General features: G+C 43.8%; 5 protein-coding genes across 9 annotated transcripts; 3 read left to right on the plus strand and 2 right to left on the minus strand.

Annotated features, from left to right (window-relative positions):
- Positions 1–35,814: 35,814 nt before the first annotated feature.
- On the plus strand, positions 35,815–39,314 carry LOC311130561 (ribonuclease P protein subunit p21-like). The gene is made up of 5 exons (XM_084163327.1): positions 35,815–36,096; positions 36,182–36,282; positions 36,464–36,546; positions 38,378–38,512; positions 38,872–39,314. The coding sequence occupies exons 1-5, from the start codon at positions 36,040–36,042 to the stop codon at positions 38,991–38,993; spliced, it is 498 nt and encodes a 165-aa protein (XP_084019453.1). The 5' UTR covers positions 35,815–36,039; the 3' UTR covers positions 38,994–39,314.
- On the minus strand, positions 39,277–40,672 carry aqp12 (aquaporin 12). The gene is made up of 3 exons (XM_084163324.1): positions 39,996–40,672; positions 39,688–39,804; positions 39,277–39,576 (listed from the first exon to the last, which is right to left on the minus strand). The coding sequence occupies exons 1-3, from the start codon at positions 40,588–40,590 to the stop codon at positions 39,452–39,454; spliced, it is 837 nt and encodes a 278-aa protein (XP_084019450.1). The 5' UTR covers positions 40,591–40,672; the 3' UTR covers positions 39,277–39,451.
- A 7,383-nt stretch (positions 40,673–48,055) lies between these two features.
- Positions 48,056–143,925, plus strand: gpc5b (glypican 5b; the record flags this gene model as incomplete). Its single annotated transcript, XM_084163359.1, has 9 exons — positions 48,056–48,221; positions 55,490–55,651; positions 70,391–71,094; positions 84,112–84,260; positions 84,668–84,727; positions 84,962–85,084; positions 108,678–108,798; positions 117,232–117,367; positions 141,807–143,925. The coding sequence occupies 9 exons, from the start codon at positions 48,056–48,058 to the stop codon at positions 142,007–142,009; spliced, it is 1,824 nt and encodes a 607-aa protein (XP_084019485.1). The 3' UTR covers positions 142,010–143,925.
- Positions 143,926–158,962: 15,037 nt separating this feature from the next.
- On the plus strand, positions 158,963–218,549 carry LOC311131575 (glypican-1-like). Its single transcript, XM_084164637.1, has 9 exons — positions 158,963–159,622; positions 195,264–195,422; positions 205,894–206,288; positions 210,184–210,349; positions 210,511–210,641; positions 210,765–210,905; positions 211,000–211,130; positions 215,511–215,686; positions 215,881–218,549. Exons 1-9 carry the CDS (start codon positions 159,466–159,468, stop codon positions 216,084–216,086), a joined length of 1,662 nt encoding a protein of 553 aa, XP_084020763.1. The 5' UTR covers positions 158,963–159,465; the 3' UTR covers positions 216,087–218,549.
- A 148-nt stretch (positions 218,550–218,697) lies between these two features.
- On the minus strand, positions 218,698–229,452 carry ankmy1 (ankyrin repeat and MYND domain containing 1). 5 transcript variants are annotated; one of them, XM_084164629.1, is made up of 18 exons: positions 228,820–229,452; positions 228,436–228,582; positions 227,832–228,316; positions 227,478–227,694; positions 227,186–227,362; positions 226,437–227,068; positions 226,015–226,186; positions 225,638–225,787; positions 225,327–225,476; positions 225,113–225,220; positions 222,479–222,610; positions 222,268–222,381; positions 221,958–222,123; positions 221,674–221,821; positions 221,519–221,545; positions 221,133–221,287; positions 219,272–219,382; positions 218,698–219,106 (listed from the first exon to the last, which is right to left on the minus strand). In XM_084164629.1, the coding sequence occupies exons 1-18, from the start codon at positions 229,024–229,026 to the stop codon at positions 218,922–218,924; spliced, it is 3,483 nt and encodes a 1,160-aa protein (XP_084020755.1). In that variant the 5' UTR covers positions 229,027–229,452; the 3' UTR covers positions 218,698–218,921. The 5 variants fall into 5 exon arrangements, with proteins under 5 accessions (XP_084020755.1, XP_084020756.1, XP_084020757.1 ...); XM_084164630.1 differs by having other exon boundaries at positions 218,700–219,106; positions 225,647–225,787; XM_084164633.1 differs by having other exon boundaries at positions 218,992–219,106; positions 219,261–219,382.
- Positions 229,453–229,777: the final 325 nt, after the last annotated feature.

The following is a 229,777-nucleotide window of genomic DNA, read 5'->3' on the forward strand; positions in this document are numbered from 1 at the left end:
CGTGCGGAGCACTTTATATCCGTGGCAAATAATTTCAAAGATGCAGATCTCTTACTTAACAGCATTGTTGCATTAGGTATTTGTTTAATTAAACCTTTTCCATTTAGGATGATGATCGGGGCCTGTTAGTGGTAGTTTTTTGATAACTGCATTGTAATTTAAATTTTGTAAAATACATTTAAAAACGTTTTTCTGTTAGAGATTTTTTTCAAAGTTTAAATGTTCACACCCCTAATTCACACCCCTGAGTCAATACATGTTAGAATCACCTCTGGCAGCGATTACAGCTGTGAGTATTTCTGGGGAAGTCTCTAAGAGCTTTGCACACCTGGATTGTACAATATTTGCATTATTCTTTAAAAAATTCTTCAAGCTCCATCAAGTTGGTTGTTGATCATCGCTAGATCATCGCTAATCATAGAATGACATAGAATCCCTATTTATTCAATAGGATCTCTCTGGGCCTAGTTGTAAAGATTTGTTATTTAACTTTTAAAATGTATTACCTTTTTATTGTGGCATCAACACAACCAGTCATGATGTTATCATCAGATTGTCAATCACTTCAAAGGACTCCTTTACTAGGCTACCCGTGCATGTTCATCCACTCACAACATACAGTATTTCCAGCCTCCAAACAGTGGTGAATGGAAAGAGACATCTGTTACACAAAACACCAAAACGTGTAATGATTAGGCCACTGTTGTACCCGCGTGTCTCTGTGTTGGCAAACTGTCAGTGTTTTCGTCTAACCACATCGCATTTTGGAGCGTAGGTACCACCCGTTTTCAAGTCCATTCGCTCACTTTTCATGCCTCTGACATGCGGTAATGATAAAAAGTGGTGTAATAGCCTACAGATTTCTTGACATTTAGTTTTAATTATTGTGATAGGCTCATGTTTTACCGGTACGGCATACCCCCACTATTTATTTTGCGGGACACTGTACTGAACCGTAGGAGCTTACTTCCACCCCTGGCTGTAACACAACAGAATGTAGAAAAGTAAATGGTGTGTGAATACTTTCTGAAGGCACTGTACCTCAGCGTATAATTACAACTCATCACATGCAAAATAATTAGGTGGTCAGTTTGATAAAAAACCATTGGATACAAAGTGACTGGGGCTAGTCGCAAATGTATCTATCTGTTGTTTTGTTTGGGTTGAGCATTTTATGATTGAACATTTAGTAGAAATTGCATGATTAGAAAGCTACATTATTTTCTATAGCGCAGTCTGCTGGTCATGGATGCAGTGACAATAGTTTTGTGGGGAAGTTATTTTGGCCTCCCAAGTTTAGGCTATTTCTCATTTTTACATTTTTGTCATTTAGCATACGCTCTTATCCAGAGCGACACCTAGTGGTCATACTATTGATGTATAATAATTGATAATCTTTCTCATGACGTTTACAGCTGTCCAATTGAGATGCAAATGATGAGTGCCGTATTACATGTATTCTTACCAAAAAAAACTACTTCCATGCATAAATGACTGTTGTATAAAACTATTTATAGACGTATGTTTTTATGTAGAGATAAGCATTGGTGGTTCAGTGGTAGAATTCTCGCCTGCCACGCGGGAGGCCCGGGTTCGATTCCCGGCCAATGCAACAGTATGTTTTGTTTCGGTCACCCATGTTATTTTTGTTTATAGAAGGGTTGGTTGTTGAGCAACAAAACCGACACGTGCGCAACTATGGGGCAAAACAGACAAGGTTGGCTTACATTGTTGACATGTAAACAATATTTCGCCTCCAATGTTTATTGAAAACATAAATACATTTGCACAATGAGCACTTGTTGTCTCTCAAATATATTGTTAAAGTTGTTGGTTAGCTAGCTAGTGAATTTGAGCAATATTAGCATAGAGGTGACATCAGTCAAAACACCTCAAAACAAGACATGGTATCAAGAACAAGATAAAACTAGTTGAAACGAGCCAGCTACGATTCCCTACATGGCAGCTTCTTGTCATTGTTGCTAGTTATCTGGCCATCCAGAATCACAACAACATACTGACTTCTGCCCCATTGAAGCGTGCGCATCGTTTTCGTGACGTTGTCAGCTAATCCATCTATTTTGTTGTTATCCGTTCTTCCCTCTAACACTTCTTGTAGTATGTTTACCTGCTTCGATCCCTGTGGTTAACTTATTTGTATTTATTATGGATCCCCATTAGCTGCTGCCAAGGCAGTTATACAATTACAATACATTCATAACAGATTTCACAACACACTAAGTGTGTGCCCTCAGGCCCCTACTCCACTACCATATATTTACAACACAAAATCCATGTTATCATGTGTGTATGCATGTGTCTCTGCCTATGTTTGTGTTGCTTCACAGTCCCTGCTGTTCCATACGGTGTATTTTTATCTGTTTTTTAAAAATCTGATTCTACTGCTTGCATCAGTTACCTGATGTGGAATAGAGTTCCATGTAATCATGGCTCTATGTAGTACTGTGCGCCTCCCATAGTATTTTCTGGACATGGGGACTGTGAAGAGACACTGGTGGGGTATGTCTTGTGGGGTATGCATGGGTGTCTGAGCTGTGTGCTAGTCGTTTAAACAGACAGCTCGGTGCTTTCAACATGTCAACACCTCCTTTGGCCGCCATTCCTTCCAGTTCTCTGCTGCAAATGACTGGATGAAAGTCAAAAATCTCTGAAGCTGGAGACACTTATCTCCCTCACCAGGGGCGGTGTGTTCATTAGGGCGATATGGGCGACACACTGCCAAACGGGAAAAGGAAGGGATTTTTTTCTAATCAATTATATCACAGCAACAGTAGTTATCAGTGTTCTAATCTAGACGTCTGATCTGCCACTAAATGTCCAATCAGGCTAAAGTCGTGCTTCAAATGGCCCCGCCCCCTTTGGGGCGATTTCAGTCAGGTTGAAAATCGCCCAGAAGTCTCTCATAGCCTGTCATGTAAAATCTTTTTTTTTCAAATATCAGAGCTTTCAATACAATCTCTATGGGTTTCTGAGGGCTTGCACTTACGCGCTTTCGTCATATGTAACATAACCATGAACGTAACTAAGAAAAGAGCGGGTAGCAGCGTCAATCAATTAACGTACTACTATCAAGATGGCTAGCCTTCAGTGCAACTCGATTGTCTCTTTGAAAGAAGTTCACATCAAAGACCATTCAAAACGAGCTACTGTAACTGGAGTGTATGCTAGCGGTCATGAGGGAACATATTGTGGAGGAGGTGAAGTCGGCGAACTTCGTAGCTATCCAAGCTGACGAGACCACGGACGTTTCTACACAGATACAGCTGGTGCTTGTGCTGAGGTACATAGATAGCAACCACAAAGTGCAGGAGCGCTTTTTTGAGTTCCTTCCCATCTCGGAATCAACCTCAGTCTCAATCACCAGTGTGCTTTTGGAGAGACTGAACGGTCTTTTTGCCGACGACGAGAAAGTCAAACTGTGGTGCACTGGCACTGTACCAGGTTCTCATGAGCTACAACCTCCAGGAGACGTTCTCTGAGACTGTGACTCTGTTGAACATCCTCATAACTACTCCCATGACAACAGCTGAAGCTGAGAGATGTTTCTCAACTTTGACACGAGTTAAGACATTCCTGCGAAATTCAATGGGCCAGGAACGTCTGAATGCACTGGCCATGCTTTCCATGGAGAGTGAACTAGTCCTCAGCATGCCTGATTTCAATGAGAAAGTAATTGACCGCTTTGCTGCATTGAAAGAGAGAAGAGAACAGTTTCAGTACAAGTAATGTAGCCTCTCTCTCTCTTTGTCCCTCCCTGTCTGTCTCTTTAACACACACACGCCCAAATCAGTTCACAGTTGATGTTGTTTAAAATAGTTATTTTTCATTTAAAAAAAAGTAAAAAAATAATAATAATCTGTTCATGTTCATTTTTACAAATCTATACAATTGGCCAGAATATGGTTGTTCATATTTACAAATCTATACAATTGGCCAGAATATGGTTGTTCATTTTTACAAAGCCATACAGATAGCTGTGTTTACCTTTTCTATAAATTATTTTCAAATTCTGTTTTCAGGCAAAATGTCTATCACTGTTCATTTTCACAAATCTATACAAGAGGGCAGAATATGGAAGTCTATAAAAATTTCTTATTACCAATAACTTGCATCAATGTTTTCAGTAGCCTCTATCAAAAGCTCCTGCTTGCTTGTTGTGAATTATGCTCAGGTGCACATATTTCCAATTCAACCATGACGCAAAAAATGTGGTAAAAGCTCTTGTTGATCCTGCAATCTGAACAAATACCAAGATGCTGTATTTTCAGCTGATATTTCATTTGTTTATGGAAATGCATATTGTTTATGCAGTGTTGAGGAATGTGAAAGAACACCCTTGATTATTTTTACTGTGATAACTTATTTTGCTTTTGTAAGCCAACACTTTTGAGATCAGTCAATAAATGCTTCTGGCATTGACTTATATGCTGCCCCTGTCTTCATGTTGTTGCTGGACATATCTTTTTTAAAATGTGTGTAGGTCACCTAAATCATCAGAAAAATTGCCCCCCCTGAGAATTTTTTCAGGAGCCGCCACTGTCCCTCACTATCTTTAAGCATCAGTTGTTAGAGCAGCTTACCGATCACTGCACCTGTACACAGCCCATCTGTAATTAGCCCACCCAACTACCTCATCCCCATATTGTTATTTACATTGTTATTTATTTTGCTCATTTGTACCCCAGTATCTCTATTTGCACATCATCTTCTGCACATCTATCACTCCAGTGTTAATACTAAATTGTAATTATTTTGCACTATGGCCTATTTATTGCCATACCTCCATAACTTACTATATTTGCACACACTGTATATAGATTTTCTATTGTGTTATTGACTGTACGTTTTGTTTATTCCATATGTAACTCTGTGTTTGTTGTTTTTATCGCACTGCTTTGCTTTATCTTGGCCAGGTCGCAGTTCGTAATGTCTCTGCTAAAATGTTCAGATTGTGCCAAACGACAAATGTTAGCTAGCTACAGTGCCTTCAGAAAGTATTCAAACCCCTTGACTTAATCCACATTTTGTTGTTACAGCCTGAATTAAGAATGGATTGAATCGATTTTTTTTCTCACCCATCTACACACAATACCCCATAATGACAAAGTGAAAACATGTTTTTCGGCATTTTAGCAAATGTATTGCTAATGAAATACAGACCACATTTATATAAGTATTCACACTAGGGATGTGACAAATGTACAATTTGTCAACGTTCAAACTGCAATTTTTTCACAATTCAGATGTGGTTCTGCATATGACCACTAGGTGGCAATGCAGTTCAATCTACTGATATAGCCAATTTGGGTTTTGTTGCTGTGGTAACTAGTGGAAAACCTACCACTTGGCGCTCACCTTACTGCTGGCCCCCACCCACTAAGCAACGATGGTATTAATACCGTTTTAAGTTATCTGTTGTGTACCTCTCCTCCATGTTGTCAGTACGTACTTCATGTCCCACTTCTCATCAATGTGATGGCTCTTTGCAGTGATGTATGACAGCGTGTTCATAGACGTCCAACAAGTCTGGTTCTATATATGCCATAAGGGTATTGAAGCCGACATCTTTTACCATTGACAATGGCTACAATTGAACTGCAATCATTTCTGTAATCAGCGCTGTGAATACTTTCTGAAGGCACTGTACCTCGGTGTATTACAACCCATCACACGTAAAAACGATCATTAAGTTGTCAGTTTTATAAAAAGCATTGTGTGAACGTACATTTATTCCTCGTTAGTATAGTGGTCAGTATCCCCGCCTGTCACGCGGGAGACCGGGGTTCAATTCCCCGACGGGGAGGGAATTATTTTTGTTTTAAACCCTTTCAATGTTGATTTGTAATCGATATACCTGAAACATCACCATTTTACTTGGATGGACATTTGTCTACGTTATGCGTATCAGTAATTCGATATCATGGGCAAGATAAAATGTAGAATATGATCATTAAACATAATGATTGGCTGTAAGGAGAACAGTATACATAACCAAAACCTGCAGAGAAATTACTGCGGAACGTGGAAATACCATCCAACACAAAACCGAGAGAGTAATGTTCAGTCTGAACCTACTTCTGAAGCCAAATAGTAAAATACAATAATCTCTAGGTAATTTTGTTATATAAAGCTTAATAAATAAGGCTACTAAACTACCAAACTGCTAGGACAGAACTGACCTGTACTGGCTGCAACTTCAATTAGCACGGAAGTGTGAAGTGAGCGGTTTGAAAACTCTTGAGCCTAACAATGGCAGGAAAGCTCCACAGCCCTCCAGCACACATGCACTGTCGGAGCGAGTGACTCTCAATTTACAATGGCTAGCCCAAGTCGTTATATTTTTTTCTTGTGCTTTATGCTATTTGCCTCATGACTCCTGCGTGCTTTGTTGACTATGAACTTGCTTGTTTACCCAACCGTGGGACAGACTATGTTTGTTTCCACACTCGGGACTCTGACTCTCTATTGGTTACACAGACTCTTGGCCTCCCACCCTGTTCTAACCACCTCTCGCCGGTTTTGTATTCATGTTACCTGATGAAATTGCTGTACAATATGATAATGTTGCCATCTAATGTTATCTTCCACCATCAGCACCGGCCTGAACCCTAAAGGCCATCAGATTTGCCACCAATGCTCCTTATAGGACACATCACTGCACTCTATACTCCTCTGTAAACTGGTCATCTCTGTATACCCGTCGCAAGACCTGCTGGTAGCCACCCTAGTCAAGGACTGTTCTCTCTGCTACCGCACAGCAGGCGGTACCGGAGCGCCAAGTCTAGGTCCAAAAGGCTTCTTAACAGCTTCTACCCCCAAGCCATAAGACTCCTGAACAGCTAATCATGGCTATCTGGACTATTTGCATTTTCTCTTCTTATTATGGGTGTCCTTTAGCCAGTTTCATCATAGCGCTTGATGGTTTTTGCGACTGCACTTGAAGAAACTTTCAAAGTTCTTGACATTTTCTGTATTGACTGACCTTCATGTCTTAAAGTAATCATGGACTGTTGTTTCTCTTTGCTTATTTGAGCTGTTCTTGCCATAATATGGACATGGTCTTTTACCAAATAGGGCTATCTTCTGTATACCTTGTCACAACACAACTGATTGGCTCAAACGCATTAAGAAATTCCACAAATTAACTTTTAAGAAGGCACACCTGTTAATTGAAATGCATTCCAGGTGACTACCTCATGAAGCTGGTTGAGAGAATGCCAAGAGCGTGCAGAGCTGTCATCAAGGCAAAGGGTGGCTATTTGAAGAATCTCAAATATAAAATATATTTTGATTTGTTTAACACTTTTTTGGTTACTATATTATTCCATATGTGTTATTTCATATTTTTGATGTCTTCACTATTATTCTACAATGTAGAGAATAGTAAAAACGAAAGAAAAACCCTTGAATGAGTAGGTGTGTCCAAACATTTGACTGGTACTATATATATTTTTTATCTCTGTCCCCGCAGGAGGCCTTTTGCCTTTTGGTAGGCCTTCATTGTAAATAAGAAGTTGTTCTTAACTGACTTGCCTAGTTAAATAAAGGTTAAATAAAATAAAAAATAAAAATAAAATTATATATACATTATATACTTCACCAGCTTCCAACTTACCTAACTTCGTTGTTAAAGTGTAAAGAAACATGAATTAGGTAAATCAGCTTTTAGTTTTAATGCACCTCATTGCTGGAACTAACTGCAAAATACACTGCAATTGGACGCTCTGATGCTGCTTGGGCAATTTTTAAATATTGATTGGGGAACTATTTGCTGAGGAATGTGACAGTTTTTCTTGATTGTTGTGCTGTATTTTTGTTTGTATTTGATTTGATTTCGTCTATGAATTGTATGTGCAGGGCTCCCTTGCGAAAGTGAAACCTGGTCTCAATGGTGAATCCCTGTTTTATATATAACGGTCTTCAGCATTTCTTCAAATAACCTATATGTAAATGAGAACTTGCTGTATAGAAGCTACTGTATGCTGTAGGTTAAGGTACTTACACAGGTAGTTTATTTACAATACGTTACAATAATGTTCAGTTTCCGTAGTGTAGTGGTTATCACGTTCGCCTAACACGCGAAAGGTCCCCGGTTCGAGACCGGGCGGAAACACATTTTCTAAAAGTAAATTGTAGTGTTAGGCTATGGCCAATGTCTAAAAATAAACAAACAAATAAATTCTGTATTCATGTTTTGAACAATTCGTAAAAATAATGTTTTGAACAATCTTTAGGACACTGATTCCCGACTGAACGTTATACTCAATGCATTGTCTGTCAATTGGCGTTGATTAAGATTTAGTCAAAAGTGCATTATAGTAGCTTGGAAATTCAATTACATTTCTAAAGGAGGCAAAAATAATAGGTAGGAAAACCTTTTGTCATCGTGATGTCGTCAGATTGACTTGAACATGCAGTATTACGTTAGCCAGCTAGCTCAAGTTGAGGGAAGATCATCGGATTTTAGCTAGCTAACGTTAGCATTGCTAGGTATTTTTTACGAACTTTGCTAGGTATTGGTAACATTGCCATCTGTCCACAGTAAATTTGACGACATCATAATGATGGCAAAGTTGTTTCCTACTAATTATTTGCATACTTTAACAATGTCATTGTATTTCCAGGCCACTATTCATGGGTTGCACATTGTATCACAATATTGTTATGAAGGTTCTCTTGAGGACTAGTGTATGACTGAAAGTTCCACCGAAGATTGTTTAGTATGAAGATGCCTAGAAACTGCTTTTCAAATAGGCGTTCCCGGAAGTATTGGCCCGTTTGGCACTTTGGGTTTAAAACTCTGTTCTTCTACTCAATGCATCCTCCAATGGGGCTGATGAAGATTTCGTCTATTTGTCAAAAAGTAATTTAAATGTTTTTATTTATCATATACTTACTTAGTTTAACCTGCATTCAATACTAATTTCAGGTCAATCAAGTTCTTCTGTAATACAATGAAGGCAGATAGAGCCTGGTCAACCGTGGGGGAAATAGCATACACAACAGTATCATCTGCATACAAAGTGCAGAATATTGTTACGTCGATATTGTTAATGTAAACAACCCAGAATCGGCTCCTGCGGGACACCTTCCGTAATATCCAGGAAAACGGATTTAACGCCATCAGTAGATACACATTGAGTTCTATCTGTCGAGTAATTTTTAAACCAGTTACATGCAGCCTTGTCTAGGCAAATTGAGGATAGCCTCTGAATTAGCAATAAGTGATAAACAGTATCGAAAGCCATTGCCAGGTCAATGAAGAGGACAGCACATTTTTTACATTTGAGTCATTTAGCAGAGGCTCTTATCCAGAGCGAATTACAGTTAGTGCATACATTTTCATACTGCCCCCCGTCCTCCCCAATTAAGGTGCCACCAACCTCCTGTGATACACACCATATACACACTCACTCACACACAATACATTGACACTTCCACACAAAACCCACACATTCACATACAATACATAGCCACCCACACACATAACACACCCATACCGACACAACACAAACAAGTACACATGCATAGACATTACACACGCACACAGACACACTTTTACACTCATCATTTGCTGCTGCTACTCTGTTTTTTATTATTATCTACCTATATTATGTATGCCTAGTCACTTTACCCTACATATCTACCTTAAATACCTCGCACCTCTGCACATTCATCTGGTACTGGTACTCCCTGGTTCTTCAAATGTGACCAACCGGCTCAATTCAGTCTTATGTAGAAAATTTGAAATTGTGTTTTTTACATTGGCTAAAAGTAGAGACTCAGAGGTAGAAAATGGTATATCATACACTACAGTTGAGGAACAATGGGAAAGTAATTCTGCTTTGAAAGTTGATAAACTTGTAATCCCACTTTTGAGAAAATGGCCCCTTGAATGTTTTGGTACATCTACTGGAGAGCTCTTCTTTGTCTACACCCATTCAACATTGTTCACACCCCCTTAAACCTTAGCCCTACCCATCTCTTTAAGGATTCACATGTGAGGCCATGTGCTAAACAGTGAGTATGGTAGTGTACTAAACAACCAAAGATTTCAAGACTAAAGGCTGGTTTATACTAAGTCTATCGACATGTCTGTATATAGTTGTCACAGTGACATCATGAACATTCTATTGTCATCCGACATCAAAATTGTTGTTGTCGTTATGAAAAAGTATAAACAAAATCAGCAGCCTGGTGGTCCAAAATAGCATAACTGGTGTATTTTAACACCAATAAACCCATCCATTTAAAAATGAATTTAGTGTATGTCAGTCTAGCAAACCAGGCAACTAAAAGCAACTTTCTAAACAATGTTTTGGTTAGTTTCTAGCTTGTTAGCTAGCTAACATTAAGTTAAGCCAGTTCAAATAATGACCATATCATATAGCTGACAACGTCTTAATTTGTATTCATCATAACAGGAAAATACTCACAACAAGATCATTATTTACAAGTTAATGGAGAGCTAATTACAGAAAATAGCTTACGGTTGTGAGTGTGACGAAATAAAAGCAGGTCATTCAACTGGAGAATTTTACAACTTGGACACTGTCTCGTTGGCCTAACGTTATATCCTAATTTGACTTTGGTGCTGGGCATGTTGTTCTTCACATTTTATTTGTCACATGCACAGGATACAGAAGGTGTAAACGGTACAGGGAAATGGTTTAGACATGTAGCTAGCTAGCTAGCTAGCTAAATAATGAACCATAATCCCAACTCATAACATTACTACCCTGCAGGTGAAGAAATCCGGATGTGGAGGTCCTGGGCTGGCGTGGTTACACGTGGTCTGCGGTTGTGAGGCCGGTTGGACGTACTGCCAAATTCTCTAAAACAATGTTGAAGGTGGGTTATGGTAGAGAAATACGCTTTTTGTGAGTATTGTGAGAATCTTTTATTTCAGCTCATGAAACATGGGACTTACACTTTACATGTTGCGTTTATATTTTTATTCAGTGTATATCTTAAATGACCGCGTTTACATGACATTGATGATGCCAATTTGAGGTTCGTTCTTAGCCTACAAAACGAGGAAGTGTCACTTTCATACCGTATTTAGAGAACTGAATTTGAAAACCTAATCTGAATGCATCTGAGAAGTTGAATGTATGAAACTTTGGTAAACTTGAAATTATAGTTTGAAAACTTGATACACAGACAATGACTACAATATCTACCATATTGAAACTCAATATACACTCAGTGGCCAGTTTTTTAGGTACACCCATCTAGTACCAGGTTGGACCCCCCTTTGCCTCCAGAACAGCCTGAATTCTTCAGGCATGGTTATGTTGCTCAATTGGTATCAAGGGACCTAACGTGTGCCAGGAAAACATTCCCCACACCATTACACCACCGCCACCAGCCTGTACTGTTGACAACAGGCAGGATGGGTCCATGGACTCATGCCTCTTACGCCAAATCCTGACTCTGCGATCAGCATGACGCAACAGTAATTGGTATTTGTCGGACCAGGCAATGTTTTTCCACTCCTAAATTGTGCAGTGTTGGGGATCGCATGCCCACTGGAGCCACTTCTTCTTGTTTTTAGCTGAAAGAAGTGGAACCTGGTGTGGTTGTCTGCTGCAATAGCCCATCCTTGACAAGGACAGACGAGTTTTGCATTCCGAGATGTCATTCTCCACACCACTGTTGTACTGCACCGTTATTTGTCTGTTTGTGGCTCGCCTGTTAGCTTGCACGATTCTTTCCTTTCTCCTTCGACCTCTCTTCAACGACCTGTTTTCGCCCACAGGACTGCAGCTGACTGGATGTTTTTTGTTTGTCACACCATTTTCGGTAAACCCTAAAAACTTGTGTGTGAAAAGCCCAGGAGGCCGGCCGTTTCTCAGATACTGGAACTGGCACGCCTGGCACCGATGATTATACCACACTCAGTCGCTTAGGTCACTCGTTTTGCCCATTCTAACGTTCAATCGAACAGTAACTGAATGCCTCGATGCCTGTCTGCCTGCTTTATATAGCAAGCCACTGTCTGTAGGAGTGAACCATTTTCATGAACAGGGTGGTGTACCTAAAAAACTTGCCACTGTGTGTAGGGCTGTGTACTTTTTGGCCAATTGTTGTCCGATTTAAAACTGAAAAATCAGCAACATGAAAACAGCTGTTTATTTTATTGTATTTCTTTTACGGAAAATAAAAATTGCTAGATTTTTTTTGTTCGCTTTTTCTTTGCATATGAACAAAAAGTAACACTTGATATTTCGATTTTCACAAGTGGGTGGGGTTAAATGTGGAATGCCTGTCATTGGCCCAATGCACATCCAACACTTCCTGTCCTTTCAAAAAAGGAGTTCACCCTTCTAACTTTATTCTATTCATCTACAATCTATTAAGTAATCTATTAAAAGCTATTATTAATTCATATATTAATGCCAAGATAAAATTATATTTCTCAATTTCTATTTTTAGATTTAAGATAAAAAATGAAAGTGTTTATTGACCCACCCACTAGGCGTCATATCCTTGCTTCCTCCGAGTGTTTCCTCCATTCCCTGCCTCTCTTTCAAAGCACATCGGAGGAGGAAGCCCGAGGGGAGAAACCTTCAAACCTCTCCCCCAATTTGCTTTGACTGGGAGGTGAGGAATGAAGGAAACAAGGACAGAGGAAGCAAGGATTTGACATCTAGTAATATTTTTAGACAGTGCCTGAGTGGGTGGGTAGCCGTGATACCCAGGCCTTGTCCAGACACAACCTTAGCCTGAGAGGGATTGATGGGTGGTGAAATGGTGAGAGCTCCACCTTTACCCTCTGATAGGCTTGGTGGAATTGTGGTGGTATTGCTTACTCCTGTCCAATCTTCTCAGATCTCCACAAGTGTCTATGGGGTAGGGGCTAAGGGTTGTGTCTGAACAGGGCCTGGGTATCATGGCTACTCACTCACTCTAAAAATGCTGTCAAATCCTTGCGTCCTTGTTTCCTTCATTCCTCATCTCTCTCTCAAAGCACATTAGGGAAGAGGAGAGGATTGAAGGTTCCTCCCCTCGGGCCGCCTCCACTGATGTGCTTTGAAAGAGGCGAGGAATGGAGGAAACAAGTAATGAGGAAGCAAGGATTTGACGGCAAGTGGGTGGGTGGGTAAAATGCAATATAACTATTTTAAAAAGCAAAGTAATACAAAAGTCTGATTGCCTCACATTTTAATGCAGTGTCTGTGTGTCACTCCTACTTATCATCTGCCATTTCAAAGCTCTAAATACCAACCGGGTTCAAAGACTCCAGGGTTAATTGCTGCTCATTACTGCAATCTAGTGGAATTTAAGAGGCTACTACATACCATTTAATTTAATTAAACAGGCTTTTTTCTGAAATGTTGATAAGAACCCCCAAAATCATTGTTTATATCCATGAAAGCACATATCTGATTGTCAATACTGATGAGTTTTAGGTGTGCATACACTACCGGTCAAAAGTTTTAGAACACCTACTCATTCAAAGGTTTTTCTTTATTTTTAATATTTTCTACATTGTATAATAATAGTGAAGACATCAAAACTATGAAATAACACATATGGAATCATGTAGTAACCAAAAAGTGTTAAACAAATCAAAATATATTTTATATTTGAGATTCTTCAAATAGCCAACAATTGCCTTGATGACAGATTTGCACACTCTTGGCATTCTCTCAACCAGCTTCACCTGGAATGCTTTTCCAATAGTCTTGAAGGAGTTCCCACATATGCTGAGCACTTGTTGGCTGCTTTTCCTTCACTCTGCGGTCCGACTCATCCCAAACCATCTCAATTTGTTTGAGGTCGGGGGATTGTGGAGGCCAGGTCATCTGATGCAGCACTCCATCACTCTCCTTCTTGGTAAAATAGCCCTTACACAGCCTGTAGGTGCGTTGGGTCATTGTCCTGTTGAAAAGCAAATGATAGTCCCACTAAGCCCAAACCAGATGGGATGGCATGTCGCTGCAGAATGCTGTAGTAGCCATGCTGGTTAAGTGTGCCTTGAATTCTAAATAAATCACAGACAGTGTCACCAGCAAAGCACCCCCACACCATAACACCTCCTCCTCCATGCTTTACGGAGGGAAATACACATCTCACAAAGACACAGCGGTTGGAACCAAATATCTCAAATTTGGACTCCAGACCAAAGGACACATTTCCACCGGTCTAATGTCCATTGCTCGTGTTTCTTGGCCCAAGCAAGTCTCTTCTTCTTATTGGTGTCCTTTAGTGGTGGTTTCTTTGCAGCAATTCGACCATGAAGGTCTGATTCACTGAGTCCTCTGAACAGTTGATGTTGAGATGTGTCTGTTACTTGAACTCTGTGAAGCATTTATTTGGTCTGCAATTTCTGAGGCTGGTAACTCTAATGAACTTATCCTCTGCAGCAGAGGTAACTCTGGGTCTTCCATTCCTGTGGCGGTCCTCATGAGAGCCAGTTTCTTCATAGCGTTTGATGGTTTTTGAGACTGCACTTGAAGAAACTTTCAAAGTTCTTGAAATGTTCCGTATTGACTGACCTTCATGTCTTAAATTAATGACGGACTGTTGTTTCTCTTTGCTTATTTGAGCTGTTCTTGCCATAATATGGACTTGGTCTTTTACCAAATAGGGCTATCTTCTGTATACCCCCCTACCTTGTCACAACACAACTGATTGGCTCAAACGCATTAAGAAGAAAATAAATTCCACAAATTAACTTTTAACAAGGCACACCTGTTAATTGAAATGCATTCCAGGTGACTACCTCATGAAGCTGGTTGAGAGAATGCCAAGAGTGTGCAAAGCTGTCATCAAGGCAAAGGATGGCTATTGGAAGAATCTCAAATCTCAAATATATTTTGATTTGTTTAACACTTTTTTGGTTACTACATGATTCCATATGTGTTGTTTCATAGTTTTGATGTCTTCACTATTATTCTAAAATGAAAAAAATAATGAAAAATAAAGAAAAACCCTTGAATGAGTAGGTGTGTCCAAACTTTTGACTGGTAGTGTATGCATAATGTGAACACACTCATTTACACTTCACACAAAGCCACATCTCATACTCACTGTATACATATATACACCATTTTGTATACATCTGGCCCTTCATTGGACACTGTGTTAACAAACCTCCAAATGAGCTTCAATGCCATACAACACTCCTTCTGTAGCCTCCAACTGCTCTTAAACGCTAGTAAAACTAAATGCATGCTCTTCAATCGAACGCTGCTTGCACCCACCTGCCTGACTAGAATCACTACTCTCGGCGGGTCTGACTTAGAATATGTGGACAACTACAAATACCTAGGTGTCTGGTTAGACCGTAAACTCTCAAACATGAAGGTCTGATTCACACAGTCCCCTCTGAACAGTTGATGTTGAGATGTGTCTGTGACTTGAACTCTGTGAAGCATTTATTTGGGCTGCAATTTCTGAGGCTGGTAACTCTAATGAACTTATCCTCTGCAGCAGAGGTAACTCTGGGTCTTCCATTCCTGTGGCGGTCCTCATGAGAGCCAGTTTCATCATAGCTCTTGATGTTTTTTGCGACTGCACTTGAAGAAACGTTAAAAGTTCTTGACATTTTCCTTATTGACTTACTTTCATGTCTTAAAGTAATGATGGACTGTCGTTTCTCTTTGCTTATTTGAGTTCTTGCCATAATATGGACTTGGTCTTTTACCAAATAGGTCTATCTTCTGTATACCCCCCCCCCCCACCCCCCACACACACACACACACCTTCACAACACAACTGATTGGCTGAAATGCATTAAGAAGGAAATACATTATTTTAAGAAGGCACACCTGTTAATTGAAATGCATTTCAGGTGACTACCTCATGAAGCTGGTTGAGAGAATGCCAAGAGTCTGCAAAGCTGTCATCAAGGCAAAGGGTGGTTATTTGAAGAATCTCAAACCATTTTTTGGTTACTACATGATTCCATATGTGTTATTTCATAGTTTTGATGTCTTCACTATTATTCTACAATATAAAAAATTTTAAAAATAAAGAAAAACCCTTGAATGAGTAGGTGTTCTAAAACTTTTGACTGGTACTGTATATATAACAAAAATATAAACACATGTAAAGTGTTGGTCACATGTTTCATGAGCTGAAATAAAAGATCCCAGAAATGTTCCATTTGCACTAAAAGCTTATTTCTCTCTAATTTTGTGCACAAATTTGTTTACATCCCTGTTAGTGAGCATTTCTCCTTTGCCAAGATAATCCATCCACCTGACAGGTGTGGCGTATTAAACAACATTATCATTACACAGGTACACCTTGTGCTGGGGACATAAAAGGCCACTCTAAAATGTGCAGTTTTGTCACACAATACAATGCCACAAATGTCTCAAGTTGCAATTGGAACTTCAGGAATGTCCACCAGAGCTATTGTCAGAGAATTGAATGTTCATTTCTCTACCATAAGCAGCCTCCAACGTTGTTTTAGAGAATTTGGCAGTACGTCCATCCCTGTCATGTGAAATCCATAGATTAGGGCCTCATTTATTTATTTCAATTGACTGATTTCCTCATTTGAACTGTAACTCAGTAAAATCTTAGAAATTGTTGCATGTTGTGTTTATATTTTTGTTCAGTGTATACAGTGGGGAAAAAAAGTATTTAGTCAGCCACCAATTGTGCAAGTTCTCCCACTTAAAAAGATGAGAGAGGCCTGTAATTTTCATCATAGGTACACGTCAACTATGACAGACAAAATGAGAAAAAAAAATCCAAAAATCACATTGTAGGATTTTTAATGAATTTATTTGCAAATTATGGTGGAAAATAAGTATTTGGTCAATAACAAAAGTTTCTCAATACTTTGTTATATACTCTTTGTTGGCAATGACACAGGTCAAACGTTTTCTGTAAGTCTTCACAAGGTTTTCACACACTGTTGCTGGTATTTTGGCCCATTCCTCCATGCAGATCTCCTCTAGAGCAGTGATGTTTTGGGGCTGTCGCTGGGCAACACAGACTTTCAACTCCCTCCAAAGACTTTCTATGGGGTTGAGATCTGGAGACTGGCTAGGCCACTCCAGGACCTTGAAATGCTTCTTACGAAGCCACTCCTTCGTTGCCCGGGCGGTGTGTTTGGGATCATTGTCATGCTGAAAGACCTAGCCACGTTTCCTCTTCAATGCCCTTGCTGATGGAAGGAGGTTTTCACTCAAAATCTCACGATACATGGCCCCATTCATTCTTTCCTTTACACGGATCAGTCGTCCTGGTCCCTTTGCAGAAAAACAGCCCCAAATCATGTTGTTTCCACCCCCATGCTTCACAGTAGGTATGGTGTTCTTTGGATGCAACTCAGCATTCTTTGTCCTCCAAACACGACGAGTTGAGTTTTTACCAAAAAGTTATATTTTGGTTTCATCTGACCATATGACATTCTCCCAATCCTCTTCTGGATCATCCAAATGCACTCTAGCAAACTTCAGACGGGCCTGGACATGTACTGGCTTAAGCAGGGGGACACGTCTTGCACTGCAGGATTTGAGTCCCTGGCGGCGTAGTGTGTTACTGATGGTAGGCTTTGTTACTTTGGTCCCAGCTCTCTGCAGGTCATTCATTAGGTCCCCCCGTGTGGTTCTGGGATTTTTCCTCACCGTTCTTGTGATCATTTTGACCCCACGGGTGAGATCTTGCGTGGAGCCCCAGATCGAGAGAGATTATCAGTGGTCTTGTATGTCTTCCATTTCCTAATAATTGCTCCCACAGTTGATTTCTTCAAACCAAGCTGCTTACCTATTGCAGATTCAGTCTTCCCAGCCTGGTGCAGGTCTACAATTTTGTTTCTGGTGTCCTTTGACAGCTCTTTGGTCTTGGCCATAGTGGAGTTTGGAGTGTGACTGTTTGAGGTTGTGGACAGGTGTCTTTTATACTGATAACAAGTTCAAACAGGTGCCATTAATACAGGTAACGAGTGGAGGTCAGAGAAGCCTCTTAAAGAAGAAGTTACAGGTCTGTGAGAGCCAGAAATCTTGCTTGTTTGTAGGTGACCAAATACTTATTTTCCACCATAATTTGCAAATAAATTCATTACAAATCCTACAATGTGATTTTCTGGATTTTTTTCCCTCAATTTGTCTGTCATAGTTGACGTGTACCTATGATGAAAATTACAGGCCTCTCTCATCTTTTTAAGTGGGAGAACTTGCACAATTGGTGGCTGACTAAATACTTTTTTTCCCCACTGTATTTACATACGTATTCAGACCCTTTATTCAGTACTATTCAGTATATACATACAGTGGGGAAAAAAAGTATTTGGTCACCTACAAACAAGCAAGATTTCTGTCTCTCACAGACCTGTAACTTCTTCTTTAAGAGGCTCCTCTGTCCTCCACTCGTTACCTGTATTAATGGCACCTGTTTGAACGTGTTATCAGTATAAAAGACACCTGTCCACAACCTCAAACAGTCACACTCCAAACTCCACTATGGCCAAGACCAAAGAGCTGTCAAAGGACAACAAAATTGTAGACCTGCACCAGGCTGGGAAGACTGAATCTGCAATAGGTAAGCAGCTTGGTTTGAAGAAATCAACTGTGGGAGCAATTATTAGGAAATGGAAGACATACAAGACCACTGATAATCTCCCTCGATCTGGGGCTCCACGCAAGATCTCACCTCGTGGGGTCAAAATGATCACAAGAACGGTGAGCAAAAATCCCAGAACCACACGGGGGGACCTAGTGAATGACCTGCAGAGAGCTGGGACCAAAGTAACAAAGTAACAAAGCCTACCATCAGTAACACACTACGCCGCCAGGGACTCAAATCCTGCAGTGCCAGACGTGTCCCCCTGCTTAAGCCAGTACATGTCCAGGCCCGTTTGAAGTTTGCTAGAGTGCATTTGGATGATTCAGAAGAGGATTGGGAGAATGTCATATGGTCAGATGAAACCAAAATAGAACTTTTTGGTAAAAACTCAACTCGTCGTGTTTGGAGGACAAAGAATGCTGAGTTGCATCCAAAGAACACCATACCTACTGTGAAGCATGGGGGTGGAAACATCATGCTTTGGGGCTGTTTTTCTGCAAAGGGACCAGGATGACTGATCCGTGTAAAGGAAAGAATGAATGGGGCCATGTATTGTGAGATTTTGAGTGAAAACCTCCTTCCATCAGCAAGGGCATTGAAGATGAAACGTGGCTGGGTCTTTCAGCATGACAATGATCCCAAACACACCGCCCGGGCAACGAAGGAGTGGCTTCGTAAGAAGCATTTGAAGGTCCTGGAGTGGCCTAGCCAGTCTCCAGATCTCAACCTCATAGAAAATCTTTGGAGGGAGTTGAAAGTCTGTGTTGCCCAGCGACAGCCCCAAAACATCACTGCTCTAGAGGAGATCTGCATGGAGGAATGGGCCAAAATACCAGCAACAGTGGGTGAAAACCTTGTGAAGACTTACAGAAAACGTTTGACCTGTGTCATTGCCAACAAAGGGTATATAACAAAGTATTGAGAAACTTTTGTTATTGACCAAATACTTATTTTCCACCATATTTTGCAAATAAATTCATTAAAAATCCTACAATGTGATTTTCTGGATTTTTTTTTCTCATTCTGTCTGTCATAGTTGACGTGTACCTATGATGAAAATTACAGGCCTCACTCATCTTTTTAAGTTGGAGAACTTGCACAATTGGTGGCTGACTAAATACTTTTTTCCCCCACTGTACATACATACATACATACATACATACACTGAGTGTACAAAACATTAAGGACACCTTCCTAATATTGAGTTGCACCCACCCCTTTTGCCCTCAGAACAGCCTCAATTCGTCGGGGCATTAACTCTACAAGGTGTCAAAAGCATTACACAGGGATGCTGGCCCATGTTGACTTCAATGCTTCCCACAGTTGTGTCAAGTTGGCTGGATGTCGTTTGGGTGGTGGACCATTCTTATTGTTAGATTAATTTGGATTTTAAGAATAATGACTAAAGGATTTCACCCCAAATACAGTATAAATGTTAGAATTATCATGTAGTGTCAACCCACTAACAGAGGGGGCGGTACTAAACATTCAAGGGTGAAGGGGAAGGCGGAAACTGTTTAAGAAAGCCACCTAAAGGTGGGAGGATCATAGTGCCTTTGTTTGTCAAGAGGTATAAAAACAGTATGTATGTGTTTTTGGTGCCAGAGCTCTCCATGAATAAATATACAGATAATACTTGTGGGTTGTGGACCTTGAATCATTGATGATTAAAACCAGAGCCTTACAACCTCTGGTAATGATTCAAGCTTAGGTTGAATTAGAGATAGAAATTCACATGACAGATACACATGGGAAACTGTTGAATGTGAAAAACCCAGCAGCGTTGCATTTGTTTACACAAACCGGTGCGCCTGGCACCTACTACCATACCTCATCCAAAGGCACTTAAATCTTGTGTCCCGGCCGCGACCGGGAGACTCATGGGCGGCACACAATTGGCCCAGTGTTGTCCAGGGTAGGGGAGGGACTGGCCGGCAGGGGTGTAGCTCAGTTGATAGAGCATGGCGTTTGCAACGCCAGGGTTGTGGGTTCGATTCCCACGGGGGGCCAGTATAAAAAAATATGTGTTCACTAACTGTAAGTCGCTCTGGATAAGAGCGTCTGCTAAATTACTTAAATGTAAATGTAAGCCCATTCACTCTCTGAATGGCACACATAAACAATCCATGTCTGAATTGTCTCAAGGCTTAAAAACCTGTCTCCTCCCCTTCATCTACACTGATTGAAGTGGATTTTACATGTGCCATCAATAAGGGATCATTGCTTTCACCTGGTCAGTCTCTGTCATGGAAAGAGCAGGTGTCCTTTATGTTTTGTACACTCAGTGTATATTTATATTTGTCTATTTTGGATGCAATTTGAATGGAATTGATGGAGAGAGAGAAAGACTGACAACATGCTCGCGTGCACACTGATTTAAAGCAACAATATTCAAGTGATATGCTGTTTTAAAACTCTATAGCTGAAATAATTAAACAAAAATAATCTTTACAATTAAAAAATAAGGTGACCCTCGAAAGCCAGATGGGGATGTGTCAATTAGACAGCGCATTTAGTCCTTATATTACTGTAGCATATGCTGTAGCAAATGTAGGGACCACAATGGAAACAAGTCCTTGACTTTACTGTGCAATCCCGGTCACTTTTAACATTATTTGTGTATATAAAATCAATAAATCAATAAAAATCAAACAAAATAAATCAATAAATCAATCCAAACTGTACAGCAGCAATTCGATGAATGGAAAGAGACATCTGATTCAAAACACCAAAAAGTTAAATGATATTCGGAGATTGTCAAGCCAAGCCTTCAATACTGGGTACATTTAGGTAGGGAGGGATGTGTTTTCTGTAAATCCAGATTGACATAGTCTATTTATTGTGGTGTTGAAAACGCAAACCATGATATTGAAGTGCACGAAATCGGTATGTTTTGTTTGTTGGTTGTGTGGTGCATTGGCACAGAAACCTGTTGGTGGAAAATGTGTTGCATTTACTTTATATAATTTATAAATATTGCATCAAAATGTCGAAAATCTGATTCCCCCTAGGTGTCTTGATCCGGCTCTGATCTTGAAGTAATGAAACAGACAGGGTGAGTGGTGGTCCGCGAACCCTAACCTTCTGGCCCGTAGCCCTGAATTGCATCGACTGCACAACAAAAGTATGCTGAAGTGGCAAAGTCGATATCCACGTTGATAAACAAAGGGTTATTGTTATTTGTGGGCGTAAACATTATTTTGAGTTAATTCTATGAGGGGGAGGGTGTTCAATTAATTTTACAGTACAAGGGGAGGGTCATGTGAAAATATTTTGAACGTTGGGGAGGTCTGGTGCATATTTGTTTGAAAATATTTTTAACGTTGGGGAGGGGGGGTGCATATATATTTTTAAAACTCTGATGTATTGTAATTTTTTTCCTTTTTCTCTTTATTTTTTCTTAATCTTTGCTTTCTCTCTTTCCGTCCCATCTCACAATCTCTCTCCTCAACTACGCCCTGGGTCTCTAGAAGATATCTATATTGACACCATACTGGGGGAAATTCTGAAGGGATTGGAGTATCTGCACTCAGAGGAAGAGCCACCGAAATATCAAAGGTGAACAGTCAAATATGGACAGGACCCCCTAACAGAATTTCAACCAACATCAAACCGTAGACTGCCTGTACTCTTCAGTTTCCGTAGTGTAGTGGTTATCACGTTCGCCTAACACGCGAAAGGTCCCCGGTTCGAGACCGGGCGGAAACACATTTTCAAAAACTAAATAGAAGCGTAGGCTATGGCCAATGTCTACAGTAATCATGGGCTGTACATTTTCTAACATTCTTTTGCTTTGTCAATTGGCTGATGAACATTTAGTTAAAAGTGCATTATAGTGGCTTGGAAATACAATGACAATTCTAAAGGAGGCAAAAAAATTGTATGAAAACCTTTTGTCATCATTGTGATGTCGTCAGATAAGACTTAAACTGCAGTATAACGTCAGCCAGCTAGCTACGATTGAGTGGAGAGCACAATATTCTTGCTAACGTTAGCATTGCTAGGTATTTTTTACGAACTTTGCTAGCTAACGTTGATGGTTAATGTTACCATATACAGAAGAGACGAACATGCTCCGGAGTCTTAACTTTCAGAATGGGGTCATAAAAGCGTATAGCCAAAACGGTTCAAATGCTAAAGCCAAATTCATAAGAAGAAATTAAATTAAACATGCCACATTGGCTTCAGAAACCACTCAGTTGGTACCGATAGCTTCTGTTTACCACAGAGAGCGTTTGTTTCTGTCCGTTCGCTTCTACCTTCCTGGCTGGCAAAGTACCAGGATGTTGTCTCTGGTTTTGAATCTGAATACCCTGTGCAAGTGACGCTTCAAAATCAATATCTTATAATAGAAATTCAAAATTATAGAATCTAAATACAATTTCGGTTGGTAGGTTGTTAGGTGACACAACAAACAATGGACACTGCGAGAATTCTACAAAAAAAACGAAATGTGTCCATTTGGTCTTATGTTGTAACATTTGATATGGTGTTTTTTATATTGGATAAAAGTAGAGACTCAGGGCTACAACATGGTATATCCTACACTGCAGTTGAGGAACAACGGGAAAGTAATTATGCTTTGAAAGTTGATAAACTTGTAACCCCACTTTTGAGAAAATGGCCCTTGAATGTTTTGGTACACCTACTGGAGAGCTCTTCTTTGTCTACATCTATTCAGCATTGTTCACACCCTCTTAAGCCTTAGCCCCCCATCTCTTTAAGGTTTGACATGTGAGGCCATGTGCTAAAGTGAGTAAGGTAGTATAGTAAACAAACAAAGATTGCAAGACTAAAAGTAGTGAAAGTAGTAGCCTACAATAAGGAAAAATTCAAGGTAAAAATATACTTTATCTAGTCCTTCGCCTATATCCTAATCTGACTTTGGTGCAGGCCATGTTGTTCTTCACATTACCGTGTCTGGTAAACACACACTATATCAAATAAAATCTAAGTTTATTTGTCACATGCACAGGATACAGAAGGTGTAAACGGTACAGTGAAATGGTTACTTGCATATTTGCATAGTAGCAATATCAAAAATAGAAAGTGTCGTCCAGATAAAAATATTGTATAAATATTTTCCAATTATTAGATTATGCTTACCCAGACACTAGGGGTGTGCCGAGTAGTCGGACAACACAAGTATTGTAACGGATATGGGCAATTTTCTGGATACGATTATGAACCAAGCTTAGTGGGTAAGAGCGTTGTGCCAGTAACCGAAAGGTCGCTGGTTCTAATCCCTGAGCCGACTAGGTGAAAAATCTGTTGATGTGCCCTTAAGCAGGGCACTTAACCCTAATTACTCCTGTAAGTCGCTCTGGATAAGAGTGTCCGCTAAATGACTAAAATGTAAGTAATTATCTGTGATTGGAAAAAACGTTTTTTTCGGGTGCCAGGAAGCATGTTTCTCATGTGTCAGTCGCAGAGTTTTAAAACCATACTTTACTGTCTTTGAGTCAGTCATGTACGTTGTCTAAATAACTCAACTGGCTAGTATGCCTGTGTGTAAAGAGAAGGCCGGGCTGTACGTTAATCCTGCTGCTCTGATTGGATAGAGTAAAGCTGTATTTCTCAGTCCACTTGCTTCATAATTTCACCAGATCACTTTTCCTTGCATGTTTTTGGTCTGATCATTAAGATTGCTGCTGATGCTACTATGATAAATCACACAGCGAGGATGTTTGTTTAAAACGCTAATGCGCATTCTGACTGAGTGACAGCAAACCTGGCTGTCCGCTGCAAATTGAGGACACACAGACGCACACAGACACACCCACCCCTCTGCGAGCTGCTCCTAATCTGCAGCTTTTTGCAGTGAGAACGTGCAGGGAGGTATTTGATATGACTTCTTTTTATACAGGATTTGTTAATGTCTTTGATATTGTGAGCTGCATGGGATTTGGAGGATGAGGACATTCCATGTATTTATTTCTGTCACTGGTGGGTGCCAGAAGGTATGCGGGCCAGGAAGGATGGGAGACCACTGGTGCTAATCTTAGAAGGAGTACGTGATGGAATATACTGACTAGAGTGCAACACGATACCATATAGGGTGATGCTATTGTGGTTAAGAGTGACACTCAATAATGGTTGGCAACTATTGGATGGAATTAGCTTGCAAAGCAGTATATAAACAGAGATATTTTGTATGCCTTTCATTCAAATGACAATAGGCTACTCACGTACCCCTTGTCATGTGAATCCGGTACTGTAATATTAAATACTTTGTACCAACTCTCCATTTTTTTGATTATGTCAAATTCTGCTTATCTGTGGTAAAGCTGAGCTGTAACGAACGTTTAAAATTCAATAATTTTTTGAGGGGAATAGATGAGTGGTTTTCAAGTATGTAAACATATGTAAGGATACATATTAAATTAATAATAATAATTAGACAATTAATAAATTAGACAAGTGACATGGTGCTATGATTCAAAACAGGGTGTGTTCAGAGTAATGAGTAAAAACAATAGAGGATAAACGAGTGGGCGCAGGACTTCCCTTAATGTGTAAGGCATTATAAAGAGTGAGGGGGCTGTAGTCCCTTAATGTTTAAAGTACATTATAAAAAGATTGGCCGCAGGTATCCCTTAGTGTAGAGATATTATAAAAAGATAGGTTATGGGCCTTTGATGTTTGGTATCATCATACAATAAATATTTTGGTGTGTAGAATCATCATAAAGTTGTTTAGGTTTGACTACCTTGGTGAAGAGAGAATAAGTCCTTTGTGAATTACTCAAAATGATCATATTGAATCATGGCACCAATGACTAAATAGAGGAATGAAAAAAAAAAATCAAGGTGGGGATTTGAGTCAAATATTTAATTACTAACATTGCATGAATTAATATATAAATATGGGGAGTCAAATTAGTAGACCTGAATCTGGCAAGACAATCCCAATGGACGATGATAGTGATATACAGTGGGGGAAAAAAGTATTTAGTCAGCCACCAATTGTGTAAGTTCTCCCACTTAAAAAGATGAGAGAGGCCTGTAATTTTCATCATAGGTACACGTCAACTATGACAGACAAATTGAGATTTTTTTCCCCAGAAAATCACATTGTAGGATTTGTAATGAATTTATTTGCAAATTATGGTGGAAAATAAGTATTTGGTCACCTACAAACAAGCAAGATTTCTGGCTCTCACAGACCTGTAACTTCTTCTTTAAGAGGCTCCTCTGTCCTCCACTCGTTACCTGTATTAATAGCACCTGTTTGAACTTGTTATCAGTATAAAAGACACCTGTCCACAACCTCAAACAGTCACACTCCAAACTCCACTATGGCCAAGACCAAAGAGCTGTCAAAGGACACCAGAAACAAAATTGTAGACCTGCACCAGGCTGGGAAGACTGAATCTGCAATAGGTAAGCAGCTTGGTTTGAAGAAATCAACTGTGGGAGCAATTATTAGGAAATGGAAGACATACAAGACCACTGATAATCTCCCTCGATCTGGGGCTCCACGCAAGATCTCACCCCGTGGGGTCAAAATGATCACAAGAACGGTGAGCAAAAATCCCAGAACCACACGGGGGGACCTAGTGAATGACCTGCAGAGAGCTGGGACCAAAGTAACAAAGCCTACCATCAGTAACACACTACGCCGCCAGGGACTCAAATCCTGCAGTGCAAGACGTGTCCCCCTGCTTAAGCCAGTACATGTCCAGGCCCGTCTGAAGTTTGCTAGAGTGCATTTGGATGATCCAGAAGAGGATTGGGAGAATGTCATATGGTCAGATGAAACCAAAATATAACTTTTTGGTAAAAACTCAACTTGTCGTGTTTGGAGGACAAAGAATGCTGAGTTGCATCCAAAGAACACCATACCTACTGTGAAGCATGGGGGTGGAAACATCATGCTTTGGGGCTGTTTTTCTGCAAAGGGACCAGGACGACTGATCCGTGTAAAGGAAAGAATGAATGGGGCCATGTATCGTGAGATTTTGAGTGAAAACCTCCTTCCATCAGCAAGGGCATTGAAGATGAAATGTGGCTGGGTCTTTCAGCATGACAATGATCCCAAACACACCGCCCGGGCAACGAAGGAGTGGCTTCGTAAGAAGCATTTCAAGGTCCTGGAGTGGCCTAGCCAGTCTCCAGATCTCAACCCCATAGAAAATCTTTGGAGGGAGTTGAAAGTCTGTGTTGCCCAGCGACAGCCCCAAAACGTCACTGCTCTAGAGGAGATCTGCATGGAGGAATGTATAAAAAAAATACTGGTGGCCCACCTTGGCTACTGATGTCTCCTGCTATATCAACTCCTGTTCTGTATGTGCCCAAACGAAGACACCTTGGAACGCCCCAGCAGGCAAACTAGTTCCTCTCCCAGTGCCTCAGCGACCTTGGTCACACCTGTCCATAGACTTTGTCACCGACCTCCCACGTTCTGACGGCTTCACCACAGTCCTGGGGGTCGTAGATCGGTTCTCCAAATCATGCAGTTTTTTTTTTACACTAATTGGTCTTCCTTCTGCTCTCCAGGTTGCTGAGGTCCTGGAGGTCCAACAGGTCTTCCGGCATTATGGACTTCCGGAGGACATCGTCTCAGACCGTGGCCCCCAATTCACCTCCCAAGTGTGGAAGGCTTTCCTGGAGAAGATCGGTGCCACGGCCAGCCTCACTTCCGGGTATAGGCCTCAGTCTAATGAGCAGGTGGAGCGCATGAACCAGGAGCTGGGGAGGTTTCTTCGTTGCCACATTCAGGACCGGCAGGGTGAGTGGGCGAGGTTTCTTCCCTCGGTAGAATATGCCCAGAACTCCCTCGTTCACTCCTCCACGGGGCTCACTCCCAGTGCGTCCAGGGGTACCAGCCGGCCCTGGCTCCTTGGACACCCAGCCAGACCAATGTGCCCACTGTCGACGAATGGTTCCCCAGGGCCGGACAGCTCTGGGATGCCGCCCATGTCCATCTCCAGAGGGCCATTTGTCGGCAGAAGGACCAAGCCGACCGCCACCACAGTGAGGCCCCCGTATTCCAGCCTGGTGATCATGTCTGGCTGTCCACTAAAAACCTCCCTCTCCGCCTGCCCTGCAAGAAACTGAGCCCCCGGTTTGTGGGTCCGTTTAAGGTCCTCTGGCGGATAAATTAGGTATCGTACCGGCTGCTCCTTCCCCCTCACTACCGTGTCTCTCCTCAGGCCGGTGGTTCCTGGTCCTCTGGCGGATGCCGTCCCCCAGCCTAATTCGGGACTTCCACCGTCGCCGCCCTGACCGGCCCGCTCCTCATCCTCGGGGTTGTCCTTCTGGTTGGTGACGTCCTGCAGCGGGAGCCGCGCGTCCGGGGGGGGGGGGGGGGGGGGGGGGGGTACTGTCACGTCTTCTCCCGTTGCTCCCCTCCAGTGCTCTGATTCACATTGTTGATTCCTGCGTCTGCGTCCTACCTCTTCGTATCCTCAGTACTCGTCACAGAGCCATGTAAATATTGTTTTCTTCTGTTATTATCTGCTAAGCCATTACAACTATAACTGGCTATACTTATTTCACCACTTACCATAATGAGATACAAGTTTCAAATCTATTTATCATAATATATGTTTGTAAATTTACCAATAAAAAATACCATAGTGATTGAGTGTCCATATAACTCCAATTGTTCTCCACTATTCCCCCTGCTAAAGCCCCTCCCCATACCAAGTTGGGTTGTCATCCTAGTGATCGGCCCCCCAAGAGACCAGGACCTATCCTTCGAAAACAGCACACAGTGCCACCCACAAAACAGAAGCAGGTCAACCGCCAAAAGCATTTCCAATGCTCTCACCTCAATATATACAGTGGGGGAAAAAAGTATTTAGTCAGTCACCAATTGTGCAAGTTCTCCCACTTAAAAAGATGAGAGAGGCCTGTAATTTTCATCATAGGTACACGTCAACTATGACAGACAAAATGAGAAAAAAATATCCAGAAAATCACATTGTAGATTTTTTATGAAGTTATTTGCAAATTATGGTGGAAAATAAGAATTTGGTCAATAACAAAAGTTTCTCAATACTTTGTTATATACCCTTTGTTGGCAATGACACAGGTCAAACGTTTTCTGTAAGTCTTCACAAGGTTTTCACACACTGTTGCTGGTATTTTGGCCCATTCCTCCATGCAGATCTCCTCTAGAGCAGTGATGTTTTGGGGCTGTCACTGGGCAACACAGACTTTCAACTCCCTCCAAAGATTTTCTATGGGGTTGAGATCTGGAGACTGGCTAGGCCACTCCAGGACCTTGAAATGCTTCTTACGAAGCCACTCCTTCGTTGCCCGGGTGGTGTGTTTGGGATCATTGTCATGCTGAAAGACCCAGCCATGTTTCATCTTCAATGCCCTTGCTGATGGAAGGAGGTTTTCACTCAGAATCTCACGATACATGGCCCCATTCATTCTTTCCTTTACACGGATCAGTCGTCCTGGTCCCTTTTGCAGAAAAACAGCCCCAAAGCATGATGTTTCCACCCCCATGCTTCACAGTAGGTATGGTGTTCTTTGGACTCCAAACATGACGAGTTGAGTTTTTACCAAAAAGTTCTATTTTGGTTTCATCTGACCATATGACATTCTCCCAATCCTCTTCTGGATCATCCAAATGCACTCTAGCAAACTTCAGATGGGCCTGGACATGTACTGGCTTAAGCAGGGGGACACGTCTTGCACTGCAGGATTTGAGTGCCTGGCGGCGTAGTGTGTTACTGATGGTAGGCTTTGTTACTTTGGTCCCAGCTCTCTGCAGGTCATTCACTAGGTCCCCCCGTGTGGTTCTGGGATTTTTGCTCACCGTTCTTGTGATCATTTTGACCCCACGGGGTGAGATCTTGTGTGGAGCCCCAGATCGAGGGAGATTATCAGTGGTCTTGTATGTCTTCCATTTCCTAATAATTGCTCCCACAGTTGATTTCTTCAAACCAAGCTGCTTACCTATTGCAGATTCAGTCTTCCCAGCCTGGTGCAGGTCTACAATTTTGTTTCTGGTGTCCTTTGACAGCTCTTTGGTCTTGGCCATAGTGGAGTTTGGAGTGTGACTGTTTGAGGTTGTGGACAGGTGTCTTTTATACTGATAACAAGTTCAAACAGGTGCTATTAATACAGGTAACGAGTGGAGGACAGATGAGCCTCTTAAAGAAGAAGTTACAGGTCTGTGAGAGCCAGAAATCTTGCTTGTTTGTAGGTGACCAAATACTTATTTTCCACCATAATTTGCAAATAAATTCATTACAAATCCTACAATGTGATTTTCTGGATTTTTTTTCTCAATTTGTCTGTCATAGTTGACGTGTACCTATGATGAAAATTACAGGCCTCTCTCATCTTTTTAAGTGGGAGAACTTGCACAATTGGTGGCTGACTAAATACTTTTTTCCCCCACTGTACAAACATGATAATTTTTCTTATTGTAGAATTCCTTCTCGCATCTACGTGCTCTCCTCCTCTCATCTTTTCCCTTCAGTGCACAACACATTAGCTGTATGTGACCAGGCAAACCTTCATATCATAATCGCTAACTACTACACGCAGCCTACCTACATCGTCGTAGCTACTAGAACTAACACATTAGTAAACCCGCTACAAACATGCAGTACAGTGTAGGTAGCTAAGCAGATACACTGGCGGGTTCCGGTGGCAATAAATTAATAAAACCAAAACCTTGACTTGGAAGAGTTTCAGTGTTGGATAGCCATAACCAGCTAGCTAACATAGCATTCCTCTGTTTAAGCCGGGTGTTTGAGTAGGCTAAACTATCTAGTTGCATTCCTTAGCTAAGTGAAAGTGAACAAAAAATACTAAATATAGCTAGCTCTCTCTCTTGCTCTCTCTCGCTTCTTCTGAACTTGTTAAAAAAAATTCAACTATTGTCTTTCTCTTTCTTTGAGTTAACTACTCACCATATTTTATGAACTGCAGTGCTAGCTAGCTGTAGCTTATGCTTTCAGTACTAGATTCATTCTCTGATCCTTTGATTGGGTGGACAACATGTCAGTTCATGCTGCAAGAGCTCTGATAGGTCTGATAGGTTGGAGGACGTCCTCTGGAAGCCTCCTAGGTTTTGTATTGAAGTCAATGTACCCAGAGGAGGAAGGAAACTAGCTGTCCTCCAGCTACACCATTACAGAGTGCTGTTGAGGCTATTGTAGACCTTCATTGCAAAAGTGTGTTTTAATCAATTATTTGGTGACGTGAATATATTTAGTATAGTCTTATCTAAAAATGATAACTTTTAATGTTTCACAATTTTTATTATTTATTTTAATCACTGAGGAGGATGGTCCTCCCCTTCCTCCTCTGAGGAGCCTCCACTGTCCAAGAGTCCTGAGAACATGAACGAAATCTGAATACACGTTTTGGGTGGATAGGCAATCGCATGGCGAGAGAGATGGGGTTGTTTGGGAGGGAGTTTAGCCCCTTTGTGGTTCTTCCTGCTATCCCACCTTGGTTGCTCCCTCAGCCGGTGAAAGATCTAGGGATGCTTGAGAGGGTAAAAACTGTTGAGGAAGGAGTAGATTCAGTTGTAAGTGAACATTTAAGAACACAGTACTATGCTTTCTTGAATATATTCACTGATGGATCTAAGGACCCTAAAACAGCGAGGACAGGTGCAGCTTTTAGTGTTCCTGCGTTTAAGGTGGCAGTGACAAAAATGTATCTGTTTACACAATGGAGTTGCTGGCCATACTCTTGGCTGCAGAGTGGGTGGAGGAGATGAGGCCAGACAGGGTAGTTATCTGCTCTGACTCCTGTGCAGCACTGATGAGCTTAAATTAATTTGTGTCTCGAAGCAGAGTGCTTGTATAGGGTGAGACAGAATACTGTACCTAGTTAGCTAGCTGAATAAACTAAGTTAGTCTATTCCTAGAAAACATTGAACCGCTGTAGTTTACAACAATTATAGTTTCTGAGGTGGAAGTTGGGAGAGTTATATTTGGGTGTTGTGGTGAGGGAGGCCCCGCTCTCTCCTTTCCCAGATGTTTAGTTCATTTAATTCCGATCTCCTTTGCATTATTGTAGCCATTTTCTGCAGCCTGTCAACTATGCCTCTGTCTATCCCTGTTCTCTCCTCTCCGCACAGGCTATACAAACGCCTCACACCGCGTGGCTGCTGCCTCTCTAACCTGGTGGTCCCTCCACCCACGTGGAGTTCCAGGTCTCAGGCAGCCTCTGGAACTGCCGTTCTGCTGCCAACAAGGCAGAGTTCATCTCAGCCTATGCTACCCTCCAGTCCCTCGACTTCTTGGCGCTGATGGAAACATGGATTACCACTGAAAACACTGCTACTCCTACTGCTCTCTCCTCGTCTGACCATGTGTTCTCGCATACCCCGAGAGCATCTGGTCAGCGGGGTGGTGGCACAGGAATCCTCATCTCTCCCAAATGGACATTCTCTATTTTTCCCCTGACCCATCTGTCTATCTCCTCATTTGAATTCCATGCTGTCACAGTCACTAGCCCATTTAAGCTTAATATCCTTGTCATCTATCGCCCTCCAGGTTCCCTTGGAGAGTTCATCAATGAGCTTGACGCCTTGATAAGTTCCTTTCCTGAGGATGGCTCACCCCTCACAGTTCTGGGGGACTTCAACCTCCCTACGTCTACCTTTGACTCATTTCTCTCTGCCTCCTTCTTTCCACTCATCTCCTCTTTTGACCTCACCCTCTCACCATCCCCCCCTACTCACAAGGCAGGCAATATGCTTGACCTCATCTTTACTAGATGCTGTTCTTCTACTAATCTCACTGCAACTCCCCTCCATGTCTCCGACCACTACTTTGTATCCTTTTCTCTCTCGCTCTCCTCCAACACTACTCACTCTGCTCCTACTCAGATGGTAATGCGCCGTCGCAACCTTCGCTCTCTCTCTCCCGCTACTCTCTCCTCTTCCATACTATCATCTCTTCCCTCTGCTCAATCCTTCTCCCTCCAATCTCCTGATTCTGCCTCCTCAACCCTCCTCTCCTCCCTTTCTGCATCCTTTGACTCTCTATGTCTCCTATCCTCCCGGCCGGCTCGGTCCTCCCCTCCAGCTCCGTGGCTTGATGACTCATTGCGAGCTCACAGAACAGGGCTCCGGGCAGCCGAGCGGAAATGGAGGAAAACTAGACTCCCTGCGGACCTGGCATCTTTTCACTCCCTCCTCTCTACATTTTCTTCATCTGTTTCTGCTGCTAAGGCCACTTTCTACCACTCTAAATTCCAAGCATCTGCCTCTAACCCTAGGAAGCTCTTTGCCACCTTCTCCTCCCTGCTGAATCCTCCTCCCCCTCCCCCCTCCTCCCTCTCTGTGGATGACTTCGTCAACCATTTTGAAAAGAAGGTTGACGACATCCGATCCTCGTTTGTTAAGTCAAATGACACTGCTGGTCCTGCTCACACTGCCCTACCCTATGCTTTGACTTCTTTCTCCCCTCTCTCTCCAGATAAAATCTTGCGACTTGTGACGGCCGGCCGCCCAATAACCTGCCCGCTTGACCCTATCCCCTCCTCTCTTCTCCAGACCATCTCCGGTGACCTTCTCCCTTAACTCACCTCGCTGATCAACTCATCCTTGACCGCTGGCTATGTCCCTTCCGTCTTCAAGAGAGCGAGAGTTGCACCCCTTCTCAAAAAACCAACACTCGATCCCTCTGATGTCAACAACTACAGACCAGTATCCCTTCTTTCTTTTCTCTCCAAAACTATTGAGCGTGCCGTCTTTAGCCAACTCTCTTGCTATCTCTCTCAGAATTACCTTCTTGATCCAAACCAGTCAGGTTTCAAGACTGGTCATTCAACTGAGACTGCTCTTCTCTGTGTCACGGAGGCTCTCCGCACTGCTAAAGCTAACTCTCTCTCCTCTGCTCTTGTCCTTCTAGACCTGTCTGCTGCCTTTGATACTGTGAACCATCAGATCCTCCTCTCCACCCTCTCCGAGCTGGGCATCTCCGGCGCAGCTCACTCTTGGATTGCGTCCTACCTGACCGGTCGCTCCTACCAAGTGGCGTGGCGAGAAGCTGTCTCCGCACCACATGCTCTCACCACTGGTGTCCCCCAGGGCTCAGTTCTAGGCCCTCTCCTATTCTTGCTATACACCAAGTCACTTGGCTCTGTCATATCCTCACATGGCCTCTCCTATCATTGCTACGCAGACGACACACAACTAATCTTCTCCTTTCCCCCTTCTGATAACCAGGTGGCGAATCACATCTCTGCATGTCTGGCAGACATATCAGTATGCATGACGGATCACCACCTCAAGCTGAACCTTGGCAAGACGGAGCTGCTCTTCCTCCCGGGGAAGGACTGCCCGTTCCATGATCTCGCCATCACGGTTGACAACTCCGTTGTGTCCTCCTCCCAGAGTGCGAAGAGCCTTGGCGTGACCCTGGACAACACCCTGTCGTTCTCCGCTAACATCAAGGCGGTGACCCGATCCTGTAGGTTCATGCTCTACAACATTCAGAGAGTACGACCCTGCCTTACACAGGAAGCGGCACAGGTCCTAATCCAGGCACTTGTCATCTCCCGTCTGGATTACTGCAACTCGCTGTTGGCTGGGCTCCCTGCCTGTGCCATTAAACCCCTACAACTCATCCAGAATGTCGCAGCCCATCTGGTGTTCAACCTTCCCAAGTTCTCTCACGTCACCCAGCTCCTCCGCACACTACACTGGCTTCCAGTTGAAGCTCGCATCTGCTACAAGACCATGGTGCTTGCCTACGGAGCTGTGAGGGGAACGGCACCTCCGTACCTTCAGGCTCTGATCAGTCCCTACACCCAAACGAGGGCATTGCGTTCATCCACCTCTGGCCTGTTGGCTCCCCTACCTCTGCGGAAGCATAGTTCCCGCTCAGCCCAGTCAAAACTGTTCGCTGCTCTGGCACCCCAATGGTGGAACAAGCTCCCTCACGACGCCAGGACAGCGGAGTCACTCACCACCTTCCGGAGACATTTGAAACCCCACCTCTTTAAGGAACACCTGGGATAGGATAAAGTAATCCTTCTAACCCCCCCCTTACCCCCCCCCCCCCAAAAAAAAAAAAAAAATAATAATTGTAAAGTGGTTATCCCACTGGCTATAAGGTGAATGCACCAATTTGTAAGTCGCTCTGGATAAAAGCGTCTGCTAAATGACGTAAATGTTATGTATTTGTGATGTTCTTCTGGGTACCAGTTCATGTGGGAGTAGAGGGGAATGAGGAGGTGGATGTTCTCTCCAAGCAGGCTTTTAAACATCCTAATGTTGAGATGGAATTGTCAATCAGTAAAGCAGAAGCCAAGGGGTTGATAAAAACAAGTGTTTAAAAACAAATGAAAAGAGTTGTGGAAAAGGGAGGTAAAGGGAAGACACCTGTATAAGATTCAGGAAAAGGTGGGAGCAGGGAGGTCCTCAGGCCGAGAGAGAAGGGAGGAAAGTGGGACACACAAGACTCCATAATACATTGAAATTGGTAGGAAAACATCCTACTGGGAGGTGTGATCATTGTCAGGAGGAGATGGAAACAGTGGAACGCGCTCTATTTCAGTGCCAGCAATATGGGAGGGAAAGGGAGAGATTATTACATTTAAAGTGTAATGGGGTTGAAGAGCCAAGATTAAGTGAACTGCTGGGGAAGTCTTCAGGGGATGTAGTATTTAATTATGTATTTTGTTTCCTTAGGGAGATGATAATATTAGGTAGGATTTAGTCCTTCCCTGTCTCTGGTGCACACTCCAGTCCAGTTGGTGGCGGTAATGCACCTTAAAGTTGGTTGTCAACCGCCATATAAAATCCACAAGACAGAAAAAGCACCCTGGCCCCCTTGATTCAGAGGCTGATCAAATCAGCAGTGTTGCCAAATTAGCGACGTATCGTTCTTACTCTTCTCAACGAGCAGCGTGTGCTGCCGTGGGCTCCACCACCGTCCCAAAGCACACACAGGCGGCCCAGTCCTCGCGCAGCAGTCCCTCCCAGCTGCAGTCAGAGCAGGAGATGTTCACCCCTCCGCGTCCAGACTGCAAATGAATCGCGCATGCGGGAAGCCGCCGCTGGCTGATCCCGCCCTGTCTTACATTCAGGTCGGAAAGTAAATGTAAAACATTTTAAAAAACAAGAATCGACAGAAGAAAGTTCATTTGTAGTTCTAAACATATTTAGGGTGTTTTTTTACTCACTTTTTGTCTCTCCCACGACGTTATTCCTCTCTCCTACAGCGTCCATCACAATTACATACACATGGCCAATTATGCAAATTAGGTGATGGCGTCATTTAGCGACTTCTAGCGACTGTTAGGACAGCCAATAGCTACTTTCCTTACTGAGGAGTTGGCAACACTGCAAATCAGGAGGATTTAGCTAGCTAGCTAGCTAACTAACTAGAAGGTAGTGAAGCTAGCTGAATTTGAGGCCACATATTTTTATTTTGCCTGTGCAGAACATTGTTTGTTAGGTAGCTACTTAGCATTCTGGTGATACATATAACTAACTAACTAACTAGCTAGCATAGCTACCTAACTTATCATAGCAATCCACATCCACGTAATGGCAGGAAACTTGAAAGACAAAGAAGCTTATCAAAGACTGAACTTTCTGTATCAGGTACGTTTTATTGATTTCTAGTATTTTATCGTTAGCTAACTGATTTGCTCAGATAGTGGTTTCATGTGATATTGATTTCTTGCAGGCTGCACACTGTGTTTTGTCTCAAACCCCTGAGAATGTGGAATTAGCTCGTTTTTACTGCTTCACTCAGAAGACCATCGCTAAACGTTTGGTGCTGAGACAGTGAGTAGACTATAACAATATCATAGGAACTCTTCTAAGAAAAAATATGCTCTTACATTTGCATCAATGAAGGTTTCAACTTGCATGTCATGTCAAGAATACATGACAGAAATGATCAGTTTGAAACGTCTGCTAAAATGATAACTAGGGCATGACTAGAATGTTACTGACATCTTTATAGAGACCCCTCAGTGAAAAGAACATTATGTAAGAAGTGCTGCTCTTTGCTGGTTCCAGGAGTAACTGCCACAGCCAGACAGAGAAGTAAGTATATAACTAAATAGAAGGCTAATCAGCCACCTAATCAAAGCCAACACATTGTTGCTGGCTATTTACAGTGGGGAAAAAAAGTATTTAGTCAGCCACCAATTGTGCAAGTTCTCCCACTTAAAAAGATGAGAGAGGCCTGTAATTTTCATCATAGGTACACGTCAACTATGACAGACAAATTGAGAAAAAAAAATCCAGAAAATCCCATTGTAGGATTTTTAATATATGTATTTGCAAATTATGGTGGAAAATAAGTATTTGGTCACCTACAAACAAGCAAGATTTCTGGCTCTCACAGACCTGTAACTTCTTCTTTAAGAGGCTCCTCTGTCCTCCACTCGTTACCTGTATTAATGACACCTGTTTGAACTTGTTATCAGTATAAAAGACACCTGTCCACAACCTCAAACAGTCACACTCCAAACTCCACAATGGCCAAGACCAAAGAGCTGTCAAAGGACACCAGAAACAAAATTGTAGACTTGCACCAGGCTGGGAAGACTGAATCTGCAATAGGTAAGCAGCTTGGTTTGAAGAAATCAACTGTGGGAGCAATTATTAGGAAATGGAAGACATACAAGACCACTGATAATCTCCCTCAATCTGGGGCTCCACGCAAGATCTCACCCCGTGGGGTCAAAATGATCACAAGAACGGTGAGCAGAAATCCCAGAACCACACGGGGGGACCTAGTGAATGACCTGCAGAGAGCTGGGACCAAAGTAACAAAGCCTACCATCAGTAACACACTATGCCGCCAGGGACTCAAATCCTGCAGTGCGAGACGTGTCCCCCTGCTTAAGCCAGTACATGTCCAGGCCCGTCTGAAGTGCATTTGGATGATCCAGAAGAGGATTGGGAGAATGTCATATGGTCAGATGAAACCAAAATATAACTTTTTGGTAAAAACTCAACTCGTCATGTTTGGAGGACAAAGAATGCTGAGTTGCATCCAAAGAACACCATACCTACTGTGAAGCATGGGGGTGGAAACATCATGCTTTTGGGCTGTTTTTCTGCAAAGGGACCAGGACGACTGATCCGTGTAAAGGAAAGAATGAATGGGGCCATGTATCGTGAGATTTTGAGTGAAAACCTCCTTCCATCAGCAAGGGCATTGAAGATGAAACGTGGCTGGGTCTTTCAGCATGACAATGATCCCAAACACACCGCCCGGGCAACGAAGGAGTGGCTTCGTAAGAAGCATTTCAAGGTCCTGGAGTGGCCTAGCCAGTCTCCAGATCTCAACCCCATAGAAAATCTTTGGAGGGAGTTGAAAGTCTGTGTTGCCCAGCGACAGCCCCAAAACATCACTGCTCTAGAGGAGATCTGCATGGAGGAATGGGCCAAAATACAAGCAACAGTGTGTGAAAACCTTGTGAAGACTTACAGAAAACGTTTGACCTGTGTCATTGCCAACAAAGGGTATATAACAAAGTATTGAGAAACTTTTGTTATTGACCAAATACTTATTTTCCACCATCATTTGCCAATAAATTCATTAAAAATCCTACAATGTGATTTTCTGGAAAAAAAATTCTCATTTTGTCTGTCATAGTTGACGTGTACCTATGATGAAAATTACAGGCCTCTCTCATCTTTTTAAGTGGGAGAACTTGCACAATTGGTGGCTGACTAAATACTTTTTTTCCCCACTGTATTTGTCATTCTAGTCCTTTTCAATACAAACACAGATGAAAACAGAGTTATGGTTGTATCTAGCAGTTGGAAACATTCGTATCATCCTCCTCTCAGGATGAGATTTTGAAAGTACTGAGTGGAAGTCCAATGTCATTACATCTAACCCATGCTTTATTCTCTTAAGGGACTAAGCACAGAAACCGCATGACAGTGCTGCAATGTCTAAGCTGTGGGCAGAGCAAGAGGTTCCTTAACAATCCGGAGCATCGCCTGTGGGTGGATCAGCCTGAGGCCCAGCTGGAGAACCAATCACAGCCAGGTGAGGTTACCCTGGGATAACTCAACTACATTGTAGTTATGGTTCATATTGGGGGGATGCGGGACAATTAAGTACTGTCATTCATATGTGAATTAGAGTTTTTAATAGTCTGACCGCGTGTCGGATGCCTTCTCAAATCCCCCTGAATAGTCTTGTACGCATGGCACCGGTATAGATTGCATGTTGGCTATGTGGAGAAAGACTCAGGAGTCGGGAGCTTGGGCTGTTATTTCCGACGCAGGTGTATTAAAATTCAGCTTCACATTTGTTAAATTTTCCTCTCAAAAGTTAGCTGTTTCTTTATGCCATTTTTCATCCATCTCAGAGGGAGGCCATGCTGTTTAACTTTTGTTTTGCAGAACAAGGTCACTCCAGTAAAGAGTTGCAGAAGGAGAAAGCTGATGGACCCGTATCTCAGAAATCCTCTACAGGGCCTTCCTCTACCCAGCACCAGGTGTCTCCATCCAAGCCCAAAACCTGAGCCCTGTGGCCTATGTAGCCTATTCACAACTGGACATAGCTTCTTGTGTGGGTGGCATTGACACATATTTTCAACAATTCCAGATTTCTTTTATTATGAGCATATTTTTATTTTTTATTTTTTGATGGTGACAACCTATTAGCATTACATCAGTGGTATTTCTGTAACGGATTATGATTGTAATGGTTGAGGTTGGTAAAAATGCAAAAAATGGATGGATTGAGTTTTGTGTATACCTCAACTTGTTCACAATGTACAGTAAGTTCAGAAACGACAACCAATGTTTACATTTTTTTAAAATAAACATGTTTATTTAAAATAGTTATTTTCAATTGATGTATTACTTCTGAAAGAACACAGGTTGTACATGAGAGATAGATTGTATCATAATTGGCTGTTGAATATAATGCTATGTGCATAATGAAATATCCCAATAAGAACGAAATTGAGCAGTGTATTCACTTTTTTTTTTTATCTCCCTCCCCCTTTGGCACCCGGAAGCGGGTCTTCTGGGAATACAGCAGGTTCTTGGTAAAAATCCTGGGGATGTGGCCCATGTACAGGAGAAGGGCAAGGGTCATTCCTGAAGAGAGGATATCTGTATTACCAGCTTGATAAGCAGTTATGCTTCATTGTCAAGCATAAAGCCTTTTTTATCAGGGGTTTGTATGTAACAGTTTATTTTTTTACTTACCAATAATGGGCCCAAGCCAGTAGACCACTGAGTACTCCGTAAAGGTGAACCCAGGACAGTAGAAGGTAAGGCCATAGGCCAGGGAGGGGTTCAGGAAAGCCGAGGTATAATCACTGGCTGAAATACAAAGAAAGATGAGTTCTCCGATCATGAACTTAATGCAGCAATCGTCTGCAAAACAGGTTTTTCTCTGATGCACAGATATAGCACAAAGAAAACAGCATATAGGCCTATGCAACTTTAATGATGATCTCTTTACTGAAATCTCTAGGTTAGACGCATGATGATTGTCATCATGGGCTACTTGCCTGCATGAGAGAAGAAGGTGAGCACAGCTGCAACGAGAGGAACCCGAATCAGCGCAGAGCGACATTTCAGGCTGATGTATATCAGATAAAAGATGAATGCACACACACACTCAGAAAAGACCCCCTGCACTAGGGAGACACGCAGGGCTGTGCTGCACTCCCTTGACATCAGGTTCTTAATCATGTGCATGTCATTGAGCTCCAGGGCCCAGTAGTAGCCAGCCGCAAGCAGGGCCAGGTGTGCCCCCAGGAACTGAGCAGCCAGAGCCAGCAGAGTGGGCAGAGTATGGGTCTCCAGCAGCAGGAAATTCATCAGAGTCAGGGAGGGGTTTCCAGTGGCTCCAGCACAGATCACACCATGAGTCAGCAGCACCAAAAACAGTATGGTTAGAGTCACATCCGGACCCAGTCCTCCTGCCCACTCGCCCACCTCTATAATGGTCTGCACCTCCAGCCTGCATGCCACCAGCACAAATGAGGCCGGAAACTCTGCTGCAACGCTCAAACGAGGCCATTTTCTGAAAAATACTGTAAAAGCTCCACCAAACGCCACAACAGCGAGAAAGTAACCAAGGGAGACATTGAGTCCAGACATAGTTAGGTTAACATATGCTACTACACCTTGCTGGTTCTGCTCACACAATGTATAACTTGTTGCTCAGCTTGCTGTCTGTGTGATTGTGACAACGTGGCATTTGGAGAAGCGTTTTTCTTATCACAGAAACACCAGCTTTTCATCTCACACCACCTGCCAAAATACACACTTCCCTTTTCAAGGTCAGGGAAGTGGCTTTGCCCCATTGATAAGGGCAATGGACTACTGTAACTTAAACCAAATATATAGTTTATTGACACCAAGAAAAAAAGTAATATTACCTGGTCTGATCCCACTAAAGAATATACCTTACTGTGATTCAGTTTCTCTCCTCTTCTTACCTATGTGTATTAGTCTCAGGCCCAGACCCTAGGCAACTAAATCGGAACATTGAAACATTGTGGGAGGCAATCCGGATGTTTAGTAGAGACTGTGTATTGGTTGACTGATGAATGTACAGTATCAGTAAGCTTATTTTCTTGGACCATTCTCACATGAAATTGGCTTCTTAGCTATTTCATGTGATTCTTATTTATTTAGCTACTTATTATATTTATTCTGCCATATGTCAATCTATGTTCATTTGACATTTTAGTCATTTAGCAGACCAATGCAGACACTCTTATCCAGAGCGACTTACAATATAGGGAGTGCATACATTTTCATACTTTTTCATTCTCTTCAGCCTAATCCTCCTTAACCCTTATCTAACCCTGTACTTACAGGAATAATTGCATTGTAATATAAGGGCACCTTTAAGGTCCGTGCTATCCGGGACCCAGTGGTGGAAAAAGTACTAAATTTTCACACTTGAGTAAAAGTAAAGATACTAAGTAAAAGTAAATTACTCTAAGTAGTGATTTACTGTAGTGGCCTAAATCACTTTTTCCGTATCACTTACAAAACTATATCTATTTCTACAGAGGGTTTTTCAACTGGATGCAATGGAAAGACCTCATCAATACATCTACATGGATGAAGCTGGGTTTAATCTCACCAGAAGGAGAGGCCGTAATGTGATTGGCCATCGGGCCATTGTTGGTGTTCCTGGGCAGCGTGGTGGCAATGTCACATTATGTGCTGCCATCAGCAATCATGGGGTTGTCCACCATCATGCCAACCTGGGGCCCTACAACACTCACCAGCTCCTCATTTTCCTCAATCACATGCGAGATGCTTTGTTAGGGCAGCAGGATGAGCATCCCATCTATGTTGTTGTTTGGGACAATGTGAGTTTTCACAGAGCCCTCCAGGTTAGAGAGTGGTACAATATGAACCAAGGTTTTATCAATCTTTGCCTTCCACCGTACTCCCCTTTCCTAAACCCCATTGAGGAATTATTCTCCTCATGGCGGTGGAAGGTATATGAACGCCAACCTTACACCAGGGTAAATCTCCTGCAAGCCATGGGACTTGCCTGTGGTGACATAGGTGTGGAGGCATGCCAAGCCTGGATACGGCATGCCAGGGGTTTTTTCCCCCGTTGCCTGGCCAGACAAAATGTGGCCTGTGATGTGGATGAAGTCCTGTGGCCTGACCCAGTACGGAGACATGATGCTGTGGCTGAGTAATGCACTTATTTGTATATTTTTGTACTTTATTTTTACATGGGCTTACTGTACACAAGTGGAAAACGCATAAGATTTCTGTTTGTTTTTACAAGTGCTACATGTAAATGCACAGTTTACATGTAGCAAGTGCTAAATGCACAGTGCCAAATGCACAGTTTTTTTTTTTTTTTGCAACATGCATTTAGCCTACAGTGAACAATAAACATTTATTTCTCCAGCTTCATGTCCTGAGCATTGTGTTTTCTATTTTTCTACGTAGTGTTTAGTGACTGTTCAGAAGTGTTTTTTATTTTGATTGACTCGGGGCACGATTTGACAACATAGTTCAGTTTTGAGCACAGATTGAACTGTTTTGAGGTGAAAGTTTGGTTTTGCAAGAAGAGTCTGAGGTTTTGTGAATGTAGCTTGAAAATTGGGTTTTGTGTTCACAGTTAAGAGAAAAGGAGAGCAGCTTTCAAGAAATGTGTCTTAGCAATCGAGAAAAACTGTAAGTAAAACAGATGGCACAGTTTTCTTGTTTTTTAAATTTTCGATTAGCCAGGGGCACACTCCAACACTCAGACATAATTTGCAAACGAAGCATTTGTGTTTAGTGAGTCCGCCAGATCAGAGGCAGTAGGGATGACCACAGATGTTCTCTTGATAAGTGTGTGAATTAGACCATTTTCCTGTCAAAATGTAACGAGTACTTTTGGGTGTCAGGGAAAATGTATGGTGTAAAAAGTACATTATTTTCTTTAGGAATGTAGTGAAGTAAAAGTTGTCAAAAATATAAATAGTAAAGTAGAGATACCCAAAAAAACTACTTAAGTAGTACTTTCAAGTATTTTTTACTTAAGTACTTTACACCACTGCTGGGAACCTTGGGAAGTCCCTACAGTACCCATTGAAGTTTAAATGTAAAATGGTCAAGGTTAGTGTTATGGTTAAGGTTAGGGACCTCCCAAGGATCCCGGATAGCACTGACCGTAATGTTAAGGCGTGTAACCAAAGTGGCTGACTTATTCATAGACACTTGTTGCCCCCCTTCTTGTATAATTAAATTGTCAGAACAATTTGGACGTGTTACTGGTTCAGACCATTCCATCTTTTTAAAGGGGGAGTACATCTGCCGGTTGGAGCGTCGTTGCCGCAGTAGGCAGCTTGTCAGTCTCATATTCTGAATGTCGTGAGTTCGAGCCTCACACGGGGCAGATGCTTTGCATAGCTATGGTGTGGCTTTATTGAGATCTTAATTTATTATTTCACCTATGAATGCGAGCACAAGTTAATACATCGATAAATATGATATCAATCCTTGAGGTTACGGCATGGCAGAACTGTTTTTACAACTTTAATTCCACTTAAGACCACACGGTGGGCTTAGTGTTCCATTTTAGATAAACCGCTGCAGGCTAGACATGCATATATACAGTGCATTCGGAAAGCATTCAGACCCCTTAAATGTTTCCGCATTTTGTTACGTTACAGCCTTATTCTAAAATTGATTAAATAAATAAAAATCATCATCACTCTACACACATAACGACAAAGCAAAAACAGGTTTTTAGACATTTTTGCAAAAATATAATAAAATAACAGAAATACCTTATTTACACAAGTATTCAGACCCTTTGCTATGAGACTCGAAATTGAACTCAGGTGCATCCTGTTTCCATTTATCATCCTTGAGCTGTTTCTACAACTTGATTGGAGTACACCTGTGGTAAATTCAATTGATTGGACATGATTTGGAAAGGCACACACCTGTCTATATAAGGTCCCACAGTTGACAGTGCATGTCAGAGCAAAAACCAAGCCATGAGGTCGATGGAATTGTCCGTAGAGCTCAGAGACAGGATTGTGTCGAGGCACAGATCTGGGAAAGGGTACCAAAAAATGTCTGCAGCATTGAAGGTCCCCAAGAACACAGTGGCCTCCATCATTCTTAAATGGAAGAAGTTTGGAACCACCAAGACTCTTCCAAAAGCTGTCCGCTCGGCCAAACTGAGCAATCGGGGAAGAAGGGCCTTCGTCAGGGAGGTGATCAAGAACCCAATGGTCACTCTGACAGAGCTCCAGAGTTCTTCTGTGGAGATGGGAGAACCTTCCAGAAGGACAACCATCTCTGCAGCACTCCACCAATCAGGCCTTTATGGTAGAGTGGCCAGACGGAAGCCACTCCTCAGTACATGAAAGCCCACTTGTAGTTTGCCAAAAGGCACCTAAAAGACTCTCAGATCATGAGAAACAAGATTCTCTGGTCTGATGAAGCCAAGATTGAACTCTTTGGCCTGAATGCCAAGCGTCACGTCTGGAGGAAACCTGGAACCATCCCTACGGTGAAGAATGGTGGTGGTAGCATCATGCTGTAGGGATGTTTTGCAGTGGCAGGGACTGGGAGACTAGTCAGGATTGAGGCAAAGATGAACGAAGCAAAGTACAGAGAGATCCTTGATGAAAACCTGCTCCAGGGCGCTCAGGACCTCAGACTGGGTTGATGGTTCACCTTCGAACAGGACAACAAACCCTAAGCACACAGCCAAGACAACGCAGGAGTGGCTTCGGGGACAAGTCTCTGAATGTCCTTGAGTGGCACAGCCAGACCCCAGACTTTAACCCTATCGAACATCTCTGGAGAGACCTGAAAATAGCTGTGCAGCAACGCTCCCCGTCCAACCTGACAGATCTTGAGAGGATCTGCAGAGATGAATGGGAGAAACTCCCCAAATATAGGTGTGCCAAGTTTGTAGCGTCATACCCAAGAAGACTCGAGGCTGTAATCGCTGCCAAAGGTGCTTCAACAAAGTACTGAGTAAAGGGTTTGAATACTTATGTAAATGTCATATTTCAGTTTTCATTTTATTTATAACTTTGTTAAAATGTCTATCGTGTGTAGATTGATGAGGGGGGGGGGGGCACAATTGAATCCATTTTAGAATAAGGCTGTAATGTAACAAAATGTGGAAAAAGACCAGGGGTCTGAATACTTTCCGGAAGCACTGTGTTGGTCCCATGTTTCATGAGCTGAAATGATCCCAGAAATTTTCCAAATGCTAGAAATACGTATTTCTGTCAAATCTTGTTCACACATTTGTTTACATCCCTGTTAGTGACCATCTCCTTTGCCAAGATAATCCATCCACCTGACAGGTGTGGCATATCAAGAAGCTGATTAAACAGCATGATCATTACACAGGTGCACCTTTTGCTAGGGACAATAAAAGGCTGCTCTAAAATGCGTAATTTTGTCACACAACACAATGCCACAGAATTCTCACGTTTTTAGGGAGTGTGCTATTGGCACGCTGACTGCAGTAATGTGCACCAGAGCTGTTGCCAGATAATTTAATGTTCATTTCTATATCATAAGCCGTCTCCAACGTCGTTTTAGAGAATTTGGCAGTACATCTAACTGGCTTCACAACTGCAGATCATGTGTATCCATGCCAGCCCAGGACCTCCACATCTGGCTTCTTCACCTGCGGGATCGTCTGAGACCAGCCACCCGGACAGCTGATGAAACCGAGGAGTATTTCTGTCTGTAATAAAGACCTTTTGTGGGGGAAAACTCATTCTGATTGGCTGGGCCTGGCTGCCCAGTGGGTGGGCCTATGCCCTCCCAGCCCCACCCATGGCTGCGTCCCTGCCCAGTCATGTGAAATCCATAGATTAGGGCCTAATGAATTTATTTAAATTGACTGATTTCCTTATATGAACTGTAACTCACTAAAATTGTTGAAATTGTTGCACGTTGCGTTTATATTTTTGTTCAGTATGTCAATCATTATGACTATAAATTGTGTAATTAGAAAAACTAGTTATTATAACTCCAATTGTTGTGTAATTGTTTTAAATGATCGCACAATGATTCGCCAAAACCTACGAACAAAGAACCCAATAGGCCTACAGTGCCTTCAGAAAGTATTCACACCCCTTTACTTTTTCCACGTTTTGTCGTGTTACAAAGTGGGTTTAAAATGGAATTAATTGTAATTTTTTGTCAACAATTTCTTTAAACATTTAATTGAAAATAAAACACTAGTATATTTTAATTAGATCATTATTCAAACCCCTGAGTCACTACATGTTAGAATCACATTTGGCAGTGATTACAGTTGTGAGTCTTTCTGGGTAAATCTCTAAAAGCTTTGCAAACCTGGATTGTACAATATTTGCCCATTATTCTTTTCAAAATTCTTCAAGCTCTGTCAAGTTGGTTGTTGATCATTGCTAGTCAGCCATTTTCAAGTCTTGCCATAGATTGTCAAGCCGATTTAAGTCAAAACTGTAACTAGGCCACTCAGGAACGTTCAATGTGGTCTTGGTAGGTAACTCCAGTGTATATTTGGCATCGCGTTTTAGGTTACTGTCCTGCTGAAAGTTGGATTTGTCTCCCAGTGTCTGTTGGACAGCAGACTGATCCAGGTTTTTCTCTAGGACTTTGCTCTATTCCTTTTATTTTTATCCTAAAAAACTCCCTAGTCCTTGCCGATGACAAGCATACCCATAACATGATGCAGCCACCAGCATGCTTGAAAATATGTAGCGTGATACTCAGTGATGTGTTGTGTTGGATTTGTCTCAAACATAATGCTTTGTATTTAGGACAAAAAGTTTATTTATTTGCCAATTTTTTTTGCAGTATTACTTTAGTGCCTTATTGCAAACAGGATGCATGTTTTTGAATATTTTTATTCTGTACAGGCTTCCTTCTTTTCAGTCTGTCTTTTAGGTTAGTAATGTGGAGTAACTACAATGTTGTTGATGCATCCTCAGTTTTCTCCTATCACAGCCATTTAACTCTGTAACTGTTTTAAAATCACCATTGGCCTCATGGTGAAATCCCTGAGCGGTTTCCTTCCTCTCTGTTAACTGAGTTAGGAAGAACGCTTGTATCTTTGTAGTGACTGGGTGTATCATCCAAAGTGTAATTAATAACTTCACCATACTCAAAGGGATATTCAATGTCTGCTTACCAATAGGTGCACTTATTTCCGAGGCTTTGGAAAACCTCCCTAGTCTTTGTCGTTGAATCTGTGCTTGAAATTCACTGCTCGACTGAGAGACCTTGCAGATAATTGTATGTGTGGGGTAAAGAGATGGGGTAGTCATTCAACAATCATGTTAAACACCATTATTGCACACAGAGTGCAATTTATTATGTGCCTTGTAAGCATATTTTTACTCCTGACCTTATTTAGGCTTGCCATAACAAAGGTGTTGAATACTTATTGACTCAAGAGATTTCAGCTTTTCATTTGTTATTCATTTGTAACAATTTCTAAAAACATAATTCCACTTTGACATTATGAGGTATTGTGTGTAGATCAGTGACACAAAATCAAAATTTTATCAATTTTAAATTCAGGCTGTAACACAACAAAAAGTGGGAAAAGTCAAGGGGTGTGAATACTTTCTGAAAACACTATATCATCAAGGTCAGGAATGTTTTTTTATTAGCTGTCTTGTGTGTGATGTTTCAGACCGAGAATTTCAATAGTGTAGGTTGGTTTGCACGGTGTGTATGTGTGCGTGTGTGATATATATATATATATATATATATATATATATATATATATATGTATATATATATATATATACACAGAGAGAGCGAGAGAGGGAGAGAGAGGGAGAGAGAGAGAGAGTGCGCAGCTGTAACCTACCAAAGAACGGTGTTGCACTTTCTGAAGCGCATGGCTTTTAAGTGGATAGCCTACTGAGAGGGGGAATATCATGCGCTCTATTGAACAGACCCAAGAATATGAAATTCTAACAGATTGATGCCGTTGATAAGGACAGCTAATTTGTTTGGGGATTGTATTTGGCTACTTTCATAACCTATTAGGCTACTTTTACAAACGGCCATACCACTGCCAGGATACCTTCGTAGTCTATCTGATTGAAATGGTGCAATGTTCCGAAGGATACTCCAACGCGTTGACTTTTGGTTGATTTGGGTAACAGTTGTACTATTTGGAGCTTCAGGTGCAGGAACGCACAGTTGCCATGAGGTTAAAACAGCTTTCCAATTGCGCCAGATCGGCTCGTTGAAATGGGTCCCCGAGGCACCTGGAACAGGTTAGTGCGCACTTGATCTAGCAGGTCCTAACACAATCTCTCTGCAGAGTGTCCAGGAGCCAGATTCCCGCCGCTTGTGCACCTGTTTCTTTTCCATAAGGTATTGATCAATCAAAATCATAGAAATGTACAAATTGTTTACATTATTGTTAAGTGTAATTTAGCCTGTTTATTTTAGATTAAAAAGGAAGTTCCTACTCATGTAAAAGCTTACATATGGTTCCCTGTGCTGTGAATGGGACAAATACACATAGTGAACAATGATGTATAGGCTATCTTCATTGGTAGTGACAGCAGTAATGTGCTCTTAGGATTGTTCACATTGTCAAAACTCGCACAAATACATTGCAAGCTTACTCAAGTTTTCTGTCTGATACTGAAATTAAATTTCCTTTCCACGTTAGTGCATGTCATCCACCTGATTGAAATCTATTTTTCGGCTTCATCAGACAGAGATATGCCAATGAACATTTTATAGATTAGGTGATGGATGGCAAAATGAGCAAAAACTGTGACATAGGCTACACTAAAGAAAGATTCAAGCAAAACTGCCTAGCAAGTAGGCCTAATAGTTAATGCTTTATCTTTGTGTATAGACCATGATTCCAAGAACTGGAGTGAGTCCCAAGGGAGGCCATCACTTATTTTTGTGCTTTTCAAATACTGAACTTATTATATGGATGCACTGGCCATAACAGTCATAATCAATAACATTGCAGTTACATCAGCTCATAATTTGGCAAACACCAAAAAAGCATTCACACAATTTCAACCAATGTTCAATGATTTTTTATAAAGGGTGTATAAACTAAACACTAACTGAACAGATTACAAACAACTTATAAGTTAGAAGCCCGTTCATAAATATGTTTAAGTATACCTTAACATGAAGTGTGACCAAAAACCATTTTGCAATTTAGTTTGGAGATAGTCTCATAATCAAATATCACATTAAAACCAAATAAATCATTTTTACTACACAGATGCACACAAATATTCTCTCTCTCCTCATCTGTATTGGTCAGGTCAAGTGACCTGAGCCCCAGGGGCCACAATAACTGAGCTGCGCGTTGTGTATGATCATCTACAGTACATATACAGGTCATTAGGTTTAATGGACTGCTTGTCCTGCTCGAACATCATGGCTATGCTTTATACTTCGCCTTTTATGGGGTACAAAATTGTTGTCTCAATGGCACACGTAAATAAAATAAAAACAAGAAAATTGTGCCCTCTGGTTTGCTTAATATAAGGAATTTGAAATAATTTATACTTTTACTTTTGATACTTAAGTATATTTTAGCAATTATATTTACTTTTGATACTTAAGTATATTTAAAACCAAATACTTTTAGACTTTTCCTTTTAGTATTTTACTGGGTGACTTTCACTTTTACTTGAGTCCTTTTCTGTTAAGGTATCTTTACTTTTACTCAAGTATGACAATTGGGTACTTTTCTACCACTGATAGAAAGTCTACACCTCCTTCAACTTTTTACATTTTTTGTTGCGTTACAAAGTGGGATTGAAATAGATTTAATTGTAATGTTTTGTCATTGATCTACACAAAATATTCCATAATGTCAAAGTGAAAAGAAAATTCTACACATTTTTACAAAGTCATAAAAATTGAATAACAAAAATATAGTCGTTGCACAAGTATTCACCCCCTTTGTTTAGGCATGCCTAAATGAGTTCAGAAGTCAAATTTGGCTTAACAAATCACATAATAAGTTATATGGATGTGTGAAATAATAGCGGTTTACATTATTTTTTAATGACTACCCCTTCCTCTGTCCCCCATACATACAACATCTGTAAGGTCCCTCAGTCAAGTATTGAATTTCAAGCACAGATTCAACTACAAAAACCAGGGAGCTTTTCGAAAGCCTCATAAAGAAGGGCAGTGATTGGTAGATGGGTAACAATAACAAATCAGACATTGAATATATCTTTAAGCATGGTCAAGTTAATAATTATATTGTGGATGATGTATTAAACCACTCAGACACAAAAAAGATGCAGTCGTCCTTCTGAACTGAGCTGGAGGACAGGAAGGAAACTACTTAGGGATGTCATCATGAGGCCATTGGTGATTTTAAAACAGCTACATAGTTCAATGGCCTAAATGAGAAAGTGAAAAGAAGAATACAAACATACAGAATAAGTGCAAGGCACTAAAGTAATACTGCAAAAAAAAACAAGGCAAAGGAATACACTTTTTGGTCTAAATGCAAAGCCTTATGTTTGGGGCAAATCCAACACAACATATCACTGAGTAACTGCCTCCTTATTTTCAAGCATAGGGAGTTTTTCAGGATGAAAAGAAACGGGATGGTGCTAAGCACAGGCAAAATCCTAGAGGAAAACCTGCTTCAGTCTGCTTTACACCAGAGACTGGATAGGAATTCACCTTTCAGCAGGACAATAACCTACAACACAAAGCCAAATCTACACTGGAGTTGCTTACCAAGAAGAGTGTTCCTGAGTGGCCAAGTTACAGTTTTGACTTAAATATGCTTGAAAATCTATGGCAAGACTTGAAAATGGCTGTCTAGCCATGACCTCCAACAATTTAGCAGAGGTTGAAGAATTTTGAAAATAATAATAAGCTAATATCGCACAACACAGATGTGCAAAGCTCTTATAAGACTTACCCAAGAAGACTCACAGCTGTAATCGCTACCAAAGATGTTTCTAGCATGTATTGACTCAGGAGGGTGAATACTTATCTAATCAAGGTATATTTGTGTTTTATTTTTCATAAATTTTTCTTCTACTTACATAGTATTTTGTCTAGATCATTGACATACAATGAACACAATAAAATGCAAAGAAATCCTAGGGGGGTTGTAGACTTTATATACAGTGGGGAAAAAAGTATTTAGTCAGCCACCAATTGTGCATGTTCTCCCACTTAAAAAGATGAGAGAGGTCTGTAATTTTCATCATAGGTACACGTCAACTATGACAGACAAATTGAGAAGAAAAAAAATCCAGAAAATCACATTGTAGGATTTTTAATGAATTTATTTGCAAATTATGGTGGAAAATAAGTATTTGGTCACCTACAAACAAGCAAGATTTCTGGCTCTCACAGACCTGTAACTTCTTCTTTAAGAGGCTCCTCTGTCCTCCACTCGTTACCTGTATTAATGGCACCTGTTTGAACTTGTTATCAGTATAAAAGACACCTGTCCACAACCTCAAACAGTCACACTCCAAACTCCACTATGGCCAAGACCAAAGAGCTGTCAAAGGACACCAGAAACAAAATTGTAGACCTGCACCAGGCTGGGAAGACTGAATCTGCAATAGGTAAGCAGCTTGGTTTGAAGAAATCAACTGTGGGAGCAATTATTAGGAAATGGAAGACATACAAGACCACTGATAATCTCCCTCGATCTGGGGCTCCACGCAAGATCTCACCCCGTGGGGTCAAAATGATCACAAGAACGGTGAGCAAAAATCCCAGAACCACACGGGGGGACCTAGTGAATGACCTGCAGAGAGCTGGGACCAAAGTAACAAAGCCTACCCTCAGTAACACACTACGCCGCCAGGGACTCAAATCCTGCAGTGCCAGACGTGTCCCCCTGCTTAAGCCAGTACATGTCCAGGCCCGTCTGAAGTTTGCTAGAGTGCATTTGGATGATCCAGAAGAGGATTGGGAGAATGTCATATGGTCAGATGAAACCAAAATAGAACTTTTTGGTAAAAACTCAACTCGTCGTGTTTGGAGGACAAAGAATGCTGAGTTGCATCCAAAGAACACCATACCTACTGTGAAGCATGGGGGTGGAAACATCATGCTTTGGGGTTGTTTTTCTGCAAAGGGACCAGGACGACTGATCCGTGTAAAGGAAAGAATGAATGGGGCCATGTATCGTGAGATTTTGAGTGAAAACCTCCTTCCATCAGCAAGGGCAATGAAGATGAAACGTGGCTGGGTCTTTCAGCATGACAATGATCCCAAACACACCACCCGGGCAACGAAGGAGTGGCTTCGTAAGAAGCATTTCAAGGTCCTGGAGTGGCCTAGCCAGTCTCCAGATCTCAACCCCATAGAAAATCTTTGGAGGGAGTTGAAAGTCTGTGTTGCCCAGCGACAGCCCCAAAACGTCACTGCTCTAGAGGAGATCTGCATGGAGGAATGGGCCAAAATACCAGCAACAGTGTGTGAAAACCTTGTGAAGACTTACAGAAAACATTTGACCTGTGTCATTGCCAACAAAGGGTATATAACAAAGTATTGAGAAACTTTTGTTATTGACCAAATACTTATTTTCCACCATAATTTGCAAATAAATTCATAGAAAATCCTACAATGTGATTTTCTGGATATTTTTTTCTCATTTTGTCTGTCATAGTTGACGTGTACCTATGATGAAAATTACAGGCCTCTCTCATCTTTTTAAGTGGGAGAACTTGCACAATTGGTGGCTGACTAAATACTTTTTTCCCCCACTGTATGCACTGTATATTCATGTGTGGTATTGTATGATCACTGTGAATTTTGGAAAGTACCCCAGTGTTTTAACTGATTTATTTCAGTCTTAATAAGCCCCCTGTTCCTGTGTCCCTCTGCAGTGTCCATCACTTGTGCTGTGGTATTTTAATGTACAGTGCATGCATAACAACTTGTCCTTGGGGGAAAGTGTCACAGACACTGAATCCAGCCACAGCAATGCATTCTGGGACAAAGGAGGGCTGACCCCAACAGCTGAGGAGACACTGGGCTTTGTCTGTTAGCACCCAGAGCCCCTTTCCTTTCACTGCTGTCTGCCCTCTGCCTTTTGAAAGGTCACACACATTGTTTGCATAAGTTGGGTAGAAAGTTTAGCAGGTAGAGGAAGCACAGAAAATAGAATGAGATGGTCGTATTCATTTAGAGGTTGATCACATTGAGGGGTGGATGGGTGGGTGGGTTGTGGAAGATGTTACTCACCACTGTGCTGCTGATGCACAGTAGTGTAGGGCATGTTGTGGTGGTGGTGGGGATTGGGAAGGGGCCTGCTTTTCCTCGTCTCGTGATCCCAATCAGCTGTTCTTCAGCTTGGCTTACAGTAGCTTGTCAATGTCAGATTCCTCACACAGGAGAGGAGTACGGTAATCATGAGTCCTCACGCTTTCACTGCCTCTCAACCCCCTCTCAGGAGCTTGTTGTGAATGTGTATGACTGTGTCCAGTCCTCCTCATCGCTCAGCTCACCTCCATTTCTGTCCTCATAAGTGGGATTGAAAGATATGTGAGATGTACTGTTTAATGTTTAAGACTTACTTTTAAGTAATATGAACATGCAGTGGTTGTATTGGGGGCTTCAGAGCCTGAGAAAAGCCATACTTGCGAGGGCCAGACAGACATTGCTATTTCACACAACTGTGATAACATTTTGATACTTGAACAACTGAACATCCAGTGCACGTAAGTCTATGTCACCTGTCATCAGTCACATGATTGATTTGTTCACACAATGCTGTCATGATTGACATGTCCAATGATTTAGGCCTGGTTGAGTTTGTAAGCAAGTTAACTCTGGTGAGTTCAAACTCAGCTGCATCGCTCTGTTTCTCTCTGCATCTTCCTCTCTCTGCACCCTTGGAGCTCTTGTATCTGGACTTTAATTCAGCAAGGTCCGGCCAGATAGCCAGTCTATTTCTGAAGCTCTTTCTCTCTCTCTCGTTCCTGGCTCCACTTTCACATGCTGGTGTATTAGTTTCATATGGGAGATAAAGCTGATGGTGAGCCAGCTCGGGGGAGATGGAAGGGAGTGGGGAGGTGAACGAGGACATTGGCTAGAGGGGCTAAGGGGTGCCAGGGTCACCCTGGACCTCATCCAAATGAGATTGTATTAGGGGAATCTTTGCTAACTCAAAGGGAACTTGAATACAGTGGGTATACAGTATACACTGAGTGTACAAAACATTAGGAACACCTTCCTAACATTGAGTTGCACCCCCTTTTGCCCTCAAAGAGCCTCAATTCGTCGGGGCATGGACTCTACAAGGTGTCGAAAGCGTTCCACAGGGATGCTGGCCCATGTTGACTCCAATGCTTCCAACAGTTGTGTCAAGTTGGTTGGGTGTCCTTTGGGTGATGGACCATTCTTAATACACACGGGAAACTGTTGAGCGTGAAAAACCCAGCAGCGTTGAAATTTGTGACAAACTCAAACTGGTGCGCCTGGCACCTACTATCTACCATACCCCATTCAAAGGCACTTAAAACTTTTGTCTTGCCCATTCCCCCTCTGAATGGCACACATAAACAATCCATGTCTCAATTGTCTCAAGGGTTAAAAATCCTTCTTTAATCTTTCTCCTCCCCTTCATCTAAACTGATTTAAGCGGATTTAACAAGTGACATCAATAAGGGATCATAGCTTTCACATGGATTCAACTGGTTAGTCTATGTCATGGAAAGAGTAGGTGTTCCTAATGTTTTGTATACTCATTGTAGATGCCCATGAGAAATACAGTAAGTGTAGAGAAATAATAACCATTTATTCACTATTTATTTATTCAACTATTTGAGTAAGTATTATTAATCACATTTGGTCAAAGCTTCTACCACACTTGAACTATGTATTTCACATTCACACCTCAGTTGAGGTGTGTGTCATGTCAAAGATTGCCTATTATAATGACAAGATAGTCAAGTGACCACTCTAACAATGGAAATACATTTCCTCATAGATGAGAGGCAGGCGGGAGGAGACGAGATCAGGTGAGACCATTCTAGCCAATGAGAGGGCAGATATGCGTGTGACCAACAGGCCATAGAGATAGAAAGAGGACTCATCTTTGTAGCTGTGCCATTATAGTGTCTGTGACAGCATGGGCAGCACAATTGAGGTTATCTCCATTTTAAAGTAGTCGATTTTCTTCTTCTTCATTGGCTGATTGCTCCCAACTCATAGGAATCCCCACCCAGTTAACTACTTTAAAATGGTGAAAGACCTTCATTGCAATGTCCATGCTATCTCTATGACAACAGACACAACTCCGATATAAACTATTATTTTTTTCAAAGTTGCCGAAATGCCACGTGAATTCGTAACAACCTAACCAATACGAAACTTCTATAGCAATTACATTTTTTGTTGAACAAATTTGACACTTTCTCATAGACCTCTATACAGAAATTCCTCACTACATGGGCTTGTTTTTATGGACAGATGTTGGGCGGAGTAAATCCTCTCGCTTCGCCTCTTCCTCTCTAGTCATGCTCAGGTTTGTTGTTGTAATATGTTTCCTCTTCTTTCCCAGATGGTGAGCTGCAGATCTGCAAGCACCCAGGCCCGTCATGTTGCACACGCAAGATGGAGGAGAGTTACCAGGCAGCAGTGCGCAGAGAGACACTCCAGAACATCCGTTCCTACAGCTTTGAGCTCAAGTACCTAATTGTGGGCCATTCCTCTGCCTTCCAGGGTAAGGAGAGGGGGTGTCTGTGGGACAGAGCAAGGAGAGGGGCATGGGATGATGATAGAACAGATTCACTGAGAACCACTTCAGTGGCATTTGATATTGGCTTTGTACTGTTCAATATTGGCTTTTAAAGCAAATATTTTGCCAGGCCTCACATTGAGAAAATAATAACTTGACTACTGCTCTCTGTCTCTCTGTCTATAGCTCTCTGTCTGTCTTTATTGATGTCTGCATCTGTCTCTGTCTCTGTCTCTGTCTCTCTCTCTGTCTCTGTCTCTCTCTCTCTCTCTCTCTCTCTCTCTCTCTCTCTCTCTCTCTCTCTCTCTCTCTCTCTCTCTCTCTCTCTCTCTCTCTCTCTCTCTCTCTCTCTCTATTCAGCCACGTAGAGTAGAGAATACACAGCAGGTCTTGTTCTGAACCAATGAAAGAAAGGGAGTGAAAAATGTTTACATTCACTGAGTATCCCTGGAGATGTGTTAACATTTGAATCAATCTGTCTCTCTAACGAGGTGTCCTGAATGGGAGGGAAGAATAGTGGGGTTGTCCTGCTCTGCTTTTCACAGAGAGGGCTGCTGGGCGGTTGCCTGGCTACCCAAACTCCTTGCTCCGGCCAAACTCTACGCCCGCCCACGGACGTTAGTTTCTTCTCCGCAATGAGTCTGGATCTGAGTACCTCCCCTACTATTTCTAGAATGGAAATGCGTTCTAGACCGTTTGATTGGTCCCAGAAACCGATGGGTTGGGCCAGACGTCATTGGCTTTGATACTTTGATTGGTTAGAGATCCAATCGCTGATGACTTTGTTTTGTACATACCCCTCATTTTGACGTCAACACAAACGACTTCAATAATTGCAGTCTCAGACTGAAGTATGTAGCGAATGATAGAGCAGCAGAATAATTCAGTTTGAGTCGTCAGGCAAGCTGGGTGGCTGGTCCCTGGCTTCTCAGAAAGGAAGTCTTTCTGGGCCTTTATCCCTGCTGAAAGACAGATGATGTCAGTGAGTAATGTGGGCAGTGTCCTCTAAGGATGCCAGCCGGGTCACTGCTCACTGGGCTTTCAGCAGAGGGTTTGCTGAGGTAACCTGATCTAATTGGCTTCTAGAATAAGGAATCTCAATACAACAAACATTTCACTCAAAGCATTATCATAACAGTTTACATGTATGTGTTTATGTGTTTATATGTGTTTACATTTATTTGTGCTTCGTGTCTGTGGATGTATGCTGTGTGTACAATGTGTTTAAGTGCCTCACATCTTTTGCAGTTGTCATTCTGCAGCACTTTCAGATGTGATCAGTAGCATTTTGCTGTCCTTCTTAATGTGTATACAATGTTGGCAGCATTTTGTTTACCGCTGTGTTCCCTCTCTACTGAGTACTTCTTTGAACGCTACCCTCTGGTCCCTCAGACATCTGCTTCATTTCATCTCTCCTCTGAAGCCTCTTACAGATTGGTCTCTGGGAAAAGATCTAAGGTCCTGTCATCCACTTGTAAGAAATATGTGATGGACACTAATGGTTACAAATGAGAATCATGAGTTACATCTGAACCTCATTTTTACCAGGCTCAGAATGAGCCGTGACACCCAATGTCCATTCAGCAGCCTGAATAAGCTTGAGTTACTTTAGGCTTTAGGCTTTTGCAGGGCCTATACAGGTCTATATCCCTCCACCCCATGCCCACCACTAAAGACTACACATTTACCCAAGTACCTAAGCACTACTTGTTGAAACCCTCAGAGGTTAGAGTAGATTGGACAGACTGACTGACATAACCCTGCCAGGCGGTGCAGAGACATGACACTGATCTTGCCATTTAGAACCTGCCAAGCTCAAACCTATGACCAGGGTGTGTCTTGGCCCACGGCCCAATGTGGGTGTTGGGGGTGGGAATGGGGTCCAGGCAGGGCATATGGGGTCAGCACTGCAGAGACCTCGGATGTCCCCTTAAATCTGTCCCATTAAGGAGCCTGTAGCATGACTGGACGACATGGCCGGGACAGGAGTCAGGATAGCAGTCTTGGGAGTCAGTAGTCAGTTATGGTTCTTGATGACCCGCATGCCCTCCTGTCCAGGCTGCTGGTCTGACCCTATCACAGATGAGCATGGGCTCATCACATGATACCTGAGTAATCCCTGCCCTGTCACTCGATGCCCCTGTGTTTGGGACGCCGTTGCTAGGATACGTCCACATAAGGGAAAATAAGTGGAGAGCCCCGATTCAGTGCACCTGGTTTTGAAAAGTGAGACTCATGGATCACATCACTTCCCGTCACCCCTCACCTCTGCCCCCCACCACCTCGGTCGTTCCCACACCCTATGTGCTGCGCTGTGTGTGTGTGTGAATGTACAGTGTATGTATGTTCCTGCGTTGGTGTGTCATTGGAAGCCCGTCACTCTGTCTCTGTAACTCTATATTGGTAGTTGCAGCGTGGCTTAACCTTCATGACAGGCTCTTGTGGAACTGATTTGCACACATAATTGAAAACGCATGTGTGTGAAACTGAGAAGGCTGAGGACGAGTCCGTCCTGACATGAGACTACAGTTGTAGGTTGTCGTCTGTCTGTGTAAAGGGCACCCAGAGGCTCCCCATGGAAATGGTCTGTGTCCCACACACGGGAATGTCTGAACCAGCCCTCTTGTTGGAAACACTCAAGAATGCAGATAGATCATGGTAAAATGATTCAAATACTGTTTTTGAGTGTCTGTAAATTAGGAAATAAACATAACCACAATTTCACAACCTTTAAACTTTCATATGTCTGTGATGATCAGTGAATTGTTTCTTGAAGTTAGGATGATGTGAGTAGCACCTCTGATCCTACCTCTGTCTCCATCTCAGTCTCCAGTTTGCTACATATCCAGGTGCCCTGGTGTCAGAGTATGGGGTATACCCGTGGCTGTGAGTCCAAGCTGGTCACACAGGGATATATTTGGCCCTAGAAACTGTAGACAGTCTGCCAGTCATCTGTTTCCTGCTGGGTCCCTTTGATTCCAGTCAGCTCCTAGGTTACATGAGCCAGCAGTAGGCATATTAGAGAGAGAGGCACTCCAGAGCAGCTTGACTGGCTCACCGGGCACAGGACAGTGCCCCTGTTACACCCTGGAACCATGTTCCAGAACCTCCATTTCAGTTTTAGGCTTATCCAAAGCTGGGTTGTTGAGATGTTGGAAATGATAAAAAAACAACAACATCAAATTCACAAACATTAGTGTCCCTACTGGTCAAGGCTAATTAGTGTCCCTACTGGTCTCCCTCTGTATGTACAGGATGTTTTCATTAGGGTCTCCTCTCAGTCCTCAGCCTGCAGCTGCTCTCCACCTCTTCCTTTTCCCACAGTTTGAGCAAATACCTCCTATCAACCTGGGAAACATCACAGCCCACTAAACCTGGGCTATGCTCATGGACTGTGACCATTCTGGTCATGAGTGGGACATTCTCTCACAGTGGCTGGCTGTGTGCATGAAGGATTTGCCTATACATTGTAGGAGGGTGGTGCAAGTCTTCTCAAGTTGGTTTTATTGACAGTAGAAAATGAGATTCCACAGAACTCCAGTATTGTATGTTTTCCAACCCATGACATGATACTCCTTAGTGTTGCTCACTCAACTGTCTTGTTGTGTGCATCATTAAGGAAGGAGGTATTGGCACTGTTCTGTCATTGAAGACTCAGATGCAGATGAACGCTTCACCCGATATGGATGAAAATACCCTCAAATAAAAGCTAACAGTCTGCACTTTAATTTCATAGTCACTGTTTGATTTCAAATCCAAACTTTTGTAATATAGAGCCAAAAAAAGAAAAAAAATGTCACTGTCCCAATAATTACAGAGGGCACTGTAATTCATATCATCGGCCTAATAGTATTGTAGAGCTCTTTTTACTTGCAAACAATATACAGTTGAAGTTGGAAGTTTACATACACTTAGGTTGGAGTCATTAAAACTTGTTTTTCAACCACTCCACAAATGTCTTGTTAACAAACTATAGTTTTGGCAAGTCGGTTAGGACATCTACTTTGTGCATGACACAAGTAATTTTTCCAACAATTGTTTGCAGACAGATTATTTCACTTATAATTCACTGTATCACAATTCCAGTGGGTCAGAAGTTTACATACACTAAGTTGACTGTGCCTTTAAACAGCTTGGGAAATTCCAGAAAATGATGTCATGGCTTTAGAAGCTTCTGATAGGCTAATTGACATCATTTGAGTCAATTGGAGGTGTACCTGTGGATGTATTTCAAGGCCTACTTTCAAACTCAGTGCCTCTCTGCTTGACATCATGGGAAAATCAAAAGAAATCAGCCAAGACCTCAGAAAAAAAATTATAGACCTCCACAAGTCTGGTTCATCTTTGGGAGCAATTTCCAAACGCCTGAAGGTACCACGTTCATCTGTACAAACAATAGTATGCAAGTATAAACACCATGGGACCACACAGCCGTCATACCGCTGAGGAAGGAGACGCGTTCTGTCTCCTAGAGATGAACGTACTTTGGTGTGAAAAGTGCAAATCAATCCCAGAACAACAGCAAAGAACCTTGTGAAGATGCTGGAGGAAACAGGTACAAAAGTATCTATAACCACAGTAAAACAAGTCCTATATCGACATAACCTGAAAGGCCGCTCAGCAAGGAAGAAGCCATTGCTCCAAAACCGCCATAAAAAAGGCCAGACTACGGTTTGCAACTGCACATGGGGACAAAGATTGTACTTTTTGGTGAAATGTCCTCTGGTCTGATGAAACAAAAATAGAACTGTTTGGCCATAATGACCATCGTTATGTTTGGAGGAAAAAGGGGGAGCTTGCAAGCCGAAGAACACCATCCCAACCGTGAAGCACGGGGGTGGTAGCATCATGCTGTGGGGGTGCTTTGCTGCAGGAGGGACTGGTGCACTTCACAAAATAGATGTCATCATGAGGAAGGAAAATTTTGTGGATAATTTGAAGCAACATCTCAACTTGGTCGCAAATGGGTCTTCCAAATGGACAATGACCCCAAGCATACTTCCAAAGTTGTGGCAAAATGGCTTAAGGACAACAAAGTCAAGGTATTGGAGTGGCCATCACAAAGCCCTGACCTCAATCCTATAGAAAATGTGTGGGCCGAACTGAAAAAGCGTGTGCGAGCAAGGAGGCCTACAAACCTAACTCAGTTACACCAGCTCTGTCAGGAGGAATGGGCCAAAATTCACCCAATTTATTGTGGGAAGCTTGTGGAAGGCTACCCGAAATGTTTGACCCAAGTTAAACAATTTAAAGGCAATGCTACCAAATACTAATTGAGTGTATGTAAACTTCTGATCCACTGGGAATGTGATGAAAGAAATAAAAGCTTAAATAAATCATTCTCTCTACTATTATTCTGACATTTCACATTCTTAAAATAAAGTGGTAATCCTAACTGACCTAAGACAGGGAATTTTTACTAGGATTAAATGTCAGGAATTGTGAAAAACTGAGTTTAAATCTATTTGGCTAAGGTGTATGTAAACTTCCGACTTCAACTGTAGCTGGATCGCCCCTTCCTGCCCCTAGGGGTCCACCGCCCTGCAGCACCCCAACCCAACACACCCCACTCAGCTTTGGCATCTTAGTGAAACATTCATTATTGGTTTCAGGTGTGTTAGGCCGAGGCCAGAGTGACTACCAACAGTACAGCAGACCCCCAGGACCAGGACTGAGCAGCCCAGCAGCTAGGGATTGCCTAAATAGGTATCTCCCCTGAAAGTGGGCATGTTTTCAATATAGACTCCTTTTGTTGTACAGTATTCCATATAAGGCATCCAGACCTTATGAAAATTGCACAGTATACCCTTAATCTTGTAATATATCAAATCTAGTGATACCTAACTTGACATTTCTGCCATCCATTGTGATATTGTGGGAGGATAACCAACCTTCCAATTAATGGTAATGCATTTCTTAGCCGCTATAAATGCTAGGTTACACAGTTTCTTCTGATAACAGTCTCCAGTATCAACATTTCCAAGCAAACAAAAACAGGGAGAAGGGAGAATCTGCAGACATGCTGAGATAAAATAACATACTGTACACTTTTCCAGAATTCAGCCAGCCTTCACAAGAGAATAACATATTGAAATATGTTGCCTTTGGTGTTTTATACCTCCAGAAGAGGAAATACATTCCTGAGTGCATGATATTCAGTTTCACTGGCATATAGTACGTTCTATGGATGGTCTTAAACTGCAGTAATGTATGTCTGAGATTATATGAACATGACTGGGCATTCAAACATACACTATATATAGAACAGTATGTGGACACCCCTTCAAATTATTGAATTTGGCTATTTCAGCCACACCCGTTGCTGACAGGTGTATAAAATCGAGCACACCGCCATGCAATCTCTATAGACAAACAATGGCAGTAGAATGGCCTTACTGAAGAGCTCAGTGACTTTCAATATGGTACAGTCATAGGATGCCACCTTTCCAACAAGTCAGTTCGTCAAATTTTTGCCCTGCTAGAGCTGCCCCAGTCAACTGTAAGTGCTGTTATTGTGAAGTGGAAACGTCTAGAAGCAACAATGGCTCAGCCGCGAAGTGGTAGGCCACACAAGCTCCCAGACCGGGACTGTCGATGTCAGGAGAACACTACCTGCCCGAATGCATAGTGCCAACTGTAAAGTTTGGTGGAGGAGGAATAATGGTCTGGGGCTGTTTTTCATGGTTCGGGCTAGGCCCCTTAGTTACAGTGAAGGGAAATCTTAACACTACATCGTACAATTACATTCTAGACAATTCTGTGCTTCCAACTTTGTAGCAACAGTTTGGGGAAGGCCCTTTCCTGTTTCAGCATGACAATGCCTCCGTGCACAAAGCGAGATCCAAACAGAAATGGTTTGTCGAGATCGGTGTGGAAGAACTTGACTGACTTACACAGAGCCCCGACCTCAACCCCATCGAACACCGTTGGGATGAGTTGGAACGCCGACTGCGGGCCAGGCCTAATCGCCCAACATCAGTGCCCGACCTCACTAATGCTCTTGTGGCTGAATGGAAGCAAGTCCCCACAGCAATGTTCCAACATCTAGTGGAAATCCTTCCCAGACGAGTGGAGACTGTTATAGTATTAAAGGGGGGACCAACTCTATATTAATGTCCATGATTTTGGAATGATATGTTCAACGAGCAGGTGTCCACATACCTTTGGTCATGTAGTGTATCTGTATCCATTCATCATCATCAGTAGTGTCTCCCAGGTCTTCCTCACATTTTTGTTTTACATGTTTTGTGTTATCGGTTAAAGCCTCTACCAACCCTTGATACAGTTTGGAAATCAACTTTAGAGGTTTGTCAGACTACCTTAAAATAGTTTAAATCTTTGAAGCTTCTGGCTTGTCCAGTGTTTGCTGCACAGAGAGAATAAAGTGTTGCATCTGCAAAAGTTCACCTCAGCGCCGTCACAGACTGATCTTCCCTACTTCCCTGACCCTTCTGAGACCCCTGTCACCGTCTGATCCTGCTCAGATGAGGCATGACAAAGAATTACCTTGGTGTACATTTGTACAAGAACAGAATCAATGGTTCAATAATATTCCCAGATCCCAGACTGTAGCCTACTCATCAAATCAAGATGGAACTTTGTATCCATTCACTGATTGTTATAATATACTGCAAAATTCACCTGAGCTCCGTAGACTGGTCTTCCCTGGCTGTCTGACTCTGCTGGGACACCTGTCACCATCTGATCCTGCTAAGACATGATGAGCATAGTGTTGTGTACTGACTGTGCACCACAACAGTGAAGCCTGCAGAGATGTTTATACCATGTCAGTGTGAAAAGTAGGGAATTAGCTAGGGAAACTGACAGATCAATAATGTTACATTGCTATACTGACTGTGATTGGGGCAAAAATAATATCTAACATTAGCCAACTTTTGGCTAGCTCAACTTGCAAAAAACGAACCAAGTTAATTTACTTATGGTGATATGGGACAAAACAAAGGCTACAAAACATTTCCATACACAAAACAGCTGTTAGATACTGCTACCTGACAGATAGCTAGAGGCTAGAGCTGAACTGGCTGTGGGAGCTACTAGCCAGCTAGCTAGCAAGTTCATTCACTTCAGACAGAATTTCAGTCAAGAGGGGATGAAACATTATATAACGTTACATGTCAGTTACACTACTAGCTCAGCACTGGGAATAAAGTCAAACAGCAGTTACCTTGCCAGCTACATCAGTCAAATAAAGAGTAGCCAGTTTCTGCTCTGCTTGCTTTTACAATTCAGAGAAAAAGCACAACACACACAGACAACAGCTGCCTCTGTTTGCACACTCTGTGGTGTCCGCGCGGTCCTAAATCCAGCCGGCTGAAACCACCAAACAGCCTACCTGACCGCTCTGAGGCGTCCGCATGGTCCTGAAGCACATCGGCGCCATCTTTTTGTATGTGGGAGCAAAAATAGGATTTTGAATGGGAATCAATTGTTTGGTCCCCACAAAAATAGTAAAACAAACATGTGTGTATGTATGTATGTGTGTGCGTGTGTGGATGTGTCTTTGTTTAATAAATGGGACACATACTGTAAATGTCTATAAGTGTGTGAGATGTGTAGGTGCCTAATGTCTGAGTATGTATAATGTGTCATTCTCTCCTATGAATATGTGTGTGGGAGGGTGAAAGTCAATCAGTGAATGTAGTTCTCTCTGTGGGGCTTTTGAACATTAGAAACCATTTCCCCTGGCTTCCCATCTGCATTCCAATTGCTTGTTACTCGATGGGAAATATCTGGCAAACGAAGCATCATAGCAGCTTTCGATGTGGTCATCCTGTTCCCGACAAGCCAGTTTTACTAACTCCATTAGTAGTCATGTATTGCATGTACTTCATCTATTTAATTTAATTTGTTGAACTTGAGTACTTGGAGTACACACTTGTGCATTCTAAGTAGTTAAATAATAGTGCTGATAATGACACCAAACAAACATTCTTATGTGTGTAAATCTAAATGTCCTAGGCATCATGTCAGTATAATCTTTTAATTCAGACAAGTACTCATTCTCCGTAAGCCCCCTCCCCCCCACTTCTTGCAGCTCCACCTGTTGGTCTCCCTCTTCAACCCCCTCATCCCCTCCACCCTCCCCTTTACTAAACCCCAAATCCTGGGAAGCTGGATTAGGGGTTTGGGGTCAAATGCTTCACAGGAGAAGGTTACCCTTTTCACAGTGCTGGAATGGTTTGTTTGGGTGCTGCTGTTGAGTTTGCAGTCAAGCCAGTAAAAGTGAGAATGTTACTTGGTGAAATGTAGGAAATGTAAAATGGGCTTCAGTATGACTGATAGGAACATATGCAGCCAGACGTTCTACATTTTGATCAGTCTTGTCAGACTTTCAGAAATCAGAGGGAATTAAAAGGTTATGAAACTGTAATGACCGATGGCCTGATTAGAGGTAGTGGGTGCTGAGGGGCTTTGGGGTGGAGATGGTATGTCCTCTCTGGTCATTAAAAAGGTTGTATAATCTGTGATCATGCCTCTGTAACGGAATACATGGCCTGGGAACCTCAGGCTTCACTGATGAACACAGGAATTAACCTCTACGGAATCGGTGTCCCGTATACAGGACGGTTGAGCTAACGTGCGTGATTAGCATGACTGTTGTAAGTAACAGCAAACTTTCGAGGACATAGACATGTTTTATATGGGCAGAAAGCTTAAAGTCTTGTTAATCTAACTGCACTGTCCAATTTACAGAAGCTATTACAGTGAAAAAAAGACCATGCTATTGTTTGAGGAGAGTGCACAACAACAACAAACTTATCACGGCAACTGGTTTGATACATTCACCCTCTGAAGATAAATAATGTACTTACATTCAGTAATCTTGCTCTGATTTGTCATCCTAAGGGTCCCAGAGATAAAATGTAGCATAGTTTTGTTTGATAAAATCAATTTTTATATTCAAATGTAGGAACTGGGTTCTACAGTTTGAACCCCTGCTGTCTCTGGCTCCACACCCACACCGCCCGGCCATCTAGATGTGTGAAAGTTAGTGTATAAGCTAATGATCCATCATGTATGACATTCCTGGGAGTGTGTAAACTTACATTTTGTATTACCATACGATTTTTGTATGTTCTCTATAGTTATGTACTTGAAAATGTATCAATTGACCAATTCGACACATTTGGGCAGATTTGATACAAAATAGTCTAGTATTGAAATGCTTCACTGGATCAATCTGAAACTTTGTACACACACTGCTGCCATCTAGTGGCCATAATCTAAATTGCGCCTAAACTGCAATATTATATTTTGGCCTTTCTCTTGCATTTCAAAAATGATAGAAAACACTTCTTTTTTTTATTACCAGATCTAATGTGTTATATTCTTCTACATTAATTTCACATTTCCACAAACTTCAAAGTGTTTCCTTTCAAATGGTATCAAGAATATACATATCCTTGCTTCAGGTCCTGAGCTACAGGCAGTTAGATTTGGTTATGTCATTTTAGGCGAAAATTGAAAGAAAGTGTCCGATCCTTAAGAGGTTAAGAGCTCTGGAGTCTGGTTCCACTGGTCTCCTGATCCCATGTCAAACTGGCCAGCAAGAGAGAGAGAGAGAGAGAGAGAGGACAGGGACAGATTGTCCTCAAGGACATTGGTCAGTTGTTATGAATTACCAACACCTTAACCACATTTTTCAAAACTGGGTTGTGCCATCTTTATAAACGTATTACACACCTATGACCCATGGTTCAAGTAAGGCGTGACAGAGCGTTATTACGGACACCTATTGCTCAGCATGGGGTGCAGGAATAGTCCCAGGGTTTCTCAATTTAACCCCGACAGATCCTCCAGCCAAGAATACCCAGTCAGTCAGTAGGTTTCTGTTTCAGCTGTGGGCTGCGTGCCTGCCTGCCGTTGGACCGGGATGGTTCCTTCTAAGCTGTGGAGGTACAGTGGGGAAAAAAAGTATTTAGTCAGCCACCAATTGAGCAAGTTCTCCCACTTAAAAAGATGAGAGAGGCCTGTAATTTTCATCATAGGTACACGTCAACTATGACAGACAAAATGAGGAAAAAAAATCCAGAAAATCACATTGGAGGATTTTTAATGAATTTATATGCAAATTATGGTGGAAAATAAGTATTTGGTCAATAACAAAAGTTTCTCAATACTTTGTTATATACCCTTTGTTGGCAATGACACAGGTCAAACATTTTCTGTAAGTCTTCACAAGGTTTTCACACACTGTTGCTGGTATTTTGGCCCATTCCTCCATGCAGATCTCCTCTAGAGCAGTGATGTTTTGGGGCTGTCGCTGGGCAACACAGACTTTCAACTCCCTCCAAAGATTTTCTATGGGGTTGAGATCTGGAGACTGGCTAGGCCACTCCAGGACCTTGAAATGCTTCTTACGAAGCCACTCCATCGTTGCCCGGGCAGTGTGTTTGGGATCATTGTCATGCTGAAAGACCCAGCCATGTTTCATCTTCAATGCCCTTGCTGATGGAAGGAGGTTTTAACTCAAAATCTCACGATACATGGCCCCATTCATTCTTTCCTTTACACAGATTAGTCGTCCTGGTCCCTTTGCAGAAAAACAGCCCCAAAGCATGATGTTTCCACCCCCATGCTTCACAGTAGGTATGGTGTTCTTTGGATGCAACTCAGCATTCTTTGTCCTCCAAACACGACGAGTTGAGTTTTTACCAAAAAGTTCTATTTTGGTTTCATCTGACCATATGACATTCTCCCAATCCTCTTCTGGATCATCCAAATGCACTCTAGCAAACTTCAGACGGGCCTGGACATGTACTGGCTTAAGCAGGGGGACACGTCTGGCACTGCAGGATTTTAGTCCCTGGCGGCGTAGTGTGTTACTGATGGTAGGCTTTGTTACTTTGGTCCCAGCTCTCTGCAGGTCATTCACTAGGTTCCCCCGTGTGGTTCTGGGATTTTTGCTCACCGTTCTTGTGATCATTTTGACCCCACGGGGTGAGATCTTGCGTGGAGCCCCAGATCGAGGGAGATTATCAGTGGTCTTATATGTCTTCCATTTCCTAATAATTGCTCCCACAGTTGATTTCTTCAAACCAAGCTGCTTACCTGTTGCAGATTCAGTCTTCCCAGCCTGGTGCAGGTCTACAATTTTGTTTCTGGTGTCCTTTGACAGCTCTTTGGTCTTGGCCATAGTGGAGTTTGGAGTGTGACTGTTTGAGGTTGTGGACAGGTGTCTTTTATGCTGATAACAAGTTCAAACAGGTGCCATTAATACAGGTAACGAGTGGAGGACAGAGGAGCCTCTTAAAGAAGAAGTTACAGGTCTGTGAGAGCCAGAAATCTTGCTTGTTTGTAGGTGACCAAATACTTATTTTCCACCATAATTTGCAAATAAATTCATAAAAAATCCTACAATGTGATTTTCTGGAATTTCTTTTCACAATTTGTCTGTCATAGTTGACGTGTACCTATGATGAAAATTACAGGCCTCTCTCATCTTTTTAAGTGGGAGAACTTGCACAATTGGTGGCTGACTAAATACTTTTTTTCCGCACTGTATATGGTGTTTGCCTAAGCACAGAAATCAATCACAATCTCCTTATTCAGCCCTAATAATGATTCCATTTAATTTAGTTAATTTAGTTAATTGTGAAATTCTCTCATTTCTGGGTCTGTTTCAGATTAAAGCTATAAAGTCTGCCAGACTGCAGTGATTGAAGAAGTGGACTGGCCTTCTGCTGACTCACCTACTGTAGTAACATAATGTCGTTTTAACGATCAAGTGCTTTTACGATATCCTAGCTTGATTTGTTTCTCCATGTTTAAAAACCAAATGTATATGTGTAGGCTATGTCTATTTCTGTTTGAGCACTTCGAGCATGTAACTACTGAATAAGCCTACAGTGGCTTGCAAAAAAAAGGTGTTGGGTTTGCACTAGACATAGCGTTTTCCTTGATGGCCAAAAAGCTCAATTTTACTCTCATCTGACCAGAGTACTTTCTTCCATATGTTTGGGGAGTCTCCCAAATGCCTTTTGGCGAACACCAAACGTGTTTGCTTATTTTTTTCTTTAAGCAATGGCTTTTTTCTGGCCACTCTTCCATAAAGCCCAGCTCTGTGGAGTGTATGGCTTAAAGTGGTCCTATGGACAGATACTCCAATCTCCGATGTGGAGCTTTGCAGCTCCTTCAGGGTTATCTTTGGTCTCTTTGTTGCCTCTCTGATTAATGCCCTCCTTGCCTGGTCCGTGAGTTTTGGTGGGCGGCCCTCTCTTGGCAGGTTTGTTGTGGTGCCATATTCTTTCAATTTTTTTATAATGGATTTAACAGTGCTCCGTGGGATGTTCAGAGTTTCAGATATTTTTTTATAACCCAACCCTGAGCTGTACTTCTCCACAACTTTGTCTCTGACCTATTTGGAGAGCTCATTGGTCTTCATGGTGCCACTTGCTTGGTGGTGCCCCTTGCTTAGTGGTGTTACAGACTCTGGGGCCTTTCAGAACAGGTGTATATATACTGAGATCATGTGACACTTAGATTGCACACAGGTGGACTTTATTTAACTAATTATGTGACTTCTGAAGGTAATTGGTTGCACCAGATCTTATTTAGGGGCTTCATAGCAAAGGGGGTGAATACATATGCAAGCACCACTTTTCCGTTACTTATTTTGTATAATTTTTTGAAACAAGCAATTTTTTTCATTTCACTTCACCAATTTGGACTATTTTGTGTATGTCCAGTACATGAAATCCAAATAAAAATCAATTTAAATTACAGGTTGTAATGCAACAAAATAGGAAAAACACCAAGGGGAATGAATACTTTTGCAAGGCACTGTAAGTATGAATGACAGTATTAATGTAGGCTCCAGTTAAAACATCTCAGTCGGTATTGACTGGAGAGCCTGTGCTAGACAGTGTACTGTACTGTATTTCCATAATCACTAAGCAATGGCAAGATCTCTGGTTAATGGGTCGGTATGTAGGGGGCTATAAGTCCTCATTCACTGCTGTGTTCACCTCTCCGTGTGTAGATAGTCCCTCTATATGTCTGGCTAACACACACACAGACACACAGACAGACAGAGACAGACAGACAGACAGACACACACACACATACACACACACACACACACACACACACACACACACACACACACACACACACACACCATAGACTCACATGAACATCTTCTCATTCTCTGTGAACACTGACACGCAGCACACTGAACACACATCCTCCAACAAACAGAATGTCTTCCCGACAATAAGACAGGAACAATAGCAGGCATCTGAGCAGCTGTGATGAGTAATATTACTCCTTTGGGACATTAGGGAGAACTCTGTGTGATTGTGTTGGGAGGGAGTTGGGGGGTTTGAATACACTAAGTATATGATGGGATTTTGTAGACTTGTATGAGAGGGGTTGTGTGTGTGTGTGTCTAGTCCAGTAGAAGTTTCCCAGTTGCTGTCTCTCTTCCATCTGTCAGAATGCCATCAGACTGACATCAGAACAGGAGGGGGGTGTTCCCACTGGACCCAGAATCCCCCACTCTTCTACAGTCATATAATGTACACACACGCATGAGCATGCACGCACACAGCCACATGCACACATTAAGAAAAGCGTTCTCTCACTTATACCCATTGTAAGATAAAAGACTAGAAAGATAATTTTTACAATGTGTTTTCACCATTCCATATTTTTCTGTATTTTTTTCTCTCTTTCTCTCTCTCTCTCTCTCTGGTTGTACAGACACGTTCCAGTCTCTGCTGTCGTTCACTCTGAACCTGACCAGTGCTCTGTTTGACAGTGCTTATGAGCCCCTCTCCCAGGACGCTCGCCCCCTGGTGGCAAACCTCTTCTCCGTCCTCTCTCTCTTCCTGGGAGGAGACGGTAACAGCTCCATGGAGCGCTCCGTGCACCAATTCTATGACGACCTCTTCCCACTGGTGTACCGGCGCCTTGTTAACCCTGGTCTCGCCTCGGCCCCACCCTCCTCTGAGCACAGTGAGTGTCTGCGCAAGACGCGCCAGGATGTCAACCCATTTGGGCCCCACCCTCGTGCCCTGGCCGAGGGGCTGACCCGGGCTCTGAGCGCAGGGCGGGCACTGAGCCGGGCGCTGGTGATGGGGGCAGAAGTACTGAACGCCACAGAGCGGGCAGGGCTGGCCAGGGAGTGTGGGCGGGCTCTGGTGAGGATGCAGTACTGCCCCCACTGCAGGGGTCTGACCCTGATCCGGCCGTGTGGAGGACTGTGTCTTAACGTAATGCGGGGCTGCCTGGTGGGGCTCTCGGAGCTAGACGGGCCCTGGAGGCGCTATGTGGCCCTGATGCAGGAGCTGACGGGGGCCCTGGCCGGGGGCCACGACCTGGAGCTGGCCCTGCTGGGCATCAGGAACCACATCAACGACGCCATCCTGCACGCACAGTTGCATGGGCCACGCATCAGCGCCATCGTGAGTCAGCGCCTCGCCCACCACTCACACTTCACCTGTCTTAGGACTGTACTGATATGACACACCTCTCAAGGCCCATGATGACACATCTTGAGCACATGACCACCCCTCACACCATTCATTTACGTCACAGGACACATGTCACTGAAAATCATGGTAGGTCTCATCTGTCATATAAAACCTGTTCTCTTATGTATTTGGGTTCTCTATTAATATCTAACTCCGTGGTTGGCTTCTGTGGCTGAGTGAGGCGGCAAGGGGTTCCCTGGCTGCCTGGTAGGAGTGGGGGGCATGAGGCTGGCATGGACCCTCTCTTGGCTTTGGACTCAAGGGGCTGGGAGATGGGAGGCTGGCAGGTTTCTTGGTACTCGTAAAGCAGGGGACAAGAGAAGAGAGAAGGGAGAATTTGTCTAATTCCGCCAAAGCTGAATGTATCCCAGTGAGCCAAACAAGAGACTGTTTACAGAGAAAGACAGAGAGGACATGATCTCTTTGCTCACACTAAAGAGAACCTGTGGTGTAGAAAGACAGACCTATGTGTGTTCTAGCTGAGTGATTTAGTTTAACAAGTTTGAATATTAAGTTCTAGCTCCGATGATAAGTAGGATTATGGTAATGTTTGCACCTGTGGGCCTGATTAGATTGTGATTATGCATTTGATTATAATTGTCTTTATGGTAATGAGACATGAAGGATTACACTATATAACACATACCTGTTTATGTTGTACAGAGGTGTTAGGGCGACAGGAGTGGGGGTCTGTTGGGGCCATCAGCACCCCTCCCCATCCCATCAGCACCACTCTCTGTTACTGGCACAGTCATTGTAGTAGTGTTTTTACGGTCTACCTGCCACCCTCAGGATCAAGTGTTGCTCACTCACTGGTTCAGCATGGCTAGGATGGCTGGTTACCCTCTGGGCTGGCATTTGAGGGAAGGGCAACTCTCTCTCTCTCTCTCTCCCCCTCTTTCTTATGACTCATTCAGTCACCTTTCACAAATGTCTGCACATTCACTCTTTCACACCTCTTCCTTTTCACCTCCTCTTCCTCCTGCTTCTTTTCCACTGTTTTCCATTTATTTCCATCCCCACACAGATTTGTGTGCACATTTTGTATGTGTGTTTATAATCCTTTATAATGTAGGGGGATTATCATTCTAGATGTCCTGCGGCATGTCTTTCCTGTGGAGATAAACCTCCTCCTACAGAAACATGTACCAAACTACCAGAGACAGAGGTGATGTGGGCCTACAGTGAGGGAAAAAAGTACTTGATACTCTGCTGATTTTGTACGTTTGCCCACTGACAAAGACATGATCAGTCTATAATTTTAATGGTAGGTTTATTTGAACAGTGAGAGACAGAATAACAACAACAAAATCCAGAAAAATGTTATAAATTGATTTGCATATTAATGAGGGAAATAAGTATTTGACCCCTCTGCAAAACATGACTTAGTACTTGGTGACAAAACCCTTGTTGGCAATCACAGAGGTCAGACGTTTCTTGTAGTTGGCCACCAGGTTTGCACACATCTCAGGAGGGATTTTGTTCCACTCCTCTTTGCAGATCTTCTCCAAGTCATTAAGGTTTCGAGGCTGATGTTTGGCAACTCAAACCTTCAGCTCCCACCACAGATTTTCTATGGGATTAAGGTCTGGAGACTGGCTAGGCCACTCCAGGACCTTAATGTGCTTCTTCTTGAGCCACTCCTTTGTTGCCTTGGCTGTGTGTTTTGGGTCATTGTCATGCCGGAATACCCACGCACGACCCATTTTCAATGCCCTGGCTGAGGGAAGGAGGTTCTCACCCAATATTTGACGGTACATAGCCCTGTCCATCGTCCCTTAGATGCGGTGAAGTTGTCCTGTCCCCTTAGCAGAAAAACACACCCAAAGCATAATGTTTCCACCTCCATGTTTGACGATGGGGATGGTGTTCTTGGCAGCATTCCTCCTCCTCCAAACACGGCGAGTTGAGTTGATGCCAAAGAGCTCGATTTCTGTCTCATCTGACCACAACACTTTCACCCAGTTCTTCTCTGAATCATTCAGATGTTCATTGGCAAACTTCAGATGGCCTTGTATATGTGCTTTCTTGAGCAGGGGGACCTTGCATGCGCTGCAGGATTTCAGTCCTTCACGGCGTAGTGTGTTACCAATTGTTTTCTTGGTGACTATGGTCCCAGCTGCCTTGAGATCATTGACAAGATCCTCCCGTGCAGTTCTGGGCTGATTCCTCACCGTTCTCATGATCATTGCAACTCCACGAGGTGAGATCTTACGTGGAGCCCCAGGCCGAGGGAGATTGACAGTTATTTTGTGTTTCTTCCATTTGCGAATAATCGCACCAACTGTTGTCACCTTCTCACCAAGCTGCTTGGCGATGGTCTTGTAGCCCATTCCAGCCTTGTGTAGGTCTACAATCTTGAACCCTGACATCCTTGGAGAGCTCTTTGGTCTTGGCCATGGTGGAGAGTTTGGAATCTGATTGATTGATTGCTTCTGTGGACAGGTGTCTTTTATACAGGTAACAAGCTGAGATTAGAAGCACTCCCTTTAAGAGTGTGCTCCTAATCTCAGCTCGTTACCTGTATAAAAGACACCTGGGAGCCAGAAATCCTTCTGATTGAGAGGGGGTCAAATACTTATTTCCCTCATTAAAATGCAAATCAATTTATAACATTTTTGACATGCGTTTTTCTGGATTTTGTTGTTGTTATTCTGTCTCTCACTGTTCAAATAAACCTACCATTAAAGTTATAGACTGATAATTTCTTTGTCAGTTGGCAAACGTACAAAATCAGCAGGGGATCAAATACTTTTTTCCCTCACTGTATGTAGCTACAGTAAATCATGTGTTCGTTGAAAATTAACATAATCTCTTCCGCCTTTCTGACTACTGCTACAGAGCCCCTCTCTTTTCCCCTCCATATTCCATTCACTACCTCTATCTTTTCCTGTTTCCTTTCCTTGTCTTACTCCTGTAACGTGGTTTGTTGGGCCAGGTTTCCAGTTGGCCAGGGGCATGGGGAGAGTTGCCTCCTCAGCACATCCACACAAACTATCCATTAGCCTATCTAGTTAAGTGTAGCCAGGTGCCTGACGCAGCAGAAACAGCAGCAGGCCAGAGCAGACAGACACACCAACCTTTCCTCCCTCCCTCCCTCCCTCCCTCCCTCCCTCCCTCCCTCCCTCCCTCCCTCCCTTCCCTCCCCCACCACAACCTGCCAATCACTCCCTATCTGCCAAAACACAAGGTAGAGAGGAGAGGAGGTGTCCATAACACTCAGTGATGAGAGAGACTGGAATGATGATAGACTTCAGAAAAACCCACCCAACACAAACACTGCCTAACATTCTCTTACATGTCAGCATTATTTTCAACTCTTGCACCAGGTATTTCTGTAGCGTGGGAGATACTGTGGTAATTAAGAATCCTAGAATCCTAATGAATACATCCTGTTGATTTAAGTGAAAATGCTCAGAAACGCTTATTTGCATCAGCTAATTATATTATCGAGGTATAAAGGATTGATCAATCCTTAGAATCCAGACTGAAAGCTTTGGAGGAGCTAAGCCAGAGTTTGGCTGGGCCACGGGGTGGCAGAGTCTCTGATGGGATCTTGATTGACGGGACGCAGGGGCACTTTGGTGATGTCACTCAAGCTCCACCAGTCTTTTGATGAGTGAGAGTCCACTTTATTAGCATGAGCATACTCTTTGTCCCGTAGAATTGTGGGTTTTAAACTGTGTATTTGTGTTCTGGTCTGGCATTGAGCTGTTTTGAGGCTTCCTAAAGGATCTGCCAGCCATTCAGTGGGTTTCCTCTGGTCCTGTCCAGACGTCTATGGCCCCAGTGAATCCCCTCAGAGAGTGTCTGTAGGCAGACCGCGGCCTGCCCTCCAGAATGCAAATCCAACTCTGGACAAAGACTCCTCGCGCTGGCTGGGCAACCCCTTCCCACAATGCTTTGCAATGCAGGGCCTGGGACAGAGTGATGAGAAAGTTTCTGTGGCTAATCTCTGGACAGAAAACCTCTATAGGAACGCACGCATAAACGCACACACACACACACACACACACACACACACACACACACACACACCCACACCCACACACACACACTTGAGTAGGTCTAGCCTCTAGCTTTCAGAGAACAGTTCCTAATAGGGTGTCACGATCGTTTACGAACGAGAAGGACCAAGGCGCAGCGTGATAAGCATACATGTTTATTTAACGAATGAACATGCGACAAAACAACAAACGAAACGTGAAGTCCAAGGTAACACACCAACATACCTTACACGGAACAAGATCCCACAACCCACTAGTGCCAACAGGCTACCTAAGTATGGTCCCCAATCAGAGACAACGAGCTACAGCTGCCTCTGATTGGGAACCACCCTGGCCAACATAGATCTAAACGATCTAGAAACTAAACATAGAAAACACAACATAGAAACTACACACCCTGGCTCCAAAGGTGCGGACTCTGACCGCGCAACCTAAACATAACAGGGTAGGGGCCGGGTGGGCATTCCGCCTTGGATGCGGATCCGGATCCTGGAGCTGGACCCGACGACGGTGGATCGAACTGCTCTGGCTCCGGAGTGGAGCCGCTGACCGGAGCTGGATCAGGCACTGGTGGAACAGGCACGGGCCGTGCCGGACTGGACACACGCACCACTGGCTTGGTGCGGGGAGTAGGAACGGGCCGAACCTGGCTGATGACGCGCACCCCTGGCTTGGTGCAGGAAGCAGGAACGGGCCGGACTGGGCTGACGACGCGCACTACTGGCTTGGTGCGGGGAGCAGGAACGGGCCGTACCAGACTGGCGACGCGCACCACTGGCCTGGTGCGGGGAGCAGGAACAGGCCGGGCCGGGCTGGCGACGCGCACCACTGGCTTGGTGCGAGGGACAGGCACAGGTCGGACTGGGCTGGCGACGCGCACCACTGGCTTGGTGCGAGGGGCAGGAACAGGCCGGGCCGGGCTGGCGACGCGCACCACAGACTTGGTGCGAGGGACAGGAACAGGTCGGACCGGGCTGGCAACGCGCACCACTGGCTTGGTGCGAGGGGCAGGAACAGGCTGGGCCGGGCTGGCGTCGCGCACCACTGACTTGATGTGAGGGACAGGAACAGGCCGGACCGGGCTGGTGACGCGCACCACTGGCTTGATGTGAGGAGCAGGAACAGGCCGGGCCGGGCTGGCGACGCGCACCACAGACTTGGTGCGAGGGACAGGAACAGGTCAGACCGGGCTGGCAACGCGCACCACTGGCTTGGTGCGAGGGGCAGGAACAGACTGGGCCGGGCTGGTGACGCGCACCACTGGCTTGATGCGAGGAGCAGGAACGGGCCGAATCGTACTGGGAACACACACCACTGGCTTAGTGCGGGAAGCAGGAACGGGCCGGACCGGCGACACGGACCACTTGATTTGTGCGAGGAGCGGGACTGGGTTCCTTCATTAACCCCCGCTCCTTCTGCTGCCTAACCAGCTCCTCTCGTCGTGCCTCTACACTTTCCTTCTGCTCCCTCTGAACCAATGACCCCCCTAATCTGGTGGCCTCCTCTGCTAAACAGCGGAACCGCTCTATCGCGGCCTCCTGCTGCCTCGTCGTCCATGGCGTGAGCCCCCCCCCTACATTTTTTGGGGGATTGTCTCCCCCCCGTGATCCTGGCCTCCATCCCTCTTGCCAGACTCTCGCTCATCTCTTCCCAAGTCCATCCTCTCTCCTCGTCACGCTGCTTGATCCAGGATTGGTGGGATCTTCTGTCACGATCGTTTACGGACGAGAAGGACCAAGGCGCAGCGTGATATGCATTCATATTTATTTCACGAATAAACACACGACAAAACAACAAACGAAACGTGAAGTCCAAGGTAACACACAAACATCCCACTACCCACTAGTGCCAACAGGCTACCTAAGTATGGTCCCCAATCAGAGACAACGAGCTACAGCTGCCTCTGATTGGGAACCACCCTGGCCAACATAGATCTAAACGATCTAGAAACTAAACATAGAAAACACAACATAGAAACTACACACCCTGGCTCAACATTTAAGAGTCCCCAGAGCCAGGGCGTGACATAGGGGTGACAGTGGCAAGCAGATTCCCTCGCTCTTTGGCTTCCCTTTTATAAAAAAGAGGAGGTTCCCCAGATGTATACAAACCCATTTTCTTTATGTGCAAAGAAGAGATACAGATGAATACACACACACTCTTAATGTCAGTGAGTTGGAATGCTGTCTAATCTCTGGGGAATGCAGTTTGTGTCTCTATTGGTCTCAGTGTCCCAGCTTCACGTGGCCCTGCTGCATTACAGGCCTCAGTAGCAGAGCATTCTGGCAACTTCCAAATTTCACTGTTTCAGAGCACCCTACTTACTGTCCAGTAGCCAATTGAGCTAATTCCATTAGAGGGCCTTTAAAGCCTGTCCACAGCTGTGTGGGTGGGAGTGGTAAATGGGATCCCTGTCACACCGGCCTATAACTCACTCCCAGCTACAGTACTCTCCACCGAAAGCTGGATGAGAGAGAGAGAGAGGGAGGGAGAGAGAGAATACACCATCTGAGCTTTTTGTTTTGGGCAGGCCACCGGTTGCTGATGTATTTAACCTCGGCTTGTACTCCTCCTCTCTCTCTCTCTCTCTCTCTCTCTCCGTCGCCCCCGCCAGCATCCGTCCAATTAGTCTTAAGAGGAAAGGAAAGAGAAGTGCAACACCATAGCAGCATCCACATATCCACTGGCCGTCTGTTGATATCATATCCACTGGCCCTCTGTTGATATCAGTTGTCTACACTCTTAGAAAAAAGGGTTCCAAAAGGGTTCTTTGGCTGTCCCTATAGGAGAACCCTTTTTGGATTCAGGTACAACTCTTTTGGGTTCCATGTAGAACCCTCTGTGGAAAGTAGGGCCGGGAAGATACCAGTATCGCAATATTTTTTCCATGGCAAAAATGAAAACATGAAGCAGGCCAAATTCTTTGGTCGTTTAAAAACCTCCTGTATGTAAAATATTGTGTGCTATAGCTTGGAAAATAAGTAAATGTGACTCTGGATGACAACATAATGATGTTTGTTCCCAACTTTAGGGTTGTTTTCCTAAAGAAGTTAAATCCGCTTCGTGTTTTGTTTCCTTGCCACGATACTAACGAGTATCGTGATACTGGTATTGTCCTGGCCCTAGCGGAAAGGGTTTTACATGGAACCCAAAAAGGTTCTACCCTGCACCAAAAGTGTTCTACCTGCAACCAAATAGTGTTCTTCAAAGGGTTATCCTATGGGGACAGCAGAATAACCATTTTAGGTTTTAGATAGCACCTTTTTTTTCTAAGAGTGTAGTGAGTGGATCATTCCTCTCTGTGCAGTATCATAGTTCTGTGTCTGTCTGATTTTAGACAATAATAATCTCCATTGTGTCCCTGATGATTTCCATAGCATAAGCCCTGCACATCTGCAACACATCTGCAAAAGTCACTTATCATTGTGTTGTCACAAACTGTAGAGCATTCAATGTGTCAAATCGGAGGGCCTGTTGTCTGGACTTGTTGTCTGGACACTATCCAGGTCTGTGCCCAAACAGTTTGAGCTTCTACTTCTAAAAATCCACCTTTCCAGAAATAAATCTCTCACTGTTGCCGCTTGCTACAGACCCCCCTCAGCCCCCAGCTTTGCCCTGGACACCATATGTGAATTGATTGCCCCCCATCTATCCTCAGAGTTCGTACTGCTTGGTGACCTAAATTGGGATATGCTTAACACCCCGGCCATCCTACAATCTAAATTAGATGCCCTCAATCTCACACAAATTATCAACGAACCTACCAGGTACAACCCTAAATCCGTAAACATGGGTACCCTCATAGATATCATCCTGACTAACTTACCCTCTAAATACACCTCCGCTGTCTTCAACCAGGATCTCAGCGATCACTGCCTTATTGCCTGCGTCCGTAACGGGTCCGCGGTCAAACGACCACCCCTCATCACTGTCAAACGCTCCCAAAAACACTTCAGCGAGCAGGCCTTCCTAATTGACCTGGCCCAGGTATCCTGGATGGATATAGATCTCATTCCGTCAGTAGAGGATGCCTGGTTGTTCTTTAAAAGTAACTTCCTCTCAATCTTAAATAAACATGCCCCATTCAAAAAATACAGAACTAAGAACAGATATAGCCCCTGGTTCTCCTCAGACTTGACTGCCCTTGACCAGCACAAAAACATCCTGTGGTGTACTGCATTAGCATCAAATAGCCCCCGCGATATGCAACTTTTCAGGGAAGTTAGGAACCAATATACACAAGCAGTTAGGAAAGCAAAGGCTAACTTTTTCAAACAGAAATTTGCATCCTGTAGCACTAACTCCAAAAAGTTTTGGGACACTGTAAAGTCCATGGAAAATAAGAGCACTTCCTCCCAGCTTCCCACTGCACTGAGGCTAGGAAACACTATCACCACCGATAAATCTACAATAATCGAGAATTTCAACAAGCATTTTGCTACGGCTGGCCATGCTTTCCACCTGGCTACCACTACCCCGGCCACCAGCTCTGCACCCTCCGCTGCAACTTGCCCATGCCCCCCCCCGCTTCTCCTTCACACAAATCCAGACAGCTGATGTTCTGAAAGAGCTGCAAAATCTGGACCCCTACAAATCATCTGGGCTAGACAATCTGGACCCTTTCTTTCTAAAACTAGCCGCCGAAATTGTCGCAACCCCTATTACTAGCCTGTTCAACCTCTCTTTCGTAACGTCTGAGATCCCCAGAGATTGGAAAGCTGCCGCGGTCATCCCCCTCTTCAAAGGGGGTGACACTCTAGATCCAAACTGTACAGACCCATATCCATCCTGCCCTGCCTTTCAAAAGTTTTTGAAAGCCAAGTCAACAAACAGATCACCGACCATTTCGAATCCCACCGTACCTTCTCCGCTATGCAATCCGGTTTCCGAGCTGGTCATGGGTGCACTTCAGCCACGCTCAAGGTCCTAAACGATATTATAACCGCGATCGATAATAGACAGTACTGTGCAGCCGTTTTCATTGACCTGGCCAAGGCTTTCGACTCTGTCAACCACCGCATTCTTATTGGCAGACTATATAGCCTTGGTTTCTCAAATGACTGCCTCGCCTGGTTCACCAACTACTTCTCAGATAGAGTTCAATGTATCAAATCGGAGGGCCTGTTGTCTGGACCTATGGCAGTCTCTATGGGGGTGCCACAGGGTTCAATTCTTGGGCCGACTCTTTTCTCTGTGTATATCAATGACGTCGCTCTTGCTGCTGGTGACTCTCAGATCCACCTCTACGCAGACGACACCATTTTGTATACATCTGGCCCTTCATTGGACACTGTGTTAACAAACCTCCAAACGAGCTTCAATGCCATACAACACTCCTTCAGTAGCCTCCAACTGCTCTTAAACACTAGTAAAACTAAATGCATGCTCTTCAACCGAACGCTGCTTGCACCCGCCCACCCGACTAGAATCACTTCTCTCGACGGGTCTGACCTAGAGTATGTGGACAACTACAAATATCTAGGTGTCTGGTTAGACTGTAAACTCTCCTTCCAAACTCACATTAAGAATCTCCAATCCAAAGTTAAATCTAGAATCGGTTTCCTATTTCGCAACAAAGCCTCCTTCACTCATGCTGCCAAACATGCCCTCGTAAAACTGACTATCCTACCGATCCTTGACTTCGGCGATGTCATTTACAAAATAGCCTCCAACACTCTACTCAGCAAATTGGATGTAGTCTATCACAGTGCCATCCGTTTTGTCTCCAAAGCCCCATGTACTACCCACCACTGTGACCTGTACGCTCTTGTTGGCTGGTCCTCACTACATATTCGTCGCCAAACCCACTGCCTCCAGGCCATCTATAAATCACTGCTAGGCAAATCCCCGCCTTATCTTAGCTCATTGGTCACCATAGCAACACCCACCCGTAGTCTGCGCTCCAGCAGGTATATCTCACTGGTCATCCCCAAAGCCAACACCTCCTTTGGCCGCCATTCCTTCCAGTTCTCTGCTGCCAATGACTGGAACAAATTGCAAAAATCTCTGAAGCTGGAGACACTTATCTCCCTCACTAACTTTAAGCATCAGTTGTCAGAGCACCTTACCGATCACTGCACCTGTACACAGCCCATCTGAAATTAGCCCGCCCAACTAACTCATCCCTATATTGTTATTTATTTTGCTCATTTGTACCCCAGTATCTCTATTTGCACATCATCTCTTGCACGTCTATCATTCCAGTGTTAATACTAATTGTAATTATTTTGCACTATAGCCTATTTATTGCCTTACCTCCATAACTTGCTACATTTGCACACACTGTATATATATTTATTTCTGTTGTATTTTTGACTTTGTTTTGTTTTACCCCATATGTAACTCTGTGTTGTTGTTTTTATCGCACTGCTTTGCTTTATCTTGGCCAGGTCGCAGTTGTAAATGAGAACTTGTTCTCAACTGGTTTACCTGGTTAAATAAAGGTGAAATAAATAAATAAAAAATTATCTGAAGATTGGCGCCGGAGGGGATGGCTGCCGTTTTACGGGCACCTATCCAATTGTGCTATTTTGTGTGTTTTTTCGCATTGTTTGTAACTTATTTTGTACATAATATTGATGCTACAGTCTCTTATGACCGAGAAGAGCTTCTGGATATCAGAACAGCGATTACTCACATCGAAATGGACAAAGATTTTTTCTATAATGATTCTGACTTGACGGATATAATGCTGCTCCCTGACAAGGCCCAAATCGCTGTCATTCGCGTGAAGAAAATAATGGCCGGGCCATGAAATACAAGGGATGCAGATCAGGGTGCCTTGTGAGAATTTGTTGGTAAGTGGGTAACTCGCCTCTACCGTCTGTTCTATTGGCCAACATGCAATCACTGGAGAATAAACTGGATGAGCGCCGTTCGAGACTATCTTACCAACGGGACATTAAAAACGGTAATATCTTACGTTTAACCGAGTCGTGGCTGAATGACGACATGGATAATATACAGTTGGCTGGGTTTTCCGTGCATCGGCAGGACAGAACAGCTACGTCAATAACAACTGGTGCGCGATGTCTAGAGTACCTCATGATAAGCTTTAGACCACACTATCTACCAGGAGAGTTTTCATCTATATTTTTCGTAGCCGTCTATTTACCACCACAAACCGATGCTGGCACTAAGACTGCACTCAACGGGCTGTATAAGGCCATAAGCAAACAAGAAAATGCTCATCCAGAAGCTGCGCTCCTACTAGCCAGGGACTTTAATGCAGGCAAACTTAAATCCATTTTACCTCATTTCTACCAGCATGTCACATGTGCAACCAGAGGAAAACAAACTCTAGTCCACCTTTACTCCACACACAGAGACGCGTACAAAGCTCTCCCTCGCCCTCCATTTGGTAAATCTGACCATACAGTGCCTTCGGAAAATATTCAGACCCTTTGACTTTTTTTCACATTTTGTTACGCTACAGTCTTATTCTAAAATGGATTAAATATATATATATATATTTTACCAATCTACACACAATAATGCATAATGACAAAGCGAAAACAGGTTTTGAGAAATTTTAGCAAATGTATTACTAATAAAAAACAGAAATACCTTATTTACATAAGTATTCAGACCCTTTGCTATGAGACTCGAAATTGAGCTCAGGTGCATCCTGTTTTCATTGATCATCCTTGAGCTGTTTCTACAACTTGATTGGAGTCCACCTGTGGTAAATTCAATTGATTGGACATGATTTGGAAAGGCATACACCTGCCTATATAAGGTCCCACAGTTGACAATGCATGTCAGAGCAACAACCAAGCCATGAGGTCGAAGGAATTGTCCGTAGAGCTCCGAGACAGGATTGTGTCGAGGCACAGATCTGGGGAAGGGTAGTAGTAAAATGCACATGACAGCCCGCTTGGAGTTTGCCAAAAGGCACCTAAAGGACTCTCAGACCATGAGAAACAAGATGAAACCAAGATTGAACTCTTTGGCCTGAATGCCAAGCGTCACGTCTGGAGGAAACCTGGCACCATCCCTACTGTGAAGCATGGTGGTGGCAGCATCATGCTGTGGGGATGTTTTTCAGCGGCAGGGACAGGGAGACTAGTCACGTTCAAGGCAAAGATGAACAGAACAAAGTACAGAGAGATCCTTGATGAAAACCTGCTCCAGAGTGCTCAGGACCTCATACTGGGGCGAAGGTTCACCTTCCAACAGGACAACGACCCTAAGCACACAGCCAAGACAACGCAGGAGTGGCTTCGGGACAAGTCTCTGAATGTCCTTGAGTGGCACAGCCAGAGCTCGGACTTGAACCCGATCTCTCTGCTACCGTACGACAAGCAGTACCCGGAGCGCCAAGTTTAGGTCCAAAAGGCTCCTTAACAGCTTCTACCCCCAAGCCATAAGACTGCTGAACAATTAATCAAATGGCCACCCAGACTATTTGCATTGACCCCCCCCCCCCCCTATGTTTTTACACTGCTGCTACTCGCTGTTTATTATCTATGCATAGTCACTTTACCCCTACCTACATGTACAAATTACCTCGACTACCCTGTACCCCCGCACATTGACCCGATATCGGTACCCCATGTATATAACCTCATTATTGTTAATTTATTCTGTTACTTTCTTTTTCTTTTTTCTTTTTTTACTTTAGTTTATTTAGTAAATATTTTCTTAACTCTATTTTCTTTACTGCATTGTTATTTAAGGGCTTGCAAGTAAGCATTTCACAATAATGTCTATACCTGTTGTATTCGGCACATGTGACAAATAAAATTTGATTTGATCTGAGGACCCTCTTTTTTCACACAGACTAATTTCCTTCTCTACACACCCCTCCCTCTCTCCACCTCTCTCTACCTCTCTCTCTGTCTCTGTCTCTGTACTCTCTCTTTCTCCCCCTCTCTCTCCCCTCTCTATTATCTCTCTCTCTCTGTCTCTCTCCACCCTCTCTCATATCCCTCTCTCTTAGGTTGATAAAGTATGTGGGCCTCTCACAGACACTCCGTCAGTGACAAGCATACGTCCCACCCTGGAGGTCATGACCTCCGTGACCACCTCCCCGACCTCAACGCCCTCCCCAGCCGAGGTCACACTGGGCCGCTTGTCGCATACCAGAAGGTGAGAGAGAGAGGCGGCCATAGTGGTTGTTCCACTGCCTTAGAGTGGTTGGTGTTATATCAATCAATCAATTTTATTTTATATAGCCCTTCTTACATCAGCTAATATCTCGAAGTGCTGTACAGAAACCCTGGTTGGCATGCTGTATTCCACTACTGTCCCCCAACATGTCTTTACACGTTGCAATATGAGTTATTTATAAGCACACCTTTGCCATATATATATTTTGTCAAGCAATCTCTCTTTATCATTATTATTTATTTACCTTTTGAAGTTTGCTCTCTCTTCCCTCTCCTTCGCTTTGCCTTGTGTTTGATTTACATTGCACCCCTGCTATTCCCACACCATCTCCTCCTCTCTCCTTCTCGTTCCTCCCTCTCTCCTTGACCGGGATCACGTCCTCCCAGGTCCTTACCTCTGAAACCATCCAAGATTGATAAGCCTAGAAGTCTGAAAAAGATCTCTAGGTAAGCATGGAGCCCAGCATCTCCCACTCTCCCATTATTGTGTCCATCTGGGATGGAGTACAGGGGTTGACCACTAGCGACACATTATTTAATCACCTCAATAAATATAAATATACTTAGGTTCTATGATATTGTGGTTATGATCAACACCCTCTCTCTTTCTCTCTGTCTCCCTCTCTCTCTCCTCTCTCTCTCGGTTTCTCTCTCTCTCCCTGTCTCTCTACTCTCCCTCAGAGAGTTTATGGGCTATATTCAGCGCTACAGGTCCTTCTTCTCTGCCCTGCCGGAGATGCTGTGTGAGAGTGAGATGGTGGGGGAGGACTTCACCTGCTGGAGTGGGGAGGATGTAGTGGAGAGGTAGGAATGAACTCTTTCTATTGTTCTACATCTGTGTCCATCACACTTTTGTTACGTTCTCTTTACAGGACTTGTTGCCCATTAAAAGGGAGATGTTTTTAAACCAGGGGACTTTCCTGTAGACATTTGGTTGCCATGGATTTTGGGAGCATGGACCTGGACCTTTAGAGGATAGCGGGTTCGTTAGGAAGTTCTAGAGTGCATTCTCATGCAAATGACATTGGAAACTTCAGAGAAACACTTTCATAACAAGACACATGTTGCAACACACACACATAGAATATTTGTCGCTCTCTCTCCCGTAACCTGCCACTCTGTCCTATAATAACATTGGTCGTCCTGGTTACTGTTGAGCGGGACAGAAAGCCCATACAGCATGGACCTCTGTGTAAACATCTTGCTGTTAAGTGTACTTATCTGACCTCCCATTCTAACCAGCTCTCTCTCCAGTGGCTCCTGAGTGTTCTGGCCTGGTCCCCCCCCTCTTGCCCTGGTGCAGAACAGCTTTCCCCTCTCTGCTGTGCAGTAGGCAGAGAGACCCCATTCACCTAGGACTCCTGGGCTGGGGCTCCCCCACTATCCCATTTATGCCTCTGTTTTGTCCCCTTTTCCAGACAATTCAACTGGGATTTGTTCTATCCCAGTTGAATTCACTGGCCGTGAAGGAGTGTTGGACCCAGTGGAGAGTGTGCTTGAATTGCTTTGGGCTTGGGGTGCTGGTGGGGGTTGGTGGAGTCTCCCCTAAATAGGAACCGTGGAAACCATGTTTTGTAAGACAGAAGCATTCAATCCTCTCCAGTATTTTGTGTGCTTATTAGTTTGTTTAGTGGTTGTCTATAACTAGTACTGTATCAAGAGACATGTTAATCATTCATTGGATGTACATGGAATGTGCTCTTGCTCATAGTGGAATAGAATGTGGGATATATTTTGATAGACTGTTGAATTAAAGCAGTAGATCTTATCTGAACCAACGTCCATGAGGCAGAAGAACCATTAATAAAGGATGCTTATGTTTCTATGACAGTGGGTCATTAGAGATGAGAAATGCACGTCCAGAAAATGTGTGTCCATCTGAGTGTTGCTGTGCTTGTTTGTTGTGGGCTAGGGAGAGACGGAGGGGGTTCACTGTGGCTCCTTTGGGCCCTCTGTGTGGCACGATCAAAAGCCCCAGGCCTGGTGGCCATTCAGGTTCTGTGAACCGTGCAGAAGAGCCGAGGGGGCCTCCTCCTTCCCTCCTACTGTACCTGCTGCCCCCCCTCCCCCCTCCCCCTCTCCTGGGGGCCACTGAGAGAAGGGTCTGTTCTCTGGCCCTCTGGGACTGCAGCCTGGAGCCTGGCGGCTGGAGCCCAGCCAAGCACTGGCCAAAAGGAAAATAGCGTAAAGTTGGCAGCTAAAACGCACAGGAAAATGACTCTTCTGTCTCGGGATAAACGTCCGGGGTGAAAAAGTTTAACGAAAAAAGATGAGTGAGGACAAAACTAAAAAGTTGGTAAATTTGTTGAACACAGAGATTGATTAAACGTTTATTAAAAGTAAAACGTGAATAGTTTGGCAGGTAGCCAAGTTCTCCTTTTGCGCCGATGTGCTGGCGATTTGACTGACTTCACGTGACTTCCGTCTCGCTTCCGCATTGTCTCCGTGCTGCTGTGCTGTTTGTTGCTACTTGGCTACCTGCCAAACTATTCACGTTTTACTTTTAATAAACGTTTAATCAATCTCTGTGTTCAACAAATTTACCAACTTTTTAGTTTTGTCCTCACTCATCTTTTTTCGTTAAACTTTTTCACCCCGGACGTTTATCCCGAGACAGAAGAGTCATTTTCCTGTGCGTTTTAGCTGCCAACTTTACGTTATTTTCCTTTTTTCCATCGCAACTTTTTTCCCTTATTCAACTTTTTCACTCCGGACGCTTTATCTGGACATGGTTCATCAACATCTTCAACAGCCGAAGCTAAGTAGTAACATTAACATGATGTCTTCTAATTGCAGTCGCTGTACTCATAATATACAGGAGAACGATCGCCTTACGGCGAGAATAGCTGTGCTACAAGCCCAGCTTCAGACGCAATCGTTAGGCAAGGGTAATCTCAGTGTAGGAAAGGAAGAAACAGCGTCTGTGCCACCAGTAAGTACAGACAGTAACGTTAGTATAAATCCCCCCGCACAGTCCCCGCAGCCGGACAACTTTCTCATGGCTTCTGGAGGGAAATACTGTTGGAATGCTCAACCGGTGTCGCTCATTCAGCCGACAGAAACCTTCAACCGGTTTTCCCCATTATGTAGCGAGTCGGAGTCTGAGTCTGAGTCTTCTCTAGTCTCTACTCCTCCCGTTACGGGGTCTGAGACGCCGAAGGCTCCCACCATTAGCTCTGACAAATTGAAAACCCTAGTCATTGGCGACTCCATTACCCGCAGTATTAGACTTAAAACGAATCACCCAGCGATCATACACTGTTTACCAGGGGGCAGGGCTACCGACGTTAAGGCTAATCTAAAGATGGTGCTGGCTAAAGCTAAAACTGGCGAGTGTAGAGAGTATAGAGATATTGTTATCCACGTCGGCACCAACGATGTTAGGATGAAACAGTCAGAGGTCACCAAGTGCAACATAGCTTCAGCGTGTAAATCAGCTAGAAAGATGTGTCGGCATCGAGTAATTGTCTCTGGCCCCCTCCCAGTTAGGGGAAGTGACGAGCTCTACAGCAGAGTCTCAGCACTTAATCGCTGGTTGAAAACTGTTTTCTGCCCCTCCCAAAATATAACATTTGTGGATAATTGGCCCTCTTTCTGGGACTCACCCACAAACAGGACCAAGCCTGACCTGCTGAGGAGTGACGGACTCCATCCTAGCTGGAGGGGTGCTCTCCTCTTATCTACCAACATAGATAGGGCTCTAACTCCTCTAGCCCCACAGTGAAATAGGGTGCAGGCCAGGCAGCAGGCTGTTAGCCAACCTGCCAGCTTAGTGGAGTCTGCCAATAGCACAGTCAGTGTAGTCAGCTCAGCCATACCCATTGAGACTGTGTCTGTGCCTCGACCTAGGTTGGGCAAAACTAAACATGGCGGTGTTCACCCTAGCAATCTTATTAGGATAAAGACCTCCTCCATTCCTGCCATTATTGAAAGAGATCGTGATACCTCACATCTCAAAATAGGGTTACTTAATGTTAGATCCCTCACTTCAAAGGCAGTCATAGTCAATGAACTAATCACTGATCATAATCTTGATGTGATTGGCCTGACTGAAACATGGCTTAAGCCTGATGAATTTGCTGTGTTAAATGAGGCCTCACCTCCTGGTTACACTAGTGACCATATTCCCCGTGCATCCCGCAAAGGCGGAGGTGTTGCTAACATTTACGATAGCAAATTTCAATTTACAAAAAAAAAAATGGCGTTTTCATCTTTTGAGCTTCTAGTCATGAAATCTATGCAGCCTACTCAATCACTTTTTATAGCTACTGTTTACAGGCCTCCTGGGCCATATACAGCGTTCCTCTCTGAGTTTCCTGAATTCCTATCAGACCTTGTAGTCATAGCAGATCATATTCTAATTTTTGGTGATTTTAATATTCACATGGAGAAGTCCACAGACCCACTCCAAAAGTCTTTCGGAGCCATTATCGACTCAGTGGGTTTTGTCCAACATGTCTCTGGACCTACTCACTGCCACAGTCATACTCTGGACCTAGTTTTGTCCCATGGAATAAATGTTGTAGATCTTAATGTTTTTCCACAAAATCCTGGACTATCGGACCACCATTTTATTACATTTGCAATCGCAACAAATAATCTGCTCAGACCCCAACCAAGGAGCATCAAAAGTCGTGCTATAAATTCTCAAACAACACAAAAATTCATTGATGCCCTTCCAGACTCCTTCTGCCTACCCAAGGACGTCAGAGGACAAAAATCAGTTAACCACTTAACTGAGGAACTCAATTTAACCTTGCGCAATACCCTAGATGCAGTTGCACCCCTAAAAACGAAAAACATTTGTCATAAGAAACTAGCTCCCTGGTATACAGAAAATACCCGAGCTTTGAAGCAAGCTTCCAGGAAATTGGAACGGAAATGGCGCCACACCAAACTGGAAGTCTTCCGACTAGCTTGGAAAGACAGTACCGTGCAGTACCGAAGAGCCCTCACTGCTGCTCGATCATCCTACTTTTCCAACTTAATCGAGGAAAATAAGAACAATCCAAAATTTCTTTTTGATACTGTTGCAAAGCTAACTAAAAAGCAGCATTCCCCAAGAGAGGATGGCTTTCACTTCAGCAGTGATAAATTCATGAACTTCTTTGAGGAAAAGATCATGACCATTAGAAAGCAAATTACGGACTCCTCTTTGAATCTGCGTATTCCTCCAAGGCTTAGCTGTCCTGGATCTGCACAGCTCTGCGAGGGCCTGGGATCGGGAGAGACACTTAAGTGTTTTAGTACTATATCTCTTGACACAATGATGAAAATAATCATGGCCTCTAAACCTTCAAGCTGCATACTGGATCCTATTCCTACTAAACTGCTGAAGGAGCTGCCTTTGACACCATCGATCACCACATTCTTTTGGAGAGACTGGAAACCCAAATTGGTCTACACGGACAAGTTCTGGCCTGGTTTAGATCCTACCTGTCGGAAAGATATCAGTTTGTCTCTGTGAATGGTCTGTCCTCCGACAAATCAACTGTACATTTCGGTGTTCCTCAAGGTTCCGTTTTAGGACCACTATTGTTTTCACTATATATTTTACCTCTTGGGGATGTTATTCGAAAACATAATGTTAACTTTCACTGCTATGCGGATGACACACAGCTGTACATTTCAATGAAACATGGTGAAGCCCCAAAATTGCCCTCGCTAGAAGCCTGTGTTTCAGACATAAGGAAGTGGATGGCTGAAAACTTTTTACTTTTAAACTCGGACAAAACAGAGATGCTTGTTCTAGGTCCCAAGAAACAAAGAGATCTTCTGTTAAATCTGACAATTCATCTTGATGGTTGTAAAGTCGTCTCAAATAAAACTGTGAAGGACCTCGGCGTTACTCTTGACCCTGATCTCTCTTTTGACGAACATATCAAGACTGTTTCAAGGACAGCTTTTTTCCATCTACGTAACATTGCAAAAATCAGAAATTTTCTGTCCAAAAATGATGCAGAAAAATTAATCCATGCATTTGTTACTTCTAGGTTAGACTATTGCAATGCTCTATTTTCCGGCTACCCGGATAAAGCACTAAATAAACTTCAGTTAGTGCTAAATACGGCTGCTAGAATCCTGACTAGAACCAAGAAATTTGATCATATTACTCCAGTGCTAGCTTCCCTACACTGGCTTCCTGTTAAGGCAAGGGCTGATTTCAAGGTTTTACTGTTAACCTATAAAGCGTTACATGGGCTTGCTCCTACCTATCTTTCCGAGTTGGTCCTGCCGTACATACCAATACGTACGCTACGGTCACAAGACGCAGGCCTCCTAATTGTCCCTAGAATTTCTAAGCAAACAGCGGGAGGCAGGGCTTTCTCCTATAGATCTCCATTTTTATGGAACAGTCTGCCTACCCATGTGAGAGACGCAGACTCGGTCTCAACCTTTAAGTCTTTACTGAAGACTTATCTCTTCAGTAGGTCATATGATTGAGTGTAGTCTGGCCCAGGAGTGTGAAGGTGAACGGAAAGGCTGGAGCAACGAACAGCCCTTGCTGTCTCTGCCAGGCCGGTTCCCCTCTCCACTGGGGTTCTCTGCCTCTAACCTTGTTGCAGGGGCTGAGTCACTGGCTTGCTGGTGCTCTTTCATGCCGTCCCTGGGAGGGGTGCGTCACTTGAGTGGGTTGAGTTACTGACGTGATCTTCCTGTCTGGGTTGGCGCCCCCCCCTTGGTTTGTGCTGTGGTGGAGACCTCTGTGGGCTATACTCGGCCTTGTCTCAGGATTGTAAGTTGGTGGTTGGGGATATCCCTCTAGTGGTGCGGGGGCTGTGCTTTGGCGGAGTGGGTGGGGTTATATCCTTCCTGTTTGGCCCTGTCCGGGGGTTTCTTCGGATGGGGCCACAGTGTCTCCGGACCGCTCCTGTCTCAGCCTCCAGTATTTATGCTGCAGTAGTTTATGTGTCGGGGGGCTGGGGTTAGTTGGTTATACCTGGAGTACTTCTCCTGTCTTATCCAGTGTCCTGTGTGAATTTAAGTATGCTCTCTCTAATTCTCTCGTTCTCTCTTTCTCTCTGAGAACCTGAGCCCTAGGACCATACGTCAGGACTACCGGGCATGATGACACCTTGCTGTCCCCAGTCCGCCTGGCCTTGCTGCTATTCCAGTTTCAACTGTTCTGCCTGCGGCTACGAAACCCCTACCTGTCCCAGACCTGCTGTTTTCAACTCTTAATGATCGGCTATGAAAAGCCAACTGAGAGACCTGAGCCCTAGGACCATACGTCGGGACTACCGGCCGTGGTGACTCCTTGCTGTCCCCAGTCCGCCTGGCCTTGCTGCTATTCCAGTTTCAACTGTTCTGCCTGCGGTTATGGAACCCCTACCTGTCCCAGACCTGCTGTTTTCAACTCTTAATGATCGGCTATGAAAAGCCAACTGAGATTTATTCCTGATTATTATTTGACCATGCTTGTCACTTATGAACATTTTTGAACATCTTGGCATGGTTCTGTTATAATCTCCACCCGGCACAGCCAGAAGAGGACTGGCCACCCCTCATAGCCTGGTTCCTCTCTAGGTTTCTTCCTAGGTTTTCGCCTTTCTAGGGAGTTTTTCCTAGCCACCGTGCTTCTACACCTGCATTACTAGCTGTTTGGGGTTTTAGGCTGGGTTTCTGTACAGCACTTCGAGATATTAGCTGATGTAAGAAGGGCTATATAAAATAAAATTGATTGATTGATTGATTGGGAGAGGAGGGCACCGAGACACTGGGGCACAGCCACTCTGCTGACCCTGTTTGACCCAATTCACTTACTGACAAATGCCTTAGCTTGTGTGAGTGCTAATGTCTCTGTATTAGCTGTTCATATAGGTTGGGTTAACCCTCTAATGGTACACAGGCATCACATATCACCTCACGCAGAGGGTATAAGTGAGTTTGCACATGTGAAGTCCCCTGTAGATCAGTTGGTAGAGCATGGCGCTTGCAATACCAGGGTTGTGGGTTCGTTTCCCACGGGGGGCCAGTATGAAAATGTATGCACTCACTAACTGTAAGTCGCTCTGGATAAGAGCGTCTGCTAAATGACTAAAATGTAAATCAAGAACCTCTCCTCATACTATACTAATGCTGTCTCTGCTAACCATCTCACATTATTGATAAACACTGACACCTAGAGGAAGTGTCTTGTATCCACGTGAAAAAATACCAAACATTCCTTCAGTTCACCAAAGGTGACAACATCTATTACTCCAAACATAGTTTCCCATATTTTTACACTGTTGCGCTATGCAGTATGGATAAAACCATAGCAACATTATAAAACCATAGCAACATTGTAAAACCATAGCAACATTGTAAAATCACAGCAACAATGTAAAACCATCCACAGGTATTTTCTCTACAGAGGTCTTCCTCACATATTACCTGAGGATGAGGCATCGCTTCCCTGCTTTACTTTGACATGTGGTGTCTAAATAATGTATATTTGCATTGCTATGGAATAGGGTGAAATTATAAACAGTGTTAGTAATAATTTTTGTTAATACTGCATTTAGATCAACTCTACATTCAACAGCAATGAACACATCTGACTAGTAGTCTGTGACTACCATAATCCATACTCCTTTAGGGACCACTAGATTGCAGTGTTGTAGCAGCCAAGGCTAAATGGGTCCTATGTTATTGTCCCAGCCAGCCAGGCAGATAGGATGACACCTCCAAAATGGGTTAAGAATGCCCAATTGGGTCAAGTGTCTCCGTATGGGTTTAACAGGGAACTGTTGTCTGATGAACCCAAAAGGAAATAGCGAGTTTTGGCCAGTAAATGGGGTGGCTATTGTGAGGATGTATTGAATGATTTGCTTCCCGGCTCTCCGTAGTCATATTGTGTGCTGTGGCAGACATTCCACAGTAATTGAGTCCTCAATCACCACTGGTTGTGTTCCCACAGGGAAGCTGGGGCCAGGGTGGGTCCTGACAGAGTCAGGGCTGAGGTGACTTACTGCTCACTGCCTCTGTGGTTGTTGTTTTTGTTGTTGATGATGTCATCCTTTCTGCATCACTGGCAGCTGACTCTAATCAAAGGGTATTCACATGGTCCTCATGGCTGAGTCCTCTTGCATTTTGTGTCTGTGTTAGTGTGTTTGGGTTGGGGGGGGATAAAAGCACATAGAGGGACATAATCGTTATCAACTGAGAGCTTCATAGCGCTGTACATTGTCTCTTACATGCGTAATTCTAGACCACACAGGTCATTGGTCAGATTCCAGGTTAGTGGTAATTGTGAAATAGTTTGTGCGCTCACATGCTTATACTTCCACTGAAACATTGTCCCTCACCTTCTGTATTTACTCTCATCAGGTTCATGGCCGTCACCTTTGACCTTGATCATGGGGATGAAATGTGGATGTCAGGATCAGTTTCCTGTCTGTTTCCTTCTCCCTTATTCAGCCCACAGAGTAGCACCCTAGCAGAAAAGCTGGAATAACAGAGGCTTGGGGAACACACAGAGGGTAAACAGTAGTAACCTAGTGACGCCACCATGGAATGAGAAGTTCTCCCAGACACCAAAGCCTGACAAAAGACAGTTCTCTGTCTCAGGTTTCAGCGTCGTTTCCCCTCTCTGTACCCTCTTGACATATGATGCTATGTAGTGTTAGAGTCATCTCACATGCATTAATTAGTCTGCAGTTCGACACTGGTCTTAACTGACATAAATGTGAGAGTATGCTGTTACAGTGCCAAGTGAAAGTCTACACACACCCCTTACACAGTCTTCACATTTTGCTGACGTTAAAATGAAGTCTAAAAATGGATTAAATTGGATTTGTTTCCTACCGATGTACACAACCTACTCCACATTTCTAAAGTGAAATAAATATTATAGAACATTTTCCAAATGAATACAAAATGAAAATCAAAGATGTCTTGATTGCATATGTCTTCACACCCAACAGTTAAGACTTGGTGGAAATACCTTCGGCAGCCATTTCAGCTGTGAATCATTTTGAATAAGAATCTACCAACTTTGCACAACTCTTACGGCAACATTTATCCATTGTTTTTGTCAAACTTGCTCAAGCTCTGTAAATTTGGTTCGGAGTCATTGATGGACAGCAATATTCAAACTTTGTGTCTGATTTTCAAGCAAATTTAAGTCAGGACTGAGACTGGACCATTCAGGAATACTCAACACCTATAGAAAAGCCCTTCTGGTGTGTCTTTGGCATAGAAATGTGTGTAATTGTCCTGCTGAAAAATACAACTCTATCCCAGGGTTAGGTATTCAGAAGACTGAGCCAGGATTTTCTCTAACTTTTTATCCAGGCTTTGCTCCATTCTTATTTCTTTTGATCCTGACAAACTCCCCAGTCCCTGCCGGTGACACGCATACCCATAACATGATGCTGCCGCCACAATACATGAAAATACAGAGGATCAACAACATTGCATTCACTCCACATTACTGGCCTGCATGACAAAGTGAGAAGAATGAAGCCTGTGTTAAGAAATCCACTCCAAATCAGCAATTCTGTTTGCAACAAGGCCATTAAGTAATACTGCAAGACAACATAGCAAATTCACTTTTTGGCCTAAATTAAATACTACAGGCTTGTGTCAAATCAAGTAGAAATCAATCAATCACATTTATTTTTATAAATCCCTTTTTACATCAGCAGTTGTCACAAACCCACTGGCTCCAGGTCATCTATAAATCACTTCTAGGCAAATCCCAGCCTTATCTTAGCTCATTGGTCACCATAGCAACACCCACCCGTAGTATGCGCTCCAGCAGGTATATCTCACTGGTCATCCCCAAAGCCAACACCTCCTTTGGCCGCCATTCCTTCCAGTTCTCTGCTGCAAATGACTGGAACGAACTACAAAAATCTTTGAAGCTGGAGACACTTATCTCCCTCATTAACTTTAAGCATCAGTTGTCAGAGCAGCTTACCGATCACTGTACCTGTACACTGTAATTAGCCCACCCAACTACCTCATCCCCATATTGTTATTTATGTTGTTATTTATTTTGCTCATTTGCACACCAGTATCTTCTGCACATATATCACTACAGTGTTAATACTAACTTGTAATTATTTTGCACTATGGCCTATTTATTGCCTTACCTCTATAACTTACTATTTTCTATTGTGTTATTGACTGTACGTTTTTGTTTATTCCATATGTAACTCTGTGTTGTTGTTGTTTTTATCGCACTGCTTTGCTTTATCTTGGCCAGGTCGCAGTTGTAAATGAGAACTTGTTCTCAACTGGCTTACCTGGTTAAATAAAGGTTAAATAAATAAATAAATAAAATAAAAAAGTGCTCTACAGATACCCAGCAAAGTGGCTTGGAAAAACTCCCTAGGAAGGCAGGAACCTAGGAAGAAACCTAGAGAGGAACCGGGCTCCAAGGGGTGGCCAGTCCTCTTTTGGCTAGGCCGGGTGGAGATTTTAAGAGTACATGGTCATTAAGGCCAGATCTTTATTCAAGACGTTCAAACGTTCAATTTCAAAACCGAGCATTCAGAGGTCGAGACAGCAGGTCCAAAGAGAGAGCGAGAGAGAGAGAGAGAGAGCGAGAGAGCGAGAGAGCGAGAGAGAGAGAGAGAGAGAGAGAGAGAGAGAGAGAGAGAGAGAGAGAGAGAGAGAGAGAGAGAGAGAGAGAGAGAGAGAGAGAGAGAGAGAGAGAGAGAGAGAGAGAGAGAGAGAGAGAGAGAGAAAAAAAAGTAGTCACCTGTGAGTCAATATTATCTAACATCCTGACACAGCGGAGCTTTTTGAAACAGCAGGTCCGGGACAAGGTAGCACGTCCGGTGAAACAGGTCAAGGCACACATGGTCTTGTTCTTCGTTGTAGTCCATAAGAAGATACATATCTATTTCAGAGGAGGCTGCTGAGGGGAGGACGGCTCATAATAATGGCTGCAATGGAATGGTATCCAACACACCAAACACGTGGTATCCATATACTCCATTCCAGCCATTATTAAGACTGTCCTCCCCTCAGCAGCCTCCTCTGTTCTATTTAGATCACCCAGTCAGTCACACAGACTGAGGCTTAGCCCTGACGCTCCCTTTGATCAGGGAAAAAATAGTCCTTAGTTAATTTCCCTGCGGTGGAGAAAATAAATGCCAATTATGTTTTCTTAGTATGCTAATGGTATCCAGTACTAATGACCAAAATGAGCTGTGACACTCAGATCATTATGGACATCTGAGGATGAGTGAAATTAAAGAGAACACCATTAGTCAGAGAAGCTAAAGTGAAAGTGTTAACCCCCCTTTCTACCCACTCACATACATACCACCCACATACACATTCACTCCCTCATGAACAAGCAGTTTCTTGATTGATGGACAGAGTCAAGTTGGTGCATTTTGAACATGGTAAATGCCAGGGCCTCCCCGCTGCACATGCAGGTGTTCCACTTGCCTGCCTGCCGCCTGTCATCAGGGATGTCAGGCACAGGGGTGAACTCTGACCCTCCAGGCCCCCCCCCCCCCATGGCCCCAGGCACCTCTGGCACCGCAGTGTCTTGTGTTACCTAACAACCTCATAAAACAGGAATCACAGGACTAATTCAGCGGTGGCTTTTTCATCTAACTCTCCTCTTTGACCATAAAAAGAGTAGGAGTAGCATTAAAAAGGGGGAACTTCAGAGGCTCTTGGAGTTTAGCGTTTTAAGATAGTTAGTGATTACATGGAGGGATCTGTCAACTCCAATCAGGTACTTAGTGGCATATAATGCGTCTGTGCTATGCTGTGCATTCCACTGATGGATCTCTTGTTAAGGGGCAGGACACTTCCTGGCAGCTGCCGGTCACATGGCCAATCAGAAGCTGCAGCTGGCCACATGTGCTATGTGCCTGGCTGCCTCACTGGCCTGAGGTCTAGACCTAGGTTATTGCCAGATTCATCGTGGCCCTGGTTTTAAGTGGTAAATCGTTGGCTGGCGGGTACAATTATTGTGATGCTGTCCAGTCCAGCGCTGTGGAAGTAAAAACCACACTGGTGTCCTGAATGATGTTTCTCAGAACAGATCATTTCCATCAACTAGCGACACTAGCCAGGTGAAGTGAGTGGGTATGTGATGTAGCATCATGCCATGCCATGCCCTGTCTCATATATATATATATAAAAAAGGTACTTTTTACCCCTTTTTCGTGATATCCAATTGGTAGTTACAGTCTTGTCCCATCACTGCAACTCCCGTACGGACTCGGGAGAGGCGAAGGTCGCGAGCCATGCGCCCTCCGAAAAACGACCTTGCCAAGCCGCACTGTTTCTTGACACACTGCTTGCTTAACCCGGCAGCCAGCCGCACCAATGTGTCAGAGGAAACACTGTGCAACTGGCGACCGAAGTCAGTGTGCATGCGCCCGGCCCGCCACAAGGAGTCGCTAGAGCGCAATGGGACAAAGACATCCCGGCCGGCCAAACCCTCCCCTAACCCGGACGACGCTGGGCCAATTGTGCGCCGCCTCATGGGTCTCCTGGTCGCGGCCGGCTGTGACACAGCCTGTGCTCGAACCCGGGTCTGTAGTGATGCCTCAGTGCCTTAGACCGCTGAGCCACTCGGGAGTCCCCATGCCCTGTCTCTGCTGCTCATTCCTGGCAGGGAATCTGGATCCTGGAGTTCAGCAGCACAGAGCTGATTTGACCCTGGAGACCAGACCGCAGTCTCTGAGCGCCAGAGGTTACAGACACTATTGCTATGAGATGCAAGCTATTGAAAAACAAGACTAAACACTGAACCAAAGCGCTTCATGAACACAGCAACAACAGCAACACAGAAAGCCTCACAGGCCAGAGCCAACACAGACAACACAGAGTCCTGTTTTACTAGTTAATCAATCTCCTTTTTTCTCCCATGCTGCATCATGCCTGCGTTGCCACAAACTCCCTGTCACAAACTCCCTCAGAGGGTGATGCTCTAAAATAAAATTTTTAATGTTTTGACAGAAAATAACAACCTCTGAAAGGTTAACAGCTCTTAACCTATCCATCTTTGGCTTGGTTTTACTGCTCAATGTAGCAGACTGGCTGCCTAGGGATCACACCCTTGTTATGGACTCTTGTTGTTCTCTCATATGTTTGGGAAAAGAATCCTCCTGAGTGAGACAGAGAAGTATGTTAATTACTCTGCTGGATTCCAGCTTGATTTAGGACTGCGAGTGGCGTGGCTCGTAATTGCACATTGGCAGGCATTTTTTAAAATCAGATTGCTGTCTGTAATAATTGGGAGATAATTATCGTCTGTTGGGTTGATAGAGATTCAGTACAATGTATTTGTGTGTCATCACTAAGAGCCTGGAGCAGATAATGAAACAGGATAAAAGTAATATGGTCTGTAGATTTGTGGGCTTCAGTGGAAAACATAGAAAATCCACTTAGTTCTCAGACACACCTGTCCGTAGACCTTTCAGATATATTACATTTTGCACCTCAGATTATTATCTCTGAATTATTACCCAATGTTGCTGTCTGTGACTGTTTATGTTATTGCAAATTTGACTGGCCTAAAAACAGATAGAAGGCATACTACATTTCTACTGGTAGTTGTCATAGGGGAGGGAGGGAGAGTGGTGTGGACCGTTACACATCACAGCATTGCACTCAGCCAAGCCTCCCTCTTTGGCTCCCATGATCCTTGGCGGTGGAGGGGCTTTTGGGATGTGTCCCGTTACCGTGGCCACAGTCTATTTGTTTGTGTTTGGGGCTAGCACACAGTGGACTTCCATAGTGCTGGGCACACTCTGGTTTTGGGGTTGCTGGTTTGCATTTCAAATGCGTTTCACATCAGAGGAATGTACCTAAAGAGCACAAGCTGAGTCTCTATCTGTCAGCCCACTTCTGACCACAACGCCGCGCCAGACCAGGGTCAGGCCACATCAGCTGGGCTACAGGACCAGACCAGACCAGAGCGGAGGCTCCAGGCCATGGAGCTGGAGCAGAACTGTGTGGCCAGCGCTGAGTGCTGAGTCACATACACCCCAGAATGTGCAACGGTATAATTTGATATGCTATGTGGTATATAGGCTAATCATTTCCACCCAGTCCTTCTTAGCCGTACGGTTTTGCTCCGCATAGCTTTGAACAATAATGTCTTGTTTTTTAGGGCGTGTGAGTCGTTTTGAACTGCCACAGTATGACAGCCTCAGTTTTTGTGGTCTGTGTCTGCCCAGTCCTCCATTACGGCTCTATTAGGTTATGTGTTTCCTCAGCAGAGCAGACGTACAGCCCTCTCTCTCTCTCGCTCTCTTGCCCAGGCTGACTCACTGAGCAAGCGCTCTGCTCTACTTCATAGCCTGGAGGTTCACATGAGCTGGAGGGTCACCGAGTTTAAGGCCTTGCCCAACAGGAGAGAGGCTGGAGTTAGACTCTTCGTAACACAAAGCCAAGTGGTCAGAGTGTCACTCTCTTTTCCTATCCATCCCCTACAGGGAGGTATCACCTGATCTAATATGTTTGATCTAGATTGAACTGATTTGGTCTCTGTCCGAAGTTCAGGAGTTGACATAATCAGTCGAATCAAGTTATTTGGACATTGAACAAAAGCCAGGGTTGCCTAGTGAGTATGAAAATGTATGCACTCACTAACACTAAGTCGCTCTGGATAAGAGCGTCTGCTAAATGACTAAAATGTAAAATGTAAAATAACAGTAAGTATAGCCTAGTGTATAATCTAGGAAGAGAATAATGTATTATTATAAATTGCAGATGGACATATACCATAGAGAATGTATGTGCGTAGTTTTCAGAGGAGAGAGAAGATATGTGTGGGAACCTCAGCTGGTCTTGGGGAGCTCTTGGCTTTTTAGGGTAAACATGTCTCTGTGTCTCTTTATGGGCTGATTCATTTGATTGGTTAACAACCCAGATGCAAACAGACCCTGGCTGATTGACTCGGTCACTAATTACTGTGAGAAAGCAGCCTCTCTCTCTAAGCTTTGTTCAGTATTCTCATTTTCACTACAGTATACTATATGTGTTTAGCATAGTCATTGTGCTCCATGTGTGGTATTGGATTTTAGTGCAGTGGGTCAATACTTCAGTATAGTCGATATCATTGGTTTTTATTGAGTACATGTCCAGGCACATGCATCATATTCAGGATCCTCCCAATGTGATTCAGTGAGTGTGCATCACACAGAGATCCTACAAATTACTATGGTGTGCATGAGAACAATTGGCAGGATGTGTTGGAATAGAGTTGAACCAATCAGAGAGCCTGATTAAAGTCACATGTGCCCCCAGTGTAGTTGGTACCCGTTCACAGACCTATGGGTCCATTGTCAGCACCCAACCACCCACAGCAACCACAACAGAGAACATCTTCCCGTCAACTCCCCCTGGCTTTGGAAACTAGTTAATGGAGGCCCTCTGTGGTCGTCTTTGTAGTTGATTGACCATTTGATGAATCCCTCATAATGACTATGAATATTCACAGCCCCTTAAAGATAAATAGAGACTAGAGAAAAATACGATGACAGCGTAATGGTTAAACATTATGGTAAGTATTGTGGCCATGTTGATCAGTGACTGGAATAAATCATCATTAACTGGGTTCTGGGTCAGGCTATGATGCATGGTTTAGCTGCTGTATGTGTGTGTCATCATACTGCCTTGGATATATAATTAATTATGCCCCCAAACAAAATGAACAGTGGTAGTCCTACCCAGTAGCGGTGCATGGGTAAAAATCACTTGGGATGCCAAGCCCCCCCCCCAAAATGCCATATTACTACCTACACTACATAGCCAACAGTATATGGACACCTGTGCGTCAAACATCTCATTCCAAAATCATTATGGAGTTGGTCCCCCCTTTGCTGCTATAACAGCCTCCACTCTTCTGGGAAGGCTTCCACTAGATTTTGGAACATTGCTGCGGGGACTTGATTCCATTCAGCCACAAGAGCATTAGTGAGGTCGGGCTCCGAAGTTGGGCGATTAGGCCTGGCTAGCTACATATTGAACTTCCATTTCTGTCAAAGACGTATTGCTCTCCGTGTGTTGTGATTGGAGTGAAGCCAAATCCAAACTGGCTTCTGTTACGAACCGGCTCGTAGCCCGTAACAAAGAGGGTGACAACGCGGAGATAAAGAAATGACAAATATTTATTAAATAAAGTAAACTATATCCAAGTAACAATGGTGTGTATAGTCAGTAGTTTAAGTGAGTGGATGCGTGCATAGATGGTGATATTGAGGGGTGTTGAGAGGTGCCGAGAGGTGCCAAAACAAATGCACACAAAGACGCCCCAAAATGCCACACAAAAAAAAGAGTCTCCTTGATGTATGGGGGAAAGGTGTATTTATCCCCGGGACACACCCGAGCCCAGGTGTGGGGCGGCAGGTAGTTTAGTGGTTAAGAGCGTTGTACCAGTAACCGAAAGGTCGCTGGTTCTAATCCCTGAGCCGACTAGGTGAAAAATCTGTCGATGTGCCCTTGAGCAAGGCACTTAACCCTAATTGCTCCTGTAAGTCGCTCTGGATAAGAGCGTCTACGTAAATGTAAAATGTGTGTGCCATTTAGCTGATGACCTTCCCAGCTCCGCCCACTGACATCCTATTAAGGAAAACAAGAGCAAAGACAAAAGAATTTGGCAGACAGAGTAGGAAGGTCGTCACACTTCCCTTGACACTTTTATTAATTTTTTTGCGCCAGGACCATTCACAGTTTAGCTCACTCAGTGTAGCTCAATGCTGATTGGCTATTATTTTATACTTTTTGTTAATCAAGGGAGGCCAAATGCTCGCTGGCTTCCCTTGCATTCAACACTACGGGTGCCAACAATGTCATACTCCTTTTGACCAGACAGCATCAGATAGATGGCCTACACATACAGAGACAGAGGGGCGCTGTTTCGCTCGCTTGGATGCTTTCTCCGGCGAGATACATTCAGCCTCTTGCAAATTGAAGGAAAACTATAAAACAGAGAGACTAAATAAAAATGATTTTATCTGTATTTTTGGGGGGAACCTTGACTTCCCTTGGCTACCATGAATACACGTCACTGGTGCTACCTGCTATCTGTGGCTGCCTGCCTGTAACTAGCTTGTTATTGAAGCAGCAGATTGGCCTACTGTAGATGATTTCTCCAGCAGTAGGTAAGCAGATAGACCCAGTGAGCCAGGGGTTAGAGTTCATCCTTGGCACTGTGTGGAGGCTGGCTCAGATTAGTATTCAGTCACATGTGGCACACCACTCCTGTGGTGCTTTCTGATTACCCCAGTTTGATCCACCTCACACAAACATGCACCATTCAACTGGTTACAGGGACAGTGTTAATGCGGAGTTGCTGATGATGTTAGTGTGCTTTGCCAGTGTTTCTCTCATTGTCATTCTCTGAGGCTAGGCTGGATGCCCTGAGGGATAGCAGATATACAGTGGGGAGAACAAGTATTTGATACACTGCCAATTTTGCAGGTTTTCCTACTTACAAAGCATGTAGAGGTCTGTAATTTTTATCATAGGTACACGTCAACTGTGAGAGACAGAATCTAAAACAAAAATCCAGAAAATCACATTGTATGATTTTTAAGTAATTAATTTGCATTTTATTGCATGACATAAGTATTTGATCACCTACCAACCAGTAAGAATTCCGGCTCTCACAGACCTGTTAGTTTTTCTTTAAGAAGCCCTCCTGTTCTCCACTCATTACCTGTATTAACTGCACCTGTTTGAACTCGTTACCTGTATAAAAGACACCTGTCCACACACTCAATCAAACAGACTCCAACCTCTCCACAATGGCCAAGCTGAGAGCTGTGTAAGGACATCAGGGATAACATTGTAGACCTGCACAAGGCTGGGATGGGCTACAGGACAATAGGCAAGTAATTAATATGCATTTTATTGCATGACATAAGTATTTGATACATCAGAAAAGCAGAACTTAATATTTGGTACAGAAACCTTTGTTTGCAATTACAGAGATCATACGTTTCCTGTAGGTCTTGACCAGGTTTGCACACACTGCAGCAGGGATTTTGGCCTACTCCTCCATACAGATCCTTCAGGTTTCGGGGCTGTCGCTGGGCAATACGGACTTTCAGCTCCCTCCAAAGATTTTCTATTGGGTTCAGGTCTGGAGACTGGCTAGGCCACTCCAGGACCTTGAGATGCTTTTTACGGAGCCACTCCTTAGTTGCCCTGGCTGTGTGTTTTGGGTCGTTGTCATGCTGGAAGACCCAGCCACGACCCATCTTCAATGCTCTTACGGAGGGAAGGAGGTTGTTGGCCAAGATCTCGCGATACATGGCCCCATCCATCCTCCCCTCAATACGGTGCAGTCGTCCTGTCCCCTTTGCAGAAAAGCATCCCCAAAGAATGATGTTTCCACCTCCATGCTTCACGGTTGGGATGGTGTTCTTGGGGTTGTACTCATCCTTCTTCTTCCTCCAAACACGGCGAGTGGAGTTTAGACCAAAAAGCTCTATTTTTGTCTCATCAGACCACATGACCTTCTCCCATTCCTCCTCTGGCTCATCGAGATGGTCATTGGCAAACTTCAGACGGGCCTGGACATGCGCTGGCTTGAGCAGGGGGACATTGCGTGCGCTGCAGGATTTTAATCCATGACGGCGTAGTGTGTTACTAATGGTTTTCTTTGAGACTGTGGTCCCAGCTCTCTTCAGGTCATTGACCAGGTCCTGCCGAGTAGTTCTGGGCTGATCCCTCACCTTCCTCATGATCATTGATGCCCCACGAGGTGAGATCTTGCATGGAGCCCCAGACCGAGGGTGATTGACCGTCATCTTGAACTTCTTCCATTTTCTAACAATTGCGCCAACAGTTGTTGCCTTCTCACCAAGCTGCTTGCCTATTGTCCTGTAGCCCATCCCAGCCTTGTGCAGGTCTACAATGTTATCCCTGATGTCCTTACACAGCTCTCAGCTTGGCCATTGTGGAGAGGTTGGAGTCTGTTTGATTGAGTGTGTGGACAGGTGTCTTTTATACAGGTAACGAGTTCAAACAGGTGCAGTTAATACAGGTAATGAGTGGAGAACAGGAGGGCTTCTTAAAGAAAAACTAACAGGTCTGTGAGAGCCGGAATTCTTACTGGTTGGTAGGTGATCAAATACTTATGTCATGCAATAAAATGCAAATTAATTACTTAAAAATCATACAATGTGATTTTCGGGATTTTTGTTTTAGATTCCGTCTCTCACAGTTGAAGTATAATTATGATAAAGATTACAGACCTCTACATGCTTTGTAAGTAGGAAAACCTGCAAAATCGGCAGTGTATCAAATACTTGTTCTCCACACTGTATATACACATATCTTCAGACCCATCCACCGATAACACTGTTGTGACAGCAGTATTTTATATACTGAACCTCAAGATTGAAAAATACATATTTTTGAAAGATGTGCCTTCACTTTCCTGGCAACACACTTGTAATGTTCACCCTGCAATCGATTTGTTTTCTACAGTGGTTGAGGTGAATTGACCTCACAATAGTGGTTCTCATGTAACACACTCACATTTGATGATCAACAATCCAATGGATCATCTCTCTGGAACGTTCATGTGTCTGTATCATGTCAAAGGTGATTCAGGGGTTATGTTATACATCATTTTTGTGGTCTGGGGGCTGCAGCTGCAGGAGGAATCTCTGTTACCTCCTCAACGCTCCCTAGTCCCATAGTTCTCTCCAGTAAGGAAATCCCATGTGTGGCTCCAGGCTCTCTCTCTCTCTCCAATGTGTGTGCATGTATGCATGCATGCGTGGGTGGGTGTATACCAGCATGATTGTGTATGAGTGTATTTTGTGTGTGTGTATGTGTGTATTATGTGTTATATATTATGGGATTGGAGATTGTGGTGATGACTGTGTTCTCCTCCAGACTTACTGGGGTAGCTCAGGGAGTTAGGGACCAGGGTCTGCTCTGTCAGAGCTGCTTCGCCCTACTTATCCATCCATCCACCCACCTCTCTCTCTGCAGAGGCTCCAATTTGTTCTGTGGAAAAAGCCTGTTCTGTGGTGCATCAGATCTTCACAGTCTGCCCCTGACCTTAGTCAGTTAGTCTATCTCTCCCTCTCCCTCTCACTGTCTCTCTCTGTCTTTCTCTGTCAGTATTTCTATCTTGTGGTTTTGAAAGCTACAGTGGCTTGCGAAAGTATTCACACCCCTTGGCATTTTTCCTATTTTGTTGCCTTACAACCTGTAATTAAAATTGATTTTTAGGGAGGTTTGTATCATTTGATTTACACAACATGCCTACCACTTTGAATATATTTTATATTGTGAAACAAACAAGAAATAAGACAAAAAAACAGAAAACTTGAGTGTGCATAACTATTCACCCACCCAAAGTCAAGACTTTGTAGAGCCACCTTTTGCAGCAATTACAGCTACAAGTCTCTTGGGTGTATCTCTATAAACTTCACACATCTAGCCACTGGGATTTTTGCCCATTCTTCAAGGCAAAACTGCTCCAGCTCCTTCAAGTTGTATGGGTTCCGCTGGTGTACAGCAGTCTTTAAGTCATACCCCAGATTCTCAATTGGATTGAGGTCTGGGCTTTGACTAGGCCATTCCAAGACATTTAAATGTTTCCCCTTAAACCACTCGGGTGTTGCTTTAGCAGTATACTTAGGGTCATTGTCCTGCTGGAAGGTGAACTTCTGTACCAGTCTAAAATCTCTGGTAGATTGAAACAGGTTTCCCTCAAGAATTTCCCTGTATTTATTCTGACCAGTTTCCCAGTTCCTGCCGATGAAAAATATCCCCATAGCATGATGCTGCCACCACCATGCTTCACTGTGGGGATGGTGTTGAGAGTTGTTGGGTTTGCGCCAGACATAGCATTTTCCTTGATGGCCAAAAAGCTCAATTTTAGTCTCATCTGACCCTTCTTCCATATGTTTGGGGAGTCTCCCACATGCCTTTTGGCGAACACCAAACGTGTTTGCTTATTTCTTTCTTTAAGCAATGGCTTTTTTCTGGCCACTCTTCCGTAAAGCCCAGCTCTGTGGAGTGTATGGCTTAAAGTGGTCCCATGGACAGATACTCCAATCTCCTTCAGGGTTATCTTTGGTCTCTTTGTTGCCTCTCTGATTAATGCCCTCTTTGCCTGGTCCGTGAATTTTGGTGGGCGGCCCTCTCTTGGCAGGTTTGTTGTGGTGCCATATTCTTTCAATTTTTTTATAATGGATTTAATGGTGCTCCGTGGGATGTTCAAAGTTTCTGATATTTTTTTTATAACCCAACCCTGATCTGTACTTCTCCACAACTTTGTCCCTGACCTGTTTGGAGAGCTCCTTGGTCTTCATGGTGCCGCTTGCTTGGTGGTGCCCCTTGCTTATTGGTGTTGCAGACTCTGGGGCCTTTCAGAACAGGTGTACAGTGGGGGAAAAAAGTATTTAGTCAGCCACCAATTGTGCAAGTTCTCCCACTTAAAAAGATGAGAGAGGCCTGTAATTTTCATCATAGGTACACGATGAGACAAAATGAGAAAAAAAAATCCAGAAAATCACATTGTAGGATTTTTAATTTATTTATTTGCAAATTATGGTGGAAAATAAGTCTTCACAAGGTTTTCACACACTGTTGCTGGTATTTTGGCCCATTCCTCCATGCAGATCTCCTCTAGAGCAGTGATGTTTTGGGGCTGTCGCTGGGCAACACGGACTTTCAACTCCCTCCAAAGATTCTCTATGGGGTTGAGATCTGGAGACTGGCTAGGCCACTCCAGGACCTTGAAATGCTTCTTACGAAGCCACTCCTTCGTTGCCCGGGCGGTGTGTTTGGGATCATTGTCATGCTGAAAGACCCAGCTACGTTTCATCTTCAATGCCCTTTACTGAGATCATGTGACACTTAGATTGCACACAGGTGGACTTTATTTAACTAATTATGTGACTTCTGAAGGTAATTGGTTGCACCATATCTAATTTAGGGGCTTCATAGCAAAGGGGTAAATACATATGCGTGCACCACTTTTCCGTTATTTATGCACCATTAAGTAATTTCTTTTCATTTCACTTCACCAATTTGGACTATTTTGTGTATGTCCATTACATGAAATCCAAATAAAAATCCATTTAAATTACATTTTATTCAACAAAATTGGAAAAACGCCAAGGGGCACTGTATGTTTAAGCTTCTCAATAGATTTTTGAGATTGACCCCAGATGGCCTTCAATAGGACTCCAATAGGTAATCTAGGGTCAATCTATTTCAGTATCTTAACCAATTTAACATTTCATCTTTAACTTGACCTATTGATCAACTGAATTGCTGAGACAAGCAGATACAAAGGATTTTACTGTAACTACTGATCACAATACCCTCCGATTACCTCAACCACTGACCCTCCTCTACTGAGATGAAGAGGTGGCACGACAAATATACATGAAAGAGAGAAATGGATAAGAGAGATGGAGAGAGGCATCCCAGGCTCTTCGATCCCTATGGTTGACACTGTGTCCTTTGTTGTGTCTCATCTCACCCCCTCTTCGTTGTAATTAGTGGAATAACAAAAATGCAAATCTATCATTACCGAGTCCTGTGGTGTGTCTGCCTCTGACACATCTGACGTGTTTACCCTGACACTGGGTTCTAATGAGGAGGCTACTGGTCTCCTCCTCTCCTCCTCTCCTCTCATTATTCCTGATAAACAGCCATCCGCCCTTTCCTCTCCTCTCTCACTGGCTGTGAGGTCGCTCAATAACTGGATTTGCAGTCATGCCTCCTCTTTTCACCAACCCGCTCCAGCTGTTTGACTTCCTAATGAATCATTTATGTCAGTGAGGAAGGCCGTCTAAACGCCATTGATCCCAGTGGCGGCCTGGCTGGGTCAGACAGCACAACTCATCACTCCAGGCCAGCTTCAAGGAAGAGCTGGGCTCTGAGGCTGAATCATATGCCCAGCAGTTCTTATGATGAGAGAACATTTTATGTTAAAAAGGGGCATAGTTAATTTCTTTATATCAGGCTAGGGCAGGGCTCTCCAACCCTGTTCCTGGAGAGCTACCATCATGTATGTTTTCACTCCAACCCCAGTTGTAACTATCCTGATTCACTTTATCAACCAGCTAATTATTCGAATCAGGTGTGCTAAATTAGGGTTGGAGTGAAAATCTACAAGACAGTAGCTCTCCAGGACCAGGGTTGGAGAGTCCTGGGCTAGGGGAATGGCTGTCTGTGTAGGCAAGTTCAGGGGTGGGTGGACGGATCTCACGACATGCAGACCACGGTGCTGAGCAGAAATATTTGCCATTGTTCTGAATGGCTAGGGAGCTAGGCTATTCAAACACGAAATTGAAAAGGTTTACTCTGTCATTACCTGTACACTCTCTCACACAAATACTTTAATGTGTTACTTTCATCAACAATATATTAATATTCTCAAGTCATTGTGCTACAGAACTGTTTGTATTAAACTCTCCATTCTCTCTCCTCTCTCTTCCCTCCTCAGTTATGTGGGCCGTGTTGTGGGGAACGGCCTTCAGGCCCAGAAAAACAACCCAGAGATTAAGGTCCGCAGCATCGACCCCATCCTAGTGGCAGCTAGAGACAAACTAGAACAGTTCAAACAGGTACGTCTCACTAACACTGTTTCTGCTTCACTTTGACATCTGACTGTAAACATGACCACTGATGACACCAACATGTCAGTCACATACCATTCTGACACATCCTTTCCACTTAGATGCTGTTCCCAACAGTTGTGGGAAATGGCCTAGATTTGTGTGTTATTAAAAATATATATGTGTCTTTTTTTATTGCTTGGCGTTCGGTACAAATCACGCCATTGGAGTGGATTCAGACGTGGGTCCCTGGAGGCCTGAGAGAGAGGAACAGCCAGACAGCTGGCTCACAGACATGTGGACATGCCAGACAAATCTGAATAAACTGTCCTGGTGGACCCATCACAGGCGTTCACTGGGACATTCACTATGAGAATGGAATAAAATAACCCACTAATGCATCATAGATAAACGAGCTCAATGCAAAGCATCATGGAGGAGGAGCCTGCGGGGTCAGCGAGGCAGGAAGGAGGGGTCACACAATGTACTGTATGTTTTATCCAGGCAGTTCTATTCTAATCCTGTCTGGCCCCAGCCTCCTCTCCTCCTCGCCCCTCCCCTGATGTATGTGTTTGTGGTAATTGGTGGTGTCTTGGAGGCCTTGAGCAAACAGCCCTGTCCCTCTGATAGATGCGAACCCAGTGCTCTTAATGGCTGGGTGCCCACGGAAGTGCCAGCGATTTCACAGCTGGGGAAATCTGGCCCCTGGCAACGGGAGGACAGACATTGCCTAGGAGTTGCAGTATGTCGGTTTCATAATATGTTTTCAGGCCATCGCCTTCTGTCACTCCCTACACCTCCAAGTCTACAAGTTCAAATAATGATGTTTTAGCTAGCTACTGGCACTTTAGGCCAAGATAAGATGCCAGGTGTGTGCTTAGAACTGGAGGTGGGTCCTTCAATCTGCTGCCTCATTCATTCCACACATCCCCGGTAGACACACTTACAGACTAACAGTGAGTATTTTTTGAGGTCTTCAACCTCAGGAATGGTGGAGCAATTCAACAGGTCAGCAGATTCAGAGGAGATGCATTGAAGTCAGTCTTTTGTCATGTAAATTTGTTTAACCTGAACGTTCCCTCAATGAGAAGCCAAAGCTAATTTTCCCCTCAGACTCTCCTGAGAGGCTATGTGCAGACTGGGCTGCCAGGAACTCTGTTCTGACCTTTGTGGAGCTGAAAGGCTACTAGGCCCGCTGAGTCCTGTTGTGCTGAGTCAGTTTTCCTTTCTCTCTTTAACTGTTGTCTGGTCTGTCTCACGGAGTTATTATGTTGTCTTGCTTTGTTAGAAGTGTCCTAACAGTGTGTGCCCAAAATAACTTATCTTAATCTAAAATGGGTCACACAGTGTTATACAGATTAATATTTTAATCTTTAGCCAACTTTATTCACTCTTAAAATTAAAATTTTCTGGTTGAGACCATTGTTTATATAAATTATGTTATCTGTAGCCAGTTTGAAGCAGAGTATGCCCTGTAAAGCCATCAGATCAGATTGTCTCCCATGCTTGGTGTGAGAGTAAGGATTTCCCCTGTTATCACCCCAGCCTGATGCGATAAGCGATCATATCGGCTGTTAGCGAGGAGTGCTAAAAAAGGGATTCTTGGTGGCCAGCCCATTGTTCCAGCTGTTTCTGGTAGGGGATTGGGTAGAGAGAAGAGAGGCACACAGCTCATCTGGCCCTCTGGGAGCCATTTCACTTCTGTCTCTTATTACTCCATTAAAAGCAGACGTGGCTGAGTTAGTTTCTGTGGGCCTGGCCCGAACAGAGCAGCCTGTCGGTTCAAAGCAGCCAGAGGCTGGGAAAGTCTATCAGAGAGGTGGGGAGGGGAGTAGAAACCTGAGGAGTCAATGTAAGCACTTTGGGGTGGCTAAATGCTCAATGTGAAAAAGAACAGGGATTTACAGGATTACATGGGTTTTATGGCCACTCTACCTAAGGGGAGAGAGAACATTCACAACGTTCACAGCCATATTGTCAGTGTGCTTCTTTTTCTAACCCTGACTGGGACCCTGCTCACCTCTATAACTAACATCTCACATGTAAGAGAAGATTTTCCCAGTGTGTGATTTTGCACCAATCTTCAACCCCAAATAATCATTTCATTCGATTTCCTGAGGAGGGCATTAATCTTCCTTTTTGGAGTTCATTTCAAACTTCCTCCGCTGTGAAATAATAGAAAATCCTCACTGGATTTCAGAAAGCCTGGCTTTATTTGCTGCGATATCTTTTTTTATATTTATATGCCATTTAGCAGACGCTTTTATCCAAAGCGACTTACAGTCATGCGTGCGTACATTTTTTTTGGGGTATCTTCTCTGATGAGGTTGAGGTTGAGGCCTGATCTGGCTGACGTTTCTTTGGTTTCCTTTTGACCCAGTCTGGACCAGAAAGTTGTGACTAATACAGGAAATACACTATGGGTTTTCATAACATTGCAACACCTGTCTTAAAATATTATGTTGGCCTAGTAATGTGTCTATCACAGTACAGCGTAAGATCCTGACATAACAACATGTAGAGAAAAAGACAGAGAGAGAGAAAGAAAGGATGAGAGAAAGAAAGGATGAGAGAAAGAAAGGATGAGAGAAAGAAAGGATGAGAGAAAGAAAGGATGAGAGAAAGAAAGAAAGAAAGAAAGAAAGAAAGAAAGAAAGAAAGAAAGAAAGAAAGAAAGAAAGAAAGAAAGAGGAGAGAGCTTAGCAAAACAGAGCAGAAAACAATATGCAGTTGTAATCCGTTCTTGACTGTTTATCCCAGTTGTTCGGTCAATTAATCATGTGGAATTAGCATCATGGAAAAGCATCCTCGGCAAAATGAGGTTGAGGCTCAATGCGTTTACACAGTTCTCTTTTTTTAATATGATCATTTATGCATTAGATTGATCTTCTACGATCAAGTAATGTGCATGCTCCCCGTGCCCTGTAGAGTTTCTCATAAATGATTTATATATCAGCTTTTAGTAATGTTATTAAGATTTATAAGATAGATGTATTTCTGTGCATGACAATATGTCATTTTTTGCCTGTTTAAATGTTACTTCAATACCCATGAGACCCATGAGCCTTGAATAGCACCATAGGAGAGTGAGCCACCACACACGCTCACATAAATACATTAAGGTATAAGAAAAGCCCCCACCACTAGGTTTCTTGACTCCCTCTAGGATGGTTGTAGAGAGAGCTTTTTCTGTCATTCTTCATGAAAAGACTAGCAGAGGTTTCAATTAGCTAACACTGTTCTTTATGAAGAACATCCATCCTACAAAAAAGCTCATTAAGAAGCAATCACAGACACAGGAAGTCAATGAATGGCACTGCAAAGGCTTAATGTTCTCCTAACACAAATATATAGATGTGTATAATCCCACATGCAGTCTCTCTCTCTCTCTCTCTCTCTCTCTCTCTCTCTCTCTCTCTCTCTCTCTCTCTCTCTCTCTCTCTCTCTCTCTCTCTCTCTCTCTCTCTCTCTCTCTCTCTCTCTCTCTCTCTCTCTCTCTCTCTCTCTCTCTCTCTCTCTCTCTCTCTCTCTCTCTCTCTCTCTCTCTCACACACACACACACTTTCCCTAACAACTAATCCTAAACCTAACCCCTAAGAATAAAATAACCTTTGTCCTCGTGGGGACATAGGACATTTCTCCATGAGGGAGAATTTTCCTTGTTTTACTATCCTTGTAGGGACTTTCGGGGGTTTCCGGTACCCACAAGGATAGTAATACAAGCCCACACACACACAGACATAGACACAGACACATACACAACGGGCACAATTAAGGGCAAGGAGAGTGGGATTGGGATGCTGTCATGCAATTAGAAAGTTTGATGCGGCTGTGATTCTGTGAACACGGCACAGTGCAAGAGACATGGTTTAAACATGGCCACCGCTGGATGCCTGCCTGCTCTATGAATTAAGCAGGGAATCCTACATGTGTCATTACAAGGTCTAGTTCTAGTACCAGTTGTCCCAGTTAGCATAATTCAATATTAATCTGAGAGGAGACACATTAGTCCTGTGTAGCTCAGTTGGTAGAGCATGGCGCTTGCAACGCCAGGGTTGTATGTTCGATTCCCACGGGGGACCAGTATGAAAATGTACGCACTCACTAACTGTAAGTCGCTCTGGCTAAGAGCGTCTGCTAAATGACTAAAATGTAAATTAAACATTAGAATACAACCAGAAGAGGAGGATCTGGAGAATGGTAGAGTTGGAGAAAAAAATATGAATATAGGGACAAAGAGAAATATACATGTCATAGAAAAGTGAATAATAAATGGGTAAAGCTAGGTGTGATTGGATAAGGAATTTGTAGGCCTCTACCATTGCAAAGTGTTTCTCGGGAGGTGGTGTCATATAGTATAGAATGAATCAATTATCTGATGTGGCCTACTATTTGAACAGTGATATCTGAGCTGTCACCGTGCTGGTATATGTGGTTTTTCATTGTCTCTGGGGTACTGTGTGGCTCGTTGAATAGATGTTCAGACTGCCCGAGGAGATCCAGTGTTTTTTTCCCCGTCTTGCTATTAATCCAAGTCTTTTGTGTTTCTAAGACCCTTTCAAGGACTCTACAAGAAAGTACAATATGCTCACATTTAGATTTTGAGTGATTTCCAACAGAGCAGTGCAATTAAAAGCACTGTTCATAAAAGACAATCACCTGGAACATGTCAGTCAGTGGAAAATATGCATGTAGCCACATAGGTAGATGACAATCAGTCGTGGCTGCATTGCCATGGTTCCTCTCTTACACAACATTTAATTGGTTTAATGCCATTGATAATAGGAGAGCCCTCTGAGTTGATTAGGCCTACGACACAGCCGGGGACATTTAATTGTCTTTTTTCAACTCCTTCGCAAGCTAGCTATTTCTCCACACAACGTGAACTGCAGCCAATTGCTTTTCTCCGTGAACTCATGAATATGGCTATTAAATTAGACTTTTCATTTGTGGAAATGTAATGATATTACGCAAGGTTAATGTGCTTATAGCACCTCACAGGGTCTCCATGTAGTGGGACTCTGGGGGGCATAGGAGGGGGCAGAGGAGGGGGCAGGGAGGAGCAGGGTCTCATTTGGTACAATGAAGGACAAATAATAATAAACAAATAAATCTACTTGAATACTTTGAGATACATGAATTGGCTCCTAATCACTTAACCTGTGTGATGTAATCATCAATCAGTAAGATAGTGCAGGGTTTCCCAAACTCTGTCCTGGGGCCACCCCTGGGTGCACGTTTTGGTTTATACCTAAGGACTACACAGCTGATTCAAATAACCAACTCATCATCAAGCTTTGATTATTTGAATCAGCTGTGTAGTGCTAGAGCAAAAACCAAAACGTTCACCAAGGGGGGGCCCCAGGAACGAGTTTGGGAAACCCTGAGTTAGTGGACTGTATACCATTGTCAGTTCCATCCTCTCAATGGGAAATGCAAAGCACTCTTATGAAATCAGCCTAATGTACAGTATGTGAATCCAAATTATTATTTCTAATGAACTAACAGCATTAGTTTTAAAACATATCAAATTGGAGTCCCCAGTCTGTGAGTCACATTTGGGCAGTGCAAAAGTGTTGTATCGTATGTTGGTGAATCGCATCTCTGCATGTCTGGCAGACATATCAGTGTGGATGACGGATCACCACCTCAAGCTGAACCTCGGCAAGACGGAGCTGCTCTTCCTCCCGGGGAAGGACTGCCCGTTCCATGATCTCGCCATCACGGTTGACAACTCCGTTGTGTCCTCCTCCCAGAGTGCGAAGAGCCTTGGCGTGACCCTGGACAACACCCTGTCGTTCTCTGCTAACATCAAGGCGGTGACCCGATCCTGTAGGTTCCTGCTCTACAACATTCAGAGAGTATGACCCTGCCTTACACAGGAAGCGGCACAGGTCCTAATCCAGGCACTTGTCATCTCCCGTCTGGATTACTGCAACTCGCTGTTGGCTGGGCTCCCTGCCTGTGCCATTAAACCCCTACAACTCATCCAGAATGCCGCAGCCCGTCTGGTGTTCAACCTTCCCAAGTTCTCTCATGTCACCCCGCTCCTCCGCACACTCCACTGGCTTCCAGTTGAAGCTCGCATCTGCTACAAGACCATGGTGCTTGCCTACAGAGCTGTGAGGGGAACGGCACCTCCGTACCTTCAGGCTCTGATCAGTCCCTACACCCAAACGAGGGCATTGCGTTCATCCACCTCTGGCCTGCTGGCCCCCCTACCTCTGCGGAAGCACAGTTCCCGCTCAGCCCAGTCAAAACTGTTCGCTGCTCTGGCACCCCAATGGTGGAACAAGCTCCCTCACGACGCCAGGACAGCGGAGTCACTCACCACCTTCCGGAGACACTTGAAACCCCACCTCTTTAAGGAATACCTGGGATATGATAAAGTAATCATTCTACCCCCCCTTACCCCCCCCCCCAAAAAAAAAAAAAACATATTGTAAAGTGGTTATTCCACTGGCTACTATAAGGTGAATGCACCAATTTGTAAGTCGCTCTGGATAAGAGCGTCTGCTAAATGACGTAAATGTAAATGTATCGTCTCCCCAAAAGTGTTGTATCGTCGCCCCATCTGCTCTTCTCCTATAATAACAGCCCCAGAGGCAGCAACATCAATAGTGAGCCCTTTTTGCTATAGAATATATACTGAACAAAAATATAAACGCAACACGCAACAATTTATACGATTTATAAGGAAATCAGTCAATTTAAATAAATTCATTAGGTCCTAATCTATGGCTTTCACATGACTGGGCAGGGGTGCAGCAATGGGTGGGCCTTGGAGGGCATAGGCCCACCCACTTGGCAGCCAGGCCCACCCACTGGGGAGCCAGGCCTAACCTATCAGAATTAGGTTTTCCCCACAAAAGGGCTTTATTATTGACAGAAATACTCCTCAGCCAATATATCCTCCAAACATCGGCTTTGAGGGCATTATCACTTTTATGCAATGGGTTACCAACATATTCAAATAATGATTGACATATTTTCATTAAAAACGTTATTTGATTAATTTATTCATACTATTTCATCCTTCCACAAGATATATCCCGACACAAATCTAGGGTTGCTACCCAAGCCGGCTCGTTCGTTCTATCGGTTCGGTTGCTAGAGACATGACCCAGTCGTTCAGTCTTTTTGTTCTGTATCTATGTTCAGTCGTTCGTTCTAAATCTTCCATTGCCATACTGGCTGGCAACGTTCTTATCCCTTGCTTGCTAGCTAGCCAACTATGGCTAATAACAGCAAAGTAGCTGCGTTTGCATTTGTTTAAGCTGTTTTCTAGAGACCTTTATTTGGATACATCCATAACAATGAGCTAATGAGGCGTGATTTCGCCTGGCATAGAAAATGTGCTCACTCGTCAGGACACTGTTGTTCAAAGGAGCTAGCCAACAACACAGCTAACACAATCACTTCAAACTGAAGCTGGAAAGACTGCAAACTAGCTGCACCTTTTTTCTATTTACATTTCTTTGTATATATCCATAAAAATGATGCCAGCTGATTCATGATTTCGACTGGCTGAGAAACGCTGCCTGCCTTTCTGTCTCGTCCCGACTCCCGACACGTTCAATACTATGGGACAGCAGGAGATCGAATTTGAATATTGAAACAATGTTGCAAATAATAATATAATAATAATAAATTGCAAATGTCGGAGAGACAGACAGCAAGTTTTATACAAATCTCCGCTGTTGAAAATGAAATGTTAGTCTAAAAGAAATGTGATCTAATGTCTAGATGCTTTTTAAACATATTTATGACATATTATTACACTGAGTGTCAAGTAAAGTGTTACCCACTTGTCAGATGAACCAACATTTGGAACAATGCACACTGGGCTATAGTTGTTTATCGTCACATTTTGTTCAACACGAAACCCCTCATTTGTTTTTGTAAATTTGATCTGTGTTGTGTGCAAAAGTGAATCTTCCCATTCCCAGAGGACAAGTGTATTTTCAATACTTTATTCATTTGTGTCAAATGCGTTGTTCTCAAGATCCCATTATGCAGACAAGCACAATGTTCTGTTGCGGAAGACTGGCTCATCACATGCCTGTAGTCAGATGTAATAATGCTGGAACGGGGAGAACATCAAAGCTAAAATCTTGGATCTGTCTAGTGTCTACTAATGTGATGATATGTTATCATTGGTGTTTTTCCTCTTGATTTCGCATCATTGTTTGGGGGGGAAGGGGGTGTACTACACTCACTGACACAGGGCTATTTTATTACTGATGTATATGCACATGTGTCCTATGTAAATATTAACTGGTTTACAATAGTGTAAATAGACTAATATGTATTATGTGCTCTAGCATTCATCTGTCCATTAAATCATGTTTGTTTTGAACAGTGGAACAGTGCAGAATTTGATGTGGCTTATTTTCAGATAGGATTACCCCAATTGACCTCTGACCTGTGTGTGTGTTGCAGGAGATGCAGGGTCAGATGGGCTGGGCGACAGACTGGGGGGCGTGGGTGGAGACGGGCAGTGGGGCGAGAGGAGAGGCCAGCGGAGAGTGTGACGATGAGGATGGATGTCAAGGATCTGGAGATGAAGACTTTACCGGTGAGTCAGAACCCCCCTCTTTCATTCCTTTTGAATTCCTCTCTCCCCTCCTTTTCCTCATCTGCCTATCGATTATCCTCTCCCTCCTCATACTCTCTCCTACCTCAGCCAATCAGACTCCTTGTAGATGAGACTGCTGCTTATGTCAGAGACTAATGTTGAAACCTGTCTGTGTCACAAGTCCTCTACAATACAGTATGTTGTGGTTGCGTCAGCAGCCTTTTCCTCTCTCTCAGATGGATCCATATCTATACCTTCCCCTTGTGATGTTATTTTCTGCTATATGCAAATGGTCAGAAGAACAGGCTGTCAACCGCTGACAGTGCAATAACACATCAACAAAAAAAGTGTGGGTTTAACCTCAGTGTAGGATACTGATTGATTTAATTTGTGGACGTCATTTTGTTTTCAATTACTTAAAGTTGAATTGTTATTGTATGCTCTGTGGTAGAACTGGCTCATTGCTGTACACCAGCACTACTGCAATACAAAGGATGAATTGTTGTGTACACATACATATAAACACACTGACTTTCTCTTTGTAAGAGCTGGCTTTGCGAAAGCAACTTCACCAGAATAGAGGTGTCAAAAGGTGAAAAGGTTTGAAGCTGATTGCAAATTGCTCGTTCAGCCAGTCTCTTCTATTCAGATCATTAGAAAGAGAGCGAGAGAGAACAAGGAGAGCGAGAGAGAAGAGAGGGAGTGAGAGAGAAGAGAGGAGAGATAAGCACTGATCCCTGGTTCAGACAGTGGCTCTAAGATCTGTGGAGCAGGTAAATGACACTTGTCTGTCTGCTGGTAATTGCTGTGCTTCAGCAGTCTGCCTGAGCTCTTCAGAAGAGGACGGTAAAAACTTCCTCCACAACACAGCTCAACCAGGGGGCATTTAAAGTGCAAGGAGAGCGACAGCGCAGGAAAGATAGAGAGAGAAGCTAGAATATTGCTAGATGAAGTATAATATTCTATTATAACGACTGTTACCTTTTGGTGAAGAAGAAATCTGTTCAATGTCATTTGAAGGATAAGGGAGTTTGATGCAGCATGCTACACGTCTAGTGAGAGCACTGAGGAGTGAACATAGTTATCTCTGCAAGTGGTTACAAATCCCTTCAACAGGGAAAGCAGTGAACAAGCAGGGTAAAGGTTTCACCTTTAAATTAGATGAACTGTGATGATGACAGTTAAATAAGAATTCAATGAGAATTCATGAGTATGGTTTGTGGCTTAATGTGACTCATACAACACACAGCGAGCACTGATCACGCTTATTTCCCATAGCTAAGTCCCTGGAAGCTGATTTTCATAATGAGTTGTATCTCAGTGAAGTGTGACTGCTGGAAAGCAAGAGCCTTGTGTTTCACTACTTTACTCTGCTGCACTCCATCAAAGCCAAAGGTTAGATTTGGATACAGCTGGTACGTGCTGTCGACAGATTCCCACAAATTGTTGTCACACTGAATGTGTGTGTGAGCATGTAAAGGTGTGTGTGTGTGTGTACGTGTGTACGCATGTGAGACCGGGACTCTATGGAGTTTTGCATTGATAGAATCGGTCCATTCTTCCCCATACTGTCAGCACTCCTAAAGTTCACTTACAGAAGCTTAATGTAGGCCATCCTCTCTGTGCTCTCATTTCACACACACACACACACAGACACACAGAATGGAGCCGGAAGGGGCATCCTGAGAGAGCTCAGGAGGATTTACCCATTTGCCTCTCCTCTCTCTCCTCTCTCTCTCCATCTCTCCGTCTGCTGTGGGAAGCAGATTGTGCTGTGGGATCACACGGAAGCTGAACAGGAGAACAGGGGAGAGGCACTGTGAGATAACACTGGGGGTGGCTGGGGATGGGAGGTTATACATGTCAGCTAGAGTAGAGACTGATGGTTAGACAGATAGAGAACAGGGTAATATGGTAGAAACAGATGTACAGGTAGGACTAGACTGGTAGTCCAATATGGTGGTGTGGGGGATACAAAGGGTAGACTGAGAGAAGGGGTTTCGACTGAGGTTTGCGTCCATCCTCTTTTGAGCTAATTCGACCCCAGCATACTGTAGGTATGTGCTGTATGCATGTATACGTAAAGCTGCATCATGACTCAGCCTATGTCACTGAGTTACTTTCCATGATTCCCAAAGAGAGATATGCAGAAAAGCTACACTCCGCTGTGTCAGGATGTTAGATAGTATTGAATCACAGATCTCTCTCTCTCTCTCTCTCTCTCTCTCTCTCTCTCTCTCTCTCTCTCTCTCTCTCTCTCTCTCTCTCTCTCTCTCTCTCTCTCTCTCTCTCTCTCTCTCTCTCTCTCTCTCTCTCTCTCTCTCTCTCTCTCTCTCTCTCTCTCTCTCTCTGTCTCTCATTCTCTGTCTCTCATTCTCTATCGCATCTTTCTCTGTGTCTATCTACAGTGTATCTATCTTTATTTTCTGAGCAAGATTAACAGTTTTCTCCTAATCCTACAATAATACCCTGTGTCAGGTTGGCCTGGTCCTCCCATGATGTCATGATAGTTGTGCTACGATGAGTTATTGCTTGGTCGTGGTGAATCTGCAGTGGTGCAGTGGTGTTTGGCTGTTGTTTGATGACAATGTGGTTCCACTCTGCTGTTGGCTTAATGCTAGTGTAGTTGTGGGCAGAAGGGCAGGCAAGGCCATTATTCTGTGGGGCTTTGGCCACTGTTAATCTCTCAGAGACACTGACGTCTTTGATCTGTGATGGAGGATGCAGGCTGTTGCATGCAGATGCAGGCTGCTTGGTGGTGAGCTCTGCTCGAATGCATTAACTAGATCCGTCTGAGGCGGAGTGGGAGCACTCTGCTGCTTTCTCAACATCAAAGGAATGTTTTCTTTACTTAGAAAATGATTGGAGTCGAGCTGGATAGCCAGCCCCTGGTCTGTTTGGACGAGGCTTTCACTCCGAGGCTGGGATGAAATCTTTCACTTTTTCTTCTGGAATCTTTTAGGATTCTAAACAGAGTTCCTTTGCTGAGACAGATCCGCCCTTTGCAATGTCAATACCGCTAATGTAATTAGGACCAGAGACGGAAGAGGAAGCGAAACATCCCACTCCCAAATTTATTCTGGTTCATATACAGTCAATGAACTAAGCAGACCAGAACCAGATGCTAATGCTTTGGTGCCTATGGGAGAGCCACCCCGTTAAGCAGACCGGAACTGACAAATTTGTTTAAATGGTAAACAGCCTGAGTGAGACATATTAATTTATCCACCATCTATAATTATGACCATCCCAGAGAAATGGAACATTTCCTCCCCTCCAGAATTCCCAAAATGCACCGCTCCGGGAGAGGAATGATCTGGGTTTTTCCGGGTACAATCTCTATTGCTATGGATACAAGGTGGTCCGCGGTCTCCGGGGTCTCGTTCAAGGACAACACAACAAAGAGAACACAAACGGAAGCAAATAGTCAACCATTCTTAAACAGTCACGACTCTCAGTACCTGAACCAATGTCTTTACCAGCTATGTTTCAGAAAACATCTTTCATTTACAGAGGGACATCGCTTACCTCAGTGACACTGTGAGGGACAATATAACTACACATACTGTAACTGTGGTTATTTTTAATGGGAGGAGGAACATAGGAACTCTGCTTGACTAAACACATCAGAGCAGTCAGATATAAGCCTCACCTTGTGTGTTCGCAAAGCATGGTCGTTGACATATTTGAACCCCTTCATGAATGCAGTACATAGAGCTGAGGTTCCCTATAACATCGCCCCTGGTGAGCAGCACACTGTATGCACATGGCACGTTTGGCAAAGCAGATCAATCAATCAATTGTAGTTTAGAATAAACAGTAACAGTATCTCATGTCCAACTGAAGGGTGTGTTTGGACTGCATTGTTCTGGTTTAGAAAGCCAGTTTCTCTTTCTCTCAGTGTGTTGCAATGCATACATCTGCTAGGGAGCGCAGCAGCAGCCATTTTGTGCTCCCTCTCCCTCCCTCTGGTCTTCCAGGCAGATCCCATGGATAAAGGGGAAGGCCAGGGGAAATGAAAGTGCTTGGCTGATAATATCCGTGGCTGTCGGCCAGTTGGCCCCAGGGGAGAGATGGAGAGCAGCTGAGCTGGGCAGAGCAGAACATAGCAGACCCCTGGCCCAGTGCTGTGTGCTCACTATTCACATTCAGGGCCAGTGGCACTGGGTCTGTTTGTCACTGCCAACACCAGTGTTCCTCTGGCTCCTTTAGTCCTGTTTTAACACAGAGTAAATATACTGACCGGACAGTGGCTGCAGCTCTGGTTATGTTGTCTTCCAATGAAATCTGCATTGGATTTCAGTGTTTATGAACAGTACTTATAATATGATTGTTACTGTGATCTAAGCGCCCCTGAAGCTTCACTGTGATTGGATTGAATTATATGTATGTATTGTGAACAAGCCTGTTGTATAATTCAATCAGTCCTTCCTTAAACCAGTTACTCTCTACCTCTATTCACTATGATGTGTCTTCAATCCATCCTTGGGCTGATCATTGTTTATGTGGCACAGTGACAGAACAACCATTACTGCCTGTCGCGGTGCTGATCAGGTTGAGATGAGGGATTGCGTGCTGGGCCGTTATCATTGCAATTAAGGGACCGCGTTTAACAGGGCATTTCCTTGTATTAGATTGATCCCTATGCAATTCCTACACCATCTCGTTACAAATAAAATAAAATGTTTATTTGTCACATGATTCGTAAACAACAGGTGTAGACTAACAGTGAAATGTTGACTTACGGGCCCTTCCCAACAATGCAGAGAAAAAAAATAGAGAAATAGTAGAAAAAATGGTACATTTAAAAAGAATAACACGAGGAATAAATTGAAAAATAATAACACAAGGAATAAATATGAAAATAATAACACAAGGAATAAATAGAAAAATAATAACACAAGGAATAAATACACAATGAGTAATGATAAGTTGGCTATATACACGGGGTACCACTACTGAGTCGATGTGCAGGGGTAAAAGGTAATTGAGGTAGATATGCACATATACGTAGGGGTAAAGTGACTAGGCAACAGGATAAATAATAAACAGTAACAGCAGCGTATGTGATGAGTCAAAAGAGTTAGTGCAAAAAGGGTCAATGCAGATATTCCGGGTAGCTATTGGTGAACTATTTAACTACCTATTTAGCAGTCTTATAGCTTGGGGGTAGAAGCTGTTCAGGGTCCTGTTGGTTCCAGACTTGGTGCATCGGTACCAGAGGTAGCAGAGAGAACAATCTATGATTTGGGTGGCTGGAGTCTTTGACGATTTTTAGGGCCTTCCTCTGACACCGCCTGGTATATATTTACCTCTCGGTAACTATGGCACTGGCGCTCCTGACATACAGTGGGGAGAACAAGTATTTGATACACTGCTGATTTTGCAGGTTTTCCTACTTACAAAGCATGTAGAGGTACACTTCAACTGTGAGAGACGGAATCTAAAATAAAAATCCAGAAAATCACATTGTATGATTTTTAAGTAATTAATTTGCATTTTATTGCATGACATACAGTGGGAAAAAAAAGTATTTAGTCAGCCACCAATTGTGCAAGTTCTCCCACTTAAAAAGACAAGAGAGGCCTGTAATTTTCATCATAGGTACACGTCAACTATGACAGACAAATTGAGAAGAAAAAAAATCCAGAAAATCACATTGTAGGATTTTTTATGAATTTATTTGCAAATTATGGTGGAAAATAAGTATTTGGTCACCTACAAGCAAGCAAGATTTCTGGCTCTCACAGACCTGTAACTTCTTCTTTAAGAGGCTCCTCTGTCCTCCACTCGTTACCTGTATTAATGGCACCTGTTTGAACTTGTTATCAGTATAAAGACACCTGTCCACAACCTCAAACAGTCACACTCCAAACTCCACTATGGCCAAGACCAAAGAGCTGTCAAAGGACACCAGAAACAAAATTGTAGACCTGCACCAGGCTGGGAAGACTGAATCTGCAATAGGTAAGCAGCTTGGTTTGAAGAAATCAACTGTGGGAGCAATTCTTAGGAAATGGAAGACATACAAGACCACTGATAATCTCCCTCGATCTGGGGCTCCACGTAAGATCTCACCCCGTGGGGTCAAAATGATCACAAGAACGGTGAGCAAAAATCCCAGAACCACACGGGGGGACCTAGTGAATGACCTGCAGAGAGCTGGGACCAAAGTAACAAAGCCTACCATCAGTAACACACTACGTCGCCAGGGACTCAAATCCTGCAGTGCCAGACGTGTCCCCCTGCTTAAGCCAGTACATGTCCAGGCCCGTCTGAAGTTTGCTAGAGTGCATTTGGATGATCCAGAAGAGGATTGGGAGAATGTCATATGGTCAGATGAAACCAAAATATAACTTTTTGGTAAAAACTCAACTCGTCGTGTTTGGAGGACAAAGAATGCTGAGTTGCATCCAAAGAACACCATACCTACTGTGAAGCATGGGGGTGGAAACATCATGCTTTGGGGCTGTTTTTCTGCAAAGGGACCAGGACGACTGATCCATGTAAAGGAAAGAATGAATGGGGCCATGTATCGTGAGATTTTGAGTGAAAACCTCCTTCCATCAGCAAGGGCATTGAAGATGAAACGTGGCTGGGTCTTTCAGCATGACATTGATCCCAAACACACCGCCCGGGCAACGAAGGAGTGGCTTCGTAAGAAGCATTTCAAGGTCCTGGAGTGGCCTAGCCAGTCTCCAGATCTCAACCCCATAGAAACTCTTTGGAGGGAGTTGAAAGTCCGTGTTGCCCAGCGACAGCCCCAAAACATCACTGCTCTAGAGGAGATCTGCATGGAGGAATGGGCCAAAATACCAGCAACAGTGTGTGAAAACCTTGTGAAGACTTACAGAAAACGTTTGACCTGTGTCATTGCCAACAAAGGGTATATAACAAAGTATTGAGAAACTTTTGTTATTGACCAAATACTTATTTTCCACCATAATTTGCAAATAAATTCATTAAAAATCCTACAATGTGATTTTCTGGATTTTTTTCCTCATTTTGTCTGTCATAGTTGACGTGTACCTATGATGAAAATTACAGGCCTCTCTCATCTTTTTAAGTGGGAGAACTTGCACAATTGGTGGCTGACTAAATACTTTTTTCCCCCACTGTAAGTATTTGATACATCAGAAAAGCAGAACTTAATATTTGGTACAGAAACCTTTGTTTGCAATTACAGAGATCATACGTTTCCTGTAGGTCTTGACCAGGTTTGCACACACTGCAGCAGGGATTTTGGCCCACTCCTCCATACAGACCTTCTCCAGATCCTTCAGGTTTCGGGGCTGTCGCTGGGCAATATGGACTTTCAGCTCCCTCCAAAGATTTTCTATTGGGTTCAGGTCTGGAGACTGGCTAGGCCACTCCAGGACCTTGAGATGCTTTTTACGGAGCCACTCCTTAGTTGCCCTGGCTGTGTGTTTCTGGTCGTTGTCATGCTGGAAGATCCAGCCACGACCCATCTTCAATGCTCTTACTGAGGGAAGGAGGTTGTTGGCCAAGATCTCGCGATACATGGCCCCATCCATCCTCCCCTCAATACGGTGCAGTCGTCCTGTCCCCTTTGCAGAAAAGCATCCCCAAAGAATGATGTTTCCACCTCCATGCTTCACGGTTGGGATGGTGTTCTTGGGGTTGTACTCATCCTTCTTCTTCCTCCAAACATGGCGAGTGGAGTTTAGACCAAAAAGCTCTATTTTTGTCTCATCAGACCACATGACCTTCTCCCATTCCTCCTCTGGATCATCGAGATGGTCATTGGCAAACTTCAGACGGGCCTGGACATGTGCTGGCTTGAGCAGGGGGACCTTGCGTGCGCTGCAGGATTTTAATCCATGACGGCGTAGTGTGTTACTAATGGTTTTCTTTGAGACTGTGGTCCCAGCTCTCTTTAGGTCATTGACCAGGTCCTGCCGTGTAGTTCTGGGCTGATCCCTCACCTTCCTCATGATCATTGATGCCCCACGAGGTGAGATCTTGCATGGAGCCCCAGACCGAGGGTGATTGACCGTCATCTTGAACTTCTTCCATTTTCTAATAATTGCGCCAACAGTTGTTGCCTTCTCACCAAGCTGCTTGCCTATTGTCCTGTAGCCCATCCCAGCATTGTGCAGGTCTACAATTTTATCCCTGATGTCCTTACACAGCTCTCTGGTCTTGGCCATTGTGGAGAGGTTGGAGTCTGTTTGATTGAGTGTGTGGACAGGTGTCTTTTATACAGGTAACAAGTTCAAACAGGTGCAGTTAATACAGGTAATGAGTGGAGAACAGTAGGGCTTCTTAAAGAAAAACTAACAGGGCTGTGAGAGCCGGAATTCTTACTGGTTGGCAGGTGATCAAATACTTATGTCATGCAATAAAATGCAAATTAATTACTTTAAAATCATACAATGTGATTTTCTGGATTTCTGTTTTAGATTCCGTCTCTCACAGTTGAAGTGTACCTATGATAAAAATTACAGACCTCTACATGCTTTGTAAGTAGGAAAACCTGCAAAATCGGCAGTGTATCAAATACTTGTTCTCCCCACTGTACGTAGGGCGTAGGCTACAGTAGATGAGCTTGGAGCTTTCCTTCATCCCTGGGTGAGGCCTAAACCCCAAACCTTGTTCCAACGGATAAACTGTTTGCAGTTACTTGATGTTGAGCATGTGAAAACGTTCCACATGTCATGTACAAGTGACAGATCACAATAGAACTTGTATAGTAGTAGTTATGCTACAGTATGGCAATATACCATATACAGTATCTCTTTCTGACGGATGACTGACAATATCATGCTTTTTCACAAGCCTTTGGATAGTACTAATTTCATGAGATTGTAATTAAAAGGAGTGTGTGTGTGTGTTGGTAAACAGCTTGTCGCTGTGTTTAATGTGCTAGGCGTAGTGTATAATTTGAGTGCAGTATCAGTAATGTATCGTCTATGGCACCCCAGGGGAGGGAAATAACCCTCATTAAATAATTAGAGATTCACTGTGCTCTCTCTCACTGTTACTACTCATCTAGAATGGAGCCTTCTACCCACACACACTGAATAGATACATATGACATACAGACACACACTGATACAGACATTGCAAAAGGATTTGTATCAATTGATGTACACATTTGTTTGTGCAACATATGAGTGGAAGATTGGTTGGTGGTGAGGATTTTAGCTGAGATTCATGTTTTTAGAGATGCAAGAGTGGGTGAATATGGCCTTTCTTAACTGGGAATTATCTTAATCAGAGGAGGCTGGTGGAAGGCGCTATAGTAGGATGGACTCATTGTAAACACTGGAATGGAATTATTGGAACGGTATCAAACACATCAAACATACAGTATATTGAAACAGCAATATTTTGTATTTAAAAAAAATATACAGTCTTGTCCCATTGCTGCAACTCCCGTACGGACTCGGGAGAGGCGAAGGTCGAGAGCCATGCGTCCTCCGAAACACGACCCTGCGAAGCCGCACTGCTTCCTGACACACTGCTCGCTTAACCCGGAAGCCAGCCGCACCAATGTGTCGGAGGAAACACCGTCCAGCTGGCGACTGAAGTCAGCTTGCAGGCGCCCGGCCCGCCATGAGGAGTCGCTAGATCGCGATGGGACAAGGAAATCCCGGCCGGCCAAACCCTCCCCTAACCCGGACGACGCTGGGCCAATTGTGCGCTGCCTCATGGGTCTCCCGGTCACGGGTCTGTAGTGACACTTCAAGCACTGTGATGCAGTGCCTTAGACCGCTGCGTCACTCGGGAGGCGGAAACAGCATGTTTGACTCCGTTCCATTGATTCCATTCCAGTCATTACAATGAGCCCGTCCTCCTATAGCTCCTCCCATCAGCCTCTTCTGATCATAATTGTATACTGTAGTAGTTCAGTTTTTCCATTAATGTATGGTGAATAGAGCACTGAAGGTGTTTACACAACAGCTAGTGGAGGATTGTGTAAATGAAGCCAGTGGCCAGTGTGTCACCTTGATGAAGGTGAATCATCAGGAGAGAAATGATTATCATTTGTTTGATAAAGAGATGCTGTGGTTAGAGGCTAGAATAAAAAGCCCTATATGAGTCTTGCTCCTGGCTCCTTCCTCTGATTCCATACTCAATCTGTAACTCTATGCGATTGTTCAGCTCCGGAGCCTGATAAGTAGTTGCTGAGGGTGAAATCTGCAGCTCAGTGTAACACAACCCTTCCCTGCCAGTGTGTGTGCGTGTGTGTATGTGCGTGTGCCAGATGTGGTGTGAGAGAAAGATGGAGAGAGAAACAGTTTGATTCTGACCGTGCACTGTGCGTTTGGGTCCATACAGTATGTATGGATGAGTGGGGTTGTAGGCTACTGTCACGATCGTCTATGAAGTAGGACCAAAGCGCAGCGTTGGTAGCGAACATATTGACTTTAATGCAATACACGAGAATACAAAACAAAACACGATCATGAAGTCCTCAGTGACAACGACTGAACATAGAACAAAAACCCACAACCCCAAGGTGAACAATGACAGTTTAAATATGGCTCCCAATCAGAGATAACGAGCCGACAGCTGACACTCGTTACCACTGATTGGGAGTCACTGGACCAAACAATGAAACCACCAATAACAACCCAACTAATCCCCAAACACAACAAAATGAACACACCCTGGCTCAATAATACAAAGTCCCGGAACCAGAGCGTGACAGTACCCCCCCCTAAAGGCGCGGACTGCGACCGCGCCTCAAATAACCCAAATAGGGGAGGGCTGGGTGGGTGTTGCTCCTCGGAGGCGGCTCCGGCTCTGGCTCCGGGCTTGACCACCATCCTACATCCATCCCCCCGTAATGGCCCCGGTCCGATCCAACCCAGCTGGCTGGATCCGGACTGATGACGCGCACCCCTAGCTTGGCGCGTGAGGCAGGGACGGACCGGACCTGGCTGACGATACGCATCCTCGGCTTGGTGCGTGGAGCCGGAACGGACCTCCTCAGGCTGACGACTCGCCTCCCTGGCTTGGTGCGCGTAGCAGGAATAGGCTGAACCAGGTTGACGACTCGCCCCCTTGGTTTGGTGCGAGTAGCCGGAACGAGCTGACCCAGGTTGACGACTCGCACCCTTAGCCTGGTGCGAGTGGCAGGAACAGTCCGGGTTGGGCCGGCGACGCACACCGTAGTTTTGATGCGTGGAGCAGGAACCGGCCGGGCTGGGCTGGCGACGCGCACCATTGGCTTGGTGCGGGGAGCAGGGACAGGCCGGGCTGGGCTGGCGACGCGCACCATTGGCTTGGTGCGGGGAGCAGGGACGGCCCGGACAGGGCTGACGAAACGCACCACAGACTTGGTGTGGGGAGCAGGAACAGGTCGAGCTGGCCTAGCGACGCACACCGTTGGCTTGGTGTGGGGAGCAGGCACGGGCCGAACAGGGCCGACGAAACGCACCACAGACTTGGTGCAGGGAGCAGGAACAGACCGAGTCGGGCTGGCGGCGCGCACCACAGGCTCCATGCGAGGAACAGGAACAGACAGGACCGCACTGAGGACACACACCCCTGGCCCTACACGGGGATCAGGAACGGGCCGGACCGGACTGGTAACACACCCCAGTACCCTTCGCCGTGCCTCCACACCTTCCTTCCCCTTTGTGACCAGTGGCCCCCTTAACCTGGCGGCCTTTTCTGCCAACCTACTGCACTCCTCTACCCCGTACTCCTGCTGCCCCGACGTCGTGAGCCCCCCCCTAAAAATTTTCTGGGGGTCTCTCCTCTCCGTGGACCAGGCCTCTATAGTCCTCTCCCAACCTTCGCTCTTCTGTCTCCACCACTCGTCATCCAACTCCTGGAAACGCTGCTTGGTCTCGTTGTGGTGGGTTTTTCTGTCACGATCGTCTATGAAGTAGGACCAAAGCGCAGCGTTGGTAGCGAACATATTGACTTTAATGCAATACACGAGAATACAAAACAAAACACGATCATGAAGTCCTCAGTGACAACGACTGAACATAGAACAAAAACCCACAACCCCAAGGTGAACAATGACAGTTTAAATATGGCTCCCAATCAGAGATAACGAGCCGACAGCTGACACTCGTTACCACTGATTGGGAGTCACTGGACCAAACAATGAAACCACCAATAACAACCCAACTAATCCCCAAACACAACAAAATGAACACACCCTGGCTCAATAATACAAAGTCCCGGAACCAGAGCGTGACAGCTACGTGGCTTCAATTTTCCTTTGTCTGTTTTTTGTTGTGTGGCTCTATTCATTGCTGGGCTGCGTGAATGAATGTTCATTGTTATTCAGCCAATTAAACTTCAGCTAAGCACAGGCAGACATGGGAAGGGCAAGTGGCTCATTTTAAGGTCAAACACCTTTCTGTGTTCACCTAGTGGGGAGGGGGGATACACACACACACACCTACCTCACTTGGCAGCCTTGTTTTGATATATGTTTTTCTGGTTATAGGTATAGAAGTGAAGGTGTGATGGAGGATGTAATTGATATTAATTGGTGTATTAGAGGTCGGCCTCTGTGCCAAATCTCCATCACATTGTTGCTGACAATATTTATAACCCTACTGACAGGACAGTCAGGGAAGATGGGTAATGTACTGTCTGCCTCTACGTTTAACACAGTGATAGTGTATTTGCATGTACCTCTACAAAACATTACATTATTTAATTCTGCCACATCGTCTTTACATCAGCATTGTGTGTGTGTGTGTGTGTGTCTACACCTGGACTGTGAAGAGAAATGTGTGTCAGTTGCAGTTAAATTGCAAGGTTTATCCAGTGTCGTGGGATAATATGGATTTCTCCATCTCAGTCTGTGGATCATCAACATCATCATCATCACCAGGGAAAGCACTACTGTATTACTGTAGGTTTTAAGATTTTCTATGATCAGTGGAGATGCTTCTCAGCCACAGACTACTTTCCCAGCAGCAACCCATACTTAGCCTATGTCATCTACAGTATACGTGAACACTCAAACAAGTCAATGTGCTATCACACAAGAGTAAGCTTTAGCATGATCTTTTTCCATCTTAAATGGCCACCCGAACTCCTCCAAGGTAGTTTTCCTGGTGAAACTGAGAGCCGTGTGATCACTAGAGAGATATACTGTTTCAGATAGAGAGAGAAAGAGACTGAAAGGCTGAGAGAGTAGTGTCCGCCAGTCTATTCCAACTGTGTACAATCAGTACAGTCTCTGCCTCAGGTCTTTTTGTGTGTAGCCAGTCCTCTCTAGGGGATATTGGCCAAGGTAATGAAATGCTCATTACTGATTCAGCTGGAAATACAGGGATACTTTTAACCCCCTGCACCCTTCCAGCCCCACTCAAGGTCACATCAAATCAGTGAGTAAATGTCAGTGTGTGTGTCTGTGTGTGTGTATTTGCGCACGCGTGTGTGTGTGTGTTTTATTTTCTACTGTGTGTATCTCTGGTACAGCCTCAACTATGTAGATGGGAATAGCGGATGTAATGAGATAATCTCTAGGACTGTACACTATGTGCAATCTGAGTGTTAGTACCGCATCCAAGAATCTCAGGAATGCCATATCTGAATATTCCATGTGTTGAGTGGTTGACAAGTTATGTCTATCTAACAAGTCTATGGAAAACCCCTTGCTTCTCGCACACTGTATCTTTCATCCCTTCACAGTCCACACCTCAATCCATCAGCAGTCTCAGACACGGCACAAAGGATGCTCCCTTACCGGTACCAGACAGGTCTCTGGCAGAAGCTCAGACCACTGTTTGTATGTGTCACACAGTGAAACCCTAGACCATATCTTATGTCCTGGTATGTGTATGTACTGTATGGATAATTATAAGACTAGTGTTTTCCTGGTTTTCCACATAAAGGGCCGCCAGACTGCATCAGCATGGTAAACTATAATTAAGGTGACCTCACCTCAGCCAGTCTGAATCCTGCCTATGTTCTGCCCCTGACATGCTGCATCCTCTGTTATCACGGGGCATCTCCCAGACATACCTGTCCTGCATACAGTCACACAGCTCAGTTCTGAGTGAATTCCCCCACTAGCTGTCACTGAAGGTGAGAAAATGGGGCGTCCTCCCTCCCCTCCACCCCTCCCCTCTCCTCCTCCTGTGGTGGTGTGGGTGTTGACAGTGGGGTTTGATGGCCCCTCCCCTGGGTTGGAGCAGGCTAATGACTGACTGACCTGATGCCTCTGGCCTTGGGGGGGTCATATGCGGAGGACTAGGGATATGGATGATGGGGATGGTGGCACAGCTGTAGTGTAGCCCCTCCCTTTCTGCCCGTCGCCTATCTCAGTTTATGATGAGTGACAGGACAGATATTAGGGTGGGAGGAGGAGGAGGGAGGTGGAGGGAGGAGGAGGGTGTGGACTGTAATAGTCATGTTTCGGTATTTGAACAGCTTCTCTGGTTTCAGCTCTCTCTCTCTGTCTCTTTCTCTCGTCTTCAACTCTGTTCAGTTCAGTCTGTCTTCTCTGTCCCTTTCTCCTAACTTCCTCTTTCTCTCAAGTCCTCTTTTCTGCATTGTTACAGCTTGCTACTCTGACCATTGGCCAAACACTGTGTCACTTCTTATATATCCCTTTTTCAGTTCTCAATTCCCCATTTCTGATGTCACTTCTTAATAATGTCCCACCCACAGACGGGAAGTTGTCTTGTGTTCTGACCGCCATGGTCCTCTGTAGCTCAGCTGGTAGAGCACGGCGCTTGTAACGCCAAGGTAGTGGGTTCGATCCCCGGGACCACCCATACACAAAAAAAATGTATGCACGCATGACTGTAAGTCGCTTTGGATAAAAGCGTCTGCTAAATGGCATATTATTATGGTGGCCAGGCAGAGGCAAAGAGGCAGAGGCAGGCAGGGAGGCAGGCATCTGCAGCTGGGTCTGAGATCTCCTCCATATTTCACCCTGTCTGGCTCCGCTCGCTGAGCAAATTCCTCTGGGTTGTCACGGCGATGTCTCCCGGCTGGGTGATTTATTTCCCCTCACCATGCTCGAGGGCCTCTGCTGTCGCCCGTAGCAAACCCCTTGCATACGCCAACCTCCGCACTGCCACGACGCTCAAGCTGAAAGCAGGCAGAGCTGAGGGACTCTTTCCTCAGCCCAGATCTGTAGGAGCTGACGTCTCTATCAGACACGTAGTCTGGGCACCATACAGGATGCATAGATCAAACCTGGCAGTGTCACTGATTGTGTCTCACTACTACCGCTTCACACTGTGTTGGAACAGCCTTTCATAGTAAGTGGGACATACTCATTCCAATACAGTACACCCATATTTTGGTGTTTTGTGGTGGACAACTGAGCGGGTCGAGTATATAACACGTCAATCCTGTTACCCATAGATAAACAGGCTAGAATGTTGTAACAATAAAGCAACATTTGTGAAGCTTGCATTAAATTGCAACTCCCTGTTGCACACAAAAAGCTTCCATTCCCCCTGTCACAGGGGGATTTATGGCTAATTTAAGATGAAATTGTCAACCCTGTTACATTCAACCCTTTTACTATAGTAATTTTTTTGTATTTAACCTCTTGAGATGGGATATGTGTTTTTTATTAAGTTGAACATGTGCTCTTTATGACAGAATGTTAAAATTTGCTGAAATCAACGTTTTCTTTTTACCAAATTACACATCTCAAAAGGCACCGAATTGGTGGAACGACCCAGCATGTCACATTCACATACAGTACCAGCCAAAAGTTTGGACACACCTACTCATTCAAGGGTTTTTCTTTATTTTTACTATTGTCTACACTGTAGAATAATAGTGAAGACATAAAAACTATGAAATAACACATGGAATCATGTAGTAACCAAAAAAGTGTTAAACAAATCTAAATATATTTGAGATTTGAGATTCTTCAAATAGCCACCCTTTGCCTTGATGACAGCTTTGCATTCTCTCAACCAGCTTCACCTGGAATGCTTTTCCAACAGTCTTGAAGGAGTTCCCACATATGCTGAGCACTTGTTGGCTGCTTTTCCTTCACTCTGCCGTCTGACTCATCCCAAACCATCTCAATTGGGTTGCAGTTGGGGGATTGTGGAGGCCAGGTTATCTGATGCAGCACTCCATTACTCTCCTTCTTGGTAAAATAGACCTTACACAGCCTGGAGGTGTGTTGGGTCATTGTCCTGTTGAAAAACAAATGATAGTCCCACTAAGCCCAAACCAGATGGGATGGCGTATCGCTGGAGAATGCTGTGGTAGCCACGCTGGTTAAGTGTGCCTTGAATTCTAAATAAATCACAGACAGTGTCACCAGCAAAGCACCCCCACACCATAACACCTCCTCCTCCATACTTTACGATGGGAATTACACATGCGGAGATCATCCGTTCACCCACACCGCGTCTCACAAAGACACGGCGGTTGGAACCAAAAGTCTCCAATTTGGACTCCAGACAAAAGGACACATTTCCACCGGTCTAATGTCCATTGCTTGTGTTTCTTGGCCCAAGCAAGTCTCTTCTTATTATTGGTGTCCTATAGTAGTGGTTTCTTTGCAGCAATTCAAACATGAAGGTCTGATTCACACAGTCCCCTCTGAACAGTTGATGTTGAGATGTGTCTGTGACTTGAACTCTGTGAAGCATTTATTTGGGCTGCAATTTCTGAGTCTGGTAACTCTAATGAACTTATCCTCTGCAGCAGAGGTAACTCTGGGTCTTCCATTCCTGTGGCGGTCCTCATGAGAGCCAGTTTCTTCATAGCGCTTGATGGTTTTTGAGACTGCACTTGAAGAAACTTTCAAAGTTCTTGAAATGTTCCGTATTGACTGACCTTCATGTCTTAAATTAATGACGGACTGTTGTTTCTCTTTGCTTATTTGAGCTGTTCTTGCCATAATATGGACTTGGTCTTTTACCAAATAGGGCTATCTTCTGTATACCTCCCTACCTTGTCACAACACAACTGATTGGCTCAAACGCATTAAGAAGAAAATAAATTCCACAAATTAACTTTTAACAAGGCACACCTGTTAATTGAAATGCATTCCAGGTGACTACCTCATGAAGCTGGTTGAGAGAATGCCAAGAGTGTGCAAAGCTGTCATCAAGGCAAAGGATGGCTATTGGAAGAATCTCAAATCTCAAATATATTTTGATTTGTTTAACACTTTTTTGGTTACTACATGATTCCATATGTGTTGTTTCATAGTTTTGATGTCTTCACTATTATTCTAAAATGAAAAAAATAATGAAAAATAAAGAAAAACCCTTGAATGAGTAGGTGTGTCCAAACTTTTGACTGGTAGTGTATGCATAATGTGAACACACTCATTTACACTTCACACAAAGCCACATCTCATACTCACTGTATACATATATACACCATTTTGTATACATCTGGCCCTTCATTGGACACTGTGTTAACAAACCTCCAAATGAGCTTCAATGCCATACAACACTCCTTCTGTAGCCTCCAACTGCTCTTAAACGCTAGTAAAACTAAATGCATGCTCTTCAATCGAACGCTGCTTGCACCCACCTGCCTGACTAGAATCACTACTCTCGGCGGGTCTGACTTAGAATATGTGGACAACTACAAATACCTAGGTGTCTGGTTAGACCGTAAACTCTCCTTCCAGACCCACATTAAGCATCTCCAATCCAAAGTTAAATCTAGAATCTGCTTCCTATTTCGCAACAAAGCCTCCTTCACTCATGCTGCCAAACATGCCCTCGTAAAACTGACTATCCTACCGATCCTTGACTTCGGCGATGTCATTTACGAAATAGCCTCCAACACTCTACACAGCAAATTGGATGTAGTCTATCACAGTGCCATCCGTTTTGTCACCATAGCCCCATTTACTACCCACCATTGTGACCTGTACGCTCTCGTTGGCTGGCCCTCACTACATATTCGTCGCCAAACCCACTGGCTCCAGATCATCTATAAATCACTGCTAGGCAAATCCCCGCCTTATCTTAGCTCATTGGTCACCATAGCAACACCCACCCGTAGTATGCGCTCCAGCAGGTATATCTCACTGGTCATCCCCAAAGCCAACACCTCCTTTGGCCACCATTCCTTCCAGTTCTCTGCTGCTAATGACTGGAACAAACTGCAAAGATCTCTGAAGCTGGAGACTCTTATCTCCCTCACTAACTTTAAGCAACAGTTGTCAGAGCAGCTTACTGATCACTGCACCTGTACACAGCCTATCTGTAATTAGCCCACCCAACTACCTCATCCCCATATTGTTATTTATTTTGCTCATTTGCACCCCAGTATCTCTATTTGCACATCTTCTTCTGCACATCTATCACTCCAGTGTTAATACTTAATTGTAATTATTTTGCACTATGGCCTATTTATTGCCTTACCTCCATAACTTACTACATTTGCACACACTGTATATAGATTTTCTATTGTGTTATTGACTGTATGTTTTGTTTTATCCCATGTGTAACTCTGTGTTGTTGTTGTTTTTATCGCACTGCTTTGCTTTATCTTGGCCAGATCGCAGTTGTAAATGAGAACTTCTTCTCAACTGGCTTACCTGGTTAAATAAAGGTGAAATTAAAAAATGCACATAGACACAGTGTCACGATCGTCATATGGAACAGACCAAGGCGCAGCGTGATGAACAAACATACTTTAATTAGTTAAAGTTTAAACACAATACAAAACAAGAAACGACTCGTGACGTCCAACGGTATCAATGACCGAACACGGAACAAAAACCCACAAACCCAAAGGGAAAAACATACAGTTTAAATATGGCTCCCAATCAGAGACAACCAGCCAACAGCTGACACTCGTTGCCTCTGATTGGGAGTCACTCAGGCAAACATAGAATTAAACACAACAGAATTACCAACATAGAAATACACACATAGAATGAACACACCCTGGCTCAACATAATGAGTCCCAGAGCCAGGGTGTGACAGTACCCCCCCTAAAGGCGCGGACTGCGACCGCGCCTCAACTAAACAAAACAGGGGAGGGCTGGGCGGGCATACCTCCTCGGCGGCGGTTCTGGCTCCGGCCTTGACCACCACCCTCCAATACACCCCCCATAGCGCCCCTGGTCCAGTCTGGCCCCGCCGGCTGGAGCCGAACTGGACTTAGCAGGAGCGGTTAGCTTCAGCTCCATAGTGGAGCAGTTGACCGGTACCTTACCAGGCACCGGTGACCCAGGCACGGGTTGTGCTGGACTGACGACGCGCACCCCTGGCTTGGTGCGTGGAGGAGGAACGGGCCTTACCAGGCTGACGACGCGCACCCCTGGCTTGGTGCGTGGAGGAGGGACGGGTCTTACCAGGCTGACGACTCGCACCCCTGGCTTGGTGCGTGGAGGAGGGACGGGCCTTACCAGGCTGACGACTCGCACCCCTGGCTTGGTGCGAGTGGCAGGAACAGGCCGGGCCGGGCTGGCGACGCGCACCGTAGACTTGGTGCGAGTGGCAGGAACAGGCCGGGCCGGGCTGGCGACGCGCACCGTATACTTGGTGCGAGTGGCAGGAACAGGCCGGGCCGGGCTGGCGACGCGCACCGTATACTTGGTGCGAGTGGCAGGAACAGGCCGGGCCGGGCTGGCGACGCGCACCGTATACTTGGTGCGAGTGGCAAGAACAGGCCGGGCCGGGCTGGCGACGCGCACAGTATACTTGGTGCGTGGAGCAGGGACAGGCCGGACTGGGCTGGCGACGCACACCGTAGGCTTGGTGCGTGGAGCAGGGACAGGCCGGGCTGGGCTGTCGACGCACACCGTGGGCTTGGTGCGTGGAGCAGGGACTGGCCGGACTGGGCTGGCGACGCACACCGTAGGCTTGGTGCGTGGAGCAGGGACAGGCCGGACCGGGCTGGCGACGCACACCGTAGGCTTGGTGCGTGGAGCAGGGACTGGCCGGACTGGGTTGGCGACGCACACCGTAGGCTTGGTGCGTGGAGCAGGGACAGGCCGAACCGGGCTGTGGAGACGGATAGGAGCCCTGGAGTGAAGAGCGGCCACAACCCGTCCTGGCTGAATGCCTACCCTCACACACTCTGTGTGAGGCATCCGCACAGGACGTACAGGGCGGTGTATCCGTAACCTGGTGGCCTCCAGAATCCGCCCCTTTTTTGCCTCCGTCAGCCCCGTCATCCATGCCGTGTGCCCCACCCTAAAAATGTTCTGGGGTTGCCTCTCGACCGCCCGACGACGACCCTGATCACGCCGTTGCTCCTCTCTATGGCGCGCCTCCACCGTCTCTTCTCCCGGCGCTTCCTCCCATGTCCAGCCCAAGAGCTGCACCTGGACACGCTGCTTGGTCGTTGCATGGTGGGTTTTTCTGTCACGATCGTCATATGGAACAGACCAAGGCGCAGCGTGATGAACAAACATACTTTAATTAGTTAAAGTTTAAACACAATACAAAACAAGAAACGACTCGTGACGTCCAACGGTATCAATGACCGAGCACGGAACAAAAACCCACAAACACAAAGGGAAAACAGACAGTTTAAATATGGCTCCCAATCAGAGACAACCAGCCAACAGCTGACACTCGTTGCCTCTGATTGGGAGTCACTCAGGCAAACATAGAAATCAACAAACTAGAACCCCCAACATAGAAATAAACACATAGAATAAACACACCCTGGCTCAACAAATAGAGTCCCAGAGCCAGGGTGTGACACACAGACGTGTGCACATACTGTATGCAGACGTTTTTAGAGCAATTTCTGATATTATCCCTATGGTGCTCGGCACTGAAGATTTCTGGAAATGTCAACGTCACACACACACACACACACACACACACACACACACACACACACACACACACACACACACACACACACACACACATAATCACACACTCACACAAACACAATCACACACTCACACATTAACCTCTTCTTTGGAAAGGTTAAATGGGCTCATTAGCAAGGGGACTCTGGGCATTGCTCATCACTGTCTCCACTCTATCCCCAGTGAGTGACATGTTCTGGGGCTGTTGCTAGGGCAGGTTGGCTTTTATTAAGATGACTCGTACTGGAGAGTGGACACTAGTCAACTCAAGTCATAAAATCTGATTTTATACCTAACCTTAACCCTAACCTTAACCACACTGCTAACTGTAATGCATATCCCTAACCTTAAATTAGGACCAAAAAGGAAATTGTTGTTTTCATGTATTTTTACGATATAGACAATTCTGTACTTTGCAGCTGGCCCATCTAGCGGAAACCGCTCAGTTCTGCCTCCAGGGCAAGACTCATGACAATAAACGTCAACCTGCGTTGCTAGGAGACAGTGGTGCTGTAGGGCATGTAGACGGAGTAGACACGAGGCTTAGTGCCCCATTACCACCAGCTCTACTGCTCTACCACTATCCTCTGTCATGTCCTCCTCCCTAAACTGTCTCAATTACTCCTGACCTCTAAACACACACATACACACACACACACACACACACACACACACACAATAGTGTGTTTGTGCTGCTAGTCCCAGTCACCAGATAGAATAAGAATGTGCCTGACTTTCCAGAGAATAGAAGTTTCCTCACAGCCAGTGACTGAGAGAGCATGAAATCCAGGACAGATGCAGAGAGACGGTAAACATTCTGGCACTATTAAATCATCTGTTGAGGACTGATTTTTCTCATGCACAGATTTACATTCACCAAGATGTCTGTAAACATCCAGGCAAACACATTGGGATGTGCACATCCTGCCAATACAATTGCTAAAGTCAATAGGCCTATCGGGGCTGTTTGTTCATCTCCGATATGAATCAGTTTTTTTTGTAATGAGCATAAACATCTCACCTCATTGCAATGAGATAAAGAGCTCCTTTGTCTGTTGTAGTGTGAGCACAATGGCCATTGTGAGAGGGTGTGTCTGTTGTGCTCTGTTTCTCCCCTCGGCTGTCTGTGATGCCTTTACTGTCTTAATCCACTCATTTAGCTCAGCCAACACTCCTGGGAGCAGGAAGAGGTTTTGACAGGGAGTGAAATGCGTGCCAGCAGACACCAGTACATCACCACACACACACACACATACACACACACACACACACACACACACACATAGTGCTGTTGAGCAGAAGAGGGGCCCCTGGAGTGTGTTCTCCAGACATATGCTGTGTATCTGCTGGAACAACAACTCTCTCTGAGGACAAACCAAGCCTCCAGCCAGCTTCTACTAAGGACCTCACCTGGGCAGGGAGATACTGGACCTACACACTGATTAAAACTTACCTCACACTCACGCACACCTGTGTGTGTGTGTGTGTGTGTGTGTGTGTGTGTGTGTGTGTGTGTGTGTGTCTATGTACAGTCGTGGTCAAAAGTTTTGAGAATGACACAAGTATTGGTCTTCACAAAGTTCGCTGCTTCAGTGTTATGAGATATTTTTGTCAGATGTTGCTATGGTATACTGAAGTATAATTACAAGCATTCCATAAGTGTCAAAGGCTTTTATTGACAAATACATTGTTTATGCAAAGAGTCAATATTTGCAGTGTTGACCCTTCTTTTTCAAGACCTCTGCAATCCGCCCTGGCATGCTGTCAATTAACTTCTGGGCCACAACCTGACTGATGGCAGCCCAAACTTGCATAATCAATGCTTGGAGTTTGTCAGAAGGTGGGTTTTTGTTTGTCCACCCGCCTCTTGAGGATCAACCACAAGTTCTCAATGGGATTAAGGTCTGGGGAGTTTCCTTGCCATGGACCCAAAATGTCGATGTTTTGTTCCCCGAGCCACTTAGTTATCACTTTTGCCTTATGGCAAGGTGCGCCATCATGCTGGAAAAGGCATTGGTCGTCACCAAACTGTTCTTGGATGGTTGGGAGAAGTTGCTCTCTGAGGATGTGTTGGTACCATTCTTAGGCAAACTTGTGAGTGAGCCCACTCCCTTGGCTGAGAAGCAACCCCACAAATGAATTATAATAATATAATATAATAACATGAATTGTCTCAGGATGCTTTACTGTTGGCATGACACAGGACTGATGGTAGCGCTCACCTTGTCTTCTCCGGACAAGGTGTTTTCCGGATGCCCCAAACAATCGGAAAGGGGATTCATCAGAGAAAATGACTTTACCCCAGTCCTCAGCAGTCCAATCCCTGTACCTTTTGCAGAATATCAGTCTGTCCCTGATGTTTTTCCTGGAGAGAAGTGGCTTCTTTGCTGCCCTTCTTGACACCAGGCCATCCTCCAAAAGTCTTCGCCTCACTGTGCGTGCAGATGCACTCACACCTGCCTGCTGCCATTCCTGAGCAAGCTCTGCACTGGTGGTGCCCCGATCCCGTGGCTGAATCAACTTTAGGAGACGGTTCTGGCACTTGCTGGACTTTCTTGGGCGCCCTGACGCCTTCTTTACAACAACTGAACCTCTCTCCTTGAAGTTCTTGATGATCCGATAAATGGTTGATTTAGGTGCAATCTTAATAGTAGCAATATCCTTGCCTACGAAGCCCTTTATGTGCAAAGCAATGATGACGGCACGTGTTTCCTTGCAGGTAACCATGGTTAACAGAGGAAGAACAATGATTTCAAGCACCACCCTCCTTTTAAAGCTTCCAGTGTGTTATTCTAACTCAATCAGGATGACAGAGTGATCTCCAGCCTTGTTCTCGTCAACACTCTCACCTGTGTTAACGAGAGAATCACTGACATGATGGCAGCTGGTCCTTTTGTGGCAGGGCTGAAATGCAGTGGAAATGTTTTTTGGGGATTAAGCTCATTTTCATGGCAAAGAGGGACTTTGCAATTAATTGCAATTAATCTGATCACTCTTCATGACATTCTGGAGTATATGCAAATTGCCATCATCAAAACTGAGGCAGCAGACTTTGTGAAAATTAGTATTTGTGTCATTCTCAAAACTTTTGACCACGACTGTATGTGTATTGGTGGACGGCCATTTGACTAAAAGCAGTAGGCCTATGCCTATGCAAATGAATATCTAACTACATTGTATGTATGTGTGTGGTTTTGCATACTATACATACATTCACACAGGAGCTTGTATGTCTGTGGATCATTAACTGGCATTAACTGTAACTGTCGTCAGGTTCATGTTGTTACCTGTCATTACATTCACTATATACCTCTATCAGTCCCCCTACTGTCTCAGTGATTTACTCACCACAGCTCACTCTTGATTCAAAGCTGAGTCTCCCCAGCTCTCAGTTAACTGGGGTGAAAAACCCACGGAACTCATGAAACCAAGTAGGGTTAATCTTTGACAGAGTTGTTCTCACAAATGTACTGTAAACATTCATTTTTGTCTCCTTGTTTTGTGAGTGTATTATCTGTCAGTAGCGAGTTTCAAATTATCTAAGGTTTTGTAGATCTCCTGGAACAGGTTTGTGTGTGTATGTGCATGCATGTCTCTGTGTTAGGATACCCCACTCCCTCTGTCTTAATCTTTCACTCCTCTCTTTCGTTCTCCTTCTACCTCTTTGACATGACAGTAAAAGCTCTATCTGGTATCTCCCTCCACAGATGAGAATGAGAGAGTGGACGTGGCCACTGCTGGTGTTCCTCTGGGGAAGAGCCCAGGAGTCAGGGAGCCCCCACGCCAGGTCCCCACCGTTCAACCCCCTCCACAGGTAGCTGTGAGAGCTGCGGGCCACACCCCGACACACCACCGAGCTATCACCATCATCCTCACAATCTCCCTCCTGTCTGCCTTGGGGTTACCATGACACCAACTCTGAGACCCCCCTCCCCTCCGCTGATCACGCCCACTGAGCACTTGAGAGAGGTGGGGAGCATTCACAAGAAGGAAAAGCAGGAAGAGGAGGATGAGAAGGAGGACAAGTGGAGGTGCTCGCCAGCCAACCTGCGGCTTTTCCCCAGCTGCTCCCTGTTAGTTGGCGGGAGCCGGACTGCATGGCTGTGTTTGTGCAATGTAGGATGTGTCTGCATTCTTCTCTATTTGACAGTATCTCTCTCTCTCTCTCTCTCTCTCTATCTCTCCCTTGCTGCCTTTACCTCTGCTTTGTCCTCACTGCCTCCTCCTCTCTGGTTCTCTGGACTGCCTGGTTGGTTGACCATCAGATGTGTTCAGCTATATGTCCCACTACTCTCTTGGTGATTCTCTTGGTTCTCCTGTGGTCCCTAGGTTTAGGTCATGAACAGTACAGTTCATAAACAGTGCTGAACTTAAGAATGTAATCAGGCCCAACACAGACATCATCTCTCCTCACCTGTCCACACCCAAAGTCAACCGCCATGTTCTCTGGGCTCTCTCTGTTTGTTACTTAGTTTGCGTTTGATTATTCCTTCTGTCAATAGTCACCAAGCACACTGTATATGTTTATTTGGTCCCATGTGGGACTTAGATTGTGTATTAATGTGTATTTGTTTGTTTGTGTGTGTTTATTTACCTATACTTACGTCTACATGTGTGTTTCTTTACCATATAATTTACTTTAATAGTAACATCTTATAATAATGGCTTGTACAGTATTAGAACTGATCTATTGGACAAATGTAAATACACATATTTATGTAAATACACAGTTTGTACTGTATAAGGATAGGATAACAAGGGCTTGATTGGAGTTGTTGCTGTGGAAATAGAGGAATAATAGGTTTTTGGATACCTTTATATAAACTTCACCAAATTATTTTGCCCGTGTGTTTTGATGGGCCCAAGCCAAACCCTCAACATATGTTCCCACACACTGACATCCTAGTTAACAAAGATCACCTCCATTATAATGGCAAGTGTATAAATGTATATATTTGAAGTCACACACAATGTTAGTCTTTGGTTTAAATGTTTCATTTTCTTAGTACAGAAATGGCTCACTTTAAAGCTGGAATCCTAAATGGTGAAACTGGCATGTCTGTTTGCGATAACAACAAAGAAGTTACTGCAAACAACGAACACTGTTTTTTTCCTCAACCATCATTGCAGCAGAATATGTACTGGACATTTTTTTACCAGGTTATGCAACGCTCCTCCCCTCCGCTTCGTCAACAAAAGAAAAACGACAACAACAGCCGTGGGGCGGTCAGTGGTGTTGTTTCCCCTACTGCGGATTCCATCTTTAAAGGGATGCTGCAAATACCTCCGTCCTGCATGAAATGTCAGGTTTACCGATAACCAAGTGTTTTACCTAGCAAGGAAACAATAGCTGCATATAAAAAGAGCCTTCCGCTCAGTAAAGACCCCATGAACATTCAATAAAGACCCCATGAGTGAGCGACATGTCCAATATTCTGCTATACTGGATAGCCATGCACCCTGTGGCTCACCTGTTGTTAGTTCTGAATGCCAGGTCCAATAATGTACCTCATCATTGCTGCTCCACTCCTTTGAATGTCAATGTTAATTGGCCAATCAGACATTTTGATATGATGTGATCTTGCTTTAGCCTCGTAATTACCAGTCTGATTACCTCTGTGCTGATTCCGTGGTAGCGAACCATTCATGTAAGCTCGCGAGCCAGACGGCTTGTGAGGCTAATCTTTGCAACCCCTTTAAAAGGCCGTAAATGTTCAGAGCCAGGTGAGTGATGACAGGACTGATATATTAGACTGGCCCTTTGTCTGAAACGGATGGAGACTTTGTAGACACGCATTTACATTTTAATAAACATATAACAGTCAAACTGACCATGATGTGCCTGCCACACTGTGTCCTTCCTCATTTCTCTCTTTGCATTTTCTGACTGAGATTGTGTGAGTTTGCATGAAAGAGTCTGATTTGTTTTCCTCAAACTGTTCAAAGTGTTTGTCGAGGCACTTAGCCAAGCTGTTCCTGAGAAAACTGTTAGTGTGGTAAGGACATGTTTTATTTCAGGTCCAGTCATGCATAGCCAAACCGTCAAGCTGTGAACATTATTTTCTCATCCGCTATGAGACAGTGTGCTTGCGGTGTTGATATGAATACTAATAAAGGAAGTTGAATCTTGTATTGGGGGAAATTCGCTTCTCAAATTAGGATTTTCTACAGTATATTTCCAGATCTGTGCTGGGGATTCTGCATGGCTTTGCCAAACAGTGCATGTCCATGTTGTTTCTGCCACTCTGTGCCTCTTGAGCTAAGCTGGGCTAGGCTAGGCAGGGCTAGGCATGACTAGGCAGGGCAGGGATAGGCAGGGCAGGGCAGGGCAGGGCTAGGCAGGGCTAGGCAGGGCAGGGCTAGGCAGGGCTAATCTGGGCTGGCTGCCGCTGCTCATTGCCCTCTAGCCCTTCACCGGATTACTGTGATTGGATTGGCAAGGGCTGCTGCCAAGCCCCACAAGCTGGTGCCAATCACCACCAGTGCCTTACAGGCCCTGCTGGATAATAGATACATCTCTCACTGAATATCAAGTAACCTGTGAGGCAGAACCCACAACCACAAGGCGAGACAGACAGAAAGCTGGTTTCACAAGCTTCCACTATGTCGAAGTATAACTGAATGTGGTCTGACAAGTCTACAAGGTACCCAAGTTGATCAAATTCACCAAATTTAAAGGTGAAATCCAATCCGACATACAAATGGTTTGATAGAAAACACGCAAAGACAGAAAAAAAGTGAATTGATTTATGCCAATGCTTCATCTCAAGAGGTTAACCTAACATCAGATTTCTACATACAGTAGATTAACAAAGTGCCAGAGCATATGTGACACCATGGCTGGACCTTGAGCTTGGCCAAAAGCACCAACTGTCCGGTCCAGGCCAGGCCACATAATTTTGGCTCAACTTCATTAGACTATTGAATTCAGTTTTCTATCACAAAGATTGAATAGGATTTAGCTTGGCCCATGACGGGTTACACTTTGTAATGCTGCTATAGTCCCATGGTGCCTTCTAATAATGTTCCATTAATATCAGGGATTCCTCCAGTTAGGGAGAGGTGGGGATCAGCGGAGCTAGTGGACCAGCTGCCTCTCTCTGCCAGGCCAGCAGCACAGAGCAGAGCACAGAGCTATTCCAGGACCTCTCACATTCCATCCGGAGAGCCAGACCCAGAGATCTGTAGCCCTCTCTACCACCCAGCCCCCTCTACTCCTCAGCTGAGCCCAGCCACCCCTGACCTGAGCCCTGTCCTCCAGCCCCAAGACTGTCATCACCACGCTGCAGGAATGCACCACACACAGAGCCACAGACACACACATAAACACATAGCCAAAACAGCACATGTAGATGTGTTGATCCCGTCTATTTTTACCTTTCGTTCTATTTCCCCCTCTTTCATCAGTGTGGAGTCTTAAACCTGGGATAAGTGTGTGGGTTTGTGCATGTGTACATAGTGGGTTAAGCCTCACAGTTAACCTGTTCATTCAGTTCAATTGGTGCTCATCCATCAAATGTGTGTTGTTAATTCGGTGTCTTAGCAATGAGGGGCTGAGTGGATGGACTGAGGTTAGCAGCCTGCCCTGGGGGATAATAGAGCATGATAGGTCATCTGTCATGGAGAAATGGTAAGGAGGGCACAGGGCTTTGGTGGAGATCTCCTAGACTACTGGGATTCTAACCTGGTCTCAGAGCATTTCGTATTATTCTGTACGTAAATACACGATACATAATTTAGTGTTATATGTTACGTTTCGTGTGGTTACATAAGACAGATGGTTACTTAAGGCAAAAACGAAAGTAGGGTGCTCTGCCGGGGTGGATGGGTTGACGTATAATGTGAACGTCTAGCAACCCAAAGGTTGTGAGTTCGAATCTTATCACAGACAATTTTAGCTAATTAGCAACTTTTCAACTACTTACTACTTTTTAGCTACTTTGCAACTATTTAGCATGTTAGCTAACCCTAACCTTAACCCTTTTAGCTAACCCTTTCCCTAACCCTAACCTTAACTCTTTAACCTAACTATTAAACTTAACCCTAACCCCTAGCCTAGCTAACGTTAGCGAGCTAGCTAACATTAGCCACCTAGCTAGAATTTGTACCATATCATATGTTTTGCAAATTTGTTACATATCATACGTTTAGCAAATTTGTAATATATTGTATGTTTGCAAATTTGTAAATATAATACGAATTGTAATACGTAACATATCATACGAAATGGGTGATGGACATCCACAAATGAATACATACGAAACCTAACACTTCATACTAAATGGAGTGTCTCGGATTTACATACAGAATCATACAAAATGCCTTGATACCAGGTCCGCTATAGTTAACAGATATTTAGGACACCTCATGAGCTGTTCTAACCAGTTAAGAGTTAACAGCATACTAACTCTTATCCAGAGTGACTTACAGGAGCAATTAGGGTTAGGTATTTGGTCATATCAACAGAATTATTACTTTTTTTTAAACGTAGACTGCTCAGGGATTCGAACCAGCGACCTTTCAGTTTCTGGCCAATTCTCTTATCCGTTGGCTACCTGCCTACCACCTGCTACCAATAGGTGTTTATTTTTTTATTTTATGTAGCGAGTCAGTGGTTCCTGCGCCACATGAAATTGCTTGGTAGTTGTTAAAATAATGTTTTGATATTTCTGTTTTGATAGGATCAACCCATAAATAATCTAGACCTACAGTACCAGTCAAAATATTGGACACACCTACTCATTCCAGGGTTTTTCTTTATTTTTACTATTTTCTACACTGTAGAATAATACTAAAGACATCAAAACTATGAAATAACACATATGGAATCACGTAGTAACCAAAAAAGTGTTAAACAAATCAAAATATATTTTATATTTGAGATTCTTCAAAGTAGTGACCCTTTGCCTTGATGACAGCTTTGCACACTCTTGGCATTATCTCAACCAGCTTCATGAGGTAGTCACCTGGAATGCATTTCAATTAACAGGTGTGCCTTCTTAAAAGTTAATTTGTGGAATTTATTTCCTTCTTAATGCATTTGAGCCAATCAGTTGTGTTATGACAAGGTAGGGGTGGTATACAGATGATAGCCCTATTTGGTAAAAGACCAAGTCCATATTATGGCAAGAACAGCTCAAATAAGCAAAGAGAAACAACAGGCCATCATTACTTTAAGACATGAAGATCAGTCAATACGGAAAATGTAAAGAACTTTGAACGTTTCTTCAAGTGCAGTCGCAAAAACCATCAAGCGCTATGATGAAACTGGCTCTCATGAGGACCGCCACAGGAAAGGAAGATCTAGAGTTACCTCTGCTGCAGAGGATAAGTTCATTAGAGTATTTATATGTATATATATATTTGCAAAAAATATATTAAAAAATAAATACTCATATATTTAAAAATACAAAAATTGTTCATTAGAGTTACCAGCCTCAGAAATTGACAATTATATGCACCTCAGATTGCAGCCCAAATAAATGCTTCACAGAGTTCATGTAACAGACACATCTCAACATCAACTGTTCAGAGGAGACTGCATGAATCAGGCCTTCATGGTCAAATTGCTGCAAAGAAACCGCTACTTAAGGACACCAATAATAAGAAGAGACTTACTTGGACCAAGAAACACGAGCAATGGACATTAGACCGGTGGAAATCTGTCCTTTGGTCTGATGCGTCCAAATTTGAGATTTTTGGTTCCAACCACCGTGTCTTTGTGAGACGCAGAGTAGGTGAACGGATGATCTCTGCATGTGTGGTTCCCACCGTGAAGCATGGAGGAGGAGGTGTGATGGTGTGGAGGTGCTTTGCTGGTGACACTGTCAGTGATTTATTTAGAATTCAAGGCACACTTAACCAGCATGGCTACCACAGCATTCTGCAGTGATACGCCATCACATCTGGTTTGCGCTTAGTGGGACTATCATTTGTTTTTCAACAGGACAATGACCCAAAACACACCTCCAGGCTGTGTAAGGGCTATTTGACCAAGAAGGAGAGTGATGGAGTGCTGCATCAGATGACCTGGCCTCCACAATCACCCGACCTCAACCCAATTGAGATGGTTTGGGATGAGTTTGACCGCAGAGTGAAGGAAAAGCAGCCAACAAGTGCTCAGCATATGTGAGAACTCCTTCAAGACTGTTGGAAAAGCATTCCAGGTGACTACCTCATGAAGCTGGTTGAGAGAATGCCAAGAGTGTGCAAAGCTGTCATCAAGGCATATGGTGGCTACTTTGAAGAATCTCAAATATAAAATATATTTTGATTTGTTTAACACTTTTTTGGTTACTACATGATTCCATGTGTTATTTCATAGTTTGACGTCTTCACTATTATTCTACAATGTAGAAAATAGTAAAAATAAAGAAAAACCCTGGAATGAGTAAGGATGTCCAAACTTTTGACTGGAACTGTACATGCAACAGTAGGCCTTATCTCTTGCACTTTTAACAATTATTTCACTAGGCTTATTTCACATGAATTGGCTAAATACTTATAACCACTAGGCTAAAAAATAAACATGTTTTTCGTACGATTATTTAATTATCTACACTACTGTTCAAAAGTTTGGGGTCACTTAGAAATGTCCTTGTTTTCCATGAAAACATACATGAAATGAGTTAGAATAGGAAATATAGCAAAGTGCATAGGAAATGTAGTCATTGAAAAGGTTAGAAATAATGATTTTTAATTGAAATAATAATCGTGTCCTTCAAACTGTGCTTTCGTCAAAGAATCCTCCATTTGCAGCAATTACAGCCTTGCAGACCTTTGGCATTCTAGTTGTCAATTTGTTGAGGTAATCTGAAGAGACTTCACCCCATGCTTCCTGAAGCACCTCCCACAAGTTGGATTGGCTTGATTGGCACTTCTTACGTACCATACGGTCAAGCTGCTCCCACAACAGCTCAATAGGGTTGAGATCCGGTGACTGTGCTGGCCACTCCATTATAGACAGAATACCAGCTGACTGCTTCTTCCCTAAATAGTTATTGCATAGTTTGGAGCTGTGTTTTGGGTCATTGTCCTGTTGTAGGAGGAAATTGGCTCCAATCAAGCGCCGACCACAGGGTATGGCATGGCTTTGCAAAATAGAATGAAAGCCTTCCTTCTTCAAGATCCCTTTTACCCTGTACAAATCTCCCACTTTATCACCACCAAAGCACCCTCAGACCATCACATTGCCTCCACCATGCTTGACAGATGGCATCAAGCACTCCTCCAGCATCTTTTCATTTGGTCTGCGTCTCAAAAATGTTCTTCTTTGTGATCCGAACACCTCAAACTTCTATTCGTCTGTCCATAACACTTTTTTCCAATCTTCCTCTGTCCAGTGTCTGTGTTCTTTTGCCCATCTTAATCTTTTCTTTTTATTGGCCAGTCTGAGATATGGCTTTTTCTTTGCAACTCTGCCTAGAACGTCAGCATCCCGGAGTTGCCTCTTCACTGTTGACGTTGAGACTGGTGTTTTGCGGGTACTATTTAATTAAGCTGCCAGTTGAGGACCTGTGAGGCGTCTGTTTCTCAAACTAGACACTCTAATGTGTTTGTCCTCTTGCTCAGTTGTGCACCGGGGCCTCCCACTCCTCTTTCTATTCTGGTTAGAGCCAGTTTGCGCTGTTCTGTGTAGGGGGTAGAACACAGCGTTGTACGAGATCTTCAGTTTCTTGGCAATTTCTCGCATGGAATAGCCTTCATTTCTCAGAACAAGAATAGGCTGACGAGTTTCAGAAGAAAGTGATTTGTTTCTGGCCATTTTGAGCCTGTAATCGAACCCACAATTGCTGATGCTCCAGATACTCAACTAGTCTCAAGACGGCCAGTTTTATTGCTTCTTTAATCAGCACAACAGTTTTCAGCTGTGCTAACATAATTGCAAAAGGGTTTTCTAATGATCAATTAGCCTTTTAAAATGATAAACTTGGATTAGCAAACACAACGTGCCATTGGAACACAGGACTGATGGTTGCTGATAATGGGCCTCTGTACGCCTATGTAGATATTCCATTAAAAATCAATTTACAACATTAACAATGTCTACACTGTATTTCTAATTACATTTTACATTTACATTTACATTTTAGTCATTTAGCAGACCCTCTTATCCAGAGCGACTTACAGTTAATTTGACCGACAAAACGATCCCACCTTGTCTAGTGTATTTTGTTTTGTCGACATTTGGAAAGTTGACCGACTAATGTTGTTTCCATCAGGCCAGTCATGACACTTTTTATCCGACATGTACTTTACTCGCATAAAAAGGTTGGATGGAAACCTGGTTACTAAGATGAAAACATCATGACTGGTTGTGTTCATGCGAAATTAAAAAGTAAATGTTTTTGTTTTTACACAGTTTAGTTGTCTTTAGGCTACTATTAGGCCCATAAAAATGTACAGGAGGTTCCATGGTATAATTCGCACTCAAAGGTGATTTATAGACAAACTCAGGTCCACTTCCAACCAACAGGCAGACATTTTATACAGGATCATTTAAAGTAAACAGACAAACACAGATCCATGACCAAATGACAAGACAACAAGGTTTTACATGTTTTCAAACTGAGAGGAAACTAAATGAGAGCGAAACGGTCCATCACACAGCAGTAATAGTGCAGTTTAAGAATAAGATGTCCATCATGCCATTTGGTGTTTCAGTGTGAGAGGGCGTTCAGAGCTTCAGGTCTCCGACCCAAACTGAGTGTAGTGACAAAGAAAGTTCCAACCATCCTATAATATATGGGCCAAATAGAAATTGGTGAGGGAAAGTTGGCGTCCATTTCCATGGTGACAGCTGGGAGTCACATGACCATGGTGGGAGGAGGTGATTTGCCGGGTCAGGGTTGTGGGGCTCCGGCATACTAGGATCACCCCCTTGGGCGAAACCCAGGTAGAGCACGGTGGGGATGAAACCCCAGCGGATGACGAACTGTCCGGCCTGGAACACCGTCTGCAGCCGCTGCTTGGTCTCTTTGCTCTCTTTGCTGAGCTTCGCCATGGTAGACAGGTAGCTAGTTGATTCACTGGTTCTGGCTCTGAAGGACGTGAAAAATCGAAAGACGACCAATCTCAAAATCAAATCAAATCGATCAAATCAAATCAATCAAATCGATCAATTTGATGTGATTTTAATGGACAAAAAAAGTATTTTCTTTCGAAAACAATGACATTTCTAAGTGACCCCAAACTTTTGAATGGTAGTCTACATCAGGATATTTCTATGTGGTCATGCCTATAAATTGGGGAATTGAAGGCATCTAGGGCTTATGGTAACTTTGATTGTGTTAGATGAAAATGATAGGCCTTTTCAAACGTTGTATGCAACATTATCGGCAAGTGACTTGATTGATACCTACTGTGCCCAAGCGATATAGAGTTAAACGCGGGAGTGATGAGTGTGTTGATATCACGGTAATATTGTCACAATACCGCTTTTAACAACCATCAGAATTGGTTAAAAAATGTTTATGCATGCCAACATATTAGGCAATAATTAAGAGTAGGCAAAGTGATCCTGTCCGGCAAAAATTACATCAAAACGTTTTATTATTGCAACATTCAGAGTGGTTTTCTGAAGCGTGCTATAGAGTTTACAGCTGGCGATGTCTCATCGCGTTGGTTATTCCCAGTCATTTGCAACAACGTCAATGAGCGTCATCACTATCTTTCCTTTGAGTACCTCAAACTGCAACCAAACTGTCATGATTACCAGCTGAGATAAACATTTATGAGTTGATTTTACTCCTGGCTCAGAGTTTGTCTGGGCAGTGTCTTGACCCTTAACATCCTAAAACCTACTCTGAGCTGGGATTTTGTTGTTGTCTTAAAACAGGTTTTAAATGCATTCCTAAGACCTTTTCTGAGATGTTTTGTGGATATGGGCCTTGACCCTGAAGCCTAAAACTCCTTGATAAATCTGGTTCATATCGAATTAGACCAAGAATAGGAGTGAAGTTGGTGCTGAAAGTGTACTGTTTAAAACCCTAATTCTTATGGATTAGTCAACAACAAATAAAACATTATAAGTTTAATTTCAGAAAAACTAGCCCAATATGCTATTCCCCTGCGCCCATTTGAGGTACCACAAAGGAAAGACGTGATGATAGTGAAGACGCTCATTGACATTGTTGCAAATGATGTTGAATAACCAACGCGATGAGGCATAGGCAGCTGTGAACTCAACAGCATGTTTCACACAACCATGGTGAATGTCAAATGTTGCAATAATAAAATGTTTTGATATCATTTGCGCATGACACGATCACTTTGCCTACTATTAATTAGTGCCTAATATGTTGGCATGGAAAACCTTTAAAAAATAATAATAATCTGATGGTTGTTGAACAGCGGAATTTTGACGATATTACCATTATATTAACACACTCGTCGCTCCCTAGTTTAACAACTCTAAATCGCTTTGGCACAGTAGGTATCAATCAAGTCACTTGCCGATAATGTTGCATACAACGTTTGAAAGGCCTATCATTTATCGAACACAATCAAAGTTAACATAAGCCCTAGATGCCTTCAATTGCCCAATTTATAGGCATGCCCAATGTAGGCATTTTTTTTAACGTGATGTTGCGCTCCAAGGGGATCCCCCCCTAAAGATGATGCCCCTATAGACTGTTATTTTTACATTTTAGTCATTTAGCAGACGCTCTTATCCAGAGCGACTTACAGTTAGTGCATACATTCTTTTTTCATACTGCCCCCCCGTGGGAATCGAACCCACAACCCTGGCGTTGCAAATGCCATGCTCTACCAACTGAGCTACATCCCTGCCGGCCATTCCCTCCCCTACCCTGGACGACCATGGGTCTCCCGCTCCCGGCTACGACAGAGCCTGGATCCGAGTGGCGCAGTGCCTTAGACCACTGCGCCACTCGGGAGGTTTAACTGGTTAGGACAGCTCATGAGGTGTCCTAAAAACAGTATCTGCCGACTATAGTGGACTCCTATGACTAAAGAGGCTTCATGCATAGTTTTTATTTTTACCCATAAGCATAGGAGTAAAATGTATTTATTGTTGCAGCCCGGTCTCATAGACTAGACATAACATAGTAAAAGTAAATCCTGGACACTGAAATTCATTAATGTTTGGTATGGTTACATAAAACAGAAGGTTACTTAAGTCAAAAACAAAAGAAGGGCGGTTGGATAGGTGTATAACGCGAATGACTAGCAACACAAAGGTTGCGGGTTTGAATCTCATCACGGACAATTGAGCTACTTAGCAAATGTTCAACTACTTTTTAGCTACTTTGTAACTACTTAGCATGTTAGCTAACCCTTCCCCTAACCCTAACCTTAACCTTTTTAGCTAACCCTTCCCCTAACCCTAACCTTAACCCTAACCTCTAGCCTAGCTAACATTAACCACCTAGCTAATGTTAACCACAACAAATTGGAATTCGTAACACATCTGTGGCGAGGTGTGAATAAAGGAGTCAGGCGCAGGAGGTAAAACCCCCAAAGTCCAGCATTTATTCCGTTTACATAAATCAAACGCTCCCAGCGTGAAAACAAAACTATAACAAGGGAAAATATTCCACCTTGGCAAGTACAAATAGAAGAGTCGCTCAACCGAGCTACTCGCTCTCACAATAAACAATCACTCAAAAAGACAAGGGGAACAGAGGGAACACTTATACACATACTAATTAGGGGAATGAGCACCAGGTGTGTGTGATTGACAAGACAAGACATGACTAGTGGAGTGATGAGAATGGGATCGGCAGTAGCTAGTAAGCCGGTGACGACGAACGTCGAAACCTGCCCGAACAAGGAGGGGAGGCAGCTTCGGCGGAGGTCGTGACAACATCATACATTCTGCAAATTGTACATTTAGCATATTCGTAACATATTGTACATTTTGCAAATGTATAACATATCATACAAATTTTAATTCATAACATATCATACGAAATGGATGATGACATCCACAAATGATTACATACCATACGAAACGTAACATATAATAGGGGAGGGCTGGGACGAAAGTAACACGGGGCGAAAGTAACAAGCCCATTTTCTCAGATAACTCATAAGCTAGAATGAGGTAGTGAAGTTCCTAATGTGGAGGACCACCTCCCTGCAAAAATAAATATGTGGTTTTGAGCGATGTAAGTAAAAAAACTGACCCAGAAGTGTTTTTCGGATGTAGAGTTGTGTTTAGTTGTTTAAGGTTCCAAACATATGTCATTTTCTTAACCCATCTAGTGACTAAATGACAGCATAGGTTTCAAGTATCATGCTAGCTAGGCTTGGGTGTTAGCCTGGCAGAAATGACAGAAGAGACAGGTGGGACGAAAGTAACACAATGTAAACTATTGTAAGCCAAAATATTGTGGTTGCGCACCATTGCGATTTTTGACGCATGGTTTATTTTCATGGATGTTGAACCTATAGCATTAATTATTCAAATAGACACAAACATGAAATTATGGTTGATAGTACAAGTATTACAAACCAGAAACATGGAGATAAGAGCGATATTGTGCAGTTCTCGCCAACTGTTACTTCCGTCCCTGCCGACATGTACAAAAGTAACGTTGCGGTAGTTTTGTTCTCGGTCTATTTCATTTAAACTAATTTACCCTAGAAATTAAATTACAGTTGCGTTTGATGGAGGACATACAGTACCAGTAAAAAGTTTGGACACGCCTATTAATTGTAGAATAATACTGAAGACATCAAAACTATGAAATAACACTGTCTCTACCGCACCTGCTATTTCAACCTCTAAATGCCCGGCTATGAAAAGCCAAGTGATATTTACTCCTGATGTACTGACCTGTTGCAACCTCTACAACCACTGTGATTATTATTTGACCCTGCTGGTCATCTATGAACGTTTGAACATCTTGGAGAAAAATCTGGCCTTAATGGCCATGTACTGTTATAATCTCCACCTGGCACAGCCAGAAGGGGACTGGCCACCCCTCAGAGCCTGTTTCCTCTCTAGGTTTCTTCCTAGGTTTCTGCCTTTCTAGGAAGTGTTTCCTAGCCACAGTGTTTCTACATCTGCATTGCTTGCTGTTTGGGGTTTTAGGCTGGGTTTCTGTATAGCACTTTGTGACATCTGCTGATGTAAAAAGGGCTCTATACATAACATTTGATTGATTGATTGATTTGCCTTGACGACTGCTTTGCACACTTTTGGCATTCTCTCAACCAGCTTCACCTGGAATGCTTTTCCAACAGTCTTGAAGGAGTTCCCACATATGCTGAGCACTTGTTGGCTGCTTTTCCTTCACTTTGCGGTCCAACTCATCCCAAACCATCTCAATTTGGTTGAGGTCGGGGGATTGTGGAGACCAGGTCATCTGATGCAGCACTCCATCACTCTCATTCTTGGTAAAATAGCCCTTACACAGTCTCATCGTGTTGGTTATTCCCAGTCATTTGCAACAACGTCAATGAGCATCATCACTATCTTGGTGGTAGCCATGATGATTAAGTGTACCTTGAATTGTAAATACATTTACATTTACATTTTAGTCATTTAGCAGACGCTAAATGAGTGACTTACAGTTAGTGAGTGCATACATTTTCATACTGCAAAGTATGAAAATCACCAACAGTGTCAACAGTGTCCCCAGCAAAGCACCCCCACACCATCACACATCCTCCTCCATGTTTCACGGCGAGAACTACACATGCGGAGATCCTCCGTTCACCTACTCTGCGTCTCACAAAGACACGGCGGTTGGAACCAAAAATCTCCAATTTGGACTCCAGAGCAAAGACAGATTTCCACCGGTCTCATGTCCATTGCTCGTGTTTCTTGGCCCAAGAAAGTCTCTTCTTATTATTGGTGTCCTTTAGTAGTGGTTTCTTTGCAGCAATTTGACCATGAAGGCCTGATTCACGCAGTCTCCCCTGAACAGTTGATGTTGAGATGTGTCTGTTACTTGAACTCTGTGAAACATTTATTTGCGCTGCAATTTCTGAGTCTGGTAAATCGAATGAACTTATCCTCTGCAGCAGAGGTAACTCTGGGTCTTCCTTTCCTGTGCCGGTCCTCATGAGAACCAGTTACATCATAGCGCTTGATGGTTTTTGTGACTGCACTTGAAGAAACTTTCAAAGTTCTTGAAATTTTCCAAATTGACTGACCTTCATGTCTTAAAGTAATGATGGACTGTAATTTCTCTTTGCTTATTTGAGCTGTTCTTGCCATAATATGGACTTGGTCTTTTACCAAATAGGGCTTTCTTCTGTATACCACCCTTAGCTTGTCACAACACAACTGATTGGCTCAAACGCATTAAGAAGGAAAGAAATTCCACAAATTAACTTTTAAGAAGGCACACCTGTTAATTGAAATGCATTCCAGGGGGTTTCACACAAGCTGGTTGAGAGAATGCCAAGAGTGTGCAAAGCTGTCATCAAGGCAAAGGGTGGCTAGGCAAAGGGTGGCTACTTTGAAGAAACTCAAATATAAAATGTATTTTGATTTGTGTAACACTTTTTTGGTTACTACATGATTCCATATGTGTTATTTCATAGTTTTGATGTCTTCACTACTATTATACAATGTAGAAAATAGTAAAAATAAAGAAAAACCTTGGAATGAGTAGGTGTGTCCAAACTTTTGACTGGTACTGTATATACTATAAATTATTTGTCATAGAATATGGTGTCTTTAGCTCTATGGATCTCTGAGTAATTAGGAAAACCCCCAAAAGTATTACTTTCGTCCCGGTTCTCCCATACTAAATGGAGTGTCTTGGATTTACGTACAGAATAATATGAAATGCTCTGAGACCAGGTTGCAGCTCTGAAATTTTAAAACCAATTTTCTAATCTGAGACGCTTTGTGGATATGGTCCCTGCTCTCACCATTGACCTGGAACCTTCCAGCTCGATAAAGGCCTGACTGAGAGGGAGAGGAATGTTGTGAAGGAAGGGAATGTGCTGGCTGGTAGTTCAGCTCCCTCTGTCTACATGTTCTGACGGTCAGGACTACAACTCATCGAGAACAGGTGTACAAATGAGGTAGACTACTCTAGGATATACCGCTGTTTGCTCTCTCTGTGACCAGCTGTTTCAAATGTCACGTCAGATTCACTGGCCACAATTGAATTACCATGACATGCGAAATCAGAATGAACACACTAAATGTAATAAACAACATGTAACAGGATTTGCTGTGTAGTAAAGTGGCACTGTATTGTTTTCAGGTTAGAGTAGATTCTTACATTCTCACCATTCTGCTTCCAAACCAATCAGTCATGACTAATGTCATTAGCCTACCTCAACAGTCCTCACTAGCACGTCATGATCTTGTCTTGACAAATAAATGCCATCAAATGGAAAAGCAGACTGTTTATTATGGATAGCTCTGGATTATCATCTGTAATATCTTGTTGTGAATAATCTATAAAAAATATTTAAAAAATCTTTGACATGCAAACTGTCCTTGGCAACAAACGGTTTATTGAACATGATGTGTGAGATGTGCATGTGTTAGATTAGAATATTGGTCAACCACAAGAACCAGCCTGACAGCATAGAACACCATGTACAGCAGAATGTGTGAAATTAGTTTTAGTTTGGTTTGCTTTTGGCTCGAAATGTGCTTGTTAAATTAGGAAATGCACTTAACCACTACGACTTTCAGTATGAGTAGGACTATCATCTTGTGACGAAGGATCTGTTTCTTCATGAGACATTTTTTTATAAAAGCTGAGAGCAGAGAAAGACACTCCTAGGCACATCAAAACCACAGCAGCAAGTCCGTTTAAAGTCAACTTTTGGTGTTATGCAGCATAAACAAAGGGCCGTGTCCCAACCCACAACACCATGTTAATCCAGTACAGATCCTGGGAGGCTACACTGTTACTGCTACTACCAGGGATTACAGTGTTGTTAGTGAGAGACTAAATTTGTCCCCTGTACATGTAATTACACTCACCTCACACATGCCAGTGGCCTTTCTACAGCTTAGTGGCTGGTCAGACCTCCCACCCACTGTGATGGATAAACCTCCCCTCTCTCAGGCTTCTGTAGACTACCTTTGTGCCCTGCAAATAATCAGATTATATGCTTGGAAATTAGTGTATACAGTACAGTAGGCCTATGTCAGTAGGAATATGTGTAGAGAATGAATGAAGAGCTTCGTTCAAGGCAATTATGAGTCTTGTCCAGTGGAGGCTGCTGAGGGGAGGACAGTTCATAATAATGGCTGGAACGGAACAAATGGAATGGCATCAAACATGGAAACCATGTGTTTGATGTATTGGATACCATTCCACCTATTTCTGCTCCAGCCATTACCACAAGCCCGTCCTCCCCAATTAAGGTGCCACCAACCTCCTGTGGTCTTGTCCATAGAGATCCTATGGTCTTGTCATTGTGTCTTGTGTGCATTTGTGCATAAAATATTGATTATGCACAGCACTCATACAGGTGAACACAGAGTATTGTCCTATTGTCGTCATGTTATCCCATCCAGTAGCCTAGGTGATGTGGACTTCAAGAGCCAATAGTAAAGGCATTTGAGTAGCTAAATTGGTAGAGCATGGCGCTTGTAACGCCAGGGTAGTGGGTTCGATCCCCGGGACCACCCATACGTAAAAATGTATGCACACATGACTGTAAGTGGCTTTGGATAAAAGCGTCTGCTAAATGACATATTATTATCTCCATAACGCGATATCTCCAGAGATTTTTCTGGAATGATACATATTATTGGCTATTGAATAAAGATTGCTGGGATGCCTAATATAAAAGGGCTGCACTTGCAGGTAGAGGCGCACTGGCCAGCAGGTGGTGTCACCCTCTGTTCTCTGCGGGGCAGGACCTAAACAGCTGCTCCGCAGTAAAACCAGCCGGAGTATCCCAACGCGTCTCCAATCCGCTCCAATCCTACAGGCTGTGCTACGTGCTCAGCTCACAATTCTCGGCTTTTCTCCCTGACAGATCTCCGTTATTTGTAGAGGAGTTCACCTGATCCATTGCATTCACTTTAATCCAATATTATTGTGAATATTCACTGACAATAGCAGAGCCTTTAATTTCTACGTTTTATTGGTGGATTTGGTTTACACGTGTTACAGTAATTAATTTGATATCTCTTTGTGAGCGGTTCTGCCTAGTAGACTCACCACTGCGAGGACTGGCTGATCTTGACAGTCACAGTGTGCACCAGTACTGCACGTCCTCACAGGACTACCCGGAGCGCTGACAGATTGCTCAGCTGGTGTTTGCAGCTGTATCCTCGGCGCCAAAGCGAGATACACGGCCAAGGGAGGCTTTATCTACCGGTTGGATGCCATACGAGGCTTTGTAGGACTTCTTTTAATTGCCTCGACTCGTTCTCTTGGATCTACACCTTGCTGTTTGGTTGTCAGTATGGATTTCCTACAGGCTCTTCTATTCTTTTTTCTATCCGCTGTCCCGTTGTCGGCGGACAATGCGAGCAGTAAAGCCCGGAGCTGTTCGGATGTCCGACAGTTCTACAGCGGGAAAGGCTTCACCCTCAACGGGGTGCCACAGACAGAGATATCTGGTAAGTAACGGCGCATTTTGTAGCCATAATGTTACCTTTTTCAAGCAACTATTTCATTAAATAATTGTATACAATTTTGTATAATTTTTGCTTCCAGTGTAAACATGTTAAATAATGAGCACAAGACACGATTGTGGGAAATAAGGTAGTGAGCGGTCTGATAATAGGCTACTGTATCTACCTCTACAAGCACACTCTCCATGTGCAGCTAAAGCCCCGAAGTTGCACATTTCATCTGAAAAGAGCTTCTCAAAGTGCTCTGCTGTCTTCACATACAGCTGGGCCTGGCATCAATATATTACTTTTAGATGTGGTACACAAAGAGAATTAAACAGAAAAAACCCAGCATCATCAGCATCATCATCCATTATAATTTTGTAGGCCTACCTGAGAGCGCATCCCTTGTTTTCAGTCACGTGGATAAAATAAAGCATGGTATAACCAAGAGGCACCTCTGAACAGAGTCAACAGTTAATCTATTTTATGTTCACACAGCAAAGACCTTGGAAGTCTTCAGCACTCAGCCTTCTTAAAATACTCCAAACCAGAAGGTGGCAGTAGCGTTGTTTGACAATGCATGTCCGTGTGTTGCTTATTGTCTAGATTCCAAGCTAGCTGCACTAATGTAGCTTTTTTGAACATTCTTAGAAAAAAAGGTTCTGGATAAAACCAAAAAGGGTTCTATTGCATGCTTCATAATGGCACCTATATACATATAGGGTTCTATATGGAACCAATTTTGGTTCTAAATAGAACATTAAGGGGTGCCATATGTGAAGCCAGCAGATAATCCTTTTTGGCTCTATCCAGAAAAGTTTTTTTCTAAGAGTGAAGAAAGCCTGTGTTGATACTAGCCAGATGACCACAGCTAGATAACTACCTAGCAAGATGACGAAGAAACAATTTAATTCACTCTCCATAAACCCACACTGCCAGTGCCAGCCCATAGCCAAATGTTTAGCTAGCTAGCCAACGTTAGCATATTCGCTAGTTAGCACAACATAGCTAGCTAGCTAAGCACTGCACTAACTCAGCAGCTAACATAGGGAGATGTTTCATGGAAACTAGCTAATCCATTATGATTTAATTATGTCAATACTAGCTACAGTGGTTAGCTAGCTTGGAGGAAGTATTTAGTGTTGTGCATTGCGTCTGTGCACATAGCTAGCTACCATCCCATAGCCTACATTGCATATGAAGTGTGACTGGCTCATCCGTGGATGTATGGAGAAAATGCCCTATTTTTTTGTTTTCTTTTTGTTGACTCCCCCACGTGGGGGTTCGTGCTCTCTGATTGGCTCAAAGTCAAGTTGTTGGCCACTGACAAGCATTGTGATTCTACAAGTAGAAACGGTAGGCTCGTCGCTACCGGGTCGGCATGCATCAGGTACAGCTTTTGTTCTAGCAAGAGAAGGAATGGCCTCCCACTGTGATAAGTACCTATCGGCAGTGAGATTCTCTGTGTGTCTCATGTTTAACCTTTGGACTTCTCTCCCTAATGCTCCGCTCCATTAGAGGCCTCCCTCTAAACTGCCTCATCTGAACGTTAGTCCGTCAGCAAACATGGTGTCATCACATATTGACTGTGTTCTGGTGTGATGTCATGGCTTGATGAGCATAACAAATTTTCCTTTAAAATATATAGTGATTTATATGGATAACTGAGAAAAACAGACATGCAGATGAAGAGGCATCAAAAGAACAGTGTAAGAGGTGGGCTGCCAGTCTTCACATCCAGTATCACGCAATGCAACATGTTCTATTACAGTGATTAGTGGCCAATGTCAGCCTCTGAAGCAGTCACCCTTTATAGTAGATGCTTTGTTGTACCATCCTCCATAACTAATAACTCATACACACACATGCATAAGCACGCACGTACACATGCATGTGGGCACACAAGCATGCACGTATGCACACAGGCACACACGCACCTTTGCAATTATTGCAGAGTTGCAATAGGTTTCTGAGTCTCCTGTTGGCTGTGTATTATGCACACAGAGCTAAGAGAGTAGTAGAGGGGAGATTGCCAGTGGGCTCTGCAGGGAATTTGAAGGTCACTTCATTCAGGCTCAATGACATTTTGAAAGCAAGGGGAAAACATTGAATATGCCCAGTGAGAATCATTCAGGGTCTGTCATCTTTTATTTATCTGCAAAACAAAGTAGCAGACGCAGCTCAGGAATGGATATAGATTGTCGTTTTTCATAACATCCAGGAGATGTGATTCTTTATATCTGCCATTAATTGCTCCCATTCTCCCTTTAACACCACATCAGCATCATGCCCTGGGGCTTCTATATCATTCAGTTAAGAGGCCCAGATTGAAACATGAAATCGTTTTACACCTTCCCTGTATGTGACAGTGGGCTAGATAAAAAGCAAATATGTTCTGTAGATACTGATCTATGTTTTGAAAAATGTAAATTAAGTTTTCTGTGTGTACTTTTGCCTTATCTATGTATTTAGTCTTAATAAAATCTGAGATGATTGTAGCAACACCCAGCAGACAAGAATCCCTCATTGTTCACTGTTGCCCTTAACAAAGAAAGGATCTTATTTCCTCCATTCAGGTGGAAGCTATATGAGTGTGTGTATAGGGCTGGCACAATTAACGTATAACCGTGTAACCGACGGTTATGGATAAAGACCATCATGAAAATAAAATAACCTTCATAACCATTTGTTTGTGTGGAACCAACAGCTGACTGAAGACAGGACAGCCGGACATTTGTGTGGTTGGGTCTGTTTCGGCCGAACACATTGACTCTTAACAACTTGATGAAACTATAGCCCCGTTTCCAATGGCACTTTAAAGTCAACCCAGGTTGGGCTGGGCCTTGGTGGGCTAGCTCAAATTGCATTTCCACTGCCTCCAGAAATGAGAAATTATGTCATGTTGCTAGGTAGCCAATATTTGACTGCAGCTGGCTTCGCTAATGTTGCTAATTAGCAAGATATTGAATAATTTATTTCATCCTCACCACGCTGTAACTAACGTTACCCCATACTCCTGTCAGTGCCAGCCAGACAGAGCCATATATTTAGCTTGCTGACGTTAGCTAGCCAGCTAAATGGTTAGCGTCATTGTTAGCATAACAGGCTGGCTAGCTAGCTTAATTCTTACCTTGCTTGCCCTGGAGTTAGTTATTAGCTACAGTAGATAGCTAGCTAACCAAGCAAACCAGATGACAGGTTTGATATGATGTAGCTAGCTAGCTTTCAATACGACCTGGCCAGCAAAAATTCCTGCTAGCTCACATTAGCTAGCTTGTTTCAACTCTGATTTGCTAGCTAACGTTAGGTAGCTAGTATTTGAGTGCTGACTGTTCTCATAAAAGTTGATTGTGTAGTGTAAAAATGAATGAAGGATCCAGCTATGGTGGTAATTCTTGTCATGTCTGACTACTGCAGTACGTTACTGCTTGTCCATGTGCACGCTAACAGCAACAAGCCCAGATGAGCTAGCTAAACATTTTATTTATTTATATATATATATTAAAATTATTATATATATACAGTGAGGGAAAAAAGTATTTGATCCCCTGCTGATTTTGTACGTTTGCCCACTGACAAAGAAATGATCAGTCTATAATTTTAATGGTAGGTTTATTTGAACAGTGAGAGACAGAATGACAACAAAAAAATCCAGTAAAATGCATGTCAAAATATTTATAAATTGATTAGCATTTTAATGAGGGAAATAAGTATTTGACCCCTCTGCAAAACATGACTTAGTACTTGGTGGCAAAAACCTTGTTGGCAATCACAGAGGTCAGATGTTTCTTGTAATTGGCCACCAGGTTTGCACACATCTCAGGAGGGATTTTGTCCCACTCCTCTTTGCAAATCTTCTCCAAGTCATTAAGGTTTCGAGGCTGACATTTGGCAACTCGAACCTTCAGCTCCCTCCACAGGCTAGGCCACTCCAGGACCTTAATGTGCTTCTTCTTGAGCCACTCCTTTGTTGCCTTGGCCGTGTGTTTTGGGTCATTGTCATGCTGGAATACCCATCCACGACCCATTTTCAATACCCTGGCTGAGGGAAGGAGGTTCTCACCCAAGATTTGACAGTACATGGCCCCGTCCATCGTCCCTTTGATGCAGTGAAGTTGTCCTGTCCCCTTAGCAGAAAAACACCCCCAAAGCATAATGTTTCCACCTCCATGTTTGATTACATTTACATTTTAGTCATTTAGCAGACGCTCTTATCCAGAGTGTTGTGGTCTCATCTGACCACAACACTTTCACCCAGTTCTCCTCTGGTGGGGATGGTGTTCTTGGGGTCATAGGCAGCATTCCTCCTCCTCCAAACACGGCGAGTTGAGTTGATGCCAAAGAGCTCTATTTTGGTCTCATCTGACCACAACACTTTCACCCAGTTCTCCTCTGAATCATTCAGATGTTCATTGGCAAACTTCAGACGGGCATGTATATGTGCTTTCTTGAGCAGGGGGACCTTACGGGCGCTGCAGGATTTCAGTCCTTCATGGCGTAGTGTGTTACCAATTGTTTTCTTGGTGACTATGGTCCCAGCTGCCTTGAGATCATTGACAATATCCTCCCGTGTAGTTCTGGGCTGATTCCTCACCATTCTCATGATCATTGCAACTCCACGAGGTGAGATCTTGCATGGAGCCCCAGGCCGAGGGAGATTGACAGTTATTTTGTGTTTCTTCCATTTGCGAATAATCGCACCAACTGTTGTCACCTTCTCACCAAGCTGTTTGGCGATGGTCTTGTAGCCCATTCCAGCCTTGTGTAGGTCTACAATCTTGTCCCTGACATCCTTGGAGAGATCTTTGGTCTTGGCCATGGTGGAGAGATTGGAATCTGATTGATTGATTGCTTCTGTGGACAGGTGTCTTTTATACAGGTAACAAACTGAGATTAGGAGCACTCCCTTTAAGAGTGTGCTCCTAATCTCAGCTCATTACCTGTATAAAAGACACCTGGGAGCCAGAAATCTTTCTGATTGAGAGGGGGTGAAATAATTATTTCCCTCATTAAAATGCAAATCAATTTATAACATTTTTGACATGCGTTTTTCTGGATTTTTTTGTTGTTATTCTGTCTCTCACTGTTCAAATAAACCTACCATTACAATTATAGACTGATCATTTCTTTGTCAGTGGGCAAACATACAAATCAGCAGGGGATCAAATACTTTTTTCCCTCACTGTATATATTTTTAAAAAGCTAGCTAAACGTTGTGTCAGCAGTGATCAGCTTGGTGGTTACATAGTAACGGCGTCACCATCCCGAATTCTAATCGAGCTGGCACACAGTGTTGCCAACTCCTCAGTAAGGAAAGTAGCTATTGGCTGTCCTAAAAGTCGCTAGAAGTCGCTAAATGACGTCATCACATAATTTGCATAATTGGCCATGTGCATGTAATTGTGATGGATGCTGTAGGAGAGAGGAATAACGTCGTGGGAGAGACAAAAAGTGAGTAAAAAACACCCTAAATATGTTTAGAACTACAAATAACTTTCTTCTGTCGATTCTTGTTTTTTTTTATGTCACAATTCCAACCCTCCTCCTTTATCCGGGCTTGGGACTGGCAAAAGTGACCCAAAAGAGACACTGGCGGAGTTACTTCGCTTTTAGTTTTTATATATATAAAAAAATAATTGTTTAGTAAAACATGAACATTTTTAACCATAACATTTGAAAAAAATGTTTGTATACAATCTACATTAACAATCTAAATGTCCTAAAAGAGACAATAGAAAAAACTGTCAATGGCAATGTGAGAAAATGATGGTAACTAGTCTGGCCCTAATTCAGGTTAATTGTTTGTTTTTTTCAGAACCCCCTCCACACACACACAGGCTGTGCTGGCTCACAGAAAGAGTGGGTCATCGTCATTTTGGTCAAGGCTCTCTATGGCAGGTTCAGCATCTGAGGGAGCTGACTTAAATGAGTAAGCAGCTGATGTGCCAAAAAGCTGCAAAACATTATCAGGCAGCTGGTGCTCATAGAAAGCCTCACCAGACAGCTTCAGTCCATATTGAATGTACAGGATGGAGTTAAGGGTCTGCAAGGACATCCGATTTCTATGTTTGCTTTTTACCACACTCATCTTGCTGAATACTCTCTCGACTTCAGCATTCAAGTGTGGCAAGGACAACATAGACACAGCAGCCATGGCAAGTTCTTGAAACGGGTTGATATCAGCTGCATCCCTGAACTTCCAAATCTCACTCCAGAAGCCCAGTGTGGTTTTTGTCTCATACCATTTACTAAGATGGATGGCACGCCATTGCTGGACAATCTTGTCTATCTCTGCAGGGGAGTAGCCAAGGAGCTTGGCTATTTTTTATATTTCTCCAGGGCTCTTATTGTGCTTTAGAGTTTCCTCCACATTGAAAACTGACATGTACTGCAATGCTTCGATGTTGTCTGGCAGTCTCACCCTCAACTCATTAGTGAGGGAGATGGTGAAGGCTACACACCACTTTCGGACATTGTTTTCATCCTCAGGCGCAAGGTGGAGCTCAGCTGCCTTTGACTCAAAAAGGTAACCAAGGTACGGTTTGGGACTGATGTATCCATCTATTGGCCCTTTGAGTACATCAACATTTGCCAGTGGATTCAGCACCCTGCTGCTCACAGACTTGATCAGGCTAACCAAGCTGTCAAGTAGCTTACAAGGATCTACTTGCTCTCCCTCAAAAGCCTTGATGGCCAACTGTACCTCACCCAGCACTGACTTCAAAAATGTCAGATACAATAGGTTTTGAGGATCACTGTACATGGAGTATAAAACCTCAGCCATGTAGCAGTGTTCACTGGACTTGGTGACTGCGAAATGCAGCCACAGCTCCTCCCACTGGTCCAAAATGCGTGAAACCGCGGGTTCAATGGAGAGCCAACGTGTGGCACACACCTTGGTTATCTGTAAAGGTTTCTCCCCACAGTTGATGGTCTCATATATGGCCTTGTAGGCCTCCCTGCGCTTTGGAGACACTGAATACCAGTTATAAGTATCTTGTACCAAGTACTCCACACTACGGGGGATGGTGTCATTGGAAGCATTACTTACAGCAAGCTGCAGAGAGTGGCACACACAGCGAATAAGAACCAGATCTTTGAGGCCATACTCCTCCTTCAGCACTTTATGGACCCCATTGTTAATCCCCGTCATAACAGAGGCATTGTCAGTCGATATCCCCAGGAGTTTCTCTTTTTTAAGACAACACTTCTCGAGGAAAGCCACAACAGCACGGGCTATAGATTTGGCATCTCCTCCCTCCAACTCAACAAGCCCCAGAAATGTTGATACAATTGTCTGCTTGGTGTCACTAAAGTACCTTATCACAACCCCCAGGTACTTAGAAACACTTACATCGGTGGACTCATTGAGGAGGAGGCTGAAACGCTGGTCACCCACATCTGCGACCAACTTTTTCAGAAAGTATGGTGCTAGAACATCATTAATCATTTCTGTGCACTTTGTCCTGTGCATTTTGAAGTGGGTAGCAGCAGTGGAGTCTGAGAAAGCAGATCTACATGCTTCTCCAATGTGATCACATGCCAGCATGGAACAGTGTTCAGCGATTGCTAATGCCATGGTGGCCTCAGCCTTTTTTGCAGAGTCAATTTTTTTAACCATAAATGGCAGCTTGTTTTGGGTGGAACTGTTATAAGGCTTAGCCTTTTGAGAATGTTTTTGAGTTGTCATGTGTTTTTTTACATCACTGAGTTTGGCGTAGAAATCAGCCTTACAATAAAGGCAGTATGCCCGTGTATCATCTCCAATAAACGACTTCAACCAGCCTTTGAGTTCAGGGTTTGATTCCCACCCCTTTCTGTATTTTTGAGTTTGTATTCTCAGTTTAGACTGAGACATGATGAGCTAGCCAGCTAGATGTTTAGCTTATGTCACAGAGAGGCACACACACAGTGGACAAGGTGAGTAAGTGACTGAGGCTGTGTGAGTCAAATGCAGTGATTTATTTTAGACAAAGAACATTTTACATTTACATCCCGCCCTGAATGTAAGCCAGGGCGGGATCAGCCAGCGGCGGCTTCCCGCATGCACGATTCATTTGCAGTCTGGACGCGGAGGGGTGAACATCTCCTGCTCTGACTACAGCTGAGAGGGACTGCTGCATGAGGACTGGGCCGCCTGTGAGTGCTTTGGGACGGGGGTGGGGCCCACGGCAGTAAGAATGATACGTGCTTTCACGTCAGAGTCTTCAAAAGTCTCCAATAACAGTATGGGTGGTCCTCTGTAGCTCAGCTGGTAGAGCACGGCGCTTGTAACGCCAAGGTAGTGGGTTCGATCCCCGGGACCACCCATACACAAAAATGTATGCACGCATGACTGTAAGTCGCTTTGGATAAAAGCGTCTGCTAAATGGCATATTATTATTATTATTATTATAAAAAGTCGCTAGATTTGTCGCTAGTCAATTTTTTAAAAATGTGTCGCTAGAGGGGTCTGAATACTCGCTAAATATAGCGACAAAGTAGCTAAGTTGGCAACACTGGGCACCAGTTGTGAAACTGGGCTGCGCTGGACTGGGTTTCCCTCGACCTAGCTCGAATTTGAGAATTCCATTAGAGCCAGCTCGAATTTGGTCCTAATTTTAAGTGCCAGTGGAAAGGGGCTTTTGTTGCTCATTGCTGAAACAAGCAAACCATTCTTCGGTTGCCTAGGCAATGCCCCCCACAATGCAGCAGCAGCACACATAGAAATATAATTAATAGAATGTGCGTGGAACCTCTAACTCAGGCAATTTCACTGGTATACTTATGGGTACACTCACAATGGCTGCCTGGTATTGTGATATAATAATTTCCATAGTGATGTAGAATGTTCATTCAAATGATGTTAACTGATGTGGCTCATGCAATGGCATGTCTTTTTTTGTAATGTCAGTTGAGTTGAATCAACAATCACAGCACATACAGTATTTTAGGGTCCATGCTATCCAGAATCCTTGGGATGTCCCTATCCCATTTAAGTTTACATTTTAAATGGTTAAGGTAAGGGTTTGTGTTAGGAAAGAGTTAGGGTAAGGGTAAGGGTAAGGGTTAAGGTTAGGGTTTAGGGTACCGATCCATATTTTAGCACATATTTTACTTGCTGCTTTGCTCCTTTTGGTACACTCGCAATGGCCACCAGTCCACCCATTATGCCGTCATTGATTTGAATGGGGATGCCCGTTTAAATTCCAGCACATGCAGGAGCAGAGGAGAGGAGGAAATGTGAGGAAAGAAACAAACATATATATATATATATAGGCTACTGTATATTTTTTTGCTATTTGAACGGTTATTACGGTGACAGCGGTCACTTGGCTGGTGAATTACCGTCATCCAAAATTCCATGACCGTCACAGCCCTATGTGCGTGTGTGCATTTAAAACAGAACTGAACTTGAGAACCAACTTCTCTCATTGAAAACGGCATATGTGACATCGATATTAGTCAGAAACATTTATTCCAGTGCCAAAATTGACTAAAAAGTGCAAGTAGGTTAATTTTGATCATAATGCAAAAACAACAGAATTTTGTGAGATTTGTGTACAAGAGTTCATCATGACTTACCTGAGGTTTGGGTTTTGATTTAGACAATGTCCACTTGCCCACTAACAGGGTATAAACAGCTGTGGTGATTGCGGTCTATCCAATGGTATGGCCGAACACACAGACAGTGAGACAGACCTGTCCAGCAGCGGAGTGGATCAGACTTTGATTACATAAGAAAACACGTCGATTTTTTTTAACTTGAGAAATACTACACCAAAGACCTTAGCTAGATGTAAAATTGTGTGGCTGAAACCTCCTCGGCAAAAACAAAAAAAAGAATGACAGATTTATTGAGTTATCTCAAACAAAGTTTATTGGTCGCTTACACAGTTTAGCAGATGTTATAGCGGGTGCAGCGAAATGCCTGTGTTACTAGCTCCTAACAGTGCAGCAAAAAATGTCAAACAGGTACACAAATAATAATCAAAAACTAGAAACAAAAAATCGCAAATGTCAGAACGAATCCAGTTAACAACCCAAATAACACTGTATCAGTAATCTAAATGCAATCTATGCGTATCTTAGATTCATTCTGACTATTTTGAGGAAGTAATACTGGCTTTGTTCCTATGGCGTCTCATGGGGGACAAACATCAGTAACTGTCACATCGAACCACATTTCCAAGACTGAAATCAAATTTTTCTTAATGAGCAACGGAGAAACAGATGCGGAATTGGTGCTTTCAGTCGCTCTTTAAAGCGTACTGAAAGGTAACACCTCTTCCAGGGAGGACATTTTATTCATGAACATGGGTTCCCCGTCTCATTTACTGTGGATACACTCATGCACTCATATGACAGACATCGCATTGTACAGAAGCAGGTTAATGACTCCATGACCTGATTTATCCATGCCACACCTGCGTCGGGGCATATTGTATGTTGTGCCATTGATGTGAAAACGAACTCATAAAACATGAATAACACAAGATAAACTACATAAAATATGGAAGTGTTCCAGCGTTGGCCTTCAGACTGCTGCCTCCCTCCCTAAGACCACGATGAATCATCAGACGACCATTGAAGTCAGACTCCAGATACAGACCTGATATTATAATGAAAAGGTCGGACAGTTCCACGTTTTTAGATGTTTCTTTACATTGTTTACTTTCATCTACTTCAGTTGCATTCACTGAGGAAGACATCTGAAAGCTATTCTTGTTACAGTACCACTGTGTTAATCAAGCTACTATGAGTTCCCTCTTCCCCAACTGCTACACAAACCTGATCAGCCTTGTAGCCTGGCCTGACTCCCAGCAGCTACTTTTCCCTGAGAAAATCAATAGACTTAATCACTGGTGTGATAAAGATAGGAGCTTCTTAGGCCCCTGAGCTCTTACGAAGAACTATGAAAGCTGCTTTTCACCTCAGTCACATAGAAATAGATGGGTTGGCAACAACGTCACGAAAATTATGCGGGCGCATCGATTGGGCCGAAAGCCGTGCTTTGTTATGATTCTGGACAGTCAGATAGCTAGCAACAATGACAAGAAGCTGCCATGTGGGGAATCGTGGGTGGCTTGTTTCAGCAAGTTTATCTTGTTCTTGATACCATGTCTTGTTTCTAGGTGTTTAGACTTATTTAATGTCAATGCTAATATGGCAAAAATTTGCTAGCTAGCTAACCAACAACTGTAATGATGATTTGAGATCCAACAAGTGGGGTGGCAGGTAGCATAGCGGTTAAGAGTGTTGGGCCAGTAACCGAAAGGTTGCTGGTTTGAATTCGTGAGCCGACTAGGTGAAAAATCTGCCACTGTGCCCTCGAGCAAGGCACTTAATCCTAATTGTTTCTGGATAAGAGGGTCTGCTAAATGGTATACAAGTGCTCATTGTGAAAATCGATTAATGTTTTCAATAAATATTTGGAGATAAAATATAGTTTACATGTTGCCAACAATCTAAGCCAAACCTATCTGTTTTGCCCCATAGTTGCGCACTTGTCAGTTTTGTTGCTAAACAACCAACCAGTCTATATACTGGCTCTGCTTTTCACTGCTACTGAGAACTACTGGCCATAAACACATAAGCATCTAATACCTGTGGTTCCCTTTAGTTGGTCCTCAACTCTTATGTAATATATACAGAGCATTAAATAAACATTGCGAGAGTGTTGTGTTGTCAGTGCTCATGAGGTGGTGCTGGCTTGGCTTCAGGCCTGGTTCTGTTTGTGCTTCTTGGTTAAGTTGAAGTTTGGCAGTTACTCTTGTTTGGCTGTGCTCTTTCGCCTGCGTATCAGTATTCGCTGTACCCCATGTGTGTTTATCGCAGTCAATTGCTGCACTGAAATTGGGCAAATTTCAACGTTTTTGAATAATTTACAGGAAAACTTGACCACAGTCCTGTCGTTTGGGCTCTGTCAATATTAATTGAGTTTCTCTCCTCACCAGATTTGCGGGCAGATTAGTTTAGCATTGAGAGTGAAGCCTGGGAAGTGAATTGAAGAGGGAAGTGACAGGGATCGACAATCGTACTCTGTCAGTGCCAAGATGGCAACCCTCTAGTCATCGAAATGCTCCCAGAGCCGCTGTCTGCCTTCACATCCACTGTGAGAAACATGAGAGAGCAGGACACCTTGTACTGAATGTTAATGGCTTTCATTTGGCAAATTATAGCCCTAAATGAACCATTCTCCTCCAACACCCGTGGTGTCTCTTGAGTTCCTCAGCTGCTTCACACTCTTACTCCAGACAGAGCTTGAATAAATAATATTTCAGTGATAAGTAGGACATCTGTGGAACCTAATAAATAATAATGTCTCCAATGGTTTACTTAGTTTTTGTCTCCTCTTTACTCTCTCCCTTACAAAATAACACATGAAAAAATCACGAAAAAGCATGTACATTTTTCACGTGAACTAATCACTTGTGAAAAATGTAATGTGGAAAAAACAGACACGTGGTTTTTGGACGCATCTGAAGTTTCACATAACTCAGACACGTGTGGTTTCCCAACATTTCACATGTGATATTATAAGTTTCACATGTGTGCTTTTGTAACTGGTTGGATTAGAATCCAGGTCTCCAACAGGAGAAGCCAACGTCATGACCATTCGACAAAGATGGCAAACACTAATTTTGAAGTCACAGGTGGGGCTTCCTCATGACCATGAGCAACCATGACTGACTCATGTCCGCAACACTTTCCTGCAGTCAAAGGACCTAGTGACCTCATGGAAGGAATATTATTATTATTTTTGATAATTCATAAACATTATTTGGAAAAACCTGCTGAAAATCTGGTGTTTCTATGTCAAACAGTTTTGTTATATTTCAGTCTTCTGTCATGTACAGTGGGGGAAAAAAGTATTTAGTCAGCCACCAATTGTGCAAGTTCTCCCACTTAAAAAGATGAGAGAGGCCTGTAATTTTCATCATAGGTACACGTCAACTATGACAGACAAATTGAGAAAAAAAATCCAGAAAATCACATTGTAGGATTTTTAATGAATTTATTTGCAAATTATGGTGGAAAATAAGTATTTGGTCACCTACAAACAAGCAAGATTTCTGGCTCTCACAGACCTGTAACTCCTTCTTTAAGAGGCTCCTCTGTCCTCCACTCGTTACCTGTATTAATGGCACCTGTTTGAACTTGTTATCAGTATAAAAGACACCTGTCCACAACCTCAAACAGTCACACTCCAAACTCCACTATGGCCAAGACCAAAGAGCTGTCAAAGGAAACCAGAAACAAAATTGTAGACCTGCACCAGGCTGGGAAGACTGAATCTGCAATAGGTAAGCAGCTTGGTTTGAAGAAATCAACTGTGGGAGCAATTATTAGGAAATGGAAGACATACAAGACCACTGATAATCTCCCTCGATCTGGGGCTCCACGCAAGATCTCACCCCGTGGGGTCAAAATGATCTCAAGAATGGTGAGCAAAAATCCCAGAACCACACGGGGGGACCTAGTGAATGACCTGCAGAGAGCTGGGACCAAAGTAACAAAGCCTACCATCAGTAACACACTACGCCGCCAGGGACTCAAATCCTGCAGTGCCAGTACATGTCCAGGCCCGTCTGAAGTTTGCTAGAGTGCATTTGGATGATCCAGAAGAGGATTGGGAGAATGTCATATGGTCAGATGAAACCAAAATATAACTTTTTGGTAAAAACTCAACTCGTCGTGTTTGGAGGACAAAGAATGCTGAGTTGCATCCAAAGAACACCATACCTACTGTGAAGCATGGGGGTGGAAACATCATGTTTTGGGGCTGTTTTTCTGCAAAGGGACCAGGACGACTGATCCGTGTAAAGGAAAGAATGAATGGGGCTATGTATCGTGAGATTTTGAGTGAAAACCTCCTTCCATCAGCAAGGGCATTGAAGATGAAACGTGGCTGGGTCTTTCAGCATGACAATGATCCCAAACACACCGCCCGGGCAACGAAGGGGTGGCTTCGTAAGAAGCATTTCAAGGTCCTGGAGTGGCCTAGCCAGTCTCCAGATCTCAACCCCATAGAAAATCTATGCGACAGCCCCAAAACATCACTGCTCTAGAGGAGATCTGCATGGAGGAATGGGCCAAAATACCAGCAACAGTGTGTGAAAACATTGTGAAGACTTACAGAAAACGTTTGACCTGTGTCATTGCCAACAAAGGGTATATAACAAAGTATTGAGAAACTTTTGTTATTGACCAAATACTTATTTTCCACCATAATTTGCAAATAAATTCATAAAAAATCCTACAATGTGATTTTCTGGATTTTTTTTCCTCATTTTGTCTGTCATAGTTGACGTGTACCTATGATGAAAACTACAGGCCTCTCTCATCTTTTTAAGTGGGAGAACTTGCACAATTGGTGGCTGACTAAATACTTTTCCCCCCCACTGTATATTAAGTGTAATATTGGGATGCAAACTCAAACTTGAAAACATTTCAACTGTTACATTACATATGTGACATGGTAAGGTGTCTTCTTTTTTGTAAGCCAATAGCCATGTGTGTGAGGTGTATACTTTTGTTTCAAAGTAGATTCGCTTAAGACTACCAAGAAACACTCTTCGTGACCCTGATTTAGCCAACTGCAGTAAAAGGTTAATGTCAACTAGGGCTGTCAAACAAGTTTATCGCAGGATTTTCTGAAATTAATCATGATTAATTTTTACAAAAAGCATTACAAGAATATTGCAAATAATGGTTAGAAAAATCAGGTAAATTGATAAACATACTTTCTTTAACCTCAAAGTCAACTTGTTTTGTCATCGCATTGTGGTTTTTAGCTGTATAGATTATGTCATTTGGATGTTTTCAGTGTATTTTGAATGCTTTCAGACAATGCACCAACAAAAAGTTTGACACGTGACATAGACTGACCAGGTGAATCCAGGTGTCCAAGCTATGATCCCTTATTGAGGTCACCTGTTAAATCCACTTCAATCAGTGTAGATGAAGGGGAGGAGACAGGTTAAAGAAGGATTTTTAAGCCTTGAGACAATTGAGACATGGATTGTGTATGTGTGCCATTCAGAGGGTGAATCGGCAAGACAAAATATTTAAGTGTCTTTGAACGGGGTATGGTAGTAGGTGCCAGGCGCACCAGTTTGAGTGTGTCAAGAACTGCAACGCTACTGGGTATTTCACGCTCAACAGTCTCCCGTATGTATCAAGAATGGTCCACCACCCAAAGGACATCCAGCCAACTTGACACAACTGTGGGAAGCATTGGAGTTAACATGGGCCAGCATCCCTGTTGAATGCTTTCGACACCTTGTAGAGTCCATACCCCAACAAATTGAGGCTGTTCTGAGGGCAAAAAAGGGGGGGGGGGGGGGGGAATCACCCCTCAGTGTATCAGTACAGCCAAAGTTTTTTTTTTTTTACTTGGGCTGTGCAGTTTTTGAATTAGTATGCTTGTTATGGGTGTATTCATGTGACTGTGTTTAGTTAGTGTTTTGGTTTTGTGTCTTTCTCTTGGTTCTGGTGCCAAGGTTGTTTTATAGATTGTATTTGTGGGTTAAGCATGCTGTTGTGTGTGTGTTTGGGACTGGGAGTGGCTGTGTTGTGTGTTTGAGGTATGTGTGTGTATTTGGTAGGGGCTTAGGGCAGGCTTGTTAAAAGCCTTTGGCTGTAAATTTTTCATGAAGTCCTCCGGGGGGAGGAGACGCTGCTATGGACTTTAAAGGTAGCAGGACGGAGGACGGCACTCTCCATCTCTCCTTGACAGCCTTTGCAGCTTGCACTCTGTCTCTTTTTCATCCAACCCTCCATATTCCTCTTCTTCTTGGATCCCATCCCTGTCTCCTCCTCACTTCCTCTCTCTTCGTTGCCAGTAGTGTTTCTTCTTGCCCCTCTCTCTCTTTGTTCCTCCTACTCTCACCCTCTCGTTATCTTTTCCCTTCCTCTCCAACTCCTTTGTTCCTCCTCTAATCTTGCTTCCCAGTTTCATGCTCCCCTCTTGCTCCTGCGTTCCATCCTACCTCTCTCTTCATCTGTAATTTTGGATGCTATTATTAGTCTGTGTTGCTTCCTCCTTCGCTGTCTCTGCATGTCCAAAGACAATGGGATCCATCTGCTCTCCAAATGAAGCTAAAATAAGTTCATCTGCTGATTTTTGATGTGGTCCTCTTGATTGGTGCTAGTCTGTTTTATTAATGAAGCCACATGATCTGTGCTTCATGCTAGGGACTCAATAAAATACACATGCTTTCCTTTGCGGTTGAATTGAAGAGGCGGTGAGTGGCTGGCAAATGTTGAAGGAGCTAATGGTCTATAAAAGTATGTAATAAAGAATTTCATGCAGCTTCCATGCTTTCCGCTGTGCAGCTCAGAAATCACATATTTAGAAATATAAGATCTATAAATGTAATTTATGGATCATAACAGTTAAATCTGCAATTCACATAGAAATGTGAGTTATAGATATGTCATTCTCATTGAACGCAAGTCTAAGAAACAGTAGATCTGTTCTATGTGCAGTATTTCTATGCTTCTCATTCTTAAGTTTTGTTTTTGTGTCTTTTACTTTCGGTTTTATACAAAATACAATATTTTTTGCTTATGGAAAATATATTTCACAGATGGTACAATGATTCTGTACACTATACTTGCTTGTTTTGTCACATAAACTGAAATTAGGCTAACTATTATAATTTTAGCAACCAGGAAATGGCGGAGCGATTTCTGCATATTGCACCTTTAATACAGTAGGATGATAATGCCTTTACAGCTGACACTCATCATAGATGACAATCTGGAATGATTATGTTTTTTGTCTTTGCATAGGTTCACAGTTATCCAAGTTCAGTATGCCCTTGATATATCAACAGGTAATGTATAGTACAATAGGGTGTAACAGGATAAGCTTCTTTATGCATGTCTACAGGTACAGGCTATATTCCAAATAGCATGAGGGAGAGGTTAGCTAGGTAGCATTGCTCAGTGTAGCATGCAGTGTCCTCACAGAAGCTACAGGATGGCCTTCGTCCTCACCATGAGGTCACGAGCCACAGATGTAATCAGTGAAACTGCTTAACTGAGAGCTTCCTCTTCGTACACTTGATTGGATAAGCCCTTTACAGGCTTCAGAGTGGAAGAATTAGCTGGTCTCAGGCACTCCTGGGTTGGTCCAAACCCTGTCTTCCAATCTCATTGACTCTTTTAGGTGCGTTGCACACCATGTGTGGCACCTGGCATGGGGTAAATGTTCAGTCCTGTTGTTGTTCATGTGTATCTGTGGTACCTTAAACCCACACTGGGAGCAGGGTTTAGAGTATGGAACTACACCTTATTTGTGTGGGTGTCTCTATCCCCCTCCCATAGACACATACAAACTTCAACAAGATCAACAACATAATTTACAGTAAACAAACTTCCACATAGTGAGACAAACACGCATAACTCATAAGCATCCGTTGCTATGCTTTCTTGAAAACGAAGCAGTGTTCTAGCTGAGTCTAAACTGGTGAAGGGAAGTCCGCGTTTACATGTCTGGGGTTTGGACTCAAAGATGTATTCTGAGAGAGACCTATAATTACCCATGTTTCAGTAGAAAGCTTAGCTATTCCAGAGTTTATATTGGCTGGTCGGCTAGTTCATGCCACTTTAGTGAGAGCTGTTTTGCTGTGACGAGCATGTGCCAGTCTGTGTTATGGGATTAAATACCTCCTACTTTCACTCACTCAACTTCATACTTCTTCTCATATACACTTCTCCTCTCTCTTCTCCATCACTCACATGTTTACTCACTGCACAGCACACATGCTCATCTCTCTCTCTCTCTCTCTCTCTCTCTCTCTCTCTCTCTCTCTCTCTCTCTCTCTCTCTCTCTCTCTCTCTAAAATGTGCCCTCAACCAACCAGTAGTGGGTCACACTTGGGCCTGCCAAGGGTTTTCCTCCTCTGCCTTATTATGGAGGGATTAGGATGTCTTTAAGACATCCCAAAACTGTAATCCAGTGTTTAAGAGCATTGAGCATGGCAATTTAAGACCGTCTCCATGACCTTGTGAGAGTGTGGGATTTAGTCCATCTTTTTCTCGTTGTCTCTCAAGCATGCACACATACAGTACAAACACATTTAAATCCAGATTATTCACACTGCAATGTACTGTATTATATTCATCAATATTTAGCCATGCCCTGATGCCCACGTGTTTGTTGTGACAGAGTTTATGTAACCCACCACTTGTTTATAGAATCTCTCAGTTTTTATTAATCAATCATGATGCATTTATATGGAGAAAACATGATGCATTTATATGTTTTCTTCTCTGCTCACTATAAATCGGACATGTCACATTAACTGCACATTATCATGGACAATAATAGACTGCATTGAGACTAGTGACTTTGGGAATACAGTATCTACAACAGTACAATGCATCAGATCATCAGTGAAATGCATGTCATGAACGTCTTTGTACAGCTGTCATTCCGTCCAGATAATATATAGCTTGGCTGCTGTGCAGTTGTGATGCCCTCAAATAAGCGTCTTGATCTTGTGATCAGAGAGGGAACATTTTCAAAGTAACTTGGCCTCTCATCCTTCTGCCGCTATTCTGTCAGGTACATGTGAAACTGATAGTTTGCTAACAGTTTTAACATCCACGCATCATTTGTAGGGGATGATCCAAATAAAGTGTTACGTTTCTCTCCTATCATTTCGACCCACACAGTTGGGTTATACCGGTATACTGTAGCTGGTCATCTGTATTCATCTCTGGTGTAGTGGGTCACTGTCACGCCCTGGCTCTGGGGACTCTCGTATGTTGAGCCAGGGTGTTCATTTGTTTATGTTCTAGTCGTTGTATTTCTATGTTGGCCAGGGTGGCTCCCAATCAGAGAGGGCTGTAGCTCGTTGTCTCTGATTGGGAGTCATACTTAGGTAGCCGTTAGGCATTCATTGTGTGTGGTTTCTTGTTCTTATTTGGTTTGTGTTCAACCGTAGACATCACGTTTTCGTCTGTTGTTTTGATCGTGTGATCATACTCTAATAAATATAAATATGTTCACCTTCAACGCTGCGCATTGGTCCTCCTCCTTAGACGAGCGTGACAGAAGAAACCACCAGAACTGGACCAAGCAGCCTAGTGAGGAGCAGAGTGGGTGGACTTGGCAACAGTGGAGGAAGAGCTTCGACTGGGTCAAGCCGAATGAGGAGCTGAATGGCGGAGATTGGAAGCAGAAGAGCGAGAGTTGGGCGAGAATTATCGAGGCCTGGCCCACGGGGAAGAGAGACTCCCAGAAAATTTTTAGGGGGGGGCTCACGACGTCGGACCAGCAGGAGGCCGCGATAGAGCGGCCCAGCGGGTTGCCAGAGGAGGCCGCCAAGTTACGGGGGCCACTGGTCGAAGAGGGGATGGAGGATGTAGAGGCACGGCGAGAGGTACTGGCGTGTGTTGCCAGTCCGGTCCGGCCTGTTCCTGATCCCCACGTGGGGCCAGTGGTGTGTGTTCCCAGTACGGTCCGGCCTGTTCCTGCCACTCGCACCAAGTCAGTGGTGCGCTTCGTCAGCCCGGCACGGCCCGTTCCTGCTCCCCGCACCAAGTCAGTGGTGCGCTTCGTCAGCCCAGCTCGGCCCGTTCCTGCTCCCCGCACCAAGTCAGTGGTGCGCTTCGTCAGCCCGGTCCGGCTCGCTCCTGCTCCCCGCACCAAGTCAGTGGTGCGTTTCGTCAGCCCGGCGCGGCCCGTTCCTGCTCCCCGCACCAAGTCAGTGGTGCGCTTCGTCAGCCCGGCTCGGCCCGTTCCTGCTCCCCGCACCAAGTCAGTGGTGCGCTTCGTCAGCCCGGCTCGGCCCGTTTCTGCTCCCCGCACCAAGTCAGTGGTGTGCTTCGTCAGCCCAGTCCGGCCTGTCCCTGCTCCACGCACCAAGCCTACGGTGTGCGTCGTCAGTCCAGCACAACCCGTGCCTGGGTCACCGGTGCCTGGTAAGGTCCCGGTCAACTGCTCCACTACGGAGCTGAAGCTATCCGCTCCACCAGTGTGCAGTCCAGCTCCGGTCAGCAGGGCCAGACCGGACCAGGGGTACTTTGGGGGTTTAGAGAAGGAGTGGGGGTCATGTCCGGAGCCGGATCCGCCGCCGAGGCGGAGTGCCCACCCGGTCCCTCCCCTGTTGTGTTTGGTTGGCGCGGTCGGAGTCCGCGCCTTTGGGGGGGGGTACTGTCACGCCCTGGCTCTGGGGACTCTCGTATGTTGAGCCAGGGTGTTCATTTGTTTATGTTCTAGTCGTTGTATTTCTATGTTGGCCAGGGTGGCTCCCAATCAGAGAGGGCTGTAGCTCGTTGTCTCTGATTGGGAGTCATACTTAGGTAGCCGTTAGGCATTCATTGTGTGTGGTTTCTTGTTCTTATTTGGTTTGTGTTCAACCGTAGACATCACGTTTTCGTCTGTTGTTTTGATCGTGTGATCATACTCGAATAAATATAAATATGTTCACCTTCAACGCTGCGCATTGGTCCTCCTCCTTAGACGAGCGTGACAGTCACTATCTCTCTTACCCAAGTTAACTGTCAACTGTTTCATAGCATGAAGTCGCCTCCCCTATAACATTGGGAAAAACAATGTTTTTATTTGGTAATCTAAAGCCTTGGCAAACTCGTTCTGCTTTCTGGTAAAAATTCTTACCACCAGTATGTAACTGCTCATTGACAAACCAACTGAATACAACACCCCGAAGAAGAATTATATAAAAATGCTTCTTAGAAGACACCCATTACCACACAGCATGACATAAATTGCTTATATTTACAGCCTCTGAGATGGATGAGGAATAAAATACTAGCTTGCTTAAGAAATGGCTTTAAGTGCTTGATACAATTACATAGAATTACATTATTATACCCTCAACTTGCTGTGTACACAGACACGCGCATACACACACATACACACACACACACACACACACACGCATGCACGCACACAGGCACACTCACACACACACACACACACACACACAGGAATGTTCACCCAAAGTGATGTTTTTCCCTCTTTCCAATTTCTCCCATTAAATGTTTTGTTCATTTCTATATTACATAGAAGGAGGCCACTTAAAGGGAAACTCCACTCAAAAACGATATTTAGGTATTTTCTTCATTAGTCCACTGTTGGTACCGTCCCAAAAAGTGTTCAAGGTATTGGACTTTCAAGAAGCAAAGTTTCACCGGTCACGTCATCATGCTAATGTGGCCAGTGACACTGAATATTGAATTTGAATCTTTAACCTCACCTTCACAGGTCAATTCAACCATTTATACAAGCCCTTAGTTTTCTCTGTTTCTTCTCTTTTATTAAAGTCAGAGAGACCATTTCGGGAGGCTTGAAAAGACATGATAGAAAACCACAGGGCTCTCAGGAGTCCTTACTTAATGTGAAGTGATTTAGAGGGGAAAACAACTCACGTCTGCAGCCACTGATTCTCCAGCCCTAATAGGATCATGAGGCCTCATTAGACACCTCCATTACAGGTTTATCGTTCTTTCCTCCCTCTTTCCTCTTTCTCCTAAGGTAATAAAAATATATTCGGAGGCTGGCCATGTGCATACTTAATCAGATACAGGTGCTTTTTTAAGAGCAGGGTAGAGAGTGTTCCGCAGAGCTGGAAACTCAGAGTGTTCCGTAGAGCTGGAAACTCACATACACATACACAGTCCCCCCACCCCTCATTATGCCGTCTGTAACAAGCATGATATAAAAAACCTTTACTTGACTAACATGCTCATTTACAAAGGAAGGGAGGGAATATAAAACTACTGAAGAAATAAATTAAATGGCACTTTTTGGCATTTTATAGAGCACACCAGACCTGCTTTGATGTCGTCTCTTGTGGCACACAAAGAGGCGAGCCACAGGGTGACCGTCAATCCCGTTTATTGTGCGAGTGCGACGGCTTTATGAGCCCACAGGTCAAAGGGCACCAGCGCTTAAAATTAAGGTGAGGTGCTGCAGATTCAAAATACTTCCTGTGGCTTACTTTCAACTCCAGCAGACTCTGCAGGGGGCAACCAACCTGGAGGCATGAGGCGGATGTCACAACTGGCAAATAGGGAGAAGAGGTGGAGTGGAGAGATGGAGGGAAAAAGGTGATAATGGACAGGGGCAGAAATAGAGGAAAGGTTAGAGGGGATGTGGAGGTTGGGAAATTAGGAGAAAAAGAAGGAGAAGAGATGCTGTGAGGAAAAGTGCTCTGAATTGGGACATTTTTTGTGTGCCTCTTTCCATTAATACCATCACAAAAATGACAAATTACCCAACACAATGGATAAGGTTGAGACAGTAGAGAGATCAGAATTGACTGAATAGAGAAAGCAAGCCATTACAGTAAAGCTCCTGTATTCAATTCAAACATACTGTAATGCCAATGAGGTAAAGGATTTCTAGCTGATTTCAACATGAGGAACTTTGACATGTTGCCTTCTTTTACATTGACATGGTAGTGTGTGTGTCTTTGTATTGCATGCACTTGCTCACCCCTCATTGACACTGGGTGGGCTTATCCTCCGTGTCCATCCGCTGTGGCTCATAAGGTTGATGGGTATTATGTCTGTGTTGTGTTTGTTAAATGCACTGATCCGCTTAATTGAGACCAATTGTTTCTGTAAAGCTCAGATCCCCTGTGACCCCAAATCTGAAAACAAGGTCAGACTTAACGAAGGCGCTTATCTCCGTGTGATTATGACCATGAGACACCCATCTGTAATTTTCTGTGTTTCAACACTAGCTTTTCAAATGGCCATATGTGGATATAGCCTAGCCTACTTACATCAAGTATTAATCCCATCGCTTTGGTCAACTGCAGCCATTGCAGAATGCCCTGCCTTTAACCTGCAGTATTATCACCTTAGTTCTTGCCTTTTGGAGTGCAAATGGCTATTTATGCCTGTTTAGGCACAAGTTAAATAACTAAGTTGATAGGATCTACAGTAAGATAGGCTATCTCACCTTCTATCTCAGTCTAACTTCATTCTATTGTTTGTATTTAGCTTTATATAGCTTGTTTGGCTGCCAGTCAGACGCATCCATTTATCTTTGAAGACTTGGCTGGAGGCTGAACAGAGCTCAAACAACTTTCCAGCCTGCCATTTTTCCGGCTCTGTGTCTGAATGCCTCTCTTTCACAAAATGAGATGGGCTAGCACAACGATGTGGTTTTCCCGCCAATACCAAGGGGGATTTTGGACCACGCCCCGCGCACCTGTTCAGGTTCGAACTGTGTTCAGGCTCGCTGTGGTATTTAGTCCGAGCCCCAGGGATACACGGAGGGCTTTGAAGAATACAGGGAGGAATGAGAAGAAGGAATGTTGGTTAGTTAACAGAGGGAATGGACCTGGGGCTTTCCCACCCGGAACCGATATGCATAAATAAAAATGTTAAATATAAAGACCCGTTCCGAATGGACCCGAGGACAACTAGACCCATTCTGTATAGACCGGGTCGGATCCAGACCCGATCTGAGTGAGGGAAGCAGCAGAACATATATTTTTTAAACTACTTTATTAACCGGAGCTGATAAAGCGCGAGAGGAGGGAGAAAGAGGTGCTGCTCTAGCAGGCGGGGAGGGGCCATATTGTGAGCAAGTGACACAGGGAGTAGGGAGGAGGGAGGGAGAGACAAGAGACAGCAACCAACCAAGCCGACTCACGCTATAGTAGACTAATAGCTTCCATAGCTAGGTTATTTATAATCAAATATGATTATGTAGTACCTGTCTTGACTGCATCAAACCGGGAGAAACTAGTTAAGCTAGCAAACGTTAGCTAGCTAGGCTAATTGAGGCTGTAGTGCAAGCGCGTTCTCATTCTACAGTTACAAATAACAACAAATCCATTCAGAATATTAAATAGCAGCCTACCTGTTTGCTCTTGGTCGTTGTAGCCTATCCTTCTCCTTTTACATTGAATTCCGTAATTTTAATTCCATCTTCCATTGATTAGATATTGCCTAACTTCTGCCACACACGGAGGCTCTATGACTGTAGCCTATTGCCACTTTGATGACTTATAATTGGCCATCAACAACAACAAGCTACACACTCCACTCTGGTGAAAAGCTAGAGCAGCATATATTATAAAATTACTCTCTCTCTTTCTACTGCAGCAGTCGCGTTCGGATCTGTATGGGCCCTTCCAGACAAGTCAGTTTAAATTACACACACCCGAGACCCGTGACAATCATATCAGATCCGACCTAGACCCGTCCGGATCCGTAAAGACCTCTACCTCACAGTCTTTCATTTTTAAGGTGTGGATTTAGTGAATCACTGACTGGTGGGTTTGTGCCCACCGGAGGCATAAACATGCGGAATGTTGGCTAGGACTGAATACAGATGAGCATTGACAGCAATCAGCAGAGCCAACAAATTGCTGTGTTTTACCCAGAAGCCTGCAGGACACAAATTATATTTACTTATTCTCAACATTCTATCATTTATTTAGGTTATTTCTCACTGCAGTGCTCGCCTCTAACTGTGGCCGCCTGAAGGAGCAAATCCTATCAGAGTTAACTCCTGGATAAATGTATATGTATTAGCCCTTGGGATGTCTAAATTTATGCTGTGGCCTAGAGGCAAGTGGAGAAGAAGAGGAACCACTTCAGTTGAAATTGTCTTTGTGTTCCTCAGACAAGGGCTTAGGGAGAGAACAGGGTCAAAGGTCATGGGCAGGCACATCTCTCTCTTTTAGTTACCTACTTTATGGAGGCCCTGAGATCTGTATCTGATCTGTGGTGTGTGTGTGTCATGGTACATATGTCTGATTGTTAGGCTACTGTTAACCATTTTGTGTACTCTGTCTAACTGTAATAATTATTACCTTGTATGTTAGAGAAAGGCATGGCAAAACAGGACAGATTTAATTGGGGAACCATGAAGAATAGTTTGGTTTACCAGCCAAGTGTCTGACACATTGGTGTGTTATGTAGTTGGTAGAGCATGGCGTTTGCAACGCCAGGGTTGTGGGTTCGATTCCCATGGGGGGCCAGTATGAAAAAAATAAAAAAAATAAAAAATGTATGCACTCACTAACTGTAAGTCGCTCTGGATAAGAGCATCTGCTAAATGACGTAAATGTAAATGTTATGAAAAAGCCTAGAAGCCCCATATACAAGGCTATAGAGATGATTGATGATTTCAGATGGAGATATACAGTGCCTTGCAAAAGTATTCACCCCCTTGGCGTTTTTCCTATTTTGTTGCATTACAACCTGTAATTTAAATGGATTTTTATTTGGATTTGATGTAATGGACATACACAAAATAGTCCAAATTGGTGAAGTGAAATTAAAAAAATAACTTGTTTCAAAGAATTCTAAAAAATAAATAACGGAAAAGTGGTGCATGCATATGTATTCACCCCCTTTGCTATGAAGCCCCTAAATAAGATCTGGTACAACCGATTACCTTCAAAAGTCACATAATTAGTTAAATAAAGTCCACCTGTGTGTCACATGATCTCAGTATATATACACCTGTTCTGAAAGGCCCCAGAGTCTGCAACACCACTAATCAAGGGGCACCACCAAGCAAGCGGCACCATGAAGACCAAGGAGCTCTCCAAACAGGTCAGGGACAAAGTTGTGGAGAAGTACAGATCAGGGTTGGGTTATAAAAAAATATAAAAAACTTTGAACATCCCACGGAGCACCATTAAATCCATTATAAATAAATGGAAAGAATATGGCACCACAACAAACCTGCCAAGAGAGGGCCGCCCACCAAAACTCACGGACCAGGCAAGGAGGGCGTTAATCAGAGAGGCAACAAAGAGACCAAAGATAACCCTGAAGAAGCTGCAAAGCTCCACAGTGGAAATTGAAGTATCTGTCCATAGGACCACTTTAAGCCGTACACTCCACAGAGCTGGGCTTTACGGAAGAGTGGCCAGAAAAAAACCATTGCTTAAAGAAAAAAATAAGCAAACACGTTTGGTGTTCGCCAAAAGGCATGTGGGAGACTCCCCAAACATATGGAAGAAGGTACTCTGGTCAGATGAGAGTAAAATTGAGCCATCAAGGAAAACGCTATGTCTGGCGCAAACCCAACACCTCTCATCACCCCGAGAACACCATCCCCACAGTGAAGCATGGTGGTGGCAGCATCATGCTGTGGGGATGTTTTTCATCGGTAGGGACTGGGAAACTGGTCAGAATTGAAGGAATGATGGATGGCGCTAAATACAGGGAAATTCTGGAGGGAAACCTGTTTCAGTCTTCCAGAAATTTGAGGTTCACCTTCCAGCAGGACAATGACCCTAAGCATACTGCTAAAGCAACAATCGAGTGATTTAAGGGGAAACATTTAAATGTATTGGAATGGCCTAGTCAAAGCCAAGACCTCAATCCAATTGAGAATCTGTGGTATGACTTAAAGACTGCTGTACACCAGCAGAATCCATCCAACTTGAAGGAGCTGGAGCAGTTTTGCCTTGAAGAATGGGCAAGAATCCCAGTGGCTAGATGTGCCAAGCTTATAGAGACATACCCCATGAGATTTGCAGCTGTAATTGCTGCAAAAGGTGGCTCTACAAAGTATTGACTTTGGGGAGGTGAATAGTAATGCATGCGCAAGTTTTCAGTTTTTTTGTCTTATTTCTTGTTTGTTTCACAATAACAAATATTTTGCATCTTGAAAGTGGTAGGCATTTTGTGTAAATCAAATGATACAAACCCCCAAAAAATCCATTTTAATTCCAGGTTGTAAGGCAACAAAATAGGAAAAATGCCAAGGGGGGTGAATACTTTCGCAAGCCACTGTAGGATAGATAGATACCACATAAACATTTATATATTGAAATTGGATAAGATGTTGAATAATTTATGTATAAATAACATTGAATATAGATCATTGAGGAATCAGAGGAAAATACATTTGTGTATCAGATTATCCCAAATCCTCATTGTCAGTCACTGCAGACTGGTAATAATAGTGTAATGGCCCACTTTAACATGCAAAATCCGGACCATAACTAAATGAGTTTTTCATGTATGGTCGACCAGAGAGGGATTAAGCACTCAAAGGCCATGGTTTTAGCACAGAGATTAGGCTGTCTGACTACTAGTGATAGTTGCTCAACTGATTATGTTTTTCCCCGTGCAGAAATTATTGGCTGTGGTGATGCGAATTACAAGTTAAAAAAGGTGAATGTAATTTCTGAGAAGCTTGTAACAGAGACTACCAATGTTTAATTCTAAAAATTAGCAAACTATTTTTACACCATATCAGACACTTTACATATTTAATCTCAGACAAATATTATCTCAATTTCATCCCATAATTCATTGTCAGTGTAAATGAACTCTCCTCTCTGTCTCAACATTGTGGCGTTGTTGACATCAACATTCCATGAAGAACTATTTTCGGGAAGTAGTTTGGGGGTGGGGAGTGCTGTACTTTTTTTGCCAAAGATATTTGTAAACATTTTGTTAGAGGGTGCTGCAGCACCCTCAGCACCCCTACTTCCAGCGGCTATGTAGATAGCACCTTTCTTTCTAAGAGTGTATGTTCATCATGCCCTGAAACAAAAGCTCAAGCTCCTGTTCAGCACTAACACCATTTGCCTGATAATATGATCCATAGATCCTTAGTTACCATGCCAAACTAGATTAGTGATTAGGTGCTCTCTTCCTCTGTGCTGTACTGTAAAATGTAACGTATAAATAATTCCTTACCAGTTGCTTTGCATTCTCTAACCTTTAATACCCTTGGGTGGTGGCCTGCAGGCTGTGTGTAAACTTCCTGTGTGTGTGTGTCTGTTCTGTGTCTGTGTATCTTCGTGCTCACGCGTCTGTGTGTCTCTGTGCACATGGCTGAGAAAGGTGTCTAATATCAGGTGACGGCTCAGCCTTTCTCTGAATACAGACGGCTGGCGTTAGCGCACCGGGCGTGTCTGGCGACCTTTCACTGAGTCGGCCCCGGCATCTACCCTGTCAACACCTGGCTGAGGAGCAGTGTCACCCCCCCATTCCATTCAGTCTGTCATGTTCCCCTCCACCGTCAGACACAGCGCACTGCGCCCTGGCCCCGGTGGTGATGTCACACTTTCCAAAATGGACACACCGTCACTGAATGGCCCCTCCCAGAGCCAAGGTGCCCGTAAAATTATACAGCATTTAGAAATGACTCCCATTTCCTTTTGCAGATTAAACTGTAGGCAGGGAGTAATTGGAGTGACGGTGTGGCTGGTGGGTGGAGATGTGGGGAGGCAGGGGAAAGAGGGGCTGCCATGTTAAAACACTGGCCCACATCCCAGATACATGCTCAACAATCTCATTGACATTATCTATGAAATGAGTCACATCAGATGGATTGGAAAATGCAGTGGTTTAAATGGATTCATTAATGCGGTGTTTGAGCCAATCTAATTTCTATGTGTGGGCTGTAGAATGAGCTGCATGTACCGGTGGATATGGGTCTAGATCTGCTATTCTCAGATGGATTTCAAATACAGTTGTGAATAATGTTAATGGAATGTAAAGTGGTGCATTGTTGTAAACTGGATCCTTTTACACTGCGGTGCACAGAGAGCAATAGATGGAAAGAAAGATGGGGGACAACAGAGAAAGAATAAGTCAACTTAAACACATTGGTACAGTGGCTTGCGAAAGTATTCACCCCCCTTGGCATTTTTCCTATTTTGTTGCCTTATAACCTGGAATTAAAATTGATTTTTTGGGGGTTTGTATCATTTGATTTACACAAAATGCCTACCACTTTCAAGATGCAAAATATTTGTTATTGTGAAACAAACAAGAAATAAGACAAAAAAACTGAAAACTTGCGCATGCATTACTAGCCACTGGGATTCTTGCCCATTCTTCAAGGCAAAACTGCTCCAGCTCCTTCAAGTTGGATGGATTCCGCTGGTGTACAGCAATCTTTAAGTCATACCACAGATTCTCAAATGGATTGAGGTCTTGGCTTTGACTAGGCCATTCCAAGATATTTAAATGTTTCCCCTTAAACCACTCAAGTGTTGCTTTAGCAGTATGCTTAGGGTCATTGTCCTGCTGGAAGGTGAACCTCAAATCTCTGGAAGACTGAAACAGGTTTCCCTCCAGAATTTCCCTGTATTTAGCGCCATCCATCATTCCTTCAATTCTGACCAGTTTCCCAGTCCCTGCCGATGAAAAACATCCCCACAGCATGATGCTGCCACCACCATGCTTCACTGTGGGGATGGTGTTCTCGGGGTGATGAGAGGTGTTGGGTTTGCGCCAGACATAGCGTTTTCCTTGATGGCTCAATTTTACTCTCATCTGACCAGAGTACCTTCTTCCATATGTTTGGGGAGTCTCCCACATGCCTTTTGGCGAACACCAAACGTGTTTGCTTATTTTTTTCTTTAAGCAATGTTTTTTTTCTGGCCACACTTCTGTAAAGCCCAGCTCTGTGGAGTGTACTGCTTAAAGTGGTCCTATGGACAGATACTTCAATCTCCGCTGTGGAGCTTTGCAGCTCCTTCAGGGTTATCTTTGGTCTCTTTTTTGCCTCTCTGATTAATGCCCTCCTTGCCTGGTCCGTGAGTTTTGGTGGGCGGCCCTCTCTTGGCAGGTTTGTTGTGGTGCCATATTCTTTCAATTTTTTAATAATGGATTTAATGGTGCTCCGTGGGATGTTCAAAGTTTTTGATATTTTTTTATAACCCAACCCTGATCTGTACTTCTCCACAACTTTGTCCCTGACCTGTTTGGAGAGCTCCTTGGTCTTCATGGTGCCGCTTGCTTGGTGGTGCCCCTTGATTAGTGGTGTTGCAGACTCTGGGGCCTTTCAGAACAGGTGTATATATACTGAGATCATGTGACAGATCATGTGACACACAGGTGGACTTTATTTAACTAATTATGTGACTTTTGACGGTAATTGGTTGCACCAGATCTTATTTAGGTGCTTCATAGCAAAGGGGGTGAATACATATGCACGCACCACTTTTGAAACAAGTTATTTTTTTAATTTCACTTCACCAATTTGGACTATTTTGTGTATGTCCATTACATGAAATCCAAATAAAAATCCATTTCAATTACAGGTTGTAATGCAACAAAGTAGGAAAAACGCCAAGGGGGATGAATACTTTTGCAAGGCACTGTAGTGTCTGTAGATGGAGAGAGAGAAGGAGCAGCCTGGTAGAGACAGATGCAGAGTGACTGAGCATCATTCATTATCCCTGCTACAGTATGATAGGGTGCAGAGAAACCTATATCATTGTGTTCATTGTCATTATGTACTGTAACAGTACATCCAATGCACCCATATGGAACAAACAGCCTATATGGGACTGTGATCCACCCCTAATAGCTGCAGTATATGTGTTTGTCACTGTAAGTGAATTAACTTTATAGCTCCTGCAGGATACCCAGTTTCCATTACGAAGCAACGCTGGAACGTTGTTAAGCCCCTTTACTGTAGTAAACATACTTCACAGTCTAGTGACAACAAACATCTCTGTCTGTGGTGGAAATGTGTTTCCTCCATCCACAGATCAGTGGTTAAACCAAACACAATTAAATATATTAAAGTGGAACGGCAAATCCTCCATTTGGATGTTTTTGCCTCTTCTAACCAAAGTTTCCAGTTAGTTAAGGTTAGACATTCTGGAAGTCTTTTCAAGCCTTTTATTGCCCTTTCCAAGCATCTGGAATGGGTTTCTTTTCAATCTCTTTTGCATGGTTCCATTTAGGTAGTTTGTCACCAACAGACATTTGTAGGCTGGCCACAATCGTCTGTCCAGACATTCATTTCTGGTTGCAGAAACGACAGCCAATAGAGATAGATGTGATATGGGATGGAGAGTGCAGGTTCATGGACAAATAGTCAAAGTCAACATTCTCTTTCAACGGCTGTCCAATCTAGATTTGCTAGGTACATTTTCTGTGGAAGTCTTGCAGATTGTATTAGCCTGTATTATGTGTGTGTTGTGCCTTTGACTGTTGCTGGCAGAGCTCTAATTGGCTATGAATGGGCTTTGATTCGATTAGTGTGACACAGGGGGCAAGCTTGGCCACCCCTCATCTCCCTCAGCAGTAATCTGCCTCTTGAATAAACGCTATAAGTGGGCAGGACTCTCTCCCCGCACCTGCTCCCTCACACAGCCAGCCAGAGCCAGACCAGGTCTGTCTGTCTGTCTGTCTGTCGAACACTGAGCAGCAAACAGGACAATAGCCCACTAGCCACTATAGCTAGGAACTACATGCCCATTTTCAATCATACCCATCACAGATAATACATAGATAGGCATAGAGCTTCTATATACGGAGTGCTGAATGTTACATATATAGCATTCTAAGAGATCTACATAATGTAGGCGTAGGTCTCAGGGACCTTGCTGTCTTACTTGTCCAATGGGAGATGTGATCATATCTGCATACTGATGATGACTTGCTAGTTGTTATTCTGTGTGTCTGTCTTTGCATGTCTATGGATTAGGGAGGGAGGTGTGTGTGTGTGTCTGGGTGCTCAGGCGTGTGTGTGTCTGTGTTCCTGGCTTGTATGAATGTGTGTGCACACGACAAATCGGATTTATCAGTCTTGTCTCTCCTTGTTCGCTGTCAGCAGTCATTGAAATGCAGGCCACACGCCTTCCCCCTGCTCTCTGACTAAAATGGACGAGCACTCAGGAGCTGGCCACAAGATGAGATGTTTAATGGGATTTAAGCCTTTTTAGGCCTACCAGTGAGACACACAATATAATTTCTACTAGTATCCCTCCATTGTGTTTTTATTGGTTCACACTTTGCGCTGCATATCAAATCACCTCAGCACAACCTGTTTGAAGTCTCGCTTCAGAAGCTAAGCTCTGTTTCAAAGTAAAGAGATTTTAACACTTTGAGACATGAGAGAGGCACGAGGAAGGAGTTTACGATAGGAGAATGCACAGTAAAAATGGCTGTCAAATTAACAGAGTTCTACCCTTCTCATCGCTTTATACAGCATGATCACGATCAGGCTCAATCATCCCTTTTCATGTCCTCTCAAAGTTGTTTGATTTGATATAAAGGATTGCAAATACTCCTCATTGGAAATACTCCTGCCACAATGCCACATGCTGTGCAAAAGACTACAGGAAAACAGACAGACCACTGCTTGACTACCACACAACTAGTGAGCTTCCTGGCACACAGATCCTATTTCCCTTCTCTTGAATTTTAAGATAAAAGATGTGAGGAAATAAATAAAAAGTGAATAGAAATTTCTCTGCACTTTTCCCTCCTGCTGTAGTCAGGATTCATAAAAGATGCATGGATGCGATAGCATCTCTCGCTCCAGTTCCCTGGACAGACAGCCAGGGCCAGGCAGAGGCAGGGCTTTAGCAGAGAACCTGTTTGTGAAGTGGCATAGAGGGCTGGGGGGCTCACTGCCGTCGGCAGGCAGGTAGACCACTCACCCCCATCCCCCCTACGCCTAACCCCCTCCTCAGGCTCACCCCCGCCTGCTTGGGGACTGGGACTGCAGACTGCATTCTAAACTGTATGGCTCTTTCTCTCTTCTGCGTGTGTGTGTGTGTGTGTGTGTGTGTGTGTGTGTGTGTGTGTGTGTGTGTGTGTGTGTGTGTGTGTGTGTGTGTGTGTGTGTGTGTGTGTGTGTGTGTGTGTGTGTGTGTGTGTGTGTGTGTGTGTGTGTGTGTGTGTGTGTGTGTGTGGAAAATATATACAGTAGAAGAATTTAACAACATTGTTATATGTTCTACCTGGAACTTGTCAGTAATACATATGGCAGCAAATACACTTCATAGAAGATTCTTGTAATATCTGACTTATATGGGTGGTTAACATTTAGACATAACAGAAATGTTGTACGTATTATATAAAAAACTTACAAGAGACATGTAAGCTAAGCCTTCTAAGGTCTCACATACAGTACATGGGACATACACATTTCAAAGCACTTGCAAACCACTGTCTGACGTCATTGACGCATGCAATGTGACACTTATTGAAAAAATAAGCAAAGTCTGCCATGAGGAGGAGCAGGGGGAGTAGGCGAAGGAAGGGGGAAAGCAGAGGGGGAGGAGGAGGAGAGGAGGAGGAGGGGGGATGATGAGGACAGGAGGAGGAGGGGGAGAGGAGGAGGAGAGGAGAGAAGAAGAGGAAGAGGAGATGAGGAGGAGAGGGGGAGGAGGACAGGAGGAGGAGGGGAGGGGGGAGGGGAGGAGAAGAAGAAGGAGGTGGGGAGAGAAGAGGAGGAGGAGGAGGAGGAGGTGGAGGAGGAGGAGGGGTGGAGGAGGGGGAGGAGGAGAGGAGGAGGAGAGGAGGAGGAGGAGGAGGGGGGGGGAGGAGGAGGAGGAGAGGGGGAGGAGGACAGGAGGAGAGGAGGAGGAGGAGGAGAGAAGTGGAGGAGGAGGAGTAGGAGGAGAGGGGTGGAGGGGGAGGAGGAGAGGAGGAGGACAGGAGGAGAGGGGGAGGAGGGGAGGGGAATAGCAGGAGGGGAGGAGGAGGAGGGGGAGAGAAGAGGAGGACAGGAGGAGGAGAGGGGGAGGAGGGGAGGGGGAGGAGGGGGAGGGGGAGATCTCTCATCAATCATTCTCGCAATAGCACATTGGTAGTAGTCAGTGGTGTAAAGTGCTTAAGTGAAAATACTTGAAAGTTCTACTTAAGTAATTTTTTTTGGGTATCTGTTCTTTACTTTACTATTTATATTTTTGACAACTTTTACTTTTACTTCACTACATTCGTAAAGAAAATTATGTACTTTTTACTCCATACATTTTCCCTGACACCCAAAAGTACTCATTACATTTTGAATGTTTAGCAGGACAATAAAATGGTCTAATTCACACAATTATCAAAAGAACATCCTTGGTCATCCCTACAGCCTCTTATCTGGTGGACTCACTAAACACATGCTTCGTTTGTAAATTATGTCTGAGTGTTGGAGTGTGCCCCTGGCTATCCGTAAATAAATAAAATACAAGAAAATGATGCCGTCTGGTTTGCTTAATATAAGGAATTTCAAATGATTTATACTTTTACTTTTACTTTTGATACTTAAGTATATTTTAGCAATTACATTTACTTTTGATACTTAAGTATATTTAAAACCAAATACTTTTAGACTTTTACTCAAGTAGTATTTTACTGGGTGACTTTCACTTTTACTTGAGTCATTTTCTATTAAGGTATCTTTACTTTTACTTAAGTATGAAAATGGGGTACTTTTTCCACCACTGGTAGTAGTCAGTGAGAAATACCAAAGCTATGCAGGGCTTGACTTGGCTAAAACCCTGGATAGGAGACCAAAGGTGTAGCTGTAGGTAAATCAACTGTCCAGTAGGAGGCGCTTCCCAGCCTTAACCATGGAAACTCATAAATTAAAATGTATATACAAATATTGTATTTTTCTTATAGTAATTGTCATGTTTTTTTTATATGTTGACTTATAAAAAACAATGTGAAACCTATAAGGAAAGCATTTCATTTGTAGAGGTTACATTCTCAGAACATACACTTTTCTTATAATATTCATAGATGGCTCATATAATTCATATATTTTGTCTGAAATATGTCATACCATGTCTTTGTAGGAAATGAAATTGTGTATGTCATATAAGGCATATAAGTTAACACATATACAAATACACCACTGACATATAAATGTAAAAACTCTTATTTGATTTTCATGACTATTTTCCATATGGATGTGTGTGTGTGTGTGTTCCACTGCTGTGCTATCACTTCCAGCAATGTTCACATGCCGCACCGCAAAGATTTCGGTGTGTTTTGCATCTTTATGCAGATCTGTAACAAACAGTGTTCATTTAGGTTAATGTGTTTTTTTATATATGTCATCTGGTTGTTTATATGTGTCTGGAATGACCCATTCTCCAGTGTAGTTTTCCAGTGTTGGGGAGTAGTGAACTACATATAGTTCAACTAGTAATTTAACTACATATTGCAGTAGCTAAGTGATAGTTGAACTAAATTCAAATCTAGGTAGTGTTTTCAGTAGTTAATTACTTTTTTTGCCATGTAGTGGTGTAGCTAACTACTGGAACTACACACCACTTTTTTTTGCAAAAAAATAAGATAAAATATAGGCGTAGGCAAAAATGTCCTTTCTTTTTCGGCATCAGACCAGCCTAATTCTCACTTGAAACATTGTTTTTGTGTTTTAATAGGCTAAATTACACATTCTGTTAACAAATGACCCTAAAGTGATCTGTGCAATTGGTGGTAACAATGAGATATCATCCTCTCGCTCTTATTACTGTGGGTTCTGGGGAAGCAGAGGAGCCTGCACAGCTATTTTTAGATCCTTAAGAGATTGATTACTCCATAGGTTATTAAGAGATTGATTACTCCACAGGTTACAGAGACCAGTAGCAATCCATTATGGACCATTTTCAGTTCATCGGATATTTGTGCTGTTGCTGAATGAACAAACAAAATACAGACAGAACCAAATAAATGTATGGAAAGATAGTTTGTATTACATTTACATGTTAGTCATTTAGCAGACGCTCTTATCCAGAGCGACTTAAAGGAGCAATTAGGGTTAAGCGCCTTGCGCAAGGGCACATCAACAGATTTTTTACCTAGTCGGCTCGTGGATTCCAACCAGCAACCTTTCGGTTACTGGCCTAACGCTCTTAGAGCCTCACTAAAATCGACTATTTGGTATTAAGTGAATAAAACCCTAAACATGTCCTCTCCTCTGTCTTCTCCCTAGGTGAGCACCTGCGGATCTGTCCCCAGGGGTACACCTGCTGTACCAGTGCCATGGAGGAGACCCTGTTTAACCTCAGTCGCAGGGAGTTTGAGGGGCTGGTCAGAGAGTCAGGGCGCTCGCTACAGGCCTCCCTCAACGCACATTACAGGAGCTTCGACAGTGAGTAGCCACAGAGAACTCATACTCTCCTCTATACTGACAATACACGCACAGACGCACGCACGCACCCACTTACACACAAATCACACAATACACAGAACACACACAATACACAGAACACACACAATACACACAATACACACAACACACACACAATACACACAAGGGTCATTCTACAGATTCGGTGACATTTCAATATTGTCAGTGTCCCAAGATGTACTAGTGTTATAACTTGTCAGAACATTTATCAAACTACACTTAAATTACAACATTTCAAAGTTTTACATGTTTTTAATATGGAGTAGAGAATATGATTTTAAACAGAGATGAATTTCAATACTTATATGTTTGCTTTTCTTTGGAGTATTAAGAATTTCGCCTGTCCCTATTGACCATCATGCAAATGGCGTGACTCATTTTGAGTACACAGTGTTAAATAATAATGCTTTTTTTTTGTTAAATTAATTGTATATGCCCCCTTATTATGCATAATCCATTTTCTCAGCATAAGACATTTTATTTTCTGAGAAATTCAGGCTTTTACCCCTGTCCTTGTATTTCTTTCAACCCCGTAACGCAACAATACCCCCACTCACAATTAAATAATGGTTTGATCCTGTGGACATCATTTATGAGGAAGTGACATCATACAAGTCTTCAGAGAAGCCTGGTGTGACAAGTGGTAAGCTGCTCTCTCACTTTTTATAAATATTTCATGTTTTTTAAGCACATATGGGCTTTGTCAATCTCAGGTATTCAACTCTGTTGGGGGGGGGGGGAATTCATAGTTAAGATTTTACCAATAATTGTTTTTATAGCTATGAAGTATAACAATGTATTTTGTTGAATAAGGCCATGTGGCACACTGCTAGCTGCTAGCATCCCGAATTAGCAACAGATTAGCACAAAATCTTCAACCCTGTCACATTCAACCCCATCACATTTTTCAATGTTACGGGGTTGAATGGCTGTTACAGGGTTGAATAGCTGTTAAATCTTAGCAATATTTAATGTATATTGCTTAATACCAATCATATTTTCTTGTTGAATGTTTGTTGTTTACGGTTTTACAGTATCAACTAAAAGTACGAGGAATTTTTGAAAATAATAACTTAAAAAAAGTGACAATTAATTTGTTCTCTCTCCTATATACATTGACATATTTAGGAGTATTATCTGCAAGTTCATGTTCATTTTACTACATAGTGATTAAAAGGATACAATATTTAGTCTTGAAGAGTAAGCAGGTCATTGACTTGACCTTGACCTACAATTTCAGATTCAACAATGGAAAAAACAGCAGCAGAAAGGAAACACACATAGAGAGGAAGGTGAGGGACATCCGCGCGCCGGTGGTCAGGTAATTCTCCTGGACATGGGAAGGGAGCACCAGATGGTGTTGGTGCAACCCTAAAAAGAACCGCAGACAGGCTGATAAGTCAAGGATGTGACCTCCCAAATGCTCATACTCTGTACAGGGTCTTAGAGGAGAACAACACTGCCATCAAGCTTTACTTCATTGAAGACGAGGCCATCGAGAAAGCCGTCCAAGGTATGCCAGCCAATTTGCCAGTAGTTCCATCCACAATGCGGATCCACCAAGTTGTTTGTGTGGCTGCAAGGCAAATTGCCTACCGTGATGTAAGCTGTATGTGCACAGTCCACAACAAGAAACTGGAATGCCAGTGTTTCAATACACAACATTTCACATTTACCCCTAAAGTTACATCAGTCGTGTCACAGAGGGAGGTTGATTGGGCAAATCCAGACATATGCGGGAAATGGTGCGTGGCCAAATATGATGACGATTTCTATCCCGGAATAATTCTAGCCACAGATGAATCCCATGTGCAGGTCAAATGCATGTGCTGTGCTGGACCAAATAGGTACTTCTGGCCACTTCTTGATGATATCCTGTGGTATCCATTTGAGGACATCTTGGAACACATTGATCCCCCTAAACCGGTGACTTCTAGGCACATGGAAATACAGAAGGAAGTGTGGGCTAGGCTCTCTCAGTAAAAATGGTGAACAAACTGTAGGCTTACCTATAGGTTATTAATGTTAAGATGTTTGCTTAATGTTCAAACATTCAAACAACACAGACATTCCTGCCATTACTCTGGATATTTCTATGAAATCAATGAAAATGTTGTAACTGTTGTTAGTTTATTAATGTGTTTTAATCTGTCTAGATTTCATCTTGATTGTTTAAACTTTAAAAGCTATGTTGACAGTAGTTTAAAATGTTAAAAAATGGCAACATGTGACCTATATAGGTTATCAATGTTAAGATGTTTGCTCAATGTTCAAACAGACTCCTGCCATTATCAGATGGATATTTTTATGAAATCAATGAAATGTTGTTACTGTTATTAGTTCATTAATGTGTTTTACTCTGTCTAGCTTTCATCTAGATTCTTTAGATTTTAAAAGCTATGTTGACAGTAGGTTTAAAAATGTTTAAAATGTTTAAAAAATGGCAACATGTTAGTGATCTCAAAAGATAAAACATATTACACGTGATGCTTTTCACTCAACCCTGTTACATGATTTTCAACCCTGTTGCGGTGCATTCATCCCTGTTACGAGATTATTTTTTTACATTTTTGTATTAAATACACAAAATATAACATCAATAGTGTTTTTATTGTGTGTATTAAATCAGGGTAAATAAGGCTATTTCAATTTTGTCAGGAATTACGCAGCATTCTTGCACATTTCTTGCGAAAATGTGGAGTTAGATTAGAAATTTCTTCATCGTAAACTGGAAAGGATGGTGCTGGTCAGTTTTTCTTGATTTTCTCTTTAATTACAATATGCCATTATTTACAAGGGACATCTAAACTGTGAGATTATGCCAGAAGCTGATCTCAAGCTTATTGGAAAAATGAATAGTTGAATAACAAAATGACTGTGACGGGGTTGAATTAAATTGGGACTTGTTTGAGAAAATAATACAGAATAATAACTTAATACTGTCACGATCGTTGGTTAGAGATGACCAAGGCGCAGCGTTGAAAGTGAACATATCCTTTATTTATACAGATCACACGATCAAAACAATAAATGATAACGTGACGTCTACGGTTTAACACGAACCGAAATGAACAAAAACCCACAACACTAAGGTGAACACTGACAGTTTAAATATGGCTCCCAATCAGAGATAACGAGCCGACAGCTGACACTCGTTACCACTGATTGGGAGTCACACGACCAAACAATGAAACACAACCAAATACAACACAACCAAATGAACACACCCTGGCTCAAAATACACAGTCCCGGAGCCAGAGCGTGACAGTACCCCCCCCTAAAGGCGCGGACTCCGACCGCGCCTACACCCCAAATAGGGAAGGGCTGGGTGGGTATTGCTCCTCGGAGGCGGCTCCGGCTCCGGGCTTGACCACCACCCTACTACAATCCCCCCGTAGTGCCCCCAGTCCGATCTGACCCAGTTAGCTGGATCAGGACTGCCGACGCGCACCCCTGGCTTGGCGCGTGAGGCAGGAATGGACCGGACCTGGCAGACGATACGCACCCTTTGCATGGTGCGTGGAGCCGGAACAGGCCTCACCAGGCTGAAGACTCGCATCCCTGGCTTGGTGCGAGTAGCAGGAATGGGCTGAATCCGGCTGACGACTCGCACCCTTGGCTTGGTGCGAGTAGCAGGAATGGGCTGAATCCGGCTGACGACTCGCACCCTTGGCTTGGTGCGAGTAGCAGGAATGGGCTGAATCCGGCTGACGACTCGCACCCTTGGCTTGGTGCGAGTAGCAGGAATGGGCTGAATCCGGCTGACGACTCGCACCCTTGGCTTGTTGCGAGTAGCAGGAATGGGCTGAATCCGGCTGACGACTCGCACCCTTGACTTGGTACGAGTGGCAGGAATGGGCCGGACTGGGCTGGCGACGTGCACCACAGACCTGGTGCGGAGAGCAGGAACGGGCAGAGCCGGGCTGACGAGACGCACCACAGGCTTGATGCGGAGAGCAGGCACGGGCCGTGCCGGACTGACGACGCACACCACTGGCTTGGTGCGGGAAGCTTGGATGGGCCGGACTGTACTGGGGACACACACCACTGGTCCTACACCGGGATCTGGAACGGGCCGGACCGGACTGGCAACACACGCCAGTACCTCTCGCCGTGCCTCTACTTCCTCCATCCCCTCTTCGACCAGTGGCCCCCGTAACCCGGCGGCCTTCTCCGGCAACCCACTGGGCCGCTCTATCGCGGCCTCCTGCTGGTCCGACGTCGTGAGCCCCCCCCTAAAAATTTTCGGGGCGTCTCTCCTACCCGTGGACCAGGTCTCCATGTCCCTCGCCAGCCTCTCGCCCTTCTGCCATAATGTCAAGCCCTTCTCTTCCTCACTCGGCTTGACCCAGTCCAGGAGGCGAAGGAGATCTGTGAGGGATCTCCCTGGCGATGGCTCCTGGACACGCTGCTTGGTCCCATCTTGGTGGGTTTTTCTGTCACGATCGTTGGTTAGAGATGACCAAGGCGCAGCGTTGAAAGTGAACATATCCTTTATTTATACAGATCACACGATCAAAACAATAAACGATAACGTGACGTCTACGGTTTAACACGAACCGAAATGAACAAAAACCCACAACACTAAGGTGAACACTGACAGTTTAAATATGGCTCCCAATCAGAGATAACGAGCCGACAGCTGACACTCGTTACCACTGATTGGGAGTCACACGACCAAACAATGAAACACAACCAAATACAACACAACCAAATGAACACACCCTGGCTCAAAATACACAGTCCCGGAGCCAGAGCGTGACAAATACTCTACATTGAGATGGGAAAAGGTATTTTCTATCAAGTACACACATTACTTTGTCACATCAAATAAAAAAAAGCTTAAGATTTTAATGTTCATTGTTTCATCCTCCTCAATCACAAAAGGCACCGAATCTGTAGAATGACCCACAACACACACAATACACACAATACATACAATACACACAATATACATACAATACACACACAACACACACAACACACACAACACACACAATGCACACAATACACACAATACACACAATACACACAATACACACAATACACACAAACACTCATAAAATGAACATGGGCATCTACTCTGTTTGTGATTCAGTTGTTTAACGAGAGGATAGGGCAAGTGTTGACGTGCTCTCAGATAAATAAACAAACCAAATAAATGTCCACACATCAGAAAGACACGCTGAGCTGTCAGCCTGAAAGGTAAAGGAGGTCACTAGACATTGGGAATTGTGTGTTTTTGTCAAAATGCTGATACCTCCTGACATTTCTTAAGCGCTCCCTGTCTTGACACCAGCCTCAAGTCTGTAGTTGTGTGCAATTTTTTCAAGAACTGGATGACCTTGATAGTGTCCTTGACTTGTTCTGAGAATTTTGAAGACATTACTGCAATCTTTGACCCATCACTAATAAACTCTATTTATATAGTCCTGAGGCTCCAGCTACAGTAACATTATGGAGCTGGAGGATATTGTACCCCGATGACAGCAGCTGATGATGCCTGAAACATGGATGTTTGCTCTGGAAATTAAATCTCCCACAAAGTAATCTGGACCTCCATCCATCCGTCTGATTAACATAAGATTAAAACAGGGGATGATGGCATGCAGTCATATTTCCTGTCTTGATGAGCCCTAGCTGTCATCAGAGTGGCAGAGACAGAGGTAGACACAGAAAGGAGAGGAGAAGGCGGGCCGCTGGGAGACTTATGATTTATGATTGGCTGTGGTAATGAGTCATGGAACCTTGCAGACACCATGGTGGGGATGTGGGGAGGAGGGAGGGGTGAAATGTGATAAGCTGCCCCCTCCTCCACTCCATCCACCTCCACAGGCCGGGATGCTGGCCCTGCTAATGAGCATTTGACCCAATGAGGAGAGTGGCTGCCAGAAGCGTCACATCACCACACATCAGAGTAATGAGAGAGAGAGGGAGAAAAGGGCAGAGAAAGAGGAGGGTGAAGCGGGTAAGTAGTGGAAGAGAGAGAAGAAAGAGGGACAGAGAGAAAAACAGACAGAGGGAGAGAAGGGAATGATGGATTGATTAGAGGTAGTGGGTACTGGGGCGGCAGGTAGCTTAGTGGTTAAGAGCGTTGTGCCAGTAACCGAAAGGTCGCTGGTTCTAATCCCCGAGCCGACTAGGTGAAAAATATGTCGATGTTCCCTTGAGCAAGGCACTTAACCCTAATTGCTCTTGTAAGTCGCTCTGGATAAGAGCGTCTGCTAAATGACCTAAATCTAGTGGAGGGCGATATGGAGAAAGAAAGAAAGAGAGGGGTATGGTGGTATGAGTTAGACAGTACCTTTTTCTCCTGCTTTCTATACTTCCTGGACGGCTGGGCTGCTCTGATTTGTGGAGTGAGATGAAATCAGTGTGACTGATATGTGTAACACACACCTTGGCAGAGTTAGTCTAGCTTAGCAACAGGAGGAAGGTGTGGGCCACACAACAACATGGACACCATCGCACGCTGGGGCTGGGCTGGCAGAACAGGGTTTTCTAAACTCGGTCCTCGGGACCCCAAGGGGTGCATGTTTTGTTTTTTGCCCTAGCACTACACAGCTGATTCAAATAATCAACTAATCATCAAGCTTTGATTATTTGAATCAGCTGTGTAGTGCTAGGGCAAAAACCAAAACGTGCACCCCTTGGGGTCCCGAGGACCGAGTTTGGGAAACGAGTTTGGGAAATGCTGGTATAGAGCTAGTCCAGCTGCATACACAACCCCTGCCCCCTCCTCTCCCTCAACATCAGGAGGTTACAGCCACAGAGACAGAGGGAAGTCAGATGTTGATGAAGATGAAGCAATCCATCAAAGAGGAACCATAGAGCTACAGCTTCATGAAGCAGCGATAGAGAGGGGAGGAAATGGAAGTGTGCAGGTGTTGTTTCAAGTCCATTTGGTATGATTGCAGCTGTGTCTTCAGTAGACTACAGAGGATGTACAGGAGCAGTAGGTAGCAGTAGTAGCAGTAGTAGAAGTAGAAACAGATCAGCAGTAGTAGCAGTAGTAGCAGTAGAAACAGAGCAGCAGTAGTAGCAGTAGAAACAGAGCAGCAGTAGGAACAGTAGAAACAGAGCAGCAGTAGTAGCAGTAGAAACAGAGCAGCAGTAGTAGCAGTAGAAACAGAGCAGCAGTAGAAGCAGTAGAAACAGAGCAGCAGTAGCCGAAGTAGAAACAGAGCAGCAGTAGTAGAAGTAGAAACAGAGCAGCAGTAGAAGCAGTAGAAACAGAGCAGCAGTAAGAGCAGTAGAAACAGAGCAGCAGTAGAAGCAGTGGAAACAGAGCAGCAGTAGGAGCAGTAGAAACAGAGCAGCAGTAGTAGCAGTAGAAACAGAGCAGCAGTAGAAGCAGTAGAAACAGAGCAGCAGTAGGAGCAGTAGAAACAGAGCAGCAGTAGTAGCAGTAGAAACAGAGCAGCAGTAGTAGCAGTAGAAACAGAGCAGCAGTAGAAGCAGTAGAAACAGAGCAGCAGTAGGAGCAGTAGAAACAGAGCAGCAGTAGTAGCAGTAGAAACAGAGCAGCAGTAGAAGCAGTAGAAACAGAGCAGCAGTAGGAGCAGTAGAAACAGAGCAGCAGTAGGAGCAGTAGAAACAGAAGGAACAGAAGGACGCAGAGAGGAGTGGTGGTAAGAGCTGCATGGCCATCTGGTTGTGTTTAGGGTTGCCGGGCGTGGGCCCTGGACTCACTCAGCTAAATGCAGGTTTTTACTGCTTCTCCACAGCAGCAGCAGCACTCACAGGCCCGGCCCCGGCCCAGGCCCTCCCCCTGTCTCCAGCATTCAAAACCTCAGATTAGAGGGAGAGTCAGAGGCAGTCTGCCCTCCCTAACCCTCTCGCTACAGGGGTCAGCTCCAGCAGCAGGCAGCAGGCAGCAGCCCAGTCATTGTGTCAGCAGAATGGGAGGTGACAGAGTTTTATTACATTCCCCCTGACACTGTAACTCTCAATATCCGCTGCTTTATTGCAAGGCTCAATAAGGAGGTATATAGGACAATGGCATAGTCCCTTGTTGTTTTAGTTTTTCTCTCTTCCTCTCACTTTACCCGCAAAGTGCTGTTAACTGAACTGCAGTTGAGACAGTGCTCTACAGTTCTACAGTTGAGTTCCCAGGTTCTCACAGTGTCTATAGTTTGTCACGCATGCTAGAACACTCCTCCTTGTATGTCACATTGGGCCAAATCGATCTGCTCATTCCCACACTCCCATTTATTTGTTTATTTACGTAGCACGAAGAGCTTACCCACTGGGTACAGTCATAATTTCAACATCTAGTTTTGATTTACATTTGGTTGAGTTCTCAACTAACATGAATTCAACCTGAAATCAACAAAACATTTCACCATGTCATTGGATTTAGGATCAAAGTGGAGGGAAAAAATGAAGAAATTCCCTTACGTTGATGAGTTTTTGCAAACCCAATCAGTTTTCCACGTTGATTCAACGCCATCACTTTGATTTTTTTGGTTGAAATGACGTGGAAACAACTTTTGATTCAACCAGTTTTTGCCCAGTGGGTAGTGAGTTTGGTTTTTGGAGAACACAAATCAATCATGCGTCTGGGTGCCAAATGGGAGGACAGTTGGATCTGTACTTTACAGTCTAGCTAATCTCGTGACAGCCTGGTTTGGTTCTGGGTGCTGATATTACAGTACTACCTACTGTACACTACCGGTCAAAAGTTTTAGGACCCCTACTCATTCAAGGGTTTTTCTTTATTTTTACTATTTTCTACATAGTAGAATAATAGTGAAGACATCAAAACTATGAAATAACACATATGGAATCATGTAGTAACCAAAAAAGTGTTAAACATATATATTTGAGATTTGAGATTCTTCAAATAGCCACCCTTTGCCTTGATGACAGCTTTGCACACTCTTGGCATTCTCTCAACCAGCTTCACCTGGAATGCTTTTCCAACAGTCTTGAAGGAGTTCCCACATATGCTGAGCACTTGTTAGCTGCTTTTCCTTCACTCTGCGGTCCGACTCATCCCAAATCATCTCAATTTGGTTGAGGTCGCGGGATTGTGGAGGCCAGGTCATCTGATGCAGCACTCCATCACTCTCCTTCTTGGGAAAATAGCCCTTACACAGCCTGGAGGTGTGAAAAACAAATGATAGTCCCACTAAGCCCAAACCAGATGGGATGGCGTATCGCTGGAGAATGCTGTGGTAGCCATGCTGGTTAAGTGTGCCTTGAATTCTATTATTTGAGCTATTCTTGCCATAATATGGACTTGGTCTTTTACCAAATAGGGCTATCTTCTGTATACCACCCCACACCCCCCATAAATTAACTTTTAAGAAGGCACACCTGTTAATTGAAATGCATTCCAGGTGACTAACTCATGAAGCTGGTTGAGAGAATGCCAAAAGTGTGCAAAGCTGTCATCAAGGCAAAGGGTGGCTATTTGAAGAATCTCAAATCTCAAATGTATATTTTTTTGTTTAACACTTTTTGGGTTACTACATGATTCCATATGTGTTATTTCATAGTTTTGATGTCTTCACTATTATTCTACAATGTAGAAAATAGTAAAAATAAAAATAAAAACTTGAATGAGTAGGTGTTCTAAAACTTTTGACCGGTAGTGTATATCTGTGTGTTTGTTGGTGATATACTCACATTCTATGGGATCTACTGTACTTCAAGTAGTGGCCATTTAGCTGTACTTCCTCTGAGCCTGTGTTCACTCTGTGGGCAATAGAGTTTTAGGCAGAGGCCAGCAGCACTGATGAAACAAACACTGGGAAGGCTAAGCTTGGTTTTTGGGGTTGGATGTCACACAATGCTTTGAATTGCCAACATACTGTACAGTAGAACTGACTAACTGCAGTCTCCATTTTTTATTTGAGAGAATGAGAGTGAGAGGTACGTGGGTGGAGAGGGGCGGCACAGGGCGGGATAGTAGACAGGTACCGAGGCCCAGAAGGTGCTGTTTCTCCTGACAGACAGGTGGTGATGGAGCAAATTATGTTTTGGCTTGCAGCTGGCAGCTGGCAGCTGGAAACCAAACCGATGAAAAGAGAGCAAGAGAGGAAGAGGGGTAAAGACAAAAAGGAAAGGAGAGAATGTGAGTTAGGGATAGAGAGTGAGGGGAAGAGGGGGAAGTGTTTATGAATGCAGGTAACCATCAATGTGAATGAGCCTGAGAACCCTTTAGGCACTTTAGAATAGACCAGAGGGCTGTAGCAGTCAACCATCTAACTGCTATTGATCACCTATCTCTTTTCTCATCTCAGTGTTTGATTGGTCGGTCGCCTCCAAAGTTCCAAAGTCATGTCTCTCCTCTCACTCTAGGCTCCCCAGGCCCTGTGTTAAGTGGTCTGTGGCAAAGGAATTGATAAGTGCTGCACCTGTCCAATAGTTAAAACGGACTATTCCTGTATTTGACTCCTCGTCTCTCTCTCTCCTCTCTCCTCAGCGTACTTCACAGAACTCCTGAACAGCTCAGAGCGTTCCCTCCAAGAGTCCTTGCTGGCCACGCTGGGCTCCCTCTACTCCAAGAACACCCCTGTGTTCCAGGACCTGTATGCTGACCTGCGTCGCTACTACCGCGGTTCCGCTGTCAACCTGGAGGAGACGCTCAACGAGTTCTGGGCACGGCTGCTGGAGCGCCTGTTCAAGGCCTCCGTCCTCCCGCAGTACACCCTCACTGACGACTACCTGGAGTGTGTGGCCAAGCAGACGGAGACCCTGCGGCCTTTTGGGGACGTCCCCCGTGACCTCAAGCCCAAGGTCACCAGGGCCTTCGTGGCGGCACGGCCATTCGTCCAGGGCCTGACCTTCAGTGGGGAGGTGGTCCGCAAAGTCTCCCAGGTACTGTTATAGTAGAGATGTGCTGTTTCACGTGTTGCTACCTCTGATAAATATGGCTGTGCTTTTTATACCTGATATTACCACCTCACATCTGCCACACCGTTAACCATTAAACACCCTGCACACACCCATAACGCTCTCAACAAGTTGAAATTGGGATTGTTATGTAAATCACAGAGTAAGTTCCTTGCGTAAATCTGTCACAGAAAGAAAATATCCTGGGTGAGACTGTGTAATTTTCACCCCCAACAGTGTGTTTAACCTTGGTTACCCTGGTGAAAACATATGCATATTGTACATATATAAAGCACATTAAGGGTGTGTCTCAGTAGGGGCGTGTCTCAGTAGGGGTGTGCCTCAGTAGAGGTGTGTCTCAGTAGGGGCGTGTTTCAGTAGGGGTGTGCCTCAGTAGAGGTGTGTTTCAGTAGGGGCGTGTCTCAGTAGGGGCGTGTCTCAGTAGGGGTGTGCCTCAGTAGAGGTGTGTTTCAGTAGGGGCGTGTCTCAGTAGGGGCTTGTCTCAGTAGGGGCTTGTCTCAGTAGGGATGGGTAAAGGGCTGCTGTGCATTTCCCCAGCAACAGGGTGTCTGAGGGGCAGATGAAAAATGTAGCTAGGCTAGCTTAACAACCACTGTACTACAGCCACTGTCTACTGGCTGATTACTTGGTCAGTCTACATTTAGCCTTTAATGGATGAAAGTAAGGCACCACTGGGACATGTCTCTGTCTCTTTGGATGGTAGCAGTGGAACAAGCCCAGTGCCTGTTTAATATGCCAACTTTTATGATGCTTTTAGTGGTATAGAGAATCACAAAAGGTGATTCCTGGCACACTCTTGGAGAGAGGAAAGAGCCTTTGAGAAACGTTTAGGTTTTATGTTAATTTAAATGTAACATTATTATGAAAGTACTTTAAGCCTACACATATCTAATGTGTAATCTGTTGTGTCTTTTAGTGGATCAATGTGTATTTGTGCGTTCCTTATCGAACATACACAAGCTATTTACACAAACACCAGAGAGGGCAATAGCCACGTGCAGGAATCCAGTGGGCTCTCGCTCCCTTCTTCCTAAAAAGAACCACCATTTCAAACCGCTCTTTATGTTGGCACAAAGAGGCCGGAGTCTGGCCCATTTAAATACAGACTTTATTTACAGCACGATACCACCAGCTTTACCACTTTTAAATAGAACACAGGGAGAGGGAGATAGAAGTGGAGAAGAGGAGGTATAGAGAGATAGATGAAAGTGAGTGTGTGTGAGAATCTGAGAGAGAGAATCTGAGAGAGAGAGAGAGAGAGAGAGAGAGAGAGAGAGAGAGAGAGAGAGAGAGAGAGAGAGAGAGAGAGAGAGAGAGAGAGAGAGAGAGAGAGAGAGAGAGAGAGAGAGAGAGAGAGAGAGAGAGAGAGAGAGAGAGAGAGAGAAAGAAAGAGAGAGAGAGAGAAAGAGGGAGCAAGAGCGAGAGCATGTTGATGGAAGAATCCCTTTGAGCTATGGTTGATTACTGTTGTTACTGCCAGTGACAGTGGCTGATGTAACAGTATGGCATCATGGGCGTCTGTCCTGTCACTGATCTTAATTTAGCAGCACCATTAACTGGCCGCTCCGCTCTGCTCCACTCCCCCTCCTGTTGTCACACTGTAGGAGATCTCACACTGTGGGATGTCACAATCAATCGGTGACATTCGGACGTATTAGGAAGCTGGCTGTCTGTTTACATTAAGCCCTGTTGATGAGTTCCTGTGAAGTCTGTTAATACAAGGAACGGTTGTAATGACGCCGCTTTAATCATGTTATCTGATCAGTCTCCTTGTAAAGTTCTTAATGGTCTCAAACTCTAGACAGCATAAGCTCGCACTTATCCTTTTAAGGAGCTAAATTTGAAGCTGCATTCTGGGAAAATGACATGGTCCTCCTCCGAATGCTTTAATAGTGCGTGATTATTATTGGAAATGATAGCCAACTCTTCTAACAGTTAGCATCCTTTAGAAAACATCTACACCTACATATCCATTTATCTATCCCCTACCGAACCACTCTTATGCATTAGCTGCATGGTATTGTTGCTGTTTCATGTTGCACAATGCACACTACATAATCATAATCAATACATGATAATCATGATCATAATACATATTATAACCACACATATACAGTGGGGCCCGAAATTATTGACACCCAGTAATTCAAATACTGAGCTAATTTTTTTGTTGTTGAAATTATATTATTTTATACTAATGGAATTGCTCAGAGAAAGGGATTTTGTTTAACAAGTTATCTTTTTTTTTCTCAAAACAGTAGGAGTCAAAATTATTGACACCCCTAAAGATTCTTAAAAATAAAGTAGTCAAAAGTTTAGTATTTGGTCCCATGTTCTTAGCATGCAATGACTACATCAAGATTGTGACTCTACAAACGTGTTGGATGCATTTGCAGTTAGTTTTGGTTGTGTTTCAGATTATTTTGTACCCAATAGAAATGGTGAACAATGTATTGCGTCATTTTGGAGTCACTTTTATTATAAATAAGAATATAATATATTTTTTAACACTTCTACATTAATGTGGATGCTACCATGATTACGGATAATCCTGAATGAATTGTGAATAATGATGAGTGAGAAAGTTACAGAGGATGAAATGGGTTTCCATGGCCGAGCAGCCGCATACAAGCCTAAGATCAACATGCGCAATGCCAAGCGTCGGCTGGAGTGGTGTAGAGCGCGCCGCCATTGGACTCTGGAGCAGTGGAACGCGTTCTCTGGAGTGATGAATCACGCTTCACCATCTGGCAGTCCGACGAACAAATCTGGGTTTGGCGGATGCCAGGAGAACGCTACCTGCCCCAATGCATAGTGCCAACTGTAAAGTTTGGTGGAGGAGGAATAATGGTCTGGGGCTGTTTTTCATGGTTCGGGCTAGGCCCCTTAGTTCCAGTGAAGGGTAATCTTAACACTGCAGCATACAATGACATTCTAGACAATTCTGTGCTTCCAACTATGTGGCAACAGTTTGGGAAAGGCCCTTTCCTGTTTCAGCATGACAATGCCCCCGTGCACAAAGCGAGGTCCATACAGAAATGGTTTGTTGAGATCGGTGTGGAAGAACTTGACTGGCCTTCACAGAGCCCTGACCTCAACCCCATCGAACACCTTTGTGATGAATTGGAACGCCGATTGCGAGCCAGGCCTAATCGTCCAACATCAGTGCCCGACCTCACTAATGCTCTTGTGGCTGAATGGAAGAAAGTCCCTGCAGTAATGTTCCAACATCTAGTGGAAAGCCTTCCCAGAAGAGTGGAGGCTGTTATAGCAGCAAAGGGGTGTGTGTGGGGGGGGGGGGGGGGTCCAACATATTAATGCCCATGATTTTGGAATGAGATGTTCGACGAGCAGGTGTCCACATACTTTTGGTAATGTAGTGTACATGCAATGAGGGAAACAAGGTGAAATTCTGTCTCTGTATTGGAGATTGTGTATGCATTCAGAGACCTGTGTAGAGAATGGCAGTGCTGCAGGGTACTAGTGAGTGCATCAGGGGAGGGAAGATGTCACTGTGTGTGAATTTTACTGGGCTTTTCATCTGGCTCTGCACTGACAGGTGTAACGGCCCCTATCGCTGGAGCACAGCCATGCACAGTTGACTTGATAGACACAGACACCTGAGCAGTAGCAAGGAACAACTCTTTAGTCTACTCCACTCTGGTGCCAGCCACCATGACTGAGTGAAAACAGAATTTTGAAAAGGCATTTCTTTACAACATCGTTCTAACTTGCCATTGCAGCTCACTGTGTCTCATTACTCCTCAAAGTTGAAAAGATGCAAAGCTCCTTGATGATGATGATGATATTGATGATAAAGCTGCTGCTGATGATGATGATGATGGGTGTGCCCCTCCAGGTTCCTCTGAGCCCAGAGTGTATCCGTGCCATGATGAAGCTTGTGTACTGCCCTCACTGTAGAGGCTTGGCCTCCGTCAAGCCCTGTGCCAACTACTGCAGAAACGTCATGAAGGGCTGCCTCGCCAACCAGGCCGACCTGGACACAGAGTGGCAGAGCCTCGTCGGTGAGAGAAACACGTGCACTCACAGACGCCCGCACACACATAACACACACACACACACACACAACACACACACACACACACACACACACACACACACTGCAAATAAGCACACACTCTCACAGTCTTTCTCCTTGTTTCTCTTCCCTGTCTCTATTGTCCAGACACCATGCTGCAGGTGGCGTCTAGCTTCAGTGCTGACCCCAGTGTGGACGTGGTCATCTACTCCCTCCCCCTCCGCATCTCAGAGGCCATCCTCTACATGCAGGAGAACACAGAGGTCTTCACCAGCAAGGTCAGTTCAACCAGTACCAAACCCTGACTAAACCTTCTCACTCTCACTCCCACTAATGACCCATTCCCTTCAGTCTTATATTTGTGTCTAAAGGTGTGGGTTTCATTGTGTGTTTGGTGGTAGGTGTTCCAGGCCTGTGGGACCCCCAGGGTGGCAGGCACACAGAGCTCAGGGTCTGAGGAGAGAAAGACCAGAGTGAACCCTGACAGCACCGCAATGGAGTACAAACCCAGCCCCGCTGCAGGGGTCCGACTGGAGATGCAGGTGTGTGTCATTAGAACTGCAGGATGTCCTCTCTGTCTTGTGTGTGTGTGTGTGTGTTGTGCTGAGTATTCTAACTATGTCTTATCTCTCCTAGATATCTGATGTGTCCAGTAAGCTGAGGGAGATGCAGCAGTACTGGGTCCAACTGCCAGCTGCTCTGTGCAATAGTAAAGTGGCAGCAGGAGCAGCTGTTGACAAGTGCTGGAATGGCATGACCAAGGCCAGGTATGAGGAGCACCTGTCCATTATTTTAGCTGTCTGGCAGAGACAGACTGTTACTGACACATTGTCAACAGTAATTTGTAGAATATCACCCCCTAACCATAGTATACTATTCCTCCTCACCTGTCTGCGAACATCTGTACTGTGTTGGATGTGAATTGCTCAGGTAACCCTGAGATGCCCTTTAGAATCAGGATGAACATGCTAACCATTCACACAGCAGCAGACAGTGCACAGACACAACACTGCCTATTGTCATGTAACACTCTCGTTAGTGAATCCTCCAAGACCCTCTGTATCTCACTCAGAAATGGCCTCCCCCCTCCCCTCACCCCCTTTCATGCTATTAAACTAAATAGATTATTGAGCAATTTACCTCCCTTTCTGCAGTGCCACAACTCCTCCCTTATTGGACTGAGATTGGGCAATTTGATTTATGGTGGGCCATTGACTCTGAAATATGTGACAGACTACGTCATAAAAAATGTATGTACTTGTGGGTTAATGGCCTGTTTGTGTTAGTGTTTCAAGCAGTATTGGACGCTGATATAAAAGTGTGAGTGTGCATGAGTTTGTGTGCATAAATGTGTGTGTGTAGCTAGGTTTACATCCAATTGGCAACAGATTTTCATGCAAATATTCTAAAATCCACATAAAGAAAATATGTGCATTTTCCCCACCAGCGTGGTGACGTAGTGCACACAAAATGTACTTTTTCGCTTAAGTTTTCATGTACCGAATAAAAAATATAATGTTCAATATGTTTCCATCATATTTTCAACTCTACCGATCGTTTTTTTCAGAAAAGCGGTTTCCTTAAATAGCAAATGTGCCTTCTCTGGTCTTGGCACGTGCGCTCTAGCCAGTAGGCTGTGCAGGTAGGCTAGTCTACATGATGATTATTATGGATAACAGTGAGAATATTTTTTTTTTTGTCAGACAGCAGCCAAGCATCGATCCTCATGTCACCAGAATAAGACCCTCGATATTTATTGGAAAGGACCATCAAGCTCATACCATGCACTTTCACCACCCTGTTAAGTTCATCATAACTTATTTCATCTGTAGCCTAATAAACTGCATGGTTTCCCGAGTTGTAGCGGGTGGACCACCCACCCTGTCATCGCTTAACTCCAAGTTTACCTCTATATGAAGGTTATTATATCAATATTTCAAATAAAATCAAAATGTGTTGGTCGCATACACATATTTAGCAGATGTTATTGCAGGTGTAGAGAAATGCTTGTGTACCTAGCTCCAGGTGTAGAGAAAGGCTTGTGTACCTAGCTCCAACAGAGCAGTAATATCTGACAAGACACAACGCCATTTCTCGCATAATAAATTTTACTGACACAAAAATAACCCACCATGTCGAACGAAGAAATTAGAACTTAGAAATTATCTGTAGGCATTTATCAAATTGTACAGCAAAGTCCTGCTTCCATCACACCTGTCGTGATACGGTATGCAGTGCTTAATTTGTAGATCGGGAACACATAGTGAGCGCGAGAGGGGGTTATCCAGGGGGCTCTTGTGGTACCGGAACGCATGAGAAAAATAGTGACAAACAACGTAGCAGCGCAGCAGACAGAGTAAACAGCCAAGTATCCTAATATCTATGGTGGTGAAATGGACTGCGTTCTCCAAGGTGCTGATTAATGCAAAGCATTTTAGTCTTCACTGCAGAACACCCGCCATACATATAGCCTATAGTATGCCCACATTCTCGATTAAAGCCCTGCGGTTTACACAAGTCCTAATTTCTTATAAATCTTCAAGACATCAATGTACAGCAAAAATGTTTGACATCACTGCAGAACACCTGCCATATGCATATGCACACATACTCTGTACAGCCCATCTTTGAATTTTGCAGGGGTTATACATTTGCTTGTTCTTCAACTGATGGTTGTGTGATATGAGTATACTGAGGATGGGTCAACAACATTGTAGTTACTCCACAATACTAACCTAAATGACAGAGTGAAAAGAAGGAAGACTGTACAGAATAAAAATATCCCAAAATATGCATCCTGTTTGCAACAAGGCACTTAAGTAATACTGCAAAAAATGTGGCAAAGAAACAAACTTTTTATCCTGAATACAAAGCATTATGTTTGGGGCAAATCCACACATCACTGAGTACCACTTTTCATGTTTTCAAGCATTGTGGTGGCTGCATCATGTTATGGGCATGCTTGTCATCGGCAAGGACTATGGAGTTTTTTTTTTAGGATAAAACAGAATACAGCTATAAGCACAGGCAAAATCCAAGAGGAAAACCTGGTTCAGTCTGCTTTCCAACAGACACTGGGAGATTAATTCAACTTTCAGCAGGATAATAACGTAAAACACAAGGCCAAATCTACACTGTTGCTTACCAAGACGGCATTGAATGTCCTGAGTGGCCTAGTTACAGTTTTGACTTAAATCGGCTTGAAAATCTATGGCAAGTCTTAAAAATGTCTGTCTAGCAATGATCAACTATCAACTTGACAGAGCTTGAAGAATTTTTAAAAGAATAATGGGCAAATATTGTACAATCCAGGTGTGCAAAGCTCTTAGAGAGTTACCCAAAAAGACTCACAGCTGTAATTGCCGCTAAACGTGCTTCAACAAAGTATTGACTCAGGATTGTGAATACTTATGTAAATTAGATATTACTGTATTTCATTTTCAATAAATTTGCAAACATTTCTAAAAACATGTTTTCACTTTGTCATTATGGGGTATTTTGTGTAGATATTGTGCGTAAAAAAAAATATATTTAATACATTTTGAATTCAGGCTTTAACAACAAAATGTGGAATAAGTCAAGAGGTATGAATACTATGAAGACACTGTAAATCATTGATGGAAACGTGGTTAGAGATGCTGAAATATTGAAATTTGTGACAGGTCATGACATAAAAATGCAACTCCAAGGCAATGGGCCATTAATAATGCATGTAGGGCTCAGTTTGCTGTATCGCTAGCTCAGCCGTAAGCAGAAAGTGATATGCGTAATTTACAGATAGGTTAACCGGCATCAAGTATAGCTATTCAAGCTACAGGCAACTGCCAAAATAATGGAAACACTTGAGTAAATGAGGGATACAAAGTATATTGAAAGCAGGTGCTTCCACAAAGGTGTGGTTCCTGAGTTAATTAAGCAATTAACATCCCATCACGCTAGGCAGGCCATTATTTTGGCTACCAAAGCTACTGTATGCCCGTAGGATGACAATGCCCCCATCCACATGGCACGAGTGGTCACTGAATGGTTTATTGAGCATAAAAACGATGTAATCCATATACCATGGCCGTCTCAGTCACCAGATCTCAACCCAATTTAACACTTATGGGAGATTCTGGAGCGGTGCCTGGGACAGTGTTCTCCACCACCATCAACAAAACACCAAATTATGCCATTTCTCATGGAAGAATTGTGTCGCATCCCTCCAATAGAGTTCCAGAGACTTGTAGAATCTATGCCAAGGTGCATTGAAGCTGTTCTGGCTTGTGGTGGCCCAACACTCTATTAAGACACTTTATGTTGGTGTTTCCTTTATTTTGTCAGTTACCTGAATATATACAGCATATACTGTATGAGTGTAGGATTTCCCACCCAATACTGTGACCACAGCAATATAGTCCAGTGGAAGAGAGGGGACCCTAGATGGATATACAATAGAGAAGATGAGGAGAGACTGAGATAGATACACATAAAAAGGTTGACAAATCAATAACTGGTGAAATCGATAGACTAAATCCCTGAAGGAAAATGGATTCGTCCAGCCGTAAAAACATAACCCACTGTAATGAATACTCAGGGAGAAAAAGGTGTAGATTCACGCGCAGAGCGCAGCAGGTGTTTATTTCACCTTCGCAGAAGGCAGGAATTGTGGTCACAGGCAGGCAATGGTCATACACAGGTAGGCAAACAAGCAGGTGAAACAAAACTAGGACTGAAGGCTATAACTGGGTCTCACAAACGAGCTAGGAAACAGCTTAGTAGAGTCAAAACAAACAATACCTCACAAGGCACAAACAGAATGACCTGAACTAAATAAGGAGCTGATGAGACCTGGTGAGTAACTAACACAGGTGAAATAAATGAACCAAAATGAAAGACAGGGCTACGTTTAAGAACACAAAGAAACAGGGCTACGTTCAAGAACACAAAGAAACAGATCTACGTTCAAGAACACAAGGTGAACTAAGAAAATAAATATAAAACCTTACACCCACAAAATTCTACTTGACATACATCTCCTTAATGGTCCAAAGCCACATTCAAATAAAGGCCTAGTCCAAGAGCTTTGTCATCCTAATGCAATGTAGTACCATAGAAATCCAACCGTGTTGCCTGCTAAGTGAAGTATTGATGTGTTCTGTGTCCAGGTATCTTCCTGAGGTGATGGGTGACGGCCTGGCCAGCCAGATCAATAACCCAGAGGTGGAAATCGACATCACCAAGCCAGACATGACTATCCGGCAGCAGATCATGCAGCTGAAGATCATGACCAACCGGCTGAGGAACGCCCTCAACGGCAACGACGTGGACTTCCAGGATGCCAGTGAGTGACGGGCGGGGGAGGAGGAAGGGCTTAGAGTGCAGTAGACAGGGTTAGAGAGTATGGGGTATTGGGTTTGGGGATGGGGGGGATTGGATGTATAGGTTAGAGTTGGGAGTGTAGCAGAAACATCTTGAACAGCTTGGACTCACTGATATCCTCATTTCAATTAACCAATGCCTTTCCCTTGTCCCCAGGTGATGATGTCAGTGGTTCAGGAAGTGGAATGTGTACAGGCGAGTCGTGTGCCAGTAGCGGACCTCGTGTCATTGTGCCCAAAACAGACAGCACCAGATACTACAATCCTCCTGAGAACAAGAAGGTGAAGGGCACAGGAACCCAGACTCACCCCTCCATCCTCCTCCCCCTGCTCTCATTGGCCACACTGCTGCTCAGGCGATAATGAACAGGTGGTGCATCCAATTGAGACTGTGTTTGGATAGGGCTCTGAGATGGAACAGAAGAGCGGAAAAAGGGGGATGGGTGGGTAACTTTGCCAAATAGGAAAGGATTGTCATTGAATAAATGGACTACCTTTTATTTTGATGAGAAAAAAACAAAGAACATTAATATTCCTTGTTTTATTTGCTTGTTTATATATTTTTTAATATGGCAAGTAGAGCTGGTCTTTGGCTTCTTTTTATTGTTTCTATGCTTGGGTGGTGAACAAGGATGGTTCACATGTGATGTTTGGATGGCACAAGCTTCTTAGTGAATATGCCATTCTAATGTAAAGTCAATGTGACCTTGTTGCAATGTTCTAACAATGCCAATAACTTTACAGTGATGTTGTGAGAACACTGTGAATGCCGGTTTGGTGCGTATCTACAGTATGCTCATCCAACACATTCATTTTTTAAAAATCTCAATCACAGTGACAAGGGAATGTGGATCTCTCAAGTATCTATTACATAAAAATAATGGCTTATTGTAAAACCATTGCATCAATAGCACATTAATTAACACTGCAGCAATGACATATCTATGTCATATCTTAATTTGACCTTCTCACAAAAGGAAAATAATCTTGCAGCAACAGGAAATGTGAATTGTTATGTGTATTATAATTAATATACATTTTTGTAGGGGTTGAATATTTTTGTTAGGGCAAATCAAGTCTGACATTTTAAAGTGGAAATTACAAACTTTAGAAGCCTTTTAAAAACTCAAATACACGACAAGTTTTGCATTTCCTGCTGCACAGGGAAATTATCTGTGATAACAGAGTGATCAAAATAAGATACTAGATATGAAGTGTCTGTGAAAGCAAGTGGTACAGTATAACAATCTACCCCTTCTCTATTGAAGGGCTGTAGAAAGCCGCTTCCGTCATACTAGGCCTGTAAGTCTTTCTGTGCCTAATATTTTATTTGATCAATCTGTCCTTAAAAATTCTAAAAGCCACCATTCTGTTAGCAGTCAGGTGACGCACAGCTCACTTAGCCAGCAACACTCATAGAATATACACACTCCAAAACAAGCCCACATACAAATCACAAGAAGAATTTCAAGCATAGACGTTGGTTAGTATATCGACACATCCTAGTGACCTGTCAAAAAAAGGAAAGGTGCACCTTTTTGTACATATTTCCTATCTTGTGATATCATGTAATCTATTATCACTAACTCAAACTTAGGGGTTTGAACCTTCCCCACCCACCATATGCACAGTTGACTACAGCTGGATGTGGAGCGGGAATGCCTTGACTAAAACGCCGTCACACGTTCTCCAAACATTGCTAGAATGTTCCAGGGAGCACAGTGACATTGTAATGAAGGTGCAGTCAGTAATGTGAGTGCATTGTTGTTGGAGCTGGCTCATGTTCCCTCCGTCACACACAGGAGGACCGTTTCAAAGTGTCTGTGTGTGTACAGTTACAGTCTGTCATAGCAGAGAATAAATCTGATGTAGTGGCACATTGTGTATGTATGGCCAATGGGGATTAAATGTTAAATTGTTGGGGGAGAGACATCCAGACAGTACGTGGATGCTAGAATGGAGATGATCTGGTGATACAGTGTATATGTCAATGTATTGGTGTACGTATGTAAGTGTGTGAGTGCCTGTCTTTGACTTTGTGTAAAACTGTGTGTGTGACTGACGTCATATAGAGGTACAGCATGAATGGATGCATGTAGAATGAATGTTTTAAGACTGTGTGAATCCAGCTTCTGATTTCCCAGGAGAGAAACACTGAAAACCGAGCTAAAAGAAACATAAACAGAAGACAGAGCATGATTGCTGCTTTCCAGTCTTGATCACCATTCCCTAAATTTGCACTGCCCCTGGTCTGTCCTTCAACACTTCCAGGCCCATGAGGCTGCATGTTTCTTCCTTCACCTGCTTTTCATATGGTACCCTGGCACTTACAGTAGCCTGCAGATTTGGTGAGATAATTTGCTCTTAATTTCCCCCTTACATTAATTGAGGTGGGAAGCTGAATAAGAAGCCCATTCCCCGTTACCTGCAGGTTCTTATAGCTCTTCATTTAAAACATTTGTGCTAACAAACCCAACACTGGACTGCTCAGCTCAGTTCCCGGGCCCAATGAACGCTGAGAAATCGATGAGCAGGCCCTCTCTCAACGCACAGAGAATCCTCATATGGAAAAATCAATGGGAGAGAAGCGCCATGTTGAAGTGCTGATTGATTTGGATACAGATACAGGCTGGCTGATTACATCAAATGTGTGTGTGTGGTATGAATGTGGTTTTATGTGTCAGGGATGAAAAGAAAATCAGGGGCCCCAACTATTTGGTGGACACACTTGATTGTCCTACAGTACAGTGGGAGGCATAAGTAAAATGTTCCAATTTGAAAATGTGCCTAGGTGATAAAAATAAATAAAAAATCCCCCTTTGAGGTTTTCTTGTGATTGAGCAACAATGCCGAGGTGAAAATATGTCAACATGCTGTTGTTGTTTTCCCCCATGAATTGTGTCAGCTATTATAAACGTGATGCCATTTTAAAGATGCCGACTGAGACTGACTGTTCTTTTTAACTGCTTCTTCTGGTAACAGAGTCAAAGGTACTGGGATGCTGTCCATACAATGATTACGCTGTTTGACTGTCATCATTTTATCTTACTGCACATTATCATGTCTGTCAAATCATCTGGCACACAGTTTCACATGAAACCAAGTTACCACTCACCACACTCCTCCATTCATGTTTCTAGAGAATATATTCCATTCCCAAAGTACTTTAATATAACAGAATCTGTCTATGTGTAGCTGTCAGATGAAGCTGTAGTTCTCTTTCAGGTTTTCATATTGGCTCTCTGAGAGTTTCTGGGCCAGGTTGAGCTGGCCCATCTTGGTTTTGGCCCCGGCTCCTAAATATCGTCTCTGAGCGGCTGGATCCTGAGAGCCCTCGTTGCTTTTGGCCTTCCTCACAGAGTTGTTTGGGTCTTTGGGTTTAGCTGCGGACACAAACACAGAGCCATGCTTAGTCCCAATCTCTCTATCTAATGGGTCGTGACTGACAGACAATATCCTTATCACATCAGAGACTTTCACTTTTCTATTCAGTACTTTGAGATAATGTTCTGTAGTGAATATGGTGCCTTATCTTACTGTAATCCTACCCTGTAGTAACCCTCTTGCCAGCTTCTCCTTTAACCTGTCAAGCTTCAGATGGACCTTCATCTGCTCTATCAGCGATGCCTTGGTGGGGTTATTTTGGGATTCTGCAAACACTGGTGTCACAGCAACAGCAGCGTCATCACATACTCTGTACTAGGTCACTGTCTTTAATACACTTAAACTATAGTGTAGTGTGTCAACATAGAATTCCTAAAAGCAGAAGTAAAAATCGATCATCTAATTTCACCCTCACAAATGTTTTTTCACACTCCAAGATATATAGCAAACATCTTCATACATACTCATCACTCACACTGTTGTTTGCTATATATATTATTTTTAAAAAATATTTATATCGGTTTTACTGCATGGCCTTACTCTTGACTGTGCTTGGCTGTCCTTTTCTCTCCTGAATTAGTAGAGTATTTTCACTATGGGTGACTCCTATAAAGAATCCACATAGGACACAAGCTCACTGCATGACCCATCTGTGCCTAGGTCTTATTTCTCATTTTTAAGCTCAAATAGTCACTTCTCAGTATCAATGCCATGTTAACAGGTTCAGTCAATCTGTGTAGTATCAGTGCCACCTAGTGGCAATAAGTAATAAAGGCATGGCGAAACCTGCTGTACAGTACAGCAGGGGTTGTCAAACCTCTCCTTGGGGACCCCCAGCCGTTCCATGTATTTGATCTATTCCAGACCTAGCACACCTGATTCAAATTGTCAACTAATCATCAAGCCATTGGGTGCGTTCCTGTGCCCAGGCGTTGCTGATGCATGCCAGATCTTACAACGCCTGGATAGGTATTTTAGGTATCAGCTTATCGTGTTTTAGCAATCTGTCAGTCGATAACACAGTTGATGATGTGGCATGCAACCATTAGTTGATGCATGCAACGTCTGAGCAGGGGAACGTGACCCTTGACTAGGTAATCCGGTGAGTTAGTTCAGGGCTACAACACAATTGTGAAACGTATGGGTTCAGAACCACTGTAGTACAGTATGTGCAAGTGAATGACTGCAGGACCAAACCATGCACTTCCATTACACTGAGTGTACAAAACATTAAGGACACCTTCCCAATATTGAGTTTGGCCCTCAGAACAGCCTCAATTTGTCGGGGCATGGACTCTACAAGGTGTCGAAAGCATTCCACAGGGATGCTGGTCCAGGTTGACTCCAATGCTTCCCACAGTTGTGTCAAGTTGGCTGGATGTCCTTTGGGTGGTGGACCATTCTTGATACACACGGGAAACTGTTGATCGTGAAAAACCCAGCAGCGTTGCAGTTCCTGACACAAATCGATGCGCCCCGAGCCTGGCACCTACTAAAATACCCTGTTAAAATGCACTTAAATATTTTGTTTTGCCCATTCACCCTCTGAATGGCACACATACACAATCCATGTCTGAATTGTCTCAAGGCTTAAAAATCCTTCTTCAACTCTCTCCTCCCCTTCATTGATTGATTAATTGAAGCGGATTTAACAAGTGACATCAATAAGGGATCATAGCTTTCACTGGTCAGTCTGTCATGGAAAGAGCAGGTGTTCTTAATGTTTTATACACTCAATGTATACTGTATATTACATGAATATTGTGAAACAATGTGTCTATTAAGCAGACTATGGGCTCTTTGACATACTCACCAATCACTTGAGGATTAGGAATGCAGATTAGTTTAATCAAATGTGCTACAAAACAGGGAAAAGCTGAAGTTTGGATGTTGGGGTATAACTTCATATGAACTTGTGTTTAACAAATTACACACAGGGATTGATCAGTTAGTTAAGGGTGTTGGCATGCTGTGTGAGAAGGTGATTGGGGATGGGTTTGGGGGAGGTGGTGTTTTCCTTCCGACCTGGCACACGGACACACTCATCCTTGTGGCGGTCGTTCCAAGCCTTCATCTTGCACGTCTTGCTACAGTAGAACACCTCGTGGCAGCGGCTGCAGGCGATCAGGACCACACCCACAGAACGGCCACACTGGTAGCAGTATTTAAACAGGGGCTTCCTGAAAACACCACATAGATATGCATGTATAAATATCACATTGTCAGTTTCATGTACATGCCATAACAATGACTTTGCTGCCATCTGGTGACTAAAACTCTTATAGCTTTAAATGTGTCGTTTCCTAGTCTCAACTCATACAGTAGCCTACTTTACTAGAACACGTGTGAAACCCTGGTAAGTGTTAGCAGACGTCTGAGACAGCAGTTGAATAAATGAAAGTATAGTTCACCTGACAATCACTGCCTTACTTCCCCGTCTGGAATGAGAGGAAAGATAGTCATTTTTAAAAGAAATTAGTAAATTGAATTTGAATGGTAACAGTAACTGTGTCAGTGTGTTAGTGTGTGTGTGTGTGTGTGTGTGTGTAGTTTGGGATGCTAGTACCTCTTCTCAGCCCTCTGCTGCTGTTCTATCTGCTGAGGGAGGGACTCTGTGCTGTCCTGTTCCTCAGGGAGAACCGCTCTGGCTGCCTTGTTCCAGGGAGGAGTGGATCCTGCTCCAGTGTACACAAACTTCTCTGTGGGACTAACACCTGCCACAGACACACATACATTACATGCACGGTGAATGCGTATGCGTGCGTATGTGTGAGTACATCACAGATGTACTCACACATACGCATTCACAGTGACACACTCTCATACACATGAACACAAACACACACGTACTGCTGATGCCCAGGCCCTGCTCCCTCTCTCCACGCTGTCTCTCCATCCTGATGGCTGCCTGGCGCAGTAGGTCTCCCATCACGCTGAGGATCTGTCTGCGGGCATTGTATGCCTCTCTCTCCCTCTGGTTCAGGGCGTGGTACGGGGTGTGGGCGATGCGCCAGTCCTGGGGCATGAGGGGAGGCACCAGCACTTCTACTTTAATAACACCAGGTAACTACTGCAGGATTTGCATGGAAGTTGAAGTCTACAGAATGTCTGTTTCTGAGTATAAGGTTTGAAGTATTGTACAGTTGTGTTGGTACTGAACCTGGTGAAATGCATAGTGGGCGTAGTCCACAGCGGTGCCCACAGCACACCTGCGGCCCTCGCCAACCACCACTGGCATCAGTATGTTGGCACCAGCCTTCATCAGTTTCTCCAGCTAGTAAAACAACACAAAGACATTCCTGATGTGCTGCATTTAGTGAGGAGAAGAAGCAGTATAGTGTGTATGGATGCAGCCTCCTGGATGTGCTTACCAGCTTGGTTCTGTTGCGGAGGTGAGCCGCACAGTCGTAGCTGATATTGGTCATGGCACAGAGGGCACTGCCAACCCGGCGGGTCAGGGGGAGGTTGGGGTCAGCACCCCCAGCCAGCAGCTCATCAACAGCCTAACGGGACATTCATTAGAAAAAGGAGGTCAACGCAAGAGGGAAAGACAAGGCTTCAGTCCTGTACAGTTACAGTGAGCTCCAAAAGTATTGGGACAGTGACCTGATTTTTGTTGTTTTGGCTCTGTACTTCAGCACTTTGAAATGATACAATGACTATGAGGTTAAAGTGCAGACTGTTTAATTCGAGGGTATTTTCAATCATATCTGGTGAACCGTTTAGAAATTACAGCACTTTTTGTACATAGTCCCTTCATTTTAGGGGACCAAAAGTATTATTTACCATTAATTTCTATTGGGCACAAAATAATCTGAAACACAACCAAAACAAACAGTAAATACATCCAACAAGTTTGTAGAGTCACAAGCTTGAAGTAATCATTGCGTGCTAGGAATATGGGACCAAATACTAAACTCTTGGGGGGTAGTCATTGTATCATTTCAAATCCAAAGTGCTGGGGTTCAGAGCCAAAACAACAAAAAATGTGGGTTTTTGTTTGTCCACCCGCCTCTTGAGGATTGACCACAAGTTCTCAATGGGATTAAGGTCTGGGGAGTTTCCTGGCCATGGACCCAAAATGTCGATGTTTTGTTCCCCGAGCCACTTAGTTATCACTTTTGCCTTATGGCAAGGTGCTCCATCATGCTGGAAAGGGCATTGTTCGTCACCAAACTGTTCTTGGATAGTTGGGAGTAGTTGCTATCGGAGGATATGTTGGTACCATTCTTTATTCATGGCTGTGTTCTTAGGCAAAATTGTGAGTGAGCCCACTCCCTTGGCTGAGAAGCAACCCCGCACATGAATGGTCTCAGGATGCTTTACTGTTGGCATGACACAGGACTGATGGTAGCGCTCACCTTATCTCCTCCGGACAAGGTGTTTTCCGGATGCCCCAAACAATCGGAAAGGGGATTCATCAGAGAAAATGACTTTACCCCAGTCCCCAGCAGTCCAATCCCTGTACCTTTTGCACAATATCAGTCTGTCCCTGATGTTTTTCCTGGAAAGAAGTGGCTTCCTCGCTGCCCTTCTTGACACCAGGCCATCCTCCAAAAGTCTTCGCCTCACTGTGCGTGCAGATGCACTCACACCTGCCTGCTGCCATTCCTGAGCAAGCGCTGCACTGGTGGTGCCCCGATCCCGCAGCTGAATCAACTTTAGGAGACGGTCCTGGCGCTTGCTGGACTTTCTTGGGCGCCCTGAAGCCTTCTTCACAACAATTGAACCTCTCTCCTTGAAGTTCTTGATGATCCGATAAATGGTTGATTTAGGTGCAATCTTACTAGCAGCAATATCCTTGCCTGTGAAGCCCTTTTTGTGCAAAGCAATGATGACGGCACGTGTTTCCTTGCAGGTAACCATGGTTAACAGAGGAAGAACAATGATTTCAAGCACCACCCTCCTTTTAAAGCTTCCAGTCTGTTATTCTAGCTCAATCAGCATGACAGAGTGATCTCCAGCCTTGTCCTTGTCAACACTCTCACCTGTGTTAACGAGAGAATCACTGACATGATGTCAGCTGGTCCTTTTGTGGCAAGTCTGAAATGCAGTGGAAATATTTTTTGGGGATTAAGTTCATTTTCATGGCAAAGAGGAACTTTGCAATTAATTGCAATTCATCTGATCACTCTTCATAACATTCTGGAGTATATGCAAATTTCCATCATAAAAACTGAGACAGCAGACTTTGTGAAAATTAATATTTGTGTCATTGTCAAAACTTTTGACCACGACTGTATATGGGATTGTTAAGACTCCTGCACCACTAAATGCCTATCTGGGTTGCTGTTGACTCACACATCCACCCCTCCCCCTCCCCCATCCATCATCATCTCAGCCTGACTGTGTGTTTCACCAGAAGCCTTTCATGTCCCCAGCAGCACCTCCAACTCCTCTTAAGGATGTGCTCCCTCCCATCCAGCTTAAGTAGGCAGCCTCCCTCCTTCCCATAATCCTTGTAGGTTTAGCACGCCATTCATACAGCAAATTAAAATCTGTTTCCCTTTGTTGGAGAAAAAACGTGTTTCTGATTCAAAACCCCTCGGTCTGTGACCGAATGAAGGGACAGAATGAATGTAACAGAGCAGACATTTCACATTGTGCCATGAAAGGAGCTAGTTAAGATTTACTCCTCACATATTATAACAGGGTATTCATGTACTCAATGGCTACTGAGGGATGATGGGGGGAAGGAGAGGGGAGGAGAGGTGAAATGCACAGGAAATAATGATAGAGCCATTCTCCATTAAGTGGTGGGTGTAAAACACAGCAGGAAAGCTCACTGAACAGTCATGGCGAGATGGAAGAAAACCCTAGGCCAAGTTCAGAATGAATACATATGGGGACTAGGGGAGGTGGAGAGGAGGAGTAGAGTGGTAACACACTTATTTTAAACTCCCTCTAAGAAGTATTTACAGTAATAAGTGTGTTTTGCCAAATGCGAATGCGTAGGGTGTTGTATTTCAGTCTTGGCCTGTCTAAGAGAGAACTGAAGCCCTTACCAAGTCGTTGCCGCTAGCGATAGCCAGAGAGAGGGGAGAGTGGCCACTCCACAGGAGATTGGTGCTTGCCTTGTGGGAGAGGAGCAGTGACACAACCTCCCTAGCATTCTGAAATACACACACAGCATACACACACATACAATATCCCACACATGCACAATACTCATACACGAAGTCATAACTTTACACTCTGAAGACTAGTGGCAATACTCACAGTGTAGTCCTTGTCTCTCTGGCAGGCCATATGCAGAGGAGTCCTGCCCCCCTCTTCTGGGGGCACACTGGGGGCCATGTAGAACTGAGACGGGGGGCCGGACGACGTGGAAGTCTTATTCCCAAAACCAGCTTGGGGCTCCACAGGATTCTGGGTGGTTGGTGTGTGTGTGTGTGTGCACGTGCATGCGTGTGTGTTGTTCGTGTGTATATATAAAAAATATAAAAAAGGAAACATGTCAGTTATGAACCATGAAGATGAGGCAAGTCTCATCTTGAGGCAAGTCTCAACAACAGAAAACCCTCTCTTACTCTGCTGACCTTGTCCAGCTTAAACACCTCGTAGGCGTCTTGGGCGGTGACGTCGGGATCTGCCACGGCATGCAGCAACAGCTCAGTGATCTTGGGGCCCTCTGCCCCGGGGAGAGCTGCAGCAATGTGCAGGGGGTAGAAACCCTTTTGCTGGAACATATGAGATGAGAGGAGATATACTGTATGACTGTAACTAATCACTGGAATAGACCAACCAACCACCCTCGCCTTCTGTCATCACTAAGCCATTTCAGCAACCACAGTCATATTGAAACATCAACTCTGTGTAGTAAACTACACTCAGCTAGGAGAAAGCCATGTGTTTTGTTAGTGGGGCTGAGTGAGAAAGAGAAAAAATAAGGTGAGAGATAGCCCACTTCTGAAGGCAGGCACATATCAGTGCGTGCTCCACACTCCAGCAGACGCCTGACAGCCTGAATGTGGCCTGCCTTGATGGCCAGGAAGAGGACAGGCATGGGCACACTGGAGGCGTTAGGGTCTGCTCCCCTGTCCAGTAGCAGCTTTATGGTGTTCCACCTTCCCCTGTGCCTACACAAAGAGATGGGGGTTAATCACCTCCACCCTAACATTATGTCAATCAGCACATCCCATTTGGTTGTGGTATTGCCTTGGTTTTATTTAGAGGATGATTCCATTTAAGTATTTTCTCCATGGTTTGCAGTTTTTACGTTGCACATGCTATGAGATAAATTCAAATTTATGTGAGTAAGGACGGCCTCTCTAAAATTAACCCACAATGTTTCCTATGAGCACAGAGCCCTGGTTGTTCCAGACTCACTCTGTCTTCATGAGGGCCATCTTGCGGACGGTCTCCTGGGTGTCAGCAGGTGGTACCAGGCCCGATCGGCTTAGGGCCTCGGCCGTCTTCTGCATGACCTCCTCCGTGACATGGATGTGGAAGCTGGCCAGGGAGCGGGTTGAGTCAAATGCTGGGTCAACCATAAGGCTGCCTCTCCTCTCCCTCCTCCGGTCCTCCTCTGATCCTGCCTCTCCCTCCTCCTGCTGCTGGGTCAGACCATCAGAGCCACCCTTCTCATGCCAGGGGACAGAGCCCAGTGGGATGTTCCCATCCAGCACCTGGATGGAGCACCTCTCCCTCACCACCGTCATGTCCATGCGGTCTAGGTCCAGGGCAGCCTGGTCACTGCAGTCCTGGAGGTACTGTTCATCCTCGTCCTGGTCAGCCTCTTCCTGACAATAACCCTGGCCATTGTAAAGGGACACTTGACTGTCATTACACTGGGCAGGGTCCGTAGCCTCGTTATCAGCCTGGTTGGTGTGGTCCTTTGGAGCAGTGTCGTCAGCCTGGTTGGGCTGGTCAGCCTGTTTGGTGGTCTGGGCTCTGTTTTTGGTGGCTTCCACTATGCTGCTCTGAGGACTGTTCACTGATGGGGACCGGGCTTTGACAGCCTGTTTTACATAAGAGTGACAAATAAATATAATGAAGAAAAACAATAAAGAGCTGACATTTTAGAGCAAAGAACTGTCCAAAGAAAGTCATGTCAAATGTTTTGGTGCCTCACAGACCTGTGATTTTGGGTGGGTCTTTTGTGGGACCTTCTCTGCAACTGTCTCATGGAGTGACTGGATTGGGTAGTACAGGACATTACAAACAGCCAGAGCAGACATGCCCTCACAGTTGAGATTGTTCACATCTGCTCCGCTGTCCAGGAGCAGGTGGATCACATCATTATGGCAGTTGACCTGTAAAGAAATCCAAACAAGTAATTCCTGTGCACACAACATCAATATTATCCATTCATATTCATATCTGTGTTGGAGTCTCCCATGCCTTTGTGATACAATGTCAGTGCCTTACCGTAGCTGCAATGAGTGCTGTGTGTCCTCGGGCATCGCCAACGTCAGGGTGTATCTTACCATCCCGTAGGATACGATAGACACTCTGCGGGTCACCCAGCGAGGCCTCCTGGATGAGGCCCTCTGAGTTGAGCTCCAGAGATCCCTTAGGACCAAACCTCTCCCGGTTCTCAGACAGAACAGCCTCCACGTCCCAATCCAGGGCCTCCACCTCAAACCTGCAGCATGAAGGGACAACAACAGACAGGCCACTGTGGTAAGCAGGACACAAAATAAACCGTTTTGAGTCTACCTGTAAGAAGCTTATTTGCTTTCAGCCATCTGTATAATATATTTGGCCTGCGTTTGTGTTCACCTGTGCCTATGGATGTGAGCCTGCATGCGCTGCTGCAGTGGTAAAGCTGCAGAGACATCAGGGTTAGTGTCTGGGTTGTCACAGTGCTCGCCGAAGAATTGCAGGTCCAGCTCCTTACGCAGCCCCCAGGGCACAGGCAGGTGGTCCGAGTCTGTGGAGTAGCGGTCCATGTCTGGGGGCAGGATAAAGCGTTCGTCCTGCAGTAGCTCATGGTAAGGAGAGAGAAGTGGGTCCATGCCAACCTCCCTGGTGCCAGGCTTGGCCTTGGTCTCTGGCCCCTTGGCTGAGCTCTGGGACTGGGTCTTAGGCTCCTTCTTGCAGTTGATCCGAGCCATGTGTTCTGGGAATGCATGGAGAGTGAAGCCCCCCTCCAGGGCAGTGCACAGCCTCAGCAGCCTCTCCCGGTGCCACAGACCCACGTCCTGACGTCCATCTGGGTATGTCACCACACCTGGCCCAAAGCGCTCGTCTGCATGGTACAACCCCTGTAGGGGTCAGGTTAAATCAGAAGTCAGGTGTAAGTATGGTAATGCTACTCAGATCCTCAAGGTCAGAACATGTCATAGGATATTGGTATCAGGTGACACTCATACTCCTGTCTTACCTGAAAAGTGGTGCCATCTGGGAAGGTCTGAATGCCATAGCCCTCCTTTCGGTTCAAATAAAACTTTCCAACAAATTTGAAGCCTGCTGGCCAGGAATACGTCCCATTTCCATGACGATAATCTTTGTAGAATGAGCCATCATAAAACTACAGAATAAAATGATAGAAATAACTCTATGACATAGGCTGTGGACCCTGTAATAGTGAAAATGTCTTACAAAAATAATAATTTAACTACTTGCGACATTTGTAACAATACGTGCTATAAACAGCGACTTGTAACAAAAGTAGCCTAATGTTGGCCAGCCAGGATTGTATGACCCCCTCCCACGGGGCTATTTCATGACTGTCAATAAATGATTCTATTCAAACAACAATAGCTACCTCTCCATTTGTCCAGGTGAAGACTCCTGTGCCGTGCTTCAAATCATTCACAAATTCTCCTTCATATTTAGATCCGTCAGACCATTGCTGAACCCCAGGTCCATTTCTCTTTTCACGTCCAACTTTAATGTTAGTCCAATGTTCTCTACCTGCCCAAACTCCACATCTGACAGATGCCTCATGTGCAGCGCCTGTAGAAGTCGCCATTATACCCAGAGCGTATTATTTTGTGGAATAGCCCACTGGAATAGTAGGCTTTCATTAAATTACAAACATTAGCTGACCAAATAAGTTTACAAAAACTTTTACAAATCCTTCAACTGTCTGTCTTCGGGTGGTTTGTCTGTCAGTCAGTGTAGGTTGCCTTGACAACGATGGAAGGGACAGCCCACTTGTTAATCTTTCACAAATAGTCGCGCGTTCTCGACAGATTCTGCCTGTTTGTAAATAATCCTTACATTCTTGTTGCTTTCTTGTAGAAATGCTGCGTCCAAGAACACGTTGATCTGAACACGTTGGATAAATTACTTCAATCCAGTACATTACATGTCAAATATGATCGAATATTGGTCCCTCTGAGAGCAAGCATGCAGAGAAAACCAAATCATAGAGTCGACGATCTCAGACGTTAAAGCAAAAGGTCATGAATTGCCTGCAACACAAGTATCACCACACTGTGAGGGCTCCATGGAATGTTTCCAACACTCCTTGACAACCGAGGCGTCCCATGGTTAGCTACTTCTTTTATTGGGCGGCCTCTCCCAGGAGTTTTGCTATTTACCCTTTAGTCTACACATCCTGGACTATGCAAACTTTTAGGCCTGCTTCTTTTCCAATGAAGTGTTTCTCTATGAATTACAGCTGCCAACATATGTTTTTAAATATAATGTGACGTTTTGAGAGAATAATCATGTAACTAAATGAATCTCTTTTGTAGGTCCAGCCTGAAAAATGGAGA

This window comes from Coregonus lavaretus (assembly GCF_964263955.1).
Source record: "Coregonus lavaretus genome assembly, chromosome: 6".
Taxonomy (NCBI): Eukaryota; Metazoa; Chordata; class Actinopteri; order Salmoniformes; family Salmonidae; genus Coregonus; species Coregonus lavaretus.

Coding starts and splice junctions, on each gene's coding strand:
- LOC311130561 (XM_084163327.1), top strand. CDS start 36,040: ATGGCAGGAAACTTGAAAGACAAAGAAGCTTATCAAAGACTGAACTTT. Junction 36,283..36,463: donor AAACGTTTGGTGCTGAGACA/GTGAGTAGACTA, acceptor ACATCTTTATAG/AGACCCCTCAGTGAAAAGAA. Junction 36,547..38,377: donor TGCCACAGCCAGACAGAGAA/GTAAGTATATAA, acceptor TATTCTCTTAAG/GGACTAAGCACAGAAACCGC.
- aqp12 (XM_084163324.1), bottom strand. CDS start 40,590: ATGTCTGGACTCAATGTCTCCCTTGGTTACTTTCTCGCTGTTGTGGCG. Junction 39,805..39,995: donor CACCTTCTTCTCTCATGCAG/GCAAGTAGCCCA, acceptor TTTGTATTTCAG/CCAGTGATTATACCTCGGCT. Junction 39,577..39,687: donor CTGGCTTGGGCCCATTATTG/GTAAGTAAAAAA, acceptor TCCTCTCTTCAG/GAATGACCCTTGCCCTTCTC.
- LOC311131575 (XM_084164637.1), top strand. CDS start 159,466: ATGGATTTCCTACAGGCTCTTCTATTCTTTTTTCTATCCGCTGTCCCG. Junction 159,623..195,263: donor GCCACAGACAGAGATATCTG/GTAAGTAACGGC, acceptor TCTTCTCCCTAG/GTGAGCACCTGCGGATCTGT. Junction 211,131..215,510: donor AATGGCATGACCAAGGCCAG/GTATGAGGAGCA, acceptor TTCTGTGTCCAG/GTATCTTCCTGAGGTGATGG.
- ankmy1 (XM_084164629.1), bottom strand. CDS start 229,026: ATGGCGACTTCTACAGGCGCTGCACATGAGGCATCTGTCAGATGTGGA. Junction 228,583..228,819: donor TCACCTGGACAAATGGAGAG/GTAGCTATTGTT, acceptor TTTATTCTGTAG/TTTTATGATGGCTCATTCTA. Junction 222,382..222,478: donor TCCGCAACAGAACCAAGCTG/GTAAGCACATCC, acceptor TTGTTTTACTAG/CTGGAGAAACTGATGAAGGC.